Consider the following 243,793-nt stretch of genomic DNA (forward strand, 5'->3'; position numbering starts at 1 on the left):
TGTGATTTGAATATTTCCATCTATAACCAGCATGTATTAAATTTTGAAATTAGAGGTGGACAGCCATACTACTTCTTTTTGCTCTCTTTGTTTTTCTGGTAATCAAAAGATTGCAGAAAAAAACTTGTATGTTTTGTTTACTAAGTGTAGAAAATGGTAAGTTACACTGTCCATTGCTCTTTACCTGAGAGTTATTTTGCAGTGTTACATGCAGGTTTTCTTGTCCAGTGACTCCAAACAGCTTCTCCCTAGGACGCATTTTGACTAGTATTCCATTTCAACTGGCTTTAGCATGTCTAGTTCCTACTGATTTTCATCTTTGACTATGTTGTCAGCTCCTGAGTACCATTTCACACTAGCGTGGAACTTAGAAGTGCTTCAGTATTAACTATTAAAAATAAATATTATATGTTAGACCTAAAACTAAATGGATTTTGCAATAGTTAAATATACAAACACCATGTATTCTCATCTTTTAACCTGGTTATTTTACTTGGAGATAATTTTGATACAGCACATTCCTAATAAAATATATCTTGAAAGAACTGTTAAAAAGTGTTCGCTTGTGTTTGTATGAATTTACTATGGCTGTGCACATAAACTGCAATTTTAGGACATAGAGCAGCTAAATATTGGAATGAGCAAATCTGAAAATGTGTCCCTTGAAGACTCAGGCCAGGGCATGGAGAAGCAGGTGTAACATAGCACACAACAAAGCAAGGTGCTGCCAACTTTGGCTCTAATCTATCAAAGCACTTAAGCACATGTTTAATTTTAAGCATGTGAATAATTCTATCAACTGTAATGGGGCTATCATGGTTTAATTACTGTGATGGATGATTCTACTACTGAAAGTGTAGAACTAAGAGAGGACAATTATTGCTTGAAAGAGAACTTGTAAGGACAATAAAGCTTGTTGATCAAATTCAACTCATTGCAGGATGTTAGAGCTCTATGGCCTGAAGACCCTTCTACAAGAATCAGGTTGTTTAGAAGAGCTAGAATTTGTAATCAGAAAATATCCTAAAACACACATACTTCTCAAAATGCAATTAATGAACACAAGCTAGTCCACAGAATATAACTTCTAACCATCCATGTTGTAGGCGTTGAAAAAAATTTAAAACAGCAGAAACCAGTGATTGTATTGATTTTTCCTTTTGGTGGCATTAAACTTTTTCTCACAGTACTATTTTCTTTATTATTGCTGTGTGACTGAAGATTTGTTTGGAAAATTTTGGGTTAAAAAACTGTTGAAAATTAGCACCATGAGCTGCTGATAACAGCAGCTGCTGCTCTGTTTACTTGTGCATTGAAATAAAGGATGGAGTTTCCTGCTGTAGATTATGTAAAGTCCAACCATTGTTAATCAAAGGAAGCTCCTTTCCCTGATATCTGGATTGAGATCTGATTGAAATATTCCAGACAGTTACTAAGGTTGGACAGAGTTTTAACTATAGTAATTTTTGGCAGATTTCCTCAAGGGCTCCTGAAAAATATTAATCTTCCTTGGAGGAGAGTTTGCAAAGGCTGGAGAGCTCCCAGATCACTCAGAGTGCTGCAGTTCCCAGCTCTGAGCAGCTCCTTTGAGCCCATCAGCTTACAGGTCACACAGGAAAGCCAGAAAGCACCAAGGGGGCTGCACCTGGGCTGCTTTGTCCCATGGAAAAGGCCACATATACCAACATCTCATCAATATAAGTAATTCATCATAATAACAACACCAAATTATTAATATATTAAGAAATGTACATATATAATATATATTATACATTCTATGCATTGTATATTAATATATACATTTACACTAACTTTTCTAGAAGAGGAAGTATTGACTGTTTTTCTCCATATTTGTACAGACGATAGGTATCTTGTAACCCAACATAAGGAAATTGCATGTGCTACTTCTCACTCTTTTATACATGAATGTCACAGGAAGGGCAAAACAATGCCAGAGTGGTCTGAATTTAATCTACTGACTTTCCAGGAATTCTTCAGTTGTAACAGAGCTGGAAACACAATTTTAAACCAGGATTTTATTCTTTTTGTTTTAGTTACTGCAGTCAGAACTTACATTTATAATGCTATAACGATAACTCAAGAAAAGTAGAATCACATGATGTTGTTCTTAAGTTGAGACTGCATACTTTGGGGTACCACAAAATTCTTACTTTCATATATAAGAAATACTGTATGCAAACAGTAAATATTCATATCAAACCGTAAAGTTAGGATGATGTTTAACATCACATAAACTTTATTGTGAAAGAATGAACTGTAAGGGTGATTTTGACGTATATATCAAGAAAAGTAACTGTCAGACTATGAATTCACTTGGCCAGTAATTGAAACCGTTATTGAACCATTTAAATGCATATTGCCAATTCCTGTTTTATTTTAAATAACTTGCTAAAATTAATTTCATTTGGAAGCCCATTTTTATTGAGATATAGATTTGTTATTTCTTCAGCTTTTTCTTCTTTTTTGCAGTTTTCTCTTTTCTCTTAATATATTCACATTCATGACACTTTCATTTCATATAGTCCTCTCCCTTTCAACTGTTTCAACTTCAGACAACGCAGTATAACAGCAGAATATAACACCAAGGACTGTGTTTATTGACACACAATAAAGAGCTTTTTTGTCAACTTCTTTTTTATATTTAACAAGAGACTAATAAACATATACATATATATGTGTGTGTGTATGTGTGTGTGTGTGTTTGTATATATATATTTTTTAAACAACATTTCAATAACTGGCTTATAGAACATGTAGAAAAACCCAGACTTGCCAGGTAAATGAGCTGAACAGAGGCTGCGATAGCCAGAAGTATGGGGGCTCTATAGGTAGAAAAAGGTTCAGTCTCTGAGGAGAGAATACATGTATAAACCCATCACCTTTTCTCACTGAAGAATTTTAAACTTTTCTCCATTTTTCTTGCCTTGTTTTACTGCCCATGGTACCTCATACAATGATTCTAGGTTAGTTATATATTTATTTTTCAGTCTGTATTCCTTTTTATTCCTGAGACATAACCAAGATCAAACAAGGTCCATACCCAGATTTGCATCCTCTCTACATATAGCAAATTCTCATTATATCATTAAGGGTCTTCCTAATTTATAAATTTAAAGGGAAAAAATCTTTTTAAATCTCAGATAGCTAATAGAAACAATGTGGGGTTGGTTTTTTTTTGTTTGTTTCTTTCCTTGTTTGTTTTTCCTGGGGTATTTTCTTTTTCCTCATCGGAAAGTATCTCTAATAAGGAACATGCTTAAACACATATTAAAATCTGAATATTTTTCAACTTCCCATTGAGAGAAAATGAAAAATTATTTAGGTGTTTCTGTTTTCACCTGAATGACATTACTTTGATGTTTTCAGCACTCATCTTCCCAGTGTTATCCTGCTAGAACTGGGAGCTTCTAAGGGATGTGCTCTCTCTCAGCCTGTGCTTCCTAACTCTGCCTGTCTGACAAGTCTGCATGTACCTTATTATGTATAGATGGCTGCAAACTGTTTGGAAATGTAGGATATGTGTCTTACAAACCTGTAGACTTTGCTTCTTAGATGTGTATGTATTGAAACTGGAGGCATCTGGGTATGTAAGCCCATAGTAGTTAGCCTAAACAGTATTTCAGGGCCTAACTTCATCAGTTTAACTCTCTAAAAATCTTTCAGGATCTGGGCTTTGAAGACTTCAATCTTGTTTTGCTTCCTTACTTTCTTAAAAATCTCAGTTGTGTACTACTGTGAGATCAAGTTTTCTGTCCTTCCAAGCAATAAATACTTTTTATAGAGTAACTTACTTTAGGATTTACATTATTTTTTACCTTTCTAAAATTCTAATATTAAATACAGAATTTGAGTGATCTATATGTGCCATATTGGCCTTTTGTTCTAGAGAAGTGAATTTAAGAACCCTGTTTGCTTCATTAGATGCTAGAACTAACATTTATTTGCAGCAGGCCAAAGGGAAGGTGCCTCCACAATATCTATCCCAAAGCATGTATTCTCTGCCTATTAGCACTGCAATAAATGTCCTGCAAATTAATGGGACACTACATATGAAATAAATTTCTATATATTTGCCTGCATTTGTGTTACTACACTTTAATATTAATATTTCTTTCTTGAGTTATTGTATAATATTTTATAATATAATATGATTAAAGATTTTCATTTAAAATTGCCATGAGAATTAACTGTTTCTATCTGTTGCTTGGACAAACTTTCCTTAAAAGGTGTAAGAAGCCCTTATGTTTCCCCCATATGCTGTTTCCATGATGAATCATTTAATCAGAAGGCAGCATTATCCCTGCAAGAAAAAAATGTAAGCAAGGCAGGCCTCCTCCTATTCAGGATAAGATATATGCAGAACCACAGCAATATGAGAAGATCATGATGCCTGGGAAAAAGCTTCAGGGCAGAAAAAATGGGTGGAGAGAGAAGGGAGAAAAGAAATGAAGTGGGACGGGTCTAGGGTTTTGGTTTGGGTTTTTTTAAACTACTTCATTTAATTCTACCACAGAGGCAAATGATGACTGAAAAGCCTTGCTGAAAACCTATGGCTGCCTAAACACTGTTGGGAACAGTGCTGAAAGTGAACACTTTTGAATCCCAATAGGGCCTTTCCAAAGAAGAAAAAAAAGTTGTGCAACTTTGGACCAGATACCTTATGAGGGGAGCTACTACATGGCTAGGAAAATAATTTGAAGCCTATTACAGAACAAGAAAGCAATTGTTTGTGGGAATATGAAAGTGCTGGCAATAATAAAAAAACCCCTCAAAACAGAACAGAGAAAACAGTCCTTTAAAAAAGCAAGAAGGAAATTTACATATATTAAAAAATATGTGCAAATATCAAAACTCAGCTAGTCAGTTTAGGGAAGGTAGGTAGCAATCCAATTTGTATCCTGATACTTGAGAATAACCGGAATAGGAAAATGAATTAGCAATTTGTCCATTATAGCTAGGTCAACTTAACTTGGAAACAATTTCTTTTGGCAGGAAAGAATGAACCAATATTTTATTGAGTGCTCTGGAGAGAATTGGGTTCTGATTAATGAGAAACTGAGACAATCAACAAGCAGCAAAGGCTTTGGATCTAGTTATGATTTTAATTACACCAATATGAATAGGACTTATCTTTCTAATGCATTTTCCAGAAAGAAAGTCACATCACAAACAAGTCATTCAACCTTCAAGATCTACCTGGAAGAAGTCAGCAGTGAACAGTAAAGAAAATTACTTACACTTACAAATTATGCTACTTAGAAGAATCACTATGGAATTTAGAATAAAGACAGTTCATTATTTCCAAGGGCAGCAGAGAAATTTCCTAGCAGGGAAAAATTTTAAAAAAGGATTAGATGCTACTTGCACTATTTCCATGCTCACATAATATAGTTCTCATGATTACCTTGATTATGACATGTTAACTTTCATAAATAAAATAATTATATCTGACGTAAATGTGACAGAATCAAAATTAGATGGTGTTTGTTTTACTCTTCTTTTTTTTTTTTTTTTTTAATTGGAAAGTTCCAAAACAGCCTGAAGTGATGCAGTTCAGGATGATTTTCTAGGTAATATAGCCAAACTCCATAGATAGCACAGCTAGAGATCTCATAACTCTATTAAAAAGAGGGAAAATTTCACTGTTATTATACATGCCCTGTTGAGTTAGTTTGGGAAATATGATGTGTAGAGGGGATTGTAGGGTTTTGAGCGATTTATCATCAAAAGGAGACTGCATCTTCATAATACATGAGACACACAGAGCTCTTGCTTCATTGTTTTGAACTCTGAAAAAATCTGGATGTCACAACTTTATGACGTGTTGCCAATGCCTTTTTTATTTTCCCCCAGCCTCATCAGTATTTTCTTCACATTTGTTTTTTTTCTGTGAGGTCTTGTATCCTGGCCATATTGCCAAAGGCTACTAGACTGTAACATGCCCTGCATAAGAATTTCAAAGCATTGCCCTCCATAGGAGAACATGAAAGAGTCCTTCATGTTCTTTGGAATAATAAATGAAAACAAAGGAAAAGATCATGCTCTTCTCTCCCATGCTACTTTGAACACATGCTCGAAATGCTTACAAACTGAAATACTGCTACCCAAAGCAGCCACAACAAAGAGCTGTAGTGGAACTTAACAGAAATGATGCAGAAACATCAGTTTATCAATTTTCTTCATTTTCTGTGAGCTTCGAAGTCCAACCCCTGAGACCACATTACTCAACAAATAATTTCAAGGAGAAAGTTTACAGATTTCATTGGATACATTCATAAAACGGAAGTGAAAGTAGTAAATGCAAATAATATATTCATGTTCATAGTAACTTGAAGTATATTCTCATTTTTAATTGCTGTCCAATCCACAAAAGCGCTTTAAGCATGTGCTCACTTGATTACTGTATTAAAGTTTTAAAACTAATGGTCTCATTGGGGTTTTTTAACATTGACTTCAAAGGGAAACAGATTAGGATTTATACAGATTTGGCTAGTGGTGCTGCTTGTAACTAAAACCCTTCTTTCATGTTGCATAATACTTTGCCAGATTTTAACCATTTAGGCTGAAATTCCATATGCTTCATAGCTGCCTTAGGCTGAATTTTTCTGGAAAAATCCAAACAAAACTATTTAGCTGTTTTCAAGGGCAAGGACTGACTTGGCAAGAAGACTGGAATAGGTAAGCCAGGGAGTGTGAGTGGGACTGGGAATGTCTGGAAGAGAAATCTCAGACTGGCAGTGGCCAAAGTAATCTTGGACTACAAAGAAAAGCTGAGAGAGAGAATCAAGAAATTTATGTCCTTAAAAAAGGACAAGTCTGAGGAGAAGGAGATAAAATATTATGGACAGGACAATATGACTGGTACAAGAAACCATGAGTGGAAAAGATGCAGAACTGGGAAAGAGAGAAGCTGGGACATGAGGATGGTCTATAATGCTGGAACAGCCTGTGCTTTCATAGCACCACCTTCCCTGGAGCTTGGAGCAGAGCCCTGAGCTCCATAAACTCATTGTTCATTCATCTTGTGGGCAAATGGCCATAAAAGCCACTAGCAAAATTTCTCATTCTCCTCTATGATTTGCCCATGAAGATATTTCATTAGCTTTGGTAACCTGTTTCTGGTGAAACCTGTTTCTTATTCCATTGGTTAAATTAAGGGATATTTCAACTTGAGTGACCCATGCATGTATCAATAGGAAACCACATCACAGATTTTTTTTCCCAAATTTCTTCTTTAAAAAATTTTCAATGTCCTCCTGACTCCTTTGATAAAAAGAACATTATTTCATCTGTGAAATATCAGATTCAGTGGCTGTCGTGGTTTGAGAGGAAGTTTTTGGGAGGTGGTGGTCAAACCAATAGGTTCTCAGATATGAATATTGGCACCTGCTTTGGCCATTGAGGATATGGATACGCCTCTGAGAACACAGGGGTTAAAAGCAAGGAACTCCCAGGGGAACTCTCTCTTGGTTCCGGTGGATGGAGAGGTCAGACCTCCCCTGCCCAGCTGCGGGCTGGGTGGGGGAGAAGAAGCCACGAGGCCGGAGGGAGGTAGGCCGGAGCCTTGGGCAGAGAAGGGAGGTGAAGGCCCCTGTAGGACAAGAGTGAGTTCTCTACAGAGATGGAAGGGTGGAAGAACTCTGCAAGGCATCGGGCAGCCCCCCTTTCCCAGGAGGGAGAGAGAGAGAGAGAGCTGCCAGTGCTACCTTGAAACTTGATAGCACTGGCCTGGCCGAGAAGGAGAAGGGGGGGCGGCGAGAAGAGTGCCCTGCAGGGCCAGTGTGGGAGTTCTGAACGAGTAGAGACTGTGATTTTAACCCTTCTATGGGATGATGGAAACCTTGCAAATGCTGATCCTCCGGGAGTTGAAGGAGAAGAGAGACGGGGATAAAGTAAGAGGAAATGCGCAAGTGTGATGCAAGCTGTGAAGGTGAAGAAGGACCGAGAGAAGTTGAGAAGAATTCTAGGTGGAGGAGATGACGGAGTGGCTTTTGGCCGGACTTTTCTTGTATGGCCATGGACAGAACCTTTCCTGTAATACAGAGACTGCATTTTAGGGGGAGGCGATGGCTTGGTGCCAAAGGAGGGATGTGAGCGGAGACGACAGGTGATGAGGTGATGGTGCTCTCAAGACCCCTCGGCCCCAGGGGATGAAATACTGGGGGGGACTAGTGTCCCAAAAAGGTGAGAGACTGTCGTTTTCTTCTGGAACTGGGCGAAGCATCCTTGAAAAGGGAACCCTAAAAGCAGCTCTGGTTCATGTGCAGTGGTGAGAGCACTGGACATGGAAGGAAGAAGTCACGAAGGTGGTGCTGAGTGACGTGGAAACACAACTGGACTCGGCTGTGTTTCCAGAGGAAGCCTATGGCGCAAGAGGGACTCCTCTCTCCTTGATAAAATGAGAGGTGATTGTCAGAAGGGTGGAGATGGACTAAGAGTTGATTATTTGAAGGATGATGGACTGGTAAAAATCTAAGGTTTTGTTTTATGCTGTGGGAAATTGAGTGGGGGGAGGAGAAATGTTTTGAAAGGTTTCCATTTTGCTCTCTGTGTGTTCATTTTATTATAATTGTAAGATAATAAAGTTTTTTTTTCCCTCTTTGTTCACAAGTAGAGGTCTGCTTTGCTCTGTTTCTGATCGCATCTCACAGCCGATACCAGGGAGAATATGTTTTCATGGGGGCACTGGCATTGTGCCAGCGCCAAACCATGACAGTGGCAGATCTTGGAAACTGTTCCCTTTTGACCGTGCAATTCCTGCTGCCACCTAAACTTTTTCTGGTGAGGAATAGGAATTGTATACTAATCAGAGGCCAACAGAAAAAAACAATACAAGAGACTTTTTGGAAACCAAGCAGGAAAGTTCAGGAAAAGTACAGAGAACCAAAATTTTAGAGATTATCCCAGATTATTCTTAGAAGTTTTGACAAGATTGAAGAAAAGTGTGTATTGTTTATTTGCTCCCAACTTGCGTGCCTTCTTCACTATCATAGAGGATGAAGGAGACTGCAGAGAAAAGCAGAATAAGGAAGAGGAAAAACAGCAAGGAGCTGGGAGCATAAACCACTATTAAAGATCAGAGAATGGATGTCACTAAGATAATGGAAGGAGAAAATACCCAGGGACCAGCAGGGACTGTGTCATTAACTGCATGATTGACTGCCAGACAGCCAGGACCTGTCTTTAGGGACACAGTAGACAAGCAAGTGTGACTTTTTTTGTTGCTATTCTTTTTCTAATTCTTTTTAACTGAATTGTAATGTCTAATCCAAAATTAGCTACAGATTTTATAGGGTTGCTTTGATAGATTTGACTTGGTTAGATTTTTTTTTTTTTTTATTTTAAAAACCTTGGGTTGCTCACCATAAACAAATGATCTAAGCCATTGTCTGAAAGATAAGAAATTCTAGGGTTCTGACATGATGATGAAATAGATGTTTCAGGGGCAATTAGTGATCTTGCATTCCTTGACTCCTAAACAGACAGAGATTCTGTAGGTGGAAGCTTGACATGTTTTCTGTCTTTCTGACAAGCAGGACCATCCCATGTCATCCCTGCGCTGTGCATCACGTGTGGTTGCGGTGCTGAAGCTGCATTCCTTCCCTCACCTTCCAGGTGGACCATTTTTGCTCCTGACAACCTAATGTCTGAGACTCATTGAAATGTAAATTAAATCACTGGAGGTCAAGATTTTGAACATGTACCTTGTATCATTGACTTTGTTTTATTGAGGGCTGTACATTACTGCTATGTGTCAAGTGCTGAACTCATGTTCAACGTAGCATAGTAGTAAAAATATTTGACCTCAAGTTCCTTCTGCGTCAGCGTCCCCTCTTCCAAGAGCAACTTTTAAGAAGAAATTTGTATTTTTTTGTGAATCTTATGTGTCTTTGATTCCATGGATGCTTCCCACAATGAAAGGAAAGGGAATGAATAAATTTTCTAATTGTCTGCATAGTGTGCAATGCATAGAGCAGGAGGCTACATAGGGAAGACTAGAGAATAATACCTGAAACAGGGGTACATTATGTGGTAAGAACTTTACCTGCACTCCATAAAGGAAGGTCCTGCTGAAAAATATTATGTTAATATGATTGGTGCCTGCATATTGCAATGGAAGAAGTCAAAGGAAGTGAATTCATTTTGTGAAAGGAAACTAACCCTGGCATGCTTATTTTTCCAGTAAAATTACACGGTTTGAAGTGCTTTCCTTGAATAATTTATTTTAAAATAAAAATTATGCCTCCATAATCCCAATGCAGATATTAAAAAAAAATTAAAAATAGGAAACTATTTAAATCTACCCAATGTTAATGATTGAAGAATTATTTTATTATCTTCCTTGAAAATTCATAAATCTTCTTTCATATACAGTATCTGCACACTGACAAAATGAAAAGACAGCACTGTATTTTTTTTCCATGTATATGTTACAAATTATCATTTAACATAGGTTTGTTGCTTAAAATGGATAAAGTAATTTTACTACTAAAAAAAAAGGGAAGTTTTAGTTTTGAAATACTGGGTTTCTGTACAAGTAATTGTTTGCTACTTTATACAATCCCAGAAATCTCCAAAAGGTATTGTTCTATTTGCCATTTACTGTGTTCTCTGGATTAGATGGAAGAAAATCTTCCTGAAAGAAGACACAGTTAAAATCTGCTGGTCCCAGCAATAACTTTTACTGAGGATCTTTTCATTCATCTAAATGGGAATGGGCAGAGAATAGTGAAAAGAAGACTCTTCTAGAACTAAGTGTTCCCTTTAAAAATTCCAGTTCTCTCACTGACTGAATGACTAAGTGATCCTAGCCAACTCCATTTGCTTCTTCTGCCTAGCTTTACCTAGAAAATAGTAATACTAACATGTTCCATTTAGTATTGTAAGGCCTCAAGATGAAAACCATTAGAAGAGCTATGCTTTCCTAAAAGCTTTCACTGAAACGGTCAGATGTAATTAAAATGCTGCTGTGTGTTATGAAATTCAGACATTCCCATTTTTACTTTTTTTTTCCTTATTCATCCTCCCCAGTACATACCCACACATTATTTTTTGTGTGTCTAAAACCATGCTTATGAATCTATCCCACACTCCTGTGGGTCCAATATGAGTCCCAGCGTGTACCTGCAAAAGATCTCAGCCCTCTCAGCAGGCACTTGAACAGGGATTTTCTGTTCAGCTAGCATATAAGAAGGGAAGCCTTCAGAGCATATCCCTAGTTACTGCTTGATAGACCCAAGCCACGGTCACAAGTGTCAATGACTCTGATGTTAGTACCTTTCTCTCTTGCTTTTGATTTGAAAATGTTTCAAGATGTGATCCTATATTGATAACAAATGCCATGAGCACCTATTATCTTTGAAAGCAATGGCAGATTCTATGTCATTTGTTGCCACAGCAGGAAACTCCTGACCATGCCCCAGATAATGCATAATAAAGCAGAAAATTTATAGTAAATCCTACATGCTCTTCCTACCTCAATACCCACAGCTGCTTTTCAGCATAGAACTAAACAGTACGACAAATGTAGTAGAGAGGCTGTTGCATAACCCCTGTGCTCTTGGCAAAACCTCTGCTATTGTGTTTGGAAAACGACAGTTGGTCAACACTGAGAATTTTTGTGCAACAGAGACTTCTGCATGAGGAAGCAACAACTGGCTGTAAATCTGAGGGTTGTTTTATTCCACACGTAATCAACACTCAGTGGTCAGTTCACCTGGGGTCTGTGATCAGCCATGGAGCAAGTACAAGTCTCCACATATGGAGAAATGCCAGCTTGAGGTCTAGAAGAAAACCAGACCACAGAGTGATATTCTTCCTGATCATTGGCACTGCCAGCCACATTACACCATTTTTCACTCTCTTGTGAGCTGAGAGAGCCCTTTTCTCCCTTCCTCTACCAATCCTAGTGCTAGCAAGAGAATATGGAAGGAATTTCAGTACTGGTGCAACTTTATTTCTACTCATTTCTTTGTGGTACAAAATCTATTCTCAAAGAGTTCAAAGGAGACCTGCTCTGTTGGATGCCTGGATTGAAACTGACTCAGATTTTGTAATGTAAAACTTTGCACAGTACCTTCTTATAAAAAAATTTCCTTCTGTGGGGTGAGATTGATATGTCTAAAGTGAGTAGCAGCTGAGATTAGGCAGATTTTAAGACTGAGTATTTTTCAGTATCTTACCATTTTTTCTTCTCACCCTCTTAAAATGTTGTTTTCTTAGAAATCTGTATTGCCATAACTAGTTTTGGATAGTTATTCCCGGATCAGTTTTCTCTCTAGCACTTTCATCCTTTGATGTATTTATAAAATACCTTATGCTCCTTAATTCTTTCCCCTGACAGAAATAGTTTGCTACAAATTACTTCACTGTCAATGTTCCTGTAAAATTTTACACTTCTAAGTCACATGCAAATTTTCTGAGATTTTATTAAAAAAACCTCAACAGCCTATGCAAAGAGAAGGAGATCATTATTAAAAAAAAAAAAAAAAGAAAGAAAAAAAGAAAGAAAAAAAGGGTGTGCTACCAGAATTTTCCATTTTTAGTAAAAGGTCCATAGCATAGGCCTGCAAATTACACAATTTCATAAATCACTTGCTCTGGACTACTTGCATCCTAAACTGGGAGAGCATTATGTTGCATCCTGCATAAATACATGATACTTTCACACAGAATAGCAGAAAATTGCTTCTTGGTGCTTGCAGCATCATATAGAATTTCATCATTACCATATTTGCTGTATCAACCTTGAAATTTCTTGAAGATTCAACATAATCTTTGCCAAAATGTCAGTCCTGCCCATTTTAGAACTAAGTGTACCAAGTTCCCTCCCAGTTACATGAAGTTAAATCATGTTTCCACACTGACAACCCCTGAGCAAACCTTTCTTTTTTTTTCAATGTCTCATGGCTTTTGCAGGCTTCATGGTACAGTTTCTAAGTACATCTAGGCTTTGAGAGACTATCAAAGCAGCAATCTCCGTTCTTCTTTTGGTCTTCTCTTTTCCCAAGAATATTGTATCATTTGCCAAGTTTGGTAAGGAAAGATGTATTTAAATAGCGAGAAAAGTCATAAAAATCTGTATGAAATAGCTATTCTGTAAGTAATAAATTGAGCTTAAATTGCAGATGTTCTTCCGCTTTCACATGTAATTTGCTTCTCAGCACGGGTGTATATATTCAGAGATCCACAGTTCTGCAGGAAAGCAGGCTGTTTTCAAAAGAGTTTATTTAATAAAAGGCTATTTGAAAAATTACTTTCCAGAGGGTGCTATCAAAAAAGCACACTTGCACCAATAATCTAACAATTTTGCTGTATGGTAAATGATCCAATTTCCATTACAACTGATGGAGTGCAGCAATTAGAAGATGTCTCATATGGGACGATATGAATTTTATTAGCTGCTATCTTGGCTGAAACTAAAGCAGAAAAACTCACAGAAGCATTCCTACTTCTTGTGACTTCACACCTTAAATGAGATCCTTCCTCTTACTTTTGTCAATCAGAGTAAACACAATTATACTGAACTTTCTGAGATTGAACTGTCATTGTATTGAGTCCTTTATGAGTTAAAACCTGAACAATCCATGATGAATTGCAGTTCAGTGCACCTGAACCTGCTGTCCCAATAAAGTTCTGTAGATAATGTAAAGACTGATAGGCCTGTTTTTTGAGCTCAAAAAAGTTATACTTTTATGGAAAAAACTTTTGGTTTCTTCTGCTTCACTTCGATCCTTTTAACTAAATACTTTTTTCTTCCATTACAGATATTAGAACTATCAGTAGATAAGACAAAGAAAGTGAGATCAGGTATTGATGCTAAAGGAGTTTCAGTTAAGTAACTGCTGGTGAAATAATTCTCACAAATTCTCTCTCAAAATGCTTTGCAAACCATGAGTAAGGAATACCATGTAGGAGGGAATATTTCTGTTAAAATAAATTGAGAGATCAATTCTTAATCTTTTCCTTTTCCTGGCTATGTGCATTGTTCACAGTCCCACCAAGCATCTTAAAGCGTGATTTTGGGGTTGTTAAAATTTCATGCTTCGATAACTAGAGATAATCAAACACCCCAGATTTCTCATCCTATATTATTTTTCCAAATATTTTACCATACTCAAGTATTAGGTCAGATATATCTTTTACATTTTCTGATCTGTCACTTTTCTTATTCATGGATAAGTTTTCACATGCTATTCTTCTGAGAAATACCTTAGATCTTTTTCCAGCCATGAGTAGTGTGTGATGTAGAGAGAGCTGAAAGGAAGAAGGGACAGAAAGGTGTTTTTCCTACAGTTTTCCGGAGTGGGGTCATCTGAAGGATCCACTGTATATAAACTTCTGGAAACATTATGAAAAAGATGAAGAACTCATTTTCCCTTGCCAACACAAGGTTTCTTTTTTTTTTTTTTCTGTGCAAGCTCAAGAGAGTAGATCAATACTTTGTGATATAAAAGTGTATAAAAGGGTATATGTCAATACTGTGACAATGTCTTCTCATGTTTTTGACATTTGCTGCAAGTACATATAACATACTTCTTATTCCATAACCTTACAAACAACTTCTGAGGATTTACTAAGCTATGTAACTGGAAGTTCAGGTCAAACATAATTGCACCATTTCTGTTTGTTTGTTCATGACTTAAAGTGAATGCATAAAGGAAAAAATGCAAGGTCATGTTTGCAGCTACAATTTTATAGGAATAATTTAAAGCAACTTGACTGCGATTACATGAAAGAAAGTTTAAATAGAATGAATCACATCAGATTTTAACCCTAATAAAATAAAACCAAGTAGCAGAACTATCCCAAACCTAAACAGAAATAGTGAACGGAGAATTAAAAATTAAAGTTGCACTAGTTTTAAAATTTAAAATTCATTCTAAAAAGGATGAGGTGTACAGCTAAAAGCTAAAGCAAAATATAGAATTTATAGCTTTTGGCTTTGGTATTTGCCTTCTCTGTCTTTTGCACTAGTTCAGAAAAGAGGCAGAAATTCCTTCCCTTCTTTTATTTCATATGGTAAATTATTTTCCCTTTGCATTCGTCCATTCTCCCCATCTTCTTTTTGTCTGTTTTAAAGTATAGCACATGGAATACTCCCACTCTCTGAGCCCTGTGTAGCATCACAGTTCCAGCAAGAGGAAGCAGAAATGATTTACTGTATGCCAGGACTTTGACAGTCCAGTTCCCTAGGACGTTTTTTCTTCTCTTCGTCTCTTAAAATGCTCCATGATGAGCATTTCTGTGAGACAGAATGGCAAAAACTGGATATGAGGGAATGCCTTAACACTAGTAGCATGATAGATTCATGCCTAGTTCTATTTATTCCCTGGCTCTGCCAGAAACTTCACCACTTTGAGTGACTCAATCATCCTGAAAGTAGTTTCTTATACGTAAGAAGACACTATTTCTTTGTCTACACAGTCATTGCACAGGCAGGTAAATCTCTACATGGCTTGAGTGATGCACACTGCAGAGGCGTAGGCAATATTTCTTTCAACTTCCAGAAGAGAAAGTATTAGAGAACTCAGTTTGCTTTTTTTTTTTTTTTTTTTTTTATGTTGATAAAATTTTTGGTTAGATCCTGTCTATGAACAAGTCTGGGGATGTAAAAGTTCCAAACAGACAGAAATGCCCTATGTTCTTGGAAACAATGGTGCTTCATTATAAGGAAAACATTTCAGATTGGTGTTTCAGTCCTCCTCTTTCTCTTCATTATTTTGCTTACACGTTTTTTTTTTTTTGAGCAGCTGTAAATTTTAAGGACAGGAGTTTAAGACATAAGGATCATCTGGTTTGATCTCTGCCTAACACAGGCCATAAAATTTCACCAATAATTCCTGTAGTGGAACATATCATCTTCCCTTAACTTGTAAGTGAATACTGTCAAGCCCAATAACTTGTGGTTTACTAGAGCATAAAAACATCCTGTCTCAATTTAAGGAATCCTGGAGATGATGAATTTCCTTCTTCCTTGGCAATGCATGATTACTGTCACTGCAAACCAGTTGTTTCTAATTATTGTTCTGAACCAAAACCAAATACAGGGCTGCCATATGATACTGGTGAGTATGGCCTGCGAGTTTGTCACACCCACGACGAGGAACGGAATATTCTGCTTTCTATCTCTGCATATGTCCTTTGTCTGTTGGCCTTTTGTAACTGTGTTTTAAGGGTTTTATGCTGTGGTTGGCTCCAGTTCAACCCTTACTTTACTTTTACCCTGTTTAATGCTAAACCACATTTAAATTTATTCCTTTCTCAGGCCTCACAAAAGTAATCCCAGATCACAGAAAAAAGAAGGCAGGAATTATCTGGCATGATATGGGATGTAACAGACAGTGCACTGTGTGATGATGGTGCTTTTTACTCATAGAAGATTATGTGCTAGGAGAAAAACCATGGTAGCACAAGGCAGCTATCTGCCTTGAGAGCCAAGCATCTGCCAAACATAAACTTACTGACTTCTGCGTAAAGCACACTGAGACTTCAACTTCCAGGCACAACTGGTCATTTGTGATCCTGCCTGACTGAATCAGACACAGGGGATCAAAGAGCAGCACTATCCCAACAGGGCGGATTCCTGAAATATTAGTGTTGTAACAGGGAAACCTCAAATTGAAAAAGATACATCCAAACACAACAGTCACAACAAGTCCATTCCCAATGCGCTGATTTCCATACTCTTCTGAGTCTTAAGAAGGAAAGGAACAAATCCCCCAACCTCTCCCACAATGAAATCCTACAGATAGGGTTATTTTCTTTGAGTTGGTGATTTTCCATTTTCATTGTAAAACTATCTGTAATTGTCAAAATCATGTACTTGCCTTAGAAATAGATGTTTGAAAGTCTAGCTACAAAGTCTATCTCAATAGTGTAGTAGCTGCATTAAAAAACCAAGGTGTCTAAATCTGTGTGTACTGATGAGAGTCAAAATAGTATTTTGGGAGAGTCAAAGTCTAAACAGAAGAAAAAATAAATGTTAATTAATAAAGCACATATTGAAACAAATGGTAAGATTATTATTTACCAACATAAATATTGGTCAATATATAGTGTATAAAACCCTATATTATGCTTAAAAAAAGAAAATGGAAGTAAGGTAGCTAATGATATTAAATTGTGGAAAATTAACAGGGAATCACAACTAACTGTTGTGCTTTTATGCAGAAATATTGGGATATTAATCTAGTCTTAGAAAACAGAAAAAAATATTCTTTCCTTCTTTTAGTCTACTGAGTTTGCTTATAGCACAAATGGGAACTACTGCATCACTCTTTCAATATATGAAGGAGTGCAACACTTACTGAGGAATTTACAGCAATGAAACAGTTACTCAAGCACAGGACTTGGCCTTTCTCTAAATGCCTATGTTGCATAGCTCAAATATTGACTTAACTATAAACATCCTCAGCCTGTAATTTTAGACATCAAAACCAAATATATGAAATATGTCTTGGAAAAGAATACTGAAGGCAGCAATAGTACATAAGTGACTACTCTGTACAGAAAGGAATAATAGTATTTTTAAAGAACACTTGACCCCAAATTCATTTATATAATTTTGCTTTTTCAAAAAAAAAAGAGAAATGAAAAACAACTCAAGGTCTGCTTGTTAATGCTAAGTCCTTCCCAAAGAAAGGAGGAACTGAATTTTTTGCATAGTAAAATAATCATCCAGATGGCAAAACCAACCAACCCTGAAAATAGTAAATGTTAAGATGCAGGCTATGTTTCTTGAGGTTATCATCAGTAACAGTTTCATAACAACTCTTATAAGCTCTCAGCTGTAAGTATACCAAAACAGTTTAGTGAACTTTAGCCAAAATGTATTGCTAATCTATTATTCTAGAAATGTGTGACCTTAATACAGTCCTGGGTTCATGATTGACCTGGCCCTGTTTGACATGAAAATACCAGAAAAGAAATAGTAGTTTATTTAGTTTTTTTCATAGAACTCCTCTGCTTTCCGAATTCATTATTACGTAAATACAAAAAATGTTTGAAATATTTTAATGAAGACATTCCTATGTTACATAAAATCATCTTCTGATACACATTACTTTTTTTCATACATAAAGAAGAGCAAAAGTTAGGGCAATTTACTATACACAAACTATTAAAAGGTTAATCATCTTGGTGAAGTGAGATTTAAGTAGCAACCTCCTTATTCAAGATAGTATGCACATCTATTTTGTGACCATTTAAGCAAAATAAAATATGAAGCTATTTATTCTAGAGTTTAAAACAAATACATGAACTCAGAAACAAGAACTTGAAATATAGCTGTTCTGAAGCAAAATAAGAATTGGCATAACATAAAAAAGCATGATATTTGATACTGGAAGACATTATTAATAAAATCTGATCTGACCACTGAATAACTCAAAAAATTGCAGACATGAACATAATGAAATGTTGTCTGGAGCTGAAAATACATAAGATAGGCAATTATTTAATGTAATTTATGGAGAAAAATCAAATCAGAATGGGGAAAATGGGAAAATAAGGTTTACCTTCATGCAATCAGTGGCAATTTGCAAAAGAATTAAAATTACCATGTGTATTTTTCTGTCACTATAGTCTAATACAAAAGGAGTCCCCATTACTTCTAGGTCATGAATAACAAAAGCTCTCTAAATCAGCAGGTCCCTCTCTGTGCCTAATAAAACTTCTGAATACAGATAGAAAGGTATTAACAACTACTTCCTTATAGTAAATAAATTCTTAAGTAACTCTGTTCCCCTATAATCTGTGACAGAGTTGCTGGCAGGTATTATTCCTAGGAATGCTCTGGTGAAGGGCTCAGTTACTTTTGGATCTTGTATACTCTAACCGTTTGCATTGTGGAACAGTTTTACATTGTGGAACAATCATAGCAAGTGACTGCATGACTTTCTCCATAGTTAATATCATATGATTTATCCAATCTCAATACTTGGAATTACACTGTATTTATAGATTAAACTGAACTTCTTGTACCAGCTAATAACACTTTATTTTATTTTAAATGCATCCTAGCAAGACAATCACTGTGTTGTTCTTGACAAAATAATTCCCCTCTACCCAGAATTATTATCTCCTGAAAAATGGCTGTTCGGGAATGAACTGATGAGTTTTCAAATATCTTAAAATTTCAACCAACAAGCTAGTAGAGCAAAATATGTATATAGTCATTGCATAAGCAAAACCCTGCATTTGCATGCACAAAGATTATATTTTCCCACTCTTATGTGGATTTAGCTGACAAGAATAGCAAATTCCAAATTCTTGCTGTAAATATTTTTTAAAATTTAGTTATATGCTTTTTTTTAGACAAAAATTGGTGCAAATCCCCTTAAATTCCAGATGAATCATAGAAAACTGACTGGAATACTAGTATTTTTTAACCTGAAAAATATATGCAGCAAAAAAATGCAAGTATATAATTCATAATTCAAAAAAAGCAATATGCTCTCCAGACATAAATAGCTAGAGGTTCTTGTGGAGGTTTCTTGAACTAAACCTGGAGGTATGTAAAACATACGCACAGCTCCCATTAAAATTAGTGACTGGATTCCAGTTGGACTTGATCTGCCAGCAATGCAAGGCAGCTACAAATCTAATGTCAGAAAATCAGTCTGTAATCATCTGTCTGAAATGCTATATTTGATGTAAGGCATATTAACTATATATTAGAATCTGTAAAGTATTAGGAAGAAAATCTTGATGTTCGTACTTTAAACACTGGCAGTGGTCTCTTTGGAAGATAATAACTTCAGTCATGGACAGGTTTTTTTGAGATTTTGACATAGTATAATATATTCTGCATTGCTTATTAAATTTAAAAGAAAAAGAAACAAACATCAATAGCAAACTTCAGAATGAGACTATTACATTTTACAAAATACTACATCACAAAGGCAGTATAATATAACCCTTATACTCATTTCAAATCCTTTCAGGAAAAATTAATGGGTTTAATACATGGAAAAATCGTTCTATTATAGACATTTAGTAGTATTTGTTTTGAACTGTGTTTATGTTGTCAGATAGAGCCCTGAGAAAGATAGCAAGTAGCAATTTCTTTTTGGAAGTTATAAAAGGCAAAATAGTGAAGATGTCTTTTAAATGACATAGTAAAATACCCAGAAGGATAAACAGCACAGCTCTAGGAAAAGAAAAATACTCTGTGTGTAATAATTTTGAGCATGCCACTGTTGGAAAAAAATACAGTCATTTATGTTCAAGGTAATTAAACTGGTGAGACAGGAAGAGATAGTCTAAGGTAAGTTTAGAGAAAAAGTCCTTTGGATTAGAGATTTCTGTTCTAAAATGCATATTTGACTTGCACTGTAAATGAAAATGCTTATCAATACCAAAGATTTTTTTTTTTTTTTTACAAAACCAGAGTTTCATGGGATGGAAATTGAAATTAATAAATTTTGGGGATTTTTTTGGTTGGTTTTTGTTTGTTTGCTTTTAGCAGAATGAACAATCACAAGAATTCTAGAAATTTAACAAGGAATGCTCAGATAAGATTAAATAAAATATATGCCACACTGTGTAGTGTTGATCTTGGCTGGATGCTAGCTGCCCGAAGTTTCTCTATCCCTCCCCTCCTCAGCTGAGCTGGGGAGAGAAAACACAGCCAAAGGGTCTTGGGTTGGAAGAAGGACAAGAAGATCTTTCTGTTGTGGACCAAACAGAGTCAACTCATGGAAATTAACTTAATTTATTCAGTAAAATATTAATATATTAATCAAATCCTAGTAGGGTAATGAGAAGCAAAACCTAAACCTTAAAACTCCTGCCTCCCACCCTCCCTTCTTCCCAGGCCCAAGATCACTCCTGATTTGGCTCTGCCTCCTGTCCCAGCAGTGCAAGGGGTCAGGGAATGAGGGTTGCAGGCAGTTTATCACACAATGTTTCTGCTTGTCCTTCCTTTTCTCATTCTTCCCCTGCTTCAGCATGGGGTCTCTCCCACAGGAACACTCCTCTACATGGGAGACTTCTCCAGTTTGATCACAACTTTCCATAGGTTGCAGTCATTCAGAAACAGCCTGCTGCAGTATGGGTCCTCCATGGGGTCCCAAGTTCTACCAGCACAGGTTCCTCTCTCCATAGGGCCACAGGTCCTGCCAGGTGCCTGATCCAGACACCCCAGGGAGACACTGCCTTCTCTGGATGCATCCACTTACTCTCTAGCCACTTACTCCTCCATGGGCTGCAGGGGAGTATCTGCTCCACTATGGACCCTCCCATGGGTTGCAGGGGAATCTGTGCTCCAGCACCTGCAGCACCTCCTTCCCCTCTTTCTTCCCTGACCTTGGCATCTGCAGGGCTGTTTCTCTCAGATATTCTCATTCCTCTCTCCAGCTGCTGTTGCCTAGCAGTTTTTTCCCCCTTTTTAAATGTTATCCCAGAGGCCTTGGCAGCCATGCCTTGTGGCAATCCTGGAAACAGCTGGAATGGGCTTTGTTGAACATGGTGGAAGCTTCTCGCAGTTTGTCACCGAAGCCACCCTTGAAGTCCTACCGTTGCCAAAGTTTTGCGAAGCAAACCTAATGCAATCACACAAAATTATTCCAATTACTATTTGCTTAACACTAGATATAGCAGTACTTCGCTGGATTAGGTGCTTGGATCTTAATCTTTCTCCAAAGTAAAAATTAGGCAATCAGAACTTATATTACTTTGAAATACTGATTTGTTAAATTACATTTATTTATATCCTTACACAGTAGGAAATATGCAGAAAATAATGATTCTGAGCATGCAGAGGAATGCAAAGCCTATCTTAGCAGTCTAAAGTTGCAACTTGAAGATCTAAACTGGGCATTTCAACCTGTCAGTATCATAAAATTGAATCTATGTTAGTAATATGTATGTATGTATGTATGTATGTATGTATGTATAGAACACAAGTCAGCCAGAAGAACAACTGCTGAATGTACAGTCTGAAGACAAATATATAGTCTGAGTTTGAAGTGATAAAAGCTCTTAGGGAGCGCTCACTTTTGCAGGAAGAGAAAGACAATAATTTTCTAATTATACAGTAATTTTTATGAACATAAATGGATTGTAAGTACTGCAAATTTCTATATGACCAAATGATAATTATGTTTTATATTTGAAATAGTCATCAAGGAACTGAAGCAGGTAATTAAATTGACTCATCTGCTTTCATCAAATTTGTAAAAGTACATAATAAAGTCAGTCAGAAACATGAAACTGGGGTATACACTGTTCCCTGGAAATTGCTGAAATTATATTGTTTATAAATATGTATGTGAGACTATTCATGTATCCAGAATCTAGAGAACTTTGTATTAGGCAAGTTTGTTCATTTCAGCAGTGTTAGCCCAGATGACAGTCATTGAAGGTCTCTGCCTAGGTTTATATGACGGACTAGCCTATGCCACCCCAAACAGGTCATAATACAGCCTGAGTCTGTCACCTTTCACCACAATATTCTTTTAGTGCTGGAAAAACAGGAACGCTGTTATCAGGGCAGACAAAGGGCTGTAGCACAGTGGTGTGTGTGGAAGGACATTTTGAAGAAGAAGCATTCCACTGGCTGTGTGGAGAGACCTGAAGTCCACATAACCCAGCAAATGGGCACCCTTCCGTAACCAGCTGCACAGGCCAAGGGCACTACCTGACCCTAAAGGCTGTGCTCTGGCAGGAAGGGCTGCAGTGTCTACTGGGTGGTGGCCAGTTCCTGCCCTCAGAAGGAGCTGCTGAAAGGAGAGGCTGTATTGCGGATCTCAGACTTTAGGAAGTTTCTTGACCCTTCTCCTGGGTTGGGGACTGGCAGCAGACCTGCCTGCAAAAGCTGCGCCCAGGCTGGGGGACTGTTGTTTCACCAGTGATACAGACTGGAGTGCTCTGAGTATCAATCAAGAAGGATTACAGAGCTCTGGGAGTGGTGGTAAGGGAATCTGGAGGACAGGCACTTTTCTCCTCTGTCCTCCCAGTCAGAGGGCAAGGGTGTGAAAGGGACAGTCAAATGTGGTGAACCAACAATGCTAGAGGACTGGAGCCATAGCCAGGGCTCAGCCACTTATACCATGGCACCAACTTTGAGAAAACGGGGCTGCTGAGGGCTGATGGGGAGCATTCGTCTGGAAAGTGGAAGATCACCTTTGGTTGTAAGCTTGCCAAGCTGGTGAAGAGGGCTTTTAACTAAAGTTGCGGAGGGAGAGGAACCTCAACCCACCCCACCCTTACCAGTTTGATGCCAGTGCCAGCAAGAGATGCCCAGAGCCTGGAAAGGAATCACAGGTTGGGCAGGAGAGCAGCACAAAGGAATTGCTGCCTCTTCAGTCAGAAAATAGTCTTCATCTAGAACTCACACATCTGCAAGTGCATGTCATGTGGGAAAAAAGAGTAGATAGCGATGTGTGCTATGACCTTATTGGCATTGCAAAGATGTGATGGGATGGCTCTTAGGACTGTACCGTTGGGAACGGAATGATACAGGATCTTTAGGAAGGATGGGCAGGGGAGACAAGGAAGGGATGCTGTGCTCTATGTCAGTGACCAGCAGGAATTCATGGAGCTCTGACCGCCCTTGGAGAGATGAGAAGTTGACCAAGAGACACCAAGCTCTGTGGTGCAGGGCACATGCTGGAGAGAAGGAATGACATCCAGAGGGGCCTTGACAGACTGGACAGCTGGGCCCATGTGGATCTCAACAAGCTGAACAAGGCTAGGTGTGCAAGGTACTGCATCCAAGCTGGGTCAATCCCAAGCACAAATACAGGCTGGGCAAAGAATGGGTCAAGACTAGGCATGGGAAGAAGGACTAGGTGGGGGTGGTGGATGAGAAGCTTAACTTGATCTGGCAATGTGCAATCATAGCCCAGAAAGCCAACCACATCCTGGGCTGCATCAAAAAAGAGGTGACCAGCAGGTAAAGGGAGGGGATTTTTCTCCTTTGCTCTTAGTGTGCTGCATCCAGCTCTGGGCTGAAGACAGACTAAGAGTTGGGGTTGTTCATCCTGGGGAAGAGACGGCTCTGGGGAGACCCTATAGCACCCTCCAGAACCTAATGGGAGCCTACAGAGAACTGCAGAGGTACTTTTTACTTTTTTTTTTGACAGGATAAGGAGGTATGGATTCAAACTGTAAGAAGGTAGGTTTCCAATAGATATTAGGAAGAAATGATTTACTGTGATAGTGGTGAGACACTGGAATAGGTTGCCGAGAGAATCTGTGGAAACCCCATCCCTGGAAATGTTCAAGGCCAAGCTGGATGCGACCTTTGTGCTACCTGGTGCAATGAAAGGCATCCCTACTCATGGCAGAGGGTTGAACAATATGATCTTTAATGTCCCTTCCAACCCAAACAATGTTATGATTCTATGAAATAACCGCCCTTTTGATTTTTGTTTCATTTTACTCTGAAATTTCACATTTCCACTCCCCAGGTAGAATTTGTCTCTCCTCTTATGCGGGACTTACTTGATCTGCCTTTATGTCAGTAAGTGTTCCATAGTCCATGTAAAATTTTGTAAAATAAAACCAACTTTGAAGATGGATATGCAAATTGGCTTAATGGAATGACAGGAAACGATCCAAATATTTTTACTGTGCATTTTAAATTCTGCAAACTTTAAACTTAAATAAAATATAGATAGCTGTGATGAAGGAAGAAGTAAGGAGCCTCATGGTTCATAAAAAATACTTTTAGCATCCTAAAACCAGGTCAAACAAATATATGGAAAGTGTAGAGGCAGATAAACAGCAAAGAGTGCACACAATCTTTAATCATCTTGAACATTCTAAATTCTGAAAGAAAAAAAGTTTATTTGAGATATCAAAGTACAAACGTCAAATAAATGCTTCAAAACACTGGATTTTTATTATTATTTTATGTTTTAAGAAATACTCTCTCTCAACCTATTTTACCTATTTTCTTCTTAAAATACAGTGATATTCTTAAGACCTAGAAGTTGCAGGGAAGGTACAATCAACCACCAAGCGTGGATAAAGATTAGTTGAGAGAATCCACACAAGTTCCTATGAGCAAAATAAATCTGGTAGAGTATGAGTGGAAATTAATTTTCCCCCCCACGGGTCTTGTACTAGCCTGCAAAGCTGTGTATATTATTCTGTTTCAATTCTCTATCCTCTAAGTAATTATATATATTAAAAAAAAAAAAGACTCAATAGAAATTGTAGCTATTGGTAACTAAACTCATAAGAACTCATAAAATACATTAGTCTACCCTCAGCATTCAGAGCTCTGGGCTTACCTACTTTTAAGAGTGATACCACAGAGGTCAAAAGATGCAGAGTTGTGTTAATAAATTATTACAAAGATAAGATAATATATTTCATACTTGTGTTTCCATCAAGAGCTGATGAGTCTAAATATTATACATTATTACTGAAGCATTCAAATAACAATGTATGAAAAAAATACAATACAAAATATATTAAGGCAACTAGCACACTTTGCTGAAACTATTTATAATAGCCAGGATTAGGAAAAATACCCACAACAAATAAACCACAAAAATTTTCTTTTCAGAAAAGACTTTTTCTCCTTTTTTTTTGTTTGTTTTGTTTTTCTGCATTAAATATGTGCTAATCAGCAGTCCTAGCCCTTTGGCCATTTTAGAAAACAAAAGGTTGTCACACACTTAGGAGAAGAAAGTAAAAGAAAGAAAAAGCAGTGTATCTGAAAGAATTTTACATTTACACCTTCTAGGTACTGTCCATTTGCTTACTTTGTAGGCTGTTAATTCCATGATTGTTTTGAATTTTGCAGAACTGAACTTTATTCAGAAATATTTTAATTATTTCTCCATTGAATTATTTCAATCAAAAGTATTAACTAGATTGTTCCGCAAAATATGAACATGGCAAACCAGAAATTATGCATGTGCCCTCCATTAGCAAAGCCAATAGCAGAGAGTTAGAAATCTTATTTGGTAACTGAGACAATTCAATTCTACAGCTTTGTTTTGGACATACAGTAATATGCTGGAGAAGGGTTTGAGATAAACTACTACATCCTAAATGAAAAAACTGACTTAACCACATAGTTTTAAAATTCTCATGTTTTGCATTCCTTTTTTTAAATTTTACCTGGAGTCAAATATTTTATTAACTACATAAAGGGGATCAGTTTTAGCTGTATCCCAAAGTCCCCACTGAGGAAGTAGGATTTACAGGTTCCTGCTCCAAATCAGTACGAGATGGGATCTAAAAACCTATTTGCTATATGAAAATAGTTGCTAGCTAGCTATTGGGAAACAGTGTCTAGCCAGAGACTAAAATGTCTGGTTCCCGCCTGTTGCTTCTGCTATGCTTTTTTTTTTGGTAGTCATGATTTAAGGAGGCTTAAGACACTGGATCCAACTGGTGAGATAGGCAGGAGAAAGTCTTGCTGAAAATGCCCCTAGGGTTAGGTGTGAGCCTGGGATTTCAGTGTCTCGCACAAGCAGGACGTAAGCAGTCCTGACATGCCTGCTGGCAGGAACTCTGTGGACTTAAACATCACTGGGGCAACTACAGGGTAACAGCAGATAAGTAGGGGGTTTAAAGCTCTTAAAAGCAGATAAAAGCTGCTGAAAGAGAATCAAAATTAAAAACCCTTATGTGGAAGGTAATTTTAAAAATGTGACTTAGGAGTTTTTAAAAATATCATCTTGATATTATATATGAACTAAATTTAAAAATACAGCATAAATGCAATTATATTTCTTCTGTTCTACATTATCATAAAAACTATTTTTAACAGATTAAATGCTCAATAATCTTTTACAGCAGCTTCTTAACAAGGAAACTCCGTCTGCATAAAGCTAATGTAACAGAGCAGAAAATCAAGCTCTTGGTCTAGTTTTCTCTAGTCTATACTTCACGTTCCTAAAAAGTTAGGGAGATGCAGGAGCAGACCCAAAAACCAAAGGATATGAAATCTCCAAACTTTTGGTCCAAGCCAGTCAGAATGCTCCCATTTCACTGAGTATCAACATTACAAAGTCTAAACAGCCTGTCTTGATGCAGTGAAGTCAACAACTTTGCACCTATTACCAGTTAACCCATTCTATCACATAGCATTCTAGCACAAATACACTATTAAGGACATAAAATAGACACCCTTTACTTTGCTAAAGCAGTGCCACAGCTTTAATACCTTGAAGAGCTTAACTTTCAAGACAACAGGTTTACTAATTCTTATAAATAGCCTCCAAAATAAAATTTAAAAAAATGCCTAACTGTTTTCAACTATGTTGACAACAGTACCATGTCCCCTGCAGTTATTTCAGAGTCCTGACTGTGTGTAGAGCTGATTCCAGTGTCAGAGTCTGTATCGTTTATGTCCAGATTAGTCACTCTATGAACAAAGTCAGGAACAGCAATGCTGTTACTGGAGATGCCACTGCCCTTGGATGGCTCTTCATTCGATTGAAGCCTAGTTTCAATGTTGTCCTTAACATGTAGCAAATTAAATTCTTCTGTAAGAAGTTCATATTCTTTTTCCTTCTTTTGAAGCAGTGAGTCCCTGTATGTAAGTTCTTTCTGGATGCAGCTTAGGTATGAGTTGATTCTCAGACCATCTTTCATACTTTTTTCCAGCTCATATTTTACACTTTCCAAATCTGAGGTTTCCAGTTCAGCAACAGCTGCACCTTCTGTGCGAACAGACTCTCCGGTTTTTTCCATACATATACCATGTACTTCTCTTTCAATTTCAGCACACAGGTTCTCTATTAACTGTTTGTGATGTTTCAGTCTCTCTTCAACCTGTAAAATTCCCTCACTTTTGCTCAAATAGTCATGCATCTCTTTTTGATCATCTGGCCTACTCCCTTGCAGTTCAGCCTCACTTGTATTGATCATTAAATAGGAATCCTGCACATAATTTTCTCCATCATTCGCCACACGGTCAAGATGGAATTTTGCTTCACATTTTTCAATTTCCATATCTAGTTCCTTCATTCTAAGGACTTGTTGATGAATGGTATGATCTTGAGAAATGATCAGATGAATCAGGGTCTCCATATTATCTCTCTCTTGCTGAACACTGTCCTGCTTAAGCTTGGCCAGTTTCCGGAAAGTCTTCCTCACAATTTTCTTTTGCTTGTCTATTGGCAACATCTTCATGTAGTTTGCTGGACTGAGGTCCCACTGCTTTTCTACATTTTGTACTACCTTGGCTTCAGCTGTCTTCCACAATGGAAATGAGAGGAAAGCATCTGACTTTACCAATACAAAATGCAAATTAGCCTGCTCTTCGCCCCAGGCCTTCCAGAGTCTCAGAATCTTTGTCAAGGGAGGCAGTACACGCTCCGAGCCTCTCCATTTTTCTACAATGCAGTAATCACTAGGTTTTCCAAAAAGGACCTTTTTCTCTCCAAATGTTGTCTGATGTTCCTCAAGCAGTGCTTGAATCACTTCTGAGCAAGTTGTACGCTTTGTCAGGCCACATACAATCTTCTCCTCCTGGCAAACCCAAACCACAATCTCTCTTTCATTTGAAGCCATGTCCTTGCTTGGAGATCTGGAAAGCAAGAAGAGACCAAGTATAAATTACATATCAATGGCAGAGACAGTACAAATAATTACTATAATTCTGATATGACTAACACATTGAAAAACTCCTGTATTGTTGTACAAGACAATATACTTGCTTACATTGCATGAAGAAACGTCTTTGAATTAAGTAACTGCTTTAATTGACTACTGCTTTGATATAATTAGTCCAGCTGAATGAGAATCTCACAGAATGTCTTTTATCAAATCTTGGTTTTGTATACCTAGTAAGAGTGTATTAAAGTTGGGCAATCTGCATTACACTTTCAGACTGACCTAGGACAGCATAGCTTTCGGATCTTCATATTTGTTCTCATTACAAAGACTGCAGAGACATTTCTAAGCTACTAGAAATGGCTTCTGAAGGGAAGAATGCACTGAACATAGATGGACTGAGGAAAGATGACCAATGAATCTGACAACAGGATAAATCTATAGCTCTTCTGCCACACTTTCCCCCTACACAAGCTTAAAAACTATTGTTTTCCTCTTTTTTTCACTAATAAGTGTCAAGAAATTTGTTGCTCTTCCTGAAGTACCAAATAGCCCGAATTCCATGGAGTTGTGAGAGAATATCAGCTGCGAGAGAATACATACATGGGTCTGCATTTTATTTTGTTATTTGAAATTATACAGAAACACAAGAAAGGGAAAAAAGTTATTTTATGTAGTTGCTTACTTGTTTGTTTATGAATTACAATGAATGTGCTATTAACCTGGTACCTCCTTATACACTGAGATATTTAACTCCAGGTGTCTGAGATCCTATAATGGCTCCTGTAGCTCCAGTGCCTAAACAGCAATTCAGCTGACCAAAGGTTGAAGTTCACTTCACAGCTAATTCTTCAGTTTGCCCCCATCTGGTCCTGGTCTGCTCTGGGCCTGTGTTGACAGAGTTGCCTGGATATTCCTGTCCTCAAAACTCCACTTGAATAGTTTTCTCCTTGCCCAGACCTGGTGATTTGACCTCTTGCATAAAATGATAAAACAGTAAATTCCCTGAGGAAAAAATGTCTTTGGATTTTCTAGTATTCCTTGCAGTTAATTTGAATGAATGAGGTTTAACCTAGTCTGACAGAGAAAGCCTGAAAAGGAAAATAACTCTCCAGACCATATTCAAAGGGTACAATAGAGCATGTTTCCATCTAGGACTACTTATCACAGAACTTTTTCAGTCTTCTGAGTTGCAGCAAGCATGGAGTTTTATTTGGCTTAATTACAGCTACACCCTATGATTAGTAAAGCAATCCACCTTGTTCTTTTTTCCTAATTATTACACAACATGACAGACACACTGCAGTCCAATAAATTGAACTATGATTGACTCAGCTCTAGGTGCCACTCTGACCAGGAGGCAAAAATCCTTAAAAGAAAGGAAACTGCAAATGAATACTAATAAAACTGACAAGTGTAAGTTTATTAGTATCATTGCACAGGAGAGCTCTGTCCAACTATATTGCTTCAGGTCTTGGAACATTTTCTGTAAAATGTGTTTTGGTAGACGACTCTGAGTAATAGCACCAGTTTCCTCTCCAATAGCTCCCCCTCACAGACCAGTGTTTTACAGTAATTATTTTTGAAACTGGTGCTCAAAAAGTTAATAATGTTTTCATAGACTACTTCTCAAGATAAGAAAGCACATATCACAGACACAGAAAATGGCAAAGTGGCACAAAGAAAGAGTAATATTCAAGTTTAAGTGGGGGGGGGTGGGGGGTGGGGAAGGAATGGAGGATGATATTAAATTAAATGGCATTACTGTGAAGTATACCACACACTAAAAAATCAGTATCTGTAAGTCCTCTGAGATTTACAATATGCAGGATGCTGTATTTTTTTTCTGTTAACAGATTGGCAGTTAATTGAATTTCAGGTAAATAGCCAGTTGCAATGTAAGTCAGCTGGGACTAAAAATAACTCAGTATTTGCTTTACGCTACAGATATGAAAAGGAAAAAAGCAACAAATCATTTATTATGCATAAAATTACACAAAATCAATCATGAAAAATACTGTGCCTCAAACCATGTTCACTACTGATACCTAAATAATTGATTTACAAATTCAAGTGTATTACCAGTCATTGAATTTAAATTTATAGACATACCAAAAATAAAAAAAAGAGAGGCATAAAAATATAAAAAAAACCATACTAGGGACTCTGAGGCAGTAAATCTGTATCTTTCCTGATTTCTTTTGCAATTAGGAAATGCATTTCAGGAAATGAATGTAGTCTCTTCTAGCATTCTTCTGAGTGTCTTATGCAATTTGTTTTCAAATCAAAATTATTTCTATTTTTTTATTGTTTTGGGGTTTTTTGGCATATTTTCTCCTAGTCAATATTTTCAGTATGTAACTGATTATGTGGATTAAGCAGAAGCCTACTGTCTCTTCTGGCTCCTTTAGAGTTTTCTTATGAAGCCAGTTTCTCTCTGTGCTATTAGCAAATCTTCAGATAAATCTGCAGACCCCGTAGACATCCCATCATTGTTGTACTCATAAATACTTTCACTATACTTTCTTATATGGAATTCCCACAGAGTTCAGCAAGAGTTAAGCAAACATCTGATGGAAACACATTGTATATTGTAAAGCAATCTCTACAGGATCCATGAAAACAATATGGATGTAAAAAATAACATCTTTAAATTACTGTTTTCAACACTTTTCCAGCTGTTTATCAGCCCCTGCAACTTTTTCAGTTATGATGCACCTGTCTACCCAGACTTTACATTCAGCTTTCTTGGAGAAGGATTGTTCTTTATTTGGCCTATAAAATATGACTTAGTAGCACAATTGGATAATGTATGTATATTCAGGTATACAAAGAAATCAAGTAGCTTATACATGAAAATAAGTACTTACAAATATCTAAGTATATAATGTATATACCTACATCTTTTAATTATATTGTCACATTTTACAGAAAAGGAGAGAAGAAATTAAAAGAATTTCTGAACATCTCTGTAATTCTTGGATCAAAGCAACATGGGAAAGTACAAACTCTTTCCTTAATTTTTCTATGTGTTTGTCCCAACATATTTTATCTTTTATTCAGTCACTCCACTCAATTTTTGATCTTTACTTCTAAGCAAAAAGAATTAGCCAGACATTTATAACCTTACATTGCCATGGAATTCTAATATATTCTAAAATATCAAAAGTGGTTCTTTATTATCTTCCACTAAAAATGGTAAACTGGAACCTTACCATGGACCTTTCAAGTAAAACGTATTGTATAATTCTTTTTTCATAGTTAATTCAGCTAGTTCTAAACAAAAATGAAGCATTGTTGTGTCAGTCACAGAATAACAATTACTAAAAACTTGCTTTCAGGATGCAAGAAGATGCCAATACTAGGAAATATCTTTTGTTAAACTGCACATTCCTCATAGAAAGTGAAGAGCAGATTCTGCATTTATGAAGTGGAATTCATTTGAAAGTTAAGATTTCAGTATAAATTCACCATCAAAATTCCTCTTCATCAAGAGAAGAGAGAAGACTTCCAAGAAGAATCCCTACTGCCTAGCCAATCTTTGGTCATTGGGAACTATCATCAGAGGAAGCTATTTCTCTCTTTCATTAACTACAAGAGACCCATGTGGCTACTTTCAATCAAATAGCTCACTTTCAGGTAGTTGAAATCAGACGAGATTAACCCAATCAGATTCATTCCGGTGAGTTTAATTCAGATTCTGGTTTATCTGAGAGAAATGTAAAAATAATGGTTACTGCACCAGTTGATTAAGTACAGACAACTAAATGTGGGACCTACACATCATAAATTCACAAATTTAGTTTAGACCTTGACTGTTCAATTTAGCCAATAATATATAAGGATATCCATTATTCGTTTCAATACTAAGAAAGAGTCTTCAAGAAATTTTGGTCATTGACAGGAATTCTTTTCTTTTCTTTCCTTTTTTTTTTTTTCCTGAGATGCAATACTAAAAGTTATAATCTTCAGGAACAAGATCTATTTTTAAACAGTCATTTTAACAGAGAAGCAACCTTCTCATATTTACAGTTTCCTTGAATTTCCTGTCCTGCAGTTTTGCAAAGGACACAAAAGAACTAGCATTTTTAATAACCTAGCAGTTAATAGGAGTGTTAACAGCCAAAATGTTTTTCCAGTTTAAATGTTTGGGTTTCCTGATGACCACAATAACAATTTCTTCAAAACTAGCTAGGCAACTTATATTTTTTCAAAAATATAATGCTGCAGTAAACAGGCTTTGAAGCTTTCAGTTCTGTTTTGAAGTCTGTTTCTTTGAATTGATCACAGAAGTGTTCTGCTTATACATCTAAGATTATAAAGTCTTGATGATAACAACAACATGCAAGTCTGTATTTTTTTTACGAAGCCACTAATTACTTAGGACCAGATGGTCAAACAATGGTCAAAAGTACATTTCCCATCTTTTTGCTTGCTTGGTTTGATTGCTATTTTCATGCCTTCTGCTCCTTGTTTCTCTTCAAGATGACCCAAAACCCCATCTCAATCATGCTCTAGACCTCACACAGTCTTAATTACACCAGCACAAACTGAGTGTTGTGTGTCATATATATAATTTGTTAATTTATCCTTCCGGCCTAGGGGAAGGTAATGCATTCCAGCAACATTTAGACAAAACAAAAACATTTACTTATGTCACACAAAGTCAAAATATGAGGTAGCTTAAATGCTGGAAGGGGCACTTTTGATATTCACTGGCTTTAAGGTATGTTTGGCCCAAAAATATACATATCAAACATAATTGCTTGCCTTCTTGAAACAGTCTCCTTAAAGAGATATTTAAAGGATATTTATTGTATCCATTTTACAACCAATCATGCCAATGACATAAAGGGATCCCCCCACTGTTTAAAATTTCACCTTCGTGTGTATGAGATGCTTCTTTTTCTAGACTAAATTCTGCAAACATTCTATTGGAACTGGATCACTTCCATATTATATTGTTAGCAACTTAATGCAGTGTTTCTGAAATATAATGGACACTAAAAGAATACTTTCCCTTAGCTGAAAAAAAGCATCGATAATCTTTTCTCCCTTCACTGCAATAAATTATTTCTAGACTTACTCCCCACAAAAAAATTAATTCCTTTTTCAATATTACCATATTTCTTGACATACTCTCTGTGAAAATAAACCAAACTGAGTAACTGATTTAAAAACACTTAGGAAAGGAATTCAAAGCTGAGATTTTTTTATGACCAAAAATTTTACTAGTTGCCTCCTCCCGGTCATTGAAATAATTTGTATGGAATAAATGTCAGTTGGTGAAAATAGATTGCAGGCTAAGCAATACATTAACCTTTTCCTTGAAAATGCATAGAACTCCTAATAATTTATAAATTTTCCATCAAAGAGCTCATGCTAAAAAGTGATTTGTATAAAATATCTTAGTAATTTTTTCACTGATTTTTTGGGAAAATCATGTTTTATTCTATGACAGCTTAAGACCCTTCAAATAGCACATGCAGTCTAATCTCCAACAAATCAGATGATAATGGTGTTTTATAATTGACAGACTGCTGTGCTGGGGTCCTCAGCTGACCAGAGTACATAGGTATGCTGCTGCCCTGACCTTCCCAAAGTAAGATCAAAATGCTTTTAAACTTAAAGAAAAGCCCTACGTTATGCCAAGATAAGACGAAGAACAATTCACTTTCTTCAATGGAGAAGACAAAAAGGCTCTAAGAGACAATCTTGCTGCTGCCTACTGCATCCTTGCAGTGTAGTTCTTGCCAAGAGATCCAGGGTCTGCCATCTAGGTGCTTTCCTGGAGCCCACTAAGAAATGTAACACTTTCAGGGAGACCCAGGCAGGGCTCTGCTCCCCGTGCTGCTCAGCAGCCCCTCTGTTCTTTCCTAAGCCGCACGTTCCCAGCTACTCAGCAAGAGGTTCTGTGCTGTATCTCCCACCTGCCACGCTGCACAGTGGGGAACAACCTCCCAGCCAGTCCTGCTCAGTGCCTGAGCCACTTGTTCTCCTTTGAAAATGTTGTTACACAAAGGCACGTCTCATCCTGGGAAAACAAGACACACTAAGCATTTAATAATCTAGTGTTTTACAGGGGCTGGTCTTCGAGCATGCTGCTGGGGCACATACATATGGCTGTTGGGAAGTATGTATTTGTGCTATGGCCTTTGTTCAACAACCACAGATGCTTCTTCCATGTGAAGGAAGAAATGCCTTCTTTTCCTGCAATTTCTAAAAGCCTTGTTATCTCAGTGCCAAGATTATTAATCTATGTTATCTCTTAGATCTGAGCTATAACTATCATCAAAGATAAGATATCGATCAAAAATGAGATCGTTCCTAATTATATATCTACTTGCTGGAAATAATAAGAAGCCAGTATTACAATATTACCTACTTGACACAAATGGCCTATTTTTGTAGCATAGGTCACATGCTACATGTAATTTGAGAGCTTCTGATACCAGTGACGCTTACATGTCAGGGTATATAAGGGCAAGTATCAGCCACAGAATCACAGAATATCTCAAATTGAAAGAGACTCAAATGGATCATTGACTCCAACACCCTGCTCCTCACAGAACTACCTAAGATTAAACCATTAAGAGCATCATCCAGAAGCTCCTTGAGCTCTGACAGGCTTGTTGCCATTAACAACTCCTTGGAGAGACTGTTCTCATACCCAACTCCACCCTCAGAGAAGAACCTTTTCCTAATGTCCAATGATTTTGTGGGAATGGTGTGGTAATGCTGTTTTTACCAGACCTCTGACCTAATATGAAGCCAATAACCAAATATGAAGTCAAAGCATAGAGAATACATACATCATCACATACCATTTAGATAACACTGCTTTTATTGTTTTTATTGTATTATTGCTCTTATTGTATTAATTGATTTTATTGTATTGCTTTTATTGTTTCTATTTCAAAATCTCAGCATGTTACCATGTGTGTGGGTACATATATATATATATATAAAAAATGTAAAGCTGATGGGGCTGTGTTGCAGCTCTTGCATGGAAAAAACTAACTTAATTTGATCCAAAAAAGGTGAGTTTAAACATTAAAGGTATAGAGAATACACAGTTCATATGAAAGCTAGGGTCACAAGTATGTCAACCTTTCAGGAATAAATGGCTCATGCTGAAAGTCCATACTATGTTTATTCAGACTATCCATATTTAAACCACCTTTTCTCTTAACTTTCTGTCCCCTTCTGTAAAGTTATTCAAAAGGCAGTAAAGGCCAAATCTTATACTTAGTATGCCTCCTGCCTAAGTACATTACACACTTCTGAGTTTCCTAAGGGCAGCAATAAGGAAGTAGCTACTCTCTCACTACCCACTGAAGCTGGAATTACTCCAAAGCCTTAGGGATTCAAATGAGCCTATTAACTCACTGCATTACCATTCCCCTTCACAAGTCCCTAAAAACAAAATTAATGGAGGCACAGTTACTATCCATGTCATATAGGACACAGAAATTCCATACATGACATGTCAGAAACTTGCTTCTTCCCTTTTGCGTCCTATGAAAGTCAGGGAAAAGGTCACTTGAAGGGTATCATGGCAAGACAGAACTGGTACTTTAACTGTGAGAATAAAGCTCTTCATACAGACAATCAGTATAGTCCCAATGCCGCAGGAAGACTTGGAAAGAACACCACAGAACTTCTGAAAACAAAATAATTATTATTTATAGAGAGAAATAAACTTCTCTCTACAATCTGCTTCTGTATCCATTTAATCTTGCTCTATAATAAAACTTCCTCCTTTAAAGAAATGTACATAGGAATTTACTAAAAATAAAATAAAATCAGGCATCTTATGAGCCAGTGATATTTTTCAAATATACACATATACATGGTAATTTGGATGCTCCAATTGAAATATTTCAGATATTTGAAAAAAATTTAAAAAATAAAGAAAGTCTATTTTTATAACTAGTTCGTTATAACACATTTTTTCCTGGTATGAATTTAATGTTCATTTTTCTGTTCTTTTTTAAAGGCATAAATTTTTAATTCAGCAAGATACACACACTGTCAGAAGGCTCTATGAGCAACAGCTCACACTGTCAGAAGGCTCATAATTTGCAACAGCTGTTGCAAATTATGTCCAATATGAATTAAAATTTATGTACTTAAAACTACAAGTAGGTCCTTCATCTCTCCTGCAGAGAAAGGCCATCACCTAAGCTACTGTAAAAAATTGCATACATTACAATTCAGCAATGATCTGTGGTTGAAACTTCTATTCACCTAAACACTTTATACTATGTTGGTGCTCTGTGACAAATTTCAGTGGAATAACTTTGAATTGCAATGAGATAGTATAATTTTTTTAATAGAATGAAAACGTGAAAGATTTGACAGTTTAAAGAAAATAAGTCTGATAATTATTTTACTGCAAATAACTCATTCACACTAGACTGCTGGTGACTTGAAATGTCAGACTTTGGTAAAAATCCCATGGGAAATCACGTGCTTCTAATAACTGTACTGCTTGGAAACAGGTGTTTGAACAGGGACCAACTGTAAAGAAAAAGAAAGAAAAAAAGAAATAAGCCCTGATAGTACTTAAAACAGATAAAAAGGAAACTAAAGCAGCCAAGAAGAAGGACCAACAAGGACTGACAGTAATAATTCTAACATCTGCTAAGTGGATGGATAGCAGAGTTTGTACTACATAGAAAATAAGCCAAGAAATTGCACTAACTCAGGATTTTGCACTAACAGAAAGACAGAAGTAAGAGATACTGTACGAGGAATTATATACCTTGTTCATTAGATAAGAGCAATAGTTATGATGGATTAACCTGAACACTTCCCTGATGCTCTTTTCAAAAATGACAGGACTCTGTGTCTTTGCTACAATGGCCAATATTATTTTGCAAAACCTCATTTGCAAGGGCTGAGTGCAGATGTTCACCAAAGCTGACCAAAATTTTACTAGGTCCTCCCCTTCACTTATTATCTCTGCCCCATACCATGTTTACACTTCCAATCACAGGCAAGTGCAAAGGCTGCAGTGGAGACTACATTTGCTCCTGCCCTCTCCTTCTGTCTTACCTCTGAAATTTTCCTCTGCCCTTAAGGGTACACATTCTCTATAAATTACACCCGCTTTAAATCTGCCTTCCTGTCAGACTAATCATCATTTCTCCATTGTATAGTCAAGTCATAAGGTTGGTGAGTGGATATTAGTCAAAAAAATGTTTGGAATTCCAACAAGCATGGTGTATGCACAAAATGTCATGACAGGTAACACGTTTATCATACCAGGCCTGTATTTGGAGTAGCACAACATAGTGGAGGGGGAGGTTCAAGAAAAGAAGAGGAGAACTAGCTTTCCACCAAAATATTTTCCAAGATGAGTAATAGTAACATCAACAATTTTCTTTACTGGGAAAACATGCTTTGATGTGTATAACTGCTACTGAGGAAGCAGCTGTTATACAGGAATGGAAGATCCAGGAAAAACTCCAGAGCCAAAACAAACACTGACATATTTAGTGATAGTAATTCTTTAGATCATGATGGAGGGGGATGGGAAGACAGGCATTTTCAAATTCCTCAGTGTTAATGAGCACCATGAGAAGTTTAGAAATATCAATATAGTAAATGCTACATTTTAATTTTGAGCAGTGGGTAGTTCTCACTAGTGAACACATGAAAATGCCACTGGTACTTTTCATCTACCCTTAGAACTTTGCTACATTCCAAAAATACAATCCTTTAAATTGCTCCTGTGCTAAATATGCAGATTTAAGCACTGGCTACACTATAAAAACTTTATGGAGCTCCTATTAATAATGTACAGAATGTGTTTAAACTCCACTTTCAGAAGTACAGAGGAAGCCAAATAATTTACAACTCATTTGGAACACAAGCTTCTAAACGACAGAGTTGCTGTTATAGTTAATAGAAATTTGTGTTATCTAACTTCTCCCATTATAATTTTTATAACAGCCTTTTAGAAGCACCCTGGTTGTTTATGAGCTTTTGAGATCAAAGAAGTGAGGGGAATTCCAAGAATTGAGAGTATGAAGGGGTTTTTGTTTGGTTTGGTTTTTGGTTTGTTTTTTGGTTGGGTTTGGTTTTTTTTTTTCTTTTTTTGTGGTTCCATGAAATTCAGTTCAGCTTTTGTTGAAAGGCAAAAGTGTACTGCTTCCCTCCCCTGCCTTTGTTGACATTTTGCCCAGTGAAGAAACAAACACAAAATATTCAGAGGTTGGGTCTGAGCTGCCAAAACATGAACAAAGCATACTATATGTAGACAGATGATAACAAGGCAAGTTAAATAATGGTATGAGATACAGACAAGGAAATAATAAGACTTCATGCTACTTTTCCAATACTCCCTGATCTGAAGAAGGCTGGGATGGCTCCCTTCTTACAAATCCTTATATGCTGTGCATGTTTTGCACCTCTTCTCTGCTTCTGGTGGCACTATGTGAGATAAGTGCTCTTGTCATTCATAATGAATGGAATGTCCAGATGCACTTGGTTTCTTTTTGCCAATCCTAAGGTTAAACTCAGGCTCAGGAAACAAAATAGGAAAAATACTCATTTGGGTTCTATGGTGTCAAGCAAGAACAGCAGCAATGCAAAGGGAATGGCAGAGAATGGCCAGAAGCCTGGAAAGGGGGTTTAGGATTGCTCTTTGCGCTACAGCAAGTCTTTAGAGCTGTTCAACAACTTCATCAATCATTACCCTTTCCTAATTTCTCAAAATGTAATGATTTGTCAACACAGCTTTTTTGTATATCATAAAAACCAGTCTGAGTATCTCTCTACAGTTTGCTAGGAGTGAGAAAGACAGGATGGGCTTTAATATTCTCCTGTATGTACTGCAATCAATTCTACAGCGTGAACCACCCCACTCTGAAACTACATTGTGTGATCTTTCCCATTTCATTTGCTTTCATTAAATAATTTCAAAAAACATCACCTCAAAAGATGTTCCATCAAGACTTAATTTACAATCAATTCTTTATTTTCTTTTTTTTCTTTTAAATTTCTGCCTCAAACTTTCTGAAAAACAATTCAGTGACAAATGTGTTCTATTACTTACAATATTTGAAGAGATAAAAGGAAAAAATTAGCTGAGATAATGAAGTGGACTCTTATATAAATGTTCAGTCTAAAGAGCTACATTGAGTGCTAGATAAATAATTACGTTAACGAGAAGAGTGGACTTTTTTTTTTAAAAGAAACCTGAAGCATTTTTACTGTCCATTGTCAGACTGAGAGATTTGTGCAGCTTATGCTTTCAAGTAATTTTCTAAAATTGCCTATCAATGACTGCTTCAATATGTAGTTAGTCAGCCACAGGCTGATAGGGTCTCTAAAATATAACCACATCCTCTCTAAAGAAGCTCCTGAACAAATGAAATAAATTGTTAACCTTGCCAACTGTGCTCTTCCCAAGCAATGGATATGAGAAAAGAGGGCACAGGAGATTGCAAAACTAGCTCTGGCCAGCTGAGCAATACAGGTAGGAAAGGCAAAAAGGGATGAATTGCCATCTGGAAGCAAGTTTAAAGCTGGATCATAATGATTACCAAGAGTAATGAGAAATTTATGAAATTAATGCAAAGAAGAAAGATGTGGACAAGAGAGAGATACAGAGAATGGTGTCTAGTAGCCCCCCACCCCCTCCCAATTTTTAGCTCTAAGAAGATGAAGGAAGATGACTGCAGAGGAAAGGCAATCCATGTGATTCAGATAAAAAGCCATGTGAATCCTAAAATATTTGAACAATTGTGACTTAAGGCTAAAACCTGTTCTATGACAGACTTAATGCATTCAGATAATGTGTTTCCAGCTGGGTCCATATGAAGAGGCTCATAATCATGTCATTTGTCCATCACAACCCTCCCACTGGAGCTGAGTTTCTTGTCCGATCTCCAATGAGTCATGATGAATTAAGCCATAAAGATAAAAGCCTTGTTAAACCATCTAAGATAGCCATCCAAATGTGACTGAACAGTTTAGGAAGAAACTTCAAAAATTTAATGCAGCTGAAAAGATGGTAACTCCTGATGAGAGAACTGTGATGAACAAGGAGAGCACATATAGGCCAAAAATCTGCAGTGGGCACAGCTGAAGCTAAGCATGGTGACGTGACTGTGACCAAAGACCAAGGCAGGCCCAAGAAATAATGGTGCTAGTTTTGTGAGACACATCTATGGCAGGATAGTGATTATCCCAAGCAGGCTGTGACACCAGAAAGACACTGCAAACTACTTGTTGACATTAGTTCACAGAAAGTCAGACTGAGTCAGCATTCAAATTAATCCTATGTTTCTTTATTTCACATATCCAAATGTCTTTGCAGGTGGTGATCCTTTCAACATATGAGCAATTCGGATGGCTTCATAGCTCAGGGAGGATAAAAAGGCCTCTTAACAAGGTACTTCATAAGCTGAGTGGTTACCACAGTGACAGGTGGATGTGGGCATGCTTCCCTCTGTCACGCGAACAGCTCTGTCATGCTGGGAGAAATACACACATTTAGCTTTCTTCTGTGACGTGCACATTCTGTTTGTCACTTCTGACAGGCTGGTGTGTACTCAGGTTTGTTATATGTAGATGCATAAATATACAATCTACAGAAGTGGCTTTTTTTTTTTTTGCATGTATTGTTTTTATATCTAATAATTTAGGGTTTATAATATATTACATTCTACATATGTGACAGTACATGAGCTATATATATGCATTCTGTGATCACATCCAACACATGCTGTCATAAATTCATTTTTATGCTGAATATATGCCTACCAGGCACAAACGCTTTAGCACAAAGAAATATGTTTAGCATGCAGCCAAGTACTGAAAAATTTCAGATGTTAAAGATTTCCATGCTACTTAGTTCAGCAAAAATTAATTTGATTCAGTGTATCCATAGGAAGATTCATTCTCTGCTACACTGGTCACTTGCCTCACTTAAATACATATAAGAGACAGTATTCATTTCTGTCAAGACATGGAAGGTACTGAGGCATTGCAGGCTCCAAATATTATAACTTTCAAGTATCTCCCTTGCTGCTGAAATTCATAATGCTCACTTGGACATCTCAACTTCCACAGAAAGTACTACAAAAGAGCTGAACTCCTAACAATGGGGTTTGCTGACACCAGCAAGTTCAGCAGGAACTGACCTAAAGCAGTCAGAAACATGAACAAAAGGGCAGGACTTAGATGCTGTTAGATCATGTTCAAATGTTCACTGCATAAAAAACCAAAAATATTAATTAGTATAGCAACCCAAAACCTGATTCCCTTCTCTCCCTGAAGCTTTCAACACTAATCCTTGTCCTTGTATGCCTTACTGTAACTTAAGCCAGCAGAAAATGAAGCAGTTTCAAAATGAAATACTGTATTTCAGTTTAGAATAACTTCACAAGACTTTCCTGAAAAATGCATAACGAGGGAAGCACAAACTGCACAGTGTTCAGGACCAGTGTAAGACATGACAGAAGTACAGGGGGATGGGGAATGTTACCAGTCAGAACTGAAATATCCAAAGTTCTTAAAAATTGTCTTAGGTGACTGGAATTTCATTTAGGCACCTTCATAAAACTAGCCCTTATTATTTATATTTGTTCAATACATGTGCATTTATTTTTATTTGTTTATTTTCTCCTAGGTATGGTACAACCCTTTTAGAGGACACTTTTAAAAATTTACATTTTTGATATATGTCCTTTACCATCAGGTATTCAATTGCTCTTCAGGCTGACATTATGGAATTTATCTCCACACACTCTTGTAGGGAAAGAACTCCCTTTTACAAACCAAAGTTATCCACTCATTTAAATTCCCACTCTAACTGAATTGATATCCACAGACATGTGCAAAGTAAGACATCCATAAACTTCCTCTGCTCAGCCCTAATGTAAAAAGAGTTTACAGGACACTGAATTAGCAAATGAGGAGCACACAGTGAATAATCAGTTCTGTAAACTGTGGTTTATGCGTCTTGCCCAAAACTAGGTAGGAATTTCGTGGCAGGGCCAGGGAAGACATCCATGCTATTAGGATGGTTCTCCCTTAATCATACACAATCTACCTGTAATTCACCTCTCCGCTCATGTTTCCCTTTTTAATTTCTAAAATGAGTGGTGAAAAAGATGGTTAATAACCTGCTCTACAAATCTGAGCATGCTCCATGAAAAGTGATTGGCTGGTGCTCATATCATCTACCTTAAGCCATTTAAAAATGCAGATGTGCAGTCAAAGATAATTTTCTGACCTTCCTCTGTAATCAGTGGCATAAAATAGGCACCTCCAAAAGGGTGACTAATCCCATACTGACAGCCTGTCTAAGACTAAATGAATTGCCCTCCAGAAGTGTTTAGATGTATCCATTAACTACAAAGAGTACCTAGATGACAAGATACCTAAATTTTCAGTAGGCTCAAGCAGAGTAAGATGGAGCTTGACATTTGTGTTTCACTGTGTATTTGAATCTCAGGAGCAGTATGAGTGTCAGCAAAAGTACTGTGACCATCCACAACTGCAGCTCCAAAAATAACTTAGATCTTTATCAGACATCTGCAGGGACTTCCAAGGGTAAACAAACATTATTAGTTATCTACCTAATCCCTAAAGTACCAGGAGTCTGGGAAAGTGCAGTAAAGTCAATACCAATCCTACATTGTCATTAGAAAACTGAATTTGTGCAGGGCTTTTCAGTAAAGCAGGATGTTAACAATCAAGGGGCCCTGAGAGATACAGGCAATAATCAAGTTAGAAAAGTATACCCAGTGCCTTAGCAATCAGTACAGAGCAAGTCTGTCAACAGCTAATGTCCAAACAAAACAGCAGCTCAGAACATCAGTTTACCAACCAAAACACTAGCAGCTGAACAAGATCAACACAAGATCCCACATTTATAAATATCACTAAACCACTCCTCGATCAGTGAGCAAAATCTGGTAACTTCCTATGGCAGATGAGGTGTACTTTAGGTCATCAAAACAGTGTGCCAACTGTTGCTCTGAAAAATGTTGTAGCTTTAAAGTGCTTTCACAGTGGAAAATACCCTCTGTAGAAAGAACTCCTTTGAATTGACAGAGGTTGGGGAAAGTAAAGTAAGATGTTCTACATGGGTGATGGAATCTATTAACACAAAGCAAATTGCATGTTCAAGACCCAAGGGCAGACTCTCTTAAAAATTAGTAGTCTTCACTCAACTGCATTATTCCAGTGAGGTCATACACTCTTACAAGCTAAAGTAAGGTAAACCCATTTATACCTGACCAAAACAAAGATAATTTAATAGATAATTAAATTTTCATAAACCTGATTTTGTCCTTGAACATGAGAATATTATGCTTTTGCATATTTATTTTAAGCTTCAATATTTTTGTGTCCTTAAAAGGAGAAAAAAATAAAATGTGCTTTTTGATAGAGATGATTCTATTAACCATTATGATGGTAAATTTGTAACTTGGAAATCTTCACAGCAATGAAAGAGAGCAAACAAGGATGAAGAATAAAGAAAGCAACTTAATCAGATTCATGATTTTGACCCTCGATATAAAGAAATTATATATTATATTCACAGCAAACACCATCTCTATAAACACGTTTTTCTCCTATGATTATTCGGCAACTTACTAATTAATGTGGAAAAAGTCATAAAAAAAACCAACCACAACCCAGAAAAACAGAGGTTTACATCACCTCCAAGATTACAACATACCCTGGCTTCTTCTAATGCTGATGCTCAAAAATGCATGTCTAGGAACCATCTAAACTACAATTCAAATGTCTCAAACTGACATAGGGAAAAATGCACTCAGGCAGACAGGAGTGGGAATGAAACAAGAAAGTTGGTGAAAGAGAAACACATCTTCAAATAAAGGTGCATGGGAGATATACCACACATGCACTAGAATTTTTCCTTTCAAGTTTGATGTCTTTTGCTCATTACCACATTACATGACATAATATTATCATACTATCACATACAATTACATGACAATTTATTATCATTACCATTGAGAACCTTTTCTTTTTTTTTTTTTTTTTTAGTTCCAGCAGGTAATTTTCTTTTCTTTTGTTCACTTCACAAAACCACCTCAAAATATATTAAGATGCTCATGGCATTTCTTTATTTATTTCGCTTTCTGGGACATTAAAACCCTCCTTTCAAGACATTTTTAACAGTATGGAAAATTTTAAACCATTGAAAAATTCCTCAGAAAAATCTCATAAAATCAAACCTAAGCTATCTGCAGTGTATTCTCACTTTCCTGCATGGCATCTATGTTTAGTGGACTGCATAAGGACTAGAATAAAAGAACTCACAGATCTAATTCTTACCTCTCCCACTAACTGGCTTTCACAGTCTGTACTTCTACACATTTTACACTGTCTAGTCATGTCCTGCTTATTTTCCTGAGGCATGTAAATATTAACGCTGCTACCAAATTACTGCTAAGGAAAACTATGTAAGCTTATCAGGTGTTTGAGGTCACAAAAAAATTGGTATTGTTATCACTACTGCAACACCTGCACCATAAGTGTATTTATGGCTAGGTCAAACCAGGAAAAGGCAACGTGGTTAATCCTGGAGCCTAGTTGAGTCAAGTTCCAGAAACGTGCTCAAAAAAGTATTCTTTTTGACAAGGCTTCCTGAAACTCTCTTATCGTATTTTGTCCTGTGTGATACCTGAGGAATTGCTGGCACAGAAACACTGTACAGAACCAGACAAAAAGTCATCATCTTGAGAGTACCATCATGTGTAAGAGAAACAAGAGAAGTGACAATAATAGCCCAGTTACCTATGCACACGACTGGGCACCAGCATGTCCAACATTCAGTCCTAGGCTTCACTTAATGCGTGGTCTTAACATTTTTATATTGCATCATCCTTTCTGTCACTACTAATAAGGATTTACCAACATACTAAATATAGAAGCTGGATGAACTAATTAAGGCTTGTACAGCGTATGAGATGTTAATGTTTTCAAATAATAGTGTTTCAGACCAGAGTTTTAAATTGTTATTATTACTCATATAAAACAAACAAAAAACTTTTTTTCCAAGCATAGGTAAATCAGGAGGTACTACTCTATGATTATCACTGACTTTCATTAAAGTTAATAGAATTTAAAAAAAAATGCCCAACTCTGAGAATTTACTTCTGTCTACTGAATTAACTACATATTTAGCAATGTGTCTTTCTTCATGTACAATTCTAGGTTTTCAACAGTAAAACAGGAAATGACCACTGACCAGCAAGATTTTTCCTCTTTTTAATCTTTTACTAAAAAAAAAATGTGAGTTTTGTCTGAAATGTATCTCTCAGCCTGACTCTACTATTAGTGTTTCAGATTAGCTTCAACTTAACCGAAGTCATGCTCTTAGATGGTGTAGTATTACACTTCTATTACTCGTTTTATTTACTCCTTCAGGATGAAATTGCTGCCTGCCCTCCTGGAATAGTAGATAATTAACTCTTTAGAAATAAGGTTAGTGTTTTGCTAGATGAAAAGCTCTTCCTGAAAGTGAAGTGAACAAATATGTACAAAGATTATTAGAAAATGTGTGCACCATTTTGACCCCTGAGACAAAGCTTCCAAGGAAGACCAGAAAATAAATTATAATGTAAGAAGTCTGGCTCAAAAAGAAACAACTTCTTTGATAGTTCACTAATACATCTCACACTCAGGGAACAGTTAAAAAATAGGTAAAAAGAATGTATTCTGCCATTACAAAGAAAGCACCATCTTTTCAATCGAAAAATTTAACATAGGTAGCACCACTGATTCTAAAACTATTATCTACCCTCTCCAACATACATACCAAATACCTCGTAGTCTTGTATCAAAAAGCACCTTTATAGCTTCATATAGACTTTTATCCAGGTGTGCTTATCCAAGAGAAGTATTAGACATCTCACATGATCCCATGAGACTTACAGTGTGGGTCATACACAGTTCATTCAGACAAGCAGCTGATCTCCAAGAGCTTTACCAATCCAAACCTCAATGCTGAGCATTTTCAGTTTTACTTCATCAAGGTTTAAAATGTACAGCGGTGTACTCAACCGTAGGTAGAGCAGAAAGGGTGTTCAGAGCAATACACAAATCACTGGGCTAACTAGATGCAATGAGAAACTACTCGAGGGAGGGAGGGAGGGAGGGAGGGAGGGAGGGAGGAAGGGAGGAAGGGAGGGATCATGGAAATGCTAAGTCAGTATCAGATAGATGAAGTCTCTAATCTAATTCACTACTCTGCACTGTAATATATAAACTGAGAGAATAATTGAATGTGTCTCTCACTGGGGAGGGTCCTCTGAATGTCAGGACAGGAAGAACTCCCTCTTCTATCCATAACATTGGATGGATATGGTCTTTCTTTCTATCTCTGAACCAGACATGAGCTGATTAAAGAAAAGCAAAATTAAAGAGTAGGCAAAGTAAGTCTTTCCCTCCTACAGAGAAACACTTAACTCCTGTGGCAGTGAGTAAAAGTGGAAAACAGTGGAAAATAGTAAACAATAAAAGTTAGAAAAAAATACAGGAAGGAAAAGCAAAACCAGTAAACACATTTAAATATTAACAGATTTGTAGCACAATTGTTTAATCATGAAACACTACTCTGGGTTCAGAATTGTTGCATGCCAACAGAGCATACAAACTTTTGTAGTAAACCTAGGACACACCATGAAGTACACTGGCAAAATGTATTTCCTAAAGTGTTGAACACAACAGGACAGCCCTACAGCATCAAGATGGATTATCTGTACCCTCTCCCTTTCAGGATCCCAGCTACAACACAAATGAAACAGTAGAGATTCAACAATTTTATCTAAGGCTTATGTGCAAAACCTAAGGAAGTGGTTGAGATGAAAGAAATAGCAATGAGGTCAGTTTTCTCACTATGACATAGATCAGATATCCTTGAAGTATTTAAATAAACCTAAAGACCCATTTTCAAAAGTGATCGAATCTAGCACCCAAGACCAGAGAAGTCTTAATCCTACCGAAAATCAGTGCAGCATAAATACCTGTTTCTGCTAAGGAACCAGGAAACTGAAAACAATGTGAAACCCTGGTACCTAAACAGTGCAAGGTATTTCTCATATTTGGATAGGGAGCTGTTTTGTCTCAGTGCAGAGAAATGTGTTAGATCAATATTAGACCTTATGAGCAAAGAACTCAATGCCTTTTCTCTTCCTCCACCTTCAGCTAAGCATTTCCTGCCCTCACTACACTTCTAAAGTGTGATGTGAGCTGAGCATTCCTCTCACTCTCTAAGTAAGCATCTTTAAGAGATCTGCATAAAAATAAATCCCCTTGAGTTTATTCATGTTGCAGAGCCTTAGTCCTGCAGGAAACTTTCATTTTTCCTTTGTTGCCTTAGAGGGTACAACCTGTCCCTGCTGCGCATATTTGGGTTTCTAAGTGGGTGGGGTGTCTTGGAAGTATTGTTCTCCTGGGGATATAGTGACAAGCACATACACATTCTGGGGACTGTGATTACTTCTGGTTGTCACAGAAGGACAAAGAATACTGTAAGAACTACCTATAGCTCTTGAAAAAGAGCTTGAAAAATATCGCTATTTTCTTTCTTGCCAAGAAACATATGCTGGAGTCACAATCCTAAAGATCACTCCCCTGAAATCAAACCAGGGCTTAAGTGATCTATTGGCTACGTGGGCTTTGTGCTGTCTCTGTATTAGTGACATTTGAGAAGCCCAAGAGAGTAATACTGACTGAAGATCTTTCAAATACTAACAGTAGTTCAACACAGGTTTTGTCTTCCTGAGGTTTGATCTCAGTTTCTTTCTCTAAAGACTTCTGTCATAATGGACAACGTCCCTCACCTCTTACTCAGACACAGACTCAGTGTAACCTCTTTGTTTAAACTCTAAGGTCTTAGGGGCAGAGACTGACAATTTACAATCTGGATGTGAAGAGCCTACTATTAAACAGGGACCTGATCTGGAACCTCTGGGCAATGCTGCAAGACACGCACTAATTACAGTGGTGTCATCTTGTTATCTGAGCAAATGACTGTAACGCCTTCATCTTCCTTCTGGCTCTCCTTCCACCTACCTTTGTTACCTCAGCTTAGCTTTATGTCCTCATGTAAACAGAGATTTTATTCCTCATTTGCTTATCTTACAACTTTCAGGAGTTATATTCACATGCATCAAATGGTCATTAAGAACTTCCAGAGAAAAAGAAAAAAGCTGAGTTTCCCAGAAATGTGAAGGAGCACTAGGCCTATTTTACAAAGCAGCAGCAGGTTAAAGACATACATTTGTATATGTCCCTTTTTGGTCCTTCTTTACAGGTAGTTAGACAAACTAGTAAGCCACAAGTTCTGACTCTCCAATACTGGCCTAAACACGGTGAAGGATTTTAAACTCACTTCTCAAGGTTTCAATTGAATTCACTAGGATACAATTAAAATGAGAAATAATTATTACGTAGCTCTTCAATCATACTGCAAAACCATTTTACTAACTGCATAAGCAAAGTTTAATTCTCAAAATTCAGTACCAAAGCTAACATTAAACATGCAGAAATTTAAAAATCTGAATAGATAACAACACGTCTTAAGAAGTATGTAGTTTGCTTTGTTCTTGACCCCCTCCCCCCTACACTTCTCTGGTCACACAGCCCCTTCTTATTCCCACAAAGCCTCTCAGCCATTAGAGGCATTTATTTATTTCTGGAGATGTGAGGATAAAATGAATAGAAAGTCCTAGATGAACCAGTAAAGGTTCTTTTGGTATTTTAATTTTTATTGCCTATTTAAAGCTTTGGATTATGACTTTCTTTCCTGAGGAATAAAATGTCACACCAGCAAACATAATGAGATTGATGCAATTAGTGTGAAGATATTGTAAATACCCAAAAGAGAACCAATTTCACAGTTGAACACAGTGGAACTGCACTTTGTGATTTAATCCTTATTCATGTAAGTGATTGCAAGAACAAAACTTCCACTTTAAGAGTAATAAATATCCAGCTCTATGTGAAAGCAATTTCATAGAAAAGTTCATGTCCATCTTTTTAGATCTTCTACACAAAAAATGGCCACATGAGAGTTATTTCAAAGTTTTACTGTTTTCAAACACATTACCAAAATACGCTGTTTAATCAGTAAGCTACAGTATTAAAAATTCTAAAATAGTACCTATTTTTTAAACATTGACTGTTACAATCTTTCTAATTTATATACTATGCTAACTTAATATTTTTACACAATCCCAGCAAATACAAGCCGCCCCCAAATAATTTTCGATTTATCAAATGTGAAAACCAAAAGCCAAACATGGAAGAGAAATGGGACGTTTTTACAAGACTATTTAGAGTTCAATTATATTCCCCATAGAAAAGATCATCCTTTGCATTCCTTTAAATACAAACTAAATTTCAGTGAAGAGCACTGGGCGAAGTGGGGATGAAATTACAAGTGATTTTAAAGTTTCTCACTGTGGCAAAATTCCAGTGACATATTTCTGTTCAGCCTTAGCTACATGGGCTCAGCCACTGTATATCCCATAAGGGTCCAAGCAAATTCACTCCTTAAAAACCTAGTACCACCCTAGCACCTAACATGATTACATAACCTTCCTTCTCCTTTTTGCAGCCCGCGTGTGGGGCATGTGGAAGCACGTACAGCTTAAGGGGCAAAGTCCCCATAAAGAAACTTCACAGTAGCAGACCAAAGGAGCACAGAAGTCCCTCTAAAGAAATTTCTAAGCGAAAAAAAAGAAAAAAAAAGTACATACAGTACAAGTCCATTCTGGACTAAAGGCTATTAAAAAAAAAAAAAAAAAAGAAAGAAAAAAAAATCATCCCCCCCGCCTCCCCACGCTGAGAGCTCGATGCTCTCCTACCTCCCAGGCTGACAGCCAGCGGACAAGATAAGGCACAGGTTTGATCCGAAGGGATTGCAGGCTGCCGGTCAACCTCCCAGGGCAACGGGGCTAAGGCACGGGCCCGGAGCCTGGCCCTCCCGTGAGAAACTCGGGGAGTTTTGTCCCGGGGCGGGGGAAGAGCTCCGGGTTCCCCCTGGCCGCCGACGGGACGCGAAGGTCGGGCTTGCAGCCGGTTCTCCCCCCGGCGAGCCTCGCCTTCCCCGCGCGGGGCACCGCCGCTGTTCGCCTCGGCTCAGCCGGGGAAGGCTCCGGGTCCGGAAGAGCTACGTCCCGGTCACGGAAAATACTGCCCAGGAGTGAAAAGAGCCAGAGCGAAGAGGGGCACGACAGGTCCGGGGGAAGGAGGCAAGGGAAAAGCGCCTTCCCTCGGCACACGCCGGCCCGCTCCCCTCCGTTCCCCGGCCCGGCTGCCGTTCGCAGGTGAGCCGGAGCTCAGCTGTCGGGAACGGCACGGTCCGGATAACGCATCCTGCCCCCAGAAGCAAACAGAAAGTGTAAAAAATAATTCATCCCATAGCGCCCTACCTTGTCTTCCTCTTACCCACGCACTTTACCTGTTTTTATGCCGGGTTTTTAATAAATTCCTTCCAAAAGGAGCCATGATCCCAGCGGCATAACATCAGCGATCCACAAACAATTCGAGGGTGTTCCCTTCTCCCCTATTTTTTTGCCTGAGCGCCTTCCAGCTTGTTAATAGTCACCGAGCGTAGCGATGAGCTGGAAGTTGTGCAATTTACTGCTAACTTTGAACTCCAGCTTGTTGCTGCTGCTGCACCTTTGGAGTCCTGCCCAACTGCGAACTTGAAGGAGGTGTTTAGAAGCAGGAAAAAGAAAGGGGAGGGGGGGAATACGCACTTGCTCCTGTGATGTGGAGTTATGCACAGAACTCGCTAAACTTTCAGCCTTGTCACCCTCAGGGCAGCAGGCAGCAAATGGGGAAGAGGGGGCTTTGCTGCCGTGTGGAACTCCGTAAAGGAGCGCACACATACACAAAAGCACTGAAAACTTTCCCCGGGAGCCTCCAGCCACTTCAGGTCAAGTCGCTCAGCTTAAACGCGCGTTAATGAAGGGCAAGCTACAGTTGCCACACCAGTTCTCAATGCATAATAACCTGCCTTTTCAGTACCTCAGTACTTCTTCACAAGGTGTTGAACGAGTATGGGGAAGATGAAGGGGAAAAGATCGCTGTGGCCCCTCTGCTCTCCCTGGACTTTTAAGTAAACGAGCTATTTGCATGGAAGCCTTTATAGACTAAATGCACCTTCGAAAACGTGGCCTAGCAGAGAACAAGTGAGGCAGCAACACGAAAGACTGGATTCGTACTAAGCTGTTCCACGACCTTTTTTGTTATTATTTCAAATTGGCTTTGCCAGAAGGGAAGTGAACACACACCATGGTTCCTGTTCACAGCAGCCCTCTGGGAATGAGAGATTTGGAGCAGAGCTTCAGAAGGAAAAATCTTTTATTCTCACCCCCCCCCCCCCCCCCCGCCCACCAATTTGGAGCAGCGCAGGGGAAAGAGGAGCCATTGTGCCCAAAAGGCTGATGCCAGCGGGTGAAGATCCTAGGGCAGGTGGAAGTCCTGTGCACGGTCCTAGCACACTGTAGCCCTCTCCTTTCTGTAGTAATTTAACAGGTACATATTAGATGTAAGTAATTCCTTTTTTTTTTTTTTTCCCTCACAGGGCAGATACTTTGTGTGGCTGCCCAAAGGTACAGCACAATAGGGAATTGTTTTATCAACCAGGGGCAATGATTAAATAGGAGCCTACCAGAGTAAGAGCTTATCTGAAAAAAAGTATTTTTCTAAATTTCCCCTTTCCTCTCTTGTTCAAGAATTCAATTTTCCAGAAGAAAACAAAGCAAAGGCCCGTTTCATGGTTTACCTATTACTGGCAGCTCTAGGAATATCCCACATATTTTCAGTTCAGTCCCACGCCTCTGAATTCTCTGAACTGTAACTACAAAGAGAGAGACCGGAGCCTCTTAAAAGCCTTGTTTGTGTATTCATTCAAATAACACAAAAAATAGGGAGCCTGAAATAAAATAACTTTCAGATTTCTTATCCTGCTGCCAGGGTAGGTTTGAAATAGTCTGATTTCAGTATTATGAACATAAGCACACGTGAAGTCCATAGAAGTCTTTCTTTTTGCTTTGAATCGGGTTATATATGGCACAGAGGGAATTTTCCTATATCCAAAGGACTGGGAAAATTTTTCAGTACCTAAGAGATGTTAAAGGCCTATTTGGCATAAAAATCAAATCAGTGTAGAACTTCCTAGAGAATAATTAGCATTCAAGTAATTGTTTATATTGGGAAGTTAAAATGAAATAGCTTTATCTACAAAATAATACTCACTTTTAATTAGGAAAATAAATGGGAACTCAAAGATATTTGTAGCTACTTTTATTACTTCGGAAGAGACATCTCACAATTTTAATTTATTCAAAAATTAAAATACCATGTAAATTATTCCTCTTCCTCTAGCAAATGCAAAATCAATTTTCAACCAAATATATGCAATGTGGGTCCCTCTGCACAAGTAAATCAAAATGTTTGTTACATTCATGTAGTTATGCAAAGAATTGTAGGAAGGACTCCAGCATAATAAGCAGACATGTTCCCCACAACTGAAGGAAAAAAGAGGCCTTTCAGTCTATGCACTTTCAAAATTAGGCTAGCCAAAACCAGGAAAAAAGTACATGAGTGCATGATAAAGTCTTACAGAGTAATAAAGGAGAGAATTTTAAGAATGAGGAATATAGCCCTTTCCTAAAAACAAGAGCAAAGGATGTTTAGTACACCATAAAGGAGTGACTACATGCACTTTTCTCCAATATTCAGTTAATCTGTGGAATGCAAAGAGAAGTAATAGAGGGCAAAACAAAACATAGGGGGCAAAAAGACCTACTTAGTTTATAGAAAAACATATAAAACCACATAAAAATGCATGGATATTGCTCTTATTAAAAGAAGGGACTTGGATTTCCATTCCCGAGCACATAAGCTAGTTTCTGGATAGAGTAGAAATAGTAGTGAAAAATTGCAGAGAGACAGGGTAATTTTGTAGGCACTGTTGACACAACAGTTCAGTTAGCTTGTCCTTAACCTTCCAAAGTGCCTCAAATTATCTGTATCTGTATGTACATGTCCTTAGTTTTCTTTAAACTGCAGCTCTGATCTTCCAGGAATATTGTACTAACATTCCAGACAAGGGCCCTGGCACTTCCCAACATGCCACATTGACATCAAAAGCAACAACCACTCAAGTTTTGGGTATGATCACCTTCTAATCATACTTTCTGCATGCAAAAAGCTAAAAGGTGACTAGCTGGTAACATCACATTTTTCACCCGCAAGCTCACCAAATTTCTCTCCATCACAGTATTCTCCCTCTAGGAGAAGTAATGAATGAATTTCAGGCAGTCTGTTTTGCAGGACTCATTTTTTGAAGTAAAATACATTTGCATGGATCTTGAGATCTTCAGAAAGACATGCCGACAATTCATTCTCGTATTTAAAGTAGAAGGAAAGGGAATTATAAGCACTAGTGTATTACCTGCCATCTTCCAAAGCTCTGAGTATTTTATTCTTCTCTGCAAAAATACTGCAGCACATAAATGCTTTAATCCCCACCTTTAATTCAGATTTAGAACCCAGCTTTAACCATATCAGTCCATGGGTATAGTTTCAAATTAACTTCTTAAGTGCAATGAGGGAGTTCTAGTGCTCCCTCTTGCCCTTTCTGACCTCTCTTACCCACCACTCAGCTCCAGTGTTTATCTTAAACAGTCTCCAGGATCTCATCTGATCTCCTTGTAAGCTGATGTAATCTATGCAAATTCGAACGCAGCAAAAAAAGTTTTGTTTATTTTGCTTTGGCTGATTGCTGAGATGAGTTGACTTACCTCAGGATCAGAAAAGTTCAGTCAGGCAGTGTGATTCCCAGAGCTGATGCAAGGAAGAAATACTAAGAGAAAAAAGAGAGGAATCAAAGGAGAACTTGGAAATAGGGGGAAGGAGCAGGACCTCCTTTGGTAACGTAGCTTGGCAGCTTAACCTATTCTAAGAGTGTGTTCACAAGAAAGGACTTCATCTCATCTAATGGCTTGCTGTCTTTAAAAGTGAGGAGTTCTTACTACTTTCTCCTGCTACAGAGTCCTGACCCTTTTCTTGTGCCAACTCTGGTTTTCAACAGGCTTTGTGCTCACACCATTCAACTTTTTAAATGGATGGAAAATGGACTTGACACAGGAAGCAAATAAACAGCTTTTTGTGGGCTGGGTAGTTAAATTGGCTTTCTGAGGTATCAGACAATTGGCAGATCTGGTATGTGAGGAGAGAAACAGGATGATGAGGCCAAGAATGTGGGAAGAGAGATGTGGGAAGATGTCTTGTCTGGGCAGCCCTGAGCAGCTGGATTGGCTCAGCCACATTGTGTAACTTCATTCTGGCTGCAGCAGTGAGCAATGGAGACAGCAAAAGGTACCTTAGGAATAGGTCAATTGCCCATTCCTTGCTCTGTGCTTAGGGTTTTTTCAGGTACCTTGGCTTCCTCCTTTTAAACCTCATAAATATTGTGTCTGCTTGAGTCAGCCAAATATATGAATGAAAGACACCAGACCGGATGGTCCAGTAGTGTAAGAGGGAAAGGTCAATATCAGGATAATCCCCTGAAAGTCAGAAAAGTTGGTGATCAGTATTCAGAGAAGTTGAGGATTTGCCCTGATAATTTACTTGAGAAGATTTCCATAAGGAACTCAAGAGGACTAGTGGCTGATAATAAAATCATGATGAAGGTCATGTTGATGAGTGTGGAGCAATATACTCAGACGGAAATCTAAACAAACCTTTAAATTAACTGTCACATCTTGGAAATGTAATTAATTTGGAACAATTCATGAAAAAACTTTGGTTAATGTTCTATACTGTTAAAAGCAAAACTAAACCAAAACAAACAAAAAGAGTTAACAATTAATGAGAAAGGAATGCAGAATGAATTGGAAAAGGTTGTTATGCCACTGTAAACTTTCACTCTGAGTCTACATTTTGAATAAGAGAGGTAGCCCATCTGAAGGAGGGTATGGAGTACATGGCAGGAGGAGAGTCTCGACATAGAGAATAGTTTCATCTGTGAAAGTAGTGAGATAAGACTCTTGGCTCAGAACGAATGTGAATATCTGATTAATTTAAAAGAGCTCTATGATAATCTTCATCATGCACAAAATAAACATGAAACAATTATTTCTCACAGTGTAAATATAAGGACCTGCTGAAAGAAACAACCATAAAACAAAGTTAAAATAAATACACATAAAAAGATTGTACTTTTAAGTAAATGACTTAAAGATAGAAGTGCTATCTGACTGCAAATAATGACAGAACTGCCATCTGACTGCAAATTTTGGAAAGGAAAAAAGTAAGAATAGTTAAAAAGAGAGATTAGACGAAACCATGGATCTTACGACCAAGAGAATTCAGAAAAATCGCTGTATTCTGTGTCTTTATCACCTCAGTCCAGCTGTATCTCAAACCTCTTTTTCTTTTCCCTTACTTTCCCTACAGCTCACTGGCTACTGGCATGGCCAAAAGTACAGTGAACCTCACAGGTTATTTTTGACTTGCAGATTGGGTCCACATGAAGCATCACCTAGGCTGCTCTGCCTCTTGTAGAGGAGGTAAAAGTTTTCCATGTAAAAGTTTTCCTGTGCTTTAATAAAACAGTGAACAAAACAGTCAGCTTAATTCCCTGTAAGGATGCTTTTATTCAGTGTTGCAGTTATAGAACTAGTTTTTTATATTCCACACGCCCTAAGTACTCCTAAGCCTAGGCAAGGAGAAAACCCCCAGATATGATGGAGTCAAGTTCTTTGTCTGCACAATCACAGTCAGCCCATTCTTTATGCAGCCCCAAATCTCTTTCTCTCCTTGTTTTCATTAGGTGCTGGGACAATGTCCTGTGACTGGATTTACCATTTTTCTCTTTCCAAAGCTCTCCTCCCTTATGTATTCCTACTCTTTCTGTAATGGTGTAAATTTTTGTGTGTTAGGTACTTGAAGAGTCTGCAATAAAAGGCTGAAGGAAATTAAGTGAGCAGAATATCCTTCTGTCTGTAGAGGTGTTTGTTAAATATAATGGTCCGAATAAGCTTTCAGCTCTAAATCTTTGAATCGCTGATTACCTGATGCTAGGAGTAAAAAAGCCTACCTGATATATGCCTTGCTTTTGCACTCTTCTCTAAACATGTGCTAGTGCCCATCTATCAGAGACAGGAGATGATGCCAGCAAGGTACTTGAGATGATCTCCTACAACAGCTTTTCTGTTAATGATTGGATGTAACATGAAAATTAGCATGAAAGTTATTTCTCCTTTTGTCCTTTCTTCAGCTTTCCTTTTTCCTGACTGTCAGTTTGATAAAAATGTGTTAAGAGACATCAACTAAATTCTCAGCTCCTACAGATTTGCACGCTTATCTTGGAAACAGCAGTCAGGGTTAAATGATTTACCTATTACCGTATTTTACTTTTTTTTTTTTTAATCCTCCTGTGAAGTACATTATTCTATTACTTGTCATAATAGTTTTTTCAGCATGTTGCAATAGTATTTTGTGGCTGTTTTCTTTGGTGCTAACTGCCTGACTTGTGGCATCTAAGTCAAATAGAGCAGTTTATATGAACTGCTATGTTCCAAGCTGCTGGGTCAGCAAGGCTTGGTGACCAAGATTTGGCTATCACCAAACCTAAAACTGATCTGAGTACACTTCCAACAGCCCTAGCTCAAATTGCATCCATTGAGAAAGACACATTGAAAACATACTGGCTACATCAAAGAAACTTCCTGTGCCTGGAAAATTTTAGAAGTTGAAGAGACACAATTTTTTTTTCTTTTTTTCAGAATTGTAACAAAAATACTTTCCTGATACAAGTATAGTGTAAGGTTTTGAATGTCTTTAATAAAGTTTTTTTCTATATAAAAATATTTTTCTTTCAAAAGACGTATGCTAAATTTGCATAATGTGCTATAACGTACTGAAAAAAAAGCCACTTATGCTGCCTACATCCAAAGATAATCAGTGTGAGTTCTTGCAGCACTAGAGGAAATATGATCACAGGATTTGTAGATAAGCAAACTTTAAGAAGGACTAGGACCCCCTATCAACCAGACAGCCTCCAAGATAAGGAGCCTTCGCAACCTGTGTATAGAATTTAGTTCTCTTCTTGAAAGATATATTTTTCAATTGCTTCTTATCATTGTCACTGGAATTAAAGATAAACTGTTGACACACTCATGGTCAGATATGATTCCTCAAATACACACATGTACAGAGGAAACATTTTGCTTGGGGCTGTGTTGTAGAAGCTTTTGCTCAATTGAGCTGGATCCATTGATTCATTATTTAACTTTGGGTCATTATTTAATCTTTCACAAGAGGAACTAGTTTTAGATAATTTAAGTAGATTTTACAGTATTTAGAGGAACTGACCTTTTCAATTGAAAGTGATTTTCAGAAAGAAACAAGCCTCTGAGTGTGCTCATCTGTTAAAAGAGAACATCTTTTAGAGACAAACATCTGAAACAAATGTCCCCTGGAGCTGTACACTATTCCAGTCATTACAGAGGGAGTACTCATGTTCTTATTTAATGCCAGTCCCTGGGATCCTGTCAGTACCTGCACCCATTAAGCCTATCACTTTGCAACTTTACACCAAAATCCTTGATATTGTTTTCCTGTGTAAGCTTCCAGCATGCCTGTTCTCGTCTTCCTGCACAGAGAGACAGAGATCTCCACATGTCGTCTCTCAAATGGGCAGACACACATTAAAACATGAGCCCTCTTCCTTTGCTAGATACCAGCCATGCATGGAAAATACTCATACCCTACTTAAATGGTAGAATTTATCCATCCCTCCAGCCTGTCTTTCAGGGGAACATAAACAAATTTTTGTACTCCACTCATCTTTCCTCATCTAGGAAAGTGTGGAAACATCACTGAAAAATCCACAGTGGCAAAACGCTTCTGTTTCTTAATCTCATACTGGCACTGTAACAGTTCATTAATTACTTTTAAAGGTGACAAGGGCATCATGAAGAAAAAGGAATTTTCTAATACACAATATGATAAATTCTAGGCTGAAGCAGCTTCTAAATCTGTCTCTCACTTCATTTCTAATAATAAAATCCTAAAACCAGCAGGGTTTAGGAATCTGCACATGATGTAATACCTGGAGACCATTAAATTCATATCTTCCTGTGCTTTAGTTTAACCTTTTTTCATTGAAACCAGTGGGGGTTTTGCCTGATCAAGGTCTTCTTGCACAAATGAACAACTGCAAATGTGTTAGGAAAAACTGATATCTGGGGCAGTGAATCACAAGTCGTTTGTCTCCCTCAGAAGTAAATAAAATAAAAACCAACGAAAATTTCTTGAGATGGTTTGTTAATTCCTATCCAAAAGAATTTCTTACTTTTTTTCTAACCAGAAAGCAGATTTATTGCACAGAACATTAAGAATAAACCTGGTGTTAACTACAGAATGAAACAACTAAAATAAAAACAATTTGAGACATAGAAATGAAAAAAAAAAACAACCAAAAAACAAAAACCAACCAAAAACTATATTGAGCTTATTCTCCAGATAGGGAAAATATTTTATATAGCATTTCCTAGCATCTTTGTCCATTTCAAATCCAATAATACAATGAAAACTATCTGAGTCCTTCGGAAATATGCTCTTTCACTGATTTAACTTTAGTTCCAGTAAGGAACCTAGGTCTCTAATGAAAGTTTAAAGTGGATTTCAGATGCCTGAATGTTTCTGACACAGATGCCAGAGAAGGCATTTCAGACCAACTATAATCAGAAATATTTTCAAAGGGCAGAAAACCATGTGGGCTGCATGTTTGCATCTGCCAGACCAACACAAAGCAGGAGAATGAGACGGTTTACACAGCAGAGGTACACATGCCAAGGCATATGTCTTCTCCTGAAGATATTCTCCTGTGTTGGGCTGGGGTATAATGCCTCACAGTGAAGGATACTTGCTCCTGTGAAGCTCTTCTATGCCTCTTGGTCAAGTACATGTTTTTTCACTGCTAAATTGTTAGTTCTAACTTCAGCAAGATTATTCCCTGAGGCCCAGGCACCTAAACTCTAGAGAATAAAAGGAATGTACTCCACTGGCTTCTTCTCTGTTCTGCTAGCTGATGGTATCCTAATTCCTGAAGCAGCATAAAGGAAACAGAGTTATTTAGCAAAAGACTTAAAGAGTTTTGACTTAGCATTGACTCAGTCCAAATCCACAAAGTTGTTTAGATAATTAACTCCCATTGATTTTAATATGTATGGATACTATTACTATTTAAGCCTAGTCTCCCCTGTGCTAAAAGATGTAGCTCTGGACAGAAGCCAGGCAGTCCCTCACTGTGACTGTGGCTTATTGTGCAGGCTTGTGTGGTGGCTTCAAGGCCTTACTCCAAAAGGACCTAGTTGGTTGAGAGCATAAACCTAGAACTAGAACTACTATAAAATCAGCTATATGATCACAAAGATTATGATCTGGCAAGAAACTGCTGCTATTGAATTTTATATACAAAAGGACATATTCTGCATTGCAAATATGGATGATACCTAGCAGGAATGTGTTGTGGAAGGGGGAAATGGAATGGTTGCTATGCATGACAGAGAAATGTACTATTCTCTTCTTGCCTCAATTGCTGTTAGAAACACACATAAGTCTCTCCCTGGTGCCAGGGCTGTAGGCTGTCTTGTGATGATGCTGGTGTCTGCACACTGTAAGAATTTCAAAACACAGCTGTCCTATCACACAAAAAGATAGTGACCAGGATCACCCAGCACAAGCTACCAGATGAAATCAGTATTATATCAAAACTAGATGTTTTAAGCAAATGTGTAAATAATAGCCAAATCCTTATCTCTGGTGTGCTGGTGATCGCAGGGATAGGGTTAATTTTCCTCACAGAAAGAAGAATTTTCTTCACAGGCTGGTATGCGGCTGTTTTGGATTTGTGTTGAATGCAAGGTTGATAATATAGACATGTTGTTACTGCTGAGGAGGCCTTACATAGAATCAAGGGCTTTTCTGCTTTCTGTACTGTCATGTTAGGGAGGAATTTGGGGATCCATGGGAAGCTGGGAGGAGACACAGCCAGGACAGGCGACCCCCATTAACCAAAGGGTTATTCCGGACCATATATTAAGGTATATAAAGTGGGAGGAAGGAGGGGGACATTTGGAGTGATGGTCTTTGTCTCCTTAAGTCATTGTTATGTGTGATGGGGCTGTGTTCTTGTGGGAATGGCTGAACACCTGCCTGCCCATGGGAAGCAGTGAATTAATTTCTTGTTCTGCTTTGCTTGCATGTGTGGCTTTTGCTTTACCTGTTAAGCTCTCTTTATCTCAATCCATGAATTCCCTAGCATTTTCTCTCCTGATTCTCTCCCCAGTCCCAGCAGTAGTGAAGGGCTGGATGAGGCTTGGCTGATGGCTGGGTTTAAACCATGACACAATGTTCCTGAGAAACTTTGTTGAATAGTAAACTCTGTCAGTGTTGTTCTGTACTTAGCACACTTCAAGTACTGCTTTTAGTTTTGGGCCCTTCACTACCAAAAGATATTGAGGTGCTGGAGCATGTTGAGGGAAGGGCAACAAAGCTGATGAAGGGTCTGGAGCGCAAGTCTTTTGAGAAACAGCTGAGGGAGCTGGGGCTGTTTAGCCTTGAGAAAATGAGACTCATTGATCTCTACAACCACCTGAAAGGAGATTGTAGCCAGGTGACTGTCAGTCTCTTCTCTCAGGTAACAAGTATCAGGATGAGAGGAAACATCTTCAGGTTGTGCCATGGAAGGTTTAGGCTGGATATTAGCAAAAATTTCTTCATGGAAAGTGTTGTAAAGCATTGAAACATGTTGCCCAGGGAAGTGATGGAGTCACCATCCCTGGGGGTATTTAAAAGATGTGTGGATAGGGGACATGGTTTAGTGGCTGACTTAGCAGTGCTAAGTTGGACTTGATGATGGCGGTTGGCGGTTGGACTTGATGATGTCTTGACTTGATGACTTGAAGACTTTTCCAACCTAAAAGATTCTAGGACTCCAGTAATAGTTGAGTCTCTGAAGTGAGGCATTGCTCTGTGATGGACAGCCCCCTTCTGAAGCTTTAGACTGTAGGGAGTTACTGCTGTCTGATGGACCTGTGTAAGCCTGCCAGAGGCAATACACTGCTTATTTTTTAAACTCCTTCACACCTTCTAAATCCCCTTAGGTATATAGGGGCAGTCTCTAACATTATTCTTTCTGCATCAAGACCTCAGCTGGCTATTCACACAGCAAAGGGGTCTCATCTGTGTAAATAAACCTTTTTCTTTTCATGATATTTTTTGAAATAGGGTCAGAGATGTTCACTTCCCATGTTTTACCTTACTCCTAAAGATAAAGCCCTATGGAGAGAGACCATTGTAACTACATGAATACAAAGGTACCATTTACTTCTTAGCCCTAACAGTGAAGGTCAAACTGTCTCATCAATTGCCATAAATACAGCTGGACCACTTGTTCATCCAAGGGAGACTGGTGACAATGAGGAGAAAAGCTGGAAGAAACTGAAGTTTGTGTCTGCACTAAGTATTTATTCCTAATTTTGAAAAATTTTAGTTTTACTTAAATCAACAAGACGAAATGCTACAGGGTACCTTCAGGTCAGTATAATGCTCTTCAAACCTGCTTGTAATCTTTGACTGCTAAATATTTTCAGTTGAAGCCCAAAGTATTCCATAGGTATTTCAACTAAAATCAGGAGTTAGAAGTCAGACCTCGCTGTTTAAATCAACAATCCATGTTCCCCTTGGTGTGGGTACATGGAATTTACAGATACAGACAAGCTTAAGTTTTAGCCTTTGAGTCATGCTGCTCATCTTCTTAAAATTAGGCGTGTATGGAGGTGTTTTCAGGATTGGGGCTACATCATCGAGTGATTAGAAAACAGTCCCCTCTGGGTCTCAATTAAACATGGCTCCAGCAGCACAGATCAATGCACCGGGATGGTGATTTGAAGCTGAGATCATGTCTACAGCACAAGGCATGGCTGACATCAGCATGTTAATCTGGGGTGTGAGCGCTCTGTGCTCGCTGAATCCCTTCACTTACCTGCAGTTATAACAGTGCAGCTGTTCTCTTGCCAGTATAACATATTTCTGCTGGGAGGGGGGCAGGGGGAGAGAGGAGTGAGTGCACCAAGGCTTGATGCCACTGTGATACAGATGGTGATCATAGATGTGGGACTACTGTCAGGACATATACCCAGGAGGATGCACTGCTCTGGATGGCTTTGATAAGGGATAAACACTGCAGCCCTTCAGCATTGCCTGTGATAAGCCCTGACACTACAATCTAGGCTGCTGTAGGCTGCCACAGATGACAAACTTTTCTTTGTAGAGCAGTGTATATTTATAAGCTGCCTTCTAGTTTAGACATGGCTACAGTTAATTCATGTTTATGAAGCACTGAAATTGAAAGGTGTTATGCAAATGCAAAATATTCTTCAGATGCAAAGCCTCTTTTTATTTTTCAGAAAGGGTGCTTTTTGTCAGTGATGTTTTTGCTTATGTTGTAAATGATTGGTTGCCTATGTTTGCTGTTGTAACATGTATTCTTATTACCACTTTGTTTGTCTTTATTGGGATGTCTGCTTTTCAATCTCCAAGGAATTTCTTAAATACTATGCATGCAAATTTCAGTTCACAGATGTGCAAATTACATTAACACTTTCCATCCCTCTTAGGTAAAAAAGCTGGAAGTTGCAGAAGTGGTATGTACTTGGTATGTGCATGCTGGCACAGTCCTGAAACCACAGTTCTTTGAATATATATTTTGTTTCTGACTATCACTCCTAAACAAATTAGATTTTACTCCAGAACAATTAGATTTAAAAATTTCTAAATTATTTACTCTTTGTATTTTCTTATGTTGCAGTGGAAGAACTGTGGAAGGATGTCCCTGCTGACTCTTGGAGGCTACCTTTATTAAAAAAAAAAAAAAAAAAAAAAAAAAAAAAGGAGAATAAAAAGGAAAGGCTACTGATTATTTGGAAATCTCTTAAGGACTTTTGGGGAAGAGCTCTTATCTGATCAAGTTGAAGGTCTCAGCATACTCTCAGTGATTTACGGTACTAATAATATGTTGCCTCTTTACTGTGCACAGAGGAAATAGTCCTCAGTGTTTTTAATTCAAAATCTTGTAATGGCTGTGTGATTTTAAATAACTAGTTAAAGTTAATTCTCTTTTGGGTACAAGGGAAAAGCACAATTCTTTAAGAAATTTGTGAAGGAGACAGGAGAGATGATTTCAAAAGTTAAAGAGTGTGGAGTCCAATTCCTACTAATATGGCATAATTGAACCAGTGTAATATAACAGTGCATACTTATGTCTTTGGTTACCATGTTCCACGGAATGCTGAAGAATAATTACTGACAAAAACTGAATATCATGGGAAAAAGAGAGTCAACCCTCTGAAATCAATTTAGTTTTGCTCTTTGAGGAGTTGTCAGTAATCATTGTTATCAGTCCAACAGTAACGGTATTAAGACAATAATTTTGCAATTTTTAACTGTTTCATCAATTTAACACAAAATTTTAAAGCATGATCAGTCTGATGAACAGTGGATTACATGAATATTCAATACTCAACAAAGTTATATCAGGCTTTTCACCCATGTCTCTTGTATATATTATACCCTGGAACCTAAATTAAAATATTCATAGCTCACTGGAGAGAAATGAAAAATTGATTAACTTAGGTATTTGGGGAAAATGTGTAATCAGAGAAATGAGAAAGACTCAGTCTAGTCTGGGAATGAATTGCTGAGAAGTGAGAGTAAGGAGGAGGTGCCCGAAGCATAACTCCCATGACACACTGTGGTGGCACTTCTAACTGCACTGTTTGCTTTCTCATATAAAAGGATTTTAGTAAAAGGGGAAAAAAAATAAAAGGAAATGGAAATAAGGAGTAGGAGTTAAGATTGTTTTCTTATGGCCTTTTTTTTATTCAAACTGACTTCTGTTAAACAATTTCAAAATATTTATACAGATATGTGTGTGTGTGTGTGCGTGTGTGTGTGTGTCCTAAAATTTTGTATTTTCAGTTGTTTTAACTGTTGGTGTGTTGACGCATACATGTTGTGTTTACTTTATAGTAATGTAAATATAGAATCTATTTTGTCATGAGAAGGGTTAAGAGAATCCCAAAGTTCTGGAAATGTAACCGTGGTGCTTTAATGGGAAAAAAAAAAAAAAGAGAAATGATACTTCAGATTATTCTGTTGAAATGATGCTTTTAATCTTTCCATGATTTGAGGATCATGATTCCCCGAGGTACTGAGATGGTGTTGCTGTTTGAAACTCCAAAGCATCAAAAAAAACCTCTGCCATGCATGTATACATCATATGGAGAAGCTGCACAAAATGCCACTTTCACAGTTTTAGACACCAGAACTTAAAAACACAAAGGGTGAGCTCATTGGATATCCAGGAAGTTTCAACAGATTTGTGGCTCCTTAAAATGTGGCAGAAATTTGTTGCATTCTAAGAAATTCTTCTGATTCAGACAATAATGTATTTGTTTACATGTTTGGGTTTCTTTCTATATCAGTAAGCTCTTTGGTACTACTCAGTCAACTTCTCAAGGATTCCCTAAAGTGCACAACCTCACAAATCTAAAAAGCTGAGTCCTAGAATGACTAAAGGAGATTAGCTTTGAAGTAGAGAGGATGCTCAATGTTTTACTTATTAAAAATGATCTAATGTGTAAAGCACCATCTGCCTTTTATTTTTGAATTCTTTTCTGATAACTTTTGCAGCAGAGGTGGTCTCCAGGACTTTCAACAGTTGAATACACCATCAAGTTTTGAGCATCACTGTGCTGACCAAACACAATAAACCCCCTTGACTTATTTGTAAGCTCAGGAAAAGAGATGCTGAGATATCACAATGCCTGGGAAATTATGCTGCAGTGTCTGACTACATTCATGATTTATATGTGCTGTGAATACCCTTGCCTGTCTGTCCTGTTGCTGTGCTTGAGCTTGTCCTGTGACCTGACATGATAGAAATTAATTTGAGTCATCAGTTTTCTGCCCAGCATGTTAACCTAAACTGCTGATGGTCAAACTGGGGCAAAGCAGGTTAATCACCACAACTAAAATCAGCTTTAAGATTTTGAGTATCTTTAGCCAGTTTGCTGTATGAAACATTTTCTGGATGACCACCCCCTGAATAATTCCCCTTGGAGTTTTCATACTTGTATAACTACTGCTAGGCTTAGCGAAAAAAAACTTAAAAAAATATTTTAAATTCTGAGACATAAATATATTTAATGGCAAGATTGAGCATCTTGAATTTTCTTCCATTCATTTTGTGTTTATTTCTAATACAAAGGCTGGTAACTGCAATACTGAGAGTTCCTTATTATAATCCTCAGTACCTTTTACTGCAGGAACATTAGCAGAATGGTACTCTCCTTCTGTTTGGTGATTGCAGCTTTTGTGTTTGGTCTTATCCATATGCTATGATGGTAGTTTTATGACAAAGTACATAGAGGTTTATGTATCTGTTCTTCCATGAATCTGCCATTTACCTGATTGTTTTGTTATCTCCAGTGCCTCACAGTTGTGGATTGACCTGATTTATAGGCCTGGACTGGCCATCTAAATCACATGCTGAGAGCAAGTAAAGATAAACTGAGCTTCTGAAATTGACTTGCACTAATGAGTAGTTATAAATATTTTCTTTAGCTAAGAATATTTAAAAATAAAAGGGAGAGGGAGACAGATCTGCAAAGAGGTTGGCTTTTTTCCTTATAGCAGCTTCTCTTCTGCATTGGGAGAAATGTGATATAGAGATGACTTTAAGTTGAGGTGATTTAGGAAATTACCTGTTGAAAGGGTTAAAATGCCTATTATACAATTCTTTGTGAAGCAGTACAAAGTACAGATGTAGGAAAGAGGTAGAAAAAGTAAGTAAAGGAGTATCTGCGAAACAGATGACAGCCGAGTTCTACTGAAAAAAAAAAAAAAAAGTAATTGTCCAAGCTCAGTTAAGCCTGATCCAGAGAACTTGAGGATAATACGTCAGGAACATAATACATGGTAAGAAAGCAAAGAAGATTTTCAACACTGAAGTTTCTGCCTTGTCAGTTTCCAAGAAAAAGAAAATGGAAACAGACCAATGGCAAAAAAAAATATGTTTCAAAACATACCATATATTTGTCCTTTTCAAATCACTAAGAAATATTACCACTGGAAAAAAAAGAAAAGAAAACAAAAAAGGCAGTAATTAGGTGATCACAGATTTTAATGGCAGGAAAAAATGTCAATTAGTCTCTTCCTGAGGAAAAAAAAAATTCAGTCCTTTAAATTCCAGTTACATAAGAATATGGGTAATTAGACTGCCGAAGAACTCTGTGACAGAAAGTGGGCACTAGAAAATATCTACGAAATATGATTCTCATTCATAGAGCTTTCTGAACTATTGAACACCCACAGAGCAAAATTAGCTGCAGATTGGTCTTTCTATATCATGGAAATAATAGAAAATAGGACTAGAGGGAAGTGCGAGTGTCTACCTCATGTAACCTGGGTTCTCAAGCTTATGAATGACAGTTGAAACTTTCTGGTAGACTAGCACAGCCCATAAAATGTGATAAATGTGTTTTGGGGATTTGGGGGTTTTGTTCATTTTTATTTTCTCTCCCAGTAGTACAGAAGGATGTGATTCCAACTGTATGCAAAAATCCGTGTTCTTAAAACATCTAATACCACCGCGGTGCACTCTATTTCATTTCTGTGTGTATTTATTTTAGCATAAACCAAAGCAACATTTGAATTTAAATTCCGTTGCACTGCAAAAGTTGTTTCAGGGAAGAATGAATTCAGTTAATGAAACTTTTCTCACCAGGTGTTCCTTGTGGCAGGATTTTGAAAAATTTGCGTGTTTCTGCGACACCTATTCAGTCACAGAGAGTATGGGAGGAAAACAGCACCCATCTCTGCTCTTTGCATTTTAGAGCATTTAGAACATTTCTGCGGTGAAGGGAACATCCACGACAGAAGAATCTGCTTGCAGCGTGTGTTCCTGCTAAGTGTGACACGTGTATCTGTCCTTAAATGTATTCAGAGAGACAGAAATGTTCTGCATTGTATCTGTATCTGTATTCAACATATGGAGCATTTGTCTGTATCTGAGTAGAGAAAAACAAAACAAAACAAAAAAAAAACGTTCACAGAAAAAGCAGTAGCGCGATGGAGGCTGACGCCAATCTTCAGCTTTACGTTTTTATACTCACACGCTGGAGGTTACCCTGCCCTCACCTTCGGGTCATTTTTCTGGGCTTTACGGCTCAGGAGCTGTGAGAGCTGGGAGGCAGAAAGAGAGCCCGGAGCAGATACGGGCTCCCCGGGCAGTCACGGAGTGCAGGACATGCGGTGCGGAGACCGGGACCCCGCGCCCCGCGGGGGGCAGAGCGCGCCCGTCCCGCCGCCGCCCTGCCTCCGCCTGGGGTCCCGGCGGGTCCTGCTCCCTTCCGACCTCGGGGTGCTGGCACGGAGCCTGGTCTGTGCCAGTCGTTGAGGAAGGATACCTAAAGGAAAAATCAACAGGGAAAAGTACATCCCGAGAGATACGTCTCTGAGGAATGCTCGCTCTCTTGAAACCGCAGCGGGTGGCTGTGGCAAGCGCTCTTCAGAAGTAATAGGGAGTCTCGCCTGGTCGGGTCTCAATTTTTTGCGCATCTATGAAACACTCTATCAAGCGGCTTTTACCGTTATCTTCCTCCATCTCTCGCACATACAGACTTCCCTTTTTGTTTCTTCCCCCTTTTTCCTGCTACCCGTGCCCGATGCAACACTCCTACCCATGGCCAGGGTTATATCCCTGCCGTGCCCCATGTCAGGCATTCCCTGCCCATCCCCGGTTTAACATCCCTGCCGTCACCGGTGCGCGGTTCCTTCCCTTGCTGTAGGGAAAGGTTCTACAGATGAAAGAAAAAGGGCGTCAACCGCACGAGGACGGCGGCGCGGTCGCTCCCCACCCCTGGCCCCGCGCCGGGGGACGGAGCACCTGCGGAAACTTTTTTTTACAAATAATAACGACAATAATAATGAAATCCCAGGATAGGTCGCTTTCGGGAAAAGCCGTGCGGGGCCCGCCGTGGGTGCGGGGGTTCGCTGCGCGCCCCGCGGGGCTCCGCGTGCGTCAGGCGGCGAGTGGCGTCAGCGGGCGCGGAGCGGCGGGGAGGGGGCAGCGGGAGGGAGGGTGGGAAGAGGGAGGGAGGGAGGGACGGAGCTTCGTCAGGAGGCGATGGCGGTATCGCCGTGACATCACCCCGCGGCTTATATAGTTGGGGAAGGGTCTGGGTCCCCCGTCTGGTGCCTGCAGCCGCCCGTCAGCACGCGTGCGGAGGGCGAGGAGCGGCGGGGCTCTGTATCTCTCTGTCTCTCTGTCTCTCTTTCTCTCTCTCTCCGTCTCTCCCTAGGATTTATGGACTTTACTTTCTAGAGGGCGGCGCGGCAAGGATGAGAGTCCAGCTGGTGTGCGTGGTGCTGCTGGCCCTGGCCTCCTGCAGCCTCTGCTCAGGTAAGTGCCCGCCGCCGCCTCCGCCGGGCGCGCCCGCTCCGCCCGGCCCCGGAACCCCTCTGACCGCCGGCGCTGAGCCGCTCCCGCAGCCGTAAGAGGGACCCGAAGCAAGGAAGTGAAGTCGCTTCGGGCTCCCCCGGCTGTCCCCATTAGGCGCCCGGGAGCCGCCTCTGATAACGGGCTCTGGCCAGCATCATTGGTTTTTTATACCTCTCCTCTAACTTTCTCCCTTCGTACAATCCATTCCTCCTCACAGCATCCATACCACGGCAATTAGTGTAGACTAGTCATTGGAAATACAAATCAGCGCAGACCATCTGCTTGGTTGTGCTGTGGTTCATTGAGTATCATGTATTTCCAAATTAAGATACAAATTGTAATTTCTGCGACTCATGAATAGCTGCTGTAATCCAAATCAACATGAATATGTATGCCCTTCTTTTGCTTTTTAGAAAGAGAAATACAATTTTATTATCTGGAGAAAAAGTTGCTAACAACAAATCTGAAATTATGGCCAAAAAAACTGCTGAAGCACAGGCAGATCACACAGTAAGAAGGTTGAGGTAAATACATCTCTTCTTCAAGAGCAACTGCTTTAAAAAGATGAAAAGGAGGACAACATATGAAAATGCATTTCTTGCTTCTTTGAAAAATGACACATCTTAAGCATCTCCCATTCATGTCTAAAGTTTATGACCAAATAGATATAGTGATAGTTAAACAGGTGTATGCACGTATATATGCAGCAGAATAGCCTGCAAAATCCCATCTGAACTAACTTGAAAATTGATTTTTAACTCCACTAAATTTCAGGGTAAATTTACAGGTAACTTTATTTTTCAACTTTAGCGTTCAGAGGGACTTAGAATTCCTAATTTTTACTTTAGATGGAAGTTTACAGTTTGTATTCCCCTGCAAAAGAAAAATGTAAACCATGTGATATCTGCATTTTATTACAGTTTAAGTATAATTGTTCTGTATATTATAGAGAATGCATGATCTCAGTGACAAAGCTTAACATTTTTTTCTCTCCATATATTTCTAAGCTTTTTAAACAAGTTCCTCACTAGCATTTTCAGTGAAGCGGTTTCAAATTCAACTCATTATAGAGCCTTAATGAAAGACCACTAAAGTAAAAATAAACTAAGTGGGAACTAAAATAGGTTCATAAAAAAATGCCCCAGAAGCCAAATTGTGTGGGGAACTAACACAAAATAATGGTTTATTTGCTTGAAAATTTGAAATTATTTGTAAATGAGAAATGACACAGAGAAGCTTGGGTGAAGGGGCTCAAATAATCTGTTACTAATATGGACAGTCATACCATAAAAAAAAAAATTCTTCTAAAAATGTTTGCCCTTAGGTGTAAGTATGTACCTGTAGAATGTAATTATTCCTGTAAAATGTGAATATATAAGTAGAAACTATTTTTCTTGTCAGTGGGGTCAAGAACACATCAAACTGTGTGAATTTCTCTCTGATTTAAATAATAATGTGTAACCAGGCTTTTTATACAATGCTTTCTGAGAGTCTGTTCTTTTTATGTTTTTGCTCCTCATCCATCTCTTTTGACTCCTGAATTACCTGAACATGCTTCCTTCTCTCCCTCCAAGCCTTGCTTTATTCTTCACTCAAGGAATCTTGACTCCTAAATAATATCCTCTAGATTTCTTTTTTTTTTTTTTTTCCAATCCAAATGCTTCTTAATACCTTCCTTCCCATCTTTCATGCCTGCATCTATCTTCCAGTGTTGATGTGTGGAAGATACCTTCCATCCTTTATAGGAACAAAACCCAGGTGCTAACCAGGCACAAGTCCTCTTATTGTTCTCAGCTGGTGTGATCGAGGACCCCACAAATCATGATGCTGTCATTGTGTGTGTGCTCACCTACTCACAGGAGATGCTATCATTGACAGAAATTCGGCTGAGATGATCTTGTGCTGCCAGCAGAACTTGGGCTAATGGTAAAGCTGGCAAAACAGACTGCAATTCTGGCTGAAAGGCATTAGGTTGGAGATAACTTGCTAGGGACTTGCTGGCTGGTCTGCAACTAGTCCTATTTAATATGAGGATTTTCGACATCGAATAAGACTGGTTGTAGATCAGCATTACAGCAAGTCACTTAAATGCAATTGCTTTGATGCTAAAAATAATGAATGAATCTGTTGTGTTGGCAATGCAAAAGTGAACAGGAGCCTCCCTACAGAGGAAGGGGATATGTGTGACACAAGGAAGTTTTTGATGACCTAAATAATAGGAGTAAGGAGCAGTGCAGCAATACAAAATGCAGTGGCTTAGGAAATAACAGAAATTCCTGTTAAAAGCTCCTTTTTAACCAAAGCACAACTGTTGGAAATCTGAGGAATAAAAGACATTATCTTGTTATCTAACCTGGTTTTTGGGGTTTTTCAGCCACAAAAGACAAACAAAACCAAAAGACATATAAGACAGGTGCCCTCTGTAGCTAATGGTAAGCATTAAGGTGATTAAGTATTGAGGCTTCTGAATCAAACTGTGCTATGCTGTTCTCTCTTGAGAACACATCAGGGACAGAAGAGGGCTGCTCTGACAAGTTGGGGAAGACAAGGCTTTTGCAAGGAAGGAGAATAGGTGAGAGTCCAATAAATCTGGGCATAGCCTTATGGGATTTCCAGGGTGATGTTTTCTGACCAAAAGAACACAGTGATCTTGCACTTGTTTGCTAATCTTGTAAGGACACATGAAAACACTAAGCTGCAATGATTCCTCTCAATAAATACATGATGGGTATATATTGCAAATAGAAAGGTATTATTTCTAGTGTAGTAATTTATTTGCAAACCATGGATACATTTGTAATTAGAAATAAATTAGAGATGAAATCAGAAGCGAGTACGCACTGATATTTAGGAGAGTTTCCTAAAGAAGAAACAAAGAGACAGTAGTTGTAAGATTTATTGAGATTGAACATGACTGATTTTTAAGAGCATTGTAATGAGTGGCTTCTGTGCTGATAGAAACCTGTGGCACATTAGCACATGCTTGTGCTCCCTTACAGTCTCATGTTCTGTGGAAGGTAGTGACGCAACATGGTGATGATCCCTGAAAAGAAGGCATGGACAGAATCTATCCACAGATTTTGTGGTAGGGTCTCACATGCCGACAGCATTGATTATTGAAAGTGAGATATTGCCTTTGCCTTTATGAATATGGAATATATTTGGGTTTAGTATGGTTTGAAATATTAGTGCATTGTTTGGTTTTGGACTGTTGGTATTCCAGAAAAGGTAAAAGCTATGTGGAACTGTATTTCACCTAAAGGCTTAACTGATTCCTTACATTTTTTCTCTTCGAGCTGTGATTGCTGCTGCCAAGGCACCAGATCTTCATTGTGATTCTCATCTTCATCTTGTGATGCTGTGTGTAGAAATGTGTCTGTGTTTTTTCTCTTTTCACAGCAATTTTTACCCTATTTACCAAATCACAAGTCTTGCAAGTCTACTGAGCTATCAAAAGTCGATTAAATCAGTAAAGAAAATCCCTAGACTTCCAGTCAGAATATTTTCTTTTTTATGTATACATTATCAAGAGCTTGTACTATAAACTGGTCAAGCTCTGTCCCCTCATATCAGTAAAAATACTCTTAATTTAATTAAGAATGATCAAGAATATTGATTACTAATCAGATAATCAGAACTGCCATTTACATAAATAATTACTACTTAAAAATATTATTTGAAAATAAATATTCAATTTTTTCTTCCAAAGTGCTCATTTTGGAAGGTGACAAATATTTATTATGAAAATAATGAAGAATATTGCAGCAGGTTTTTTATACTGAAGGAATTGCAGTTTAATGAGCCCTTCTGCTATGAAACTGAGTATAAACGAACAGTTCAATTCAGTTCAATAATCATACTTTAAAATGTATTGAGTATTTATTTTAATATAATGTTGCTGTTAACTGAAGACTACCGACAGTCCCTCTAGGTTACTGGTGTTTGTGTTTGTTGTTTATTTTTAAAAATCATTTAAATACCTAAGTTAGGTATACTGAATTGAAATGTCCATGATTTATGATCAAATAATAAACATATGTTTCTGGTTTATTCCCAGATTCAGAAGAGGAAATGAAAGCATTAGAAGCAGATTTATTGACCAATATGTACACATCAAAGGTAATTATTTTTCTTCCTTTACCTGACAGGGAGGGAGCAAATGAATTCTCATTACAAACTCAAAAGTCTTTGCACAAAGTAATAACCTATGGTCTAGACATAAAAGTTCAGTGTTAGGTTTTACTTTGGTGCAAGATTTTCTCCAGTTCAAAGGAAATATAAAGGTGTTGATATGACACACTAAACATGTTCCTCAGCTGTAACACTGGTACTTTCATTAAACTGTCAAAACTGTGTTATGTACAGAGATGTAAATTTATGTGAGGAAATGTGTTTCCAATAAGATTATGCCCGATGAAAGCTAAATTAACCTTGAGTCAAATCTGTAAGTGCTATTTTTACGCAGAACCCTTCCTATATGCATATAAAATTAAGACAATCATAAAGCAAAACTAGTTAATATTTATGCCAATTTTGGTTTAGGATTTTGATCACAGTGCCAGTGCAGGAACATGGGGACATGACTGTGAAAATACTTTGTAAATGGCATTTCCTTGACAGGTTTTCAGGTTTTTATTATGTGAATAATGTTTAAGTTATTTAATATGAATATATAAAAATTCAGTGAAAACCTCATATTGACAAGGTGAAGCAGAAAGTGTTGCATATATGTATTGAACAGGCTGATAGACACTTTCTCAACACACTTATCTTCCACAAATGATGTAAGAAATAGATGTGTCTGTTACATCTTCAACAAAATATAAAGAACAAACTCTGAAACAAGTGATATGGGTTTAAGGGTGAATATTTTAATTCATTATTCCAATAAAGTTTTAGTGGTACTTAAATGTAATGGAAAATAAAATGAGAAATAAAAAATTTCTCCCCCAAAAAAGAAATTTTCATAAGCCAATGACTAGTTGAAGGTTGAAGACAAAACCTGCCAGGATGACTTCTGCATATATTTTATTTAAGTATACATGACCTTTTCCACAGGATAATTGGATAGACTAGAGGATATATGAGGCCAGAAATGCATTTTCTTTATCTGGTCTGGCAGTTCTTAGATCTTACTGTTCTTTACTGGCATGATAGTTAACCTTAGATTACAAACAAAACTGTTGGCCACTCGCTTTTCTAAGGTACAGAAAGATTTAATAACTTCTACTTTTCTGAGACATATTTAAATGTAGGAGGCTGACAAAAATAGTTTTTTTTTTTTGCTGTGTGGCAAAGCATTTCATGCCCTGGAACAAAACCCTGCAGCTGTTGGTATTTCTACTACTGACTTTAGTGGATCTGTGAACATAACTTCCATCTTTTCCTCCCTCTCACCACAGACCACAAGCTCAGGTAATTCCAAATGCACAATTGTATTGCACCAGTTAATAATGTCATGATGTTTGCCATAATACTCTTAACGTTTTTTGATGTCATGTAGCTTGCTATTTAGCTTCCTCAGGGTATTTACCACAGTCAACTGACACTTGAAGTTGACGGAAGCAGTAGATTCATGTTGGAGACATTGCTTTCATTGCTTTAATTCTGGATTATACTGCCTTAAATCACCATCTAAAGTTCATTAGTTGAATTTATGTTGTCTCTTGACATCAAAGCAAGACATGGTGGAAACACTAAAAACTGTGTATCAAGTCTTCTACAAGTAATATCACTATCCCATTCATTACTGAAATTACTTTTTTACTGTTGTCCACTGCCAGATTTTAACCCTCATTACAACAAATTATGGTTCTGGTGTGATAGACAAATTTGAAGACAGTATGTGTAATACATGTCTTGTGCCTGAGATCTGGTTCCATTTGAAGGCAATTAGTGCTAAATTGCACAGACTGTATTTGACACTGACTTGGTAATCAGCAAAGGAAATCCTAACAATTTAAACAGCATTAAGATGGGAAAAAAATTACTGTTCATGAAAGCTGAGATCCAAAAGTGAAGCAAAATGGATTATGACTTGTGGGTTTAGTATTTGATAGAATAAAAATCTACCTAAGTAAGCACTTAGGGACTGTAGTATCAAGACGAGAGCCAGGGCTTAAGCACACCTTTTGCAATATTCAGTAGTCTATCCAGTATTATGGGAAGAATTGTCTTATGCCTTGAACTTCACAGACTGCTGTCCAGTGTCTGCTGCCCCTTTTCAAGTCGCTCTTTAAAGTCACCTATATGCTGAATCACTCTCCATTCCCTAAAGAAGTAGTTCATGCTTATTGCAATGTCTTCAACACTTAATACAGTTTGTCACCCTTCCCTGCTGATACATCTGAATCAAGATACAAGGATCAAACAAGTCCTTAAAATGCTGTATCTGTCTTTTCCCTAAGATAAAATCTGAAAAGCCATTTGGAAGATTGGGTAAACCAACAAAACCTGACTTGTCAAAATATGTGGACAGTTATCTCCTGTCTCTCTTTTGTTTTAAATAAAAAACTCTATTCATATCAAAGAGATAACTCTGTTTCTAGCTTCCTAAATGCTTGCCTGAAACCACTAGTTGCACAAAGAATCTTTTTTTGCAGATTGACACTGTGTTATTTAGAGGGGAAAAAAAAAAAGTAAAACAAAAATATTCCTTGGAGAATATATTGGCCCTAGAATATACTCCACCTTTGGGATGCCACCCAACATTAATTTTCTGAAGTCATGGACCCACTGAGTTTTCATTGTTGTAGGATGCCTATTTATGAGTGCATTTTCCCAGAGAGTTTAGCCTCCTTGTCTGAGGAGCTGCCTAGAAGAAGGAGGAACCTACAGCTATCTAGGAGCTAGTGACTTCCTGACTCAGTCATCACATAAAAATTAATTAGGTTTACAGGCATTTATATGCACCATGGAAGAACTTCTTCTTTTAACAGAATTCACTGCTATATCTAATTAAGTATATTATTTCTATGGTTACAATCTGAACAAAATTCAACTGCTATTATGGAAAAGAACCACAGAGATCCTACACTCACCAGGGATTTTTACTTTGTAATGAATTTGCTTTTTATCTGCTTTTACTAGATAAAGACAAGAATGTAAAAAGCAGATATAGTTTTTCCTAAGGAAAAATAGCATTTGGGATGTATAGATGGATTGTAACAAAAGAAGTACCTTAGGCAAACTATCAGGGGTATCATTCAATGAGATATGGAAATAAAATATCATATGAATTATAACTTGGAAATCTCTTTTGTCTTGCATAAGACAAGCCTGTTGTCAAAGAAGGAAATACGCTTATTTCAGTTTCTTAGATGATCTTAAATTTTCTTTCAAGATCCATGAAGTGTGAGAAACTTTATATCTGATTCTTATTTACAAGCATGTTCAACAGTGGAAATATATGCATCATATTCACTTCAGTATTCACATACCTTTTAAATTCTAGTTCATACTTCAATCTCCTTTCTTTCTTCAGATTATTTCCAGATATTTTCCAAGTTACTCTTCAGAAAATTAGTTCTACCTTGGCAGATAAGAGTTCCTTGTTTTATTGTGTAGGTGTTTTCCAAAACATGAATTGAGCTACTGTACTTGATATTGCTTATACCTGTGTGGAAAATACATGTAAAGGTATAAAATATATCCCATATTATAAATTAACCTGAAAATTTGGATTATCATAATCTTAAACTGTTTTTTTACATGTACCTTTAGGATAACTGCCTCAGATATTTTCCATAACCCCAAAAAAGCAAAGCAGTCTGATTTTAATGCTTGCTGTAATAGTGGAGCAGAAAAATAACATGACGGTTCTGTTCAGTGACTGGATATGACCTGGAAAACTCCACATTCAATTAAAATAACCCAAAATTCATTCTGACTGAATTGTTTAATGGTAGCAGTAAGTCAGAAGCAGGTGTATCCAAGTAAAAATACTTTTGAGGTGATATATTCATGGCATTAATAGGAATGAGATTCCCCTAACAAATGAAATATTAGTTAGAAGCTTGCAGACAGAACTGCAAATTTGCTTGCTCCTCACCTCATAAGTAGGAGCTAAGACAATTTCCACCTAAGGAAATCTGCTATTTAAGTATTTTACTAATGCACAGAGGTAAAAATGTGCATCAGAATGACATAAAGTAGCAACTTTAGATCAAAAAGATTCTATAAATTATGCAAGAAGGCATGAAAAATTACCCTATCCTTTACTCTTTTACCCTATCCTTTACTCTGTTTCCATCCACTGGAATATTTTCGGTTCTCAACTCAGAAATCTCACTTGCTCATGTAGCACTGCCTCTAGATTCTATGCTCCATTGCAATTTAGCTGTTGAAGTGCTAGCTCACATTTCTTTAGCATACCCAGGAGAGAGCAGTGAACTGGAGAAGCCTTCTCATTTGTCATGGAAAGTTCCATACTTTTATATTTCAAAAATATATTAAAACAGACCAAATAACATATTGAAATTGCCTTGGGCATTTGGTCTTTTCCCTAGTTTAATTTCTGTTAATAAAATTAGATATTCTGCAAAGAGAATAATTTAATATTTTTATCTTGAAACTGTCACATCTTTTTAAATAATTTGATAGTTTAACTAGGGTACTTCAATGAGAAAACAGATCAGCTCAAAGTAAAGAGTGCATAACCAATTACAAGCTTCCAAATAAGAGTTCAGATTTGATTTCTTAGCCTCAGAACAAAATAATTTTTTTTTAATGTTGTCAGGAATCTGAGAATGCACAGCAGTTTTATTAAAAGGCTAAATCATTCTCATTTTGAAGGGCACACATTTATCAGATGTATGTTGGAGTAGTGATCATGGACAAAAGAAAACTTTTTGTAACTAATGCTAAAAGTGATGCTAACTTTTCTTGTTTCTTCCTCATTTCTCTGAATTTTCTTTCTTTTCCCTCAAAAAATAGTCAAGTGTGATGAATATACATAAGTCTTGCATGCAAGGCCCCTTTGTTAGGAAGGTGCTCTAAAGAAACAGGTTATGTGATTACCTGGTGTTCAGCCAAGTAAACAGTACATCCACACTCAATCAGTGTGAAAGGCAATGTCTGTGTTAGTGTCATACCTGTATTTAACTTCGTACATACAGGAAAAGAAGCAACCACATTTCAGTTCATAGGTAAGGTCTAGTCCTAATGTGCCCAGCAAGGAAATCCTTAGCAGGAATAACTAGGAATTTGCTATTTGGCTTTTGATTGGAGATTGCTATGTCACCAGTTCTAGTTGAAGGAAACTAAATTCTATACTCAGCACTGAGAGGAATACAGTGCAGAAGAAATAATTAGTAGTGGGAGAATGAAGAAAATGGCAAAATCACAAAAAGTAGTAAATGAGGTAGGAATTAAGTTTTAAACTTGCTTTTTTGCTATTGATAATCAAAATGGAAGAAGACTACTGCTGCAACTGCTTGGAAAAAACAATACCAGTAGAAAAGTAAAAATCATGCTTATCAGCATTTCTTTTAAATTGCTTAAGAGCTCATACAAATTGCAAGATACTAGAACAAGCAAAATCTGAGACAAACCATGGTGAAATTTCCTTTTTTCTATCTTTCTGTAACAGGTTCATTATGGGCCACCTAAATACAGTTGGTCTTGGTTTTTAAGTCCAGTTACCATGTCAGGAATACTTTGTTTTCACAGCTATGTTTTATCTTTGCTCCATCTTCCTAAGCCTATAGACCTTCAATTAACATCTCCCAGGCTCTTCCCTTTTCAGCATCCACAACTCCTGGGGCTTACAGATTCTGTAAGTTCAGACCCAGCCTCATCAGACAGCTTGTCCTGAAGCAGGGACTCCATTCCTTTTCTCAGGGAATTTTGAGATGACTGGTATTTGTGCTGAACTAGGGAGGAGTGTCTAGTTAACCACAGGCATCCAGTTTGGATTCCTGAGCTGGGAATTTATCCAGTGGGTTTGATTCATTATCCTTATTTACACCTGTGAATTTATATTATATTAATTTCCATCTGTGTTTTTGTTTGCACCTGTGCAGAATGACTATGAAATGCTGCCATTCTGGTTTGGTAGCAGTTTAGCTTTTTCATCATTTATATCTACCTGGGGGGCAAGGCTGCAAGGAAGCAGACTTGGCGTGTGTAATAAATGAGTTGTCCTAAGTTCTGCACTCTAATTATTGTCTAAAAGTTGACCAGATGAAAAGCACTTCAGAAACATAAACTTGTTTCTAACAAAACGTTTGAATGTAGCACATGAATACAAAAACCCTGAAATACATTAAATGGTGGTGTTTTTATTTTCAGATTAACAGAGCAAAACTTCCTTACTGGAAAATGACCCTGCTAAATGTCTGCAATCTTGTCAACAACATAAACAACCAAATGGGGGAAACAGTAGAGGTAGATGAGGAGGATCTGGTTCCAGGAAGACAGTTCCCTGCTGCTCTGGATGGCTTCAGCTTGGAAGCAATGCTGACAGTATATCAACTCCAAAAAGTTTGCCACAGCAGAGCCTTTCAGCATTGGGAGGTAACACAAACTATTGCAAATGCACATTTCTACTGCTATTAAACTCTCAGGCTCTGTTTGTAGTGATGTTGTAGAAATCTATATCCATGTGGCCTCCATCACAATGTCTGAGCTTTCCTTCCCTTTTTTATATTCTATAATACCTCTAGTATGCCTCTTTCAGTGTGAGTAGTGAATTTGTGCAGTTTCTGATGACCTGAGTGTATGTTTCTTACAACTACCCATGGATAAATGAGAACTTTTCTTAACTACATACTTTTTCCACTCTTTGTAGCCATTCCAGGTAACTAAACAAACATATGAAAGTCATCAACTATGCCAGAAAACATAATTAATTTCTGCTTAACAGACATAAGGTTATTATAGATCCATTGAAGCATAAATAAATGTACACAGTGTTTCTGTTTGAAGACCCTAAGGCAAACTGGATTCAAAATGCAGGGATACATGCCCATGTGTACGTAACATTTTACTAGGTGCTCTGGTTTTCTTATCATTGCTAGGAAATTGGCAACAAGGTAAACCCTGCTAAACCTAAAGAGGGCCCTGGAAGTTGACATTGTGATTGTATGAAGATTGCTGCTCTTAAGCAGTGATTGTTTATAGTCCATTTGTGATATTTAGTTTAGTACAACAGTTACAGTGACTACACAGAAACACATTAGGCGCAATCCACTTGCATTGCTAGATATTACACTAAAATCTGCTTTGTGTAGTGCAAAAAGATAACTCAGTATCACTACTCACTTTCCAGTAAAGCAAATTTCTTCATCTATCTCAGATTCATGTACAGTCTAGCTGAATCCAGATATTTTTGGTTGGTTGGTTGGTTTTTGTTTTTGTTAGCTTGTTTGAGTTTTTGTTTGTTTCATTTTGCTTTGCTGAATCATAAGTCTTTATATTCCCAATCCTCATATTAGCTGGGGTGCTCCATGCAGAGGACTGCAACTTCTTTGAGAACCAGTTTTCTGAAGACTCTCTTCATCATTGCATTTATTGCTGGAAAGGAGCTACCCTAAAAACAAATATGCAATAACCCATATGTCTTAATCATAGTTTCCTTCTTTGCAGGAAGCTGTAGATTAAAATATTTCTCAACAGATGAAACCAGCAAGCAGTGCATGTAGGTGTTTAACCTAAATGTGTGATAACAGAGTGATAGTCATTAGAAAACTTTCAGTCTATTTGAGGTTTATTCTGAGGATATACCAGCTTTCCTCTCTAGTCAAAACCAGTTATCTAATTTTTTTGAAGTGGAATTTAAATATTACTTCTGTAGGGCTCAGGTCATCTTTAGCCTGATTTTAGTTTTGTGCCTTAAGTTTTGTCTTTTTTTTTTTTTTTAAATTAATGCTGCAGCTAATATAGTAAAGATTTTTCTTAGTAGCAGATGTTAAAATAATATTTTATTAAAATTTTGAGGAGATTATAATCTTCATTACCAAAAAAATAGATCACAGTGAGTCTCTTCTTGCATCCTACAGTTACTTCAGCAAGATGCTTTTGATCTAGAGAACTCAAGCCAAGAAAAAGAAATCATGAAGAGAAAAAATCCCTATATTCTGAAACGGCAGCTCCATGTGAACAAAGCTAGAAGACCATACATACTCAAGAGAAGTTCATATTACTGATGCAGCAGAAGAAAACAATGTATATTTAGTTCATAGGTAACTGTGCATTATGGTTATCTTATCTAAATCTAAAATCATACTTGTGTGAAAATATACTCTGGAAAATCAAGATGATAACATAGCTGTGTCTTTTTTGCAATTGCTGTTTCTTGATTGTGAATTTTTCCTACTTGAGATTAATTGGACTAATACATTTGCAAATAAAACTAGTTTTTAAGCATGATGTATTGTACAAAACTGAGATTTCAACATGCTTTCAAACAATCTTGTAGTATTTTCCAGTTTTATAAAGCACATCAACATAACACCAAGTAAATTGATATTGTCCATAAATCCTACTGAGAATATTACAGCTTCTTAATGCAACACCTCCAACATGTAAATGTTTCCAAGTTTCTTGAATAATATAGTAGTAAGAAGTGCCACAGTATTTAATGTTTTTGCTAGTTTAATTTATTAGGAATAGGTCTAAGAAAAGGATTAAGTGGCAATTTCAAAATGAATATTTTAAATAGCTTGCAAGTGAATTTTGAATTTTTGACTTCTAATCTATGAATGCTCAGGAAAAACGAAAAAAATCATAAGCTGATTCATGTCCCGATGCTGTCACTGTTGTAAGTGAAAATAGTAATCTGATTACACAAGAAACTTGATGAAGTATTTTAAAGATTAATTGAAATTAGAACATCTTAAAATTACTATTAAAAGGCATTTCCTTTCCCTCCTTCCACAAATTTTAGAAAACAAGAAACTTCAGAGTTGAAAACAGTCTTGTAAGCTAACAGAGAGGGAGGGTCACAGCATGGGAAAAAATGTTTTCAATTCATGAGGAATCAACTGTTGCCTGAAAGTTACACATTTTCCAGTTCCGTGTTTGTGATGTGTGTGTGAGATTTGGGATCTCAATGATTCTGGGTTCCAGTTTGGAGGAAAAGTCCGAATGGACTGGGGCCCTCAACAACCATCAAAACTGAGGGGTAGTTCAAGACCTGTGAAGCCTGGATGCTCAGACCAGAAGGCAAAAGTGGGATGGGCATTGTTTTTGAAAACTTACCTGTTTCCTGTTTGATATATTTCCTCAAAGCAATTCTCCTCCAACAAATAGCCACACCACCATCTCCTCCCCCCTTCAAAAAAAAAAAAATAAAAACCAAACAAAGAAACAACCCCCCAGCTTCCACACACACAAACACCCCCAAACAACCAAGAACCCAACAGAAAACCCAAACACTTGGAGAACTTTCAAATCCTCTCACAAGTTTGTTACACTTTGTTTCATGGGGAGGGATGGAGTTTTTAAAGCAAAATGTATTTTAACTGTATTAAATCTAATTATATTTCCTTTTCTCACTGCAAATATTATTAATCAGTTTATTAATTCAATAACCCTTGAATGCATGCACTGACAAGAAATAACTGAGCATAAACTAATTATTGCAATAATCATTATGACTCAAATACAGCAAAGCAATTAAGTACGTTCAGTCTCAATGTTTTAAATGCTTAATGTGCTTAAGGGCTTTGCTTAAATAAGTAAACTCACAACCCTCGCTTTTTTTATAAAAGACATTGAAATAGACTGGAGACCCAGCATGCTCTCAAGTGGTTAAGAAACACCTTCTTTCCAACAAACCTGTAAGATCCCTAGTCCCATTATGGACATTTGCATTCTAAAATATCTTTTGCTCTGAAACAACAAAGCAGAGCAGTTTGTTCCAAAATTTACTGCTTGCAGAAGCTGAGGAAAAAATAAAAAGAAACTTCAGATCACTTTTTCATGGGAAAACCAGAAGAATAAGACCAAAAAAAGTAATTATATTTTTCTCTTAAGTATAACAGTATAAAAGTTAATAAAAATAGGGTAAGGTAATGTGGTTGTCATCTGATAGAGAATGTAATTTTTTAAGAAGCAAACACTCATCTGTGTCGCATTTTGGAGGTAATTTAGACAGTCACGGTAATGGCATATGACCTCAAATGATGATACTCACTGTTCCATCCCCATCTAGTGTTCCACACTACCTTGTGACCATGTACTTGTTCTTTGCAGTGCAGAGCTAACAGATTAGTCAGACTGGCTGGAAATGGCATTAAATAACCCATTTCCTTTCAGCAGACTGTGAATCCACGCACAACCAGCTACTGTATGTCACTGGTGGAGACAGTTTAAAGTATGGCTGGAAAGTACAGCTTGTCAATTGTCCCTAGTCTCTGATAGAGGTGTCAGAGGAATGTCATTCACTAGATGAGGAAACAAAAACTGTAATTGTGATACAGTCAGGTAAGCTAAAAAAGCCCGTGCTGGCTTTTCAGTTAATTGGTCGTTCATGAAAAGCAAGCATAGCAGTATTAAAATACAAGAAAACACAAACCATAGAATTAAGCCAGGTGCCCAGAGCTGCTAAAAGAAATACTAAAGTCTGGGAGACTTCCTTGCTTGAAATCTTTTCTCTCTTCTAGCTGTTGCTACCTCCTGATGGCCTGACTGCTGTGGAATTGCAGCCTTTCTTTAGCCTTCATTTTTGGATGACTGCAGGAAAATTATAGGCTTAGGCGTGTTTGTCTCTATTTTGCACATTCTTTCAGTGAGATCCTCAGGGTACCTGCCTCACCCGTAACTGTGCATTGCCTGCAATATCCATACTGCTATATTTGCAGCAGGAATGAGTGCTGGATGAAGTTCAGGTCAGAGAAAGCTATCAAAATATGTGAACTTACTAATTCAGAAACTTAGACAGTTCTTCCCTTCCCTTCCCTTCCCTTCCCTTCCCTTCCCTTCCCTTCCCTTCCCTTCCCTTCCCTTCCCTTCCCTTCCCTTCCCTTCCCTTCCCTTCCCTTCCCTTCCCTTCAAAAATACTATTTTGAAAACCATTAATTTAGACTGCTACCTTTTCTTAAAGAACTCCTTTTGATATGGGCAATTTTGTTTTATAAAAGCAATTATTGAGGGGTGTTCTGTCTCTTTCTATGTCTTCAGAGGACCACATTTTTGTTATAAATTACATTACTGACTTTTTAATTAAGTTCATAGATTAATAATTATACCAATTATTCAGAAACTTCATACTTAGCTATTTCTTAGACTCCTAATATATTGGATATAGTCATACAATTATTGCAGATACCTGTCAGGACATTCTAATGAAGAATTAAATGGAACTCAGATTTACTTTGATTTAATATATTTTTAAGTTATCATCCATACTATTTCAAATGCCCTATACAGAAAAAGTAAAACACAGAAATATGAATAATTTTGTCATCTCTGAAGCATATATTTGTTACTTTGTCTTTAAAAGAAACATTATAATATAATAGTTGCTGTTGTCAAGGTTAAAGGCAGTGCTGATAAAATAAGTCTTCAGTTCTTAAGTCTTGCTTGTGGTATAAATTTTGATCTTTTCTGTATTTTCTATTAGAAATTAAAATTTTGGTTTATGTTTTAGGTAAGAGTTTAATGGATGTGCTGTAAACAAAGGATGAAATGTGAATGAAATGAGTTTTCAGATTAAGAGAGATTTAATTTTGAAATGTATGCTATTGGCTAGTGAACACAAAACATATACAAAATTGGTCATGAGTTTTATTCTTTTCTCCCAAGATTAGCTATCGGTTTGCACTCTGGAGTTTCAAATCGAAGATACAAGCTATCACTACAATAATTTAATGTTGGAGGGGAGAAAGAAGAGCAGGTTTCTCTTATATTCCCTAAGGTTCCAGATTGATCATTGATGTCCCCCACATCCAAAATCCTGGACTGACTGAAAGCAGTAAAAAACCAAGAGTTTCAGATAATCCGCAAAATAAACTGTGCTGACTTCTGTGGTATAACAAGAGTCAGCACCTTTGCTCCACAAAGCAAAAAAAAAGTGGGAGAGGGGCTGACCTCTGCAAGTAACCTGGAGAATGAGATTTTAATTGCTGCCAAATGTAAGCATTCAGAATTCTTGAGTGAAGCTGCAAAATCCTGAAAATAAATAGATAGATAGATAGATAGATAGATAGATAGATAGAATAGATAGATAAGTAAATATCCCTGACACCTAAAAGAAGTAATAAATATATGTCAAACAATTTTTGTTTCTTTCCATTTACCAGACTGCCAGAGAGCATTAGAAATATATCCAAGCTTTGTAAAAATGAAGAGCTTAAACATATTTGGCTGTTATTATTAATTTTTACTGAAACTCGACATTCTCATCCAGCCTCTTGAATCCAGCGGTTGTCATATTACAGCACATACAGAAGTTCAATATTCATGACCAGATTTCAAAATCATCCAAATCCAGGATACTTGGATGGGTCTGCCAGACCAGACAATCAGACAATGGAATAAAAGAGCTTTGTGGTACCCCATTAGTAGGCAAGCTTTGTCTGACTGAATGATTCCTCAGAGGTAGCAATATGGGGAAATGACATGGGAGCCACCCAGTAATTTTTGGAGGGTGTCAGCTATTAAGAGACAAAGCCTTCAAGAACTCCTGTTTGCCCAATGAAGACTTGCTTTTCCCAAGCAGATGAGAGTGTACAGCTCATCTCTCAGGAACTGCATCACATTCCATTGTACAGAAGGAAAAGAGGGACTGTACAAAACTGGACTTGAATTACCAAGGGATAGCATTTATCTGTTTGAGCTCCCAACGGGTTAAGTACCAGTCTGATTTATCACAGAAGTTACAGTGCGCTCTTAGTCTGAAACCATTTTCTATTTTGCTCTTGCAAATCAGTTGTAGGAAGCTTTGGCAGGATATTTTTCTCTTACGGATACATAAAGGGCTACTCTAGTGGTCTATACATTACCTTTTAAATGACTGGCAGCAACATGAAGACCTCATCCAGGTGCAGTGTCCCAGCTACTTCATAAAGTGTTAACATTATTAAGAGTGGATTTGTACACCAGTGAATCTAATAGACTGGAAACATCCTAAATGGCAATCTTGACATCATTATTGCAGCTTTTTTTGGATTAATAATTTATAAATCCAAGCTGTATAACAGATTTTTAATGCAATATTCTAGAATTTGGGATTATTTTATCTCCTGTAGGCATTTAACTCAAGGCCTAAAAAAAATGTAGGAAAGAAAGAAAGAAAGAAAGAAAGAAAGAAAGAAAGAAAGAAAGAAAGAAAGAAAGAAAGAGAAAGAAAGAAAGAAGAGAGAGAGAGAGAAAGAAAGAAAGAAAGAAAGAAAGAAAGAAAGAAAGAAAGAAAGAAAGAAAGAAAGAAAGAAAGAAAGAAAGAAAGAAAGAAAGAAAGAAAGAAAGAAAGAAAGAAAGAAAGACTAGTATATGCTATTTTGTGCATTATTTCCTTAAAGTTTTTACAAAGCAAAATGACCTGGGAATCATTTTATCTGGAATGAATGACATTGTTCCTCCAATTTTCTTTTTCAAATCTATTGTTTATATGTATTTAAAAACAACTGTTCCTCTAATCTAATATTTTAAAGACTTTTATTGGGATGCAAAAGGACAAATTTTTTGAATGAATAAACTCTATGTTTAAAACACATTCTTGTCCTAAAAAAAAAAATAATCCTACTTTTTAACAGATATAAACATCTTAGAAATAGTTTATTAAATAGCTCTTTCATGAATGAAATCTCTTGATTATTTTTGTGTAATACCAAATCCTTAAAGTAGTTGTATAATCATATACTGTAGAAGTTGTTGTGTTTTGGTATCTTATTTAATGATCTTTTCAATAAAGAACTGTTTGGAAAAGACAACTTGCCTTTTGTTCTGCTTAAAAAAAGGGATCAAAAAAATAACACTACACAGAGGAAAGGTACACGTGTATATACCCACAAATTAAGGGTTTATTCAAATTATTCTGAATTTTGCAGCATATAAAGTATAACTTTGAGGAATATGTAACTGCAGAATACTATAGTACCATGTTCATATGGTATTCTACATCTGATTGCTCCGTAAATAGAAAATAATAACACAAATTTCTAAATTATTGTCTTAATATGCAAAGGCACTGAAGTGCTGAAACTGCAGCTGTTTTGAAGATGAAATCCTTGGCAAATACTTCCATTCTCCTCAAAACTTAATTTGCTGATGGCAGATTTTTCAAAATTTTTGTTTTTTGATAGTGAAATTAAGAGTTACTTTTAGAATGAGGGAGTTGTGAAAATTAAAATTTGGGGTTTTTTTATAAATATTCCATGTTTCTTCTCTTTACCTCTGTAGTTTTAGGTTCCTGTGTTAGTGTTGAACTGAAAAGCTCTGTAAGGGAACAGACAAATGGGAAGCAAAATGTGAATCAGTAAGGGACTCAATGAAAAAAGGTGCAAAGATGTTAATTGGATATTCCTTCTGTCTGGCTCCAACCAAAGATTTCCAGAGCTGGCTGAGACATGGGTTTTATGTATATGTAGGGAGGAAAAAAGGGAAGGAAAAGTCAGGGGAAAAGAGCAAAGGGAATATAATGCTGAGTTGTGTTTTGCTTTTGTAGTGTTGGTTAAGAACTAAAGTGTAGGTAGGTTAGTATAAACTAGAAGAGGCAGTATATTCTGAAAAAAGTAGGTTAGTTCCCATCAGTGTATGGGAAGGGCAATCATCTGGCTGGCATTCCCAGCACTTCCCTTGAGTTGAGAAAAACAGATTTGAGCTGAGATGTTTCAAATTGAAAGTTTTTAAGCAGAAACTGGAACAACTAAAGAAAGCTGATCAGGAAAAGGAGGGAGTGCATGGCAAGGGTCAAGAAATATACAAATTGGAGTCAGTTGGATCATTCAGTAAGCTTGGACTGTCAGTACAAGACAGAAATACAGATTGCTGTTCACAGCTTGGGATAATCAACGCCAATCTGTACAGGTTTAAAAACCTTGTTGTTTGAATCCATGTCTCAAGCAAGTTAAGACTATTTTGTCACACTGGTCTCAGAATTAGAAGACATCCCAGTGTGCATACAAGAGGACCGCTTTCTTAGGGGAGATGAAAAAAGAACAGAGGAAAGCTTAGAGCCAAAGTGAAGGCCTTATCATAAAGCAGGAGCTCATTTTAGTCTTGAAAGTAATAAGAAACCTACATTTGTGGGTAGCCTTTTTCAGATTGTTTTCCCAGATAAAAGGTCAGAGATAAACTCCAGAAATTTATATTCTCAGAAAGAAAGTAAAAAAATTAGATTTCCTGGCCTTAAAAAAATTAGATTTCCTTCATGTGTCTAGCATAGTTGTGGCAAATCAAACATTCTACTTCAATGCATGGTACACTGACCTGGACTTGAAATCCAGGTTTCTGTGAAATGGATGGATGTAGATTATAAATAATATCTCTTCTGAGCATTCAACAAGGCAGAAGGCATAAGAAGTAGTGCTGTGCTAAAAGATTTTTGATGCCTTATTAGCAGCTTTCAGTAGTGTGTGAAGAAACATAATGTACTATTTGCAACACTTTCCAAGGCATATCTTGATGTGAAAGGAACTGACGTGTACTGTGATAAATCTTTATTTAGATAGAGTGTTAAAATATCTGTAGCACGGTGCTTAAAAACCTGATTTCTGTTCTCTTAAACACTTCAGTGCTTTTCTGCTAGGAATGCATCTGCCTCTTTGGCAACAGGTGTGAATAAGAAAGGATTGCTCAAATTCACCATTATAGATAGTCCTTGAGATTGATAATATTGATAATATATAAAGCTAAATGTAATTTAAACAGTCTAGCTTTGTACAACCAGTTTGGGTAAACAGGAAAAAAAAGTCAAATAAATGGATAGTATTTCTGCTGCTTATATATAGGTACACATACACACAGGAATAAATTTCTTACTGTAAGGATGGGGAGACACTGGAACAGATGGCCCAGAGAAGCTGTGTGTGCTCCATCCTTGTAAAGGTTCAAGGCCAGGCTGGATGGGACTCTGTGCATTAATGGTCTAGTGTCCCTGTCCATGGCAGGGACAGTTGCAACTAGATGACTTTTAAGGGCCCTTCCAACACAATCCATTCTATGATATTCATTCATTTGATACACACAAGCACACATTTGTATATGGAGACACTGCTCTCTTTCCTTATCTCTCTTAGGATGCATCTCATCAAAAGAAGAGCTTTGCAGGGATGTTACTTGATTTTCAAAGCCAGAAAAATGAATGTGTATACTTGTGAGTAAAAAAAATGACTAAAAAAAGTTACTATTTTATAATTCTTGCCAAAACAATGGCAATAATCTGGCCAAAACAATGACCCATAGCTCATCTTATCTGTTTTGGGTGTGAGCTGCACAACTGTATGCCTGGATGGTTGCCTTCCAACATTCAAAAAGTTAATTCTGTGTCCTGTACAGTTATACTGATCCTGAACTGAACACACACAATTTGAAATGAGAGAAGAGGAAATGATTTGGTGATGGAGAAACTTCAGTTTGCTAAGGCAGCAGAAGACGTATTATAACCCTCGAATGTTGCAAAAATGATAGGAGGGAAGCCTTCTGTAAGCTGGAAATTATGATTGGGTAAAATAGCATAAGAAACTCAAATAAATGGTCACTGTTTGGTCACTATTACATGAAAAAAAACAGGGACACAGAGAAAGATGCCCTGTGCTGGCAATCACAATATTCCTTCCAATAAGGTTTGTGATTACTGTTGATTTTTTTTGATCAGATTTTATACACTATCAGTAGAAAATTCAGAATTTGATTTAATTCTGAACTTTTTGTAATATACTGTTTATCAGATGTATACTCCTCATTTAAATCTTTAACATAAAAAGGGCCAGTGGTGAGCAGGAGAATAGCCTGGGGAGAAGGAGAAGACAAGAAGGAAAGAAAGCGAGACAGACTGTCAGATTAGTGCCCTTTTTCTTCTTTTACAGCAGCTTTGTAAGCAGCACAGTCTTAGACCTTATTGTTGCAAGACAACAGGTTACTACTTAACCTGTTATGAAGTAGGGAATCAATTTTTCTATAGGTCTGCATGTCTTTATCAATTAAAACTGCCTCTTAGAACGTTGTACCTTCGGCATGCTGCTGTTTACTCAAACTGTTTCAAATGGACCGTTACAAATCAAGGCAGTGCATAAACTGCAAATTCCCACTTGAAAATTTTCATAGTTTTTTGATTAAATTACCTGCTTTAACAAGGTTTTAGGCCCCTTTTCAGATGTAAATAAAGCTATGAGTTAATTAAAAAAATTCTATGACCCAAGCTGTGGGGAACGAACACTTAATTTTAAAAGAAAAAAAAAAAACAACATGTAGTTTCTCTTCATCTTCTTTTTGGGTGGGGTAGATTAGTTTCTACAGTAGACTTGAGAGGAGTGGCAATAGAAGGAATGTTGTAGAGAATGCTATGAGTTCAGCCATACCATGGCATAGCAGACAATTTGTAATCCAAAGTAAGGAGACCAAATGAATAGCTGTTGTTCATAATCAGTGGTCTTATGAGTTTCTGCATTATTGGTGAGCACATAGACGAGGAGGCATTAGTCAACACAGCAAAGAATAATTTGGCAGAGTATGGATGACAGACCTGGGAATTTGGGCTGCTTCATGTTTGGTACCAAGGGGTAGAATAACTGTTTTAATTACATTTAGCTTCTGAGACTTTGACTTTCACAGGATCAGATGATAATTAGAAAACAGTCCTGCTTCAGGCTTGAAGCCTGCCTTTCAAATCCACACAGCTTAGGGTGGAGTGTCAGGACTTGTGTTGAACATCATATTCCCAGGGGCCCCAAGCTCAGCCTCTGGAACTTAAGGATTAGCAAATTGAACCCTTTTGCTCATGAATGAATATCAAGGCACTGCCTGGAGAGACACAGTGAATAAAGCATAGACAACAGCATTATATTTTCCCTTTTAAGTTTTTCCTTTGTTAAAAGTAGTAACACAAAGCCTTCATTCAGTTCAGATGCTGAAATAACAGTTTCTTAATAGAAGAAAACATTTCTCTATTCTCAGAAGCAAATAAAGAAGTTTTTAATGGGGAGACCTTTAGCAATTTTTTTTTGCTTGTAAGTGCTTTCATGTCTACATATATATATACAGATTCTAATGCAATACCACAATATTTGGAGAGGAAGTGTAAGAGTATTAATTACCTAGAACAAATCTTGAAAAATCACAGGTCACATCACTCCCTGCCACCAATATCCATGGCACTTGCATGGCAAAAGCATTCATACCTTGTAAGGACTTCAAAATCCAGTGTTTCTACAGAGTTACTCAGTTGGAGGAGGCAGTAGGAATGCATATGCCTGTCTGTTAGCTGAAGCAGTGGTTTCAGTATCTGTGGGAATCTTCTTGTGTTGAAGCCAAGGACAATCTTTAAGCCAAAGTTAAATCTTCCTTGACATGATGTCAAAGTGTTTGGAACATTCAAGAGTTGCATCACGATATATTACTAAGGTTTAAGTATTTGCTTTGGAGTGCCCAGGGTCTTGCATTTAATCCATCAGAAAGGTGCACGGGTATTGCAGGTGAGACAGAGAACAAAATGCAATTAGCAAATTCTTCTAATAAAAAATAGATGAAAAGAGTGTGGTGAGGAATCACTGCTGAAGGGGAATGGAAAAACATTACAAGACTTGTTTAAAACATAATAACCGTGAATAACTATCTCTCCTACTCCATCTATTGAAAATAAAGCAGTCTAACAGCTTAAATAATAAAGAAGACACTAGAAGAAAAGTCATACTCCTTCTATCTACAGAAATCTGGATGGGGTCAGATATAACCTAAAAAAAATTAGGACTTTTTTTCTGTAAAATCTTTAGTGTCTCATAGAGATTTGATGTGTTTGTTTTAACTCATGATGATTTTCCCTTGCTTTTTAGGTTTTGAAAGGAAACTAGTCCTCAGGAGTTGTTTTGGTTTTTTTTTTTTTTTTTTGCAATATACCACCATCTGGTGGAAGTAGAGAGAAAAACAAAGATTTTGAAGGTTAACCTGTCTTGATAATTGAGAAGTTTTAGTTTCCTAGTACTAATTGTCTTCAATGGGCTCTTGAGGATTTAGAACACCAAATCACTTTAAACCATGTAATTTTCACATTTCTCTATTCAGTTTATTTGCTTCAATTATATACTTTTAAGGGTCCCGAGGATATTCTTAAAACTAAAGACACACTTCAGTATTTCTTAATATATCTGATCTGTAATTCAAGACAGAATTTTCCATATGGTGACATAAAATGCTTCAAATTATTTTTCTAAATATCGGGCAATATTTATCATATAAACTATACACTACTGCTGTATATTTTTTAGGTATTGGTAGAATTTAATTTTGTTCTCTCTCAAAAAAATTGTTAGCAAGATTACTTTCTTTGTGCTATTAGGGCCTTTTGTCCCCACAATTTTTTGCTTCAAATCTTAGGGGAAAAGTTCTAATCTTATTGCCTATGCACTTTGGGAGCTAAATTTTCTTTTATACTGCAATGAAAATTCACAGGTTTCCAGAGTTCACAATATATGCTGGTAGTATCTGTGCTCTCTCTCTGGTCACCATGTTCTTTCTGTGATGTCATTTATAAATGTTGTTAAATATCATAAGCACAACAAGTTTGGGGATAAAATACATATCTGTTAAAAAAAAACTTTGTAGAAAATATAGGGGTAAAAAAGCACCAACCAACTATGTTGATAGTTGTTTTACATTAGAATTAAATACTCTGGTCTAGAAATGTTTGCCGGGATCCTCAGTGTCTCCCCTATTTTTTTTGCCACCTGCTAGGCTCACAACTTAAATACTCAGGCATCCCAAATTTCCACTGGACAGTTACTTGGGGAATCGAGGTATGCTACCTACCACCAGGTGCTAGGGAATTTGCAGCAGAAGGATCTTAGCAGACTTAAAGACAGGCATCTTACGCAGTCTTGGCCACCAGCAAGTCAGCAAAAGCTTTCCAGGGAATGAAGTTTTGCTGAGCTCAGTGACACGATCACAGCCAAGGGTTGGCCTGTCTGCCAGTTTCTGCTCGAGTTTTGGCAAGATCAGCCAGTCCACAGGAGTGTGCCAGGCTAGAAAACTGCCATTTTTTTTAAATTGGAAAATGTTTTCCTATCACATCCTAACCAGCCCTAATAGCACACTGTGGACACAACTGTGGCATTGGCATTGTAACAACTGCCTTTCATGTACTTGATAAAAGGATTCTCTCTGATCTCTAGAAAGCCAGAGGGAATGCAGCTGGTAGGGGAAGATCTTTGATGGTGCAGAGCTGCTGAGCCCTTCCAGCATGCCAGGGAGAAAGAGGTCTCAACAGTGGTATCAGGAAAATATTGAATGTGGTAAATGCTCACCGTGATTGCCATGTGGTGGGAGAGTATCTCTTTGTCTTGCCTGCTGTTTCCAGTGGGGTTCAGGATGCCAAAATGCATAGCTGCACCCAGTGCTTGCAGATGCCTGGCTGTTGCATGAATAGGGGCTACCTGCTAAAAATGTTTGAATATCCACAGCTCTTCTCCTACCTGAGACATTCTGGATGGAGTCAGATACAAATTTTAAAAAAAATGAGGCTGTGTTTCTGTAAAATCATTATTTTGTATAGATTGTAAGTGAGAATTTTTATGAATTTAGTTTTTGTAATTTCAATTTAAGTTTGAAGCACAAGACTAGAATAATGTAATTGTACTGTATCAAAAAAGTTTTTCATAGTGCAATTAAGCATGTGGGACAAGGACTCTAATTTGCTGGGAACAGAAGTTCATCTTTAAGCCATATTGCTGAAGAAAAAATGGGAAACCTAGGTCCAGAGGAAAGTGCAGTTAAAATGACTCAGAAGACCGTACCATTTTCATGCCACAGGTATTTATGAACACAAGATGAGATCTATCATACTTATAGTATTCTGGATGGCTTTGTTATAATTCATATTGCCAGTTTTGTAACAAGCTGTTTTTTCTTTTTCAATCACTTGATGATGAGTGTCACAAATTAATTGTGTCTTGCAACATTAATCCATTCTTGATAATTTTAAGCAGGATAGATTAATGTTTGTTTTCAACCTATGTTAACTTTTAAGGGGTGAAAAAAAGCATCGTTTCAATGAGGGCCTTTTTTTTACAAATATTCTACATTTTAACAAGTCCTTCTCTTTTCTTTCTAAAACAATTGTAACATGGCTGCATTACATTGCCCCATTACCTCAAACTCTGTTGCACCAGAGAAATGCTTTCTTTCTCTAAGAGATTCTTGGAGCCCACAATACTTCTAAAATTATCACCTGGCTTTTTCAGTTCTCTCCATGTGTTGAGGTTTAACATCGGTAGGCAGCTAAGCATCAAACAGCTCTCCTTCATTCCCCACTGAAGTGGGATGAGGGAACAAAAAAGGAACATTAAAACAAAAAAAAAAATCAGGGTGTGCAACCATTACTTCAAAAAAATTTAAAAAAAAGCAGCAGCATAAATGGAAGAAGAGAGAAAGAAAACAAAACAAGTGATACAAAGGCAATCACTCACTGCTTCCCTCGGGTAGAGCAATGTCCAACCAATTCCTCTTTTCCCTTTTTTTTTGGCTGACCATGATGCTGTATGGCATGGAATATCTCTTTGGTTAGTTTGCCTTTCCTTCTTTAACTATTTCACCACTCCAACCTAATCTGACTTGGGGTAGAGTGGGAAGCAGAAGTGGTCTTGGTGCTGTGCAGACACTGTTCATCAATGCCTGTGACATCAGTGTGTCCTCAGTATTGTTTTGATCACAAATATAAACCGTAGCACTGATCGAGCTCTTATGAGGAGAGTTAAGTCTATCCTAGTCAGGCCATAGTGTTGGATATGATTGATACTCCCCAAAGGTTCTGTACTATGTACAGCATCAAAAGCAGTTTCATACACAGCTGTCACCACAATAAAAATTTATTCGAGAAAAGACATGACGCCTTCCATTCTGTTCTTCACCTGAAGAGAGTGCACAGTTAGTCTGCAAACTCCTTTGTCACTGCTACAAAACTGATTTCATTTTTCTTATCTTAAAGCAAAGGTTTAGTTTTCCCCTGCTTAAGGTCACAAAATTAGTAAACACACCTAGCGGTCCACAAGTTTTATTGAAAATAAAACCCTACAAACACCAGCACAATGCCCCAAATTCTGGCTAGCCTGGACTAAGGCATGTAAAAGGGAACTTTCAGAAATTTGGCCTTAGATGTGAGACTGGAAAAGATCAGTGGTTTTTCATGAGCAGTGTGAATGTGCTGAGAAGAATGACTGCAGAGTTTCTCCTGATCCAGCCTAGATCACCCTGCCCTTGACATGTCCAGGATTTCATCATCTATCTGTAGACCCTTGCTGCTCCTAAATGGAGCTCTACCTCTTTCTTTTCTCTTTTCTGCTTCACATGCTGGCAGGAAATGAATTCTTCGGAGGCAGAAAATGTGCCTAGTGGGGTCAGACCCCCAGGCTGAAAATCATGAGTAAGAAGATTTTATTATCTCTTATGTCCTTAAAAGAGAGAGAGGTAAGAACATATATTTTTACATTTCTTTGTAGGAAAGCATGTGATTCTGGAGACTGTTACTGCCTTATACTAAAGAAATTCATCTGTTTCTTTATGTATGACTGGTTGCTGTTTGCCTGCATTAATAGAACTAAAGCAAGAACAGTTGGGCTCCTGCATATAATTGTTATCTTTATTGATACATATATATATAAAAACAAAAAGAATATTTGGTCAAATCCACATGGCCAGAATGGTACAAAATGATGGGAAATTAGGTTGTTTTAATCAACAGGGTAGGAATAAGTGCCACTGAGCAGAAGACAAAGATATGTTCAGATAATTTCACAAAAAAAACCTGATGGCCAGTAGGTGGTACCCTTATTCCAGATAACAAACAAAGCGGGAGGGGGTTGAGGGAAGGGGATAAAACCAAATAGCTGATATTTTGCTCAGTGTTGTGAATATTTTCCTCCCCAGTAGCCACTTTGGAATCCAGCATACACTCTGTAAAGACCATTGGGCAAGTCTAATGAGAGTTTGGGCAAGGCGCCTGTAGGTGAAAGGGTCAGATACTGTCATCTATGGTCTTGTATTGCTGGAATTAGGCACTGTAGTTTTACACACAGAATGCTTTAACCACCTTGTAATCAAGCTTTTATGCATTTAAGGACTAGAGATTTACAATTAGTACATAAACGTCTGACCCACAGGTTGTACCACTGATTAATATAATTAATTCAATAATGCTAAAATATGTTTTAAACTTGTGTAGTTTGTGAGAACATTGCAACTTTTTCTTTTTCTTTTTTTTTTTTTTGTCTGAATCAAGTTTGTTTACTAGTTTAAGCTATTCTTAGACCATGGAAGGATGTTATGAGCAAAATTATTTTCAATAACATAGGAAATATTTCTTTATTTAAGGGTCTGTCAAGCTGGAAGAAGTTTCTCAGGGAAGTAGTCAAGTCACCGACTGTGCAGGTATCTAAGATGTGTAGGTGAAGCCTTTAGGAATGTGCTATAGTGGTGTACTTGGCAGTGCTGGGTTAATGGTTGGACTTGATGGTCTTAAGGGTCTTTTTCAACCTAAATGATTTGATGTTTCTAACATTAATTAGTTGATGTACTGTTCCTTGAAGATATACACATTGAAATTTAATTACAGCAAAACGTCAGTGCCTGGCTAATTAAACCAGTTGCAAGCTGTTACAGTGGAATGGAAATGTCCTTTCAAACTGATCCTGAAGTTTTTGTACCGTTAATTGAAATTAGTATAACAAGTTGTTGTAAGAATAGCTCTTTTTTTTTTTTTTTTCCTTAAGTATGGACACAACCATCTTCAGTTTGAAATATCAGCCTGAATACTCTTTGGAGTGGAGATGTAGGAGGAAATCGAGCTAACAGACAAAGCCATAGGATACATCCCTCTCCATCAGTGCACTTAAGACTGAAAGTCTTGTCTAAGCATCTTGATAATCCTCTTCCCATTACATCCTCTTCTGCCAGGAGTACCCTGTGAGGTACCACCTCTCTTTGGCACTCAACCTAGCATGCAATGAACTTCCCTCTGAAGACCCCCTGGCTATAGATGCACCTACATTGATTACCTTAAACCAGATACCTCTGCCTTTGGTTGCTTCAACACTGACTTCTATTACTGATTCTTGTTATAAGAAATATTTGGCCACCAGTTGTCACTTTGGAAGGCTGTTTATTACCTAAGATCACTTACCCTATTGATTAATTCTGGATTTCAGATGTCTACAATACCAAATAATACCCAATAATGCCTAAAATGGTACTGAATATCAATACACCTGAAGATAACAATTGCAAACAATTACAACATTTACCATCTCTTTGTCACCCTGATTTTCTAAGACTTTGCTAAGCCTTCTGATGTTTTCATTCTTGTAACAAACTTTCTCACACACAGTTCTGTAAACAACTTATGTTTTGCATTCTTTCATGGAGGAGGAGAGAATTGATGGACTCTTAGTCTGTCCAGTGTCATTGGAGAGGTGGCACTGTCACCCTCCAATCCACTGTCACTTTTAGAAAACTATAAATGTTAGAGTCAGAAAATAAAGGTCCCTTTTTTGTTCACCTGGAAAGCAGCAGTGTCTGTGTCGTCTTTTCGTGTCGTATTACAACATCTCTTATTCCCAGTTATACTAGGAACTACAATCAAGTTGAATTCATTTGAAAATGATGAAATGTTACCTTTTCTTTTCTTTTCTTTTCTTTTTTTCCACTATCTTCTCTTTAATTTTCTTAACTTTAATTTAAACCAGAAGCATTGCAAATATTAGATACTGTGAGTCCAAAAACCTATGAAATTTTTACACTCATCTGAAACAGATATATAGGAAATCTTAATTTAAAAAAGAGACAGTAGGCTCATAACACCCAAAGAGACCAGCTTCAATAGAAAATATCTTCTGACCCAAACTCAGCTTTAGGACTTTCAAGATGCACAAAACTCAGAACTCAGCCTTCACAATGAAAATGTGCGATAAATACTAGTAGAGATTTGGCATCTCCAAATCTAACTTCATTATTTTCTATTTTAGCACTAAACCAAACCAAACACCAAAACAGAAAAAACCCCAGGAAATATAATTTTGTCTGAATTGTCGGCTTTTTTTAAGTGACAGCTCTGGGAAAATCATTGTGAGCACAAATTTTATTTGCCCTCATTCTTCATATCTATTTTCTGCATTTTCTCCTGCCCTCCTGTATCTCCCTCCAATATCCATCCAATATTGGTCTATGCTATGATGCTCTGACATCTCTGTCTCTTCTCACCTCCCAATGGGCCTGGCTGCACTGGAACCCTTTTTTTCCACCCATGTCATTTTTTTTTTTAAATGCTTTACTAAAGGTCATAAGTTATGTGTCCAACCCTGTAAAAAATGGAAAGGAATTGATGTAGTTTTATCCTTTCCAGCCTTAGAATTTCTCTCTCATACTATAACAAAGTTTTTTCAATATCATTATTTCAAAAGCTGAAAGCTTCTTTTTGTCTTGCAAACAAAAAATGTTTTTTAGAAAACCATACAACTCCAAATTTCCTTTTCAATCTTAAAAAAAAATAAAAATCAAGTGATTGCGGAAAGTACATTAGAAAATGATACAAGACAATAAGACAATTCAATTAGACTTCTGTTTTCTATCTCTCAGTTTAAAGCTATGCCAAAAAACACTCCTCTTTTTTTATTCCCACAACATTCCTTCCACAGTGCCCTGAATTAGCATGCTCTTGCTGTGAAACTTGTTTACTGGCAATGATGTCTGCCTCCACAGTTCTCTTCTGATTGAACCCTTTGGTGTCTTGGTGAAGGTCTTCACCTTCTTTGGTGAAGCAGGAACCTTCACACAGCAGTGGGAGCTGTGAGATAAGCTGAACGTAGACATCTAAACACTGGGATAACTCTGAGGTCCTGTAGTAGCAACGGTGCCTGTTCCCTGCAACCTCATGCACTTTACTGACAAGGATCAATGACAAGCCATGCACATTTTAGTACATTTATGCTGTTATCATGTATTAAAAACATGCATAAGCTTAAAAATTTTAGAAAAGAATTGACAGACATATCAGCTCTAATTTGGAGACTTTTTAATGCAACCAGAAGATTATTCCTAGGTTTTCTGGTTTTAGCTTTCCTATAATTTCTTTATTATTCATTAAGCTCCTGGTTTACATTTAGTTGTCTTTACCAGTCTGTTAGCAACAAAATTCAGCTCTTTGGCTATGAAGTCTTAAACCACATATCTGTTATTCAAATAAGTCTTATTTATGGATTTTAAGCAGAAGTTAAATCAGTGTGACTTTACAGTGTTGAAAATCTTTACGTATATTACGAGACTTAGCAAAGATGTAAAAGGAATTATTACTTAAATTTCAGAGAATTCATTTACAGGAATTGATTTTTAAGTTAGATAATCTACTAGGCAATGATTATATTTAGAGGGCTTTTCTTATGGCCATGAGATTATATTTTACACAAAGTTAAGCCAAAGAACTAAAATCAGAACAACATATTTGCAGCCAAACAATGAGAACACATTGAGGTCTGGGCCAAGCTTGTGACTCTGAAATAATTTTACTTTATGGCCTTGGTAACTCAGTATTTTTCTGCTTTATTTTGTCTTCTTGGATTAATTAATTTTTATTTCTCTCCCTTCATTTATCCTTTCAAAGTCTTCAGATCTGATACAATAAGAAGATTATTGTATGTGCTAATACAGACACTAAAGAAAAGGGTTTAGAAATATCTCTGAGGCTGCAAACAGCTGCTCAGTCATCAACTATACGGTGTCTTCTTTTCATCTAACTGAATTGTGTTAGCTCCAGTCCCTCAACTATGCTAGTACAAATGCAAATATGGCTCAATGGTGACTGAAGTAACATCACAGTTTTTATTTCCTTCTTGATTATAATCCATATTACATTTCTCTACTTAATTCACTATATGATTCTCTGGGTACTTGTACCAGCATGGTTCATGGAGTGGGTGGAAAGGCAGGACAGAAGAGGAGCAGCACCACTAAACCCTCTTTTCAGTGCAGGAGAAATAATGGTGCATAAATTTTAATTAAATTCTGTGTAACTCTGAACAAAATTTCTTTTAAAATTTCAATAACAGTGCTTGGTTTTCATGGCAATTGCCTCAAAGTGCCTTCACTAAGACTAGTTGAATGATCAGAAATAATTTCTAAATTAGGATGCCATCAAACCTGTTGAAATGAAGACGTGCATTCCTTTTGATTTCAGGGGTCTTTGGTTTTTTTGGAATATTTTTGGTTACAGAATATTTTGGGATGGGAGCACTAGACACTTTCGAATCATGCTTTGTTTTGTTACCAGCTGTCTGTGTCTTACATCTGATTCCTTTTCAGCAATTTTGGAATTTCTGTCTTCAGCCTCAAGAAATAGTTTAAGCTAAAACAATTGCCCTGCTTTTTCTGATTAGATGGTATCCAGGGTGCCACCCTCTATGCTCATTGCCAAAGCATAGTAGGGCATTCCAAAAGAAAAGTGTAGCAGAGCTCAGAAATTCAGCCCCACTTCTTGTTGCATCCTTTCTTTTGTAGCAGTAAAAGAGAAAAAAAAAAAAAAAAGCAGCTAAATTTACCAGATGAACTGTTTCTTACAAATAGTACCCATCCTGTCTAAAAATAAAATAATTTAAAAAAACCCTCAAAACTATTTTGAAGCTATTAGAATGTTCTCATCTGAATTCAAGTACAGCTGAAAAAGGAAAAAAAAAAACCAAACACAAAATATCACCTTGGGTTCATAATAAAAAAGGATTGTTTAGACACTAGAGAAAACTTAATAAAAGCAGCTGAATTAGCATTTAGGAATACATATTAGCTCTGTTCTGAGGTGCTGTATGGGAAAAAAATCTGTTCTACAACAAAGAGATTGAAAATAAACTTTTTTTTTCTGAAAGCTATAAATATTTTTCTGTTTCTTTGTGTCTCTCACATTTTTTCTCTGAAAACTGCAGTGAATTGAAAAAAACAGTAAGAGCAAAAATAATTCCTGATTTTTAAATGTTATGTCATTGAAGACTGAAACCTGAAAACTGAGTCTACTAATGCAAGTGCAGTGAGGACACTTAAGCCACTGTGAATGCAGTATTTTAGAACAGTGGGAAAAGTAGGAGAAGCTCCCATAAGAGTTCTAGTACATGTACACCCCATTTATGAAATTATTAATTTTATCCTTTGGAATATAGACTGGAAGAAAGGTACTTTGCTATAGCTCATACTAAGGTAAGGAAAGAGGAAAGAGGCCCTCTGTTCCGAGTTCCCGAGATTCAAAAGTTCAAATTCTTGGGAAATCTGCTGTAGCACTCCCTTTTGTGAGAGAGAAGGAGCCTTAAGCTGCTGACTTCTTACTCCAAGTTTAATTAAAGATCCTTTTACCCTTAAAAGACTTTTGAGGCTATTTTAATAATCTTGGTCTATTTAATTACTGTATTAAATTGAAGAAGAGAAAATAAAGAAGGAAAAAAACCCAACCAAACTTTTGCTTTTTCATTAGTATTGAAAGTGCTTATTCACAGCAGAGTAATTCAGATAAGCATCTGGCCCGCAAACTATGCTGGCACAGACAAAGATTTGTTTTCTTTTTTCAGAACTAGGAATTTTTCCAAGATGTCCTGACTACTGGGAGCAGAACGTCTGACCAAAGTATGCTCACCAGATGGTAGATGTTTCCATGTGGGTAAATATTAAAAAAGTTCTAAATCTATGCAAACTGTGAAGCAAGGGTGGGAAAAGTTTGCTCTTATTTTTCAGTTTTAGCTGCCTCTGCAACTCATAAACACAAGAGAAAAAAATAAACAAATGACAAAACAAAGCTAATTTGAGTGGAAAAAAGATAAATATCTTGTAATTTTTACTGTATATGAGCTATCTTTAATGACTAATTTCAGAAACTTTTGGATTGACATCTTTATTTTAATTTTTTTCTTGTATTTCCTTAACAGCTTTATTACTTTGCTATTAAAAAAAACCCAAAAAAAACCAAAAAAAAAACAAAAAAAAAAATACCAACAACCAAAAAAAACCCCAAAAACAAAAAAACCCCTTGCTGCTCTAAAATGTGCTAGCTCCACTAAAAATGTCAAGCAAAATAGTTTTTATAGGGAAGGATATGTGGGACAAATAAAAGTCTGTTTTCAAGGGCCAGCTGAAGGTATCAAACATTCAGCTCCTTGTGCCCATTCTTTCCTGCGGGGCATGGGGCAAGGCCTCTGGCCTGCCAGGTCCTCGTCCTCTCAGAATAGTTTAAGTGCTAATGGCAAAGACACTCCATGGAGCACTTTTCTTCTTCTGGCTGCACTGGTGGATCTCTAACTTGAAGCAAAGCGAGGAGAGGGGAATACCACAAAGGCTGGCTGGTGGTAGGGTTTAAACCACTCCAGCTGTTGGCTGGCTGGATGCGAGGCGCAGGCCTATGGTGCAATAATGCATGCCCAAGTAGTCCTCTAGGTGATGTAGCATGCCAGGTTTGGCTCCAGGACCCAATCTCAGCAGGAACACAGACCTCTCTAACTTAAACAGCTGCAAAAATGTTTGCTGGGTTAGTAATTTGTCCCAGATTTAAAACCACATAGACCTAGAGATACCACACGGTGTAGCTCAAGGAGAAAGCAAGCTGGCTTACATGGAAAAAGATTTACAGCTGAAGTGGAATAGCAAAGAAGTGCAAAATTATTAGAAAATTTCCAACTAAGTGAAGTGAGCTTCAAATCCCATTTCCACAGAGACACAGGAAACAGAAGAAATGTCACAGTCAAAAGGCAGGGCAGCAGAAGAAAATGTTCTTTAGTGTTCCTTGTAGAACTTTAAAAAGCTCAGACAGCTTGTAACTTTCTTATGCTCCCCTCTCTACCAGAAACCTATTGCTTACAATGCCTTTCCATTTATTTGTGTTTTCACTGCGTGAGCATGTGCCTTCAGTGAGCAAGTGAGTAGTGAAATCAGGATGTGAAGAGGTGATGACAGAAATAGGTGATGCAGAACTGCAACTATTTTCACTGTTCAAGAAAGCCATGTCTATGAAGATAAATAAATAAAAGCAAATATTAGCCAAAAATTATCAAAATAATGAGAAACATTAACCAGAATTTTACAATATTATTTTCTTTAGAAAAGCAAGATGGATGCTCAATCTTTAATAAGCATAAAGAGATAAATGTTGATTAACTAAATGCATACAATCCTAGTGGGGATCTGACCATGAAGCAGAACTGAAGAAATGCAATGCCTTGCTGCTGGCAGAACAAATGAAAATGTGGGAAAGGGAATTTTTCCAATCATATGGTCTTAGATGGGAAATTTTTTTGTCGCAGGGTCCTGAAACAAAGATATTTTATGTTTCTTCAGAACAGATAAATGCTTAAATATACTTTTATGGCTTAGATACCTTTTATCAAATATGATATTAAGAAAACAGTTAATTTCAGTTTTATACCAGATTAAACATAAATGTGACTCTTATTCCCTCGTTCTATAATGTTTATGCTAAAGCTATTGAAAAAAACAAATCTATTTCTTCAGTTTAAAACAGAAAAAAATGAGCTTTCAGATAAACCAAAGCAAGAAAAATGTAATCAATAGTTTGTGGACAAGGTAAATATATTAATTGTAATCAATAGTCAAGAAAAGTAGCATCTGTTTACAAAACAACTTGGCAAGTAATATAACCCAAGATATTATATTCTATGGAATTGGCTTAAGATCAGAAAAAAGAATGAATAATGATATAAAAGTTAATATCCAAATTATTTCTGACACACTGGTTTATCTCCTAAGCCAGAAAGTTTAAAGTCTTTGGTACAGAAGACAGCAGATGTGGGGGATTGCAATATTTTTATTAATGCACTTGTGTATGCACATGCCACACTTACTTACCTAAAAAGCCTTACCTGACTTCTTTCTTTGTTTTTATGTGAGGAGCAGTTATCAAAAATATGCTTGAGTAAATATATTTTCTACTTTGAATCAACATATTGCATATCAAACTTTGAGTGTTTAAAAAAAATGAACATGGACCATTGAAAAAATTTGTTGGCTGTGTTGTCTCATTCTTTTCCCAAATTTTAAGAATTTCTGCATTAACTAAAACTACAAGTACCCCTTTCCAAAAGAAAATTATGTGTACAGATGGGAGTAAGTTGAGGTATTGGGGAGGAGGACCTCTTGTTGATTTTAATATACAATTTTGAGTGAGAGAGGAAACATAGGGAAGAAATTGCATCTTTGAAAGGTAGCAGGAAACCACTAGAGAGAAGACCTGTTAGGGATTTTTTTTTCTTTTCTCCTGCCTTGAAAGTTGCTATTTTGCTATTCAGCTCTTTGGAAGAGAGAAACCTGGCTCATTTTGCAAATGCAAAGCCAGGCTGCTGCCAGGAACCATTTGCAGGAGTGATTAACAAAACCTGTTTGCTTTATGGGATTTCCATGGAGGTAAAACGGTATGCATATAATTTTGACACAATCAGATAATGCACTCTCAGAGTTATATGGCAAAAAAAGGAAAAGAATTAGTAAGTCTCTTTTGAAAGAGTGTCTCATTAGAGCATGCTTATTGTCTTCTCAGCAGATGTGGCATTTAAATGTAGTGAGCAGTGGCCAAAAGCAGGAAGTAATTCTGAGAAATAAATGGCAGTAACCATCCCAGTTTCCTGAATGGAGGTGAAAGTGGTTTGGCAATATTCACACAAGATGATGTTCATTTATGCAGCATTGAAATTAAAGAGAGAAGAAGGGAATGGCTGTGTGTGCTGGTGAAATCTAACATGAAAATAAAATAGATTCTAAAGTTGCAAATGAACTGAAATATCCCAGGTGGATTGACTGCACAGCAAGGGACATTCAGTAGCAGCAAAGGCTGGTGTAAGGGTTTAACTTACACCTTTAGATCTCTGCTCTGAGTGGTGTGTGATATACTAAAGAAAAAAAAGCCAGAATATTATAGATTTTTGCTCCAGAATCCAGTCTGGCAAAAGTAAAACCAACATTAATGAGTCAATAGCAATAAAGAAGGAAGGCAGCTATTTAACTGTCTGAACAGAGGAAATGAACATCCGCTTTTGATGTTCAGCTTTACTGGTTAAATGTGAAATTCTTACCTAAGCCTAGCAAAGGGCTGACAAAGGGTTTAATCAGCAATATAATCCTACTAAAAATACTTTCAAGTTCTACATGGAATTTTAAGAACCTTTTTACAACTATCAGACCAAAGTGGAATTTTATTCGAGAACACTAGTAGGTAGCATGACAGCTGAAAAACATCTACAAATATGGCTGAAAAATAGTCTAATATCTGCCCAGCTGCCAATTCAATTTAATGGCAATTTAACAGCAGACTACTATTATGGATATGGTATTGAAATTAATCTTTCTGTGTATTTAATTCTATTGTTAAACTAATATGCAATAAATAATTCTTTTGATTGAGTTGGAGATATATATTCCTTTTTTTTAAAGCTCAAAAAATTATTCTCATTGCAAGATAGTATTTGTGAGGAAGACACTGAACATCCCTTCTGGGAAGAACGATGTTGCTGATAGGAAATTATCTGTAGAAGTTACTATATATCAAGTAGTTTTATCTAGATTTATATGTATTATATGTATTCATACAAAAATAGATCTGTATCTCTAATTATTTAGAAGAAGAATGTGCAGGACAAACCTCTTGCATGGCCTCCCATCATGACGAAGGACTCAAGTAGAAGGAATCAGACCTTAGACAAGTGTTGTACAGTGGGATGACTCTGGACATGGTCCCACTTATCTTCTTTCACATATATATATGAAAGAATATATATATATATATATATAGCCTTGCTTTACATGACTGACTGGTCTGCCAAAGGGCACGCATACCTAAGTGACACAGCATGTATTTGCTGTGACAAAACTAGTAAAAGAGTCAAGATATTGGAAAATGTCATATGAAGATACCAAAATACACCTATATGGAGAATATCTTAATTTCAGTCTTCCAGGGTGGCTAAAACTAAAATGAAGACGATAAGACAAATATTTCTGTATGTGTATATATATAATTATTTTGCAAGATCACCCTCTCAGTTTTCTATGATATATAGGTCAACACAGTTTTGATTAAAGGGAGTAGAAATTTAATAATTTTTGCCTCCAAGGACTAGGGTTTGAAAAACAAAGATTAAGCCCCTTATTTTGCTTTCTCTGAAAAGCTGATGGAGTGGTGGAGATGCTCCAATTAATTTGTCTTTGTATATAACATATGACATAAAAATAATCGGTTTTCATTATGATGCATCTGTATTTTCCACTTGTTTTTACAAAATATTATACTTTACCATTTGAGGGTGTGACACTGCTAGAGCCCATGACACATGATCTGCATTACAACTCATAGTTTAATACTTATTTAAATGTAGTCTAACAGAACTGCAAATTTAACCAGAAAGCAGTAAGAACTATCATTTCCATCAGATTTTCTAGAATGCTTCACAATGAAAACTGATGTCATAAGTTTCCAGAATGAAATCTTCTCTAAGGTGTCATAATTTGCTCTTTATTTAGCTTGTAACAATTCAATAATGAACAAGTTTCCAATGTCTTTTTATAAAAGCAAAAACATTAGTGTCTTACATAGGAGAAACTGACCAGACAGTAAAACAGAGCACCATGTCAGATTGATCTAAAAAATATGACATTTTTATAGAACCTCAGTGAATTACCCATATTGTAGTAGTTATCTTAAATATTCTAAAACTGGTCATCCTGAAAATTGCCATGTCCTGGGTTTCTTTATTCTCCAGTAAGGGCTCATTTCTTCTTTTAATTTGAGGTGAATAATATTTAACTTCCCAAGAATTCCCTATGTTACCAGCAACCCCAAAAGGTGTTAGTAGGAACCTGTAGGTAAGTTCAGAACAGATACATCAGTGTCCAGACCACAGTGCAATATTTTCAGTATTTGTAGAAAGTTGCAGTCTCACTTCAGCGCCTGGTAATGTTCGGATGATTATTCAGGTGAAAAACACCTGAAAGACAATTCAGTCATTGGACACAGCCAGTACAGCTTCGTGAGAGGCAAGTCCAGCTTAACAAGACTGATTTCCCTTTACGACAAGGTAACCCCCCTAGCTGATCAAGAGAAGGTGGTTGATGGGATCTTTTTGGATTTCAGCAAAGTTTTTGATAGTGTCTCTCACAGGATCCTTCTGGAAAAAACATCCAATGCACAGCTGGATAAACACATCATGTGATGGGATAGCAACTGGCTCACAGGTCAGGCACAAAGAGTTATAGTGGAAGGGGTGACATTGGACTGGAGTCCTGTCATTAGTGGGGTTCCACAGCGCTCCATTCTCGACCTTATGTTCTTCAACATCTTCAGAAATGACTCGAAATGAAGGAGTGGAAGGGATACTAAGTGAGTTTGCAGATGATACAGAACTGGGAGGATCTGTCAACTCCCAGAAAGGCCCTGCAGAGAGACCTCAAAAAGTTAGAGAGGTGAGCAATGACCAACCATATGAAGTTCAACAAGGGCAAGTGCAGGATTCTGCACCTGGGATGGGACAACCCTGGATGTATGGACAGACTGGGGAATGAGATGCTGGAAAGCAGAGCTATGGAAAGGGACCTGAGGGTTATGGTCGATGGCAAGTTGAACATGAGTCAGCAGTGCCCTGACAGCCAGGAGGGCCAACCCTGTCCTGGGAGGCAGCATCACCATCCTGGCAAGGGAGGGGATTGTCCCGCTCTGCTCTGCACTGGGGTGGCCTCATCTTGAGTGTTGGGGATAGTTTTGGGTGCCACAAAAAATATTAAGCTTTTAGAGAGCATTCAAAGAAGGGCAGCAAAGCTGGTGAAGGGTCTTGAAGAGAAGCCTTATGAGGAGTGGCTGAGGTCACCTGGGCTGTTCAGCCTGGAGAAGAGGAGACTGAGGGGGCACCCCACTGCTGTCTAGAACTTCCTTGTGGAGGGGAATAGGAAGGGCAGGCACTGATCACTTCTCAGAGGTGATCAGTGACAGAATAGGAGGGAATGGCCTAAAGTTGTGTCTGGGAAGGTTTAGGTTGGACATCAAGAAAGCTTCTTCCCCCAAAGGGTGTTTGGACACTGGAGCACTGCCCACACCAGGGCAGTGGTCACAGCACCAAGCCTGACAGCATTCAAGAAGCATTTGGACAATGCTTTCAGGCACAGAGTGTGATCCTTGGGGTATCCTGTGCAGGGCTAGGGGTGGACAAGGTGATCCTTTTGGGTCACTTCCAACACAGCTTATTCTGTGATTCTGTGATTCATTTTGGTATGAAAATATTGATGTTCAGTCCACAAATGAAGCCAGGAAACATACACTAATAGAATCAACTGTATACACCAAAGCACAGAGCTTTGTAATACTGCTAATTAGTGAAAAAAAAATAAATTCAAGCTTTGTAAAGCATTACTGAAGATAAAAATCTCTTATTAAATATTTTCCTTGCAGAAGACAATCACTTTTCCTATCACATGAATAAAAACCATGTCTTCAAATATATCTTTTTGAAATCTGCCTGAAAACCAGTTATCATCAATTTTATGCCTTCTTATTTCTTTTTTTTTTTTTTTTCCTTCCAGAATCTGGTAACCTTTTTTGTGTGAATGTGATTCATAAAATAAGTGTTCAGTGAAGGAGAAGCTGGATGCCCTACAGTGAGTGCTCAAAACATTGACTTTCATAACTGAATTCTAGTCTCTCCTGGAGTAAATGTATTGTTAATTATTTCTCCAAAGCCAGGTCAAATTCAACAGTAAGAATGGTGCATGCCTCTCATTCTTAGCACTTACCAGTATTCACAGCCAAGGAAAGCTTTCTCTGAGGGCATTTGTGGGTTTGATCTCCTAAGACTGGTAACAACCAGATGAGAGATCTTGCTGCTAAGCCATTGTGCCAAAGATGAGGTCCATTACTAGTGTTATTTTGAAAAGGAAAGCAGTTTTTTTCAGCTTGTAATTAGAAAATACCATTTGGATTGCTTAGGCTTATGTTGAGAACATTTAATTTGTAGTAGCCATTCACGTTGTCTATGGTTTTGATTACAAGAGTATTTGAAATCTTAGGATTGCGTATTTTCAATTCTAATTTAGAAAATTGCTTCAGACATATTGCATTTCTGAATAAAAGTAAAGGTTCCTTCTTAACCTGGTAATGTTTGTTTTGGTCCTAATAGTTAGGGATCAAGGAAAATTAATGAATTACATGTTAATGATCAAGTGGATGAAGAGAAGAGCTACAAAAATGGTTGGAGGGCTGGAGAACTTCTGCTATGAGTAAAGGCTCACAGTTGGGGTTGTTCAGCTGCAGAACAGAAGGCTCCATGGAGATCTCATAGCACCAAAAGAGAGCCTACAAGAGAGCTGGAAAAGGACTTTTTACCAGGGCATGTATTGGCAGGACAATGGGGAATGGCTTGAAGCTGAAAGTAGGTTTAGAATAGGTATTGGGAAGAAATTCTTTACTGTGGTGACAACAAGGCACTGGAACAGGTTGCCCAGAGGAATTGTGAATGCTCTATCCCTGGAGGTGTTCAATACTGGTCTGGATGTGGCTCTGTGCAACCTGATCCGGTGGAAGAAATCTCTGTCCATAGCAGGGGGGTTGGAACTAGACGATCTTTAAGGTCCTTTTAAACCCAAATCATTCTGTGATTCTATAAAAGAAAAAATAAAAGAGTGACAGCTTATTGAAAAAAGTGGGGATTGACTAATAACTAATTACCAGCTAATTATTTTTGAAATGTCAATATTATCAATATTAAATTATCAATATTAATTAGAAATTATCAATATTAAAAAGCAAGTACTTCATAAGTAATTTATAAGAATTTAAGATTAGCATGTATTTGCTTTTTTAAAAAATTTTCCTTTTCAAGTCGAACGCATATGACACTTGTAATTCATTTTATTGAAGATATGTATGTAAAAAATCAGAGATTTAGATGTATATTAAAGAACAAAGAAGCAAAGACTTTCTTTGAGAAAAAGATGCTTTTCTACATTAGGTAGAAGAATATATCAGAAGATTTATTTGACAATATACCTTACCTCTGTATTGGGTGATTTTCCAAAGCTGGACTCCAGATTTATGAATCAGGAAAATCAATTGCATTGATGTTTTGTGTAGATTTTTAAAATAATTTATCCATCTGAATTGTATGTACTCATCCAGTAGCTAGTTCAGTCTTTGTCAGTGCAAGCATTCTTGAAATTTAATTCTTGCCTTCCAGGTTTAACTAAACCCTCTAAATGCAATCAGATGATAAGCACAATATTCATGAGATTGACAATAAAATGTTCATCTCTGTCACACTTGCAACTCATGTATTTCTTAGTGTGTCTACTGAGACAATCTAGGGAATTTCTTAGAGAAAAAAGCCCCATAGATTCTCTTAATCTAAATCTGTGCATATAGTGTAAATCATATGCTATACAGCTTCCCTGTGTGATTCACTAGAAGCCCAGAGCTAACACTGAAGTCATATGAACCGGAGGAACTTTTCTGCTTATTGTCTAAAGCCAGGCAAAATATGTTTATAGCAAATAACCAGAGGCAGTGGGAAGATGCCTACAATACTAATGCAATCAAAATTAGAAAACTTAAAAAAAACCCCAAAACACCCAAACCCTTCCTAATTAAGAAACATATTAATTTCTCATTGTATTAGGATTCTTCATTTTGTGTCTCTTCTGTTGACAACAGATCATCTAGGACAGGCTGGAGATTGCATTCACCCCAACTGATTAACCCAGTACATTTTGCATTTGTATCATGCATGAGCTGGACAGGTAGCTATGGAAGGTATGACAATGCTTAGAAACCATGCTGTAATATTCAGCTATCTGCAAATTTCTCAGAGGCAGTTCTCCATATCTTGAAGGAACAAAAAATGCTGAAGTTGAGATCTGTTGAGATGACTCTCTAAGAGAGCAGTGCTGCTCTTGAGGTACCTGGGTTTGATACTGACATTGGTAGTCAAGCAGAAGGCTTGCTTGGTGTGAGGCAATTTGAACAAGTAAGGAGAATAAATTGGTCCCTTAGGTAATATAGAATCCAAGTAGTGCTCATTTCAGTGAAAGAAGCCAGGAAAAAGAACAAAGGATATTTGCTGAGACAGAAAACCAGATGCAATTATCTATTTTTTACATAATTGTCATGTCAGATTTATAATTTTATACATTCCCTTTTGACAAGAAGTTGCAATGACTAGCCACATTATTTTCTTACAGTGCTCAGAAGTAAACTGCCAGTTTCAGGACAGATCTCCTTGTCACAACTGCCTGGAAAAGAAACACATTACCAGCTACAGTACAAACGCATCTACCATAAGATTTTAAATTTTTATGTGGATAAGGTGCAATCCAATTTCTTCCCACAACATAATGGTCATAGATTTAAACCTTTTGGCAGTTATAAGATGGATTTTTTGTTTTGTATAGTCCACAAGATCTCTCTTACAGAGAAATAATAATAAAAAAGGGTTTAAAGATCTCAAGAGAGGTTTGAGAACCCATTGTTTTCTATAAAATTCAAAGTTTTCACCAAATAAATGTTTGTATATTGCCTGACCAAACTGGTAAAAAATAAATTGCTTTACTTGTTTTGTGATTTCCCCAGATATTCTGTGTCTCTAGTGAAGAGCTGAAGTGTCTGTTTTTCTGGGGAGTGGCACCAGTAGTGACCCAGCTGATTGTATGCACTCTGTACCTTCTCAGGTGGCCTTGCTCTATTGGTTTGGTGTTTGAGAAGTCCAGACACTAATGCTCCTAATGATCAGCCATTCTTTTTGACTTTTAGTAACAAGTATTCTCATGCAGTTAATATCAAACAGAACCTTGTGCTCTACATCTGTTATTTCAAAATTCCCATTTTTGAACTCCCCTAGTCTCAAGTAAGTTGTACATTGTCTTCCTTTTTTACTGCCTACAATCTTTTCACCTACTTCCAGGGCCCCATGATGTAAAATGTCATTTTGCCGATCTTCAGTTCCAGTGACAATTTTAATTTTACTGATTTTAATGGGCTTTTCAAATACAATCCCATAGAAGTCTCCAGTAGAAGGAGCTTTGCCCCAGAAGTACTCATCAATGCTGCTGTAAGCCTTGCTTGCCTCATAGTTTTCAAATACATTCATATTGGTGTGCAAGTTTGCAGGTGGGTTGTCAGGGATATCAAAGGATTCCTCTTCAAAATCATCATCCTTTAACTTATTTTCAGCTCCTTTGTAAGATGAGTAGTATCCCATGTGCTGGAAGAGAGATGGCTTAAAACGTATCACTTCCTTTTGAGCTAATAGCCCACGAAAGTGGATGAGCAACCAATCGCAAGGCATTTCTTGGTAAAACATCAATAGAAAATGGGCCAGGCGTGGTAGGTCATGGGAATGGTAAAGCTTTCCAATGTACCCCAGCTTGGAGAATTCCAATGTCACCCAGTAGGATCCTTCTCGTGAGGTAATTACTTTCTTAACAGCAGTCAAAAAATTCTTTGAGCAGCGAACGTCATCTTCCAGCATCACATAATAGTCAGAAAGATTAGCACAAAAGTTTAGAAGGAAAGCATAATCTACATTTTGTTTTGATCGAAACTTCACACGGTCCTCGGGGTCATTGTAATTTCTCTTAAGGCCATCCAGTACAGGATAGTAATCCTCAGGGACGTGAATAACTATTAATCTGCCCGCAATTATGTGATGTGCAAATTTCTGTGAAATGTCCTGGACCATCCCTTCACACCAGGCTGAGTCAAAATCTGCCAGCTGTACTACCACTGCAATTTCTTTGAGTTCCTCATAGCTTGACTGCTCAAATATGGACTTGATGGTCTCAAGCAAGTAGTTTCCCTTTTTCCGTTTTACAGAGGATAGTCCAATTGTAAGATACCCTGTACAAAAGACAATTCAAACAAAAACTGAGTATCTGATATTGGAAGCAATTTCATCACAAAGATATTCTCCAGAGCTGTGTTTATATTAAATAAACCTTGTGAATGGTGAAGACTGAGAAATTTGGTATGTGAGTTTATTGAGCTTCATGCGACAAAGGACCTTTATTGCCTTTTCATTAAGAGGTATGATATTGCAAGCAAATAGACATACAGAGACTATTGTGTTAAACATTCACTTGTTTACTGCCAGGAGTAGCACGCTGGGGACAAATGCCAAAGCAATGTGTATGTTTATGCCTTGTAGACAAAACCACATATACAATGATAAGGCTGCAAATCTGCCAAAAGAAAGGGGATTATGAGGGGATTATTCTCACCATATTTGGAAAGCAAGGAACTACCAAATGCAGCACTTCTATAATTTTAAGCCCGCTAAAAGTCTAGTTAAATCGATGCATAACTTTACAGTTTTGTGAATTTTGCATGCATAGTGATTTCTCAGTGTGTTCATTTTTAGGTGAATTTGTCTAGTTTTTCCCTGCTAGTAGTTTTTCTTCTAACCCTCTTTCAGGACTCATCAAGCATTTTACAGGGAACACCCTACAATTTAGACATTATTTTAAATTAGAAGAGAACTTCTCTCCTTGCTTGTACAAATAATTTTTAGTGATGTTACATTCTTTCTAGGCAGAGATATATCTTATAAAACAAGAAATTTCATTTCTGCTGTTTTGTTGTCACTGCCATTGCATTTTTACCAGCATTCCAAATCAGGATTTTTTTCAGATATTTGCTAATATATCTCTATTTTTCTAAATAAAGGTGTAAAAAAATGTTAAGACTTTGTAATTGACCAGGTGTACTTAAGTTGAACCTACCCCAACTTTCTTAAAATGTAGTCATTTGCAAAAGACTGCTCTGACAGTGATTCAAGGTTTCCCTTGAGACTTAAGTCTGCTCTAAATGAAGTGGTACAATGAAGCACAACCCCCAGAAGTCATTTACACTGCATACAGAGGCTCAGATTTTTCAAATCTAATTTGAACAGACTTTAGAGCTTTCTATAACTCACATAATATTTTATTTTACCTTCTGGGCTTGGGCTTCAGAGTTTTGTTTATGTATGTGAAATGGTTGATTTGGACCCCAAAGGACACCTGCCTAAAGTCTAGGTATGGCCATGTTACACTTCTAGAGGAAAGTCTTGAACCATGTATAAAGAACAACTAAATACTCCATCTGCAGATGGCTGTGAGAAGAATCTTCCTTTACTGTCTCAATAATAGCACAATTCAGCTCCCTTTTTAACACAGCTAAAAGAGCAAGGAGGTCCATTTGCAGCTGCTAGGCTGGCAGAATAGTGGACCAGAGGGTGCATCTATGTGATACCAAGCATACTTAAGATTGGATTTACCAGTTAGACAGAGATTGACAGTATGGTCTCAGAGGGTGGTTGCAGAACACCACCAGCATGTGCCTTGCTTCTGCTTTCTAAATCATCTTCCTCTTGCCTGGGAGGAGATCCATGGAATTATGCTCCCACAGACTCCCTGCAGGACATCTACAAGTCAGGCAGTTGGTCAGAAGGTAATCAGGCTGAGGCACAATCACTGCTAGGTCTGGACTAGATGCCACTCAGGAATGACCACTAAGTGTCTTGAGACTGTCACTGCTTAACTCAGCCCCTCTTGCACAGAAATACCATAGGGACCATATGGATTTCATGCCTTTCTAAATTACCTCATTATGCAATATTCAAATTGCAGTTACTTACTTTTCCTTGGCAAAGGTGTGCCAGCTAGGTAGCGATAGGAAATGTTTATCGATCCTGAAAAATTAGACAAATCTTTAAAACTGTGAACATAACGCTCTGGGTTGAGCTGGTGCGTGGCTGTTTCTCTGATTAATTGCTTGTCCCCTTCCTATTAGCGGAAAAACAAAAATAACAAAAAAAAGGGAGAGAGAGAGAAACACATTTGTGAATGCCAGTTAGAGAGGAAACATGGACAGGCAGGTTTCCAAGAATAACATTTTTCACTTTCAGCTTTCATGAAAGCATGTAGATGTCACCTCATTTAAAACAAAAATGAACAAGCAAACAAAAAACCCCCAAACCAACAAGCATTACTGAATATCATACATTTTGGCTACAGAAAATCTTCCATAAACCTTCAGATTACGGTAAAAGGAAAAGAAAAAAAAAATACTTTGCATAAAACTCCAGAAAGGTAGCAAATATTAAATTATTGGCCAAAAAATGCTGTGGTATTCAAAAGAGGGATAAGAAAATATCCCTCAGCAACATTTAAGATAATTTTCACAGATGTCGAAACATAGAAGATTTTAAAAAGATGTTTCTAGTGATTAAAAAATCTACCAAAACTGCTTCAAAGGAAAGACAAATCTAGATCCTGGCACCTGGCTCATTTTGACATTTTTCTGAGAAGATTTGACTCAGGTTTGTGATAAGAAGAAATGCATGTGATCATGCAGACAGTAAAAGTTTCTCTGAATTTGGAGAACACTTTTTGATGGCATAGTCAAAAGGTACATTTATCACCATGCCTCCTCTTCCTTCCTCCTTCTTCAGTCCTTTTCTTCCAAGAGGCTTCCCTAGTCATAGTAAAGGCACAGAAGGGAAAAAAGAGTTGCTTCATCAGTAGTGCCCTACCCATAATGTCACTTGTGCCTCAGGGAAATTCTGTTCCTCCATCCTCAAGAAAAAGGAAAAATATCTCACAGCTCACGAAGACTGAATATAAAAGGAATGCTTATTTAATTGATCTGGTTTGATTTTAGTCTGATGACAGGCACATGTAGGAATGAGTTTGTTTCTTCTAATGTATGCAATATGTTGATGCACTAAAACTTTGGGGTCTGTCATTAAATGGGAGCATTGTGCTGTAATAGTACTGCTGCTAACCAAAACAAGCACAGAACCAGTAAACAGTGCTCATATTTAATGGCATAAATATTAAAAATGTGTCAGAACTATATTTTATAGCACAAATAAATCTTTATGTAAACTGATCTAACATTTGTTTATAGCTCTTTGTTTTTCTTGCATAGAAGTAGTAAAAAAATCCACTTCTGAGCTTAGTAAAGATCTTTGGCAGACATCCAGGGGCATCTACCTGCACTGTTATGCTCTCTTGATCTTCAGTGTCTCTTGAGTAATTTCTCTCAAGTGCTTATGTGCCACTTTGCATTTGCTTATAAATTATGAGAGGAAGTTTGATGATCAGGTTCAAGATTAAAATGTAACTTGATGATCTAGAAAGAAAATGCACCAAAACTTCAGGAGATTTTCCATGAAAAAAATGTCAGGTGGAAAAGAAAAAAGGCTGGTCCAAAACCTTTCATTTTTCAAAACCCTTTCTTTAATATCTGAGAAGCAAACAGAACATTGTGTCATGTGTTCCAGAATGGAGCACCAAAATTCCTTGTTTCATAAGATCTTGGAATGGAAACTTATTCTGTTGAGGTTTTGCTACATAAAATATTTAGAAATAGACAATGTCAGAAGAAAATGTTTTGATTTTAACAAGCAAAATATCTAAACTGACCACAAAAATTTTCCTTTCCCCCCCCCCCCTCTTTAATAAATGCCTTTTGTGGCTAACATTTCTTTTTAATAGCTGCTCTTTCATTCTTTTGTTGAATGATGGGCAAAACTGAAATCTGGATTTTTTTCAAAATATTAAAATCTGTTTCTTCTATCTCTACTATGTAGAGGTCAATGAAGCTGAGGATCTTGATTAACTCTCCTTGGTTTTCTTCTCTAGCTTTTTCTAGAATGGTTTTAGCTTTCATCTGTTAACTAACCTCTAACTTGCATTCCAGTGTTTGCTGGGAGATTCATGTGGGTGCCATAGGATGAAGTGCCACAGTTCTCCACCCTTTATGAAGATACCCTGCTCTGCTAAGGATGCTGTGTTGACTACAATAGTGTAATTCTTTGCATCATGCCCAAAATAGTGATTAGTATTCATAGAAGAGTGCAGAACACATGCTTCACTTACAATCCACTTACAACTCTGAATTGGTAGAAGAACCCCTTGTGTATATTGTGATATCTGGTATATTTTACCTTGGTATGTCTTCAAAATTCTTGATCAAATGCAGTTCATACATTGTAAATGAAGCACCTTAAACTGCTTTTCTAATACACGTGTATCAGCACTGCATAACTGCATGCCCCCTACCAATAAACTTAGTTATTTTGCCACATGAGCCCTCACTTTCCATTTCTGCAGCAAATGCCCTGCAGGAAACAGTGAAGGGATTCTCTGGATTTGTGAGACCCTTTGAACAAAACCAGAAAGTGTCTCTTCTCCCTCCTTAAGGTTTACCAAAATGAATGTCATTTTCATACTCTAACTTTTTGAAAAAGACCACTTGTGTTACATCTAGTGCCAGAGACACCAGCACCACAAGCCCTTGCACAGCCGGCTGCCTGAGACTGGGAGGAGGAACTCCGGGTTGGTTTCTTCCCTCTACCAGTTACCTTCGTCCAGCAGGAGATTGGCTGCAATTCAGAGAACCTTTGGGGCTCAGAGGTCTTTCAGATTTTCATTCCCTGAGGGAAACTGGTTAGCCTGCTGTACTCAAAAGCTTTTCCCGAGTATATTTCTCTTCTCCACAAACAGTGAAATTGCTCATCTTTTACATCAACAGAGAAAACACACCAGACAGGGTGTGTTTGGAACTGTCAGACAGGGTCAGGAAGTTTGAGAATAAAACTAAATAAATAAGTTGAAAAGTCAACATCCTAACACACTTGAAAAACACTTGATAGACCATAAAGGTATCAAGAGACCTGGAAGAACTCTCAGGAGACTTGGCAAGAGACTTGGCTGAGAGCTGCATGAATGCAAACATGCCAGAACTGTGATGAGAGAAGCAATGAAAGAGAGTGAATTTATAAAAGGTGGGGGGAAGAGAAATTAAGAAAAAGACATGGAGCCATCTGGGGAGCTGGCAAATAGGACAGGAAAAGATTTCAAAAACAAGCCAAGAAGAACACCATTAGCAGTGATAATAAAAGCACTTTCAGAAACATCTGGGGGACTTTGAAGCAGTAAGTGAACAGAGAAGAAACATTAGGGAAAATGTCACTAGGAAAAAAAAAGTGATAAACCAGGTCAAATTTAATCATAACCAAGAAATGTTAAATAAATAAAAAAGTGAAAAACCTTTGTGGTACACAAAGAAATATGTCTGTAATGGAGTAACATGCTACAAGAATGGGCTATCTTTTCAATGGCCTTAAAAATTACTAGCATAATATTAATATTGTAAATATTTACAGTACTCTTGTAAGTAATTTTATAATTATAATATTTTAAATTCATTATGACTGTATATGTCATTCTGATAAATAACATAAGGATTTTACTGCTTGTGTATTACACTTTTTGACGTACTATTATGTTTCTTTTCAGGAAAAACACAAAATAACCTCACTAAAATGAATTTTTTTTATGCAAGGAGCTTAAAGTAGAATTGGTGTAAATTTTCTTTTATAATTTTATTTCTATAATAACATTTAATGCAGTATTCAGAGGTGAGATTTGCAATGTATACTGAAAAACAAGCTCCCAGCTCACACAAATAGTTCACATATAGTTTATCCTCAACAATTTACTATTTTACTAGGGGTGTTTTACTGTTTTGTTGTTCCAGGATCACTTCTTCGCAACTTACCAAAACGTAACTATCCTCAATGTACAAGTTCATGAACAGCAAGCAAACAACAAGGATTCCTAAGAACGACACTGCTGATCGTTTCCGCAAGCATCTCATTTTATCAAAATATTTCAAGTTGTGTCTCCTGAAGAACTGCATACGGTAGTGTCACCTATGAATAAAACCACAGTATTACAAGAATGGTCCACCTGATAAGCATGACAACAACTAAACTTACCTTCAGATGTATCAAATCCCTTCAAACATACATAGACTGCACTTTCAGGCAGAATTAATTTCATTTAATCATTGTCATCTTCAGGTTTAATATACAATCTTAACCATAAAATGCTTCCTTTTTTTTTTTTTCGGAGTCAGTATAGAAAAATCGTACCCACTGTCATACCCATTTTAAAGTGGGCTTATGATGGACATCACTGTGGCAGGAGTGCATCAACAGTTTAGTTTGCTATGCTTAACTGTCAGATCCCAACTTGGTGGCTAGAGATGATGCTGGGCATTGTTCCTCCATGTACCTCTGTCTTATCCCAGTGACAGGCCAGGCCAACAGGCAAAGAGAAAATTATTGAATGACTCAGTGTTGTTACCAATAGAAGAATTCTGTAGACCAGAGCTTCCAGGCACAAATACGGTACCTTCCCTGAAGTGAAAAAGCGCTAACATGACTGTATAATATCTCTTAGAGATTTTCCGTCAAAGTACAGAGGCCCAAGGTTAAGTGGAGGTATTATTTCCATCTTCAGAAGAAAGGTGGGTGCTCACCTTAGACCAGACACATCTAAGCAGATTATTGGAAAATCCTTACCAATCTGATTAAATAAATCAAATAAGGGTGACACAGAGATCATGATGCCAGTCAGTATTTCTGGTCAAGATCAAGAAAGGGGACTGTCTAGTCATATTCTAACGTTGCATATTAATTTTAGTAATTTTATTCTGGAAAACAAGATGAACACTGTTCTTGTACACCAAATTGAAGCACTAACCTGTGTAGGACTGTATGTTTGAACAAGATTTGGCCCTAAAATTAAAGATCTCGCTGCCCAAACTCTGAGGGATTATTAACAAAACAGCAGATTATAGATTTATTATTTATGCATTATGTTCTTACTCATATTTTGATTATTTTCCACAGCAATTCACGATTTTTGAATTGAATTTAAGGTATAGAAATTATATACAAACAAAGGCTTTAAAGCTAGCCTATGCGAAGTAGTAAGAAACACGATACCTGCAATGCAATTAAACTCCTTCATTTTTGAAAATGTTGGACATCTACATTGATACAAAATAGGACATATTAGGAGTTCCATAAATGATTTGTCATGTCGTATAGAAAATTTTCTGTCCTAATAACAAAAAATCTACCAAGCACAAAATCCAATGTATATTTGTTTTGTCAAACTGAATAAACACATTTAACAGTATAAAATATGAGTCCATTATACTCCAGAGAACCAGGAGGTAAATATATCAAATATTTGTAATGCAATTAGTAATCACAAGGAATCTTTAGATTTGAAATGAACTGCAGTAAATGGAGGCTGGTTGTACACAGAATGCTTTTATATTCACTATGTTGAGAATAAAACCAATTTACAGGCTTCATGAAGAAAAAAAAAAGAATCAGTAACAATATACATTTTTGTCTGTCTTTATTTAGGGTAGGCTGAATTACAAGGTCCTGGTTATTCTGAAGCTGAAAATCCCAGTGTAGATATTTTTTAAAGTTACGTCAAAGATTTCATTTTTCCTAATATCTGAGGACATTGAAAATAAACCTCAGGAAGGAGGTTGACTGAATCTCTAAATACTAAGCCTCCCTGTACCCCTGCAACTCCCTGTGACAGCACAGTGGTTGCTAGTTGTCTGTGGATCCAGCAGGCTGTTGTGGAAATGAAATGTTGCCCATGTTTTAGAAAAGGCTGTGTTGCACATGCGATTTGGGTTTCATTTTTTATTTCATTCTCTTTTTTTATCCCCTTCTCCCCTGCCCCCTCCCTGCTTCTCACAGTACAATTACTGGTTTTCAAACCACTACACTCTTTTAAAAACCAGTCAGAGGATCACTGGATGGTTTTGGTTTAAATACTGACACATCTCATATTAGTGGCATTAACTATCCTGACTATTGAAAATGCACTTAGTCTGGGTTAGAGTGCTTGCAGTCACTGTCAGCATATTACATTTCCCTTGGGCTAAAAAAAGAAAACAATAAACCCCTCCCCCCAAAAAAAAACCCAAAACCAACAACAAACCAACAACAAAGCAACAAAATTTTGAAAAAAATAAATAAACGTGGTTTTTTTTCAGTCACAGGATGAATGTACGTGACATAGTTGCTGGCTGGACTGAGGTGTTACACAGGTCCCCCATCTTTGCCCTGAGCCACCTGTCTGAACTCCCCAAGTGTGAGGAAGGGGATTAGAACTGTATTTCCTGGTCATATTGTATGAGATCATTCCCATGTTGGGTTAGGAATAAATATAGAGGGAATTACATAGGTGAGGCTAGAGGAATGACTAAACTAATGACTAAACTACATGACTAAAACTGATGTACAGAGAGAGGAGGGCACAGTACAGTCACCACTCTGAGAAGACCCCCATCGCTAGTGCTGGTTGCACACGAAGCCATTACATCACTGGTTTGCACATGGAAACATCTGGAAGCACAACATCGTGCCAGCGGGGGTCTTTTGTTCATCAGATCTCTTGGCAGGTCCATGCCAGGTAAAGGCAGGGAAGAAAAGGATGCCCCAAGGAGGGCGCGCCCCGGCGGGTCCTGTCACGGAGGAGGCTGTGGCACCGCTGGTGACACCAGGTGGCAGCGCAGGCTCGCCCGTGCCAGCCCCAGCCTGCTGCTCGCCGCTGTGCCCCTGCCAGAGCTTGGCAGGAGGTGCTGCTTGACATCTTGACATCGTACACAGCAAGCCTTTGGCTAAGAACGCACCCAGGATCATCCGCGCCCAGGATCATCCATACGTACATGCAGAATTCCTTACATCTTCCTAGAGCTGCTTCCTCGTGCATCTCTGTATCCAGTCTGTGCATTGCATTCTGGAACACTGCACTACTGAAATTTGCACAAGGGAAAAAAAAAAAAGGTAAATATTACCTTTTTTTTTTTTTTTTCTTTCCCTGCTGGTAATGTCATTCACCCTTTCAAAAATAGTCTCAGAATTTCCTGCAGTGAGACCTCTGATTTTGTTTAAGACCATTTGAGCAGAATATTCACTATTACTAAAAATCTTTGATATTGAAAAAAAGGCTTCAATTCATAATTCAATTCTGAAGGCACAGCTTTTCTTGAAGACTTTATGCCTTCATTATTCATGCACAATTAAGTAGAATGGTATCAGAATGGTATAAATGCAATTTGTTTCATAAAGCTGGCATGAAGCAGTTAAACAAAATAATTAATAGGCATGCATAAATTATAAATCTGTTCCTTTCTAGATGAGGTGTGTTGCTTTCCTCAGTCTCTAGAGAGGGAACTTGTAAGACCACAGATCTCTATGCACATGTATGTGCTGCTATCAGACACACATGTGCAGTTTTACATGGTACTGTGAAATTATAATTCCTTTGACTTTTTTAAACAATACACAGTGTATAGATGGTGAGCCAAAAAATGCAATGACATACCTTTACAGTGGGTAGATGCTGCTCTTTATAGGATCTACAAAGTTGTGAAATCTGTGTGAAAGGTCAAGAACTGATTTTCACACCATAATGCAAGCTTTTCTCTTGCAGAATTTGCAACACTCAGAAGAATTTTAACCTTTTTTAAAAAAAAAATCCCAAATGACCATCCAGAAAGAGATTCTTTTTAATAAGTCCTTGAAACCAAATATTGAAAATAAAATATTTAAATGTATGCTTATTAAAATTTTAAAAAAATCAATTTCGATTTCAATATGGCTATTCCCAAAAAGGAAAAAAAAATTACATAAAGCAAGACTTTTTTTCCTTATTTTCCTTTTTTCAGAGAAAAAGACTTTTTGCCATTCGTGGAATAATTTCTTTAATTCATGTACACTCAGTCTGGTAAATAATTTTATACTTCATCCATTCTAATTCTTCATCACTTTTTTCGGATAATACTAGAAATCTGTGTTTTGTCCTGCTTTTAGAGATTATTACTTACTTTCCTTACATATTTCCTCCATAAACAGATAGATAAAAAGGCCCTGTGGTATTACTTTACCCTTAAGGATGCCTACACAAGTTAAGGACTTAGCCTTACCCCTAACCACTACAGTCAATCTGCTTGTATCTACAGCTGTACAGGGGTGGAGCAACAAGGTCATCTTCATATTATATTCTGGTCTGCTTGAGTGCTGTGTCCCAGCAGCTCAGAAAAACTTGCTTATTTAGAGAAGCACTGGTGGCTGTGAGAAATGGCAATTGAATTATTTAAATATTTTAATATTTTCAAATGAGGCATGTAGATTTACCTGTTACTGTAGAGTCCATATTCCAGGAGGTGGAGCTGATCCACTGCCACATTTATTATATAAGATAACACAAAAATATCATGATTGGATTATTAAAACCCTTGTGAACTTTAATGCAATCCCTGATTTGACAGAGACACTCAGAAGCAGGCACTTTATTCCTCGGTTTTGTGATATACCACTCTATCACTTACTAAACTGCTTTGCTTGCAATTCTTAATGCTTGTCCAATGTGTTTTTTCATTTTTTCTTTTTGGAAGGCTGCACACAATACCTAAAGAATTCATTCAGTTATCTTTATAAAGTCACAAAGAAAACACTTAAAAAAAAAAAAAGGGAAAAGCCCCCCAAAAAATCAGATTATCAGATTTTTACATGGTTATTATTACATTTTGTATGTACCATGATTTTCTTATGCAAGACTAACAAAAAAGAACCCTAAATTGTAATGTAGAATTGAGCTACAGAGGGTAGTGTACTAGAGAACTGTAATGGATAGGCTATTCCTTGGGGCTCAGATAGACTCCCAGGCAGATTCACTGCCTTACTGAAAGCCTGAATGTACACATAAAATGTTTAAGGCTGACAGGCAGGATGTTCGCTGCCACTGGCAGCAGGGGAATAAAATCTAGTTTGAAGGAAAGGAAAGTTTAACTCAGAATGAGGCAAACAAATCCAGAGGAGCACAGGTTTTAAACTAATCATAAGTAGATTTTGTGGCTGCACATGCTTAAATAAATGGCTTAAAGATGATTATATCGTCTGAAATCTGGGTTCTAGATACAGAAGGTTAAAAAGTGGAGATATATTAGTAGGCAGATTACTCAAAAGTGACACTGAAAAAAGGATGGGCTAAAGAAGTAGGTTTTAGAAAAGAATTTGAAAGGCATAATTAATTATCCTTGATCCACAGAAAGTGAGACATTATTTCAAACACTAATGTAGCATACAGATATATACAGACCCCAACAATTTTGGAAACAGGATCAGAGTTTGGGAGGAAACAGATGATTCAGCTGAGACAAGTTAATGAACAATGTAGAAAAGCAAAGAGCTTAAATTCAAAGCAGGTGTTGGTGGATGAAGTGTCTTTCCTGTCTGACAGCTTCAGAGTGATATAAAATGGAGTCAAAAGCACTGGCTGTAACATTCTGAGCAAAATGGAATGCATTTCTTCTGGTATGGAAGAGTCAAGTCTAATCAAGGGGAAGAGATGACTAAGAAGTATGAAGTTGCATTGACTTAGATGGCAAAGCACTATCTAATCCATCGTTGGATGGATGGCTGTATACCACTGGATATATTTTATCAAGTAAGTTTTAGTGTAAAATATGAGTTTTAGAAAAACGATATAGACAGTGGAAAAAGCCTGGAAGATAAGAAGAACATAACAAAGAAACTTGAAATAACCCTGAATTTCTGCTTCACAGAAACAAAGCAGAGATTTAAATAAAACAGCACTGGCGTGAAGAGGGAAGAAACAGGTAACTGTGACATCCAGGGTGTCCTAGGGTGATGTTATGATGCTTGTATCCCCATTTGTGTGTTCTGTTTATGCTGGATATTATGTTCTGTGCCTTCAAGACTGGCTCTGAAGAGTGAATGTTTTGTTTTGGGTTTTGTTATCTGCCCGCTCCCCCACGGCTGGCGGGACACAGAGACAGGGAGTACATAGTGCGGCTTTTGCTTTTTGCTGGGCTTTTTGCTTTGCTCTTGCTCTGGCTTCTGCTTGCTCCTGCTTCGCTTTTGCTTTTGCTTCTGCTCATTAGCTAGTTTAGCTAAGCAGTCCAATTTTTTTTTTGGACTGTTTTTTTTTCTTTTTCTTTTTTTCCCCTTTTTCCTTTTTTTTCCCTCCCCTTTTTGGAACTACTTGAACCTGCTCTGGACTGGGACCTGGAAACACCGAGAGCTTGCACCTCGTGGCTTGTAGCAGCCATCTCCAGCGCCGGAGGGACTGACAACAGAGCAACCACCCCCCAAGAGAGACTTTCTGAATTTGTCATCCTTTTCAGAGTGGTGAAGGAGTGTTATCATCTGGTATTGTTCATTCTGTGTGCTGGGGGTGCTGTGCCTGTTAAATAAACAGGTTCTTTCCACTTCTCTCCAAGGAATCCTTCCCGAACCGGTTGGAGGGAGGGGCTGTGTGGGTTTGCTTTCTGGAGGGGCCTCCTTTTGTAGATTTTCTCCCAAATTTGCCCTAAACTAGGACACAGGGAGAGTGAGATGAGAAGTTTTTAGAGATACAGAAGTGCATTATAAGTCTGCATCAGAAATACAGGAAGAAACTCTGTGCATTGAAAATAGCACTGGGCATCATTCAGAGAAGAGAATTTTTAGAAAGGTGAGGATAGACATTAAGTTACATATATAGATTACATATAATAAAAGTTACATACAATAGATTTTATCCATTGACTCATCAATTAATGAAAGGAATACATGGATACAAGTATTGATAGATTCAACAGAAGATAAAACTTTAATGAATAGCTCTCACACAGTACATTTATACAGTATGAGAGTACTGGGATTATGAGAAGCAACAAGCTATCAGATAAACTAAATTCCTTGAGTCTATTCAGGACCAGCAAGAATAAACTAGAGGGACAGTATCTTCACACCCTCCTCTTGGTGTGAAGATACTTCAGCTCTAGGTCCTTCAACCAAAGCACAGGCTATATGAGCTAATGTCGCAGCAACACCTCCTCCATGTGTTAACTTATACCTCAATGTCCCACAGCCTTCAAAGTTTAGAGCTAAGAGCTTGTCAAGTGCCATGGACAACCCTGTTTTAATAGAAGTGCACTGAGACAGAGACAAACATCTTTTGGGGATAAAAAAAGAACAGAAATGTTTGACCAAAGCGGACTAATCTTGATGAAAAGAGTTTCACCTGATCAAAAAAAGATTCTGATGAAATCAATTCATGGTTTTTCTCATCAGCACACTCTGTAGCCTCACATAATAGAGAGGTGAGTGGCTTTTTCAGAGAACTGCAAAATCACAGAAAGGTTGAGGCTGAAAGGGACCTTTAGAAGTCATCTGTTCCACTCTCCGTGTCTGCGTAGTGCCGCCTGGAACTAGGTATCCTCAGTTGTGTCCAGACAGCTTTTGAATATAGGCAAGGAGTGAGATCCACACATTCTTTGGGGAGCATATCCTAGTGCTCTGACACCCTCACAGTAAATGATGTTCAGGGGGAACCTCCTGTGTTTCAGTTTGTGCCCATTAACTCTGTCCTGTCACTGGGCACAGCTGGCTCTGTTTTCTCTTGTCTATTCAGGTATTCACACACAGTGTAAGATGCCCTCTGAGCCTCATCTTCTCCAGACTTAACTGTCCCAGCTGTCTCAGTCTCTTCCTACAGCAAAGATGCTCCAGTCCCTTAAGCATCCTTGGGGCCCTTCCTTGGACTCTGGCATGTCCATGTCTCTTCTTTAGTGAGGAGCCTGGAACTGAGTACAACACTCTAGGAGTGGCCTCACCAGAGCCAAGTACAGCACAACCCTTGACCTGCTGGCAGTGCTTTGTCTGAGGAGCCCAGGATGCCTTTTACCTTTGTGTGAGTCAGCACAGGCAGGATGCAGGAACAAACATAAAACTATCAACAGAATGCACTGAGTACATTTATTTTTGTTACTCCACCAGCTGGGGATACTCAAAACAGCACCCAGGAACACCAACAGAGCTGCAGGCACTGTAGAGCTTGGTCCATGCTAGAGGGTCACTGAACCTGCTGGTTTTGCCTGTGTATCAGGGGTTTGCCCAGGCATAGTTTACCACTGTGCTTGATCTTGCAGCAGAGAATAAATCTCCAGAATGTTTGATAGGGTGTCTCTAAGCCTATCACAGGCCTATATTATCTAAACACAGATGTTCTGCTTGTCAAACACACAAGGCTAAACAGCAATTAATATGATATATGTGTTTTTTGACACCCCAGCTGTAAGTCACTTGAGTGTCTGTTTACAATACTTCTTGCCAATTTTCTGTTATTTCCCCACAGTCTTTTCTGCAAGGGCACATTACTGGCTCTTCTTCAAATTCATATCAGCTGTGGCTGCCAGGTCCTCTTCTGCTAAGCTGCTTTCCAGCTGGATGGTGCCCAGCATATATTGGTGTAAGGGGGTGTTATTGGTGCAGGATTTTGAACTTCTCCTTGTTGACACCTGAGGTTTCTGTCAGCCCAATTCTGCAGCCTGTCAAGGTCCCTTTCAGTTGTAGCACAACTCTGTGGCATATCAGTCACTCCTCCCAGTTTTGTGTCATCTACAATCATTTAGTCATTTGTAAACCTGATGTGGAGCAATTAAAAAATTTTAAAAATTAATTAAATCAATTAAAATAAATTTAAAAAAACCAACAACAACCAAAGAGTCCCTGTGCATTTGCATGTGTGACTAATTTCAACCTACCATTTAATGTAACCTTAACCCTAAAGAGGGTTCTAGGCACTGAGTTGTGACAATAATTTTCCATCCTTTTCTTGCTTCACAATGTTTGTGTCTTGTAAGAAGGCAGCACCAGAGATGCACAACTCTGAGAGATTTTATCTGATTAGGAATTATTATTATTAGGAATGATTATTATCTGATTAGGGATGATTTTTTTTTTTTGTGATAAGTATTCACTTCTGAGGAGATACCCCTGGTGTTAGATATAGTGGACCTATGTCAAATATTGAAAGATTTTTTTACCTGGCATCCTTACATATTGCTTTGCAGAGATTACATAATGATATAAATTTGGGGGACACTGCCACGATCAAAAAGTTTTTTTTTTTTTAGATGGTAACTTCCAAATACTTTTATCACTTTTTTTAATTAATTGCATGGTTGGATCCTTTAGCATGTACTTAGACTAGGTTTGACTTTTTCAGAAGAGGAAAAAGTCCATTTAGAAAGTTGGCTAACTTTTAAGGGGCAACTTTCCAACTCATGAGATTCTACCATATAATTAGATATTTGCACAAAGCCATGTATCTGTGAAGGTCATGGTGCCCCTGGGAAGTAATGTAAAATAGATTAGAAAATTAAATGCCAGAAAATTTTTTTCACTGGCCATACTAATAATTTGTTTCTAAGACAAAAGTTTCATTAAGACTTTCCAATGAGCACCCAGGCACAAACTTCCTGGTCAATAAAATAATTTGTTTTGTAGAAAAGGCTTAGAAAATTATGGATAGGTGTGTGACCTACAATTCTTCAGTAAATTTTGATGAATAACCTTATATAAGATGAAACAAATTCTTTACAAAATGCTATATTTGTCTTTTCTTTTAATGTTTTGTGTCTTCATCTATTGTCACATCCAAAAGATATTTTTTTATAATTTATTTTCAACAGAAGCAATCTAGTGGGTGGACGAAATACATCCAAAATTTTTCATCTTCTGTATTGATTCTGCAGTCAGAGTAACTAGCAGAAACCCAACTGAGATCTCTGAAACTGTTCATGAGTTCAAAACCCAGTAGTCTTGATTGCATTAGTTTGGTTTTTAACAAGAAAGAACTAAAATATTTTTTGCTGTTGAGTGGACTATGCTATTTATGGAATAGTCTGGCCTTGATCAATTAAATTAATTGATGTTGACTGTGTAAGGAAGGAAGATGTTTTTAGAGGTACCTAAAATCTGCAATGTTACCTTGTAGTCTAAGGCAATTTGATCATGGAAACTAAGAGGATCTGTAGTGGGAGGGGTAAATAGCTCTGTTACCAGTATCAGCACTGCTTTTACCTTCTGCGTTAATATTAGTTTAGAGTCCTTGTGAATAAATCCTTAAAAGAAGAGAGGCAGACCAGGCGCACTAGCAGCTTTCAATTGCAATGATGATGAATTCAACTTTAATCATCAGATTTCCCACAGACTTCATAAAAGTGGCTCTAGGCATAGTGAAAAGAGACCTTGGATGAATAGTTTCATGCCAAGCTAACAGGCATTTCAGATCCATGAAGCTGAGTAGCATGGGTTCTCTGCAAGTACACTGACTTAATCTAAAGCTGCTTTCAGTGAGCATGGCCATGCTACCCTTTATCTCTGTGACCTGTCAAGTAAAACTAGTTCCGTTTGAGAAAGGAACATCTCTCCAAATCCTGTGCCTGTGGAAATCTCTGCTATTCAGTGAGGAGCTGAAGCCTGATTTCATTGAACTGATGCACCATTATTCAAAGGAATAGTGGAGAAGGAGAGGGTGTTACTACCTCTGTCTTGCAGCAGATTAGTTTCTCATTTTTCTAGAAGGTGTTTAATTCATTTTACTTCTAGCTTCAATTTATGCTTTAGTAGCATTTTCTTTGGTGATATCTGTTAGGTTGTGCCAGGGATAATTTTGTAACCTAATTTAAAAACTTTCCCCCTTGCCATTCTTGAAAACAAAACAAAGCAAAACTGAAGGAAAAAAACATCAACAAAGTAGCTGGAGGATATAGTCAATATGTGAGGTGCACCAAATAGTTTTTTTTTTATCCTTACCACATGTCAAACCTGATGATCAATAAAGGCTTAATTACTTTTTCCACTATTCTATATTTCAGTTATTACAAATAAACTCAAGCCACGGCAATAAAATACTGTCAGTTACCGAGGTTTCTATTACACAAAATATTTTTTAATTCCTTATTTTTCCAAATAATTTCTTAAATAATCAAAGCCTAGTGTCAGAGGCTGAATAAATCTCTAATAAATATATCTGATGTTTTTTTCTTGAGTGTTTTAAGGTAAACTTCCAATCCACTTTTCCTCTGAAGAAGCTTTTAAATATTTTCCCACATTAGTGACTGAAGACTTTTTCATGTGCCTTAAATCATATCAATATATAAAAATAAGGTTAATAAATAAACAAGTTATTTCAATTAAATTCAATATATGGACAGGAAGGGATTTCACACTATATGATGAAAAATAACATCAATAAATCTAAATGTGCACTTTCAACATCTGTTTTATCTCATTTTTACAATGCCAGCAGCTACAGTGTAGTTTGGAAAGAAGAGAATTTCAGAATTAGGGGAAAATAAAGTACTATAAAAGAGTTTCTCACTAAAAGAAATTGCATTTCTTTGCAAGTGAAGTTCAAACAAGACCAACTGATAAGTTAAACTTCTATTTAGACCTGGGTGCTAGAAGCAAAGTGTAGCATTTTTACTGAGAAGAAAAGCAACCAGAATATCCACAGAATCTTAAATAAAGTGGGAAAAAAAAAATAACCCAGAAATAAAATCTCTGTTGGCAAGTTAAAAAATAATTTCTTTTTCATTCTATATTTTACACCTCTTCTTAGATTTTCCCCTTGTAGGTACACTAGCTCTCTTGTTTTTGAAGAGCTCCTGAAATGCAGAAATTACTTTAATGGTAAGTCTTATGTAATGATGTGTTCCACTTTGCTCAAACTGGTTCCTTTAGAACACCAACCTTGCAATATCCTTCTGAATCACCTTTTGTAGAGGCTTCTCTCCACCAGTGAGAGCTCAGGAAAAACAGAGAGCTCAGGGAAAACAAAAGTCTAACTCAGCATTGGCAAGAAACACTGTTGTAACACTCATAAAATCTCAGTACCCTATGTTTTTCTAATGAATTTCAATGAAAATAGATTTAGTGAGCCTCAAGGAAAAGAGACATGGCATCTTTTCAAATAGGGCTTTCAGGAATGACTACGACAGAAGAACATGTAATAACCTTATTGACAGATGCACAAAGTTCTTGAGGTGATACTTTCAGGCCACTGCTCCACTACTGATTGTTGGGTGATATGTCTATTGGATGTATGCCCCATTGTTTGAGAGCTCATTGGAGCTGTGATTCATTGTTTCTTTAAAATGACATTTGCTTGGCCAAACACAGACACCTAAGCTAGTCACACTTCGTCTCCATTTGTAGCCAATGAAGAAAAGTATTTCTAAACCATGATTCATCTCACTAAATGACTATTTTCTAAAATACATCAGATGAGTTGTGCCCCCAAAATTCCCATTTCTATTCACTGGCTACAAAGACAGCCTGAGATGTCATAGTTATAGATACACAAAGGGAGAAATTCCTTTCATATTTCCTTAGTAATTTTGCTCCCTTTTTAAGCACAGCACATAATCAATAAGCCACTGTCTCTGTCTCCAAAGAATGAAACTACAGCACAGACTTGCACTAATCCTCCGGAATGTCTTAATTCTGCAATAACACAAGGCCCCCTTCTCCATTATCCCCATCTAAGGCACTATAGCTGGCACATCTTGTCTGCAGTAGACTGCTACAAGTTTCCCTCCATTAAAAATCTCAAGTGTGGTGGTCTATCCCTTTGTGTATTTCACAAACCAGTCCTCTGACTCCAGGTATCAGACTCTGCAGCTTCCCCCCATGGCTTTACCCAGAACATGGTTTTGCTGCTTCTAGAGTTTCCATTGACTAGATTAACCACAGTACAGCACACAGTACCCAGACTATTAGCTGTATGACTATTAGCTGCATGCTATTAGGTATTAGGTACCTAATAGCTTTACTGCAGGATATATGAAAGTTGAAAGAGATACCCATTGAAGGGCTTAACAGCCAGAGTGGACCCATGCCCTAAAGTTGTGTTAATGGGGGAACTTATTTGAGGTGGAATAAGTTTCTGAAAGACAGGACTTTATGGGGTATTCAACCCACGTACTGGGTCTGGCTGAGATGGCGTTCCTCTTCCCACAGCAGCCTTCAGTGTGTTGTTCTTTGCATTGGTAGCTAGAAAGGTGCTGATAACACACCAGTGTTTTTTGGCTACTGCTGAGCAGCACTGGCACAGTACCAAGGCTATCTCTAAACATTCAGGAGGATGGGGGTGAGGAAAATCCTGGGAAAGGACACAACTAGGCCAGCTGACCCAAAGTGATCAAAGAGATATTCTGCACCATGTGATGTCAGCTCAGATATAGAAGGTAAAGGAAGGAGAAGGAAGGGGAGCATTCATTATTTACAATATTTGCCTTCTGGAACAAGTGAAATGTTCCTGCATGCTGAAGCCCTGCTTTCTGGCTGCAAGCTGTGTGAGAATATGCTTTTTAATAGAAGCTCTAGAGACCATGGATCTTCATCAGCTGCAGGCACAATGTCCTTGGTAAAGAAATTATTCACAGTATTGCTGATGATCAATATTTTTCAACTGTAAATATTTAGCAACTCATTTTTATGACAGGATCTTCTGTGTTTGGATTAGGGAAGTGGGACTAAACATGCAAATGCGAATGCAGCCAAGCAAGCACAGAGTGAGTTGCTGATTTGTATACTGGAAATATGTGACTCAGACATATAACTATAGTAAATTAGAGGAAATTATTGAATTGACTGCAAGTGGAAAATCAGGCAACTATCTTGCTTCTTTTGTTTTAAGTTTACAGTTGTTAATTTTATATGAATCCTTAATGCAGATAATAAGCACAGGAAGAAAAATGAAGGGGAAAGCCAAAAATTCTGGCTTAGTTGTCAATCTTTGATTGAAATAAATACGGTAGTAAGAGGGGCTCATGTATTAGAACATTTTTAGAATTCTTTGCTGGCAAAATTTCTGCATGTTTGTGCTTGGGATATTTTTAATGCTTCACTATGAGTTTTGGAAGTAGACACTTCCAAGAAGAGCTGTGAAGTTACATGGAAAACAACGTGATTGCTTTCCACTCTTCCTGGTGACTTCCAGAGCACGAAGCCAAAAGCCAGAATGCAGCTATGTTTTAGGTGCCATCAGCTCTCAGTATGACACAGTATCTAACAGCTACTCAGGATGTATGCAGTATATTATTTAAACTTGGGCTTAGGAGGAGAAGTAGAAGAATTTTAATATTATTAAAAATTTTTTACCACCGAATGCTTGGGCTCTAATGACCAGTGAGACTGTACTATAAAACTAACATTTTCTTTGTCACTTTCTAATACTTGTGGACTGTAGATATCAGCCTAGGCTTTTAATGTTCTTTTGACCTCTTGCTGTACAAATTGTGTAACATCAACATGATATAACCTTGTAACATCACCAGGTGAAATATCTTTCTGTGATTCCACTGAACTGTGTCAATACGTTACTTTAACATGATACTTGAAAAGTTGGTTTGTTGCCTAAAAGAAAGGTATTCCAACAAGTTTGTGTGCAGTAAAGAGCCTAGTTTTTTTGGTTTGTTTTTTTTTCAGTCTACCTACAGAAACGAAGATGATTAGAAATAAATTGCACATTATACATTACCTGCATTTTTCTGTTTATTTTGCATGAATATTTCATATTCTGTAGCTTGGTAAGTACACAGTGATTTTCTATTGCTTGTTGTTTCTGTCAAACTACATGACAATGCAGTTTGTGTTTTTATACTGGCTTAGAGTGTGCAATGACTTCTAAAGAAGTGCAAAAATATAAAATATTTCAATAATTAGATGAAATTAGTGCCATGGGAAGGCACACCTTTCACAGGACCAGGCTACTCAGAGTTCCATCCAGCCTGGCCTTGAACATTTCCAGGGATGGGGCATCCACAGCTTCTCTGGCAACCTGTTTGTTCCAGTGCCTCACCAACCTCACAGTGAATAATTTCATTCTAATATTTAGTCTGAACCTGCCCTATTTCAGTTTGAATTCATTTCCCCTAGTCCTGTCACTACACGCTCTCTCTTTAGAAGATTATTTGTAGGCTTTTCTAAGTTTATGTAAGTTAAAAATATTGAAACACACATGCATGAGGTAATAATTAATTAATTCAGAAAAAATATTGATGAAACATCAATCAGCAGATCACTTAGGTTGACTATTTGGCAATTAATCTCTTCCATGTAGTCAAGTTGAAATACATTATTTTACTTCTTTAAGTGGATACAAGAGAGAAAAAAAATTACTCTTTGCTGGAGAAAACTATATTTTTCAAAGAGTTTGAACTTTTTAGAATTACTTTACTAAGCAGACAATTCTTTCAGAGATTTTTACCTGACCTCTTCATGCTTTGAAATCCATAGATGTTGGCTTGTAAGCCTCCTATTTGTACAGCACTTTCTTTATAAATGACTCCATGTTTTTATAGAAGACAATGACAAAAATTCCAGCCTAAGAAATTCTTAAGAATTTGAAACATTGTGGAAAATTAAGAGAAAATCTGCAGGTGATATGTGAGCTCAGTTTTCATTTTGATGAAGTTCTATTGTATACATAAGCAGCAATTATGTCTCCCTTTACAAAAAGACTTCTACATTCCTAAAATTAATAACTGTTGATTTTGAATGAATAGCAGAACATCTTTATTAGTGCATATGATTTCAACCAAGCAAAATGGCTCAAGGGAGTTATTTTTCTATCATATTAGAAATGATATTTTAATTCAGAATTATTAGAGCTAAAATAGGCTTTACCCTTCTCTGTTATCTTACAGTGTAGCTCAAAATTTTGATAGCTGTGAATCAGGGACTTGATCTTAGTATTTCAAAGGCAAAATCTAGACCACAAAGTAAATGATAAGAAATAAAGGGAGAAAAAAAACATGAAATAGATTTAAGATGGAGGGAAGCAGAAAATGTACTTTGATTAACTGAAAGGTTAATTACTGAAAGACTTCCTCCACATAGCATACTGTTAATTAGAAAGTCTGAGCAATGTGTGATTTAATTTAACACTATGCAAAAGGCCAACATGACATAGTAAACTTCTTGATTGTTCTTGGGTTTGTGAAACATATAACTTGGTGTTTCATTCTACTCTGGACTAAAAGAAAACTGCTTTTCCTTTTTTCTTTATTTTCATAGATGAAAGACAAGGTTAAAAAAAATGAGACTTTAGTAGGGATGACACCAATTATATACCATGGATTAGTGTTCTTACCCACCACTCTCACCTTAGCTCTGATCTGTTACGCAGATAGGACACAAGACAGAACTCTTTTGTAAGCAGGGTTTCTGGTCATCTCAAGATGAATACTAGGTTGTCTTCCAGAAAGCAGCAAGTCTTGAAATTTACATTCCTTTTCTAACATTTTGAGAAAAGTCTTCTCGTAAGAATGTAAAGTATAATGCTAAAAGTGTTCCACAACAATAGAACTTCCAGTAGAGAGCCAGACTGTCCTGCTTATGTCTCACCAGAAACTCCCCACTCCTTATACCTTTTGGAAATACTCTAAGCAAACCATCAGCAGCACACATGTGAAGGTACTGACAATAAGCAAAATGTATGCAGAGCCCAGAAACATCATCAAATTTGGTATCTCCTGGGTGTACCTCAGGGACTGAAGGACTGACACACTGACACATTCCTGAGTTATAAGGAGCTATAGAAATGGACAGAACTGACACAATATTGGATAGTGAATTTGAGGGAGTCTGGGACAGAGATCATGAGATTTGAGTTTCTGTTGCTGGTGGATGAATACATTTAACAAGGAATTTTGATGGGAAATTTTTTATAGGATAATCAAAAAGACAGACTGGGATTACTAATGTAGTACCAGGCCTAGACAAGGCATATACCCAAGAATTAATTATTGTGTCACTGTCTCCCACACTCGTGCTGTGAAGGCAGTACCATGAAGCTGGTTGATAATGCTGTGAGCAGAAACAGCAACAGTTTCAACCATTAGAAAAGAATTCATCCTCTGGTTTTAGTCGCCTAAGCATTAGTCATATAATCCATGGTGCTTACAGAGGTACTAATTATAAAGTAATCAAATATATGCTAAGATAGCTGTTTCAGAAAGGCTCTCTGAATAGGAAAACTCTTTTCATTTACTCCACTTTTTCAAGAGTAAAGTTAGGTAAGATGACTCCTGTCTTAAGATATTGTTGTAGATTTTGAGAAGTCTAGAAATGTAGAGCCATTTTCTCCAAATTTCATTTGAAGCAGATTGGTAGAATCCCATCACAGTTGTAAGCAAAGGAGAAATAACAAATGGATGACAAGCAGCATGAGTCATTAGGAGGAAAAATGCAAATTCTTCCTAGTCCTAAACAATTAATTTTCCAAGGATGTAAAAATACACATTGTCACAGATTAATAATTAGAGACAGATTATTTTCATTCAAGGACTTTTAGCATGACCTGTGCTTGTGTAATGACTTTCATTGTTCATTGCGGAGTCAGGATACCCATTTCCATTTATGCTGCTTTATGGATAATTCATTAAATTAATATTAGCACAGGCTAATATTAATTTGAAAAAATGGCTGCCTCTTCAGCCTTAGAGTTATTTCTATTTAACTAATCCATGTTAATAGTAGTTAACTAAAGAAGAAATAAACCAAGAAATACAGGGCAGTGTATCAAGGAAGATAAAAGAAAATATCTCTCAGCCAAAGAAAAGGTCCACTCAATCCTCCATATTTGGGACAGAAGTTTTGATATAATTTAGTTTAATGTTAGCAAGCCCCAAACGCATAGGTTAAAAAGAGTATTGGAAAGGAAGAGGGAGTGATCACTTCCCATTCCTCTTCAATCCCCAAATAACAGAGCCTAGTCAAAAACTTGAGGTCTCTCAATAGCTTCTCCTGCAACACACATTGTACCCACCATGGCAACTACCTGGTAAAGCACCTTTACCCTGTAGTGGCACAAGTTTACAAAGGAAGCTATAATTTTCTTTCTCCATACTTCATCCTTCCTTCTAGCTCCATGTGATCTGCAGGATAGTGTCATAATTGGAGAAATCTAAGAAAATGGCATACTGTCAATCAGGTCTGCTTTTGACAACAAAACTACTAAAACATGTATTAAATTCTTAAATAAACTTGGAGCATTGAATAAAAAAATCAGACCCTTTATCTGGCCTGAAAAAACACATATATTTCAATCTAAATGGACATAATACTTTTTTACAGTGCATCATTTCTGTTGGAGTTTAAAAAGAGAAATAGTTTAGACTGAGAAAGATTTGCCAACAAGACAAACCTACAGTCACAGACATCTAATTCTCTAAGCTTTCATAGCTTTCATGATTAATATTTTATGGCCCTCACTGATCTGCCCAATCTTGAGGAAAAATGTGGCACAGGTAAAGAATTTATCTGTATCAAACAGGAGGTAAAATGCAAACTACAATAGAGATGTCATAGTAAAGTATTGAGTTTTCTCACTGTTTGCTGAAACTCTGCATGGAGTGCTTTATTTGAGCAGCAGAAACAACATTAGCATACACAAGTATGATGGCATACCCATTAAGAGAAAAATATGATGTATACTATTTTAAGGGGTTTTTTTTAACACTACCTAAGCACTCCATTTTATACAGTCATTCTATGAAGTAACAACCATACCCTTTGCTGCAGATTTCTGTAACATTTCAAATTTAGCCTATCAACATTTTTGATTTATCAGCATTAGAAAAATATAAAAAGGAAATTATTCTTTTTTTGCATTCACTGATGAACCTCAATAAGACATCAAGGACCAGTGACTGTGGTAAAGACATTTGAGGAGACCATACAGTTCAAATAATTTTGTTAGTGAGTCAATTTGCCTTAGTGAAATGTGAAAATATAAGAACAGAAGGACTGTACTGTACACTGTAATAACTTTTCAGTTATGCTGAGGTGTAGCAGGAATTTGACTATGGCAAAGAGGAAACAATGAATTTAAACAGAAAAAGATACTGGTTGTAATTTAATTAATGCATGCCAGTTACAAAAGGCTGACCATGAATCATCATTTGATGAGAATGTAGTGATGTATTACGTTTTAAGACTGGCTGAAAAATCCCTAGGTTAAGTTCCTTGTTTGTCCTGCCTAGACTGTGCTGTGTGACTCAGGACACAAGGACACAGCTATGCAATTTGCAAACAGTCCAGAGCCAACATTGGTGCAACTCCTTGTCAGACGAAAATAAGCCATGAAAATGCGGCTCTGGTTTGTGATACACTTCTCTGTACTGTGTCAACTACATAAGAGAAGTGACCAACTTCATCATCATCCCTTTTAATCACAGGATGTTGCTGTGATACTGAGCAGTTCCTGAAAATCGACAAGTCTAAAGACACTAATTCTCCAGGAAGGTTATCCTTATATACAGCTCTTGTGATGGTGGCTGTTTTATGGAGTCACAGCATTTCCACTTCCAAGATAGAAGTGCTGGTTGAGGGGGTGGTCAATGGAGTTCATACAGGTCAATTCATACATGGAACTGGGCTATAACCAACACTAGAAAAGGTCAGCTGTGGTTTTGTCAAGCCAAAGCTTGAAAATCTCCAAGGACATTCCACAACCGTCTTGGGTACCCTGTTGCAGTCCTGCCCTGCCATTCCAGTAGATTTTTCTTGCCCAGGTGTCTTATCTGAAACTCTCAGGATGTAATCTCTCACATCAGCAGAGAACTAAAGCTACAATTCCACTACCTAGTATTAAATATGAAAATTAAATATAAAAAAAAAGTCATAAGAACACTTACAACATTTCATTTGTGCCACCAGATGCAGGAACTGAAAACTTCAGGGCAAAGTCATCTCACAACAGCTCATAAGAAAGACATGAAAACTCTCCTAGTAGAATGCCTTACCATTTGGAGATCCAAGTGAGAAACTGAAAGACAAGAAATGAAAATACATTTTTCAAATCTCACCAACTTTATTAGGAACAACTATGGTAATTACTACCAGTGTAGATCAATGGGAAAGTTATTCTTTTATCTATACAACAATTAAAATGCAGATGATATTCAGTCATCTCTATTTTAGAATCTGATAGTTAATGTTACCAATGTTCAAGTAAACCTACATCCTCATAGCACACCCCCAACAGTAGTTCAAAATTCATATCTGGGAAGAAATAAGAAGTGAAAAGGGGAAGACAGAAGGAAGGCAAATCACAGCTGGAAGTGTGTTATCTCTTAAGATGCTTTATTTGAATGAATACAGCCAGCTGAAATTCTGCCTGTGAATCTCCGATGAACCAGTAATATTTTCATCAAAAGTAAATCAGATTGCCCTAATTCCAAAAGCAGTATTGAACAACTATAAGAAGGGGAGAGTGCTACAATAAGTGGCATATTAGGAACATGAGAACATATTTCTGATTGTCCCAGCAGCTGCTCTACAAACTGCAGAAGAGAATGCTTTAAAAAGGACCTGGGGAAGGGAAGTTCCAGAAGGGAAGGGAAGGGAAGGGAAGGGAAGGGAAGGGAAGGGAAGGGAAGGGAAGGGAAGGGAAGGGAAGGGAAGGGAAGGGAAGGGAAGGGAAGGGAAGGGAAGGGAAGGGAAGGGAAGGGAAGGGAAGGGAAGGGAAGGGAAGGGAAGGGAAGGGAAGGGAAGGGAAGGGAAGGGAAGGGAAGGGAAGGGAAGGGAAGGGAAGGGAAGGGCAGGACGTTGGTTCAGGAGCCAATAGAGCTAGCTACAGGCGAATAAAGAACACAGTAACTTTAGCAAACTGTTAATATCTTAACCTTGGACAATGTTACAACATACAGTTTCCTACTCATTAAGACCACTATAATTCTGCTGCTAAAATGAAATGAAACAAGAATTTTTTTAAGTTATGTTGAAATGAGAACTTAAAATTACAGTTTTATAACTTCCCTGTGTTAGAATGAAAACAGCATAGGGATGCAGTACCAAGATAAATGATTCAGCCTGTCCTTTGCCATTAAATCCTTAGCGATGTTACCTGTTAAATACAAAATTTGAGTAGACAGATAGATTGCTTCTGTGATTCCTACACATACTAAAGCACATCATGGTCTTCAGAACAAAATGAAACCTGAGTAGATAGGATAAAACTCCCTTTACAAATAGCCAAGAAAATTGCTAAAATTATAAATTCTTGTATTACTGTAGACATAAATGATGGTCAATGGTGTATTTGCTTAGACTGTAAGGAATTTACACAGCTATAAAAAGAGAGTTGTTAAAATATAGATGATGATGATGATAATGATAATAATAATAATAATAACAATAACAATAATGCTACAACAAAGAGAGAATGTCAAACTGCCAAAAGAAAAAAAAAATCAGAGCATAATTTGGAGAAGCAGAACTCATGTCTAAATGGTATGCATCCTCAGGCTTCCAGCAATGAAAATCGTCTCAGCACTAAGCATTGTAGGGAGTAGAGATTCTTACAGTGTCAGCTAGTAATAGCCTCATGTCTGGCCATTTATCCTGAGACTGCACGTGCGCACTGGAATAAAAAGGGGAAAAAAGCTAAAAAAAATCCAAATCCTAATCACTGAAAAATAATTAATTTATAATTTGGTTTTAATGTTTGACATTTATATATTGCACTACTTCCACTATATGACAATAATAGTCTCCTCAGATAATAACAACTCTAGCTCCTGCTCATGTCTTTGAAAGAAGTGATTTCTTACTGAAGAGTTTCTGCTGGTCTGCTTGTGATAGAGGACTAGGAACAACACAAACCAAAGTGATCAAACAGTGAATAGACAAAAATTATTCTGCCTCCTCTTTTGTTTTTTTTTTTGTTTGTTTGTTTTTTTGTTTGTTTGTTTTGTTTTTTTTTTATTGAACGAAAGAAAGAGAGATCCCTGGTTTATGCAAATTGCCACAGGTCTACTGAAATTCAAATCACCTTTTTCTGCCCTCTCAGAAATTTTTCTTCAGTTTAAGTTTCTCTCTCCCAGAATTTTCATATCAATAGACAGAGAAAAGGAAGGTAAAACTTGAATGCTCTTTCTTTATTTCTCTCCAGTTACAGATCAAAAGCTGTTGCTGATTCTTTTTTTTTTTTTTTTGATGTGTATAAGCTAATGAAAATAGTTACTCAGAATCATGCCTAAAAATATTCTTAAATAATTTTTCAAATGGCTTCAATTTTTATATGTTGCATATCCATAATATATTGTCCCCATATTTCTTTGTGCTAAGGGCAGGATCTTATGATTGACATATGTCACTCTAGAACAGTAGTGGAAGGGAAGTCACACCAATGTTCTTTCTAATATATTAAATAATTATAAAGGAGATTTTTCTCTTTCTAGTAGTCCTCATGGGTGATAGGCAAGCCCATCCCTGTGCCGCATTCTTCCAGTCCTTGTTCTTTAATCCCTTGAAACCTAGCAAAAGGCTTTTTGCACAGCACACCTCTCCTTTTGTCATGTGCCAGAAACGACTGCTGGCAGCTGCTCTGAAGGCCATTGATTGAACCGGCACCATTCCTAGAGCAAAGCTGTGCTAGATGTGAGGGACACTGTGCCAAGTCAGTGAATCTATGAATCGGTGCAAGTCCAGGAAAATAAAATAAAGAAGTAAAAATACATATTATTTTTTACTTTTTTTTTCTCTAAATTTAGAAGCCTATACGAGCTTTGATTGTTTTTCACAGCAATAGAGAATGTCTGCAAGATGGGCTGGAATATTTAAAGCCTTACCTGAATGGTTTCAAGAACTAATTTAACATAAACTCCAATTCTCCTGAGCTTCTAAACAGGTCCATGTCATAATTTTAGGTATTATTCCTCTTCCATCTGTGAATAAATAAATACTTGCTAACACATATGTGTAAAATACTTATAATTAGAATTTAATAAAATACTAAAAGCTACACTTGGAGTTTTTAAAAACTTTACTTTTATCTTCCATTTTTACTTAAATATAACTTTTAATACCTGCCTGCATTACCTCTTTTTTCCTATTTTATTTTTAATATTATAAAGTTTTACACAGCCACTCCATGGTTTTATACTGCAAAAGAAGTGCACCTTTCTTCCTGAAAAGTCAGTGTCTGTCAGAAGCCATTTAATCTTTTCAATCATCTATGCTACTCATTAGTAAGATTAATTTCTAGTAATTGTTACTGCATACTGCAATCAAATAGTAAAGAAGATTTTAATATATGTGTTCAAACCAAAACACTCTGTTTTTCTTTCTCCATTTCAGCAGAAATATAAACAAGATTATCTATCTATCTATCTATCTATCTATCTATCTATCTATCTACCTACCTACCTACCTACCTACCTACCTACCTACCTAATCATTCAGTAGCTAGGTTTATAGAACAAACTGCTTTTCTTATTTACTGGGGCAGGAGAAATGATTACTTCCTGAAGACTGGCAGTGTTATTCCAGCGTTAATCTTGTGTAAATGTCAGAAGTACCTTCCTGGGAAGTGAGGTGTCTATGAAAATCAGAAACCACTACAAACCCAATCTGAATCCCTAAACATTTCTGAAGGAAAAACCTTTCATAAATTCAATTTTTTTTTTTCAAAGTCAATACGTAAAGCCAAGGGAACATCTGTAGTTTTCTGCAGTGCCATGCGTCTACTCACGTTAAAGCAACTCACACCTTGACATACTGTGCTGGGAAAAGGTCTACGTGACCAGAAAAACCAAGTAAAAACAGAGTGGTCCCACAAGAGATTTTTAATTCTCACCCACCTCATTAATGTATTGCTTTCCCCTAATTTTAAAATGCTTTAAATTAGAACTGTATAAAAAGTAGAAATACAACAATACTACACAATTGCAATTAGCACTTATTAAACAACCAATGAGATATAACAATTTTTCATGCATACACTAAAAAGAGAAAACAACATAAACATAGGCCACAGTAATGGAAGGCTACCATCGAATGGATAAATATGGCATCTAACTCTTGATTTTTTTTGTTTGTTTCCTAAACATCTCTACATACAGAAAATAATGGCAGAGGGAAGGAGGAGGGAAAGAACATTTAGAGTTCATAGAATGATATAAATGTACTCAGGTTTTATTTAATTCCACTTACACTAGGATCCACTTACACTGGGGCAACTAATAGTGCTCCACTAAGGCTGGGAGTAGAATAGAAACAAAACCAAGGATTTCTAAGTCTTGAATTCATGGTAAGCAAAGTGCAAAAATAAGCCTTTGGGTGCTAGCTTACCACCATAAAAAAATAAAAGCAAATTTATATCAAGCATGGAAAAAGTATATGTTCTGCATATAAGTTTTTTAAATGTTTAATGGCAGAGTGGAATAGCTTCATATTCTTCCCTTACAAAGTTGCATGCTATAATATTACAGTACCTCTTCAGATTTTATGGTAAATATTTTAAAAAACAATTCAATATGAAAGAACATATTACAAGACAATTCAGATACTTCTCAGGACTTAAGATATTATATCCAAAGAGAAATTAATTTAGTGTTACCGAATATCTGAATTTTTTTTTTGCAATTTCACATTTTACAGTGTGACTTTAAAGTTATTGTAGTATTTTCCATTTGGTTCTTAAAGAAAAGCTCTCAGTCACATCAATTAAAGTAGTAAACATATTTACATTGACAAAATGACACTGAAAATTCTTTTACTGAGTGATAGCACTTAAAGTTCAGCTTCCTTTGTTTATAAATTATTTTTATGTTTTATTTTTATAGTCCTCATAAAAATAAAAGTGAAAATAATTTTGTCAGAATAAAGACAGCAGATTAAATTTAGAAGTGCTGTTGACAGGAGAATTTTCATGTGTGTTAGAATTTTAGAGCTATTGATATAGCTAAATTGTAGCATTATTAAGATAATTTAATTTGGTGATTTACTTAGTGATATATTTGTGGTATAATTATGATATACAGTTTAAAAAGACAAAATACTTTTCAGTACTAATGCATAAAGACTTTCGAACTGAACTTCTAGAAATTGAAAGTGTTCTTTCAATTTATTGACTTTAGTAGATTGAAAGAAACCTATAACCATGTGAGGACATACTAAGAATAAAGTACAACTCATATAAAAGATTAATGACTTGTTTTTTAATATTTTATCAACCTCTAGAAATGTGTTGAAAGCTTACAGGTTGTAATTTTTGTTGAAAGCAAACCAAAAAAAAGTTTATAATAGTTTTAAATCAATCTTGGTTTTCAGAAACTTAAAAGAAAGTGTTTCTTACAATCTTTTGCCATTTTTACTAAAATTCTTTCACATATAAACACTAGCTGCTCAAGAAAATGTCCAATGCATCATTTTTACATTATCACTTCTGAAGAAAAGTGAAGCACCTTGGTAAGAAATATTTTCTTTGTGTTCTGTTATGCTGCTTTCTCTTAAATTCTTGAAGTAGGAATATATTCAAAACGAAGGGGTTTTTTTGTTGCCTGAACCAGCAACAACATTTAATGCATCCCTTGACAAAAGAGTATATTGTGCAAAATATAAATTTTTACTGGCTACTGATGAGCCATTTTTGAGCAGCTGGTTAGGCTTCAAATAAAAGTTGTTGTCATTTTTCTATTTAGACCATTCATTTCACTTTTAAAGACTTCTCCCCACTGTGCAGTCCCCAGAGAGTTGCCCAAATATTTTGCTCAAAGGTAGCTATGATTGGATCTCTTATACAGGACACCATCTTTGAGACATTTGCACTAAAACCTTTCCTTAATACTTTTTTTTTTTTCAAAGTCAATTCCTAGAGCCAAGTGAACAGCTATAGTGTTCTGCAGTGCCATACATCTACACGCATTTAAGCAACTGACACCTGACACGCATCCTTCCACCATGCTCCTTTCCTCACAACCTTGACTATTCCCTCTCCAGGAAAACTTTGGAAAACTGATCTTTGATCATTGTCTAGAGCCCCATGGAAAATCAGACACTTAGAACAGTAATGACATTCTCTCACTGAATTTTCCCTCTCCGGCCCTTCGTATAAGAGAGAAGATGGAGGAGCATCCCAAGGAGACCTGCTGAAGGATACTGCTCTGCAAAATCCCACTTCATTGAGAGGACTCACTCTTTGGGAGCCTTTGCACCAGGCACATCCCACACTGCCAGTTTGCTCTGTGAGACTGGCTCGCAGCCCATGTTACATGGTGAGTTGTTCATTCCTGTCCTCACACTGCAAAGCTGCTCTTCTAGCACAGCAAAGCTGGAAGGGCTTGGGGGGCACAGCACAGTATATACTGTGCAGAATAGGAAAGAAGGAGAAATGCAGGGAAGATAAGGAGCTGGCAAACACCACACACACTGAATGGTCTGTGGGAGTTGCACAACATGTGTCCACAGAGGGCAGTCACTTTTTCGGTCTCTACAGGCACAGGCTGGGGTTTTTCTTTCACCTCCAGCTTGGGCTTCTCACAACAACAAAGGCATTGAGGTGGAAGAGCATGTCCATCAAAGGACAATGATGCTGGAAAAGGGTCTGTAGCACACATCTGATGAGGAGGTGCTGATGGAACTGAGGTTGTTTAGCCTGGAGAAAATAGGCTCCGGAGAGACATTATCTCTGTCTACAACTGCCTGGAAGGAGGGTGTAGCCAGGTGGGCGCCAGTCTCTTCTTCCAAGTAACAAGAAACAGAAAAGAGGAAAGAGTACCAGGGGAGATTTTGATTGAGCATTAAGAAACATTTCTTCACTGAAAGTGTTATCCTTTTCTCTGGGAAAGGTACTTGGCAGCCATCTATCTCTTATCTTTTTCTTTTCCAAAAGATCTGTTAATAAAAGAAACCATACCTATGGACTCTAATTAGCATGCATACATACACACTAGCAGGCCAGGAGCACAAATTCCACATTTCCTTTATGGAAAGTTCAGTAAGTCACTTCTGGTCTTTTCTTGCCTTCAGAACCCTGCACATCCAACACCTCACACTGCCCTGCACCAGCACACAGCAAAAGAAAGCACACTGAGGGGTCTACCTTCAAGCATTAGCAAAATTAAAATGTTTGCCATCTTCATTAACTTTCTTTCTCTCTCTCAGTCCAGGAAAACAGATTTAAATGTCTCTGTCCAATCTAAACTTCTTAGGGTGGAGAACCCTGGCACTCCAGGCATCATCCTGAGTCACCTTTGTGACTCCATTGTGAACCCAGCAGCTTCGAGAGGAAACAGAGTTCACTCAGTAGCGGATCACATTCTGCTGATACATAGTCTTTATAGTGGGCCTAGCAACGGAACAAAGAAAGAGAGTCCAGTAGTTTATGTTTCTCTCTCATGTCCAAAAAGACACAACAAATAGGTGTCTGGTATCTACAGATGCTACAAATGTAATGGATGTTAAATCTCAAGATGCTAGGCAGCATGGACCTTCCTTGTCTCTAGGTGGTGTCCTCTTTGGTGCTCAGTGAATTGATGGCAGCATCTAGAGTTCATGCTGGAACCTCAGAGCTGAATCTGAGTCCAATAGAGATATCGTGTAAAGGCTTTCTTGAGTGGGGGCACTGTACCCTGTAGCTCTATGCAGGAACCTAGAGGACAGAAGACTCCTCTGGAAAATGAGACAGATTATTATTAACTTGACCTTTAAACCTTTAGGCACATCATGCACTGTAATGAATAGAAAAAATCTGTTCTTAATGTGCTCCAGACACATAAATGAGAATTATGGGATGGCACTTGGGACTGGCAGGTTACCTCTGTCCCTCAGGAACATGCATAAGCAGGCAGGACAAGAGCTGCTGGGATGTGATGGAATGGGCAAACACCAGTCAGGTCCTGCTGTGCACAGCTATGAACCCAGAGGTTAGAGAGTTACATGCAGCAAAACAGGCATAGGGCAGGTAAGACTTCTGCCCAGGGCAGAGAAGAAAACAGTTTCTGAGCTCCTTCTACATAATGGGCACCAAATCTTCACCTTCTCATAAAGAAGCCTCTCTTATTGTCCCAGGCAGGACAGCAGTAGGGAAGCCTTTATTCCTGAGACTCCTGCCACTGCCCTAGTGGACACAATTACTGAGGTCATTGCTGCAGAGACCAACACAAATGCTCCCAATCCAGTGCCACTACTGTCTCAATGTCAAGAAAAGCAAGACCAGAATTAAAGCTGAAAAGGACTTCAAGCGTGCAGGCTCATTAGAAATACTGTCACTAGGACAAACAGCAGAGCTAACTGCTGCTCCAGAAATGCCTTCAGTTTAGTCCTTCTGACATCACTGATACATAAGTGCATCATGAATGTCATTAAAGTCAGACAGACTCCTGGATAAAGGCTATTAACACGCACAAAAGATGGCAAGCGTTACTCTGTGTTTCATATTCTGATTCATCCTGCAGTTCACAGCGAACTTGTGCAAAACTATTTTCAATGTAAATATGTACTTCATACTGGAGTTAAAAAAAATTAATTATTTTGGTATCCAGGATGAAGTATATCAATATAAAACTTTTTGTAGGTGTTTCAAATTTCTGAATGCACCTTTAACAATGGAATCAATAGTTTAGTTAGTGATCCAATAGATAATACAGACATTTCTAAATGGCAAATATGTTGATACAACTCCAGATACAATTATTTTTCCTACCTTTATTACCTTTATTTACTTCTTACTTTGAGACACAAATAGGACTGAAGTAATTTGTCAAGTTTGGGAACATGTCTGGTCCCAATATTCAGTAATTTGCTCCATTTATATAGAGAACAGGCAAGTAAGCCACAGCTCAACCCACTGCCATACTGCCTTTCTTGTCCAGACGTGGGGAGCCAGACTGTGGTATGCTTTTATTCCTGGCCTACAAATATGTAGGGATGTCCCCTATAGGTCTCAGAGGCACAGAGTATCTGAGCTCAGGTATCCCTGTGTGTCAACATCCAGCTGGATCCTGTGGCTAGGACTGGGTACCACAATGCAGAGCTGTGTTATGAAGACTTTTGACTAAAATATTCTTTTGGACTACCTTCGAACTTAATTTCAGATAAGATTGGAAAGTCCATTAATCCTGATATACATGATTTGCACATAGTTTATATTGTACTGATTAATATTAGGTCAGATATTATAGTGCTAATTTATACCAATTTCTTAAGCAGATGACACAATAATATATTATCATTACAGATATTTCACTTAATGAGAATCATGTAGTCTTGCAGTTCCCAAATGACTCTCAGTGAACAGCATAATGACCTAACAGCTTTCCACTAATTTCTAAGTATGAATATTTATATATTTAGAAAGTAAAAATGCTAAATGCTTATTGATTGTAGATAGATCTCACTACTATTGTGAGATAGCTTTATAATTGCATTTTTAAATTCAGAAAAATAATGAAAGAAATGCTATGATTGATGGAAATTGTAAGTTAAAAGATATTTCATTGTTAGGTAAAGATCACTGAAATATATATTTTTTTCTATGAATCCTTTTATGTGCATCACAGAGCTTCATGTTGGGAACCTACAGTGGACTATTATCTATTTTAGTTGAATATTTAAAGCCAAGAGCTAAATAATTGATGGAAAAAGATGTTAATACAATCAAATATTTGGTACTATTAACAGTAAAAAATGGAAGGCTTCTTGATGAGTTTCTCTAAGAAAAAAGAGATGTTATTTCTATATAAAAACTGAAAATCTCTCATGTGTTTAAATTAAAGAAAATATATATGAGTCTTAAACCTGAGGTTTTTTTTATTACATAGGCATTCTTTTAATAACAAGACAGCAAACTATCAGAGCTGATACCTGTCTTGGGAAAACTGGGTTCAACAGCTATTGCCTACAGATAATCCATGTCAGCTGGGTCAAGTCACTTTATTCTGCTTCCTAGTTCCAGGGTAACCAAGGTCTTAAAGGAATCCTCTGGGTTGTTGACCTAATGCTTTACAGCCATACAGCAGGCATGATATCCAAAAGAATCCACAAACAGCTTCACATTCTCTGTGTGTCAGAAAGCACTTCTCCTATCTTAGAAAATTTATAGGGCAGAATGGGAATATAAACTTCCTTAAGAGGAAGTGGGGTCAGATCAAAGGCAGTGGTCAGCATGCTACAACTCTGCATGGATTTATTAAGAGAAAATTCTCACTCACTACCAGCTCAAATTACAGATGCAACTAACTTAAACAAATAAAGCTGCCAGGTATAACTGTAAGGAAAAAAATCCTTCTTCACCTATTACCACCTTTAAAACTTGAGCTTTTTGTCTCTGTTAAAGCCTTTTGTTGGAAAGTTATGTTGATCAGGGGTCAGAGCTCTGCAAGCAATCAGAAGCTCTAAGCCTCACAGGGGAAATATTTGTGGAATTTGAAGGGTCGTGGCAGTTAGAAGGCATGCAGGATCTTACTGTAACCTTTAGGCTTTCAACACCATTTCTGAACAAAACATCGACCTCAAAAGTAGTTAGGTGCCAACATTTTGTGAAATGAAACCCTTAAGATCCCTTCCAAGCATATGAAGCAGCACAAAATATTGAATTTTCAAGTTTATAAAAATTTCTATTTCTACAGAAAAAAGAAAGAATCACTATTCCTTAGAGTTGTTGGAGGACTTGTTAGGTCATGGTAAAACTAACATACAATAGGATGACTAGGTAGATTTTTTAAAGCAAACCCAAGAGTTTTTCTTTTTAACTTTGTTTAAAGAGAGTTTTAGTTTTTAGTTTATTTTTAAATTTATTCTGGTGCAGTTAAATATGCACATTGCATTAAATTATATATATGCATCATAAATGAGTTATGTATATGCATATACATTTATTAAAAATAGGAGACAGAATTCAAGTTACAAAGCCCTTGTTTTTTCAGTGCTTTCAAAGTTAATGTTTAATCAGAAATATTCTGTGTTGGATGTTTCACAAATTTTTACTGAAAGGTTTTCAGAATGCAGTCTATTAGAACTACCATGTCAGAAAAATTGAGTAAATTATCCATAATTCAAAGCCATAGTACATAATTTTCCAAATTTCTTACGAAAAATGCTGAAATAGGCTGTGATTTTTTTCAGTCATTTTAGAGACTATCAGACTCCTCTGTACACTTAATCTTTCTTATGGAATACTAATGGAATTCAGCAAAAAGCATGCTAATAAAAAGTTTTGTGAACTCTCAGAGAGAAATTACCAAAACAGCAGAAGAATCTTACATAATTCAAAACTGCCACCATCTGTAATTAAGATACTGAGGCATTGCCTTTAATAATCTAGTTGTAAAAAATATCAATATGGCTCACAGAAACATTTTCTATATTTTACAACAGGAGAATACAAAACTGATTTCTGCTAAGATGTGTACAGGGACTGTATTTTAATCTGTTTGCGCTGGTATTGTTTCCCAGGGATATTCTAGCTAGCTTACTGAATCCAGGCATAGAATTGCAAACAAAATTTTCTTGTTATGAAAGATTTTTCTTTTTTCCCTCTAGGTAATGCCATTGTTGTGTTTACCTTATACATAGGCTGTGTTGCCTATCTAATTTCTACATGCAATTTTGGAGTCATGTATTGATCTAGTATTTCCTGATGGATCTGTCCTTCTCCCCTTCATTCCCATCACTAAAGTCTGATACACTCCTGCCTGTATGAAAGTTGTTTTGAAAGAAAGAAATCAAGAATTCCTGTCCCTGTCAGGGTCTTATGGGCTGGGAGGAATTTAGCTCCATAGAGCTGTCTTGTGGAAGAAGAGTTTGTTTCTACCTCCTCTTCACAGAGAGGCCTTGTGACAACAAACTTTTCTGCTCAGTGAACCCACAGTATGTCTCCATGGTCAGGCAAGAGTCTAGCTCCACATGGGAACATTCAGTGATTTTGGCAGGAAGTCTTGAAGGAATATGGGTGAGAAAGGGGAAAGATATTTTTAATATTATATAAACTTATCTTAATCTGAGCAGACTGTCACAAGAGAAAATGAAATCACTGCCTCTGGAAGGAAAGTCACTTGATAAATCATAACTTTTTTTCAATTGTACAGAAGAAAGTTTGTGATAATAGTCGGTAACAGAAAACACTTGACATGTGAAATATAAGTGTGTGTTTTTTTAAATGTGATGAAATTTAAATGTGATTTACAGTTATAAAAACAAGCTTTAGCTAGCTTTGAATCACAAGATTATTATATTCTATGTAGCAGTGGGCCATAAATATATATGTATGTATGAATGTATATGTAGCAGTTCACTTTTAGAAACATATTACACTTTTGTCCACAGAAACCTATGTTAAATATATATGCTGTAGCACTTTCTTCCATCTTTTTCAGTATTATTCATTCTATATAGCAACAGCTGTAAAAGAATTAGCGAGATTTATTCCTAGAAAATTTTAAAAAGTGACAAAAATACATTTCACTAAAACACTTGTTGTAAATGAAAAGAATACTTGAAATTAAAACTGGAATAGAACCTTGGCATGTGCAATGATTCTGGTATGATCAATGACTTCAACTCAACACTCCCTAACCAGGTAAAGAAACTATTAAAGTGTAATAGTTATCTACACTTGAAGCTGAGAAGTATTGGACAAATGATGATAAGAAAAAAGGATCTGAAATTTTAAGTCATCAGAATTCAAATGCCAGAAGCAAGTTAAACAATACTGAAGGAAATAGCTGACATATAAAAGAAACAGGAATGCTACAGCACTCTAGAGATAAAAGAGGAAAAACAAATAAAAGGAGTTTGGTTCTGATCTGATTCTCAGCCTCTAAAGGATAGCTTATAGACCCATAGGCAAGTTAAATAGTCCAATTTCTTAATATTATAAATGAAATCGCATTAAAAGGTCAGTACTAGTGCTGAAAGCCAAGCAGTCAAATATTAGGAAATACCTCAACTGTCTCTTCACTCCCTCCACAACTCTGTGATCACCCTCAGCCTGGCCGCTGGGATAGAACCCATACAATAGCAATAAAGGCACAAGTTATTTTGTTTCCATTTATCCTGAAGAAACAGTGAGTTGCTCTTTAATTCCATAATTGTTGAACAAGATGCCAGCATGTTCTGCTGCAGATAGGAAGACTAAGTATTCCCCAAGAGGAAAAATGAACATGATCTCCTAAAGTATACTGCACATTAGTTTCAGTCACGAAACAGGAGCATACTATAGTTTAAGTGAAGTGGTGTGATTGCTCCATCTGCTCAGTCCTTGCTTCTGTTTTGATAGTGCCACATTTGAGTACTTACCAAGTCTTACCAAGAGTTAGGGTAGGACCAGCATTTTATTTACTTTTGTAAAAAAACATTTATTAGTTAGAAATGCTGTTTAACCATATAACTTGAAGTAGAGCTAGCATCAAAAAACCCCAAAAGGGTGTTTAGGACTTTATCCTAGACCATTCACTTCCTGAATCATTACTATGGTTTAGTTTTAACTCTACACTTATTCAAAACAAACAATATAAAGATAATCAACACCCTTCATTTAATTCTTGATGCTGAGCACACAAAATTGCTGATGGATGCAAATTATTGAGTTACCTTCATATTTTTTCTTAGCTTGGATACAACTTAACATTAGATGAACACTGAAATGAAAAAAAAAAAAAACAGGCAATTTTTCAAGTGATGTAGTAAGTGATTTAGAGATATCTCAGATATTGTGTTCAAATATTGTGTTCAAATCGTGTTCAAATATTGTGTTGAAAATTGTGTTCAAATTATTTTTATCATTCTAAAGGTAGTTGGAACATGCTATAAATTCAACTGAAATAATAATCACATTTTTCATCTCTATGGTCCCATATAATTGACCATTAAAATCCCATCACATCGGAAGAGACATGAAGGTGAGTGTTTCAATGTTAGTTCAAAAAATATTGAGCATCCAGAGTGAGGAAAGAAAAATATTAGGTTTTACATCTATAGTCACATCTCAGCATCTGCAAACCTACCAGGGCTAGCATTACTGTCACTAGCTGATATTAATGCCATACTAGAGCTAATGAGCAGCACCATGGCTCCTCATGGAAGTAGGACACAAAAGGTATTCATCACCACTGTATGACTTAGTGTGAAACTTCATGCTGTGCTTTCCCTAAATGCTACTGTAAAATGCAATTCTAAAAGTTACACTATCATTTTGTCTTTGATAGCCACTCAGGAAAAGAAGCACCAGTGAAAATAAGCATGACAACAAATCAATGGTTAATAATGGTTGTTGCCAGGTATCACCCCCAGACTGGGGTGACCCCGAAAGATGGAAAAGTCTCTCCTCCAACCCGCGCCGTCAAAGACTCGGTAGTCTTCAGTCGTCTGGTCTCAAGGTTGTTTATTTTATGCTATCTAAAAGATTTTCTCCTGAGCTGCTGATGTCTGCTCAGCAGGTCAGCCAGAGGCACACTGCCCTCCCATGGGGCTGGTGTCATTTTTTATATCATACATTATGTGTTAGATGTTTACAGTTTTTTCCCCAATACCTATTACCTATATTGAACAGTGACTTATCTACCCTAAACCAATCTGTGAATGCCAACATCACCCTGAACATGGAGGCTAGGAAGAAGAAAGAAGAAGGACAGGGTGCACCCAAATCCCTCCATCTTAGAACTCCAGACCCCCATGTGCGAAACACAAACCCCCCTGTACAGAGGTCAAAACCCCCATGCATAGTACTTGAAAATTTTTCCCTTCACCTTGTGATTATTACTGTTGTGCTATCTAAACTTTTGTGACTTGTAATTCTTCATACAGAGTTGGTAATTTGTTCCATGGGCTAAGATCGAAACCCCACATGTCCTTGGCTGCATGCCAGGGTCTCAGAGCCCCCTGCCAGTGGCTCGGGCCATCCAGGACACCCAGAGGGGTGTCCTGGGTTCCGACTGGTTGTCTGTGATTACTTACGTGGCACAGCTTTAGAACACTAAACCTCCAACTACACTGCCAGAAGATGATACAGTCAGGCTCAAGCATGCCAAGTCTCACGGCCATACTGTTTTCTAGTCACCTTTTTGATCTGGCCTAAATATAGTGTGAACTCACAGTTTTGCTGCTGGTAAGAAAAGTCTTGACTTGGGAAATTTTCCTTAATTTAATTTGTAACCATCTTTTAAATACTGACTCATGTACTGAGAAACAGAGACATGAACTGTATTATCTCCCCTTCTTCTTGCCCCACATTGTGCTCAGTCCCTTCAGCCTCCTCTGACCCTGCCATTTGTGCCCAGTACAAGACTTCAAAGCTAAAAGTCTCTGCTATGTACTGGGCTGCAGCTACCTTTACTTAGGCCTGTTCCAGGCAGTGCACCTGAAAGAAGACTGGAGCTGGCATTAAGGTCCTGACAGTTTTTCCTCACTCTGAAGTGGTGTGGAGCTCAGAATACAAGGCAGTATGGACCAACACTGAACTGATAAAGAGAAGATATCCTTGTGTAGTCATTTGGTCTCAGCAAGGCAAGTTGAAGTCCCATGGGCTGAAAAAAACAGCCTAAATTTTCTTCACTATTTTTTTCCCTAGATTTCCCAGAAATACCACATTGTGAGCAAACCGTATACATTTTAGACAACACACCATTTTCTAGAAATCACTCAGGGAACAATAATAATTATAAACCATTATTAAAGGTGAAAGCTTTGTCTGGAAAACATCTTACGTTTGATTCTGACTCCACTAATGACAGTTTCCAAAATGCAAAATAGTAAATGATATTTAGAAGTCCAAAACTAAGGATGCATATTAAGTAATTATTCTTGAGCAGTGTAGAGTCATTTTCAGATTGTAGGAGATAAAATATTGTCCAATATTTATGTATTTGGGCTAGGCTGCTTGACAGAAAAAATAACTTGATTGTTAAGGTTTTTTTCACTGGTGTGAAAGAGATGCTAATGTAATATTCTCACAGGTGCAACTTTAGTGCAAAGACAGTTGAATTAAAATGTAAGTGAAACTGCTGCTATTTGTATTTTTTAATTTAATGCTAAATACTTCTTCCCTCTTTTTCATTTAGTACCTAATGTTATACAGGGATATTTATCCCAGTAGTTACTGCAGTTATGTAAACTAATTAAGTCAAATTTCATTCTCTATTCACCCCAGTCACATATATTAAATGCAAGAAATTAATGTACTAGTATTTTCCATCATGATTGTTGGAGAATTGGAAAATCTTTATCTGAAATGACCAAAAGTCCCTCCGCTCGTTAGTGGATAAGTTCTATGAGACATTTGATCACAGAAACACCCATGCAAATGTGGAACAAATGCAAGTGGACTAATGAATTTAATGACAAGAAGATGACTTTGACTGTAGCAAAGCATTCAAGTGCTACCAAACCCCAGATCTTAACCTCCTTTAATAATGGGAATGTAACTTCAGACTTGAATCCTGACTTCTTGATTTGACTCTACTTCTAGAGATACAAGATGATACAAATACAAATCTTGAGAGCCTAGCTGGAACCAATGCTTAATTGTTCCTTTTGAAAAATGCAGTAGAAGAAACAGCTCAGTATATTCTTAAAATGCGTTGATAATAAATTTTTAACGGAATAAGGAAGCAACATGAAGGTCAAAAACAAATAGAAAGAAGAATGAAACTGGTGCAGGAATTTAATGCATACAGTAAGCATGATTGTGTTATAAATTACGAAAAGGTGATGTTTGTAACGACTTTCTCATATGAATCTGTTTAAGACTGAGATGGACCAGTTTAGATCAGTAGTTTTAAGGCTTGTCAAGTGCAATATACTGAATTCACTGATATGGGAAATTCTTTATAATTTAACATTTCAGTTCAGTTATTGAAGCCAATTATAAAGAGATAATATCAGCTAAATTGGTTTTCTTCTGATTTAAAAATGGACAAATATAAGAACCTGAAGACTGAAAGTTATTTTTGTGAAAGGATTTAGTAAGAAAAAGGGTTGAAAATGAAAATAATACTCTTTGAAAAGCTGTCCTCAGTAAGTCAAATGTTTAATTTCTCTTAGGAAAAAATTATGCAGCAAAAAGAGAATACAGTAAGCTGACACTCACTAAAAAGTTTTATGACTACAAAAGCTAATTAATTCAGCCCACAGACAAGAGTAAACCATAAGATGAAGTATATTTGACTGTTTCAGTAGTAATTTGATGGCACCAAAATTAAAAAGGTCATTCACAAAATAAAAGCAATCATATATTACTGACGAGAAGTATGAAGATATAGGACAAGTAGTCATGTAAGGATAAAGTCAGAAAGGTTAAGGAGAGAAAAGAGTTACAGTTCTCTGAGAACATTAAAACCATAGAGGTTAGACAGGATAACAGAGTACATACTAAGAAGAAAAGAAAAATAAAGTCTAGTTCTATTAACTATCAGGGAGTAAGAGCATTCAAGCAGACTACTCTGAAGAGCAAAACAATTACAGGAACATTTTTCCCATTATTTTCTACAGAAAATGTTATGACCAGATACTCAACACAAATGTACGAATTAAAAAAAAAAAAAAAGAATAGAAATAAATAAAAAGATTGAAAGAATAGAAAGAAGAGAAATAAATAAAAAAATAGAACAGATTAAATCAATTCCAATCAGTAATTTAAAGATAAGGGTCCTATTTTACCCATAAATCCTGGAGGAAAAAAAACCAACTCAAATTAACTTTGAATTTTTATTCCAATGCTTTATGGAGATTAGAAAGATCCTTGAAAGAAAGAAAACACTGAGATAAGGTAAAGAAAAGACATAGTATCTCTCAATAAAGGGAGGAAAAGCAGCACCTGGACAGTTATATCTAAAACAATCTATTTCTGATTTTTGAGAATATACTAGGAAAGGTGTTTAGACATTATTTATATATTTAATTATGGGGATAATAAAACTCTAAATATAGAATATGAATTTATTTTTAAACATAGATTTTGGGACAATCTAATTCCCAACTTTGTGAGTATAGTTATCTTTATAGGTAAAAAAGGAACAGCAAGTGTGGCAATCCATTGACTTGTCTGGCTACCTGGATTCCCTAGTAGAATTTTTTTGTGTCCTTTAATTTCTGATAATTGAGGAAATCTTGTAGACTTCTTATGTCAGCAAGCTAAGGACTTACAGGACATATTCTATTCATAAAAAAATTATATTTTTTCCCATCTGAAAAATCCATTCAGAAGGAATCCATATCTTAATTTTTCCTATGATTCATAGAGAAAAAAAGAGCAATAATTTTGTTGCTTAAAAAAAAGTTCTTGACACTTTTGATACTATATTATGTAGGACTCAACATACATTTGGTTTGAAGATCAAATGGTCATTTGGTCTTGTTTGGTTCTTACTCCTAACATTCAGAAAGACATGTATTCTTGTTTATATAATTTCTAACTGCTCCGGAATTTCTTTTGAATGGTTGTGGGAACTGAGTTGATAAATGTACTAATCTGAAGGGACCAAGGTTTTTATCTTCCCTTGTTGCTCAGTCTTCAGCCTCTTCAGATTTGCCTGTAAATTGCCAGTTATGCTTTGTATATCTGTCCATGGGGGAGGCAACTGTGACTGACAAGAACTGAATGTTGGACTGCATGGGGCAATTTATAAACTGCTGATATTCTGATACTACTGAACATTGACAGGCAGCCTTGGACAAATGACATCAGACATAATTGTCATGGTCCTGAGCAATGCAATGCCAAATGATTCCATGAAGTTGTGTGTGTCACAATGTTAAACAATGTTTTCTATTCCTGAATACTGACATATCTAACCCTGCTTTTATGTGGGATTTAATCTCGTAAGAAATCAATGGTTTTGTTATGTATCAAAACACAGTCACTATGGAGTGACTTCCCGCTACCCCAGAAAATTATGTGAGGTGGTATGGAATAACCACCAGGTCCTAGCCATGCCCCCTCTGGGCTACTGAAAACAATTTAAAGACAAGTTCTGGCCAAAACCAGGACTCACAGTAACAGAAATGAGGCAGTAAAATCACTTCAGACAGAATCCATACCCAAACACTTGACTCCTTTGTCACGGCTGACATTCTTGACTGTCTGTCCAGAGATGAGGCTCCTTGCTACTTGCTAGATTTTAGCAGTTTGCGTGTTTGTTTTCTTTGTTCTTTTATTTATTATTTCTTCTAGACTAGGTATGTTGCATTGTTTATTAGACAGCTCTCCAGACTGATTAGGAAAGATGGAAAATTATTCTATATACCTTGAATTATAATCTGACAATATGAAATTCAAGAAAGATTTGATGAAATCTTTTTGGATTAAAAAATACTACTTTTAATACTTACTGTAGCAAGTAATAAAAAAATATTTCTTGCTACAGCTCTGTTACATTTCTTGTCTTGTCAATATGTTCTAAGTTCTCCTAAAGAAATACCTCTATTCTGTCAAGGTTTTGGATCTCACATGCTGCTGACTAGTTTAGTTTCCAGCATGCTTGAGTTTGGTTTGCTCCAGACCTACATGCAGATGGAACTGCACTTCCATGGAGCTTGTAAGTCAAATCAGACCCACCTAGTGAGTTTAGACACTTACATGACCAGGGCATCAATAAAGTAAAAGAGATCAGTGCTTTGTATTTAGGCAACAGTTATCTGCCTGCATTCTGTTTAAGTAGTTTAAATCCTTTCCTCAGTTTTAAATATTAATCCTTATCTGTGCAATCCTTATCTGTCTAACTGGGTTATTTTTCTCTGAATTAATGGAAAAACTAAATTGTTGTGCTGCAAATGTACCCTGTTGCATATTGTGAGACCACTGGGAGTATTTTTTAATCTTCTGCTATAGTAGAATTATCACAGATAATTCTGAATTATTCTATGCATGGGAGAAAGTCTTGTGAGTTCATCTAATTAATTGTAACATGGGTAAGAAGATGAGAATGTGTTACAGAAAGCCTAAATGCTTTCAACCTCTCTTTTGAAAGATTAGCAATCACATCTCAATGTGAGAAAAACAATTCAGAGGGAGACAAACCCTGAAGAGCTCTTGAATACCTAAAAAGACAAGAAATCTATAAGGCCCGTAATTATCGGCACATAGATTTAATGAAGTATAAAACTTTGGTGTTACAACAAATTAGAACTCCATTAATGTTCATGGATAATGAAGAACAGAACATTATTAAGAAAAAAAATACAATCTTTTATTTTCTCATACACTTAATTCAGATTTATTTTAATGTAAGAAATAGCTGAAGGAGACTTAAAACAGCAATTTAATGTGAATTTAGGACTTATTATGAACCAACCTAAGCACTTTTTAATACTTCCCAAATGAATACAGAATTTTAAACTAGCAACAGGCTTCACTGAAAAATCTTGCAGCTTAATATGAAATGTATTACAAGCAGGTTAATTGGGTTCATTTCATGAAAGTGTATTCTAAATCAGCTAAACATCTTATTTTTCCCTGACAAAATAAAAGGTCTGAAGTTACTGCCATTGAGCTTGATTCTGAGGTGTAGAAGAATTTGACTGATAGCAATGGGAAGTGGGAAGCTGGTAGTTTACACATGGATCACAGAGAATTCTCAAAAGCATTTGTTGTCCATGGAGAATGAATCAGAGAGCTTTGACAAATATTTGCAGTAGAATGAATGTCCTTCTTGTCTTATTCCATTATTACTGCTGGATAAATCATCCATTTAGGAAAGATATTTTCTGTTTTTATATAAACCCAGCTTCAGAGAGAGATAATATTATTTCTTGTGATACTGTAACACATGTGTTTCCCTTGTATTGTACTAAAATTTTGCTAATTAATTTAGTTGGATGGGTGTTAACACATTGCAGAATGAAAGCTACTAATTTTGAATAGAATATTAGTCACAAATTAATTTATCCATGCATCTCCTCTATACATACAGTCAGTCTGCATGCACAATGATACCTAAATATTGTACAATTTAATTAGGTAAAGCACACTTGGTATACTGAATTAGTTACAGACCTAGATTATCGAAGAAGCAGAATGGCACAATCAAAAGACATACACATTTAGCTATCAATTTAAGTAAATTGCAATACTAGGGAAACATTAGAATTTGTGTCTAGGTAGAAAATATAAACTCTTAGAATAAAGAATATGAAACCCCTTAGTATTTATGTAATAGCTTCTAGAGAGTCTGAATAGCCTTCACATAGCAATGTCACCTCTAAATAGTTAATCTATTCTCAATTTTGATTTAGGACACTTTTCTCAATCATCATTCCCCCATGTGCTGAGAAATGCCCTCTTGGTGATGGCTGCTGTCCATGTCCTTCTCAGTAACTGCTTGCTAGCCCCGTGGCAGAAGAACCTTATTTGCCCATTGGCAGCTTGATTTTCTGTCAGGCTTTAAAACAAAGCAAAAGAAAGCATCACTTGGGCAGCTATTTTCCTTTACACATGGGAAAAAGGCAGAGAGAGGGGTAAAATTGATGATGAGCTGAATCTGATCTAAAGCCAGGCTGGAACATGTGTTTGATGGTCTTCCAAGCATATTGAGAAGATGGCAACTAAACACTGTAATTATAAAGATCAATGTTCTTAGAATATCTTGTTAGTTATATGCCGTATTTTTTTTACATTTTAAATACCTAAAATTATATAAATGCAAAACCAAAATCACAACCAACAATTAAATGTTTGAAGATATATAGAGAGAAACCATTCTTCTTGCACCACCTCTTAATCAATATCTCCTTTGGGGTATAAAACTACTTAATTCTAAAAGAATCCTGAGGGATATGAGAGATGGGAGAGAAGCCATGCCACATGAATGAATCACTGCTGATCAGAGCAAAAATCTATTCCTGTGGCAAACCTACCTTTTTTTTTTTTTTTTTTTCAGAAACATAGGCTTTATTAATGGAAATTGCCTAACCAAAGGAATGTAAAATCAAAAGTTCTACATTGTGCAATTCCTATCAGATTTAAAATAAGAATAGAGTCTTTTTCTTGTTTAGTTGGAAAATTCAAAATAAACATCAGTCTGCTACTTTCCTGAAGCTTTTTCCTCCAGAGATAGCATTGGATGTCTCTATATTCTATACTATGGTAGTCCTCATAATATAATTTATATTGATTTCATAGTGTAGAAATACCAAAAGAATTTTTTGTTGTTGTTGTAGTTGTTATTGTTGCTGTTATATTTCATCACTCTCAATATACAATCTATGGCAAACCACAGCTCAAGAAAAGTGCTAAATCTGAAATGGCAGACTCAGACAGCAACTGCCTATTATCTAGAAACAATAAAAAATAGACTCTATATTTAGCTATTTGAAAAACTTATTAAATGAAACAATTTATTCCCAGAATTTTGCTGGAGAAAGGGGGCACTTGTCATATGTTAGATAATCTGTCATTATGTATTTAATTCAGAAATTACAGGTAATTTTATGGAATGTAATTTGATAAAAAATTAAGGATTCAGAAAAATCAATAATATTGTTATTTAGATAGACATATAAGATTAGAATAGAGCTGTGTCTGATTAACAACAAAGGGATTGGATGAACCTAAACTAATTATCAGGCATAAAACATAAGAAGGTAGCTGTCAAAAAGTGTCTGACTGTGAACACATACTAACCAGTCTTTTCTCTCTGACAGATAGGGAAAGTTCTGAAAAGTCCATAAATAGTTTTTTTTCTGCAGGAAAAATAAAACCATTTCAAGTCTTAGCTTATTTTTTCACATATCATACTATTTATCCTAATATTTCTGGCTTTAATTTTTTTTTCCAAGAAGCATGAAAACAAAATATTCTTATCAGTTTTCCAAAAAAAAAAGGGCTTCCTTCTATTTATCTCATCCTCATGGGCATTATAATTACAAAGTAACCAGGGAATATGTTCTAGTTATTTATCTGCCATTAATAAAATACAATCCTATTAAAGAACACAAAAGTATAGAGCAAGCCAGTGTGGAAACCAAGAGAGTTTTGGAAGAACAAAAACCAAGGTTCATAGATCTTCTTTGCCAGAAGTTTTGTATGTTTTCTTTCTCCTTTATTTTCTCTTCATTGTGTTTGAGACATTTGCTTCCATGTGGGGTCATGAAGAAACACATTCTTTTCCTAGCACATACAGATGCATTTTTAATTGATTTGAAAGCAACCAGCACTTATTAGCCTTCAATTACTTTGGTTGCCTCCTATGTAATCTTTTATTGTTGTTTTCCTTTTTAATACATTAATGATAAAAAGAGGACTTTTTTTTTGTTCTTAGGCTGCCTGTAAGCTTCACTACATCTTTCTCAGTCCCACCATTTTTATAGCTGTTCAAGTTTTGCTGCGTGTTGTCTTGGGTGTATGGCACTAGAAGCTGTGGGGCCTCCGTGAGGAGAAAGCTGAGGTGGTAGCTCCTCAGGGAAATGTATTTAAGATTTTATGTAGAAATAACAGTAAATCATGGTAGGGTCTGTTTGGAGACAGCCTCTAAATATAGTTATTTTCCCATTGACATTCACAAGTCCATTGGTCCGTAGTCCTATAGTCCATAGTCTATTAAATTTTTGCTAATATATTTGCCAATATATTTGAACCAAATTGTTCTATGATTCTAATGGGGAGAAAGCTGTAAAGTCCAGTTCAACTGCATGTTTTGCTAGCATACAGCAACATAAATAGGTCAGACAGTGCAAATTTTAATTTCATACATTCCCAGACATTGAGGTCAAGAGAAGTTTTATCTGAAAAAGGTGAATGAGATTATGTTCTTAAAAGATTTTTTTTATAGAGGCTTTTAAATGATGAAGCTTAATAGGTGATCCATAATAAATTTTCATTGTAAAGCATACAGTTCTAAATAGGATTTTCTTTTCTTTCAGAGTTTAATCTGTGGTTTACTACCTGTCAAATTTTGACTGCTTCTGAAATGCCATGCTGTTAACTTACCTTTCCCCAGATACAAAATATGCTAATCTTGACCTATTCCTAGTTAACTTTAATAGTTTCATCCCATTACTCAGTTGTACCTTTTCTTCATCATTCCTGTACAGTTGCACACTACCCTATTGCAACATTAAAAATGAAGTAAGCAAATACATTTCCACATCTGCATTAAGAAAAATTTCGCATTGTTTCTTTTTTTTGATGATAAAATATCCTCCTCTTCCTTTTTCTTTCTTCATATAGAAGTAAAATCAGAGGGAAAAAAAAAGAGGCTTCTCCCCTGTCAGATTATCATTACCATCAGTGACATAACTAGAAGTTAATTACACAACCAGTGGCAACATTTCATGACATTCCTGGAAGTGGATGACAGCTACCTCTCCACAGTCTTTTGGATACAACTCATGAACAACTACACTTCCCATTTTTTTATTAGGAAACCCCCAGGGCACAGACAGAAACTTAAAAAAAAATCTGAATCCTTTCAGATACCCAGTAAAGAAATAAACTAAGTCAATGTGCTCATTTCAGACACACTTTTCATTAATATTACCATCCTAAGATTATACAAGTGAATTTTTAAGAGGGTTCTTTCGGCCATTGCAAAAATTGTACTTAAGTAAATGTTACCTTTATTTTTACAGACTACCATAAAACAATTGAACAGAAAATTGCAACAGTCACAGAAGAATCTGATTGATATGTATTTGGAAACACACCTGTAAAGCACATTCTTTCTTTTATAACCTTTCCTAGATTGTTAATGCTGTACTACCATCAGAAAAAAAAAAAATCTGTCCTCTGAGACAAACAGGCAGAGTTGTAGCAGGTTATAACTATTAATGCTTTTTTACCATTGCATGTATAGCAGATCCAGGATGACTTTAGGAACAAATAAGCAAATTTATCCCTGCACATACAGACTTAGTATCAAGAAAGCCCAGACGGGATTAAAAACCAAATCAAGCATATAAATTGAAGTCAGAGATTTGACTCATTACAATTGAACTGGAAACCAATAGCAAGTTAGTAAAGCTAGTGGTCTTCATTTAATACAAATTTTCACATGAAAGCAGCTAATATTGCTTTTAATCCATCCATTTGGTAACATGAAAAAATATTTTCTAAAAATGTGAATAAAATAAGATATAGATATTCTTTTCAAACGGTAAACTTCAAGACAGCAAGAATGAAAACATGAAATTCTTTACATTGTAGCAAAGCAATATTTTACCAAAGAATATGTAAATATGTTTCAGGCAACAGATGAACTTGGTGGAAGAGTAGGAAAAGGGCTCTCCTGTTCAATAACTTTGAATTGCCTCCTCTCAATTCAAACATTCCCTGACAACATTCATGAAAACCTTTATTCAATTTTACTTGCAAAATAATCTCATATATGTATACATGTAGTAAATGATTCTTAAATGATTTCTCAATGCGTTATTTTTTATAATCAGAGTAGTATATTACTGTATAATTCTTCTATAGGACTCACAGTAAAATGAAATTAAAGCTTGTATTAAAAAGATACTAAATTCTTCCTGTTTTTAATCTATTTACCAGTGTTACTTTATCAATCTTATTTGATCCACTTTAAGTAGCAAATTTTCCAAGGGTCAGAAAAACAATGGCCAGCTTGATTTATTTTTAAAAAAGTTATCATAAAAGATCCATTCCTTCTTCTGTGCATATACTGCACTGCCAGAATAGCTAATGGGAATTATTCATGTTCATACCAAGAAGAATATTCCCTAAAGCATTTTAGCCTTCTTTTATGGAAGTGCATAAAAAAGACTTGACTCTTACAACCTTTTTTTAAAAGATGACTCTTTGAACCTTCCCAGAGCTACCATACTCACACTAATAACCTACTAGCATGCCAAAAAAAAAAAAAAAAAAGCACACATAAATGAAAAAAAAACATCTATTGAATAGTTACATAATTGTCACTGAATGGGCTAGGTACCTGGAGCTAACTGTAGATTTTGGCATTCATTTTGTGTGCTGTTTTTAAATTTTTAAAATAATAATTGCTATAAAAATTTCAAACACAGAAGAGCTGTAACTTCCTATTGAGATTTTTAGTCATGTCTCAGAAAATACATTTCTTTTTGAATAAAAGACCATTTGAATATAAAGAAAAAAGTATATTTTAGCATTGTAACTTTATTTTAACTTTCACAGGTAGTTGCATTTCCCTTCATTTTATAGCAGTGCCCAATTGGCTTCAGGTGTAGTGAAGTAAAAAGGATTTCCTGGCAAGTCTGTAGTAAATATTTTGATCATGATAAAGTGTCTTGCTTCAAAACTTTTTAAGTTGCTTTTCAGTTTCAGACAAAATTTATATACAGATATTTAAGACCACTTAAAATATTATTATATAGTTGTTGCATTCATGAAATTTATTGCAAATATGTTATAAAAAATTTACTAAAATCAAGTCCTGCTTAATTCTAAAACATAGTTCAGCACTAAGTTTTATTCTTTTTATTCAAATCCTGGCTAACTAATCATTCCTAAAATACCCCAGCTGGACAAACTTAGTAGAATTAATCAGCAGTCAATAGATTTTATCAAGATGGGGTAAAATTCATTCAAATATTGGTGTTACATGCTTTCGTAACCATTTTGTGATCCCAGACTATGTGATTCTTTTCCCAGCAGTCTTCAGGCATCAGTGTCTTTTCACTATTCCACTAACAATGGAAGTCCAGTATAGAAAAACCAGAGTACTTTTGGACCTTCTCTGACCACATAAGATAATTTTTATTCCACTTAAAATAGAATGTAAAATTAACTGTCTCATGACACATCATTTCCTGTGTCAGCCAGGTTTCCAATTACAAATATAGATAGGTGTCATAAATATATCTCATCCAACAGAAAAAAAAAAAAGATAGCTAATCATAGGAAAAAATTATATTTGGAGGCCTAAAATATTTATTACAGTATTGATCAAACTTCTTCATAACTTGAAGTTTTTCTGGTGTAAGAAAAATGTACCAGGTTTAGCTCCTAGTCCACTTGCTTAAATTAAGTGCAGGAAAATGCCCTTAGGGAGTGCTCGGGCTTCCTAGAATGCACAGGGATCTCTCTGGGGCTGTAAAGATGATATTGAAAATTTTTCATGACATGTCAGTTCTAGTTGTTTCTGGAACAAATGCCAGAGGTGAAGAAAGCCATGGTCTCAGTAGCCCTTCAGCTGGTATAAATTAGAAACCATCTGAGCACTGGATCAAGCTGAAGAGTTGGAAAAGTCAGAAAAGTTGAAAACTGTCTTTTCTGCTATCTCTGACTTTGTCTTTATTTAAGTGGCACCAAGAAAGACTTTAGCATCGAGCAAAAGTTGGGGCTGGTCTTCAGAGGTTACCTAATACTTTAATAAGTTAAAAGCATTTCTATACTGGCCATAGTTTGCTACGTGTACTATCTAGCTTCTATATGAAAATAATGACATTCTAAACCACAATAATTATATATATATATATATATATATATATATATATATATATATATATATATATATATATATGATATTATTAAAATAAGATTTGTGTTTATGGTGTACCATATAATCCCTTTGCCCACTCAAAAATTCTGCTCAGCATTTCATGTACAATAATAAAACATCCCATAGCTGTCTGCTTTAGTTTCCAAAGTCCTTTAGGAATAATGTCAGAGGGCATTACCATTTGATTGATGTTGCTAGAAAAACACTGCTCCTTTTTGACAGCATTTAATGATTCAGGTCACTAGTCTGTGCCATACTCAGTAGCTTTATCAAGTACAGAAAACCTTGCTTCAAAGAGAGTATAAAAATGTAGGCTTTTTCTTTTGAAGGAAAATATGAATCCATCTCATGAACTTATTTTTCATAGCTGCACAAGTCTATATCAAAACAAAATAAACCTACAATAATCAATTCAAAACTGCTTTGTTTATTTGTACTCATAAATGTTTTATAAAAGAAACAAGCAAATAATGCACTCAGGGGCATATGAAGAAGACATCATAAAAAAGAAAAATAATTCACTTCAAATCTTTTATGAATTAATTTTTACTGAGGTTCTACAGCAGAACAAAAAGAGCTATGCTATTAAGAGTAAATGCCATTATTATGAATGGAGATTATATCAAGGAATTTCTTACAATGATTAGAAAATCAACAAGACCTAATTGCAAAATTAGCTATTTCTTTCTCTCTTAAATAGTAAAACATAAACATCTTAGTTTCTAAAAAACTATTATTTCGTAATTGAAATTACTGTCTTTTGCTTTCTTAGATTTTGAAGAATTAGCTAGTTTAAAATAATTCTGAGGCAGATCTTTCCAAGAAATACCTGATTTTTGCACTTCTGAAAGATTAAAGAACTATGTTTTTGTATGCAAATGGTGTTAAAAGAGCTAAGTGAAAGACAATTCAATTTTTTTTTCTCTTGGGATTTAAGGATAATTAATTCTGCCATACGACAGATTACATTTTTTAGTGTCACAGAATACAGATCTCATACAACACTGAGTGCTTTTGTCACAGCTCAGTCAGCTCCCATATGATCTAAATTAGTATCAAAACCACTAAAGGTACATGTATTTACATTGGCTAAAAATCAGATCTTTTTACTCACCAGGATGTCTGTCCCATTTTCTAAGCACAGCTGCCTTCACCTCAGGTAAAGGAATTCCATACGAACTCACATATTAAAAAAAAGTGTACTTCAAAAAGCTCATGATACTGATGTTGTTCTTACAGATGAAGATGTCTGTGTGGATATATTCACATGTGAATGAGAGATCAGCTCCTTTGTACATTAGCTAAATACTGTCAACTGATATTCACTCAAGAATCTTTCCATCTGCCATGCTATTGGGATTTTGCTCTTCTATAGGTTCTGCGCTGTGTTTGCATCCAGGAAGATATTGCAGATAACTCAGAGCACCTAAAATGACACAAGGTGCCTTCTCGAAGAGAAGTTGTCCACATTATATTCAACATAATCACTGGTGGTTAAGGAGCAGTTCAATCAGCAACAGTTCAGCAGTTCAGTCCAGTAAAAAGCAATTTATGAGATTCCAGAGTATTACAATTACATTTGACCCTTTGAGTCATGTGAATCATGCTTATGTGGCTAAAAGATTCAACATTAAACCTACAGATTCTCATCTTTTTAAAATGAAGAGTTAATTGAAGCCTAAGAACATGTCTCACAGTGCTTACAATGACAACAGATGCCTCTGGGAAATTCAGTCCTGTGTTTGGGATCAGCTAAACAGCTTTTGAGATTCTGTTTGCAACATTGACAATATTGACTAGATAACTAGATACCCACTTGTGTCCTAATCTGTGTGCTAAATCCTACCCTGAGTGATGATAGTAATTTAGCCATCATTTTTTCCAAACATTTTTGAGTGCTTTAAAGTATTTTTATTCTGGATAATAGGCAAACTCCATAGCCATTCACAGTTCTCTGATTATTGCACTTTTTTTGGTGAGGTACATATCTCTAAACATATATGGGACCTCAGCTAATCTGCGTTGGCAGTACTTTGCTTATTCTCAACCTCAACTGAAGGGATACCTGAGTAGGCACTTCATGTGATCTTCTTCATGTGACAATAAGAAAATATTTTGAATACCCAGCAAATCAGCTATTTCCATGATTTAAAACAGAAACATCTGTGCAAAAAGGGATATGAGACATAAAGACCTCTTAGAGATATGTTTTAGAAAGTGTGCCGTTGAGGTGTGGCAAGCTACCATCTCTCCGTGCTGCAGAATCACAGCAATCGGTGTTTCTCCTAAAGAGGTCGGGGTCATCTTTCTACAGCTGAGCTATGGCTTGGTGGCTGAAAATAACTAGCAAACACAAAGTCAAATATTCTTGTTAACATGTTTCATTTAAGTAAGTAGTCTGTGGTTTGGTCATGGGGAAGACCAAGACAAAACTGTATTCAGAATAACCCACCTGTTTGCAAATGTAGGTAATCCGTTTATTGGTTGCTAAAAAGCATGAGTGTGGGGAATCACGGGGTAGTCTTTCATCTTCATAGTTATGATCTTTACAACTATTGAAGAAATATTGCAAGAGGCAACTCAATGGTCAGATAACATGAAATGAAATTTTTTCTCACTGGAATTTTTCTGACAAAGCCAAGTTTCACTAAAAAAATAGTGTTTCATTAAGCTCCAGAACATTTTGTCTAAACCTTTTGCTGAATTTATGGTAGTATTTTGAGATTTTGCGTCAGCTATGTACAGAACTGTCTCAGAGTAGGGGATACTGGAGGATGTTTGTTAATAGCACAGGGGTTTTTGTATCCAGCACAAAAGTGAGCACCTCCAACATACCACAGCTGGTGTGGAAATAACATTCTTACAGCCAATTGGCTAACAGCAGCTGGCCTATTTCTGGGATGGAATGAAATTAGTGAAAATGGTTTAAAAATTCCAACTTTGGAAATCCGGAAGAAAAAAATTGTAAGTAGCCTTAGCCCACTTTGGACCCTCTGCATCCCCAAGAATTTCTTATATATCAAAACCCATGCTTTTCAGCTTACCTACATGCAATAAAGAATGATTTGAAATTTAACCAGAAATGCATATTGGTCTTTAAAAAAAAAAAAAAGAAGAAAATACCTATTTTCCTTTTTTATATCATTACAAGTTTCCCCGTTTCTTTCAACCAACAATGCAATGAAGACAACATAGTGCATAGATATAGGGCCCAGTTGCCAAAAGCAAAATAAATTTTATATTGGCAACCTTGTATGCATTAACGATTGTTGACACAAATTACAGCATTTAAATATGTAACTGGATGACTGAACCTGAAAATTAACTATCTCAACAGTTGCAACAAATACAATCATCTGCTTTGCAATTATGTGACCATCCTGTTGATTCTGGAAACGACTGCAGGTGCAAAATTGAAGCCTGGCTTATGTCTCCTTTTAAAGCATGGTTCTTAATGTGATTTGCCTTTTAATATGCATTTGCAGCATATATTATAATTGTTTCTCTAGAGTTCATATCTATGATTTGAATATATAATATCCATAGCACAAATTGTGTATTACAACTCCAGAATATCAATTGTAGCTTAAAATTCCTATTGATTGGAAAGCAGTAATTTGCGTGCAACGTGCAGAAGCTACTGAAGTGTTTTGGCATTATTTTTGCATTATAAAGTTTAGTCATTTGTATTATACATCATGCTTACTTAAGTTAACTCTAATGAATATCACAGAAAAACAGGAAAGTGCATCCTAAAATTCTTTTGCAGATATAGCATTTTAAAAAAAAATAGTTTCCCTTCTTCTTTAATATTTTCAATTTTCCATCCATAATCTATAACATTTCTATAAACTACATCTTTACCAAGCTGCATTTAAACCATGTGATGTTACAGTACTGTAAATTTCTTCCCAGTTTCCTGACTACCAGAGCCTAAGTTTTTTGTTAATAAACAGAATACCTGACAGTGCAATTGTTAATAGGATAGGTAAAAAAAAAACCAAAAAAACGGTTCTAGTGGAAAGAATATGTGTCTATTTGGAAAGTGTGCTGCAAGTGTAATGACTGAGGTTTTGTTGCAGATTAATAAAGGGAGCAGAATATTTCTTAGGTTTGCACTGAAGATTTTAGTTGTAAGAAATGTAATGTGTAATTTACACATTACATTTGAATGTAATGTTGAAAAGCTGTGTCTTTTCAACAGCTATCATGGCACTATCAGGTCTGCTTAGAATTTAACTATCAAGGAATTAATTTTCTAAACATAAAGTTTAGTTCCAGTGGGTAAATATTAGAGTCTGCTTGAAAAAATCAAACTACAGTTGCAATGAAAAAAAAAAAGTCAATGAAGAATATTAGAGGGAAAAAAACCCCAAACACTATGATAAACCAAATGGGAATTTTATTCTTTAATGAATGGCAAATTAAAATTTTCATTTTCATTTCACAGCTATATTAATGGAAAAATCTTAATCCAATACAAAGCAGCGTGGATTAGGCATGCAAATGTGTATTTCCATTACATTTATGGCCATGTCTGCTACACCACTGCAGAGCAAAAAATAACTTTTTATACTATTAGTATATTTATAAGACTTAAAAACACTGTTACTGAGTGTCTCTAGCTATTTAATAACATAAGAGCATTAAGGTTAACTTTGGAAAAACAGTTTTATAGACAGAAACTCATTAAATTTTTACAATTGCCACCCTGGATAATTTCTGGCATATATATTTGTGCCATTATTGTGTAAATAATTTGAAAATAGCTATGCTTCTTCAGCAATCTAAATGATGTAGAATTTAAAGTACTGTTTGCCAAATACAACCAAAATTTAGCCAAAACCTATAATTGTTTATTTGGATAAATATCAGTGAAGAGCACAGAATGTAAACTCAGTATATAAGTTGTGATTAAACAGTAGAAAAGTAGGAAAAAATATCAAGGGAGGGAAGTTGTTTAAGATAAAATGGAAAAATGGTGATTTCTCAAATATTGTTAATAATTATCAGCATATGCAGACTATAAGTAAACATACCATGTGAAAATGGGGAGCCCTTCAATATCAGCTGTCACAGCATGAATTTTGGGTGTCTGGTCACTGAATTCCAAGATTCAGAATTTCCATTCAAATATCTTTGAGGTTGGTGTTACAGTTTCTGCCAACACTACATGCAGCTATAATTAGTGAAGATAGGTGAACATCCTGAGAGACACCAAGCACCCTGCAGAAAAAGTAAGTACTGAGTTTTATTAAAGTTTGGTTCATTTTATCACTCTCTGTTGCTGTCAGGGATCACTGAGACCACAAACACCAAACAACAAAGAAATCTATTTCTTGCACAGCCTCCAGGATGTGGTTGAAGTTCAGTACAGCACTGGTCACCAAGGTCTAGCCTGTGTCTTACAAATGTACATCCAGTGCCCTGTGTTTCACAGTTGAGGGTAGAAACAGGCTGGAGTCAAAGCTCAACTCTGTGTTGCATTTCTCTCTGAAGACAGGCTCACAAGGGAAGTCAGAAAGGGACACCACCATCACAAAACATCTCATGTGTTAATTTTTTTGTAAATTTTCAGTTCAGTGAGAGCTGAAAATGTCTCCTAGTTGCCCTGAAATACATTTCCAATGGATGTGTTAGACCCCACTTCATTTTATTGGAGAGAAAAAAGGGCAAGTGTGTGTTGACTCAATTGTCTTTTACAACGAAAGGGTTGACGCGACCAAATGAATTTTGTTCGTTGCTGCACATTTTAATATTTACTGACATAGTTACAATGTATTTATAGATGCCTGTTTAATCATTACTTTCTGGGTTTTTTAGTACTGAAAAGCTATATATGATTATATAAGGCATGTATGATAATTACTAAAACAAAAGCCAAAAAAATGATTAAGGCATTGATATGGTCATTATATTTTTATATACACATACATACAAAAAACTTGCTCCTGAAAAAATATGAAAATAAAATAGGTTTTACCCACCTCCCCCTGACCCGTGCACCTCTGTGTTCAGTGACTCCTTTTAGGAATCAAGTTTCCGTTAGGTCTCAGTAATGATTATTTTCTTTTCTTGCTTAGTTTTGAAAATCTAAAATCAAGTAAAAATTGACAGAATATTTTAAAGTGGGTCAACAAGTGTGTTACTATGGGAAACTGAAATACTAAAAAATCTCTCTATTTTCACTTTGAGAAAAGTTGTTTTTTTGTGTGCCTCCCATGAGGCTTCTCCTGAAGTGACATACCTTAAATTACATTTTATTTTTCCAGACAAGATACCTGACAGAGGATATAAATATATATCATTTATTACTATAGAAAAATGTATCTACAAAACAAGATACTGCTGTTTGAAAAATAATCATTCTAAAACTCAGTTCAGTTACTACCAGCTATAAATGAAAAGTATACTGGTTATTTGGCTCCTCAAGTAAAAATATTTATCTATCTTTTACATAATGGCTTCTAGAAATATGGGTTTTACAAGGTGAATCACCTTAAATGAGAACAGCCATCTTTACGGGCAGTGGAAGTCGAATACAACAGCCATTCTTATTTGCTTCCTTTTTCTTTCCATACACCCTGCCCAGAGCATGGTGGAGAAAGGGAGAAAGGATACTTGCAAGAGTAATGATACCATTAAGCTTGAGAGTTTATAACACTTAAAATTTTTTAAGAATTGGTTTGTAGAGCTTACACCATACATATCAACACTTAATAAAAGAGAAGGTGTCAGTTTTTGTTATTGATCTACTTTGCCATTTTTCCAATTTTTGAGGCTTAAAAAGGAATTTAAATTTAGTTTTAAATTACTAACAATTTTACGGATGTACATGTTTGATGTCCTTATATACATTATAAATGACAGTAGAAAACTGTCTGTTAAAGTTATATGCTTATAAATTTGCTTTAGATATATTCTCTGTCTTGATGCATTCTGAAGTAGTTCCTTGCTAGAACATGAATACTTTGAATTTAGACTTTTATAGACAGATGTCTGTCTGCATTGACCTGCCTTCAGGCATGTTAGTACAATCTTTCGCCTGGAAGGCAGTCATATTGACTACTACTGCTGGGAACAGCAACGTAGGAACTTTTATATCCTTCATGGACAAGCTGTTCTGGTCATGTGCCTGAAGGCTTGAGCTGTCTGCAAAGTACCTCTGTGTTAACTTCTCTGGGAAGCTTTTTCAGAGTCAAACTACATTTCCTTGTATGTAGCTTCAGAGTTCTCCCCAACCAGTCTGAATTGATCCTTCATGGTAGAAAGTTTGACTGAATGCCTGCCAAGAATAGTAAAACTTTAGAAGTCCCTTAAAATTTAGTGAAAAACCCTAAATACAAGTTTTCAGGGAATTAATCAGAGTGCAGTCAATGAGTACATGTAGTACATAAAGTATTTAAAGGTTTTTGTTAAGACTACACAATTGGGTCACTGCCTTCTCTTCCTACTTGTGCTATGTATCCTTAGAGAAAAATGAGCAACTCACTTTAGGAGTATACGTTTGTATTTTGAATGATCCATTAGATTGCATGAAACACTGACTTTGCTATCTTGTTTTCTTCCTGCCATCCTTTGCTGCCTCCCACCATGAATTTCAGCATTTATGGACCATGCTTTTCAGGCATGACCCCAGAGGGTTACAGCCTTATGAAGAACTAGGGTCATAACTATTTTTTTCTTTTTTTTTAAATAGTTTTATTTTTTTATTATGGAAAAAAAATTCTGATATTCTTTCCCATGAAGAAGGAAATTATTTGGTGTATAAGCAGCCTTGCTGTTTTTCAGGCACACGGATCAGGAAAAATGATGTGAACCATCATGGTAGACTTTTGCTTTAATTAGGGTTTATGAACTCAATGAAAGCAGATAAGAGGTGTTGAAAACCTAGAAATTTCCTGTCAGACACAGAAGAAATGTATTATTCTGCTTCTTTGCATTTCAGCTCCATTAATGAAAGCAGTAATAGTTGCCGACCCCATGCCATTTTGCCATGTAGTCATGATTCATCCTTTCACAAAAGAAAATCAGAAAACTGCTGAGTATTAGAAATATTAATGGTTGTTAGAAAAGTGTAATAAAGGTCTCTTCTTCTAAAGCATTGCCAGGCTTTTATGTCATTATTCATGAGTGCCTAACGCATTCAGAGGAGAGTAGCTCTGATATTCAAGGAAGCAATGATGAGCAGCAGGAAAAAAAGGGTACAAGAAAAGGAATTTTTCATAGGACTCAAATAACAGGGCTGAAATATATGAGTTGCACAATAGTGAAAATTAATTATTTTTCATGAATATTAGGAGTAGCACATCATTTAGAAAGAGAGATAGGTCAAACCCGAACAGTAGTTGGAATATCTGAGGGTGAGGGACTGGAACAAGAAAGAAAAGTAGAAATAGACCAGAAAATAACGGACCAGACTAGCATTTGGAAGAAAGCAAAGTAACACAAAGGCACTCTTATATTTTGAGCTATCTTGATGGCACTTACTACTTAAGCTTTCAATCATATCACATTATTTCACACCATATTTAACAGTTTTAGAAGGATACTACAACAGAAGACATGAGCATCGATAATTCAAGCATAAGAGAAACAGTTAAAAGGGATGTTTCATGATTTATTAGCTACACAATTGTTGAACAATGTTTGTTTAATTACTTCATAAATCACCAAGTATGTTTCAAAAATCACAGTCCCCATTCACTACTGTGAAATAGCTAGGAAATTATGTTGAAATGAGCACCTAATTGTGTATCATTTATTGCTTCTCTTGCTTATCATATGAGATGAGACATAGTTTCTATTATAAATAATTTTAGGCTAAAAAGTGAAAAACGAAACCAATCAAACAAGCCCTGAAAATTAAATAGAAGAAAAAATTAGCATATTTGCTTTCAACCTTCATTTCCTAAAAAATCTAGGATTAAAAGTCACAGTCACATGCAGAAATAACCATTCTGCATGTTTTTTCATTTAGTTCTTAATCTAAACTAATTTAAAGTAATTTGTGTATTTCCATATTTGGAATCTATTTGTATCATTATGGTTGTTACCAGGTCAAACTGATAATATGAAGAATATGTAAATACCATGCTCTATGTGAACTTCTTTTTCTGATTAATAAGAATTATCCTTGTTATATTTTTACTAAAAAATTAAAAAACATTTTTATTAAAAAATAAAATATTCCCTTAGCACACTGTCAAAGGACAAGAAAGGCTATTACAAATATACATAATGCTAAAGTTTGAACATTTTGTCAAATTCACATTTATACAAGGAAGAAATCTTCTTGCATGTCTTTCAAAAGGACACTTTCCAGCTAGATAATACTGAGGTGTAAAAAAAAAAAATATATATATATATATACAAAAGACGTGAGAATATTTTAATGAACATTACACAAAACCATCTAATGTTATTAGTGTGAACTTTTAGATGTATTTTCTTCATTCATTCATCTTTCTTTCTTTTTTTAAGGCTGTTTTCCCCAACATATTCAGTTTATCAGAAAGTAAAGTTTGAAAGGTGGTGGTACAAATTTGTAAACAAGTAATCTGTAGACAGTCTGTAAGGGTAAAATTAGATATGGAACATTGCTGGCTATCAGAAAACTTTATTGTCAGTACAGAGCGCAACATATGCTTTGAGTAATGTATTACTCAAGGAAATCACCAGTTTATTAGTCAAGGAAGGAATTACAATCCAGAACATTCTGTAATGGGTTCATATAAAAAACTAAATGGCTCCTTGTCCCATCTAGTTCAAGAATGCCCAAGCGCAAGGAACGAATGCTGAAGCCATCTTCAGTAGTAAACTTTTTCAAAAGGAAGAAAGAAATTTAGATTCAGCGCTGAAAAACCTTCGTTTTAAAAATTTAAGCTCCAATCAAGAAATACAGTTCTTTAGAGAATGACACAAATCTTCTAAAAGCACTGAAATCCTTCAGGTAAGGTTATTAGAACTGAATTCTACCATCAGATATAACTCAAAATACAGTGGTAGAAAATAAGTTTGTTTTGTTGTTGGGTTTTATTGCTGTTGTTGTTTGGTAGAGATGGTGGAAATAGGAACAGCATCATAGTGGAAAAGGTATTTGAGGTACAGGATTTATGTGGAAGGTCTGTTGACTAGAGGTTTAGGAAATGTGCTGAACAAGTGTGCTCTTGTTGCACATTTTCTTCACTTGCTATTGGATTCCACCTCAGCTATCGCTCATTTAAATGTTGCCTGGTTTTTGTTTCTATAATGTGTTAATTTCTACAGTGACAACTATGATACCATGTTGTAAATCAAAAGTGAAAAAAAAGAATATGTACTGTAAGATAATAAAAAATTATGTTGCTTTAAGGATGAAAATAATATTTACATAGGAAGTATTTTGCGATATATTTGGGGTCAAATAGTCAAAGACTATTTTCTTTTTATCTAAAAGCCTTACATTTTCTTTGGACTGATTAGGCTTCTATGTTACCTGTTTCCTTAATCTTTCTGGAAAATTTATTTGTAGACAGTCCTGTGAATAAAAGAGAGTTGGACTTGATGGCTCTTATCGGTCCCTTCCTGCTTGAGTTATTCTATGATTATATGATTCTGTAAGCCTGTTGTTATTTTTCAGATGTAAAGATTCTCAGATGCATTGCTGATTTGACAATACAGTTGTAATATTGAACTGAATACTCAGACCATTTTTAAAGTTTAAATTTTGGTGATAATTGAGTCAATCAAACATAAGTATTCATAGTTAAAGGGAAAAAACCACTCTGTTTTAATTAATACCATGAAATAGATGTAGTTTTAAGGAACAAAAATTACATCCTGATATATTCACCATTCCTTTTGTTGAGCAATACAGCTGGTGCAGGCAGCTCTATTTTCAAGCTGCAGATTAACATGCAGGTTGAGCTCTGGGAGGAAGGCAAAGACAAGAGGCCATGAAGTGCCAACCCATTGGTTACCAAATGGCACAAAGAAGGTGGTGCCAGCCAGGTGGATGGACACTGGGAGGCACAGCAAGAGCCAAGAACTCAGGGAAAAGAGCAAGACTTTTGCCTGGGTAGACTGTGAAGGTATAAAAGTCCAGGGGTTCCTTTGTTGGGGATTTCTCCTCAGAGGCACCAACCCAGGCTGTTTTTGTGTTACTGCACTGTGAATAAATGGCTTTATTGAATGAGACATCTCAGACTTTGCTATGGGAAACCTGGGGTTAAACCAGTTGGGCAACCTTGTCTGACTGTGAGTGGGGTGTGTGGGGCACCTGTAGGCTCAATGAAGCTGTGGAGGGGCTTCAGTCCCAGCAGTGAAAGTCTCTGGTGCTGGGAGTGTGACTGAGAGAGAATCTCATAAATGCTCAGACTGGAAAGTTTCCTTAGCACTTTAAATATATGTTGGAATCTCCTATTTTCATGACTTCATGTTTAAATGATGAAGGTTTATCAGCCAAGTTATATATCTATTTCCACAACCATCAAGGGTTTTTTTATTTCTCAAGGCTCTTCATTTTGCTCTCACTGATCCTTTTTACTCACAGAATAATTCATAGTGTGTACCAAACTGTTTTGCTGATGAAATGGATGACCAGTTCTGTCTGTATTTGCTTTCATTTTATAATATTTTGTCTTATTTGGTTTTTACCTTTTTTTTTTTCTTTTGTTAAAGCTGCGTTTTTTACCCATATAGCAGTGTAAGTGGTGGTAATCTGTATACACAGACTCTAGGCTGAGAATCATTTCTTATCACAAAGGTCACTGCATGGTAGAAGCTTCTGTGGCACTGTTTATAGGAATTTCACTGCTGTTTAGAATCAGAATTATGTCTATTTGCTGTTTGAAACTAAAACCACTGCATTATTAATACCAGTAAATGCCACATATTGATGTCCAAATGGGACTTTTCTGGTTATATATTACATGTCCTCTCAAAGTTGTCACATTGATGATGTACTACATAACACTAATAGCTGCTACTCCAGTGATGTATACCAAGTGCCATCACTCCAGCTAAATATTTCATCATAGCAACAGAATTTGTGCTAAAATACTTCAACAGCATGGTTGTAAATACAATAAACATGAACAGACCAATCATTCTGAAATGTTCTAGAGAATTATTTATCCTATATATGCAAAAGTGTGTGTGTGCATAAGCATGTACTACTGTGATCAGATAGTTTGCTGTTTTCATTATTCGCATATTGTTCTTATTTATTAAAAAGCCTGATGCCAGATTTAATACCGTTAACATAGCCAAAATCTCTAAACATATTCTTGCTCTGAATTTTATTGATTGTATGTCTCTATGACTTTGGAAAACCAGTTTTCTGTACCTGTAGTCTCACTCCAATACCATGGGTTATCAAGTACCAGTGTTGCGCTTAATCAGTTGCTCTTTCTTGATTATCTCACTTATCTTTCCTTTTATATTTCCAATTGCTCTTTTTCTTTAGCTATTTTCAACCCCACCAATTTTCAAAATTGAGTTTCACTATCCAGACCTATCCCTAGTATTTAACGATATATAATGACCTGCTAAGTAAATAGTGGTTTCAACCCAAAAGAGAATGAGCAAATGCCAAAAATCATAAAAAAACCCTACCCCCAAACTAAGACAATGTAAAAAAAAAAATTCCCCCATAACTAAACAACCAGAACCAGAAGAAATGAAGTAAAACACTATCACAATCCACACTTTTATTTCCCTAGCTCAGGAGTCATGGCCCAACAACAAGTGCAGCAATTAAACTCAAATCACTCCTCCATTGTTGCCCGGAATAAAAGACACCTTTCCAAACATTGTTAATATTTCTAGACTTTTATAAGATTAGGTAATTAATATATCAAACAAATAGTGTCCAGTTAGAAGAGCAGCTGGTTAGGTAATATCCCCCCAGGTTCTGCTCCATTTCAGCCCCCTCCCACCCTGATCTTTTGGCCGCACACTTTATTGTGTGTATGATGTGTGGTGCAAAACAAATTGTCCTTGCTAGACTAAAGGCAAGACTAAACAGGATTTAAGTATGTTTTGGTAAGAGTTTTGCAAACTATAGAAGAAGACAGTAAAAGTACTAGAAATTATAACTATATATTTGCAGTCTACAAAGATAAAACATATGAATAATGTATAAAACCCAAAAAATCTCTAGGCATCACCCACACAATTAGTGATTAAGTGATTTTTTGGAAATGTTTCTGCTTTCTCCCTAGGATTCTTCCAAAAATACAAGAAGCAAAAGATAAGCAGAATAAAGTTTATATGTAGAGTCTATTTGTAGCATAATTCAGGTACTGGGGCCTCACAAAGTCACTAATCCAATCTATTGCTCAAAGAAGGGTCAGCTCTGAGGTCAGACCAGGCTGCTTAGGGCTGTATCCAGCCGGGTGTTGACTGCTCACCTCTCTGTGGAATCTGTTTCCTCATTTGACAGGAAGAGTTTCTCTTCATATCCAGTTAGAGCATCACTCAATTCTTTTATACCCATTGTCTGTGTCCTCCCACTATGCACCGTGAAGGTTCTGTTTCCTCATCCACCCTCATGGAGAACTACTGTTAAATCCTTTCAAAACCTTTTGTTCTCCAGCAAAAAACTAACCTCAGTCCCTCAGATTATCCTCTCAGGTCAGGTGCCCCAACTGCTTGACAGTTTTGGTGACTTCACTGAATTCACTCAGTCTGTCAATATCTTTCTTGTAATGAGGGGGCCTGAAATCTGGATAGTATTATTTTTTATTTATTATTAATATTATATCAAATAATACCTATTAAAATAGGACGATTAAGGCAGTCTAAAATGCCATTGGTCTTTTCTGCTATCAGGACACACATCTGGCTCATATTCAGCTTTCTGTCTGCCACAAGCCCCAGGGATTTTTCAGCAGAGTTTCTCCCCAGCCAGTCCTATTGTCTGCCCCGGAAGCTGTTATTCCTTCTCAGAGGATTTGCCATTTTTCTCTTCTCTTACTCTACCACACAGGCTCTCAAGCAGTTTGTCATCTGTCCTACAAAGGTGCTCCACACATCCAACATGAAAACTTCTTTATATTTAGATGGTGTCAAGCTCAGGAAGATCTCAGGCTCTATTGCAGCTGTGCCCTCCCTTCTGCTAATTCAGAGTGAGAGTTTTCTACTCCTGTTCAATTTTCTGGCCTCCCTTCCCCTGAGGGAGAAAACTGGAGGAATGCTCTTCAATTAAATAATTAGCTAGTCTAGCTTTTGTCACTCTTAACTACATGCCCTGCCAAATCATATGGTAGACATTTCATTGTTTTGCACTATTTATTTTTTTACAGAGCTGTGAAGTCTTCCTTAGATCTTTTTAATTTATCATTTTTCTCTGTTTCAAAAAAAAAACTTGCCTCAGTATTCTTAACACTTTTAAATATAATTGTCTTTCTATTTATTAGGTGATGAGTTCTCATTTCATATAGATAATGACATTGGAGCATTTAAAGTGTCAGTAGTGTTATAATGTATAGTCTTTTTTAACCTAAAAATCATCTGCAGGATAATAAAGTAAATTTCCACTATAATCATGCTTTCACATTAGGTTGTTAGTAATAAATAGTACTCAAAGATATTTATATTTTCCAAATTGTTGCCATCTATTGTAGATAATTACTGTAGAATAGAACAGATTACTGAGAACTGCATATTCTGTCCTATAATAATTTTTTATTATACAGATATGTATAAATATAATTCTATTGATTGCACTGAGGTAAGATGCTTTGCAGTGGTTTTACATCTTTTTTTTAACTTAAAGTTTTTTATGTTTTCTCTCAGTATTTCAAAATACTAAACTAAAAGGCAAAGCATTTTTTGGTTTATCCTTTCTTGCCTTGAATAATTTATCAAGAATGCTGCAAAATACTAAGCTTTTTGTTCTCATTACTTTTAAAATTTTTCAATTTTTTTTACTCCTGCTTACAAAACAGATCAACATCTGAAAGCTTTATTTCAAAGCTTATATTTGTATAATTCCTGTTTCTGGAATTGCAGCTTCTGTGACTTAAAGATTTATAATTTTTTTCTTTGGAAAATTCATTCATATTTGATAGTCACTCTTTATATTGAGACTCCTACAAACCCCTCCCAAATAATTAGTATTTCATTCTTTCTTCTTTTTCTTCACCAAACCATAAAATATTTCATTTTGAGATATCTTACTAGTCTCTCATTTTTGGTCTCTTTTTATTTTCACATTCCTCAAGACATGACTGATTCTGCAAACATGTAGCTTGCAATTCATTTTACAGACAGGAAGCTGTAGAATTGTATCCTCAAATAATCCAACTCTTCATTTTCATGGTCTCTGGTGTCTCTTTTCAGTATATGCCTGAACATGTCACATAAGATATCAGCAACATCTGAAATCTCCTCTGTAGCCTTGTAAACTCTTACTTTTGGCTTAATATTCCTTTCTGTATTTTAGCTTTCACAAAGGTTCTGACTTTTACCTGTAGCTCATCTGTTTCCCTTACCTCTCTGTCACAGAGAGTTTTTTTAATACCCTTCTAAGTCAGTGGTCTGAGCATAAACTTCCCCTGAGGTTCATCTTGTTCCTGATATTACTCTAATGTCAGATACCAGTAAATGCATGATTAAACTGCTTGATAGCAACAAATATCTTACCTCATTCAGGATTGCAGATTAGCTCTAAGTTTATGAAACACATTTCTCTTTACAGCCATAACTTTGTGTATGCTTAATTATTTTCCTTATTCTTCCTTTCATTATATTGTAACAACACTCATTAATTATAATTGGCTTTATATGGAAGTGCTTTTTCAGTCATCAGCAGTCATTTGAATGTTTCAGTGAGGCATATTACCTCACTGGATTTGTTGAGTTATTTGTTACCGCTCTTCATAAAATACTTTGTATTTCAACTTATTTTCAAAATATCCTACATTTAATTTTCTGTTCTTCCAGAAGGAGCATTTAAGATCTCTATTTTACCATTTTCTTCTTATCCTTCGATAAAGAATTTCTTCACTGATATTGTCAAAACCAATAACTGCTGGTAATAGGGTATCATTTATCATGAAGCCTAGTCCTATTTCATGCCTGACAGTCCTTTTTCTCCTATAAAACAATGTGCATTCACTAACTCAAAAAATTCGCATCCCAGGTATCTTGTGAGGGTGTGACATGTATGCAATGCTTCAAAAGCAAATGGCAGGGTCACTGTTCTATTTATGCTCTAAATATTTCATGTTCCAGCTCCCTGTCCTTTTTCTATGTCTTTTAATTCTAACCACCCGTTTACTTTTGAGTTCAAAGCTGAGCCTTTTAGAGGGCTAGCAGGAGTTGGGATATTGAAGGAAAGGAATAAACTTCTTGCTCTGAAGTGACTGTGATTCACACCAGAACAGATACTTTGTATCTGACCATTGTTCCGCCAGAGATATTTGGCTTTCTACGTTTGAATGATTATTGCTGGATGTAAGGAATTTGTCTCTCTTAATGTTTAAGAAAATGCTCAGCACAGAGAGCTAATTCATAGTCACAGGCCAGAAGACAGGCTGTTGATGCAGGTTGGCAAACACATGAAATATTCTGCCAACAGTAAGCAGCATCTCAAACCACTTGGTCACTGCAGAACCACAGCCACTTTAGGCTGAGTGGGTAGGTTTCTTGAAGACTATAAACTGTAAGATTTCAGTTAGTTTTCAGTCAGATTCCTGACTGAAATGTCAGGAAAAAATGACTTCTAGTATTGGTACTGAAATACTTGAGAATGATAAAGGAGGCAATCTTTGATGATATTTCGAGTTTGAAGGCAAAACATCTCCAGGCTGAACGTATGTTTCCCTCAAAAAGTTAGAACATTACCTTTAAATGATAGGTAAATTTATTCCTAATAATAAGGAAATCATAAACTCAAAAATATGCATCATTTAGGTTAGCAGGGAAAAAATGCCTGAATGCATAACCAGAGTAATAGGATAAAAATAAATATAATGAGTATAATAAAAAATCCAAATAAAATAAAAAAAATAAACATAGGCCTTTGTTTGTCGGCTAAGAAATAATATTTTGACAAAATACATAACAGCTAGATCCTGACAAATTAATGGGGCTTGCTGGGATTCATTTAAGAATCCTCAAAAATATAGCTGTTGCCATCACAAAGGTCTCAATCATTTTTGAATGGTCTTGGGAACCTGAAGAGGTCTCAGCTGACTGGAAGCTGGTGAACGTTGTCTTAATTTTAAAGAAGGGCAAGAAGAGGGCCTCAAATCGACAGGCTTGTGAGTCCCACTTCAGTGCCCAGTAAAATTATGCTTAAGATCATTCTGGGAGGTATTAAAAACACTCGGAGGACAATGCAGTCACTGGCCACAGCCAGCACGGTTTCATGAGGGGGAAGTCCTGCATGTCAAACCTGGTTTCTTACTGTGACAGGGTATCCTACCCTGCTGGTCTAGGAAAGTCAATAGATGTAATCCTTTTGGAACTTCTGCAAAGATTTTTTGATAGTGCCTCTCACAGTATCCTTCTGGACAAAATGTCCAACACACAACTGGATAACCAGGTTATGTGATGGGTGAGCAACTGGCTCACAGATCAAGCACAAAGAGCTATAGTGTATGGGATGACACCAGGCTACCATCTGGTCACTAGCGGGGTTCCAGAGGTGTCCATCCTCACCTCTGTGCAATTCAACATCTTCATTAACACCTGAATGTGGGACTCAAAGGAATGTGAACTAAGTTTGCTGACATTGAACTGGGAAGAGCTGTCGACTCATGGGCAGAGAGGCCCTACAGAGAGACTTCAATGAATTAGAGAGGTGAGCAGTCACCCACCATATGTAGTTTAATGAAGGTAAGTGCCACATACTGCACCTGGAATGGGGCAATTCTTGTTGTATGCATGAACAGGGGAATGAATGAGAAGCTGGAGAGCAGCTCTTGAAAGAGACTTGGGGGTCATGGTATATGTCAAGTTGAGCATGAGTCAGCAGTGTCCGGGCAGCCTGGAAGGCCAACCCTCTCCTGGAGTGCTTTAGGCCCGCCATCACCAGCTGGGAAAGGGGGAGAATTGTCCTGCTCTGCTCTGCACTGGGGCGATCCCACCTTGACTGCTGGGGGTGGGGGCCACAATGTAACCAAGACTCTTAGAGAGTGTCCAAAGGAGGGCCATGAGGATGGTGAAGGGTCTGGAGGGGAAGTCACATGAGGAGCAGCTGAAGGCACTTGGTTTGTTCAGCCTGAGGATACTGAGGGGATAACTCATTGTGGTCTTCAACATCCTCACAAAGCTGGCACAGATCTCTTCACTCATGTGACCGGTGACAGGACTCGAGGGAGAGCTGTGACACTGCGTCAGGGAGGTTTATATTGGATACTAGAAAAAGATTTCTCACCCAGATGATGGCTGGACACTGCAACAGGCTCCACAGAGAAGTGGTCACAGCACCAAGCCTGAAAGAGTTCAGGAAACATTTGGACAGTACTCTCAGGCACATGGCATGACTCTTGAGATGTCCTGTGCAAGGCCAGGAGTAGGACTTGATGATTCTGATGGGTCCTTTCCAACTCAGAGTATTTTTCTATGCTTCTATCAAGGTCTTACAAATTTATATTTTGAATTAGTAAATTCTAAGTCATGATTTTACACAAAAAGTCGTAAAGAATGTGCAGGAACACTTAACAGAATCTGGGAAAGAGAGCACATGAAGAAAACATTGTCACTCGTACAGCAGAAATAATTGTGAATATATAATTCTGCAATGGGTGAAAGAAATATTTCTTTTCTGCAATGTTGGGGAAAGATACCAGCCTTACTCCATGGCAGGAGTCCCACATAGATACGGCTTGCAAAATAAATGCAGCCTATTCAATAAGAGAAAGAAAAAGCATGTATCAGGAATTAAGAAATCAGATTCATAAATTCAAAATATTTTTAATAATAGTAAAAGTATCACTTTATAATCACTGTGGAAAGTAGGTGATTTCAAGTTAATGGATTATTTTTAATTTAATAAGCCTAAGGGAACATTTTTCTTTATGCAGGGAAAGTTTAAGGAAGCCTTTGAATTTAGTATTCAGGGGGAATTCAGAAGCAGTATCTAACAGAACAAAGAAGAAAACCAGCTAAAAAACTGATTATATTTCTAGTAAAAATATTCATTAGGAGCTGATATAGAGTGCCATTTGATGATATAATCACAGCTAATTATAAGCTTCAGGGGATGATCCTAAAACTGTTATATTAGATTATTACGTTTTCTGGTTTTAGGGATTTTTAGCATTTCAGGTATACATTACATTGAAATTTATCATGGTGCATCCAATTAGAAATTATTTGCATGAAAAAATAATTTTCATTTTTATTTTTGCCTGACTTAATGTGAATTTAACTCATTAAGATAAAAAATTGGCATTACATTCTAGTCTTTAGAAATGGATTCTCTTATGTTATTAACAAGTATGTTAGAGCAGGTCATAATGAATAAAAATCTAACAGAAGAATATACTTAGGTTAATAATAACATCGTTCCACTCAGTACCTTATTAAGATGTGACTTCATTAGCAAAATTGACAATTTATGCGATACCATTCCCCTTGTAAACTGCAAAGCAGAAGAGAATCTTCCTAAGAAAATCAGAAATGGATATTAGCTGTTCTTTGCAATCATGTTGCAAATCTCCACAGAGAGGTAGTTATGGACAATCAGATGACAAACATATGCTTTTTAGTACATGTCTTTTCATTTATTTAGTATTCTATATAAATAAGGTGTTATATTCACAGTGAAAATTATTAATAAATAGTTAATATATAAACACATATATTTATTAATCATTACAAAATCATAATATTTATGCAAATACTAATATGAATATATTGTGCATGTGCATGCAAACACAAATTCCTTATTTTGTTTATATGAATACTTGAATATTTATTTATGCAAATATAAATATATTTCATATTATTAGCCTCAGAATACTCTTTTAAGTCTCACTATTTCTTTTCAAAAATGGGTCAATGCACATGGAAGCTATACAAATTCACATCAAAAAATTGTAAGAAAATGGACAGTTGAAGGCATATGGGCTGAGTCCTAGAAAATTACTCACACCATGAAAGCATCCTTTTCTTACTAACTCAGAACATAGACAGGATGCTCTCCCAAGGAAAACTCAGAGCAGAAAACATTTCAATGATAATAAAAAAAGCTGACTAGCTAATCCTCTTAGGATAAATTGTTATCTCTGGTTCTATCTATACATGTGAATCAGAAATTCTGTCCTCAGATCTGTTTTTTTCTGTATCTGGTTCCAATTAATCTGCTTCCTTGGATAAATGGTGACTGTGACCTTTGTTATTGCTTTGCTTTCCTTATAATCATTCATATTTTGACTGCTGTAGAAATAAGTTTAAAAATATACTTAGGCCTACTTTTGGCCTCTAAAAATTTTAAAATCTTTTCAATGGCAGGATATAAAGCATTAATAGGTACGACCTAACAGCTAAGGGCTTCTCCTATATTTGATATACATCTCCTAGGAATGCCAAAAAAATTACCCACTTTTCTTGGATGTTCCTTGGAATTGTTGCCTTATTCTATCTGAAAGATTAAATGCCTCTAGTTATTTAAGCATTGTTGCCCTCAGCATGGAGGGCAGATTCAATAAACAATTACCTTGCACTGTAGCAGCTCTGACAAAGAGCCCTTCCAGTCATCAAAAGAAAGTTAACACAAAGAGGCACCTGCCACTATAAACAGAGAAACAGGGGAAGATGTGTCCTTTTCTTCCCCATTCATCCAGAGCTCTGAGTAAATAATTTCCACAACTGAAAAGTTCTGTACCCATTTTCTTCCATTTTACTCCCCATCAACTGCCAGCAATCAAACAAAACTCAGCATTTCCTAGGGCTTGGAGGACACATGCTGAAGGCATATGAACATTCTTCCCACTCTGTTTTTACTGACACACGCTCTGCCTCAACAGCTGCGTACCATTTCACAGGGAAATTTTTATCCTAGTGACAGACTGAAGAAATCACAGTCTCATAGTCTTTCAAGATGCTTTCACTTTTTGCTGATGACCTAATATCTGCTACCTTCCCCCTCTCCCTTCTGCTGTGTGGCAGACTGGACAGGGCTCGGGAGAGTTCTGAGAGGCTGAAAAACTTGTATATCAGGACTTTTTGTCTCCCCACTCCCTAGATTCTATTTTCTTTCACTATCCATGACATGACTGCATGGCAAAATTGTTAAGGCTTGGATTTCCTTTTAGGGTCCAGTTTTTCTGTTAGCTTGCAGCCACCACAAAGTCTCCGTTCCAACATATCTTGGCTTCTGAGTGATTCCAAAGTCTAAAGCTTAGGGGTCACCTGCAAGGTATTTACATTCATTAATCAGACTAGAAATGCAAGACCTGATGGTTTTGATTTGGGAAAGTGGAAAAAAATTCTGCATCTCATATATTGAAAAGCAGATTATGGACTATAAAAAAATCCATATAATCCATGTGAATGAAAGAATATCTTTGTTTAAAATATTTAATTCAATTGAATATTGCAGAAAAAAAAGGACTACTGATCACTAAGAAAGTACCCAATTTGACAAAAAAGCACTGACAAGCTAGAGGAAAATATTCAGAAGAAATTGGAAAAAATCCTGGTATGGGACTTGTTGTCACATATCCTATTTCAAGCAGAGCAAATTAAAAAATGTGTTAGAAAACAACAAGACAAATAGTTATTAACAATTCAATATCATACAGAGACCATGTACTGGTCACACATTTCATATACAATAATAGGAGTTACCTTAGTAAATGTAATGGCTGTAAAGCCATCTCTCCACCTGTAAAGGGGAGAGATGTCACAGGCTTGAGACAGTAATGAGATAAGCTGTTTGCATGCAAATTACCTAATCTGAATGAAATTAATGCTTGTGTTTCAAAGCTATTCTGAAAGCACTGCCATTCCTATTGTTCTATCCTTGCTTTCTTGAATTTTCTTAGAAATAAGAAAAAGAATTGCTAATTAGAAGGGTAAAGGGTATCTTGTACTTTGCCATCACATCAGCTTATAAATGCTTCTTTCTAAGTGAAAACTTCTACTAAAGTCCATCAAAGACATATGAAATTATTTGTTAGAAATTTTAATGTAGTTTAAAATGTTTAAATGCATATTTTATTTGAAATATTGTCATGTCAAAAGGATAGGGAGATGATAGACCTCACATTCAGATGGACTAGACACTAGTAACTTTAATTATTTTTCATATTAAGAGAACCTCTTTGCATTTTACTTAACTTTTTGCATTCTATTACAAAGAAATAAAGAAGCTGGAGTTGTGGATGTCTTCATCTACATTTGATTTCTAAACACTGAGTTTAATATTCCTGCAAATGATATTTAAGAAGAGGTGAAGAGTATTTCATGTATTTGCTTTCTGTGCAGTGGTTTCTTAAGTCTAATATCAAAACACAGGAAAAGCATTTTCTTTATTCCATCAGATGTCAGATGTCATTCTCCCATATTTAAAGGAGTAAGTGTCAGATGTTGTACAGCCTCTAAATACTAGAGAAAACCAGGGCTATCCATTAAGTCTCTTGTTTGTGTGGTGCCATAGCAGCAGGGTATGGTAAGGTTTTCTCTTTGCAGAAGATAACAACAGTACTGTGAAATGCAAGTAGTAAGGCCAAGAAGACATTCAACTGACATTATAGTACCTGCAGATTTTCCCCCAAGCTTAGTAGGGAAATCCCATAAATTAGCTAAAAAAATGTGGAAAAAAGGAAATGACCTTGCTGGAATTATTGTAGGGAATGAAAAGCATTTTTAGAGACCAAAAATAAAAAGAGGAAAGGAAATTAGGAAGTCAATAATTTAGAAATTTTGAGATAGCTTTTATTTAACCTTTGATTAGAAAAAAATAAAACAACAAACATAAAACTGTGCATTAATTGCAGTTATTAAAGGACCGTGTCCAAAAAGAAAAAAGTGGACAAGATGCTGATGATTTGACTGTTCAACCACCTTAAATGATAGAAAGAGAAATTAAATATGTGAATTAAATAATGCTACACAAGAGGAAATATTAATAAAAACCCCACCATCTTCACTTGTTACTAGCCATCTATGAGTAGGAATTCTGTTACATAGGACAACCTGTAAGTACAAGGCAGAGTCATCTCAACTCTAAATATCTAAAATGTCAAACCAGGAATCTAAATTCGAATCAATGGTTAAGTATGCTACTTCACCATCTTGCCCTGGAAACTGAGATTATTTCCTTGCCTTCTTGCTTGCATAGGTGCGATGAAGGATTTCTGATGCTTTCTGCATGAGAAGTTATGTTTTAGCATTTTTGGCCTGTAGTAGGCTGCAATGAATGTGCTTTTTTATTTCCAAAGCTAATTGTCATTGGCTTACACCAACAAGAGGAAGATGTTCATATTCTTGTGTCATCCACTTACAAATACACAACGAGAAAAAAACCACATCAATTCTACTTAATTAATTCTAAGATCGGGGCCAAACACCTTATGTAGCTGCATATAGGTGGAAAAAAGCAAACTTTTAAATCTTTAACTTGTTGAAGTAGTATGTAAATGCAATGTATGGGAAACATCTGATAGAAAGAAAAAGTTAGAGCTGACTTGTGGAACACTTCAAGGAAGTTGCCTATTTTGTTTTTTAGTAGTATGTACAATTAGTTGAATATTTGCATTTCAGCTTTTATGTTCACTTTTCTGCTTTTGCACAGTTTGGAATTCTATTGGTAGATACAGAAAAGGGCAGACATAGGAGCTATTTCAGGGTTCATGGAGTAGAGCACAAGCAGAAATCCTCTCTAGAAAGGTGGTATAAATCTACTTTGAGATTCATTAAGTTGCATAGCGCTGAAAGACATCAGACAACTGGAAAAAAATTGGTCTTAATGGGACATTATAAGGAAAAATAAGCAAAAAGGTAGCTGCAAAATTATTATCATGTTGGCTGACTGAAAAAGTTTAAGGCAAATTTTTGAGCAGTGACCTGATTTTGAGTTACTGAGTTTTGTAAAAACAAACTTAAATTCCTGGTTCTTGCTTATTGTTTGGATAATAGTGTGGGTAACCCTTAAAGACCTGAGGGGCCATTTCTGTTCTCAGCACCCTGGAAAATATAGACTTATGCTAGGTCTTATGATACAGCCATGAGGACTGAATGAATCAAGGTGCAAGTATGAATAGTTATTCTACAATATTATTTAGATTTTGTGATTTCACTGCTCAGGTGTTTAAAAGTACTCTTCTTCTGATGTCCCACTAGAAAAAAATAAAGAAGAAAACCAAAGCGAATATAAACCCAAACCAAAAATCCACTCACCAAACAACAAAAAAATCACAATAAATACTCAGCATGAGTTAGGAGGATTATATAACATTGTTCCTCTCATAAGAATTTGTGAGAGAAAAAATTATGATAAGCTGGCATGTTCCAATGATCTATGTTACCTTATGATTTCTTTCTTCTACAACTTTTGGTCTTAGTAAATTAATTTAACAGAGAAGAAAGAAGAAATGTGATAAAGATCACTAGATTTTAATTTTTATTGAAGACAGAAAAAGCTAGTTCAAGTTTACTGTAGTACCTGAAAATGAAAAACATACATGGAGTATCCATGCTGTTCACAGAAATCTATTGCAACGCAGAAAATCACATTCATACAATGGATCAACACGGCTACCAGGCATGTTTCAATGCAGGAGCTGCTGATCACTGGGGTAGTGTCTGACAGCGTGCGTGTGGAAGAGATGCTGTTATATCAAGCCACTTAGGCTCATTCCTCTCCATGTTGCTGAACTAATGCCTTTTTTTCTCTACATAAACTCAGTTCTGTGACTCTTCCTTAATAAACTCTTAGATCCACCTGTCCTTTCAGCACAGATTTCCCTCGAGGTCTCTGGTGGGCTTTCACCAGGGAGCCTTGGAAAATCCTTCCCTGAGAATTAGATTAAAGGAAACCTAAACCAACTGAATAACTTCACATTTAGCAACAAAAATGCATAAACCAAGAAGTAATTTCACAATTTTTGTGATATTTGGCTTTTTGCCCTGCATCATATAATTTGGCCTGGAAATGTGAAAAGTACAAAGTAATAATAATAAAAAAGTAATAAAAAAAAAGTACTAAGTGTAATAGAATTGCCAACATAAGAGCTCTTTTTAGGCATTACCTATGATCTAAGGTGTAGGCTAAATCTTGGAACATTTGTGCTGACAGTATGCTGTAACTCTTGGTCCAAAATTTTTGATAGTAAGCAGTCAGATACCCTTCCAGTTAAGAGATTACAATTTTTTTAATGATAGCATTTCTAACAGCATCTATTCTTTATCACAATGGACTCAAATGACCCATGTCTTCTGGAGATAGAACAAAAGTCACAAAATCTAATCTCTTCCATACATTAAAAAAATTCTATTTCTCCTTATTGAAATTAATATACTTAAACCCTTTATATATACATATTGTTTAGAAAGTTATTGGTATTATAACAAATAGATGTTAACACTTAGTTAACACCATAAAATTTTCTGTATTATAATATATATTGTACTAGGAATGTTCTATATCCTATATTATTATTACTAAAATAAATTATTATAAAATACAATGCCTGCTTCCAAAATTATTTCTATTTCCAATATAAATACAAGAATTTTCTTATAAAAGCAGTGTTCTTCACTTATTTTTAGAGATAAAAGAGGTAATATCTTAATATTGTTGCATTTTACAAACAAGTAAACATGGTAAGATTTGCATAAAGTAAAGTAATTGAGCACATTCTTCAAATACTCATTGAATCTGGGGAGAACAGATGCTGCTTACTCCCAGAGGTGTGCAGAAAAAAGGGGAAGAATACATTATACACACAAATATGACCCTCTTATTAATACAATTCATTATGTCAGTCTGCAAGTGCTCCTTTTCATTTTTATGAGACAAAAATCCTTGCACATCCACTAAAAATTATTAGGAATTAGAATTTCATTCTGATTTAAATATTTACTTGACTTTGGATTGGTGTTTTTATGAGGGTTTTAGGTGTTGGTTGCTTTGTTTGGTTGTTTTTTTTTAGTTACTCAAACTATTTCTTATGCCAATAAAAGCAGCTACAGTAAATCACCTTTCTCATTAATTTGTTGAGAGGGTTCCATGTGAAGTTAAGCCCCACAGGTAAATGGATGAACGAGATTTAACTGCATTTTTCTTTAGATGTCTAGCCAGTCAGCCTTTTTAAAAGGTTGTTCTTTTTTTTTTCCAGCCTTTCACATATATATAACAGTATAATTTTAGAGGCCATGGATATCTTCAGAATGTGTGTTTCTTATTCCAGGCATGTATGGCACTCGATCAACTGCCTACTTTCAAAAAAATAACAAAACTGCAGTGGAAAAGGTTTCAATCTTGCCTTGTCACAGAAAAGACAGGTATTAGAGGACAATGTTGTCATTCTGATAAAAATTTCATCATAAATGAAAGTCAACAGTACATAAATCTTCATAGTATGGAAAACCAGAGATCATTACTCTATTTATTCACATAGACATTAAATATTTTGTATGCATCGTTTCTGTAATTACATTAATACTGAAGATGACCAAATCCTGAATCTCAGCACTGCAAGAATGGGTTGCTCTGGTATAAATTAGCCACAGTTTCACGATAAACTTCCAACATTATGCAAAATAAATTTGATTATCCAAACAGGAGTGCAAGTAGATGCAAACAAGCTCAACATAAGTCTAAGTGGTGTGAAATCAGTGATCCAGGTAATGGATACGTATTTTACATGTACTCAGTGGTTTACAGCCCATGGTAAGCAAGTCCATCTGCATATTCCTGGCATCTAGTTATTTAAATTTCTAACTTATTTTGTTTAAATTCACTTCCCCCTTTCAGAAATATGTTCCCAGAAAATTCTTATTGAACGGCTCAAAACATCAAGGGTAGCTCTCAAAGAACAGCTTAAAACAAGGTAATAATTTTACCTGTGGTTTGAAATCACAGGGTCAGAAATCAGACAACTACAAAATAATGCATTATAATGAAATAGCTCTCCCCTGGGAAAGTGTAAGACATTCTTGCTTTCAATATTCTACTCATAATTCAAAAGCTTCGATTTTTAAGTCACAAGGTTTCATTGTCATCTTGCTCCAGAAAAGAAAATTAGCAGCAGTTAAAATGTACAATGTTAGACCTTGATTCCATTAACACATCTGAAGAATTCTTCTGCCTAGTCAAAACCTATAATGTTTGAGCTTTATGTTCCAATATATGTCTGAAAATATCACTTAATGCTCTCCACAAAAATAATACAAATAATTCTATCAGAAGAACTCTACTCCTTTGTGAACTTAAGTGCAGTTGGCAACTAGAAAAAAAGCATTTAAAAATTGGGAAAAAACACGACTTAGATATATCTTTATCAGTATATCAACCCACAGCCTTAGCAGGTCTATAGATATTCATCTGATGGATCACTAAGCCTCTCTTCCAGTTTAGTTCTAGTTACACTCTCTTCTAGCAATCAATTTCAAGGGATTACATTATAACAATAACATTAAAAATAGCTCACTTGTACCGCGCGTCTCTTATGATATATGCAGTATATTCTATTCAGAAGGTAGAGCAATAAATGGCAGTATGAAGCTGTGACTTTGGTACTGAATTTACTGAAACTTTCCATACATTTCAAACTAAAAAGCATCTCTAGGCTATATTAAAACAAACAAAAAACCCCAAAAAAGCAGAAAAAAAATCCAAACAAAACAAACATACAAAACCACAAACAAACAAGAATCTAAAACAAATAAACAAACAAAACCTAGAAGAAAAATAAATTTTAAAGAAATCCTGATTTTTCTGACATTTAAAGTCATCAAAACTTTCTTTACTACACCCTTCCAGAATAGAAATGCTAGCCCTGAAGTGAGGAATAAACTCCAAAATGAGAAACTAAAAATTAACTTGAGGAGAATTAAAAAAAAAAAACCAAAAAAAACCTAATACATTTGATTGTAGAATGAAAGAAAGGTGGAGAGAACCATAATGCTAAAAGTTTACATGGGAGTTATTCCACAGTTTGAGTTATTTTTCTGCATAAACAAGATTTATGTAATTAAATTCTCTGTGTGAAAAAGAGATGTAACTTCCCCATGGACGACTGAACTCCAGATTGAATATTCATGAAATATAAGGGTTTTTTTATGAAGAGTAGTTCTACTTTTTACCACAGAATGACACAGATATTACACTGAGAAATATAGTTAAATGAGGTATTGGTAATATACATTTCTCCACAGCATGTAATGTACCTATTTCTCCTACACCTTTTCTCAAAATCTTGTTCTGTAAGTGTAGTCCTGCTGTGCCGTATTTCTTTGTGGCAAATTCATACTATTGATATAGTATATTTAAGGGCAAGAAAATAGTTGATGTTGTAAAGACAGAAACTGAGGAAGAGGAAAACACATTTAATTTTCTCACACTCTGGTTCAGCATGGCAATCAAAATTTGGCTCTGACACCCAGAACAAGTTAGATCAGTAATATGGTTGAAAACCTTAACACTTAGTTGACTAAATATTACTCCCTTTAATGTCTGTAATTCTCATCATCATCTTACAACTTTGAGATTTCAGTATTTGATCAGTAATACCATTATTTTCTACTCCTGGAATTACTACATCTCTGCCAAAATAAATTAAGCCTAATCAGCTTTGGACTGCAACCTGAACCAACAAAAACTGGAATATAAAGCACCATAAATAGAGACATGTAATAGATCAAGTAGCATGCAGTATTCAACATGATTTTTTTTAAAGGGTGTTTTTCTAACCATTGTTCCTTTGTATTTATCTTGATGTCTAGTAGTCACTGTTCAGTTAGAATTGAAACAACTTGCTTTGGACTGCTTAAGTTTTGCCCTTTGGGGAAGCTATTAGTATATGACATAAGATTACATGAAGGATGGCAGTCAGAGAAGAACTTAGATATCTAAAACCTATGTAGTTACCTAAAACCTGCAGATGAAGAGGTATGATAAGTTCAAACAAACTTAATTTGTTCATTAATTTATTTCCTAAAGTCAGAGAAGTGTCAAAAACTGGAAAGAAGAAAATGTGTCACTTAGAGGAGACCATTCCTTGTACAAAAGCCAAAGTCAAAATGCCATAACTATGGTTTTATTTTGAGATGCCTCATTCATGAAAGTGCTGTGGAGATGTGGGATGTATGGTCTGCTTTTGCACGTTTATTGTACGACATTTTTCTTTATTAGGATTTAGTATTGCAGAGGGAAAGATGATTTGTTTGACTTTTCCTGCCACTTGATCTGTAGGTCTTGCTGGGCCACAGAGGCAGAGTGCAGGCAGATATGACTGGGTGGGGTGGTGGTGGCCTGGGAAACTATAGCACTGAGGGGCTGAGGGGCTTCTGAGAAGCTCAAGGAGAATACATAGAGATTTACATGTCCTGCAAGTTTGAAAAACTGTTTGCAGGCACCTGGAAAGGATCATGTCAAACTTATCACAATTTACACAACCATTGAAAAGATTCTGGTCCAAGGAAGAAATGTAGGTTAAAGGATGTTCTTTTCAAAAGCACACTAGGCTGATGACAGCAGAGTACAGAAGGCTTTCAACTCAATGTCTCCTCTGATTCATTCTGAGCTTTATACAAAACTTATCTTGACATAACTTGTAGTCTGATAGAACCTAATTTCAAAGGTGCATTGCATTTCTGGGGTGTGTAGGGTGCTCACTGCACATGAACCTCCCCCTCTGCTTTCTGCCTCTCTCATGTTCCTTCTAAAGGTTATATATTCACTGTAAAATTGGTCTGCTGCTACCTGGGAAGCAGTGGGCCTAGATTTAGGCCCTTCTCTGCCAAGCCATGTTCACATCCAAATCTATGTTTTGTTTTTACAAAGAAAAGTCTGAAAAGTATGCGAAACACATAACATGCAATAGCTGTGCCACTGGAAATTTCCAGGAAACGGAGAAAATAATACAATTAATTTCAAAAGCTCACCCCAGAGCCATACTAAAATACTGATATAGACATGTCCATTATGCAGCAGAGAACAAAGTATATTAGAGATTGAACATGGAGAAAGTTCCTGAATTCCAGTACCTGATTATGCATTTTATTAATTAATTACTTGATATAAAGTAAGTAAAAAACTTCTATATTGCACGAGTAACACCATAATCAGACTATGCTCCCATACTTCTTTCCTAATTTCTAGAGGTCATTGAGAATAAAAAATTATATGTCTTGGATACTTGGTAAATTTTCATAGTAACCCATTATTTAAAGGTTTCACATGACTTAACAGAAAATGTATACCTTTTCTTCCAAGAAAGCTTGCTTTTGAGTATCAGTTATTGGTTTTACAGCTGCCTCTCAACACTAGTGGAAACTGCAGTCTTCAAGAAAGGAATACTGTACTGTGCTCAGGAGTAATACTTACTTACATGTCAACAAATTTTGATTGGGGAAGTCTCAAAAAGAACTATACCATGATATCTTCTAACAGCTTAGAGAGGAAAATCATTCCTGCTTGCAGAAACACCCATAAACATTTATTTTATGAGCTTCAGAAGATTTGAATACATCAACACAAGTGCTGTTTGGTTACTCCTCCCCTGCTTCCTAAAATCTCTATATTAAAAAGTTCCTCAGTCTCTTTGTCAGAAATATTTCATGCTATAATTGTACCAGTGTAATTTGTGTTATTAGTGAAATAGCTGAGCAGTGTTTTAAATAATCAACTGGTAAGCTGTGTTATATTAATTGTGAAGGAGTTCAAACAGTGTAGACACAAAAGATATATACTTCTGTAGAAAATATGAGGATGAACAAACCTCAGAGAATCAAACTCTAAGTCAAATTTAATACAATCTATAATTATTTTGGAAAATATTTTTATTTATTAAGACTTCACCTACAAAATGTGGTTTATATACTACTTATATCCAGAAGCATAATAAAAGATACCATCTCTATCATGACAAGTTCCAAACTCTGCTATTTAGGATAATAAAAGACCATACATCAAACAAACTATTATTTTAATGATCAAGAAAGTGTATTTTGCAGTGTAATTAATAATCTATAAAAAGGATTTCTTTTTAAACCCTGTGATTAGAGCCTCTTTAGAAATAGCTTTTTCCTCCACAGTTTTCTACATTCTGTTAATTGTATCTATCTGAATCTCTCTCTGCAATTTTCCTGCTTATCAGAAAAGATGTGTAATGCATTGTGATTAGCCCATTGGATGGATATTTATAATTTACATTTTATGAAAGAGATTCACGCTGTTCTAAACAGTTCTTCCTTTATTATATTTTCAGAGTATGCTAACAACAGAAAAGACACTGTGTATTTATTCTTGTCACTGAATAAAAGCATCACATGAAATGTGATACATGAAATGTGATAGAGTGAGTAGCCTTAAGCAGAGGTATATAAACCAGTCAAAACTGGATCAAAAATACACAAGCAAAGACCTAACAAAAATCTGCAGGATGGATAGGTTCATACAGGTTGCTGAAGATCACCCAGAGTAAAAGTATGCTTTATATTCAGCCTTGTATATAGAACTTTACCTTTAAATGCACATAAGAAGCTTTCTTTCACTTTCTGAAAAAATAATAATCCCTTGCTTCTTTCAATCAACAGAGATAAGCAATATGGTTTTTCCCCTACATGACTTATCTATTTTTTTAACTACATAAGTATTAAATGCATTAATTTTATTTTCACCCCAAATTTCCAAAATGTTTTGTTCTTCCTATGCAGCTTTCTTTTCAGACTTAAAATAAGGAGTGGCACAGCAGAGAAGTTTCAGGGAAACTCACCTGGAGAGAATATATACTATACTTTCATTGAGAGAAAAATAAGATGTGCTGCTGGGGTATTTCCTAAAAAATATTTATTATTAAATCTTCGTTGTATAATCTCATTGTATATTATATACTCATTGTATATCAACAGTATTAAAGTACATGATACCAATATTTTACAGCGGGACTGGTAGCCACTTGTGAAATACACCGACTTCCCCCTTTTCCTTCAGATATTTAATTTTTACTATAAGTTTATAGAATGTTGTGAAGGAATAATGAATATTATGGGGGAAGAGGGGTGAATTAGTTATCATATCCTCCAGAAGTGAGATATGTTTACTTTCACTGTCACCTTGTGCATGGCACACGCAGTAGACCAGAGTACAGAGTACAGTAGAGCATGATACCTGTGAAAATGTTTCATGCTAGATAACAATCCAAGGAATGTCCACAAAACCAACAAATTGAAAAATACTTCCAAGTTAGTCAGCACTGAAAACTTCAAATTAATAATTAAGGCTCAGAAATAATAGGACAAGCAATTTAGTGGGTGAGATGCAATGGTACACTCTGGAACAGCTGAAGAAGTCCTGTTAGAATCAGTAGGGTGACTTCTGCTCAGAGTGCCAATGCCCAAAAATACAGTGTTTATACCTACCACCTAAAGTTCACCTTCTTAGGAACAATGCAGACCTTCTGCCAGGGGTGGCTTCACATATTTTCTGTACAAGACAATTCTTGGGAAAAGAGGGGAGTTTGCATATGATCCTATATAAAATTGGGAAATTATTAGAGAGTGCATACAATCAAAGGAGTTCATGAGTTCTCTAATCTAAACCATGCCCCAGCTTTTGGAATCACCCTGTCTGGTAAAAGTAGTAGCTCTTGTTTCTGACTTGAGTTGACATGAAGCTTGGAACGCAAGTCTTGAACACAACTATCAGCTTGAAAGGTAACCTAAAAAATGACTGGAAATAAAAAGAAAAATAAGTAAGATCCTTGAAAAAGTATTCCTGGCCTTTTGTAATATAAAATTTGAGCAGGTACAAAAGCTTCCATTGGCAGATTTCAATTTATCATCTGAGCACTGGATTAATTTTAAGTAATTCTGAATTGTTCCAATATTGAAAGGTCTGTACTTCTTTTTTTTCTTTCCTCAGTTTACTAGATTTTGATATACCTGTGTAACAGGGCAAAACCAAAATGCAAATGCTCCCTAATACTCATAGCCCAAGTATCAGAATTAGGTAAGAACTAGAAATGTTTTGTGGTCAGGAATAAGCTGTTTTGTTTAGGTTGGATTTGTTTTATTTTGCATTTAAGTTGAATACAAGAGTTTTCATTCTTATTTTAATAATTCAAAGTAAAAGTAAATGGAAAATCCTCTCACAGGAACATTCTGAAAACTCTTAAGAAACTGGGTTTCATGCAGAGTCAGGAATATGTGGCCATCAAGAAAAATTTAGATGTTAGACATCTGCTTCTATGCTGTAACAGCCATGAGTTTTATTGGCAATTTCCTTGTTTGTTTTATAACTTAAAGGTGAAAAATAGAAACATTGACAGGAGTTAAACTGAATAAATTCCATATTTTGTGGGTTGTTTCCCCCTGAACAACCTTTTATCCTTTTTTTATTTTCCAGTTGTTTTCTGTGTAACACTCTCATTCCCAAAGCCCATTTTCCTTGTCAACCTGAAAGTTGTCTTCCCAAAAGGAATCAGAGGGAAAAATGCCATTGTAAAGTATTTCATTTCTAAGTTGAGGAGCAAGTAAAATGCCAGCACCTAAAGTGCAGATGACACTTTGCTGCAAACAATGAATTTGTTTTCCAATTTATTTCTCAAATTTTCCTGCAGAGATTCTGATCTAATTTTCCTTACTCCTCTCCAGCTCAGGAATAGATGTAATGTCAGGAAATCTATTTCACAAATCTTAATCCCAGTAGATATATATATTTGAAGGTTCCTTTTCATCACATTGCTAGGGCAAAAAAGTAAACCTGCCTGGATTGCTGTGTGAATAGCTTGATGTCCTCTTACAACGAATCAAGAATTAAAGCGACAGAATTATTACAAGGTGATATTTATAGGCTTTGGTCCCTAAATTTCACTACCAGGACAATACTCTGTGGCATGGGAGGTGTATGATTTTGACACAAGGTAAGTTGAACACTGAAAAAAAGGTACAATGATTGATTTTTTCCAATTAGTGATGAAACAATGCTGGAAATAAAGAATATTATCCTTCATCTACAATTTTTGGGATCCTGTGAGCAGCTGCATTGCTTAGGGTACTTAAAATATTTGTGTACTGCAAAATCCTGGAATTAAGTGGCCTCCTTGGTTTTAAATATTGATGCAGTCAAAGGTAATGCTCAGTTCTCTCAATTTCAATGAGTTTACAATAAAAAATATAGAGGAGTTTCAGAAAAAACAGTATGAAGAGTGGAAGACTCTGGAATAATCTTGCTATAGAAGTCACATAACTTTGGCGCATTATAAATATACCAGAGTAAAGTTTGCTTATTATATAATACAGTGGAAATCCAGCTGGTGGAAATTTGATCAAAAGTGAGGCTCTGTGATTTAGAAATAATTTCCTGGCACACTGTGATAACAGAATAAGAGGCACCTGTCACACCTGACAACACATTTCTGGTTTTTTTATCTGAAGCATCTCTATAAACACACCCTTCTAAAACATTTCTAGTTTTCTTAATACACCAGATACATGGTTTTGATTTTCTGTTGCATCAAAAGATGTAGGAGAAGAGGACTTCCTGAAGAGAAATACACATCACCTAGGCTGAATCCATTTAGCAAAATGATGATGGGCAGTGATTGGTGTATATGCTATTTGTTCAAGCAGAGTAATGACGCTCTGGAGGGAGAAAAACATGAGTGAAAATTGGATATGTTGTGATATATTGGATATAAAAGGGCAAAATAAAATAAAAAATTGTTAACTGCAGATTTTAAGTCTTCTAATGTTGGAAAACACTACTTCTTTACTGCCTTTGCACTGAAAGGCAAAACACATGGGAAATCCTTACTATGTGAGCAATTGGGAAATCAGTCTAAACACACAGTAGCATAGATAACCTTTCAAAACATGAATTTCTTCAGAAACATATGAAATGAGATGACCAATTAAGTGAAAATAAACTACCTGAATAATATTTAGGTTGTATATGTGGATTTATATACATAAAGTGCCAATACACTTATATTCCAGATTCAGTTCTGTGTAGATTAATTTTGGCTATGTAAAAAAGTCCACAATATGATGCCAACATTTCAGGAATGAATAGTTATTGTGACAGTCATGGAAAGAAGAAACAAAAGGAGAGGAGTAGAAAGAGTGAGGGCAGGAATGAGAGCAGATAAAAAGAGAAAATATTTAATTGTCTTAGTGAATCTTGAATGCTCGCAGAAAAAAAAATAATCAGCAGCATCACTACAAATTCCAAGGAATGAACTTCTTTCTAGAAACAGAGAAGCTCAGCCACACAACAGCAATAATGCATTTCCAGTGGTTACACACTTGGAAAAGAATTGTCAGAATGAGCAAAACAAAGTAACTTATGCAGAAGGCATAAGTTCAGGACAAAGAACGTACAAAGACAGCAAAGAAAGATTAAAAAATAAAACTAAGAAAGAAGCACAAAGACAAAACCCAATGACAGTGATAATGTTCTTTCTGTAAACTTTCCTTGTTTGAGGTATTACACTTTAGATGACTGAAGCCACTGTTTTCAAATCCATGTAAAGACTACATGATCTATTAAACAAAAAGGCATAAACCTGATGCTATAAATACAAATGCATATTACATAAATTCTATCAGATGGACTAAAGCACTCAACTTGCTTAAGCCACAGAATACCTATAAATTAAGAGAAACAATTGTCTTCCTCCACAGGAAATATTTAAACAATTTTTTTTGAAACATATGTATGCAAAATTAAATAGTTTTATAGATCAAATAATCAGAACATTAAGATAATTTAGTCTTTAAGAATTAGAAGGTCTCATATTCCCTGTAGAGAGAATATAGTTAAAGTAATGGCTGAAGATCTGTACTTGAATAATAAATTAAGGTAGCCATACAGACAGAGTTATCTGTTGCCCTCTTCTGCTGATTCTATCACGGTCATCCAATAAGTGGCCAAAGAATAACCTTTGTTAATTTACCAGTTAGGGCACCCACTCCTTCCTAAATTTAGCTGTTAATTACATCCTGTTATGAAGTGTGAGATTTTATATCACTGCTTTTAGGTTATTGCAACAAACAATTAGTCAAACCTTTGATCTCTTATATGAACCTGAAATCAGTGATAGAAACACTGAAGTACCCTTTACAACAGGGCAGAAAAATAAGATTAGTTCTGATGAAAATTGATAATCAGTTGTCATTTGGTTCCCTTCAAATAATAAGGCTCAAGCATTTACTATATAAAAGCTATATAATTTGGGATAATTTGGGGATAGCCACACATGGAAGATTTTAGAGCTGATTCAAATGGCATTGGTCATGGGCTACAGATCAAACATAGGTTTAAAGAATTGTAAATGTAGCTGGGCTTGATTTAATTGAAAAGAAACAGGATCAAGACAGTAAACTGTTAACAGCATCTCAGATAAAGTCATGGAGGAGATTGACTTTGTCAGCTTAAATATTTAGCCTCTGCTCAACAAAAAAAAAATATGTGCCAAGAGGATAGTGAACATTAGTTTATTGCCTGAAACAGCAGCAGTTCTAATTGATTGACAAATGAACAGAAACAAAGAATAAAAAAAGTAAATGAAAACACTGCAAGAATGGGCAGTTTTTTAATTGGAAACTGTAAAGGTCACTGAACATGGCTTATTGCTATCTGTTTGAATGGAGTAATTGCTTTGTGGAAATCTTGATGTGGAGCCTGGATACGAGCAATATTGACTTTCATAAAATAAGGGTGCTTTTTATTAATACTTTGAGCATGAGTGGACACAGCAAATGTGGAGTCATGCTGATTCTGTAAAAGTGTCAAAACACTTATACACCAGTACTAATGCGCACTTTTGATCCAGTCTGAGATTATGCAAAATATTTCAGGGGAATATTGTTAATCTGGGTAACAAGAAATGAAAAAAAATAGGAGATTAAGAATGAAGATATTAATTGAATTGAAAAAAATACCTTTTTACAAATAAAATAGGCATTTATCAGTCCTGTCTGACCAATTTACATGCATTCTAATATGGAGTCACTACCTAAGTGAACAAGGGAAGGGCTACAGATGTCATTTATCTGGACTTTTGTAAACTCTTTCACACAGTCCCCCATATCATACTTCACTCTAAATTGAAGAAAGACGGATTCAAATGGCTGACTGTTAGGTAAATCAGAAACTGGTGGGATAGTCACATCCAGAGAGTAGTGGTAAACAGCTGAGAGTCCCAGTGGGTGGCAATAAAAAGTGGTGTCCCTCCAGGGTTCATATTGGGATATTAATCTTTATTAATGACATAGGCAAAGGGATTGAGAACTCCCTCACCAAATTTACAGATTTGAAAGCACCAAACTTAGTGGTGCTGTTGACACACCTGAAGGATGGGATGCCATCCAGAGGAACCCGGACAAAGACAAGAAGGGGACCAATGGGAACTTCATGCAGTTTAACAAGACCAAGCAGAAGGTCGTGTACCTGAGTTAGGGCAATCCTCATTATCAGTAAAGGCTGGACAGATGGAGAGCAGCTCTGCTGAGAAGGACTTGGGGGTGCAGCTGGATGAGAGGCTGGACATCACCCAGCAATGAAAGTCCCAGCACAGAGAGCCAAATGCATCCTGGGCTGCATCCAAAGCAGCAGTGGGCAGAGAGAGGATTCAGTGTGGGCAGTAGGGCCAGAGAGAGGATTCAGCTCCTCTGTTCTGCTCCTGAGAGACCCCACCTGCAGGGCTAGATCCAGCTCTGGGGTCCCAGCACAGGAAGGACACGGAGCTGTTGGAATGAGTCCAGAGGAGTAAACCAAGATGATGAGAGGGATGGAGCACCTCTCCTATCAGAAGAGGCTGAGAGAATTAGGATTGTTCAGTCTGGAAAAGAGAAGGCTTTGGTGTGACCTAACTAGAGCCTTCCAGGACCTGAAGGGACCCTATAGGAATATGGAGAGAAACTATTTACAAGAGCATATAGCAAGGATAAGGGGGAATGGTTTCAAACTGAAAGAGTAAGTTTAGACCATATATTAGGAGAAATTATTTACTGTGAGGATGGTGAGGCACTGGAATTGGTTGCCTAGAGGAGTTGTGTATGTCCCATCTCTGGAAGTATTCAAGCCTATGTTGGATGAGGCTTTGAACAACCTGAAATATTGGAAAGTGTCCCTGGCCATGGCAGAGGGGCTGGAACTAGATCATCTTTGAGGACCCTTTCCAACCCAAACTACACTATGATCACATGATTTATTATATAAAAATTAAAAAAATAGGTGAGTTGCATAAGTTTATAACCTAAAATCCCCCTTTACGTGCTTCTGTTATTATTAATATACTGTTTTAAATATCTAAAACACCATGGTTTAGATCCTTATTGCCCCAAACCTGACATCAACACATGAAATTATTTTCATTGGGAAGGCATTAAAGTTCTTCAATCTCCTTCTTAAGTAGAGATATGATTCTCCACTATATCTTGCTATGAGTGTATATACAGACATGTACATAAGCATACAAAAACTCTTCAAGAGTTAGGAAAAAAAACCTCCTTTTTGGGCTTAATCTTCAGCTAAAGACATAGCTTCTTCTAGATATTTCTATGTTTCCTGATATTTAGAACATTTGTTTCAAACCATAGCCTAAGAGCAGATGATAGATAGTAGATGGTAGATATTCTTCATGTTTACACATTTCTCAAGAAAGAAATCTATCCTTTTTTCCCCAAACAACATATTTTTGATAATTAATATGTGACATAGTAGTTTAAATTTAAACTAGTTTTTTATTTGTTTGAAAACTTTCAATGAAGCTTCTTTCCACTGATTCAAATTTTATCATTCTCTTCTGACTCTGTCATCTTATATGACAGTGAAATTACCACATCCTATTACAGTTGTTTGAAAAATGATTCAATATGCAATTTAAAATGCTGACTATTCATTGCAAATTGAGAAACCATCTCAGAGAAAACCACTGTTTGAATCAGAACAGAGTATGAAAACCAAATAAAATATTTTCAGTCACAATTTTGGTGTTCTGTCACTTCATCTTTTGTAACTTTAACAGAAGCTAAGCTAAGCTTTCACAACAGAAAGTTGCTATGACTTATCTTTAGCTTGCCTCTTGAGGGATAATTATTTTATATCACTTGTGTGTTAAAGATGGAAGGTTTCAAATCAATCCTGAAATTGGTTGTTCCTTCTAATGAAGTAACATTTGCAGGGTTCATTACTCTGTTATGCATTTCTGCTAAACCATACTGAAGGTTTAAAAGAACAGCCCAACAAGTAATTTGTTTTGTACTATATGAAATGCTTTCTGTCATTTTAATACATTGCAATATTTTTCTTTTTCTTTGCTGTCCTACAGCTAGTTTTCACTTCACAGGAGTGGAAGAGAAATAAGCTTTCTGAAAATAAGTTTTCTATTAAAAAAATCGAGAATCATTTCACCAAACACTTCGCAGAGTAGATATTTACACTGGCCCTGGTGCTCCAAATTTGTTTTAGTGTTATTGGGGAAGATGACACATAAATCACTCCTTAAGGAGTGCAAATTCTTCCACTTTAGCTTTAAAGGGAGTTCAGATGTTCAGTACTCTGTTCAGCACACAGATAACCAATGCCATGGAGGTACTCTCAAATATGCCACTTTGCCCCCTCCAGAAGACCCGAGATTTAGCATCCAATATTTCAGACGTGTTCCAGATAACTTAGGGTAACTCCTGCTTTTGTGCTGTCACAATTTCACAATTTGTGCTGTGATCCAACAAAGCAGCTCAAAGTAGCTCCATGTACCTGGAGCGGGATGCAGTTCAAGATTATCACCTCCCAATGATGATTTACTCTGCATATGTGAGCTCTGTTGCAGGCACTCATTATAGTCAGAGGTGATCTGTGGCATCATATGACTCCCGCAGAGGAAGCTAGTGCCTTTTGAGGTATCCTGAGATATTCTAAGGTATCTGAGAGGTCTGCAAAGGGCTGCAAAAAGGGATAAATTCTTTTATGTTCCTCTGGATTTTCAGGTAAAGGCCAGCTCCTCAGAGACAGCTCAGGATGTCTCAGGTATCCTTGGGTGCCCAATTGGTTTGTACTTAGAAAAAGCAATGCATCTTTCCAGAGAATCTCTTCAGACTGTGGTAGACACCTGGTGTCTTCTCACCTGAATAATTTCCTAAGCTTAATTAAATGAGGGCTTATAATTTTGTCTAAACATAACTCTAAACTGACATTTGAGATGACCTAGTATTTCTTGTCCAAGGGTACACATAATATCATCATTCACTATCACCCTCCAAAAAAACCTCAACATAAAGATTTTATTCTTGTGAGATATTCAAACTTATTTTATGAATTGTGAAGGTAAAAGTCATTTAAAAAGTCCCTTAATGATTCTATGCCATTAATTTAATCCATTTTATTATTCTCTAATACTAATTTTACCATTGAACAGTCATAAGAAACTTTTATGTTTATTTTTAAGTCATACTCTTATTTGTCTTGAAAATAATTGACTGCATATGCTCGTCAATACCCTACTTTTCAATCCCTGTAATATTAGCTTTCCTCTCTCCTTCAGTCTCTCAGAGGTCTTTTTAGATGTCACATTTTGCCAACATTCTTCCCCACTGTGAAATATTGCAGAATTAGGCCTGTTTTTATGAGCTACCTACCATATTAAACAGCTGTAACTGTTTAATACCTCACTATACCGTGGGGACATTACTTAAATTTAAGTATGTGAAAGTATAACAGTGACCTCAAATAGCTATTTCTATTTTTATTTCTTAACTTCAAAATTTATGGGTCTTTGATATATTTTCATCTGAGTACTGTTTCTCTCAATCCAACATACTCCTTAGACACTGAGTTTACTCCTGACACCCTCCTTTTACACTTAATTAACTTGATTAAATATTTATAGTGCTGTCACAGCCTATGTCCCTATCAAGATTGAGGTCCTGTTCTGTTAACTGCTAGGTACAGTACAAACACAGAAGTCCATCATATTAGTTACTTATGCAAAATATTGTTAGCTTTCCATGAAGAATTACTTGCTGTATGAAATATTATTCATTTTTTATTAGAAAATAACTTTCCGTAATATAAAGTGCTTTTATTTGAAGGAAAAATTATATAGTTTTTTACACTTAAGGATTAAGATGGCTGTCTGATTATAGCAGCAGTAATATCTTGCCTAAATTATAATTATGAATATTATCATTGTGTTCAATCAACATGACCATCAGTACTTACTGCAAGGTATGCATAAATGAGAAATACAAATAGCTTTATAGCAAGTAGCTATTCATATGCATGGTTAGTGGCAAAATAGACCATAAAGCAGACGTTTGCATTCACAGGAAGGAAGAGTAAATATGGAGCTCATACATTAGCTTCTAAAGGAGCTCATACATTATGTATCTCACATCTCTCAGAAGCAAAGCAGGAAAAAAAGTTATCTAAGAATACACACAAGAGAAAATTCTAATCCTTATGCATATTTCACTACATATACTAAGCCCGTATTATTTATGACTAAGTTACTGAGATGGCAAACCATAGCAGGGACTGGTAGGGCAGGATAATAGTCTAAGCATGGCAAAATTCCCAGTTCTACCAAATTAACAGAAACAGCAATAATCTTGATACAATCCAAATTTAAGGTTGCACAGTTTTTATTTAGACTTGCAAGAAAATGAGAAAGGGAGAATCTGACAGTTATTTAAGTAGTAATTACAGATCCTATATTTCAGAAAATAAATATGCCATTGCATTCAGAGAACTCAATTCTCAATTTATATGAGACACCAAAGAATTACGGCTACTCTGACCATCACCTTGTAAGAAACACATACTCATAAAATCACTTGGTATCACAAATTTTGGTCACAAATCTCCTCAGATACTTATACTCTGAGTTCAGTATAAGTATCACTCTGCCTCAGATTCAGGAACCTATTGCCATTTGCAAATGTGTTTGTGAATTCTGCCAATACACCTGGGCGCAATCAATCCATAAGGTATACTCTTCCTATCTAAAAACAAGACCAGTGCACATCCTAAGCCCATCTGAGACAGAATGGGCTTAGGAACTGTAAAAGAGTATGTTTAAGGCTTAAACATGACTAATATATCTTGAGCAGAATTAACAGATTGAGATCCTATAAAGGTTAGGTGAGTGTGACCAATTAACAATCATCGATAGACTGAGATTACATGACATGTCTCTACTACAAGGTTTCTAGAGACAGGATAGTAATTATTTCAATGATATCCTCAAATAGAAAAGGAGCAGTAAATAGAGCTACAGAATAGTGCTTAAAAGAGAAGGATAAGCTTTTGTGTATGTGAATATACTGTCAAACAGCATGCAACCAGTGTAAAACAGCAGTACACAGTATTTTGGCATCAGTCACAAATTAGTAGTTTTCAGAATTTGCCTCTGGTAAGTAAATAGCTACGGTATCTGTTGGAAAGTAGCATGAGGACCAGAGCTATTAAGACTTCCAAGCTGAGATACATTTATAAAAAGCATGAATCCCCAGTATAGTGACAAGGTTAAATAAATATGTGCTCCCTTAACTATTCTGAGATCTGGATGGAACTAAATACCTCATTCAAGATGGTAAGCAAATAGATTACTTTTGAAATTGTCTGTATTTAATGAATCCCCTGTTTAAGTAAGGTAAACCAAAACACAATTAATATAAATCAATCTTGAAGTGAAGAGCTTAAATATCATGTTGCTTTTGGGAGAAACAAAAAGCATTGTTAGCTACAAAATTCTGCTTTGCAAATATTTCTTGATGGCCTGATTTTTATGGTTTTTAAAAGTAAAATATTCACCATACAAAACTGAAATAAAACTAGAATAGTCAATAGTCAAATAATCAATTTGTAAAATATTCAGAAGGGCTTTGAGGCATAAGAGACAAAATATCTTCCATTTTCAGTGTTGTACAGATTTGAAAGACCAAGCCTTCATCTTCAGATATTAGGGAAAAAAAATCTGTTAATATTGCTGAAGCTTGTCACCTGGAAAAGGGAGAATTCCCCATTCAGCCTCCTATCTGAAGATGCATATGTCTTTAGCAAAACAGGGAAAGACTGTTTAATTTCTGAATGGGTTAGAAATGCTTCCTATAGGCAGGGATGTCTATCAGGATGATATGGCACCTGTTCTCTTTCTCAACTGCTAGGCCTCCAGTCTATCTGTTCTTTGTGCCAGATAGAAAGATAAATTTGCATCTGGAGGACATCTTTGGCATTTGCTTGAGATTTTCTGATAGCCTTGCTCCTCTAGTATCCAACATTACTGATCTAACCTGACTGATCAGTCAGGTTACAGAAGTGTGGGGTCACATCGCTCCAGCCCGCCGTGAGCTGAGGCCATGCAGCACCTCTATGTAACCAGCTTGCTGCCCTCCTCACTGAGGTGGGATACCTTGCTGGGCATGAAGATGAGGCTCAGCAGTTCCTGCCTTTTGGATAGACACTGTCTACCTAATTTTTTCCAAGGTTTTCAATTTACTTTCCCACAGACTCCTCCCAAAGAAACAGATACATTATGGTCCAGGCAGGTGGGGATCTGTCTGTCCAGGGGCATCCAGAAGGGTAGTTGTAAACAGCTCCTTTTTTAAAATCTGCCAAAAGTGGAGACCACCAGGGATCAATACAGGGTCCATTGCTGTTCCGTATCTTAATAAGTGATCTGGAATAGGATTTAATGGACCCTGATGAAGTTTGCTAATGTCAGTAAACTGAGCAGGGCAGTGGACACTTGGAAAGAGAGAGTCACTCAGCACTAAGACATGAATAGTCTGGAAGAGCAGGCTAACAAGACATTTATGAAGCTCAACAAGGAGAAATGTAAGGTCTTGCACCTGAAAAACATGATTCAGGAATAGAGCATAGGGACACAGCTCCATGGAAAGGAAGTTGGGGTGCTGGTGGACAAGCTCAATGGGAGAGAGCAGTGCTGCTGCAGCACAGCAAGCCTGCAAGATGCTGGGCTGCATCAACAAAGGCATCACCAGCAGAGATCATCAAATCCCCATCAGATCAGATGATCCCACTCCATTCAGTGCTTCTCAGGCCACATCTGCAATAATGTGTTTAGGTTTTGGTACCTGCTATTCAAAATAACTGTGATCATGCCAGAAGGGGTCCAGATAAAGGCCACAAAGATGATCGTGAAAGCCTGTCATGGGAGGAAAGGCTGAGAGAATGGCGTTAGCTCAGCCTTGAGAAAAGTAGGCTGATCACTATGTTCCAGTATTTAAAGGGGGTCTACAAAAAAGATGGAGACTCCCTTTTTAGAAGGAATCACATAGGAAAGATAATGGACGATAGGTGTAAGTTACAAGAGATTATGATTTTTCACAATGAGGACAATCAGATATTGAAATAATATCCCCAGGAAAGTAGTGGATGTCTCAACATTGGACAATTTTAAACTGGAGAGGGTGCTGGGTCATCTTTTCTAGACCATGCTTTTGTCAAGAAAGTGAACCACAAGATCCTTGAAATACCTTCCAACCTGTTATTCAATGGGTCTATGATTCTATTAACAATTATTTTGGATAGTCCCAGTAAAGAAGAAGCAGGGATGGTATGGGATGCAAGATACCATGTATATATATAAAGAGAGAGAGTATATATGTATATATAAATGTATGTATGGCATATATGGTATATATGCACTCTTTCATCCAAAGATATTTAAGGTAAAACAATAAATAGTATGGCTGGTGTTATCAGGCTATTTGTAAAATTTTATGGCTAAATTTTACTTAATTTTCTGAATTACAAATAAATAATTTAAATAGTTTCCTCAAATATTGTGAAGTACTTTCTGGTCTAGGTTATATATTAAAAATGCATTTCAGTTTAATTTTCAATATTTGTGCACAGTCCAGAGCATACTGCTCCCAGCTTTTCTCTCATTGTAATTCTACTCTAGCTGATTTTAGAACTCTGTGCACATTAATATCTTGGGTTTATATTAAAGATGTTTTGATATTCACTGCAGTAAATTGACACTTCCTAATTCCTAATGTGATTTTCAATTTGCAGAGAGTCTCTCTGGAATGAGGAGAGGGGATAGAGCAAATCATCTAATTTTAGAAGTTTCTCCATCAAAAGTGGAGAAAAAAGAATAAGAAACACTCTACATATAATAAAAACATTATAATATGATTTAAAAATTATGTAGTACACAAGAAATGGACATGGTTAAATAAAAATATTTTTATTTTATATTATTTCCTCTTTATCTAAAGTGTTATCTCTGTTGTCTATGTATTTTGTTGGCCATCCAACAGTAGTAGTGAATATTCACCATTGATTTAATTCAGCTAACTCCAGTTCTAAGAAGATACCACAATAATATCTAAAATGGGAATACCTTTCCACTGTGCAGTGATGTTTACTGTTCTTGCTTCTGTCTCAGAAAATGGTAGTACATCTCATTATTCAGGTACATTAGTTATATTTATTTCAGAGTCAGCGGATTTTCTTGTCCTGACTACACAAAATGTTTGAGACAAAAAAATGTACTGATTGATATACATGTAGCTGTCAAATGTAAACCCTTCAAGCCATTCAATTTCAGTGACAATCCTAATAGCTCTTTTTCTCTAATGCCTTATCTGCCCATACTCAGATAAGAATCTGCAATACATGGAGATCTGCAATATTCAAGAAAGTGTCTACAATTACATTTTTTTAAACATCGTCACCTGCTCCAGACAGGCAAAAATTTATACCTTCTGCCCAGAAAAGTGGTAGAATCACCATCCCTGGAAGAGGTCAAAAGGTGTTCCAATTTGGCACTTGGGGATATGGGTTTGTGGTGAGAACAGTGATCGTGGGTTAATGGGTGGACTTGCTGATCTTAGACTTAACGATTCTTTGTTTCTGTGAGTCTATGATTTGTAACTATGACTCACAATCACTTAGCAAAAGAAAGCAAATACCTTAAATTTTTTGCTGAACCTTTTACTGTTCTAGCGGACCACTGAAACTTACATTCCTAAAAAATTCAACTGCAGATTTGATCAGACACAACTGAGTAACAAGATCCAATTTTACCTCGTTTAGATTGCGGTGATCAAAAGAATGGAGAATTTACTCACGAGACTTCACTGAAAGAACTATGTAACAGAATATGATTTCTTTTTAAGACACATAATTGTCCTGTACAAAAATTATCCTACTTTATGTTTGCATACAAGATCAGATTAGACAGGTCTCAGTACTTATAAATTCACCAGTGTTAAGGGAATTCATTCTTGTTAAGATCAGCAAAGTCAAGCTAGACAAACAGATTCTGTGGACTGAGTCCCCAAGGAACTCAGTCTCCAGCCAGCATGAGAATGCTATCAGCAATTATCAAAGATGTTGTCAAGAAAATATGAACTGTGCGTTTTTATGTCTGGAGTAATCATGAGATGCATTTGGACATGATAGATAAATAAATGACTATGCACTTTTTAAATCATGGTTTTATGCATTTTAAAATAATATTCAAAGTGTTAGTATTTTACATTTATGGAGATAATTGGGCAGAAGATATCAATTGTGCTACAATGCTATACTACTACTTGGAAAAATTAGCATCAAAATTTCATATCCACTATTGTTATATTTAAAAAGAATCATTTGTAAAATAAAAGACTCCTATGTCTTTAACAAAAGAAACTTTAGAAAATAAATAAATTTAATGGTAAAAACCCCTAATTTTCATTTTTTTACGGTAAAAAAATTTCCTTTCTCAAAAACCTAAGTAAGAATGTGTAATGTAAGTTTACATGCTTTCTTTCAACATTAGTGTGACAAGTGTTTGTCGATCATCAATTTAAAAAAATGTAAAATTAAATCATTCATAGAAAAACATTGACATGGAAGAATAAACATCTCTACGACCTTCCTGGTCTTTTAGCAATGGAATGCTGATGTGCATCATTTAAAATCATATTATCTGGGAAGTATTTCAAAGGCTTTCTGTAAAATATGCTTCAGAAGAATCACAAATTCCAGTATTGACAGAATATACAATTATGGGTAGAAAAGGGATTTAAATTAATTGTTTTCATATGATGTAATATCTGAAGAGACCTTTTGGCTCTTCAAACCCTTCTCCATACTAAGAAACCTACAATGTTCAACTGCTGCTACACATTTTTCAAGCATTTTATTTTGCTAAGTGGTTTGTTCAGCCTTTTCCCCCAACACTGAAAAGTTCTTTCTAAATTTGCTTTCTGTACTGCTTATGAAAACAAACATTGCTTACAACTGTGTTTGTAAATCCTTGTACTGTTCTCTTAATTCACTTTTTTGCCAACGTGCCCTTTACTTCAATCCAAGCACTGATGCCTTAATATCTTTACAGAGAGGGACTATCAAACTTCTTATCCTTTGGTTTTGGGCAATATAATGTCTTGTTTTGAGGGCACACAAATGATTAGGCCTCCTGTTTGCAGAGCTATGACATTGGGAAAAATGGAGAAGAGCAGATTCTTTTAGCACAGGCTGAATACACACTTCAGTTATACTGCAGGTTTAGTTTGAGAAAAACCAAACCAAATCAATATAAAACTCTAAATTTTAGAACGATTTGGAGGAATCAAAATTATTCCCACAGTACGTGTACCTTAAAACCTGTTTTCGACTATGGAACAGACTATGGAATTCCAACATTATCACTGTAGAGTACTCCACCAAGTACACCATGATTGTTCTCAGTTCTTCCTATGAGGACCAAAGAAATGTTCATTGTAACCACATAAAAGGCAGAATTGTTGCTGAAATAGTTTTTGACAATTTCCACATGCACAGGGGTAGAGCACAGGACTGAAGTTTGTATTTCATGTTTTTATATACACTAAGTAAAGTCAAGGTTTACTACTGTTCTTTCAGAACCAAACAATACATTTTTGATAAAGAATTAAAGTACAATTGAATTCTGTGATTTTTAGGTATCAAAAAAAAAACAAAACAAAAACAATGTTCCTCTCCTTTGTCATTTGACAAGTAAAACCCAGAAACATGGGCATCACAGGGTAATTGTCAGCTTGGTACAGTAACATTTGAGGAGCAAGGTAGAAAAAGAATACAGCTCTGTTTTCAACAATTACATTTCCCACAAGCTTTTAAAAAAATCTGAGAGATCATTGTTTCTTTTTTTTTTCTACAAGCAATGTTGATAAACTAAAATTTTTTCTTCTTAAGACTGAATTGATTTCTTGTCTGTTGAATAGGGTATGACTATAAATTTTATTAAAAATTTATTTATAAAGTATGATCTATAAAACTAAAATATTCCAGTAAAGCAAAACCATTTTTATTATATAGTATTGGGTTATATATTTTCATTCATATACTAAACAGGAAAGTTACAGATCATTAGTTTCAGTATTGTTAAGATACAGCGTGATTCTAATACTTAGAGTTGGATTATAAGATTTCAAACATTTGACGTTATTTAGGTTTGAAATTAATGTGAATTTCAGAATCTCAGAGAAGTTATCCTACCAAGCAGAGACATGTAGTAAAGAAAAAGTTATAGGAAGCACTACTGTGTGAATATTTTTACCTTAAGATTTGGGAGAGAACCCTTCCATTTTGGAAATGGCAAGTCAGAAAGATAAATCAATCCCATTTCAAGTGACAGATACGTACAGCTGTCTTAGAATGCTCTTGAAAGCAGATCTAAAACTCTTTAAAGTAAAATCAATAAATTCCTGATTGCACCAGGGAAATGGTTCTTATCAAAATAATCTTGCCTTCCTAATCAGATTTTTTTACCCATAATATAAGCACTAAGTATAACTCACCCTACCACTTTATCTATCTCTCTTTGACACCTTAGAGCCTTAGAATCTCCACTAGCAGAAACTGGACCAAGCAGACAAACTCTGGACAGCTTGCAAGATGAAGCAAAAAGGAGTGTGGCCATCACTCCTGCTACATTTGTACTACTTCTGTAGTGAAAGACATCACTAGAAACTAGACCTGTATCAAAAAATTGCCTTTCTACTTTGATTTTCCTTCTTTAATTTGTGTGTGAAGTGGGGAGAATGTATTATACTATGGAAGATACTGTTTTCTCTCTTGAATGTGTTTGCACAGTGAGCACTATCATTACTGGTAAAGAGCATCAGCACCTCTGTTACACTGAATACCTCTTAAGAAACAAAAGAATATCTAATAATGTAACTTAAAGTTTTTAGTGCTTCAGATAGCCATATTAATTAGGTCTAATACATTAGGTATCTGGGTTGCTTATAAAGCAGATCGTTCCCCCAGAAGCATTTTAATTTATTCTCTTTGTGAATAATTTGTTCAGGAACTAGGAAGGAATTATGCTTCTGACATAATGGATTAATAAGACAGCATTCAAAAAACAGAGGAAATTAAGTACAAAGGTTAGTAACCAAGGATAAAACAAATTTTTAAAAACACATAACCCATCTTTCTGTATTTCTAGTGTACTTAAAAAAGTTAATAAAATTTCACTGAATCCCTGTGACTCCCTGTGATGAACTAGTGTTCTCTTGAATACTGCAAGAGAATTTACGTTGAACAAAGATAAACTTTACATATAATTGATGTATAAATATATGTATATATGCATATTTACTGAAGTGTTAGAGTTGCTTTAGGAATAGGTGATTCTTCTGTATAAGGTTATGTTTGGCTGTCTGTTGGTAGGTGTATACAAGTGCACACACTAAAGGAGTAATTTGTAGAGAAAAAAAAAGATTAATTCAATTTTGATGAATATCCAGGAGATTAAAACTTTGTTTAAGTTTAGTGCATATATTTTCAGCCTAGAAATCCTGTATGATTAGTCCCTATTAAATGTCTTTTACACAGGTTAATTTCTTTTTACTGGAAGAGTAAATAGACTATGGGAAAACTATTAGGAAAAAAACAAAATACCATGGCTTTTGATAAGAGATAGTTTTGAGGTGTTTTGAGGGCCGTTTATTGTCGGAACTCAGAATGTCCCACAGACATTCTCGGACGTTCCAGACCCAGGTCAAAAGCATCTGAGACCCTGGCATGCAGCCAGAGACCCCTGTGGCTTTGAATCTGACCCATGGAACAGTTTACCAACTTTGCAGGAAGAACAAGAAGTCACAAAAGTTTAGATATTGTAGTAGAAGTAGTCACGAAGTAAAGGGTAGGATTTCTGAGTGCTGTACAGGGGGGTTTTAGGCCTTGTACGCAGGGGTCCAAGTTTTGTACATGGGGGTCAGGAGTTCTAAGATGGAGGGACTTGGGTGTGCCCTGTCCTCTTTCTTTCTCCTTCCTAGCCTCCATGTCTTTGGTGATGTTGGCACTCACAGATTGGTTTAGAGTAGAAAGTCACCATTCAATATAGATAGTAGGTATTGGAGAAAAAGTATAAACATGTAGTACGTAATATATGATATAAAAGATAGCACCAGCCCCCTGGAAGGGCAGTGTGCCTTTGTCTGAGCTGCTGAACGGGCCACAGCAGTTCAGGGAGAAGAATCTTGTAGATAACCAACAATAAACAACCTTGAGAACAGACAACAGAAGACTACTGAGTCTTTCTTCGAAGGCACGGGTTGGAGGAGGGACTTTTCCATCTTTCGGGGTCATCCCAATCCGGGGGTGAAACCCCACAGTTTATGAATAACATACTGTTTACATCCTCTATGAATGATGCAAAGATCTCAAGGTACTTGGAGATATTAGACTTTTTCTGCAGCTGGGAAGGAGTTCACCTATTTTAGTTCTGTGGAAAAAAAAAAGTGTGTTAAACAAAAGTGTTGGATGTAGTTTGCAACATTCTCTGCAGCTCTGCCTTGTTTTTGTTTTGTTTTTTCCAGATGCTGAAGTATAGGATGAACAGTCATGCGATAATGAGAGAACTGACAAATCTCTCTTTTGGTTCTGTTCTAAATGAGCTATTGACAAAATATCTGTGGATCACTCTAAAATTGGAAAGGAAGATTGATTTCTATTTAGTATTGAAAAAAATCTGCTGTTTTCTAGTTCCCATGTTTTGAAACTCAGTGACAGTTAATTGTCATTAATTCTAAAAAAATATTTCATCCCTAGCTTATCATCATACTTTAATAGTTAGAAATAATTAAAATTACTTTTACATTAAAACTTTCATAAATACATAGAAACCTGTTAATCGATTCATAGAGAGATAAATGAGGACAGAGTCTCTTTTTGTTCTGCATAGCAGAGAATGAAGCTCATTTGGAGTCTATCACGGGACTCCTGGGCTCTATCAAAACACAAGAAATAAATTATAACAGTAGAGGAATGCAAATTCTACAGCTTCAAGTCTGTGCTGTAATTTTTAATGATGTGTGTGAGCCTGCTGCACTGCTCATAACAAATATTCTCACACAGTCTTATGCCCATGCACTCATCCTGTTTACAATGTTTCTTTCCCTCCTGTGATTTAAAGAAAAAAAAATCGTTATCAGTTTGCTTCAATCCCATTTCATTTTCTGAAGTTTGTAAAATCAGTTTACAACCATCAATTCAAATCAATGAGTCAAGTGCATTTGGTGAGGGGTGGAGAGGAAGAGTGTTGCAGTATTGCAGTAACTCCCAGTGGGTTTCTCAGTCATCTAAATGACTGAGGTTTTCTGGTAATAATAAAACGGCAACATGGTCTGCTAGTTAAGACAGCAATCACACTGAAGTGGAGCTCTGCTTTCTTAGTATTATCAGAATGCAAGTTGTTCTTCACTCTGTGGTCCCTGGAGGACTCAGGCAAGATCAGTCATAGATGATCTTCAGACATGGCAAAGACAAAGAAAGGGCAATGAAAACAAGGACTAAGAAGTTGCATTTCTACTTTTCCCTCAGGAATCCTGTATCTGTATCATCCTTTTAGAGTAAAGGGAAAGTCTCTCTGCATCACCACCACATCAGTTGCATAAGGTTTTCACCAAAACTCTGGTGGCACATACATTGGTGCATTTCCCTCACACAACTTCAAGCAACAAACCAGATCAGTTAAATATATATATATATATATATATATATATATATATATATATATATATATATATATATATATATATATATATATAGACACAGACACACAATCTCTCCGGTACTCCGGTACTTAACCATTTTGGAAGTATAATTACATTTTCCATTAACTTGGTCATTCAAATCTTTTTTTCCACCACTGATTTTTGCTGGGGGGTTTTGTTTGTGTTTTATAAAGAAAATCACCTCATAATCCATGTGCTAACAAGTATTACCTAAAAGTAAATCTTAAATTCACAAATGTCACACACCTGGAGTAAAAGTTTCAAAACCTGGGCTGGGTGTGTCTTTCAGAAAATTGCCAACTTTCTGGACATTCAGCAAAGCAAGTAACCAAAAGTAATTTAGGTAGAATTTAGCTAATTTTAGTAATTTAGCTAAATTTAGTAATTTAGCTAGATACAGACTTCAATTCCTTCTTCCCTATTTCATAATGTGATATGGCCAAAGACTAACACCATTTCTTATTACACAGAACCTTCTTTTTGTGTCTCTCAGAACATTTCTCAGACATTTATTTAGTCCACGTAAATCAAGAATATTATCGTCACTTTATACAATAACCCATCAGTCCTGGGTAGGGCACGCACCAAGTCAACTACCAAGTGATATAATTGGTTATTGGACTGATGAAGACTAGATCAAAAGCTCTGCTGAATACAGCCTAGTGGAAGTTGGTGTTGGGACCCATGAAAGACATAATGGATTTAATTTATAAAGAACAGTGTATTTCTATATCATTTTAGTACAAAATGGGTCTGTAAATATGACGCTCAGAAAATCAGTTTACAAAATTCTCAGGACAAATAACTATGCTATTTTTTTGTTTCAAAAGACAGAATGAAGATTCCCTCTTCCTCTACTACCCCCACCAAAGTCTTCATTAATGTGGATACTACACAGAATAGTGAGGTAAGAAAATTGTGGTCTCTTTTGATCCATTCACTTAACTCTTTTCTTCTATTATGTGAAAAGGTTTAGAAATACATCAGCAGAAAATTTTCAGGCAAAAGCCAATCATATTGTCATCCAAGCTATCATTTATTCCAACAATATCACTTGTGCTTTTTATACAGCAGGTCACATGTTCATGCCTTGAATGTTTGTTCGGGGCTTTTTTTTTGTTTTTCTTTTTCTTTTAGAGAAACAAGGAAACACTTTTCCAAGTTCATTTTAGACTTAATGAATTCATTAAGGCATAGCTTCTGGATTTCAAAGTATTAAAAGAATTTGTTGTACTGTAAAGTTCTTTTAAGTAATAGCTATTGTGTTAGTATTATTTGTCAGCTATATATTTATGTTTTAAAAAGAAAAAAATGTGATGTTACAGATGCCATTACGATTTGAAATGTCAGTTCTGCATCGGATTAAGCCTCCATGGCAGAAATTCACTCTCTGCTTTTTGTCAGGTATTAGATTAATATGTCCATGTTTGCAAAACAGCTAATGTCTATTTTTTGTTGCCTAGTAGCAGAACAAAAAAAAAATTATTTTAAGGTGTTTGTATTGAGTTAGACAGTAAGAAACTGCTCCTCTACATGTATTTGTACATGGCAAAAGAGCATAAAGCACCATTAAGCATTTCTGAGGCATTCTTTTTTCTTGTACGTTGTATGTGACAGTAAAAAATATGGGAACCAAAACAGATAATGAAGTGATCCACACTCAGCAGAGGAAAAGAAGAGCAGAAAGGATTCCTACATTCAAACTCAATTCTTGTTTAAATAGCTTCATTGGTAATGTGAAATTCAACAACCCAACTCCTAAATTGAGGTTAAGTCAATGGAAATATGTTATCTAAAGAGATACTAGCTATGTAAGCATTATAGGTTCATTTCTATATCTCTTTGAAAGAAAACCTCTGATATACCTGAAATTAATTTTCTTGAAAAATTACTGTCTAAATTAAAAGTTCCTTAGAAGCATGTCCTTATTATCCACATAAATCTATAATATTTGTACTAGGATATCCTACAGCCCCTAAACATTTAATTATTACACTAAAAAAACATTTGCAGGACTCAGAAATATAACAAAGATGAACTACTTACAACTCTAGTAAGAAAGTAAACTATGCTACTAAATGGAAAATTCATTGATGCAAGAACTTCAACTTGCAGTCAATACCGTGTATACCACAATTTATTTCACTGCATTTAATCTGTGAAAAAGGTCAGAGAAAGATGTTCTTGAACTTCTCTGCTATATAGAAAAGTGCCTTCTACAGAAAAAAAAATCCTGCAGAGAAGTTCATTTAGAATGGAAGCAGAATTGTGTTTTATTTTCATCTTGTGCTGATAAGGAGATGAAATCTTCCCATTCAAATAGAGTTTATAGCCCCTAATTCATATTCTGGCATTAACTGAATAAATATTCTGCTTTCATTTTGCTGACATAATGAATCTAATATTCAGGAGTCAGAAAAGAACTCAGTTCTATATTAAGTTCAAAAAATGGAAAATGCATGAATTTATTTTTTAGCTCATGGTTTAGTCACATCTCAGTTCTTAAACCTTCAAAATAAAAAAGTTCATATTCATTGGGACGCTCTGAAAAATTATACTCTTGCTCACAAAATTTTCAGCTTCATATAATTTTAAGAGTCACTCTGGATTGCAGATCAGATCTCCCTGCACTATTTGCAATGTGTTACAAATGTCTAAAAGTTCAGTCAGTTATGAAATGTGATAGAAGTGAATTTTGAAAGGTTTGAGTTTTCCTGAAACAAGTTTTTCAATTACTGGTGAATTAGAGATGAGTTTAAAGTTCTGTTATCAAATCAGTGCAGCTGTATACTACTAGTTAAGACACAAAGCTTAAGTTTTAAGAAAGCAAGGATTTTTGTCTTACTTGACAAATGGAAAAAAAAAAAACTCCCTTAGGTACATAATGTGAATCTAGTATAAATTGCATAAAATGCACAAAAATGTATAAATTTAGTATGAAATACTTTATTTCATCACTGTCTCAAGATATGCTAATGTATTTTTAAATTTTGTCACTATCCTGTGAAATTATTTCTGGTTATGTAATCTAGACAAAATTTGACACTTGTTTTAAAAATATTTTATCTTTAATAAGCAGTTTGATCACTGCTTAGGATAGGACATTGTGTGGGACTAGGAGACTAAACTGGTCAGAACAGTTAGCAGTAATATAAATATGATATTAAAAGAAAAATATTATAGCTATATCATAATAACAATGTGTATTCTAGAACAAAAAAAATTAGTTTTACCTTTTCAGATTATAAGAATTTGCTGTAAGTTGAAAAGTAACTGATTACCAGTAAAAAGTTCAAATAAAAATTTATATTGAGCTAGAGGGATGATTTTTTTTTCCTTGAATCTAGTTGGCACTCCCCATCTTTCAAAATATTCTTTTCTCACACATACAGCTACACAACTAATCTTCTCATCCTGAACTCAGGTACAACATGCTAACTTATCTACCAATGTCTACCATATGCTTAAAATATCCACAAATTCTACATTAAGCTTTCTATTTTTCAGTTTGTAGCTTCATTTTCAATCTGTAATACTACTATAATTAAAACTGGCAAAAAGTTTTGAACTGCTTCAAGCAAAGCTAGACTTCAAGCTTTGCAATCACTACAGGAAAAAACCCAAATCCTGTGGACCTGGACATTCACTCTTTGTTGACTGTTTATAGTTATTGGACTAAAATTTCAGCATATAGTGAAATAATAACACTGTATAAAGTGTATATATAGCACTTCAAGGCAACCTAAAGTATTTCTGTGGGATCAAAACCATGCCATAGATTTTCCTGATCCCTTGAGCAGCAGCTATACGAATATGTCTTTCTTTTAGAATATTAAAAGAGTAACCCTGTCCTTAGCTGAACATCTTCTTGTGTTTCAGCAGTGCACTGCCACGTCACATACTAAGCATTAAGTTCACTGTTTTGATCAGGATCTTAGGTTTGCTGCCAGGTTATGGTGCTGCTCCATTTCCACTATTCCTCATCAACTTTTTAATCTACTACAAAACCAAATTTATTAATTAAGAATTAATTTTAAATTTAATATTTTCTCATTTTGTAAGTATTATTGTATCCACCTGGCCTTAAATCGAGTGAAAATCTGTAATCCACTTTGCAATGGCTCAGCTATATGAGATCCAAGGATTAGTTTAGTGCAGTGCAGCTGAATAAACTTACTTTAATTTTACAGAGAAAATTTTTACCAAACTGAGACATAGCACACAGAGCACCAGCAGCCTCACGTCTGTCAAGCTGTTGGAGACTACACTGAGAGCAATGGGTGGTGGGACCTTCAAACTCTGGGTACATTTTTAGCAGAGGCCACCTGGGTAGTCAACACCAGAGGATCTGCCAGCCAGGCTGACCCTGCCTAATCAAAGTACTACATACCATAGAAACAGATTAAGTTTCTGTAGGGCACATTATAAGTATGCTGGGGAAAAAGGTTTGGTAAAACGGATTATTCCTGCCTCAGGCAAAGGTAAACCCATCCATAGGATTACTTTTGCTCAAGGAGTTGGGTGCACTTCGTGGGTAATGCAGGAAAATGGGAAAGTCCAAGGTGTGCCTCAAGAGGTTTTGATTTTGGGTGAAAATAGCCAGTGAATTAAACTGTAATTAATAGCTACAGTTAATAACTATTCAGCACTGTGTATTACTGTTTCTGTGATGGATATACGTGCATCGCCTCACAGCACTGATCTTAACCTCAAGGGTTCTGGGGGTCTGAGCCTAACTTTCATTTGACAATCACACTCTCACCAATGAAGAATGAACTGTGATAAAACTGAAGAAGTGCAGCAGTACTGAAGTTGGAACTGACTCAAATGTGCCGCATGCAACAATCCAACATCTCATACCATCTCTCCTCCTTGAAAGACAGTATTATCATCCACCACTATTACTGTATTTTACTTTTCTTTTGGTTATTAAATTTTTGTTATCTTAACGTAGAAGTTTTACTTTGATTCTCTTCCCCATTTCACAGGGGTGGGGAGCAGAGAGAAAGAGGGCTTGAGTGAGGGGCTGTGTGGTATTTAATTTCCAGAAGGACTTAAACCACAGCACCAAAACAGATTAAATGAGAATAAAATAAATTATTATGTAATCTGAAAAATACAAAATATTGAAGCTATTACTCTAATCTACTGCTTTTTACTTTGAACACTAACAAGTTGCACTGCAGGAAGATGTGAGTTCAATCTTCTTGCAACATTGCAGGAAAGCAGGATGATAACCAGCTGAAACCCAAAACCAAACCACCACGTTGGGATGGCTATATCTTGCTGATTGTAATAGGAACCTTGTGATAGAAATTATTACGCAGCATCAAGAAAGCCACATGGTTTTTGCTTAGCTTGTAGCATAATATAAAGAGTCCTGCAGAGACATGTCCAATTTCTCTTAGCCTGCAAAACCATAATGCAACTGAAGCATTAAAATAATAAAAAAAAGAATGAAAAAATCAGATGGAGCAGATCTCATTAAAAATTTCAATCAAAATAGTAAGACCTGAGCCCTAGTAGTTTAAAACATAGGAAGAAGATCCACACATGATTCTGTCTTATATTACATATTCTTTGATAGATGGAACATAGAGGAGATATTAGAAATTCATCCATTACACTGTAGCTTGTAACAGGATGAGTGCAAACTGTTTATCTAGTGCCCTGGAAAATTGTGCTAACACATGAGATTAAAAAATGGTGTCTGTAATTGCAGGTCACACAGAATCCACAATGAAAATTCTACAAGGATAAAAAAACCCAGCAAATTACATACAAAGCACACTGGCAACCCCGTTTATGACCTTCTCTGCCTTGCTTCTTTTCGTAAATATGTGTGTAAACGTGTCTGACTAAAGAAAACAACTCAGAACCTCATATACCATTTCCACTATCTGTGAAACACCTGTGGTCCACATGCTGCAAGATGATTTGGAGCATGTGGACTAAGCACTGGAATACTCTGAAGACCTCATCACAAGACAGAACAGAAGGAATAGGAACAAATAAGACTAAGTAGGAAATAAAACGGTAAAGGGCAAAGTTAACAGAGAAGGAATAAAGAGAAGGGAGAATATTGGTCAAGAAGTGAAAATGAAAAGAAATAAGCTTGGAATAATCACAGATTAGTAGGAACACTTAGCAGGAAAAACTTGTTTTCAGAAGAGATTAAAAACTTTCTTATAGATGTGTATCTTTTTTTCCTAAGCCATCTCCACATGAAGTGGAAGCTTGTGACATCATTGCCAGCCATGAGGCAGATGGAAGCTTTAGGAACCCCATCTCACCAGCCAATCTGCATGTGCCAATTGTGCATCTGGCTTCTGCCAGTCAATGTACAATGCAATTTTTCTGCCTTTCAGAACCTCTGCATTCTGTAACTTCATTTAACAGAACTTGAACTGTTCTTAGCTAAACTTTGGATTTTTCAATTACACTAGGTAAAAAAGTTCAAAATTATGAGGAGGTGGGGAAGAGAGTGAGCATTTGTCATAGAAAGAAGCCAAGTAATACTTGTTCTCTTTGAGGAAGGAGATGAACTACAAATAGCTTATTTGGAGTATCTTAGACATCAATTAAATGTTTTTCACTGTTCATAGCTGAATACTGAATTTTGAAAGTTAAGACAATCTAAGGTTGAAATGAAAAGTATGTAGATATGACTGAGTAAAATGAGATTCATGAATGAATAACTGATTAATTTCAAAAAGGAGTATGCAAGTCTCTGCCTCTGGGCATGTTAAATTGAATTTACCTACACTTCTATTTTACACAGTTGGAAATTCACATTAGCACAAAAGTTGGCATTACATAGGCAGTATTTTCAGATGACCAAATTATTTTTGTAAACCTGAAGCTATATTGCAATGATACTTGTGATGAGATTGGAATATCTTATACCTTATAAATCCTATCAAATCTTGCTGCTGCAAAAGCAGACACTGCAGTGCTACAGAAATACATATCCATATTACAAAACTTGGTCCTTACTGGGCCACTAGAGTGCTTTCACATCTGAAAAACTGAACTGGAAAGCAACATCAACAAAACTTTTTCAAGACTGCCTGAACTACCTCACTAATCTTTACCAAAGCCATTACACAACTTTTCAGAGCCATAATATCTCTATATTATAAAACATACAATAGTCTATATAGTGTTATAGTCTCATTAATACTTAAATTGAATTGTTTCAAAGAAACTAAATTTACCAGTCATTGTCTTTTTCTTTTTTCTTGTTTTCTGCATGTTAACGGATTGTTTTACTCACTAAGAAAACTGCAAAGTTTTAGCAAATGTGAACAAAATGAGAAAAAGGTAAGCAAACCATGAATTTAAAAAGAATTCATATATTTGTAGTTGGTCAGTGTGCAAGACAAAAGTTTGGCTCACATAATGCTGCTGAGAGCACAAATACTAAATGAAGGCATTGTCTGTCAAGTTTCTTGGCTCTGAGTGACTGCTGTTCATGAGAAGAATGTTCAGTTCTGTATCAGTGAATCTAAGAATATATTGACTGTAAGTAATGAGTAGCACTTCCAGGCTGCATATGGATGCATCCCCTGGTGAAACCTAAACACAGGGAAAGCCGTGCCATGAAAGAAACACCAGGTGTGTTGGTCATTCCCCTGTTCTAAACGGTCAGGGAAAGGGGATCACCTATTGCATGTTGACACTGATCCATCTAGACATTATTAGATCCTAATCTTTAAGCCCACAAAATCAATGTGCTTTATACAGCTGCAGGAGGCAAACCATAGAGCTTGAAGCAGTGTAGCTTTGACAGACACTGGCCTGAAATTCTACCAGTCTGAAGTACTACAGAATGGCAGAATGGGTAAGGTTGAACCCCCTTGTCAGAGTCATCTGGTCTCATTTCAATTCTTCATGCTCAAACATTTTTATTATATTTCTAACTTGTCTGGCCGAAGCAAAAAGTAAAAGTGGTACTGATGGGTCCTCAAAAGACTAAGGATTGCAAAACCACATAAGAATTCAGGTTGGAAGAGACACCCAGATGTTCAACTACCCTGTTTATGCAGAGCTATTTGAAACTGGTTGCTCCGGATCATGTCCAGATGGCATTTGAATATCTCCAAAAAGGGAGATTCACAAATGCTCTGGAAAGTGTGTACCAGGGCTGAGTCACCCTCACAGTAAAAAGGGTCTCCTGATGTTCAGAGGGAATCTCCCATGTTTTGATTTGTGCCCATTGCCTCTGGTCCTGTCACTGGGCACCACTGAAAAAAAGACCTTTTCTCTGTTCTCTTTATACCTTTCCTCCTGGTACTTACATATATTGATGAGATACCACCAAGCCTTCTCTTTCCCAGGATGAACAGTCCCAGCTCTTCAGTCTTTCCTCACAGGAGAGATGTTCCATTATATTAATCACCCTTGTGGGCCCTCATCAGACTCTGTCCAGTATGTTCATGTCTCTTACACTTGATAGCCCAGAACTGAACACAGTATTTCAGGCATGGTCTTACTGGCGGCTGAGGATCCCCTCATAGCACTTCCTGCTATGACAGTGGGTAAACATCCTAATCATGATTTTGTAATCAATTTAATATCTTGCAAAAATACTTGCAACATTTTTTTAATACTGTGAAATGAGTGGAACAGACAATTATTTTTAAAAGCCTGAAAAAACCCAAAACCACTTACACATGTGTTGGTAGTGGCTCACTAAAATATGTGATTTTAAAGCTATTCATTTCAGTTTATGCCCTTAATCCAATGGACTTTCACTGGGGGAGGTAGAAACACTCAGTAGACTTACGAAAACATACAATGGTTTGGGTTGACAGGACCCTTTGAACATCACTTAGTCCAAACCTCCTGTCATAGGAAGAGACATCATTCAATAGATCAGATTGCCCAGAGAAGTTTCAGAGAACTTCTGGATGCTCCACAGTCCTAAAAGCACTCAGAGCCAAGTTGGATTTGGGCTTTGACCAATCTCTTCCAGTGTTTCACCATACTTAATGTAAAGAACTTCCTTATGTTCATTCTAAATCTATTCTCTCTCCATTTACAAATGTTGCCCCATGTTTCATCACTACAGACCTTGCTAAAAATTTTTGCTATTGTCATAAACTCTCTTTATGTACTGGAAGGCTGCAATGAGTTCTCCCCAAAGTCTTATTTTCTCCTGGCTGAATAATCCCAGCTCTCCCAGCCTCTCTTCATAGAAGAAGTGCTCCAGCCCTTCAGTTATCTTTGTGGTCCTCTTCTGTAGCCATTCTAACAGGTCCATATCTTTCCTTGTTCTGGGCACCCCGGAGCTGGATGCAGCACTCCAGGCAGGATTCTTGTAAGAGAGGAGTAGAGAGGGAAAATAACAAAATAACATCCCTTGACCTACCTGCCACACTTCTTTTTATGCAGTATGCAGTTGGTTTTCTAGGATGGAAATAAACTTTTAGTCAATACAAAACCGGTACAGGAACTCAACAGGGAATTTAAAAAGTCAATTTGAGCTCTATAATTCTCAAGAATCTGAGATTCTATACTGATAAATTTTGCCCACAGCAGTGCAAAGATACAGATATTAAGGAAATGCATACATTGACTTTGGCCAGAGAAACATTAGTCAGAGGGCAAAAGTGGTTTCATATTGCAGAAAGAGGATTCTGCTTTTTGTAGTCTATAACTTTAAAAAAGGTGAAATCAGGTGAAGCAAAAAGAGAGGTTTTTTTTCCTTCATAACCCAGCACCAATTTGTTTGTACCTAAAAACTTGACTACAGAGAAATATGACCACTTTAGAAAGCATTCCCATTAGTATATCCCCAGCCAATTTCTCTCTGAAGAGACCAATATATTTTAGGACATCTCTACACTTAGCTAGAACTTACAGGTTTTTCTCTGACAATAGTCACTTAAGGAAATGTATGAGAACTAATGGTCGTTCCTAATGTGTGCCAAAGGCTCTTCCCTGCCCCAGTCTGACTAGTGTAACCACAAATCTTTACTCAGGGAAAGACACCAAATCAGATATCTTCAAACTGTCTTAGTTTATTCTGTCCTTCATAGAATAATTTTATTCATTTATTTTAAGATTTAAAGAGTATTAAAGTAGACCTATAGGCAAGGAAGACAGACCAACGTGGGAGAACTTACACCAAATAAACTACTAAAAGTGTATTTTTGCAATTTAAGCAAAGACTTTAAAAGTGACATAAAAACATTGAAAAATGAGGAAGAGTAGTATGTTCCCTGAGTAACATTTCTTATAGTGCTTAAGGTCAAAAATCAGGCAGTCTATTTTAGTCAGAAAAATTAAGTATTAGATCACATAAAACACAGGTGGTTAGTGAGCAATAATTCTTACCCGTCTTAGATGCTCTGTCTATATCAGTTAAGTGTCTTTAAGTGATTATTAAGGAAGGGTGTGCGCTGAACACAGATCCACATCAGGCTGTCTACAAACACTACCTATGGGGCAGTATATGTTTTGCATCACTGTCCTAGCTCCCAGTTAGCCAGATCCAAATAACTATTGTAGCACACAGTGGAACACAGTCTTTCCTCCAGTGGGGAATGAAGGATGCAGAGGTCTCTTATCCCAAAGCAGACAGAGGACATAGCCACGATGTGCACACAAAGCCTATGCTGTGCACTAGGCCATGAATCTGTTATGCAGTATGCTCTATGGAACACAATTACCCTGGTTCTGCAGCCAACTCTGAATTGTCCGTATGTTTTGTACTAAGCAGTTCCTGGATAAAACTCAAAAATAATCTGGAATTTGTCATTAATCACTGTACTACAGCTGTAAAGCTACTTGACTTCCTACCTAACCAGCATACCTATATTCACGTATTCCTGTGGTTGCACAGTATCCCAGATTCATCTGTCTGGGTGAGAAGAGGTTTGTGTCTAGTGGTGAGTGCTTGTGATATGATCCCATAAATGCAACTACATAGGTTTCAGCTCCTTCAGACTGAAGTTTGCCTACAACTCAGGTATTCAACATGTGATTAAATTTCTGTTATCATGTTTGAGTAAAAGAACACAGCTTCTTGAAAGCTTTAACTTCAAATGCATACTGTCCCTGGGATGTACTATAGAGCATATTATACAACCAAGAAAAAAACAAACCCAAAAAATCCACCAAAAATAAAAAATAAAAAAAAACAAAACCAAGACATTAAAAGTAAGCTTTCTAGTACAACCAAATAACTGAAAATAAGTAAGGCTGTGACAAGAAGAGGATTGATTCCAGTACAAATGGATGGAGTTTTAGTCTCTGAATCCCTCCGGAGAAATGGAGCATGTGGAACCTAGTCAATTAGATCCTCTTATCTGTGAGATTAAGTATGGTTGTTCATATAAATGATGATACAGTTGTCTGTCACAACTCTTTGTGACTCTTGAATTTCTGAAACTCTAAGCAAAGTCACTGTAGATATTTCTTTTAGTGCAGCTCTCCTGGAGCTCTGAGAACCTACTTCAGTGCCAGGGTGAAACTTTGGAAGGCTCAGAAAGAAATTCACTGCAGGTGTGCAAGAAACAGGTCCCTCCTTTCTGTGTCTGTCACAGGAAGGAAGTTAACAAGCCTTATGAGGATTTTGGTCTGTTTATTCTGTTCTCTACTTCTAACTTAGAAGCAACTTAGAGGTCTCTATCAGATATTAGGAAAAAATAATTACTCAGCTGGGAATGAAACACTTAAGTTTTCGAAATTTTTGGCTAAACCAAACAAAGAAATTCATCTTTATAGAGAACCACATCCTTCACAAGTTTTGTTGTTCTGGAATGATTTCAATGAATTACTAGAACTTCTGACAACCTGTAGAAGAGGATTGCATACATAGCCTACTTCAATGTCTTACTAAATCATAGTCCCGCAACCTAAATTAGTACATAGGAAAGACTAAATTAGTACATAGGAAAGACTAACTGTAAAAATTAAAAATATATACTAGACCACAGATGAAATGTTTAGCATGCATCTGGACATGCTTTACAGGCTGTGTCCCCATAACACAATGTCCATGAAATGTAATGCTTCTATGGTTCATCCTACATGGCTGTTCTAAAACCTACAAATTTCCAGTTGCTTCCCTGTGGAAGAAGGCAGGTCTACGTGACATCCTCAACTGATAAAAGTGGTCAGAGCTTTAGTAACACAGTTTTAATGTCCATACACTTAAAAAACCTACTGTTTTCTTGAGAAAATAGGCCTACTCTTCCCCACAGAAGAACTTTGAATATAGTAGCAGACACCAAAAGTAGACATCTGGGGGACAATTCTGTAGTGCCAATTAAAGCAGTTCAGGTTAACCCATCTCTTAGTCCCTGTGGTTTGTGTTGAGGAAAACCAAAAGGCAATGAGAAAACAGCTCTCCTGGCATTCTAGAGATGGTGTTTCATTCCATCATGTTGGCACGAGTCAGTACTTGCTTGTCCTGCAGGGAGAAGAATGGCTTAATTTTTACAAGCATATGGAGAGATAAAAAGAAATCTTAGTATTAATCACTTAAGTAGTTAATTAATTAAGGGACACAAACCCATAGGAAATCAAGCACTCTTTCCAGGGATCATTAATGTACTTAGCTGTTGCTGTTGTTTTTTTCCTCCCCATGGTTCTATGAGAATTAAAAGATGAAATAATGAAGCAAGATGCTGCAATTCCTGCTGCTCTTTACCCATTGGTTACAGCAACCATGAGAACTGTGGCATTAAATAGAGTTCTTCATACTTTTGGAGCTATGATAATATTCAGATGTACTTTCAGAGATGAATACAGATTAGGCAATCTCCTAAACAGTCTAATGTTATTAACTTGAGAAGGATTCTTCTCAGATATTTTTAATAGTACATAATGGGGTTTTTTTAGGTTCAAAATTAAAACAAACTAGATACTACACATTTTAGAAATTGGATTTGTAAACAAAATGAGGACTTGGAAGTAAACCATTTTTTTTAGAAGTGATGCACTGTTTCTAAAGCATTTTGATAAAAATTGAAAACTGTATTTTGCTAATACAGTAATTCATGGCAAGTTTTAAACCCATATACAGCTGGTTTTACTAAGTTAAACTTTACTTTCTTGAGATGTTGCTAAGCCTCCTTTCACTTTCCCGTGTGATTGAAATTGACCTTCTAGAAACTAGATCAAAATAAAATGCTACTTCTTCCTAGATCAAAAAAATCCACAGATATTAAAAAAAAACAAAACCGCACAAAAACCCCCAAGCCTATTAAAATCTTCCACCACTGAAAATCATGACCTCTTTGTGCTATTATTTTCTGTCTAGTTACTGAAAGATAAGATCAAGATGTCTGTTCTCCCTTATAACAGAAAACAAGAGTAACTGAGAGAATGACTTCAACACACCCCTTGTCAGTGCTACAGACCATTAGCAATACTATAAATAGCATGATCAAATCCCAAATTGCAGATTCAGTCATAAAAGTGTCTACATTTCATGCTGATTCAGAGGGGCAGCAGCAGTAACTGCAATCATCAAGGAATGTGACATCTCCACAGTATTTTCTACAGCTCACTGGACTGGTGACAGGACAATTGTTAAAAATTAATGGGGACCATCAGACGTGGTTAAGTACAGCTTGGCAACTATGAAAGCTGTGCTTCTCATTTGCAAGTGATAATGTAATATTATTCTATGAGGACAGATTATAATAGATTATGTTTCACTCAGGTAACACTCTTCTGAATCTTTGAAATTTTGACCACATTATTTTGTTAAATTGTTAAATTTATAGGGAATAGGAAGAGAGAAGATGTTTCACATTGTTTTCTTTCTTGAAAGTACTCTTCACCTCCTGTTTATGCATTATAATCCTTTACTTCTCAATTAGTTAACATTCTAAGAAAGTCAAGATCCTAAAATCCAAAGTTCATTAATAGACTGATTGTGGTAGTTAAGAAAAAATTCAAAGCTGTATCCAGTAATTCCGAGATACATGTCTGGATTTAAAAGCCATGGCACAAGTTTGTTTGAAATATTATTATTTTGCATGCTGGTATTTCTAAATTACAACAAAGAATTTCAACCAAAATCATGGGCCCAATGAAGGATCGTCAAATACACTGGGTTGGTTGGTTTTTTTTTTGCATCAGAGTAAATTGTTACACTGTTCAGAAGATTCTTGAGAACCCCTGCTTAGAGGCAGAACCAAAAAGGATAGACTGACAACTGAAGGGTAAACTCGTGACCATTTATTCTGAAATTATCAGATTCTAATCTAACACCTGATATTGTTGTCAAAAATGAGGCTAGACAAGTGATATTTCTTTGTCCATGCTCAATACTGTGAATATCTGAGGAGTCCTAATCTTAGTACAGGGAACTGAAGACTTTCAGCAGAAAAAACTTGTGTGCTATCTCTGTTTTCAGGAAGGGGGAAAAAATTAACCAATTTGTAATACTTCAAAAATGTGCAGTAAATGTGAGAAATAGCTAGAGTCTCTAATTATTCTGACAGCAGGTAAGCCAATGATCAGGGAGAGGAATTATAATTTCTAAGCATGGGAGACAATGCTTGAATGAATGTAAGAGGTGAAGCATGCTTCCCCCTATTGGGAGCCATAGATGTGCATTTCCCAAACCTTTACATTTCTTGCAAATACTAGTGGACAAGACTACCAGCAAACACCTGTAGAACCTCAAAGTCTTGCACCAAGTGCTCTGGTCAACACCCTGCCACTGCAGAGATGAATTCCAGAGTCCATCTATTGCACAAATCAGTAACTGTGACTCTTATGTGCTGCAAATAACAGGTCTAATTATTTGTTTGTTCATTTATTATTTACGTTACTTGTGGGATTGAATGCCACTCACATCTAGGAGACCTTAATTGGACAATATTTAAAAGTCAGAAAGTTCGACAAATAATTGAAAATATTTGAGTAAGTTGTCTATATGGAGTGAATTTTCCCCTCCAGAGAGTGATTCAGCTCATATATCTGAAATAAATATCTTAATGATGAGATAGAGACATCTCCAAAAACAAATCTTTCTCTCCACAGATTAGAAAAGGAAACTTCCTGGATAAAATTAGGCAAAACTGTTATCACTAAACCATGTAGGATTGACTAAATGCATTCACAATGTCACACTTACATGGAAATAAATCGTGGAAGCAAAAAGCACTATGCTATATGTAGGCAAAAGGTCTAGACTAAAGCTGCACAATTACTTTAAAATCTGAGTTTTAAGTCCTTGACCATAATCATCCTCTAGCACAATCATTATTAGTTATCAGAGCATCCACTGGACTTGAGGTCCAAAACAAAAGAGAAAAGGAAAAAGTTGTGTCTGTACTGTGTGACAACATGTGATGTACATTACAGTTCCTTTCATCATCCGGACAGGTGTCCTACTGCAGGATATCCAAGCTGTGTTCTCCACATCTGTCCATCTGGATTTCTTTCCAAAGAAAAACAATGACTTAGAGGGATAGATGCAGATCTGCATCTCACTTTTTCCTCTTGAGAAATACTCTGTGTAATCTCTGTTGCCTTTGGATTTAGTAAGAGAAAAATCTAAAAGAAAAAAAAAATCTCCTCATCACTACCTAAATGAAAAGGATTTTTTTTTTTTTTTACCTTGGGTAGTAGAATATAAGGATGAAAATCTAAGGGAACAAAACAGATTTTCAGGTCTCATCTGGCACACTTACACATAAAGGACCTCACTGACGAACAAGGAGAATGGTTGCAGCACAAGGTTTTAAGACCGTTTTTATAATTTGGAACATCCTAGAGGGGTTTCCTTGTAATCTGTCTTAAACAGACCAAAGATCTAACCCAATGACCAAAGCTTGGAGTATGAAAGAACTCCTCTGTCTCCTGTACTTATTGGAAATAGATAGAAAAAGAGCATGCTATTGCAATATTACTTTAATTTGTATTTTTCTAGGGCAAATATTCCTTTCCCAGTTATAGAGGGCAAAGGATTCTTTTCAATTTGTACTTTTACTACTAGAGGTATGGATATTTTTTGAGAAATTGATTTTATTATCATATTTCTGCTTAGCTGGCACCTTTATTATCTCTAAGAAATACTAAATGCATTAATTTTTTGCAAAAAAAACCCCCAAAACCTCCTTTTGTCAATTTTTCTCAAAATTGCCTGACAAGGAAAGAGAGTGTCTTGTGTAGGAGGAATGACTCAAATCTTCATTGTAAGGGCTATTACCTGATGTCATTGTCAAAATGTTCGAGTTGACTCATTCACAGACAATCAAACAAACAAAATGGCCTATGCATACAATCACGCCACCTTATGCTAATTCTTCTTTTAATACAGCAGGCCATTAATGTAATATGGACTTTAGGGAGTAAAACCAAGTAGAAGACTAGAGGGACTCTTTTCCAAAGCAACAGTCATTCTGCTAGTCCTTGGGCTAGCATTACCACAGTTATCTTTATTATTTTAAGGAAAAAAATCACAACACTATTGTATCAAAAGAAAAATTTTTTCTACATTTTTTTCTGATAAATTTAGTTTCTGATTGAAAAGAAGAAAAAAGTTTATATTTTTTCCTTAAAATGGGGTACCAGAAATTATTTCTCTTCCTTTTGAAAGGTTAAGCTAAAGAAGAAAGTCTCATTTCCTGTAAGAAGCTGATTGCTATCTGTTTGGATTATCATATCATTAAGTTTCCTTGGTTTGCTTAGTTCCATGATTGCTATCTAATAAAAACAATGTGAACTGGTACATAAAAACACACTTATTAAAAACAGTCTTTGAATGCTTTGGATCAGAACATTGTGAGCATGTAACAAATCAGCCGTACATCTATGTTATATTCATCACACTTTATTTTAGCAGAAATAACTGATAATTTGTTTATATTTGAATTTTGCTAAACTGAGTAGGAACAGAAATATTGGGAGATCTGACATGAAGCCTGGTAATGATGCATTGATAAATGACATGAACCTATGCAATGGGTAGGTATGTAACCAAGGGACAGGTAAAAAACACTGTTTCTTTAAATTAAAAAATATTAAAAGCATAGCTGCAAGACTAGAATAAGATAAATTCCAGTTCAAAAATTATCTAAGCAAGAAGGACAGAGTAGTAAAATGCTAAATACTCCTCTCCCTTATAGGCCATGGTCATCTCACCTAGCCAAATTTGCTAATAAAAAGACAAGAAAGAATAATAAATGTTTCACCTTAACAAAAATATGTTCTTCCAATGCCATCCATATTATAGCTATGTCATTTAATAAAAGCCTGGGATTGTTTGTCACATTATTATCCAGAGCTGAATTAACAATGTTAAGTACCAGGAACAGCACAGACAGGACTGAACTAGTAAAGAACACAAAAGTGTAATACAGCTGAGAAGCCCTACTGTCTTAAGTGGTGTTTGAGATGAAAATAACTATTATTCTTCTGACAGTGACTAGAGTAGAGATAGTCATAGCTAAATTGAATGACAATATATCTCAATTTTGCAAGCACTTGTAATACCCACTACATATGTCATTATTTTAAACTTTGTATTGTAGAATCAAGGATTGTAGAATCGTGGCTTACTGAAATAAAGAGTTCTTAAGTGACCTAGTGAATTTTAATCACTATAAAGTAACTGTCACCAAGCTTTTAAATTAACTGGAACTTGCTATTTATTATTTCCTATGAGGTACACTACTTGACTAGTTAAACTGGTTATTGGATTCTTCATACAGTAGCCCCTGAACTCCTTCAGTCAATTAAATTCTTTATTGAATCTGATTTGTCAATGTCAGTGTCACTTCTAATCTCTTAAACCCACATTGGTTCAGAAGCTTTAAAATGTACTTGTTCGGTTGCAAAACTAGGAAGTTACACAGACAGAAACCTTCCCCTCTCCCTCTTCTCTCATACAAGCCATGAACCTGCCAACAGTGCAAAAGATATAAACACTTGTATATACACACTTATGTAGCTACAGAATGAGCTGCTTTTTAAGATGAGCTACAGAGCATAAACAGGAAAAACATAGAAACAAAAAAACTCTATTAGGTGTTTTGATACCAGTGTATCGTATATTGAACACTTTTATCTTTGACTCAATTTCTTATCCCTTTAGATTGCAGAAATTAGCAAAACAAAGTAACTATAGCTAATTCCAGAACTGGAAACTTTGAAATCTTGGTAATACTCTTCACAGGCTTTGACTGATATCTGCAAAAGTATTCCAGAGCATTTTTAAACCTGTTACAACATTAAATTCCCTCTTCTTAAATCTCCCCGTTTCTCTGTTCCTCAACAAAAGCTACATTTCAAAGGAAAAACACAGGTGTTGAAGGAAAAAAAAGGAAAATACAAGTATTAAATGACTGATCTGCACGATGTTCTTGTCAGCCTAGTAACTCTTTAGCTCACCTGAAGAGCACCACAAACATGCAGGCTATTTATTTCCATATTGCAAAGTAGAGTTTGCCTGAGACAGACTTCTTTATCCTTTAAAACCATTCCCTTTCTAAAGGATCTCCTTTTCGCCATTAAAAAAGCTGCTTTTTACATATTACAGGCATGTAAGCCTCTGAACTATAAAAGCAATTCCCCTCCCAGGTTAGGCGCATCACCTTTATTCTGAAAGAGAAGGCAAACCAGACCAGGCTCTTACCAGACACAGGGAAAAACAATTGCTTCAGCTGGATCCAGCAGCGCCGTGTGCGAGCAGGCAGCCCGAGCGATCCCTGGGCCTCACACAAAAGCGAGATAATTGGCTTTCACGGAGGAGCTGTAAACATCCATCTCGGCGGGGCTGGGCGGCGGCGGGCGCTGCCCCGGCCGGGCTGGGCGCTCCCCGGCGGGATGATGTCAGGCACAGCCCCGGGCGGGCGCTCATTGGCTTCCCTCACCTGGAGCGGCCCTTAACCCTAAACTGCCGGCCGCCCACTGAAAGGTGGCTCTCTAATCGTTGCCCACATATGCACAGGTGGGGGCTTTCTGGCTCTTTCTTTTTTTCCTCACCTTTCATTTATTCTCTCTCTTTTTGTTTTTCTTCTTCTTTCTTCTTCCCTTGAAGAAAATGATATTGTACAAGAAGCTCCTGCTTTGGGGACCAGGTGCTTGTTGTGGCTTAGCTATTGACTGTAGCAATTAAATACATTCTAAAAACTAATTTGCCTAAATTATTAAACAAGACCCTCAGGTAACTGCATTTTCATCATCTGTTCGCTAAATGACAGTAATCACCAAAATATTGTACAAAAAAGGTATTAAAGGAAAGGTTAATGCATGCAGCACCTGGAGAACTCATATTTTTAATGATTTTGCATTGCATCCTCTTGAGCATGAGATTAATAAAAGCACATGTTGGAAAAAGAGTGTAAACTCAAGAATATTTCACTATTGCAATGTTAGGTTGATTCTTGTGTCTTTTTAGGTATTTAAAACTAACAGAAAAAGTATAGGGATGCACAAATGTACATGCAGAGTTATTCCTTGAATGCTAAGTAGCAGCCCAGATATTCTGTAGTAAATGAGGCATGAAACACATTGCCAAATGTATGATGTCCTAAATATAGTGGCACTAAGTATTTAGCTATGTTCCAGGCAATATCATAAATCATGAGAACTTAAAAATTAGTCCAAATCAGTGCTTAAATAATTGCTTTTTTCATAAATGAGTATTTTGGTCTCTCATCTTTAAATGGCAAAAAATCCTTTTACTCTATAGAAAATTGCAAAAAACCTGATCTACCACATGTGGTATTTGTATCTTTTTTTCTATGTCAACTTTTTTTTAATCTTGGGAAACTAATACTTTCTTGAAATGGATAGGAACCCGATCCCAAATGTATTTACAGTAAAAAATATAACACATGAGTCTATTTATGGTCTCCTATCCCTCATAAAAAAAAATTACTGTTGCTCAGTTTGTTTTCTGGGGGGAAAAACAAGACCAAAGAAGCAACTACGCAAAGCCAAAAAAAACCCAGGAAAAATGAAATATAATCAAACACAATTTAACTAAATCTAAAATATATGTAAGGTAAGACTTCTGGAATAAACTTGATAAAGAGCTCTGTCATTTTCTTGTGGCTCTTTCACAAAGTTTTAGAGACTCAGGAGATTAAATTCTGAGGACTTAATAACACCAATTTTGTGTGGAGATCTGGAGGTTAACCTATTAGTCAAAACATTCTTTAGTCCAAAACGAAAGCCTTTGTTCACTTATTTCTTCTCAGAAAACATGGTAGTTCAGATGGAAATAGCTATAAAAAAGATTCATTGCTATGCAAAGTGACAAAACTGAATTTCAGGTGAGAAAAGACTAATTGAAACAATGGGAATATCAGCTTTGCTTTTGTATGATTAATGATAAAGATAAGAAGTAGTATCATGAGTTGTAAGGAAAAGAAATATTGATGAGAAAAATTATGCTTAAATGGATCATATGTGAAAGTTATATTCTCCTGAATATTTAATGGTATATATAGTCTAGACCAAACTGACACATTGTTGCTAAAATTTTACAACAATGGTTGAATCAGCATGAAAAATACCTGGATTTCCCATATCTATTTAATCTTAAAATGATGAATTGAAGTTCTGTGCATTTTTTATTCTTGTGTAGAGTACACTTTATACCTTTAAAGAGTGTATCACTCACAGATTAATGGGAGGGTGCCATACTTTTACAAAGTTCTCAGTGTTCACAAAGTTTGTTATTCTCCAGTTGATAATGGAGAACCCATGCTTTATGAACTAAGCAGTAACTTAGAAAATTTATGTAGTATAATATCAATACAAATTTGAAATATTAGTGTAGAATACTTTTTTAGTAAATGACCTGTAAAATTTAACATTTTCTTTACAAAAAAAGTCTTCTTTTTTTCTACAGTAATATATGATTAATGAATGTCTTGAAATTGAATTACATATGAATTTATTGATAAATTATCAAATTTTCCATGCTCCTTGTTTCAAAAATTATCTATCACCAGTATTTTTAAAACCATGCAAGAATTTGAAGATACAGGCTAAACAAAGTTAAGAGTTGTAGATAACAGAGCAGTTCCATGATCCTAATCAAGTCACACAGCATTTTGCGCCCTTCCACAAGCTGTCACACATGGGTTATAACCAGTTTAAATACAAATAATGAAAATATATTATAGGATTTATATTACAACCTTTATGCAATAGTAGCAAGTCACCGCAGGAAAAAAAAAGAAAAAGCTGTAAGGCCATTTCTTTTAAAGAAAAATCTCTTCAATGAAATAAACATAGGTTACAAGAGCTCAAAGCAGACTGTGTGTGAAATCCAGGAACACAGAATTCATACACTCCTATCACTGTGCCATGAGTTCCATATCTGAAAAGATTGGCTTGTGCCACCTGGCACAGACAATAAAGGTGCTGTTGGCAGTGTTATTTCTTGGCATTTTTTAGTTTCATGTTCAAATCACATGGAAAAAGAAAGAAGAAAAGAACAAGAAAATGAAAGAGAAGTGACTAATGATTTTCAACAACTATCTGTTTTTCTTTCTATAACCTCATATTAATCGATGTATGAATAATGTTGAAGAATCTTACTAGAGGGGATATTTTAGTCCTCGGGCAAAGTGAAATGCAGGTTTATTAGTATATATTTCCCATGAGCTTAAATCATTATTGCATTTAATTGCTTGACAATTATTTTTGTCACATCAATTTAAGGGTTAAACCAATTATTTATATTACAAAACATAGGTCTGCACCAAACTCTAATGGAAAAACACAAACGGTTTTTCAATGTTGCTTAACCAATACATTATTAATATTGGAAGGGCTAGGTTTAAAGATTTTGGGGGAAATTAGAACTCAGTCAGGTGATGAGTTTTTAGAGATTGATTGTGTAAGCTCAAAATTACAGCTATCATAATCCTGTACATGAGATGAATGCCAAGTCAGGTAGACCTGATGACTATTATAAACATTTTTTTTTTCCTCCTGCATTCAGACAATGTGAGCTACCAGCTCTTAGGAGATTTTTATCCACAAGATGGCAGCTCTGTTTGCATGGTCGTTCCTTTACCAATGTTCAACTTGAAAATCATAACATAGTAATTGTTTTTTTTAATTTTACAGGAGAGATGATTTTCTATCTCTGTAGAAATTCTTAAAAAATCCCCAAACAAGCACAATAGATATGCATAAATTGACCCAAATATTGAGGTAAAATTTGCTAAGTTAAGAAAAAGAAGAACATTCAACAGTGAAATCCTTAGCTTTAGAGTTTTGAAAGAATGTCCATTAAGATCCATATGTTTTTCATGCTTTAATTTCCAGGCCGTCAAACCCAGCATAACCTTTAACAGATTCAATTTAAAGAGTATGAAAGGTTTTACTGATAGGAGATGAAAGACTTATTTGCCTAAAGGAAACATAGGTTAATTGGTTTCCTCTCTAGGTAATGATCTATTTTAGTTTGCTTTATACCTAAACTCATCAAGAATGCTCATTTCTGTTATTAAAATCTAATGGATATCTTAATTTCTGTTTAAGAAATGCTGAGATATTTATGTATGGATCAACCACAGACATTTAATAACCATGTGTCCCTTGTGAAATTGATAAAGTACAGAAAAACATAAATAACAGTGTCCAGGTCTTTTTAAGGGGTTTACTCACAGCTGAAATGATTAGCAAGAATACATGGGAAAGCATTTTCTTAATCAATGAAACCCAGTAAATTCAAATGAAGCTTTACTGAAACAATGCATAATTTAACATGGAAACAGTTTGCCCATGGGATAGCCATTTCAAAGGAAATTATTTGGCCTAGCTACCTGTCTGCATGCAGTCTTTGATGGCACTTCTGGAGTGGAATCACTGATCCCTCAGAGAGGAATGAGGAATTCTGAGTTTCCTAAAATTTATCATTGACCAAGACCCTTTGCACATATAATTATAAATGAGTGCACAGGATCTTACAGACCTGTAGAAGATGCAGAATTGATTGATGTAAGTTCCATCTTAATGAAAAAGAGATTAACTCTTTTTAAGTAGTGTGGGGCAGCAGCACATGTGTGAATGGTTGTGATGGATCAGCTAATGGGCAGTAACTTGTTAACAAGGCAGCAAGGCCAAGATTCATGGCTTAGAGGCACATACCTGCTCTCTCAGCATTTTACACAATGGAAAAAGCACAACTCTGAGATGTGAAATTCCAGAGTACAAGTTCATGTCTGGCAACCTAGCTCACATCAGCATTGCCTAGGTTGAGGTGAGCAGGAGAAGTAGATTAAGAGGATCTAAAGAGAAATGGTTGTCTGATAGAAGGATAAAGGCCATTGGAGATAGTTTAGACTTCTGTGAAGGTAAGGCAAGCTGCCCACTGCACGACATGAGCCTGAACTCAGTTATGTCAAAGCAGATGATTCGGTACAAATTACAATCCCAGTGTGAGTGGTTCATATAGCCAACTGTAACAGCACACTACTCGTCAGAGTATTGTCACAACAGAAGTGCTGGTCTTTCATCAGAGAATGTCAAAATACATTTATGTCACAAAATTACATGTTTATTCCATAAACTAAACTGTGAAAAGTCAGGAGAAAAGACTTTCGACTTTTCCATGCATGCGTACGTGGAGGGGATGTTCTATGTCAGCATAAGTTGGCTGTTATTTTGGGTCTACTGTGTGAGGGTCTATTTTAATACACTTTTAAAAAAACCCAAACCCAAGCAATTTTATATGGATTAGAATGATGTAATAAAGCTACCTGGGCCAAATATTGGCAGCATTCTCAATAAGAAAACATGAATGTGAAGATTGAATTTTTACACTGAATAGAGAAGTTTTCAGAAAAAAAGCTACTGAAATGTGGAAATATTTTCTTCTTCTCCGATGATCACATCACTGCAATACTTCAGCTGGTCACAAGGTGGTCACAAGCATCTCCTTGTTAAATGGCCACAATTTTCTACAGCTGGTATTTTAAGGGAAACATTTTACAAATCTAATTCCAGAGCTGAATGGTATTCATACAAAAACTCTGAAGAATTTTCAGATATCAGAACCATTGGATCTCTGGGAAAAAAATGCTAAGACAAAACTGATAAGAACATAGTTGCACAGATTTTCTACATAAAATAGGATAATTTTGCAAACCACTCATTTAGCACCTAGTTTCCATAATTGCTTTGGAAATCTTTTGAATATTAGTCTATTATATTTTGATAATTAATTACTTCATTATTGATGCCTAGATAAGGCATTTAAAGTTTCAAAGTTGAAATACTATTTGGTAAGGGCAAACAGTAGAGAAGAAATTCATAATTACTTCACACACAGGAATAAAACCTGAGTTATAAAATACAAACTTCACAGATTTTTTTTTAAATTTAAATTTCTGTTTTGATAACATTATCTGTGAGTGTAACCCCAAATAGAAAGATCAAAAGCACTGCTGGAAGCTGTGGTTGCAGTGTAATATAGTTTACCCAAACTAAGGGTCACAGGGGTAAAAGAATGAGTAGAACTTCCTGAAAATTGTGGTTTGAATACTAATGTTCATTTCAACATCTTGGCCTGTAAGACAGTTGTCCATTTTGGAGCAGAATTTTCAGGCACTACTGTAGTGAGGGAAGCTCTGTTAACATTTAGATCAGCAGACAAAGGCAATTTTTGTAGATCTAAGTCTGAAATTCTGGTCTTTCAGAACACCTGTCATGATCACTACAAAATACCATACAGGAATCCACCTCTTGAAGTTTTCCAGTGTTCGGCATGCCAAATTCCAATTTGCAAGGGATACTAAAGGTACTGGATATTAATGACAGTCTACAAAAGACATAAATTATGTCATAAATGCATCACATGAGATAATAATTTACTAGCTGTACAACCCTTCCTCCTTCACACTGGGATTTAACTTGTTCCTGAGTTTCATCCTCACATCCTCACGACAACTTTTTCAGCTGTTCCATTAAAAGCTTATCAAAGAGGAAATTATTCAGAATAAATATGTCAGTGTTTGGTGTTTTACCAGGAGATTTTGAACCAGTATGAAATGAAGAGCTTGTTGCTGCAGCTAGCATGACAGTGTACAAAGCCATGTCACACTAAGAAGGCAAAGGTGACTGATTGAGGTACAGTGTTGCGCTGACTGACCAAACAACCTTTCTGATGTGTTAAATGTTAAGATAAATTTGGATTGACAAATAACTACATTTTTGTTATTTATACACAAAAAAGGTTATTTCCAAAAGCATTTATAGCAATATCTAATACAGTCATTACATTAATAAAATAAGCATACTGAAAATACAGGAAAAATATTTTTAAAGGGGATACCAAGCAAGGTAATAATCTTCAGTGTTGATTGTTAAGGGAATACTAAATACAAGATGAAGACCTTGAGGATATTGACATATGAAGTGATTTAGTCTTGAGGATATTATCTTCATCTTGACATTGGTTTGAGAAACAGAATTGGAAAAGACAGCTTGCTGACAGAGGTCTCTGCTGGTGACTGGAGAGATGCATTTAAAAATTGCTG

General features: G+C 36.3%; 3 protein-coding genes across 7 annotated transcripts; 1 reads left to right on the plus strand and 2 right to left on the minus strand.

The window, feature by feature from the left end:
- Positions 1-25,112: 25,112 nt before the first annotated feature.
- On the minus strand, positions 25,113-51,478 carry RASSF9 (Ras association domain family member 9). Of its 2 annotated transcripts, none has more exons than XM_038154831.1 (2): positions 51,014-51,478; positions 25,113-28,522 (listed from the first exon to the last, which is right to left on the minus strand). In XM_038154831.1, exons 1-2 carry the CDS (start codon positions 51,058-51,060, stop codon positions 27,247-27,249), a joined length of 1,323 nt encoding a protein of 440 aa, XP_038010759.1. In that variant the 5' UTR covers positions 51,061-51,478; the 3' UTR covers positions 25,113-27,246. The 2 variants fall into 2 exon arrangements, with proteins under 2 accessions (XP_038010759.1, XP_038010760.1); XM_038154832.1 differs by lacking the exon at positions 51,014-51,478 and adding an exon at positions 50,418-50,997.
- Positions 51,479-68,803: 17,325 nt separating this feature from the next.
- NTS (neurotensin) lies at positions 68,804-81,511 on the plus strand. Its single transcript, XM_038155128.1, has 4 exons — positions 68,804-69,103; positions 73,200-73,261; positions 79,433-79,657; positions 81,142-81,511. The coding sequence occupies exons 1-4, from the start codon at positions 69,043-69,045 to the stop codon at positions 81,286-81,288; spliced, it is 495 nt and encodes a 164-aa protein (XP_038011056.1). The 5' UTR covers positions 68,804-69,042; the 3' UTR covers positions 81,289-81,511.
- A 24,809-nt stretch (positions 81,512-106,320) lies between these two features.
- Positions 106,321-242,464, minus strand: MGAT4C (MGAT4 family member C). Of its 4 annotated transcripts, XR_005258994.1 has the most exons (6): positions 141,597-141,670; positions 138,660-138,790; positions 118,836-118,989; positions 114,904-115,051; positions 110,291-113,126; positions 106,321-109,896 (listed from the first exon to the last, which is right to left on the minus strand). XR_005258994.1 is itself a non-coding variant. In XM_038154389.1 (5 exons), the coding sequence occupies exons 3-5, from the start codon at positions 118,974-118,976 to the stop codon at positions 111,970-111,972; spliced, it is 1,446 nt and encodes a 481-aa protein (XP_038010317.1). In that variant the 5' UTR covers positions 118,977-118,989; positions 138,660-138,790; positions 236,923-242,464; the 3' UTR covers positions 106,321-111,969. The 4 variants fall into 4 exon arrangements, 3 of the variants coding, with proteins under 3 accessions (XP_038010317.1, XP_038010316.1, XP_038010318.1); XM_038154389.1 differs by lacking the exon at positions 141,597-141,670 and adding an exon at positions 236,923-242,464 and having other exon boundaries at positions 106,321-113,126; XM_038154388.1 differs by having other exon boundaries at positions 106,321-113,126.
- Between the last annotated feature and the right edge of the window lie 1,329 nt (positions 242,465-243,793).

Source organism: Motacilla alba, chromosome 1A, assembly GCF_015832195.1.
Source record: "Motacilla alba alba isolate MOTALB_02 chromosome 1A, Motacilla_alba_V1.0_pri, whole genome shotgun sequence".
NCBI lineage: Eukaryota > Metazoa > Chordata > Aves > Passeriformes > Motacillidae > Motacilla > Motacilla alba.

What these genes read in the sequence shown, in the direction of transcription:
- MGAT4C (XM_038154389.1), bottom strand. Translation starts at nt 118,976, where the DNA reads ATGCAGTTCTTCAGGAGACACAACTTGAAATATTTTGATAAAATGAGA. An exon ending in TTGAGGATAGTTACGTTTTG is followed by an intron (nt 115,052 to 118,835) that starts GTAAGTTGCGAA and finishes TTCCGCTAATAG; the next exon opens with GAAGGGGACAAGCAATTAAT. An exon ending in CACACCTTTGCCAAGGAAAA is followed by an intron (nt 113,127 to 114,903) that starts GTAAGTAACTGC and finishes TCTTTTGTACAG; the next exon opens with GGTATCTTACAATTGGACTA.
- NTS (XM_038155128.1), top strand. Translation starts at nt 69,043, where the DNA reads ATGAGAGTCCAGCTGGTGTGCGTGGTGCTGCTGGCCCTGGCCTCCTGC. An exon ending in CTCCTGCAGCCTCTGCTCAG is followed by an intron (nt 69,104 to 73,199) that starts GTAAGTGCCCGC and finishes GTTTATTCCCAG; the next exon opens with ATTCAGAAGAGGAAATGAAA. An exon ending in CCAATATGTACACATCAAAG is followed by an intron (nt 73,262 to 79,432) that starts GTAATTATTTTT and finishes TTTTATTTTCAG; the next exon opens with ATTAACAGAGCAAAACTTCC.
- RASSF9 (XM_038154831.1), bottom strand. Translation starts at nt 51,060, where the DNA reads ATGGCTCCTTTTGGAAGGAATTTATTAAAAACCCGGCATAAAAACAG. An exon ending in AAAACCCGGCATAAAAACAG is followed by an intron (nt 28,523 to 51,013) that starts GTAAAGTGCGTG and finishes CTTGCTTTCCAG; the next exon opens with ATCTCCAAGCAAGGACATGG.